This window comes from Phallusia mammillata, chromosome 4, assembly GCF_965637545.1.
Source record: "Phallusia mammillata chromosome 4, kaPhaMamm4.hap1.1, whole genome shotgun sequence".
In the NCBI taxonomy this organism is placed as follows: domain Eukaryota; kingdom Metazoa; phylum Chordata; class Ascidiacea; order Phlebobranchia; family Ascidiidae; genus Phallusia; species Phallusia mammillata.
The window spans coordinates 3,953,189-4,221,068 of NC_137255.1; the positions used below are offsets into that span (position 1 = coordinate 3,953,189).

The window sequence follows — 267,880 nt, forward strand, 5'->3', positions numbered from 1 at the left end:
TCTGAAAAGGGAAATGAGCTAATTAAAAATCACTCCCAAAAAACTGGAGCTAAGACACAACAAAAATTATTCAATACAGTTGTCTAAACGAAAGATATATGAAATACCTAAAGCAAAACCGAAGCGAGAGCTGCACCTAACCTGCAGCTGCCGTAAAATGACTTGGGACCTACCAAAATCTTGCACGTTTTGAGATATGTTGAGCATCACGCCATATCAACCTAATTCTTTCACTCACTTTATGGTTTATGATTCACAATAAGTGGGCAATGGGCCAGTTACAACAGTATAAAGTAGGCTACAAGGTGTAAAATGAACAGTTCACTGACAGAGCAACCTCTACAACACCACGACAATGCAGTTTGTAAACAATTTTAACTTTGTAAAAAAATTTGACTTTGTAAACAATTTTGACAATTTTTGACCTATTTCAAATATTTTGACAAAATTTTGACTTTTTTTGACAAGTCAAAAAATATTTGCCCTAGTTAGTACTAAGATGGCATGAGCATTTGTCGACACGTTTAAACGATAAAGAGTATCGCTATTTACGTCTATTTGAGCCATTATTTTAGTCACTACTAATATTTCATTACTTTGGGCCTTCTTTATTTAAAAATAAATCTGTGACGTAACTGCAGAGTTGAAAAGTGAATTTTTAAGCTAAAACTTCGGTTGCACAATTGAAATATTTACCTTCATAAAAGAAAACACAATATAGTCACAATTTTTGTTTCTGTGGGGCCCTTTTTTGAAGCCCAGGCCCTAGTTTGGTTGGTAAAAAAATGTAATGACACCATAGCAGTAAATTAGTTATTTTATTCCAAATTAATAAGTTGTCTGGTGATTACATGAAAAAATAAAAACTGCATCTTTACTGGTTCGGTTTAGGTTTAATGGCAAATATAACATAGGATTCAACTTCGCTTCAGGTTTGATTCACTGAAATTAGATTCAGTGGCATAAATATTTTGTAAAAATAAAGTTTTTAGGAGAACTATAGGTGTAACAGTTTTTTAAATCATTTTGCACTTCAATATCTACTTGTTGGTTAACTTTAAATTATTTTCATTTTTTGTCATAAATCTACTGATCAAGCATGAAATAAAAATATATTAACAGTTTTTAATATATAAACAGTCACCACAAATATTTTTTCGGTAAATGGACCTCATAAACTGAAAGTCAGCAAACAACCAAATAACAATTCAAGTGATAAGGAAATTTTCGTTGCAACATGCAAAACTTTTGTAACAGAAATCAAATATTTTTCATGCTTTTAAAAAAACATTATAAAACTTGCCTTTTTAGTGGCTAGCAGATTTTTTTAGCAGATATATATCATTGAAAAAAAATATATAATTAATTGCTACATTGGCTTTGTTCTTTTTTAAGCATTCGTCATTAGAATTAGCTCAAAGAAACGTACATTTATATCTACTAAAAACTGGGAAATCATGGTGGTGTGATACTAGTATTACACATAATACATGCACAAAACATTTTAAATTGCAACAACAGTGGCATAATCTACTGATTTTTCAGTTTCAAAAGCGACTGTCCAAATGTTTGAAATTGGATCATAAGTTTCAACTGATTTGAAATATTGTTGTTCATCAAACCTGCAATTTTTTACACTTTTGTGATCATTTATTAGAAAGGTATTTATAAATCACCTGTTGTTAAGGAAAGATTATAGGAATCAAGATTTACTGTGGCAAGTTACTAGGTGCTATTATTAACATTTTTGCAGAAAGTCTTTTGATGTATCTTTTCTGTTGTTTAAACTATTTTGTGCTTCTCCACAAACAAAATAGGGCAAAAACAAAACAATCTTATTTATTGCAAATTTCGCAATTATAACAAAATGTATGTTTACATATTCTGAAGTTTTATTCTCACCCTCCAACAACAAATATTTTGTTTCCAATCACACAAGCAGATGAAAGGTCTCTAGCATGTTTTAGTGGTGCAATACTTTGCCATTTGCCAATTCTTGGATCAAATCTCTCAACAGTTGACAGGTATTGGTCATTATTTCCTGACCCCCCTATTATAAAAGTAAACAAAAAATAGTATTAAGCAGCTGCGTTATTTCCAAAACAATCGAACAGATAAGCATTACCTATTGCATAGATATTTTTATTCAAAACAACACATGCCAAACCATGTCTTGCTTGATTGAGAGGTGCAATCTCATTCCATGCAACACTTTCCATATCATAACATTCACATGAAGATATGGGTTCACTATCATCATAACCACCGATGCAATAAAGTACATCTGAAGAAACTTATTGTTTAGACCAGGGGTGGGCAACCTTTGTTACTGTAGGGCCAAATATAATTGGATCGTGGGCCGCACATTTGTTTGTTTGTTTCATTTTTATCCTCGGTGGGCGGGCAACGCTTGAATGCGTTGTGCTCACAATGAGTCCGCCGTCGAGCTGCCTGCTTTATTGCAAGTTCGATGACATGTGTAGAACACAAAGTGATTTCGCTTTGTTTCTTACCTAATATGCTCAACTACAAGTATAATTTATATTTGATTCTACCACATTTTGCCAGATCGCAGAAAACTAGCAGCAGGTGCATTAATCAGCTCAAAAATATGTAATAATTGGACTCATTTGCCAGTACTTTTAAAATCTAAACGTCTCTGCGGGCCATACAACCTTTAATTAAGGGCCGCATGGGGCCCGCGGGCCGCAGGTTGCCCACCCCTGGTTTAGATCTTAGACATATACACAATGTAAAGAAAATTAATTAATGTTTTTAATTAAGAGTTTCACCACAACTTTTTGAGCAAAAATTCTTGTTGACGTACCATTGCAAACAGCAGTTCCATGCACATATCTTTCATGTAGCATATCGTTTATTCTCATCCACCTGTTGTTGTAAATGTCAAACTTTTCACAACTTGTTCCACATCTGTAACCTCCAGTAACAAAGATGTGACCTGCAGATGGAATGGCAACATTAAAACATTATAACAATCTTGTCTGTAGGTGATAGATATTTTTCATAAACCTCAGTGCATGTTTAATCAATTTTGCTGCTCAACTATGGTAAATTTACCTCTAAAGAGTAAATTTGATGTATCTTGGAGACAAGTATAAAACAACATTTACCACTACCAGTGTACTTAACATTAAACTTCTATGATCTGTTTAGTTTGTTAAGAAACCATGAAGGTAAGTCAAACAAGGACAAGAAAGAGATTATAAAGGTTAAGGCAGTGGTGTCCAACTCACAAACATTATTGTGACAAAAATGGTTTTAAAATAACACTCACATGCCAACGTCATATGCAAGTAAACTTTGTATAATACTCAAGAAAATAGACAAAAATTTGATTGCAAAGCAAATAATAATGTTTGCAAAATCACAAGTATCATTTTGAAATGCTTTTGAATAATAGTTCTTGGATGCCACTTTTGGCACTTGTGCCACGTGTGTGACATCCCTGGGTTAAGGAGTCTTGCCCTATGGAATATTGTTTAAGCAGGAAACCAAATAAAAGTTGGCATAAATAAGCATTTAACCAGTTTATTTTGTCACTTATAGCTTGTTTTAAAATATTGGTGTTGCACAGTATACACACATTTACAATATCGTTTTTTACAAACTGCCTACAAAAGCAACAAGCCATTAGAAACTTACCAGCTATAAAGCCGGATCCACAGTACCAGCGAGATTCCAACATATCTGGCATCACATTCCATTTTGTTTGTTCATTTAGGTCAAACATTTCACAACTCTTTCCAGCACCAGCATCCCACCCTCCAGCCACATAAATTTTGCTTCCGACTTTTACAGAGGTTGCTGCAGTTCTTTGAGTATTTAATTTCTGTTACAACAAGTAGCATTTTTTTGAAAGTCTGCCAGTGTTTATGTTTGTTTGTTTTTTCAACATTGTCAGTTAAACATTTGCCTTTCGAAAGATCTTTTATTTAGTAATTAACCATCATTATCAGTAAAGCAAAACTCACTGGTAAATGAGTATGTTGCTTTGTTACGACATCATAAACAACACAATCGGTAGGTGAGTCCTCTCCACCAACAATCAGAAACTTGTCTGTGTAAACAAAGACTTTAGCCTAAAAAATTAACTGCAAATTAATAGACATATTTACCACTGACTGCTGGTTGACCAACTTTCGCAAATGCATCAACAAGTAAACGCAAACATTCTTCATTTTTTCTTACCAAGTTCTGCACAAACATGTCAAAAATGTTAATCAAAACAAGCTCGAACCCAAAACTCATAAATACCATTTGCAAGTCAATGTTAAAAAGTAGCTCAATTGCACAAGAAACCCTGACAACACTCTTTACATATTCCATGCTAAAAGCTTACACAATAGACAGGAAAAAAATAAATAAAATGAGTTTTGTTTCAGAAAGCAACCTATAATTACTGGAAGATGATTTAATACTTTAAGTTATTTTTCACTTAAAACAGTTGTGAAATAGGTTTACTTTATTTGCATAAAGAAAATATTGCAACTTTATGCATCTATAAAACTTATTATATAATACTATTTGCTTTCACCTCTTTTGAGCTTTGGACGAGAAAGTCATGACTCATTAGTGAAAGATCAAGTTGTGAAAAAACATTAGCAAACAATTCTTCACGCTGCACAGGGTTATGCTTAACCCATTGTATAATTCCAATGAAAACAGCTTCCTCACAAGTCTAAAGACATTATTGTTAGAATACTACACCTCTTGGCATCATAAGCAGAAGGAAAATAATAGCAAGAGTTAAAAATTACATGTAATCAAAGGCACCATGGGCAGGAAACCACCCCCAAGGCTTTTCAAAGCATAGTAAATATGTTGGTTTGTTTGTACAATTTTCAAGTTGATTAGTTCTGATCAAAATCAACTTCTAAAAAAATACTTACAGTATGGCAATAAAGTTTGCCCTAAAATTGCTGTCTGCTTAGGCTAGTGGCTCGATTATGATGCCAAAAACATAAATTACCAGTAAATGATTGGTCATTTTTGTGAACAATTGCGATAAATCTTAGTGATTACAAACAGCGACTCATGATGAAATGATTTTTTTTAATGTTGCTAAATCATTGTTAAGTGTCACAACAATTTTTTTCAAATCAAATCTTTTTTAAGAATACAATCATGTAAAACATTAGATTAATGTTGAGGTACATTTATGTCAATTTGAGAAACAAAAGACCCTAAAAAAACAATCCAACATATTGATTTTTATCTGTAATTTTTTTTATCTATTTCTGAACAGTGATACATACTGTAGAAAGTGTTTCTTGCAATTGCATTTTTGAATTTAGCAATTCTTGTCATTGCAAACCGCAGCGACATCATTCTAAGTTAAGTTTTTAATACACCACCCTGTATTTTTGTACTTGACACTTATACATGCAATGTAAATAGGCCTAAGCAAAAAAGCACATTTTGGTAGCAAAGTAAACTATGCTGTGAAAGCAGTACATGCAGGTCGAAAATACAACAACTTACATTGTCTCTCAGTTTGATAACAGCAGACATATCATCAGCATCAAGCTGCAAAAAATCATTTTGTCGAACAACTATTTCAAAATTAGTTGCAATTTCTTCATTTGCTTTAACAAACACTTCATCCAGATTGTATCGCTGAGCGCAAACTCGAAATTTCAAGCAGTTGTTAGCAGATACCAGTTTAAGCATAGCTGTATTGCACATGGTTTTGAGAACTTAAAAACAAATAACATTAGTTTAAAAAAATATTGTTTTTATTTTAAGTAAAACCTTCTAGTTCTGCATATTCTGCATCATCCAAAATGTTTATCACATTGTCTGCAGTAATTATTATTCTACCAGTATACATAAACTCAATAAGATTTGCAAGTCGCTGATGTGGAATCTGTACCATCTTGACAATGCCTTCATATTTCTCTTTCATCTACAAAGCAACAGCAAAATGTATTAATTAGGTACATTTGTATTGTTTATGTACAGTATTTTTTTACTTCAACAGTAAACATCTTCTTGAAATACTTGGAAACAAGCATCATAATATTTTTGTGAACTGGAGTTTTTTTTCCTTCCGACTCCAGTATCAAATCACAGGTGGATTGCTCTGAATTTCTGTCTCTGTTTTTGGGTGTAAAATATTGCGTGACAAAATTGACATGTGTATGACAATTTTTCAGTGTATCAATTCTTCAATGATGTGAAAAAATAAGGTATACACATGGCTACATACTATTCTTTCTTATAACCAGATGTAGCAATGAAACCCACAAGGTTGTAACAATGTACACTGTCTGCAGCTTACCAATGCTTTAGAAAAAGTAAAACAACAAGATGTACTGCCCAATTAGGCAATACCAAGGCAGAAAATAACAGATCAAATCAGGCCACAAAAGAAACAAAATTTACATGCATAAGGTATTCCTAAATATGTTTTCTTGAGTGATAGTTTGTTTACTTTATTACACTATATAATGCAGGATGTGCTAAAAATAGCATACAGTTTCTAAACCAGACACTTGATATGTTATGTCAGCACTCAGCAGGTGACTGTTTGTTGCAAAAAAAACAAAGTTAAATTAAACTTACTCAGCAATAAGTTTTCCCAACATAGCATAATGGTTTGTAACATTACTGTTAGTTGTATCCATTGCGTAAAAAGCAAAAACAAATTGTTTCTGTAAAATGCACAAAGTAATAGTATAAGATGCTAATTTGTTTTGCCTACAAATCATTTCTTGACATCAAACAATTTAGCCACTGATACATTCATAAGGGTAAAACATAACAACAATCAAGATTCAGTTAACTTCTTAACTTGAAAAGAGAACCGAACTACAATTTACCATAACCGTTAAAACGGTAAAAAAAGTCCTACCATTAAAAAAGACTTGCACACTAAAAAACTTAAAAAAAATGTTATTTGTGTGTGCAAATTTAAAAAATATAAACTAATTTTACTTGACCAAAAAGGAAGAAGGTAAAAAAGAAACAAGCCAGGCAATAGAAACTGAGCACATGACTCTGGTGAAAACGAAACGGCGAGTATAAAATTGCTTGAAAATAAATAAAACTGTTACCTCGCACCAAAATGGGGAATTACCCATTCTCAAACTATTCATCAAAATTAAGTGAATAAACTACCGGTACGCCGATATCTCGAAAACAACATCTAACTTCATTTGGTTTGATCGATAATAACCGCTGTACTACAAATATTGACTAAAATTTAACAACACAAGGACAATATTAACTTAAGCGAGACGGCTGCGGGTTGTGACTCAAATTTGTGGTAGATGGTAGCACTGCTTTAAAGTATTGTAAAGCCGCCCTTACTTTGTCAATATTATGTAAACTTGGTCCATTTCGTTAAAAATAAAATCTACAGTTTATGTATATTTTGCGCGATTCAAAATCGAACCTGATCCAGTTACCAAGCCGCTCTTTTATCTCTCCTTTCTCACTCTTTTACTCCGGGAGCTACGAGGCGCTCTTTACCCTGTTTTGGTGTCAAAGTTCCATGCTCTGTCAAAATTGTCAAATGGCTGCTGACGTTAGGGTTTATACAGAAAATTAAACAATTAACCCTAGGTTTTAATTTTATCGACAATCTTAAGTCAAAATGCTGGTGCTGCAGGTCTACAGTGCCTTTGCACGAGCCCCCAGCGCACCAAATTTTGTATACATTGTAGACATGCAGCTACACATACTTTGGTTTCAACTAAGTCACAACATGTATAGGAAAGGGGCATATTTGTCGAACTGTCGACATGGTTGGCTGGTGGGCATGCTTTGGTCGGCATCAGAGCGTACAAGGATGGGCCTCAGAGAAAAGGGTTGATTTGTCACGGTAAAAAAGGGCGCGTCTAAAAAAATGTTAAGGTAAGTGGTAAATGCTGAACGTCGCTATGGCGTGAAGGCCAAATGGTATACGCAATACGTTATAAAGGTGTACAACCTTTATCACTGATGGCCAAATACAATTGACGGCGGGCCACGCTTTTGTATAGCACAAGTTGACTTTACTTTTAGACGCCTGTCCGTAAGGGCAAGAGGAGGTAGTTGCTCCCGCACTCCCCTGAAATAGCAATGTAAATTTAACAAATTTTGTCGAAAAACTGATTAGAAAAAGTATCATACCCTGACATCTGACTGAAGGAGATAAAGTCAGTGCATATACCTAAACTAACAAATTTAATGTACGTATCGGGTGTAATTTCCATAGCCGCTGCCGTATTTCTGCATTTATAACCGACAAAATAGTACTCGTGCCATTTAAGTGCCTGATGGGCGCGGGGCTAGGTGGGGATTTTTTGCCTGATGGACGCGGGCTAGGTGTTTTATGTTTTAGTGCACATTAACACCATAATTTATGCCTATATGTACATAATTATTTGGTATTGTAAGTATGTGTAAAAATTTGCCAATTTTCTTGTACGCTTATCTTATACGCTACAAATACGCTTTATATTAAGCAAACAGCTACCAAAAAAATTCGGCGTCGGTTAGTCAATCATGCTGAATTCTATGACTTTGTGATGTTTTCTTTATACTCTTGTGAACCTAATCAAATAAGTTACACACACACACACAGAGAAAATTGTAAGTAGTGATTTCGACTTGCATTTATCGCCTAACATAGTACAGTCTGCATCCTGGAGTGATACTACTGCCGTGTGTTTTATCTCGTTGCAGGGGATTCAATACGATCAGAGCGTCTATTGTCATGCGGGCAACCCATGCAAATGCGTACTAATTATTGTTCATACTGCTTTCGCTTCGTATGTATTTTGTATTTATTTTGTGGACTAAACTCATCTTGATCATTCTTCCCATTCCCAGTTTAATACTAGATGTATATTTGCAGTAAATTACTGCCAGCTTGAACTAATGAAAATATACAAGTCGCATAAAATAATGAGCCACATGTATTAGAAAAGAATGAAAATATACATAAACTTTTTTGTGATTATAGTGCAACAATTATTTTTAGCCCGAATAATATGACAAAGAAAATATTTGCGATTTTACAACGTTTTCCATCTTAAAAAATTGCCAAGTTTATCGCAAAAGTATTTTAAGATGTTTATGACGAAACTGAAGATTTTCAAAAGGGGATTTCCCGACGCCATTTGGCATCATTGTGGTTTGCGTAATAAGATAAAGTTGTTCCTGTTTCTTTGCTAATTGTTAGGTTTATTATGCGATGTACTGTGCGCACGTAGTACATTAAATGCTAATTTATTTGTAGAGATTTTTTTTTCGTTTTACACTTGAATCTTCTAACAAAGAATATATATTTGTGCTTGTGCCAAAACAGTCCACATTAAACTTTTATGTTTACAAATAACAAAAAAGTAGTTATGTAGTAAATTGTTTCTGGTTTAAATATGTTAGGTATTGCTTGATCTGTGTTTTGAATTGTGCAGAATGTTAAGGTTATTTTTTTTAACACAAAACCAAGTTTGAGACTAAAGGTTTTTATGATGCTTCGCAAAAAAGCAGTCCTAACAACCAACTGAATTTCTTGTTTTGATCCACAGTGAAAACAGTGTTCATTGCTGAATAATTATGGTGTTGTGTTGTGACTGGAGAAGTTAAAAGAAAATTGAAATACAGTTTTTGTAGTAACCAATTTGTTTGTGTTTTTTTGCTGATTTTCATTGAATTCTACCATGAGACCATCAGTTGAACACAAAAAATTACATCAAGAAAATATTTTGGATTATCTGAATCGGTATGTTACTTTGCATTGATATATTTTTTTTCTGATTCTTTTGAAACCTTACCATTGCAGAGACAGGAAAGGAGCAAAACGACACTGTGACAGAGTGCTTCAGTCTGAAGGGAAAAACTATTCAGTTCATGAAAGTATTCTAGGTGCTGCATCAGATTATGTTCGGGCTAAATTTGATGTTGAGGTACGAATAAATCTGCTTCAAAATTGTCAACTGGAATGTTTCTTAGCATTAAGTTGTACAAAGACAAATCCAACACAGCAATAATATTTACACTTTGTTAATGTAAATCTGCTGCTTCACTGTTAGAATAATCAAGCTGAAGAGAAAAAAAGTCACAATTATGGCACATCATGTGAGTTAAATCTTTTTACAGAAGAAAGAAAAGTATGTAAAAGTAGTGCCTGTTGACAAGATTCCACCTGACAGGTTGGAAAACATTTTGGATTATGCTTACTTGGGTGATATCGAGGTAACTGAAGATAATGTGATGGATGTGTTGGAAGATGCTGAATATACACAGATGAAAGGTATAATGCATTTGTAATTACTACACAATGATATACCTGGATTTGTTTAGATCTAATGGGATTTTGCAACACTTGTATCCTTCAAATTATATCGGTGGATAATTGCTTGAAACTTCGAGCTTATGCTCAACGATACAACCTTGATGATGTACTTTCAAAAACTAACCAAACAATCACTGAGAACTTTAGAACTGTTCTGAAACAAGAGGATTTTGTGCAACTTGATTTTGAAGGCATATCTACTATCATTAAGCAGAGGCTCAAAGTATGTGTGTAACTTATACACTTAATACGCTTAACATATTTTTTTTCTTTTTGTGATGTGATCTTAGAAGAAAAAAATGAAATGGGGGTAATAAGAGTGAATGTAACTTTTTATGTTTGTGATTCTGGTTTAACATGTAACACTGCCACCTAAATTCTAATTACCTGAATAAATGTAAGCAGCCCAATTGGTGCAAATGATGATCTGGCTATTCTTAGCTTTAGCTTTATAATTTTGGGTTTAAGAGATACATTCTGGTAAACTGTATGTTGTAGTTTTAGTGTTTAATTTTTGTGTGTATGTGACTAACAGGTTTTGGTTTAACTTGCAGACTTGTGAAGAAGCTGTTTTCACCGGGATTGTGCAGTGGGTTAATCATAACCCTCTTGAGCGTGAGGAATTGTTTGTGAATCTTTTCTCACAACTTGATCTGACTTTGTTGAGCTCTGATTTCCTTACTCAACTTTACGATGAGGTATTATTTTACTGAAGTACAACTGTTAGTTTAAAACAGGGTTACAGAGACAAAAGGAGCTAAAGTGGGGCTGCTTACAATGCAATGAGTTCCAAATTGTGATAGCAACCCCTAAATTGCGATGTCCATAGCTGTCAACTTTTTAATTGCACTGAGCCAAAAAGTTAGCCCCAAACATGGGTTTTAGGTCATGGCGAAAAAACATAATTAGCATATTTAACATAGTTTAGCATGATCTTCTGATTATGGGATATCACTCTCAATTCCGAGTGTTTGTACAATTAGGTGGACAGCAGGCATGTTAGGCTTGAAACAAATCGAAATATGTTTGTGGACAAAAATACAATTATTAGGCCACAACCACTGTTGAACACGTTTGTTGTCAGTCTTTTTTCAAGCTTGCTAAAGTAAATTGTTTGTTGATAAAAGTCTGCTGTCTTCTTGTTTATAAAAACAGGACACTTCTAATGGTTTTAAATTGTAAACATGAACTTGTTTAGAGCTTGGTTCAGAATAGTTTGGTTTGCAACAAAATGCTTGTAGCGGCTTTGCTAAAGCCTAGCAACCCTGCTTCTGATGGTAAGAAATGCTGCATGTCCTGTTAGTTGACAAATCATTAACAAATATCTGATGCTAACTTTCAGGTACAATGCATGAATTTGTTTGGACTGGTGGTAGAGGATCAGGGAATGCTGATTTGATTTATGATGTCAACACGAAACAATTCAGACAGATCCCAGTAAGTGTTAAACAGCTTTTAAGTGTAACAGTAATGTGATGAAGGCCAACCCTGAGTTTCCATCAATATTTTAATAATGTTGTCTTTGTAGGACAATGTGTACCCTTTTTCACATGCTTTAAAGGAAAAACCTTTTGATGACATGAATGATGTTGAGCAAAGTGAATTAGAACCTAAAGTTGCAAAGCAGGAAAAGGGTAAATGTTTAATTCCAGTAAAAGCATCTAAGCTTATCATTGCAACCAATACTTATCAAACATATGCATTTATTTACTTTGTAAGGGTCTTCACCTTCAATTTGCATCAGCCCAATGCATCTTTAAGAAACAGATGTTGTATTTTAACACAAAGCTGATTGGAAACCTATTAAAAAAAGTGTAATAACATTTGGTGGCTACAGCCTACTTAAGTTCCTTGTTTTAATCGTCTCATAACAGCTATGTTTACTGATGATTATCAAAACTGAAATGTGTTATTATGGGTCCCCTGCCCTGAAGGGGATGCATCTTGATTTCACTCAGTTTTTTTTTCTCGGGTGAAATTTATCCATGCACCACTTTTGCCATAAAATCTTTGGTGGATTTGGATGACACTTTCACACATGGTAGATATAGTCATATAGATGTGCCATCTGCTTCATTTGACTTGATAGCCCCAGTATTTACCCAACAACCCCCCTTAAATGGGTAAAATTTTAAACAATGTCGATTTTGGATGAAATTTTGACAGTTTGTTAATTGTCCCATTTTAAGGTGTCATTTGTTGTGGTTTACACCAGTGGTTCCCAACCTTTTTGCACCGCGGGACCGATAAAAATTTAAAAAAATTCCACGGAAGAGTCTGGAGTTCAAAGGTCGACTTATTGCATTAACAATTTTCACAGCACTAGTAAGTACGTTATGCAAATCAAGAGAAAGCTTTTTGGAAGCCAAATGCTCGCGATGCAATGAGTAAATAACATTTCTTTGTGCGCAACTTCTCTTATTTTTGCAACCACGCCAGAGCGATAACTGGTCATGCTCGCAGCTCCATCAGTACACACTCCAACGCAACTTCCCCAGTCTATTTCTTTCTCACTAAAGTATGCCTTAAGAAGTCTAAACATTTCTGAGTCGGTGGTATGTCCTGTGGTATGGTAAGGTTATGCAGCAAAGAAGTTCTTCCTTAATATCTGATTTTCCCTTATAGCGCACGAAACAAAGAAGAATAGCATAATTGCTCACGTCGGTTGACTCGTCGCGATTTCTATACCTCCTCTATAACCTGCTGTTCGATGTCCTTGGCCATATCTATCGATCCTCGCTGAATAGTGTTGTTGGAAAGAGGTATGCCTTCAAATTTTCGAGCAGCTTCATGACCCAAAATTACTTCAGCCGCAGACAAGATACATGGCTTTACTAGATCTTCCCCAATGGTGTATGGATTTTTTGTTTTAGCAATTTGTAGAGAAATTAGATAGGATGCATAAAGAAAGGATTTTTCAGTGAATGTTATCTTTTTCATTTGCTTTTTTTGATCGTTCATATCAGAGAGTAGTCGTTCAAAATATTCAAGTGGCTTACCTTCAAGATTGCTGTGCTTTATATAAAAGTGACGAGCAAGTTTAGAAGGTTTCATAGCATCATTTGAGAGAATTTTGGAGCACACCAAGCATAAGGGCTATGGCGTTTGTTCACCACACTGAGCTTCCGTAAACCCAAGCTCCAAGGATTTTTTATCGTATTGTCTGACAAATTCCCCTTTCGTTTCTTACTTCCTGCTGTGACACTCAACTTATCTGCACATACCCTTTTCGTAGTTTGTTCAACATTTGCAGTAGGCCTACTGTTACTGGTACTTTCTTCAGTTTCATTTTGAGAATTATCTACTTCAAAAGTCTTACTTCTATCCTTCTTGTTAAAATACACCATAATACATTGTTGTTTTGTTGGTTCCATATTAATCCTTCTGGAGCTTAACAGCACAAGCTATTGTTGCATCTCAAAAGTGAAGAATAATTTTGTTTTATAAAAAAATCGTTGAATGCCAGACGCAGTATGTGACAAAACAATCATAAACGTCACTAAAGCTTTATTGAACAATTATGTGGCTATCAACGGTGCAGAGCTACCCCAGTTTTACAGCCAAGCATAAAATGAGTTTCACATGTACCAACAACTTTGCAACATGCCTACTTATCATTCCATTTTAAAAAAGTGGCACGGACCGGCGATTGGGAACCACTGTTTTACACTGTAGCTCCAATATTTACCCCTCTAGACCCCTAAAATGGGTGATTTTTTTAAATGATGTCCGAACTGGATCAAATTTGGACAGTTGGTTCTTTTTTGCCGTTTATAGGTGTAGATTGTTGTGTTTTACCCTGCAGTGGCAATACTTACCCCACTAGCCCCGAAAATGGGTAAATTTTTTAAACAATGTCCGAATTATATATAAATTAGACAGTTTATAGGAAACATCATCCATTGACATGTTTTACCCTGAAGGCCCACCTTTACCCAATTTACCCCTTAAATGGGGGTAATTAAACATTGGCTGAGTTGGATAAAATTTTGACAGTTTGTACAATATGTCATTAGCTTACATATGTCATTGTTAGGTGTCAATTGTCACTTGTTCCCCTGCAATTCCATCAGTTACCTCATGAGCCCTCCTAAAAAGGGTGAACTTTTCAAAACAACATCTCATTTTCATAAATTTGGACAGTTTGTGTAGTTTACCATTTTAAGGTCTTGATTGTTAAGTTTTACCATGTAGCCCAACCATTTACCCCACTAACCCTGAAAATGGGTAAATTTTGCAAACAAAGGCCCAATTGACTGTGACTAGTATAGTTTTTACCTCATATAGCATATTTTTTCTGCAGACTTTTTTATCGCCCTGTTTAAACTCATAGCACCAAAATTTGTAATAGTTGTATCGTAAAATGCATTATTTGCAACTTTGCATTTGTGGGGGACCCATCAGTTTCTGCTTGCAAAAGCAACTAAGGTTATAAAAGACAGTGGGTGGTATGGCACGGAATATAAAACAAGTGTAGGATGTATATATATATTTTTATATATATTATGTTAAAAAATAAGTCATCGTGTATGTACAATGGCAATATGTGCTAAGCCACCCTTCTAGTTTTTTTCCAAAAATTGTATTCTTACATTTCTAGAACAAGCCAAAGTTAATGAGAGAAAGGTTTATGACAGAACATTCCTCATGAGGTTCCGATTCCATAAAACATCCATGGAAAAACCGAAAAATCTTTCCCTTATTAAGGACATTATTATCGACAGGGTAAATTGTATAAATGTTGACTTGTATTGTTCTTTTATCCAAAAGGGATATGATTAATTACTTTTTCTCTCAATTTTATTATTTCTCAAACAATGTGTAGTAGATAGATAAAAAAGACCACATTTGGTCTTGTTTTGTTGCAAAAAAGTGCAAGTTTTCAGTTTTGTTGCATGTTTAAATTCGTTTTTTGTAAAAAGGTGATTTTTGTTTCCAGCCTTTACCCAAGACAACTGTATCTAATGCAATGTCTTCTCTTGGTGATATAGTACAAGATGGATGTTGTCGAAGTGTTAATTTTACCCCAAAATATATGTCAGGTTATGGTGGCAATGGACATGCAAAGGTAATTTGTGTCTCTAAATTAACTATATTAATACGAGAAGGATTTTTTTCAAATCGCCAATTTACCTTGTGATTAATCCTACCTTGAAAATATAGACCATTGGCACATGAATGTAATATTTTATGATAAATGTGTTACTTTCAATGTATTTATTGTCAACACCCAATGCAAGAAATGCAAGAAGTGCTGCTTTCAAAGTAGTAGTGCACTTTAGTGTCTACAATATTCTATGAAAACAAATATGTTGCAAATTATAGTTTTTTTTTCTTAAATAAACAGCCTGTTCAACAAAGATTTAGGAAAAATGGTGGTAAACCAAAACCAAACAAGAAAATTCAAAACCTACCAGATCAAACTGAGGTAAATCTTTTTTTTATTTTGTTGTAAATTGTGAATGCAAAACTTATGGTATGTGTTAGTGGTTTCTGACCGGGTTATTATGGGTCCTCTCCTAAAAGTTGGGCTGAAACAGATTAAAAATAACAAAAAATAGGATGTTATTTTGCAGCTGTAGTAATTATGGGTCCCCTTCTATTAAGGGGACACATTTGTTTTTGTCCGTATTTTTTTCTTCTGTCTGACGCTGGTTTGTTATACGTGTTTGGTCAAGAAAGAGTTCTTCATTTTTTTCAAATTTAGACAGAATTTTGTACCTTAAAAACACATTTACCCATTTTCACCCATTAAACCCCAAAATATTCGTTTGTTAAACGCCAAATATTCGTTTGTTAAACGCCAAATATTCGTTTGTTAAACGTGTTTGGTCCAGAAAGTGTGCTTAGAAGTTATTCAAATTTCCACAGATGTTAGTTATTAATCCAAATTTGATCCTTCTGAAGTTTGACCCCGAACGACCCAGCGGTTCACAGGCCCCCAAAAGGAAAAAAAAATAAACGCCTGTTCTGTCTAAAGTACATAATCTGAGAGTTTCATGCTTTGTTGGTTGGTGCAATGTAAGGTATTCTAAAGAATTTTGTAACTTGTTATAGGATTCACCCATTTTCGCCCCTTAAACCCCCAAATAATAAGTATTAGTTTTGGGCCAGAAATACCAGCCCTAATGTGCTGAAATGTTAAACAATTGTTTGCAGTAGGTTATTCGTTTAGTATTTAAAATTTTGCCTTAATCGGCCAAATAGTTACTTTTACAGCCCATAATATGTGTACACTGTCAGTCAAATAGAAGTCTCAACACTCTAAGGGGTAATTCAGTGGTTTACGATTAAGGCGGGTGAATGCAAAGCGGGAGTGCTCAGCTTGACGTCCGGAACAGACGTTTTACGAGACAGTCGTTTCGGTGATTAGAAATCAGCTGTTTTTGCGCAGTTATGCTATGCTATATCGTTTTATTAAGTTATCACGCACATTTTCAGTTTTGGAAAATCGTGTTTAAAAAATGAGCTTGAACGACAATATCAAGGTCAAAAATAACCGGAACACGCACAAACGCGCGTGTGGGGACCCATTCGTTTTTGCTGGCAAAAACAATCATATGTGTAGATCAAATGTCCTTAAGTTGTACCTAAACTATAATGTATAATAGTTGTAATGACTTTGTCAATTGCTTTTAATGATTACCCTTTCCAACCGCATTTTTTTTGTAAAAACTCTTTGATGCAGTTTCATGAGGGGGAAATGGAAAGAACAGGTGGAAGTGGAAGCACAATAAAATGTGGTTCTGGTGGATACAGCAGTGGACGTGGTTTAAATTCTGGCAGCACAACATGATCTTTAACTTTACCCATTTTTGCAAAAGCTGGTGGATATTCAACACTGCAAGATCCCACATCACCATACAACCAGAGAGTAATCGCATGTTAAGTTTTCACATAATTGTTGCTTTTGTTTGTAATACTTCTTTACATAATGGCGAATTTGTCCTGTTCCTGAAATGTTCTGTTTTTTTTATTATATTTTATTCATTACCTTGAACTTTGATTGACTGTGATTCATGGATTTACTTCTTTTACTCGTACTGTTTTTATTTGTGTTGTTTTCCGAAGTAAAATATAGATTAGGCTTCTAAACTTTACATTCTGTTGTCGCCATTGTAACCAACGATTGTGAAAACCTTAGTAACAAGTTCTAGAATTTCTTAATCGTCTACCAAAAAAACTTGGTACCTAGAACCTGCGTCAAAAGAAGGCATTGGCATTCATAATAATCATAGATAAAGGAGATCTACGACCTGAGACTTCGAGATGCAGCATCGCCATAACTGAGAGCTAATAACCTAGGGGTACTATATCCACATGGGCAAAATTCCAGACGGTTTCAAAAAAAAATTTGCTTATTTTAGGGCAATTTCAAAATTTTGTCCTTAATTTAAAGGGCAATTTCTTAGAAACATGTATTTTCCTTATTTCTAAGAATTGTCCTTGTTTTTGATTTAAGTCCTTATTTTGTCTTCCCTACAAGCAAAAATAAACCTATAGACAGGGTTGCCATCGACATGGACCCCAAAATAATGACAACCGAAAAATTAAATTTTCACACGAAACGAAACAAATCTTTGCATTTATACGAGCCATGACATATCACATGCCATATTTTTTGCCATAAACAATCTGTTCGAGCAAGCTCTTGTTCGGAGTAAATACTTCGTGCATTTCACGACAGCTCAGGTCTAGGTTTACTTATGCTTGTAGCCGGGATTTGACTTGTAATTGTTGAAAATAAGACAAAATAAGTTAGGACATTTAAAATCGACTGTATTTTTAAAAGTGCATGCAGTTTTAGATGTTTTTAATTGGTACAAGCATTTAAAACCATTTGTAAGTGTAGCGACCGTAATTTATTCAAAATCTGTGCAGCCTGGATCTGCACCGACCGCCGCACTAGGGTGTTTCCTAATTTGTCTGGAACGCAATACTGTCTGCCTGACAGATACAAATCCTCCTCTGTTGCACAACAGCATTGGTTCTCTGTTAAACGAACAGAAACGTGTCACAAATCGGCAATAATACGCACATTTAATACGGACGATAAACTTACACATAGGAATATGTCACGTTAAGAAAGTCAATACTTCTTAAATCATACACAAAGAGTGTTACGACATTTAATTTATACAGTTTACACATTCAAGTTACGTACCAACTTGTTAGGAGTCCAGGACTGAATTATAGGCACTTTGACGAACTAAGACGTTTCAGCATTTTAATAACTTTTGCTTAATTAGCTGCACATGATACACTATAATGTTAGCACATAAATATCTACAAAAACTACATTAGATCCACCACAAACTGCAACAACTGAAAAGTCTGCTCACAGCGCAGAAAGAAACTGTAAAACGTGGCCAGCACAAGATTGCAGCACTAATGACATCATGTGTATTATTTCGTTTGGAGATTTCTAACCAATCATGACTGGCGCTTTGTTACGTCACAGTAACTGAAGTCAGATTACTGACGTGAACTGGAAACAGGGAAAAAGGTACATACAATCCAATTCTCGCTGTAATATTCCCGGCCCCGATGTGCGAATCCGTTCGTCACATCCAAAAACACAAAACTACAGCGAGCACATAATAAACACATACACTACGTACAATCGAAAACAACGCGACACTAGTTTTCGCCCGCCTTGCGCATCAGGCACAGTTTAGCAGCTGGCCTTTTTAAATTCCGATTTTTGGTTTTGACCAGTACGGTGCGTACCGTTGACTTTCTTAACGTGACATATTTCTTAGTGTAAGTTTATCGGCCATATTGAATGTGCGAATTATTGCCGATTGTGACACGTTTCTGTTCGCAACAGAGAACCAATGCTGTAGTGCAACCAAGAAGAAATTTGTACCATCAGGCAGGCAGCGTTGCGTTCAAAACAAATTAGAAAACCCCCTAGTGCGGCGGTCGGTGTAGATCCAGGCTGCACAGATTTTTAAATAAATTCAGGCCGCTACAGTAAGTTTTAGTTGGATTTACCCATTTTGACCTCTTTGTCTAAAAACTTATGTTTGTATGTTTGTTCGAAGGCTCTTAAGGTCAGATTTACAACTTGGAATGTGCTTAAAGTTAAAATGTTTGTAGATGTCGGATGGTTGTTTAACATTTTAGCCCAATCGGTCCAGTGATTGCACGCACAGTCCAAAATATGTACTAAAATCATCAATAGTTTTGTGATTGTGGCACAGCAATAGGCGTTTCCAACCATTAGTGACATCCCTTATCGTTCAAATATAAAAATATGTATTTTTCCAAATAATTATGTCCTTTTAAAACTGTTACCAAATTGCACAAACATGAGTGAGAACCCATTTGATTCTGCTTGCAAAAATATATGTTAAAAGAAGGAATACTGATTAAATTTTGAAATCAAATATGGCTATTTCTGTACTAATAATTGTAAATATATATATATGTGATGAAACCAATAGTAAGTTATAATTGGTAAAACAGATAGATAGCAAAACCAGCATACTATTTTCAGTGGGATAAAATGTGCCTTAGTTTGTAATTTGTTGTAAACTATTTCTCTTGTATTGAGTAGTTTTGCACTTTTATTTACTGTATTTTTTTTGTCCCACGCGCAAATGATTGCCAAACACATACAACAATTATTGTAGTCGCTTTTGACTTGACTGGTAGAGTCTTTAACAGTTTTATTTTGTAGTGTTTTGTAAATGTGAGTTAACAGTTTCACACGTTAGTCATACTATGTGCAGCTTCATAGTTTTTGTTGTGTCTTTAAAATGTCTTGGCCGCTTATCGCTTTGGTCCTTCGATCATATCTGGTTTATACGTATTATACGCTTATGAAAAAAGAAAGAAAGAACTGGACCATCATTTTTCAAGGCTAATTGTAATAGCCTCGCTACCTTCTCCAGCGCGTGGGCTGCGTGCGTCATAATCAAAACTGGAAAACCGTTATCTTGCCTGTAACAATTGGCAAAATGAGCCACAAGCAGCCTCGGGTATTTGTTGTTGGAATTCGTTTAAGGTGGACTGTGTTTTCTAGATAGATGGATGGACCAGACTAGACTAAATTTACTGTCATCTATGCCTTTTTCTCGACTGAGTCACATTTAATGATGTAGCCTACTTGCACTTCGTTATTTAGCCCTAATCTGTTGTAAAGATATATTTTTTGTTTGTAGAATACGTTCGTGTTCTTGTGCTAAAGGTGACAAAAATAATATTTGCAATTTTACAACGTTTTCCATTCTGAAAAAAATTACCAAGTTTATGGCAAAGGTATTTTAAGATGTCTATGACGAAACTGAAGATTTTCAAAAGGGGATTTCCCGACGCCATTTGGCATTATTGTGGTTTGTGTAATAGGATGAAGTTGTTTCCGTTTCTTTGCTAATTGTTCGGTTTATTATGCAATGTACTGTGCGCACATAGTACATTAAATGCTAATTTATTTGTAGAGATTTTCTTTTCGTTTTACACTTGAATCTTCTAACAAAGAATGTATATTTGTGCTTGTGCCAAAACAGTCCACATTAAACTTTCATGACTTTTAGGGTTTACAAATAAGATAAATACAGTTATGTAGTTAGCTCTTCCTGGTTTAAAGGTGTTAGGTATTTGCTTGATCCTTGTTTTGATTTGTTTAAAATATCAAGGTTATATTTTTTTTTTATCTGAACACAACACCAAGCAGAAGAATTAGTACCTTTCTGCTTTTTAGCTGTTTGAGAATAAAGATTTTTATGATGCTTCGCTTAAAAGCAGTCCTAACAACCAACTGAATTTCTTATTTTATCCATAGAGAAACAATATTTATTGCTGAATAATTATAGTGTTGTGTTGTGACTGGAATAGTTAATTAAAATACAGTTTTTGTAGTAACCAATTTGTTTGTGTTTTTTTTGCTGATTTTCATTGAATTCTACCATGAGACCATCAGTTGAACACAAAAAATTACATCAAGAAAATATTTTGGATTATCTGAATCAGTATGTTACTTTGCATTGATATATTTTTTTACTGATTATTTTGAAACCTTACCATTTCAGAGACAGGAAAGGAGCAAAACGACACTGTGACAGAGTGCTTCAGTCTGAAGGGAAAAACTATTCAGTTCATGAAAGTATTCTTGGTGCTGCATCAGATTATTTTCGGACAATGTTTGATGTTGAGGTACAAATAAATCTGCTTCAAAATTGTCAGGCATGTTTCTTAACAATAATTTGTACAAAGCTCAATCTAACTCAGCAATAATATTTATACTTTGTTGTTGCAACAAATAAATCCTTAAATTTATAATGTAAATCTTTTTACAGAAGAATGAAAATAATGTGTGTGTAGTGCCTGTTGACAAGATTCCACCTGACAGGTTGGAAAACATTTTGGATTATGCTTATTTGGGTGACATAGAGGTAACAGAAGATAATGTGATAGATGTTTTGGAAGATGCTGAACATACACAGATGAAAGGTGTGACTTTGTACTAACATAATTCACAAAACAAACAATATATCCTCTTTGGTTTAGATCTGAAAGCATTTTGCCAAACCTGTATGCCTCAAATTGTATCTGTGGATAATTGCTTGAAACTTCGAGCTTATGCTCAACGATACAACCTTGATGATGTAGTTGCAAAATCCAATCAGATAATTGCTGAGAATTTCACAACAGTTCTGAAACAAGAGGATTTTATGCAACTTAAAATTGATGACATATCTACTATTATCGAGCAAAGACCCAAAGTATGTATGTAACTTATATACTTCGTACAAGCCTATTCAGGCGAGTACCCAACCAATTTGCTCCACTTTGATTAGTTTGCAAGAAACAAGTCATACATATTATGACAATATAATAATAGGTAATAGTAGAAACGCTTTGTCATGGGTGTGTATATAATGGACCATAGGCGCAGAGCATTGCTGTCATATTTTATGCCCACCACCTTGCATTATCGTAAAACACGGTGCCTGTGGTGTCGACAATGTTTTTTATGTAAAGCATGCAAGAAATAAACAAACTGCATATATACATAAAGTTATTCAAGTTTTATTGTTTTGATTTTGCCAGCTTAAACAACCTTGACTGGATGATTGCATACCATAGTTTGGGAACCTTCACTATGAAACTTTTTAATCTAAACTACATTAAAAAAGCAAAAATAACTTTTATGACAAGCAGTAGTTTACACCTCACTACAACTTCCCCACATGGCTGCGCACCTTTTTTATCTATCGAGGCTTGTTTTACTCCTTTTTATCAATCTTTTAGCAGCCTGTCAGTGGGAAATCATATTATTTACTCTTTTTGCTCTTTTGTAACTTTTTTGTGATTTGGGTTTATTGTGTAATGCTGCCACTTAAATTCCAATAACCTTAATATATTTAATCAAAATAGTTGGTGAAGTGAAAGTTATGATTTGACAATTTATACTTCATGGTCCTTTCTAATTTTGGTTTTAATAATTAAATAATACATTTTGGCAAACTTAGTTAACTTTTTATTGTACAAATGGTATTTAGTCATAATTTTGTGTACATGCGAATATCAAGTTTTGGGTTAACTTGCAGACTTGTGAAGAAGCTGTTTTTACTGGGATTATGCAATGGGTAAATCGCAACCCTCTTGAACGTGAGGAATTGTTTGTGAATCTTTTCTCACAACTTGATTTGACTTTATTGAGCACCGATTTCCTCTCTCAAGTTTACAAGGAGGTAGTTTTTTTATTTGTTGCAAAAAAACAACAACAGGTATTAAAAGGGTTGTAGAGTCAAGTCCTTTGTCTTTAAGTGCAATGAGCCTTATCACATCAGTCTTCTATAAAAAGTTGTTACCATTCCTTGAAATATCAAAATCGAAAACTGTAAGAAGTTGAAAGCAGACTTCAGAACTCTTACTATTTCTGGTATAGTTGGACTTTCTGACTTGAAAAAGTGAACCTTAGTTTAAAAGTGAAAAATATGTTACTTTAGCCTGGTTAACCCTGTATAAAATAAGAAATATCTATATTTTGGGCAATGGGTCTGGTTAAATATGTTGGGTTCTGTAGTTTTTTATTACTATCCTGTAAACAATATGACACAACTAAGCACACTGCTTCTAAATATAGGCGGTTATGACCACTCTTAATCTAATGTGTAAAGGATGTCTGAAACTTGGTAATGCACCAGTAGTTTTTAACCTTTTTGCCTTAGCAGACTATTTTCGATACTGTCAAGCTAATTGTGGACCCCTTTGAAGGTTTAAATATTTTTGTCCTTTTTTCATTGACAAGCAACCATAACACGGTGCACCAAATGCCAACCATCTTCGGTTTAGGACCAAAATTTCAATCCCTTTGTCTGGGCTGGGTCATCAGTAATCAACAAGAAAGACCCATTGCATTGTGATGTGACTTTGTTTTCCACTGACTGTTTACGTCTGTTGCATCACAATGGGGTTAAAATGTCACAATGTATTTTGGTTTGTTGTTTATGAAAAATGTATTTAAACAAATTTCATGCTATTTTGAAAGCCCAAGAATTTTTGAAATCGTGCTTTATTTGTCGTGTACCCCCTGAAAACGATTTCCGGACCCCCGGTTGAAAACCACTGTGTTAGTCTATGTTTCTTGGAAAATAAAAAAGTAGCCCCAATTTAGAGCAAACACTGTTGATTAATACAGCTATTGTGATGTCAGTATTGTACCAAGCTTTTAGAATGGATTGTTTTTATCTGTTACATTCCACATATTCTTGTGTTTAAAACATGCCACTTAATCAACAACTCAGTTTCAAATGATAACCATGAAATCTTTTTAGAGCCTGGTTCAAAATAGTTTGGTTTGCAACAAAATGCTTGTCGCAGCTTTGCTAAAACCTAGCAACTCTGCTTCGAATGGTAAGAAATCCTGAATGTTATGTTAGTTGACAAATGAAAGACCACTGCTTTATGTTATTTTTTAAGATCAACAGCTCAAAAGTGTTTTGTCTGGTGGTTTTGGATCAGTGAATGCTGGTATGATTTATGATGTCAACACCAAACAATTTCGACAGCTACCAGTGAGTGTTACAGATTTTTTTAAAATTTTCTGTAGTATGTGTATACCCTTGTGCAGCAAAATGCTGTATGGGTTTGGACACAGTCAAAAGCCTACATACATATACATTTAGCCACATAAGTGTGTCATCTGTGTTGTTTGACTTGCTTTCTTTTCCAAAATGTTTTATCAGTTTTTTATGTCACCAGTCACACAAATTGAAAAGTTCATCTGCATTAGTGGTCTAAAATGCAACTGAACGCATGTTATAGTTATGGTGAACTATTTGCACATATAATGGTGCTCTGAAGGTGGTTGTTAAAGTTGTGTCAACAGCATGTTGGTTGCAAGTTTGAACAATTTTAAGAGAATGTAAGTTGAGTGATTGCAATTGGTGGGTTTTTTGTGTGTGGGTTATTGTAAAACCATTACTTGCTTGATGAAAAAATACATTTAAATGCAAAATGCCCAACATGTGATTCAAGATAAATGGGTCAGTTTAGAATTAATATTTCGAATGACTAGAAACTTGATTTTTATAAGTCACACAGTCGTTTGGTGTGTTTGTGTGTGTGACAATCTTTTAACAAACATATCCCAGATTCTTTTGATACACATGAACACGCTTAAGTAAAAAATGATCTCAATTATAGAACCAAATATAAAATTACCTTTAATATTTACCCCGTTGCACATAGGCTATAAGTGTAAGTACAATGGTACTGTGGTAAATCCTGGTCCCATTCATGTATGTATTGTTGTTTTTGCAGGACAGTGTCTACCATTGTTCACTTAATGTGAAGGAAAGTGAACTTGAACCCAAAGTAACAGAACAGGGAGAAGGTATTTGTTAGCTTTTGATTTGCCAGTCAATGGCCTTGACCAGGATTGGTCATTAATTTCCTCTGTAAGGGTCTTTTACCACTAATATGTATGTTAAGCTAATGCATGTAGTCAGAGAATGTGTGTTTTGACACAAACTTTGGAAATATGTGTAAACATACATTTACATTTATAACACATACATTTATAAAACAATAATTTAACAAGACACATACATACATTGGTTGCTAAGATGGCCAAGGGGCAAAGACAACTTCCTTGTGCTTGCAAGGTTACAAGTTCTTATCCCAACTTGATCTCTTGTGTTTTTCTGGGAAAAACTGTGAGTAGCTTTGCTCCAACCCAGTGGAACCTTGGTGGATTTAACTTAATTCCCAGAATGTTAAAAAAAATATTCAGTGGACTTGCAATAAACAAGCAGCTCAAGCATTGACTTGTTGTGAACACAACATTTAAATAAAAGGATAAAACAAAATGGCTCACTGGGCTCACTGTCCTCTCTTTGCAAGCAAGCATAATAAAATATGCACCAAACTATGGCAAATCTCTGTTTTTTTAGCTCAGTCCCATTGTAGCTTGGTTCACCAGGATTTTTTTCTCCAAAATATATCTTTTTATGTTTAGAACAAGCTGATGTCAAAAAGCGGGTTTATGATAGAAATTTCATAATGAAGTATCGATACCAAATTAAATCGATGGAAAAACCTAGAGGCCTGCCTTCTATTGAAGACATGATTAGGGAAAAGGTAAAGTGTGTGATATTTTTTAAATAGGTTTGGTTAATATTTGTTGAAGTCCAAAAGTGGCTAATATGACACTCCAAAAATATTTTTGTGTTGCTTTTGTGACAGTGGATAGTTTCTTGTTTCTAAATGGTGCCAAAGTAATGACAAAAAATCAGTAAAGAAGTGCTAACAAAATGTTATGTGCAATGAATCTTACTATGTACATTTGGTAATTTTTGTTGTTAGCCTTTTGCCAAATCAATATGTTTAGGCATCATGATGGTAAAAAGCTAATTTGTATCAACAAATATACTTTTTTGAAAACTTATTTTGTTTGCAATTGGACACAAAAAATGCAACCCAAGGACTTTATGTGTACTGGTTTATATACCAGGTGTTTAGGATATCATGAGTTACAGATAATGAAAAAGGTGCTGTAAAAAGTACAAAAGTGCACTGTTAAAACGTTATTGAACACAAAAACTGTTAAATGGACAATTGTGGGATCATCACTAAATGTGCTGCAACTGCATCATATTATGAAGTGATTGTTAACGGTCATTTCCACCTTTAATTGTTGTTATTCTTTGGTCTGAACATTGTCAGATTGCACAGGATTTTTTTGAACTGTATGATTTAGATTCTTGAGGAAAAAATGGGAACCAGAGGTGGTTGGAACCACAGTGGCACCTTTGAAGGTTGGACAAGAGTTGAACAAAAACCAACTCGTTATGATCCCAGTTACATGAAACTCTCCAAGGTTTGCAAAATTATGACAGTGTTGTGGAGCACTACTGTACTTATGACTCACCCCAGTAAAGTTATCAGTTTACAAGCTTAATATAACCTCTAAGAGAGGAAGAAAAGACTGACATTTTTGTTGCAAAAGTCTTGAAACAATTCATACAGCATACTGTAAGTAAGGGTGGTATTAAATATTGCATGATACCGCATGGTATACTGCTTAGAATACCACATGGTGTTTGAAATGTAAGTATACAAGCCCCAACAAGTGTAAATGAGACCAGATTCTAGTGTTATTTTAATTGCAAACCTTCACCCAACCTGAATAGCTGTAACTGTCAGCGCTTTTAAAGCCATAAATTGTAATTTGCCACCTTTAATAGTTGTAACTCTTGGGTCTGATCATTTTCATATTTCATGTTAGTTTTTTTGAAAAAACAACTGTCTGATTTAGATTCATGATGAAAAAATGGTAGCCAGAGGTGGTAGGAAACCGATGAAAGGTGGCAACGATGAGGGTTGGACAAAAAATCAACAAAAACCAACACATTATGATCCGAATAATATGAAGCTTTCCAAGGTTTGCAAAATTATGACGGTATTGTAAGCATTTCTGTAGTTATGACTCACCTTAGTAAAGTTATCAGATTACAAGCTGTTAAAAATCCTGTGTTGACCTGTTGAATTTTGTACAGACCCAGTTTGATGAGGCAACTGTTACACTTGGCCCCACCCGCGGTAAACTCGGCTGGAGATCCAATAATGCAACACAAAGTGGTACAGGTGTATACAGCAGTAGAAACAGTACAGATTCTAGCAGCACCCCACAATTTCAAAATCCAACCACAATGAACCGATTTTCTGCACTTGGTTATGGATCACCAGCACAGCAAGAGCCCACATCAACACCCAACCATCGGGTAGTACCTAGCAGGTAACTGCAAGTTTCCATATTGTAAAGTTAGTGGTTCCTAAAATGTTTAGCTTAATTGTAGAAATCTTAAGCACGGTGTTCCCACCCATGACATGTACCTTTTGTGCAGCCTGCAAACACTTTCTGCATACATATAATTTGAATCAATTGCAGTAGCCATATCCCTAATTAATGCGCTCATCATCAAATTACAGTTCAACATGGAACTATTATACAACAAGGGCGTTTGCACTTTTTGTGAAGAAATAAATCAAAATAAATCAAAAAGTTAAAAAAAGTTAATTTTTTTGTTTCAAACATCTGCAGTTGCAGGAACTTTGAAACAGTTGTAACTGAGTGCTAGTAGATGTGTTTTGTGGTAATTATGGGTCCCCTTCCCTGAAGGGGGCACATATTGTTTTTGTCCATTTTTTTTTCTTTTTTCCCGTCTCACGCGGATTTGTTCCATCGTTTTGGTCAAGAAAGAATGGTTCAAACTTTTTCAAATTTACACATTATAGATATTGGTCTAAAGATGGTCCATGTGAATTTTAACCCCATTCACCCACAGCCCCCCAAACGTGAAATTTTTAAAACGGCTATACTTGCTAAAGCAGATGATTTGGGAGTTTCATACTTTTTTGACGGGTACATTGCAGCGTATTTTGAAGTATTTTGTAACTTGAAGTTGTATATATCCTTTTCACCCCTTTACCCCCAAATATTTGTTTGTTTCTTCACATGTTAATGAGGTCAGAAATACAAGACTTAACCTGCTGAAATTTTAAACAGCTGTGGAAAGGGTGCTCCTTGTTGGCTGTTAAAAATTTCAGTGCAATCGGCTCAGTAATTACTCTTACAGCCCCAAATATGTTTTTACATGCTGTCTTTTGTCAAATTTGTGCTCGCTCAGTGCACAGCTGAAGCAATGGGAGTGATTGACGATAGTGGCTCTTTTTTGTGCCCGCTCAGTGCACAGCTGACACAATGGGAGTGATTGACGATAGTGGCGCATGGAAAAAATGCCTCTGCTTCACGCATGAAGTCGTCACTTGACCATTTTCTCACTGGTTGGAATTAAGATGTTACGATGTTAGTTATATTGCGCTGTGACTGTTAATGTAAGTCAACTTATTCATGTTTCGAAACGCAGAGCGACAATGCAGCACGATTTGTTACACCTGTGAAAGCATTAATAAAACTGTTTCAGAACAGGTTTTGGACATAAAAAGCCCAGCTAAGCAATCATATTGTTGGTATGTAGGAACTTAAAAAAATCACAATTCAACAAACAAAGGGCTATTAAGGAAAAAATGTGGAAACTTTGTTAAAAGTTTAAATAGTCGGACTCATCCATTTTACACCTTGTGAAATCTATGCGCAACTCCATGTCGAAAAAAAAACCAATTGGGCGCGAAAAGCGCAAACCTGCACACTGAAAAGCGAATATCTCGGCCTCATGCATAACTGGACGTCCTATCAGGCAGTCTTTTTGCACTGTGCAATTAAAATATGTTTGTAGATCATTTAAAAACGTTAGTTATGCAATTGTTGTATCACACAGTTTTGCGTCTTATGGCGGTTAACGTCAGGCCCCTCCTGCCGCGATCGGCGCTATATCTTTATCTAACAACATTCGCACGCTGCGAGACAATGATCCCTAACGGAAATGAAACCGTGAAAAATCGATGCTAACCATCAAATTTATATCCCTTACAATTATAATGAATGGTGTGTAAATATGGCACAGTTTCTGTAAAATGGAATATATAAGAAAACCACTATTCCAGTTTAACAATGATTGTTTAACAATGTCCTATTTTTACTGTTACCAAATTGCATATGCACATGTGTGGGGACCCATTAGATTATGCTTGCAGAAACAATTATGTAGGAAAAAGTGCCAGGAAAAAGATAGGGACCCAATGAAATGTAGGTGCCAAATATATATCCATTATAAATATAGTCAATGGTATATGTGATACATCGTTGATACAAGAGTTTTCCCTTTGCGTCACACGAAGTATTAACCAAACCCCACATTCTCTTAGTCTTGGACCACCCTGAGCAAAATTTATCATGGCATATTGTAATTACATGTCAACTGTGTTGCTACTATAAGACAGGCCCTTGGAAATGTAAATACTTGTTCTTCAAGCTTCAAAACAGAATCACCTGCCTCATTGCTTATTGGATAAAGACTATAATCAACCTTGGTTGTTCTTTAGATTTTGAGATATATGGTTTGCCGTAACAGCATCATCAGTATCTTATTCAAATAGGTTTGATTTGGAAATAAATAAGAGGTTTGATTTGGAAATATGCAGGCCGACTTGGAAATATGTTCTGTTTAAATGCTGATGATGCTCTTACTGCAAAATTTATATAACATATCTCAAAGTATTAGAGACAAATGACTTGAAGTTTTTCATAAACTTTAACGTTAGCAACATGAGCATAATTTATATTTTTTAACATTTGCCTTTTAATTTTGGCAGACATCCGAGTCGAGTAGAAACCCAAAGTTGGCCATATGGCTTGATGGCTGTTTCACCTACTGCCAGAGATACAAACCAAACATTTATTGACACAACAGCAAGGTTTGCTACTCAGGATCCGAAACTAAATCTTCCTGGTAAGAAATGTGGTGAATATTTGGATCAACTTTTTTAACTTTTACTTTTTAATTAAAGTCCTTATTTTGTAAAAACAAATCTGCAAAAAGGTTGCAAATAACAGTTTGAATAAGTAATGTGGAAATTAATTTATGTGTTTTAGCTTTGAAATCAACAAAAATTGTCACTGAAGAAGTCATGAAAACCAAGTGCAAAAGTGTGATTGAGGAATATCTTTGCATCATTGATCTCAAAGTTGGTGGGAGTTCACTATTTATTTATTTACACTAGGAAGTTGTCAAATAATTACCAATGAGATAAGCAAAGCCTTTGCTAAAGTACTTGTTATCAATCATCCACATCTTTATCATTGATACATGACTAAGTGTTTAATGTTTTGATTCAAACTTGACCAAGTCTGCTTTTTCATATTGTTTCAAATTATATGTGGTCATGCAAGATTGATCACATTGTTTTTCTTGCAATTAGAGGTATCAGCAACTATTTTATTACTCTAAAACATGAATGGTAAAATGCTTTTCACTTGAATTAGTTTTACATGTCATGTGTATGTAATATCCCAAGCATGTTTAATAAAGTTTTATCATTTTAACATTTTAAAATTATTGCCTTTTTTCACAGGAGGCGCAGGAGTGCTTGCTTGAGCTACCAGCACCAGCTACAATGTATAATATTTTTGTGCGAGTAGCTATGCAGTTGTCATTGGAAAAGACCAGTATTGCTCGAAAAAATGTTTCAAAGTTGATGGTCCATCTTTTGTTCAATAATACAGTTTCTGTAGATGAATATATTAAAGGGTACATTATTGTAGAGACATATTTGATTCTTTAAATACTGGCATTAAGGTTGTACATCTTATTCTAGAGTTCTTCCAGTCATCACAGAAGCCATGGACTTGGAACTTGACTTGCCAAAAGTCTGGGAATGCCTTGCAGAACAAATAGCTCCTGTTTTAGGTGCCCAAGCAGGTGGCACTTCACTTTTAGATCTTTATCAGTTAATGCAACCTCTAAGAGAGGAAGAAAAGACTCACATTTTTGTTGCAGAAGTCTTAAAACAACTCGTACAGCAAACTGTAAGTAAGGATGGTACTAAATGCTGCATGGTATACTGGTTAGAATACCACATGGTGTGTGAAATGTAAAGAATACAAGCCCCAATAAGTGCTAATGAGATCAAATTCTAGTGTTGTTTTAATTACAAACCTTCACCCAACCTGAATAGCTCTAACTCTTAGCACTTTCAAAACTCTATAAATTACAATAACAACAATGATTTTTCGCAAATGCACATTTATGTCGTTAAAACTGCCTACCTTGTGATAACATGCGTTAATTAGTACCACCACTGTAAGTAACTAAGATTGTACTGGGACTGTATTGAGTGTTTTGATTTTTAGTTTCACATTAGATACATATCTGACATATGCTGCTGAAATGGCCAATACAGTGATTTGGTGGTGACATAAAAGTAACTGTGTTTTCCCCATCATTGATAAATTGTCCAAAAGGTTAAGAGATGAAATGGATTGAGCACTGTTTTCATTGTCCTGAAAATCTAAAATAAATGTGCATTACTGTTTCGACATAAATTCAATTTTATGTTGAGACCCTCAACCTGTCATGTATTTTAGGTTGCAAACAAATGTTAATAATTATGATTTCACTCAGTTTTTTTCTTCTTTTTTCCGCCAAAGTTTGTCCATGCATGAAATCTTTGGTGGATTTGGATGAAACTTTTACAGATGGTAGACACAGTTTTGCAAATGTGCCATCTGCTTCATCTTGATAACCCCAGTATTTACCTCACTGGCCCCCAAAGTGTAAAACGTTTCTGTATGTTGCTGCGCACCACAAATGAAAGATTTCTGTGGTAACAGTATAATAACGGCAGTAGAACATATGGTACTTGTGTTTGTGCATTACTTGGTGGACGTTTTTACACATGCCATTCAAAGGTGTGTTAACAGTCTTATGACATCACAAGCCTTAAGGAACGTTGCTAATAACACCGCTAATGGTAAGGTTTTTAAACATTGACCAATTTGGATAAAACATTACTGTTAATTGGGTCATCATAGTTTCATATTTTATACTTTCGAGTGTAGAACCCCATCAGCTACCCCGCTAACCTCGTAAAATGGATGACTTTTTTAAACAGTGTCGGATTTTTAAAAAAATTGGACAGCTTGTAGAATTTGTCATTTATAGGTGTCCATTGTTGTGTTTAACCCATTACCCCTAAAATGGGTGAAATTTGTAAACTATGGGCTTCTATGAAAATTTTCTATTGATTGTAGTGTTTTAATTTATTTTGCCACTATTTATCCCTTCTTTCCTATAAACAGAACATTAAATAGTACAAACTTCAAATGATGTCTAAATTGAATCAAATTTGCATAGTTTGTCATTTTATTAGCATGATTTTTTATGCGTACTGAATTTTAAGTACAGAATACAATGTTTTACCTTACAACACCCAATTTACTTATGGTTATCTCAAGAAATGCATTGTTTTTTAACTTTCCATGTGTTGGGATCCATGAGTTTCTGCCTGCAGAAAAAAACTAAGGTTATAAAAGCTGGTAGATAATATGGGACCTATTTTACTTTAAGTGTAGGGAATATATTCATGTTTCATAAAAGGGTATAGTGTATGTGAAAAGGCAAAATGTGCTAAGCCACTCTTCTAGTTTTATTTATGCTTATCAAGAAAAACACACTTTGAGTTTATTTTTCAAATAACCTTATTTTCTAGAACGTATCGGAAGTCCTGAAAATGTGGAACAGTTGTAAGTTAAACTGGACGACGATTACATCATTAAGCAGTAGTTTGCTGTGTGGATTTCTTGAGAAAGAGGTATATTTGTTTTACTACATAACAATATCAATGTCTTGGTGTAAACGAGTTTGCATTTTTGCAGAGTTTACAGATGTTTTCCCCACAAGAACTTTTGAAATCAGACCCTAGATCCAAAATGCAGCTATACGAATCAAACATTACAAAACTTCTAAACAAAAACAAGAATCCTGATAAATATTTGGATGCAATTGAACTGATATACTCTTCTGAAGAAAGGATTCAGGCCACCTTTATTCGTGCATTAACTGTATCAATTTGTCGAAAAGTCATTAAACAGGGTAAATACTTGGGCACTGCCCACTGTATGTAAAAAAAGCCATTTTAATAATAAATAATGTAGGTGATACTCTGATGGAAATGGACAAAATGGTTATCAAGAGACATATACTTCTTTTGAAGAAGTGCATTGATACAGAAGATAAAGAGCTGGAAGCAGTTTTTGCCTTGCAAAGACTCTGGGTTGTGTTAGATCAGCCCCCAAGTATGTAATTTGCTGGTTAAATTAGCATGTATAAGTTATAATATTTAAACATCCCCAATAAATATTTAAATGTTGCTATGAAAATCACATATATTGTAAAAAGCTCTTCTACTTTCTGATGCAGACATTTTGAAATTATTATTTGACTCAATGTATGATGAAGAAATCATTTCCAAACAGACTTTTTTCAAATGGGAAAGGGATCAATCTGCTGCTGAATCGGAAGGCAAAGGAGTTGCACTGCTCTCTGTGAATCCATTCTTTACATGGCTCCGAAATGCAGATCCTGAAAGTGATGATTAGTATATCAGTTGTCTCATTAGTTCACATAATTGTGAATGTATTCTGTTCCTGCAGTAATTGTAGAGTTACGTTTTTTATATCTTACCTTGCATTTGAACTACAACTCGTGGATTTTATTCTTTCCTGTATTGCTTTTTCCTTGCGTAGTCTTTACGAAAAAAATACACATGTATATGGTTGTTGCATTTAGGATTCTGTCGTGGCCATTAGTACCAACAGCTGTGGTTCTGGTAACATCCTGTCGTGGGTTCGAATCCCACGGCAGGCAAGATTTTTCTAACCTGTGCCTTGTCATATGGAAATGTAAGACCGACTGATTCGGTATAACGCCTTTAATAGGCCTGGTGTACTGTGATTTATCGATAAGTATGCCTTTGTTCGCTGGTTTGCATCGACGCTTCAGGGTTGATCTTAGTGTGATATATTTTTACCCAGGATTCTTTTGGCCTTTTAGAACCAGGGTAAAAATCTAGTTTTAAGCAAAGCTATAAATATTTGCTAAAAACAGCCTACTTGCAACTTTAGTTATGTAAATTGCTGTAAAAGTGGCCTATAGAAGCTATAAAATATTCTCTGTCAACCTGACATATAAAAAAGCATTTTTGAAGTGTCAGTTTGTGCATCTGCAGCAAATTAAATTATATTTACTTGTCATTTCATGTTTATATGGTTTATATTTCATGTTTACGAAAAATGTTTAAAACTTTCACTTGTGAGAATAATTTTGTTCAAATTTGAACATATTCTTGCGATATCTATGTTTAATTGCATCAAGTACCGTTAAAGATGCCTGCACACTTACGATTTTTCGTTGGTTTGGTGTTCTTTTATTCGTGTGACTAAATTTCGTTGCGTTTCACCAATGGTGGATCACCCGCACGAACACGTAAGCCTGTAAGCAACGTTACAACGGAGGTTGTTGCAAGGGCGGTCCTTGACAGAAAAAAAAAGAAGTCTTGTCGGTTTGTGGGTTACACGTAACTGCACATCGAATAGTTTCAGCTCTCGCGCTACACTTTATAATGTGAATCCTAGAGAGGACAGACGAATTGTCACAAAAGGTATGGTTTCCGTATTTATGTAAAGATGAAAAGGTGCGGCGATGACATCTGTTAAGAGAACCTTTAATGCACCTGTTAATGAAAGTACAAGGGTATCCATTGGAGCGCAGCATGGATTTTACTGTTCTAAACTCAAGGTCCATGATTTTGTACGAATTTGAAATGTTATGTGCCATTTTTAAGGAGGCAGTCAACGAGGTTCCGTTTGTGGTGATGTGGTAAAAACTGTCCCATGTGCTCTACAGGCCACTGTAGGTAGGCTTGCGATATGGCACGTCTAGTTACTGGTTGGTGTTGTTTGTTTCCAGTTCCTGTGTGAAAGATAAGCGTTAAAAAACTACATCAAGCTTCTTGAAAAATTTTTGCAGCCATGTTTTCGACTAAAACACAACGAACAGTTTGACGGTATATCGGGCATTGCCACACCATTTATCTGTTTTTAGTGTTTGCCATTGAAACGCAAGATGGTGCTGAATGTAGTCATGGTCTTTGCCAAAAAAATACTAATTTAGCTCCTCGTCTAGATTAAACTGCAGTTAAAAGATGTGTACAGGCTACAATAACATTAGCGATTAGGTATTGTAACTGAAAATGATTAAAGTTGCAATCAAAGCATTTGCGATCAAACCTTCACGCCTAACTTCCCATCAGTGATTTGTCGCCTTCCTTTGCCTCGTTCTCTAACACTGGTGGCTAGTTTAAAGGCCCTCTCGACTGGTTCCACCAACGTCCTACTCCCAGTCGTTTTTATTGCTATGCAGCGATGCAGGGAAAATCAGTTCAATGCAGTAACACAAATGTAGAATAAATGCTCGGTCTAACTAATAAATGTCAGTAATTCAAATAAAGTTTAACAACGCTCAACACGTACCATCCAACTTCAAACAACCTGTTGCCAGAAAACAATGACCAAACAGTTCACTAATGAAAAATTCCATTTAATCAGCACAAAATTAATAAAACCTAATATTCATACGTTACAATTACAGCCGGTAAGAAGACACAGCCGTGTCCACTATCGATCTTTATCAAGCATTGAAAAAGGCTTAAAATGTGAACTTGGATAAGCAATAAAGCCTACACATCTGAAACTCGAAGGATAGGCTACGTCTTTCATCATGCAAAACAGCATCACAAAATTGGTGAAATAACAATAATATTAAAAAATGATGAAATACCAAACTAGCTTTAAGTGCTTATTGTCTTCGGAGTTAAACAGTATTCATAAAAAAGTTTTGCATAGACAGTTTTGAAAACAACGATGGAAAAGAAGTCAAATTGCAGTGATAAATTTCAAACAACTATCAACTGTAGTTTAGATGGCAACAACAGTAGCTTCACAGAGTGCGCTCTTAATTTTAAAAGCATATGTCCATGTATCAGAAGTGGGATCATAAACTTCCACTGACTTTAGGTCTCCGTTTTTACTTTTTCTAAAATATATTTAAAAATGACTTATAGCCAACCATATAAACATGAAATGACAAGTAAATATAATTTAATTTGCTGCAGATGCACAAACTGACACTTCAAAAATGCTTTTTTATATGTCAGGTTGACAGAGAATATTTTATAGCTTCTATAGGCCACTTTTACAGCAATTTACATAACTAAAGTTGCAAGTAGGCTGTTTTTAGCAAATATTTATAGCTTTGCTTAAAACTAGATTTTTACCCTGGTTCTAAAAGGCCAAAAGAATCCTGGGTAAAAATATATCACACTAAGATCAGCCCTGAAGCGTCGATGCAAACCAGCGAACAAAGGCTTACTTATCGATAAATCACAGTACACCAGGCCTATTAAAGGCGTTATACCGAATCAGTCGGTCTTACATTTCCATATGACAAGGCACAGGTTAGAAAAATCTTGCCTGCCGTGGGATTCGAACCCACGACAGGATGTTACCAGAACCACAGCTGTTGGTACTAATGGCCACGACAGAATCCTAAATGCAACAACCATATATGTGTATTTTTTTCGTAAAGACTACGCAAGGAAAAAGCAATACAGGAAAGAATAAAATCCACGAGTTGTAGTTCAAATGCAAGGTAAGATATAAAAAACGTAACTCTACAATTACTGCAGGAACAGAATACATTCACAATTATGTGAACTAATGAGACAACTGATATACTAATCATCACTTTCAGGATCTGCATTTCGGAGCCATGTAAAGAATGGATTCACAGAGAGCAGTGCAACTCCTTTGCCTTCCGATTCAGCAGCAGATTGATCCCTTTCCCATTTGAAAAAAGTCTGTTCGGAAATGATTTCTTCATCATACATTGAGTCAAATAATAATTTCAAAATGTCTGCATCAGAAAGTAGAAGAGCTTTTTACAATATATGTGATTTTCATAGCAACATTTAAATATTTAATAGGGATGTTTAAATATTATAACTTATACATACTAATTTAACCAGCAAATTACATACTTGGGGGCTGATCTAACACAACCCAGAGTCTTTGCAAGGCAAAAACTGCTTCCAGCTCTTTATCTTCTGTATCAATGATTTGCAGTAATATATAACAAAAACTGACTAGGCTTTAACTGTTCATATTCAAACATAGTAAAACAAAAAACAGGAGATGTACATAATGAAAGAAATGAACATTAATGGTCAGTATTTGTAACACAGTAATAAAATAAATATCAACAAAACAGTTTAAATTGCAACGACAGCTGCCCCGGACACTGGTTTCTCAATTTCAAAAGCAGTTGCCCAAACATTTAAGGTTGGATCATAAACTTCAACTGTTTTCCTGCAAATGGACTTTGTATTATTATGGTATAACAAAAAGTTTTATCCGAAAGGTTGGATGGACACAAAAGCACACAATAATTTTGTTTAAAAAGCACCATGATATTTTTTTGATGATTACACTATGTTACTTATGATTGCAGTTAAACAGACCTTCCTTCACTAAGGGCTGTACTGTTCTTGAATGGCATTTTAAAATGTTATCATATAGATAGGTTAATTGCAAAAGCTAAAGTTTTTCCTCACATCTACACCAAGAAACAAATTTACACAACAAAGTATATGACCACTTTATATCAATAATAAATTTAAATGCAAAATGCAAAAAAGATTAGGTGGACAAAGTTTTCCAAAATTATCCAAATAGTAAATGCTAAATATTCTCACCCTCCAATAACAAAAATTTTGTTTCCAATCACACAAGCAGATAATTGACCATGATCATGTTGAAGTGGTGCAATATTCTCCCATGTGCCTAGCCTTGGATTTAAACGCTCAACAGTTTTCAGGTTTTTAAATCCGCCTATTGCAGTACAAGCATTTTTTGCAGACAGTAAAGTCACAGATAATATTAAAGTAAACATAATTAAAAAGTAATAGCTAACATAAAATCAAAAACAAAAAATCAAACTAGCAAGTCTTACCAATTGCATAGATGTTACCATCCAATACAACACATGTCAAACCACCTCTTGGTTCACTGAGAGGTGCAATCTCATTCCATACATCACTCCTCACATCATAACGTTCACATGAAGATAATACAACAGTTTCATCATCATAACCACCCAAGCAATAAAGTGATTCTAAAGCAACATTACCACTAAATTTAGGTTTATGATATTGATAGAATGGTATGTTTGCACACAAAATGGCTTCCTATAGCCCCATCTGCTGAATTTCTAATGCTATGCTTCAAATATGATCACAATCAACTTTCATCTTGAATCAACTTACAATCAAAAGTTATATGTAAACAAAGTTTATACGTTATCAACAAAAGCCCACGAAAATATATATCACCAAATTGCTTGTATCCTTACCATTACAAACAACAGTTCCATGTTCCTCCCTTGCATGCAACATGTTTTTTATTTTTGTCCACATTTTGTTGTGGATGTCAAATTTCTCACAACTTGACAGTGTTGTAGCATTCTGATTCTGACCTCCGGTAAGATAGATGTGATCTGCAAATCAAAGAACAAAAAAAAACTTTTAGATAAATTTATGTGAGTAATTGATGTTTGGACAAATATCCTATAATTTTATAGCCACTTCGTGACTTTATTTTATTTAAGGCAGTCGGTGTATTCTATAGCAAATTGTTTGGCATTAATTCAACAACAGCCTACCAAGCTTACACACAATTTTGCTTCATAAACAAACCTGCTATGAAACCTGCACCACAATTTAAGCGATGTTTGGACATATCTGGAAGCACCTTCCATTCTGTTGGTTCATTTAAGTCCAAAATTTCACAACTTTGATGTTCATTACCACCTTCATCGTCACTGAGGTCATCTTCATCATCACTGAGGTCAACTTCATCATCACCATGACCACCTACATCATTACTGAGGCCACCCTCATCATCACTTTGACCACCTTCTTCATCTGTATCATCACTGTCATGATCTTCATTGTCGTTGCTGTCACTGTCGCCATAACCATCTTCATCAACTGCTGCAAAACCTCCAACCACATAAACTTTACTTCCAACTTTTACTGCAGCGGTTCCAGATCTTCCAATGTTTAGATTCTATTAGAAAAATGTGGAAATATTTTAAAAAGTTACTTATTACAAATGGTGGAATGGGCTGAGCTGAGCCTGGGCCCCTGTACTCGGTACCAAGCATAATAATTTTTAATGCTTGGCGCTCGGCCGAGCAGTTGCATAAACTCAGCTGAGCATTAGCCAAAAGAATGAATGCTAACCTGAAAGAAGTTTTTCAAAAGAAAATATGCTTTGAACCTCATTGACAACACAACATTTGTAACAGAGAAAATAGTGAAAATAAAACTCATGTTTTTGTTGCATTTTTTTATACGTGGCACTTAGCATTGGCTTGCTCACATGTTATGCAGGAAACTTGTTTTTAATAAGAGATGTATAGAACATTCGGTTTGGCAAAACTGCTAAGCCAATTGGGTGCATCTCTAGTTTAAATACGGCCCTTGTGGTCACATTAGGGACTTAAATGGGAGCCTTTTTGATGCAACAATACACCAATCATGCTTCACCAAGTACCCATATTAACGTGAGATGGTAGGTACTCGACCAAACAGAACACTTGTAGTTTTAGCCCATCCCCAATAAACAGGCTTGAGAAAATAGCACTAACACACAATATTGCCTGTGTTATCAATGCTTTGGTATATTTCTCTTGTTATCAGAGAATAAAAAGGCAAGAGCTTTTCCATAGCAAGATGCAGAAAGCAAAAGAAAAAACATCATTGGAATTGTGTGCAAATGTTTGTATTTTTATTATACTAGTGATGGAATAAAAGGTATGTTTAGCAATTAAGACTGTCCATTTAAAATGTATTTCACTTATTCTGCAGCAAAAACTGACATCAAATAAGATTGCAGAATGACTTTGACCTCTTGGCAGCCCTGCAAAAATACTGCACAGAACCGAGTTTGAGAACCGCTGGTTTAATATATCAGATGCAAATTGTCTGCAAGTGCAATTGGCACTACTCACCCATTTTTTCTAAAAAAAATATTTAATACTTACTGGCAAATGAGTTGGCTGCCTGGTGATGACATCATAAACAACACAATCATTAGGTGACTCATTTCCACCAACAATCAGAATTTTGCCTGTGAAAAAATACACAAGACCTAATTTATAACCTTATTAACACAAAAGAATACCAACAGCTTGTCACCGAACATGAACCACTGGCAATTATGAAAAGCTAAATTACACTCCCAATTATCTTAGTTTTTTTCATGAATGAACAAACTGTTCACATTTGTAAAGTTTGGACATAATTGACCAACTTAGGGTACATACTGTAAATTTGACTTGGGACTGATTGTAGAAAAAGCCATAGTTTGAATAAAATGATGCATGCATACATAAAGATACCATAAAAAGTAATGAAACACGTTTAACTAACCTTGCTCAATTAGTACCTAACAAAGCATTGTGCAACAAACATGACAATCATCTGTTATGTCACATGCAAGGTAATAAATTCCAGTTAGTGAACAAAGTGGTCCGCTAAAAAGGGGTATACATCAAGCCGGCTTTATGTGCCCCCAAAGCATTTTAAATCGAAAGTTGTGCATTTTGAAAATGCCAGAAATATTAAAGGATATCGAAATTGTGGCAACCTATTTTGCAATCTGATTTTTTTTATCAGAATGTGCAGTAAGTTAAATTGTTAAAATACTTTGTATACTACTTGACGGACATATTGTGATGTCTCATTGTATTGTTGCGTCACTATGAGCAATTTTTTTTAAAAACAGCAAAAGAAGCGTAGGTGATTTATTTCAGTTTTCTGTTTTTTTGTTGAATAGTTTTGTCAAACTTTTTGTGTAGTACATGCCATAAATATAACATATGTTCTAAAATTATATTGGATATTGTTTTACTAATAACTGTTAGCAAACTTTTTATCATGTGGCCTTCGTGTTAGTTCGAGATTTCTAGCTCTCAAAACAGACTTTATTTTGAGAACCCTGTTATAGACAGGGATTTACAAGTAACCCTTTTGTCAAAACCAATATGATTATATGTGCCACACAACATGACTGATAAGCATAAAAAACTTAGGCTATGTTTTTATAAAATGAATTAGTAACATGTTAACCTAAACAATGTCACTTTGACAATGACATATGAACACATTGCCATTGTATGAACACACAAACAAAGTCATGTCAGTCTCGACTAAGTTATCCATACTGTTATTTGGTATGCTTTAAAGTTATTTTAACATGTTTATACTTATGTTTTTTTACTGGTAGCCCTTTTGGTTATCTGAAGGTAGTCCTACGGTTTTAAAAGGTTGGTGACACCTACTTTGGGAGATGAAAATTTGGCAAACATTTCAACTAAAACAACTTTTGTGTATCTTTAGATAAGCAATTATTCAGAGAAGCAAGCATACAATTAGCAAAGTGGCTTACCAGTAAATGGTGATTGAGCAAGTTTCAGTGTTTCATCAACAAGCAAACTCAGGCACACAGAACTATTCCTCACCAAATTCTGAACAAACGCAAAAATGTTAAAATTTTTAGTGTAAACCTTACACTAGAAATGTGACTGAGTAAAGAGATCATCAAGGGTACATACATGAGGTTTTATTCCTTAATTTAAAAGTTTAGAGTTATTTGTTTTAAACCTGTAGTTGATACACCATAGGACTGTAGTTATACCCGAGACACCCTATTCTGTAATCAAATTGTTATCCAATATATCACCCTGGCCTCACACTATTGTACAATACCAATAATCACCAATAACTAAAAGGTTGGTTCAGCATGTGTTGTCACTGTACATACACTATAACCTCTGCTAAAATGTTAATGTATTCCACAAACTTATTTTATATTAGGTCCCATAGTATCCAGCTGCACCCATACATGCCAAGTAGTAATTAATGTAAATTCTGAGATAACTGTCATCAAGTTTGGAGCTACTTGTTGAAACATGGCAAAAATATTCTGCTCAAGTAATAATCACTCTATATGAGGTAGGCTGTACAGTTTAATAAAAGAAAAACACTGCTTTAGATCATGTAGTTTAGCACATGTACATGCTTTTAAAACTTCAAGTTTTTTGAGCTGTAACTTTACAACTAAGTCTTGGGTGAACCTCCTGCAGCCACGAAGAAGAAAAGGACGGCTTTTAATTTAAAAATGCTCTAAAAAGATTTTGTAGACTGAAATATTATTACCAAACAAATAGTTGTGTGCCATTAGATGGTGTATGTATATGAGATAAACATATTTCTTTACATCAGTAATTTTAAAACAAAAGCAAGCAGACCCTTGTGGCTGTTGGTAAAAGAAGGATGCCGCAGTCATAGTGAAAAGGTTGTGAACCCCTGCACTAAGTCAACTGACCACAGTAAAGATAAGTTTTACCTCTTTGGAAACATGGACAAGAAAGTCTTTTGACATTGAAGAAAACTCCATTTGTGAAAAAAGATTTACAAACAATTCCTCACGTTGAAGAGGGTTATGATTAACCCACTGCACAATCCCAGTGAAAAGTGCTTCTCCGCAAGTCTAAAATATAAGAAGCAACATAAAAATGTACCACAGTAAGAAAAATAAAAATGTGCCACAACTACGCACTTGAGACAACTAATTGCAAAAGTATATTCCTGTCAAACCCACTCTCTTTCCTTTTCCAGCCTTTTCTCTTTCCTTTCTTGCCAGTTTATATATACTACATCATATTTAACGATGTATCACATATACCATTTACTATATTTATAATGGATATATATTTGGCACCTACATTTCATTGGGTCCCTATCTTTTTCCTGGCACTTTATAACATAATTGTTTCTGCAAGCATAATCTAATGGGTCCCCACACATATGCATATGCGATTTGGTAACAGTAAAAATAGTGCACAATAAACTGGAAATAGTGGTTTTCCTATATTTCATTTTACATTTTACAGAAACTGTGCCATATTTACACACCATTCATTACAATTGTAGGGGATATATGCAAAACTGTGTGATACAACAGTTGCATAACTAACGTTTTTAAATGCTCTACACACATAACTTAATTGCACAGTGCAAAAATACTGCCTGATAGCACGTCCAGTTATTTGCAAGGCCGAGATATTCACTTTTCAGTTGCGCGTTGTTTTCACGAGGTGGAAAAGTGATGAGTCCAACTATTTAAACTTTTAACAAAGGTTCAACATTTTTTTTTCTTAATAGCCCTTTGTTTGTTGAATTATGATTTTTAATCCACACATAGCGTTCCCTGGCGCCGTTAAGTTTCTACATACCAACAACGCGATTGTTTAGCTGGGCTTTTTATGTCCGCGTTTCGAAACACAAATAAGTTGACCTACATTAATGTTTACAGTGCAATATAACTAACATTGTAAAATCTTAATTCCAACCAGTGAAAAAATAGTCAAGTAATGACTGCGTTCATGCGTGAAGCAGAGGCAATTTCCATGTGCCATTATCGTCAATCACTCCCATTGCATCAGCTGTGCACCGAGCGAGCACAAATTTGACGAAAGACAGCATGTAAAAACATATTTGGGGCTGTGAAAGTAATTACTGAGCCGATTGCATTAAAATTTTTAACAGCCTACAAGGAGCACCCTATCCACAGCTGTTTAAAATTTCAGCAAGTCTTGTATTTCTGACCTCATTGACATGTGAACAAACAAACAAATATTTCGGGGTAAAGGGGTGAAAATGGATACATACAACTTCAAGTTACAAAATACTTAAAATACGCTGCAATGTACCAATCAAAAAAGTATGAGACTCCAGAATCATCTGCTTTAGCAAGTATAGCCATTTTTAAAATGTCATGTTTTGGGGGGCTGTGGGTGAACTGAGGGATCAAATGGGGTCAAAATTCACATGGACCATCCTTAGACTGATATCTATGATGTGTGTACATTTAAAAAAGTTCTTTCTTGACCAAAACATGATAACAAATCTGCGTTAGACGGAAAAAAATAAAATAAAAACAATATGTGTCCCCTTCAGTGAAGGGAATCCATAATTACTGATAAATATGTTTTGGCAGTTGATTAAGTCATTTTTAGTCACAATACAGCAATTGTGCCCTCCACTGTTTATGCACTTCATAATGTTTTTAATGTTGAACAACATTCCAGCTTGCTGATTGTTTTAGTGCAATTGTGTCACTATTTTTTTTTCACCAAAGGCCAGGAGGAATCAGTAGTAGAATTATAGAGTGAAACACAACAATTGACACCTAAAATAGCATATTATATGAACTGTTAAAATTTAGTTACTTAGGCCAGGGGTCGGCAACCTTTTAGGCGGCGCGTGCCAATTTATGTGTTATATACTTCCAAATGACGTTTTTCTAAGTAATAGTGGTTCGTGCCAGCAGATATGTGCATGTAAGGCCGAATTTTATAACAATGGCTTGATAAAAACTCCAAACAAGCAGTGCAACAGGTGAAATTGTTACTTTAATATAAACACGCAAATCGGTTGGTGTGCCATGAAAAAACACCTCAGGTGCCAACCTTGGCACGTGTGCCAGGGGTTGCCGACCCCTGCCTTAGGCATTGTTCAAAAAGTCACCAATTTTAGGGGGACAGTGGGGTAAATGTATGGGCTATAAATGGCAAAATCAACAAACTGTCAAAATTCGATCTAATTTTAACAGGGTTCTAGAAGCAAAATAAAAAATTCCAAGCCACAATCACCTAATCAACAGGCCTGTAAAATTTTATGCCTTTGGGCCATTGTTTAAAATTTTGACCGCTATAGGTGTTTTAAGTGGCAACCGTTGATGCTTATGATGCCATGAAGCTATTTACACGCCCTAACTGCAATCTACAAAACCACCATGTAATACAAATGATCACTTGCAACATTTGTTCAGTTGCCTTCATAACACTATTACACCATAGAAACTTTTTGTTTAGAGTGCAACTTTTTAAAACTTTTTTGTTTGTAGTAAAAACTAGGGCTATCAAGTCTAAGAAGCAAATGCAAAAAAACATTAAAATACCTTGTCTTTTAGCTTGATAACAGCAGACATGTTATCAATATCAAGCTGCACAAAATCATCTTGTCGAACAACTTCAGCAAAGCTGCTTGTAATTTCTTGGTTTGTTTTAACAAACACTTCATCCAGATTGTATCGCTGAGCACAAGCTCGAAATTTTAAGCAGTTGTCAGCAGATACGAGATTGAGTAGAGCTGTTTTGCACATGTTTTTGAGAACTTTAAAAAATAAAAAAAGCCTTAGTGAAAAAAAGATTGTTTTTTTTAAGTAAAACCTTCTAGTTCTGTGTATTCTGCATCATCCAAGATGTTTATAACATTGTCTTCAGTAATGATTATTCTACCAGAATAAATGAACTCAATAAGATTAGCAAGTCGCTGATGTGGAATCTGGAGCATCTTAACAATGCCTTCATATTTCTCTTTCATCTGCAATACAACAGCAAAATGTATAAATGGAGTACATTTGCATTGTTTAAGTACAGTATTTTTTTTTTACCTCAACAGTAAACATCTTTTTAAAATACTTGGAAACAAGCATCATAACATTTTTGTGAACTGGAATTCTTTTTCCTTCTGACTCCAGCACCAAGTCGCAAGTAGATTCCTCAGAATTTCTATCTCTGTTTTAGGTGTAAAATATTGTGTGACAAAATTTACATGTGCATGACAATTTTTCATTGTGGCACAGTCTTCTTTGAAAAAAAAGGTATACACATGGCTACATACTATTTTTTTCTTATCAAGAGATGTAACAACGAGACCCACAAGGTTGTAATAATGTACACTGTCTGCAGCTTAGCAATGCTTTAGAAAAAGTAAAACAACAAGATGTACTGTCCAAATAGGAAATACCAAGGCAGGAAAACAACAGATCAAATTTGGAAACATAGAAACAAAGTATGCATGCATAAAAATTTTCAAAACAAGTTATCTAGCATGACTTTATAATCAGACATTTTCTCACGTTGTACAACCAGGTGACTTTTTTTTTCGGGATTAAAGATACATACAACACACTTACTCAGCAATAAGTTTTCCCAATAGAGCGTAATGCTTCGTGACATCATTGTTCGTTGTATCCATTGTGTTGAAAACAAAAGCAAATTGTCTCTACAAAATGCACAAAGTAATATTACAGGATGGTAAAATAGTAAGTCAAAACTAACCCTAAAACATTTCTTAACATTAAACACTAAAAAAATACATTCACGCGCATAAAACATAACAACTGTATGATGTAATCTGCAATACATTTATGATCTATCCACCATTTGTGTCTCCACACAGCTATTTCTGACCTGGAAAATATTTTGCAATTGTGTCATTAAACAATACTGTTTAAAACACAAAAAAGGAAGGGAGTTATGGCCCTAGCACAGTTGTTGTCGACCTGTGGGTTTCACATAGGTTGTTAGCTACTTTACTGCGGGTCACAGGGGCTTTTGATACAAAAAAACACAGTTGGGTTTCAGTAATGGGCATGAGATAAAAAAGGTTAAACACCAACAGATTCTCATAGGTAACTAAACTTTTTTTACTCTCAAGGAATGGTTTTTAATAACATAAAACTACAATTTACCACAATCAATAAAAGGGTAATAAATATTGCCATTCCCAGGTAACAAACACATTAAAAACTTTACTTACATAGAACAGCACCTATTTATTCTCAGGTTTTGTTAGGAAAAATAAATGCTCCCTACATCAAAAATCAAATTGTAAAAAGTAGCAGTGAACACTGCACAACATAAAAACCTACTATTCGTGTGTGCGCAAATTAAAAAAATATAAACCAATAAAACAAACACCTCAGACCAGAGACTACTAAGGCATCATCTAATATCTGCAAAAAAATGTGCAATTCAAACAAACAAGAAAAAATTCAATTTAATGACAAGTTTGCTACTGTCTGCGTGTTGTTTTAGACAAGTCTTAGGTAGTACATGCGGTTCTAATGAAGTTTCTGGAAGGAGGAGTAGGGCGTTGACTTCCGCATGATTTCTCTGCCTTCAACATCTTGCATTTAGCAATTTAGATATAAAATAGTAATATATTTGGCGGACCGGCAGGAAAGTTGACGGACCGGCGGTAGAGAACCACTGCTATAGACCATTATTTTGTGCCACATATATACCTTTTTTCTATTCTAAGATCTCTGACTCATAATTTTATGCGCCATCTTACAACCTCTTTTTCGATATTTTGCGCAACATTTTCCTTTTTGATTATTTGAAGATGCCTGTGCAAAAACTTTAGGTTTGAATAGGATGGTTTCCCGATGCGTTTTACCATTTTGTTTGTTGATCTTTAATTGGCAGGATTTATTTGCCTTTCAGTGTTAAGTGCACTTTTGAATAAGTCATGTATTGTTGGCACCAGTGACTTGTCATGATGGTGGGTCCCAAACTATCATATATCAAAACACATATTGTTTCAGTAAAATGCACAAAATAATGTTACAAGATGCTAATTTATTTTGCCTACAAATTATTTCTTGACATCAAAATATTTAGCCATTAGAACATTCATGGGTTAAAAACATAACAACAATCAAGATCTACTAACTTCTTAGGTTAAAAAACTACAATTTGCCATAATCGTTGAAACGATGAAAACTAAAACCGCACCAAAATGGGGAATTACCCATACTAAACTATTTTCATTTTCCGCTGCCCTTGTACATTTTCGCTTGTGTGGTCGTGATATATTATTTATTGCTCTGATGAAGCCCTACCGTTCTGGTGGGAAATACGTCAGAAAAAATGTTCCCGAAAAACAACTAGTGTTGCGTTTAGCAGTAGCCTAGACCAGTTGAATGACAAATTTGTTTAAAACTCAAACTGTTCCAAAAATTAGGTGAGAACACTACCGTAACGCCGATATCCCGAAAACAAACAATGTAACTTCATTTGGTTTGAACGACAGTAACCGCTGTAATACAAATGTTGACCAAAATTTGACAGTACAACAACAACATTGACTTGCTGCGGCTTAAGACTTAAATTTGTGGTAGATGGTAGTATTGCTTTAAGCTGATGCTTCGCGACGGTTCTGGATTAAAATTTAAAATGAATATCCTTGCGTTGAAAAAGCTATTTTGCTTTTGTTGCAGTTTTTTCTCGTCATATTCATGTGAGAGTGGATTTTCCGTGTTGACAAACATCAAAACTAATAAACGAGAACGACTACTTGTAGTAGATAAAGAAATGCGCGTGGCTTTATCGAATGTGCCTTCACATATGAAGGTACTTTGTGCCTAAAGCCAAGCCCAAATTTCACACTCACTTTTGAACAAATACATTCATTTACGCGCCTCCTGCCGGTTTACCGTGCCTTTTCACGAGCCGCCATTGCACCTTTTTTTGAAAACATCGTGTATACAGGCAGCCGTACATGTTTCGGTTTCTACTCTATGCCATACACAAAGGGCATATTTATGGGACAGTCGATGTGGTTGGCTCTTGGTCATGTTTTGGACTCAGAAAAGAAAAGGTTTCTTTGTTGGCTTCAATCAGACTATTGTCATTCTGCCAGAATAAAGGGAAAATAGAAAAACGAAACGAGAAACGTCACGAATGATCGCGTAACAAAAAACTCGGCCAAACGCAAGTGTTGACGAAATACGTTCAATCCAATTTTTAAAAACTATCGGGGATAATAATTTTTCTAAAATTCTCAAAAAAAATATCTTTCTCTGTCTTTTTAATAATTCGTTTGAAAAAAATTGAACCCGACTCGATAAGTACAGTAAAATGCAATTTACTAACATCACTTTTTGGCTAAACAAGTACAGTGATGAAATACGATAACTTTAATACATTTTTTAAAGCTTTTCGGGCCGATCATTTTCCTTAAAATCGCAATACTGCCTAAGCCGTGTCTAAATTAAATGTTATCACTGATGATGGCATGAGCTTTTGCCGACACGTTTGAACGATAATGAGTATCGCTATTTACGTCTATTTGAGCCATTATTTTAGTCACTACTATTATTTCGTTACTTTGCGGGCCTTTTTTATCAAAAAATAAATAAATCTGTGATTGGGGGATTTCCCTACGCGTGTCACAGCTCCGTTTGCTTTGCTGCTCATTTGGTACGAGTTGTTTGTTTTTCGTTGCTGCTGCTTGGTTAATATGTCATGTATTGTTTGCACTTGTCAATTTTTAGGCAATGGTTTAGAAAACAGTAGGGACCTGATGCAGAATAACAAATTTTTGAAGACTTCCTGACATCTGTAAATGGAAACAACAAGCACAAAAAATCTAGATCAGACAAGTAAGTTAGTAAATGTATGTAATTTACTCACTTAATCTAATTAAATGTGTGAAGAAATTGCTTGAATAATTACATAATTTAACAATATGTGCATTTTGTATTGTTATGTTCATCATTTAGGTTTGGTCACAATATAATCGATTAACCTGAACGTCAATCTCCACAAAAAATGTACATGGCCTTATGTTTTTAACTGCAATACTTTCAAAAGCTTCAAGACTATCTGTTGCTTGTGTTAGCTATGTGCTGAAAAGCAAACCCATGCATCTTATACATTCAAGAGGTCGGTAGAGTACTTGCTTTTATCTGTTATGAAAACAGCTTTTTTGGCAGTTATTCTGTGTAGGTGTAGTATTTTATTGCAGCACTGTAAGGAAAAAAGAATAACACTTTTGTTAGCAACTTTTTTGAAATTATCATAAGTAATCATTTCGCCATGAGATCATCAGTAAGAAATAGGACAGAATGCAAAAAATCAAATTAGATTATTTAAATTGGCATGCTTTTCATTTTGGTGTGACAACATTTATTGGTCTTTGTTTTCTAGATAGATGGATGCACCAGACAAGACCAAATTTGCTCTCATCTATGCCTTTTTCTAGACCGTGTCACATTTAATGATTTTACAAAACTACACTTTGTTATTTAGCCCTAATCTGTGTAAAGATATTATTTGTTTTCGTAGAATATGATTGTGTTCTTGAGATAAATGTGACCAAAATAATATTTGCAATTTTACAAGGTTTTTATTATGAAAATACTGCCAATAGTTTACAGTAAATGATAAAGCTATGTTAAGATGTGTATGATAAAATTAATGTTTTAGCAAAGGGTATTTCCGATGCTTTAGCATTGTTTGTGTAATTACATAAAGTTGCTTCTTTTTATTTGCTAATGGTTCGGTTTATTATGTCATGTACTTGCGCACAAGTTCGGTATAGTAACTTATTTATTGAACAATTTTTGTTCATATTACATTAGAATCTGTTAACTCTGTTAACATAATTGTGTGGTAAAACAGTCCAAGTTGAAATTTTGTTACTTTGATGTTTATAAAAAAAAAGTATGTAAGGATGTATTTGCTTGACCTTCGTTTTGATATGTGCAGAATATCGGTTATATTTTTTGTCTGAACACAACACCAAAGAGAATAATTATTACCTTTCTGCTTTTTAGAAGTTTTAGAAGTAATACTTTTAGCTTCGCTAAAACAGCAGTCCTAACAACCAACTGAATTTCTTGTTGTTATGCATACAGAAAACGATGTTCATTGCTGAATAATTATGGTGTTTTGTTGTTACTGGAGTAGTAAAAGAAAATTGAAATACAGTTTTTGTAGTAACCAATTTGTTTGTGTTTTTGCTGATCATCATTGTGTTTCATCATGAGACCATCCGTAGATCATAAAAAATTACATCAAGGAAATATTTTGGATTATCTGAACCGGTATGTTACTTTGCATTGAATCAATGCCATTAATAACATTTTTTTACTGATTTTTTTAAAACCTTACCTTTTTAGAGACAGGAAAGGAGCAAAACAACACTGTGACAGAGTGCTTCAATCTGAAGGGAAAAACTACTCAGTTCATGAAAGTATTCTTGGTGCTGCATCCAAATATTTTCGGACTAAATTTGATGTTGAGGTACAAATAAATTTGCTTAAAATCATTAACTAGCACAGGGGTGGTGACGGCCAAAAACGTAAATGTTAGTAAAGCCATCAACTACTTTAAAATCAATATTGTAATAAAACACAAACATATATACAGTGCAGCGGAGTGAAATAACCAACTGTGCTTTATTGCTTTGTGTGAAAACAATGGCACACAATGATGCAACAATTGCAACTTTTGATTCAAAAGAGGGTTATTTCAATCATTCTATTAAAACGTTGCATATGCCACTAATAGAGAATGATTGGTTCATGTGAAATCAATAATCTGACAGAGTATTTCTCCTACGTAGAACACACAACTTCTAGAAGTTACTTTGCCGGCTGCACAAAAATTCGCATGCGGCCTGAGTCAACTCTAAATTAAAGTTTTGTAACACACAACTAATAGTGCGATCTGTACGGTGGCGCAGCCTATTGGCGAGTAGATGCGGTATATAAATCTACTGTTCAAAATAATCAAGAAAAATAGCATTTATACCTAATTATCTGACCTTAATCTTTTTTCCTAAGAATGGAAAATATGTGGATGTGGTGCCTGTTGACAAGATTCCACCTGAAAGGTTGGAAAACATTTTAGAATATGCTTATTTGGGCGATATTGATGTAACTGAAGATAATGTGATTACAGTGTTGAAAGATGCTGAGTACACTAAGATGGAAGGTATAATGCATTTGAAATTACCGCTTTTCACACAACATTATACCCTGATTCATTTAGATCTAAAGGCATTTTGCAACACTTGTATCCTTCAAATCGTATCAGTGGATAATTGTTTGAAACTTCGAGCTTATGCTCAACAATACAACCTTAATGATGTACTTTCAAAAACTAACAAAAAAATTGTTGAAAACTTTACAACTGTTCTGAAACATGATGATTTTGTGCTACTTGATTTTGAAGGCATATCAGCTATCATTAAGCAGAGGCTCAAGGTATGTGTGTAACTTATACACTGAATACGCTTAACATATTTTTTTCATGTTATGATGTGGCCAAAAAACTAAAATTCAGTTATATTAGTTAATGTAACTTTCATGTGTGTGATTTAGGTTTACCATGTAAAACTGCACCTTAAATTCTAATCACCTGATTAAAAGTAAACAGCCCAATTGGGAAAGTACAAATGACGATATGGCAATTTACAGCTTTAGCTGTATAATTTTGGATTTTGAAAGATACTTACTGGCAATAGTGGTAAACTGTATATTGTAGTTTTAGTGTTAAATTTTTGTGTATATGTGACTAACAGGTTTTGGGCTAACTTGCAGACTTGTGAAGAAGCTGTTTTGACTGGGATAATGCAGTGGGTTAATCATAACCCTCTTGAGCGGGAGGAATTGTTTGTGAATCTTTTCTCACAACTTGATCTTACTTTATTAAGCTATAATTTTCTTACTCAACTTTACAAAGAGGTATTTTTTACAGAAGTACAATCGTAAAACAGGGTTACATAAGGGTGTTAAAAGGACCGCAAAGGCTGTTAAAAGGACTTTGAGTGGATTACAATACAATTTGTTAGATTTGATTGTAACACCTAAATTATAATGTCTATAGAGGTTAAGTTCTTAATTGCGAAGGGCTAAATGATTAACCTCGAACACTTCTGTAACTTTTTAACAACCCACAAAAAACTAACACAGCTGAGCACAGAGCTTTGGACAGTTTGTTAATTAATTTTGGACAAAATTATGATGATTAAGCACGAAACAATGTTGACCACGTTTGTTGTGAGTCTTGTATCAAGCTAAAGTAAATTGTTTTATTCATAAAAGTTTGTTGACACTTACAGCGGTTTTAAAATGTAAGCATTAACTTGTTTAGAGCTTGTTTCAGAATAGTTTGGTGTGCAACAAAATGCTTGTAGTGGCTTTGCTAAAGCTCAGCAACCCTGCTTCTGATGGTAAGAAATTCTGCATATCTAAGGTTATCATTGTAACTAATACTTCCCATCAAAAATTTGTGAGGGTATTCACCTTCGATTTACATCAGCCCAGTGCATCTTTGAGGAACAGATGTTTTATTTTAACACAAAGCCGATTGGAGACCTTTTTATAAAATAAATGTGATAACATTTGGTGGCTACAGTGCTTAAGTTCTTCGTTTTGATAGTCTCATATCAGCTATGTTTACTGAGGATCATCAACACTGCAATGTGTTATTATGGGTCCCCTTCCCTGAAGGGGTTGCATCTTGATTTTACTCAGTTGTTGTTTTCTCCGGTGAAGTTTGTCCATGCACTTTTGCTGTGAAATCTTGATTGATTTGGTTGAAACTATCACATATGGTAGATATAGTCATATAGATGTGCCATCTGCTTTGTTTGACTTGATAGCCCCAGTGTTTATCACACTAGCCCCTTAAAATGCAATGTCGAATTTGGATGAAATTTGGACGGTTTGTTCATTTACCCATTTTATGGTGTTGTTTGTTGTGCTTTACCCTGTAGTTCCAATATTTATCGTACTAGCCCCCTAAAATGGTTGTTTTTTTACATAATGTCAGAATAAGATGAAATTTGAACAGTTTGTTCATTTTGCCATTTATAGGTGTAGATTGTTGTGTTTCACCCTGCAGCCTCAAAGTTTTACCCAACTAGCCCCTAAAATGGACAAATTTTTTAAACATTGGCCGAATTATATAAAATTTAGACAGTTGGTAGAAATCATCATCCATTGACATGTATTACCCTAAAGGCCCACCTACACCCAATTGACCCCTTAATTTCTAAACATTGGCTAAGTTAAAAAATTGGCTAAGTTGGAAAACTTATGTGTAAATTGTCACATTTTGCCCTGCAATGCCATCAATTACCCCATTAGCTTTTCTAAAAAGGGTTAACTTTTTAAACAATGTCTAAATTTTATAAAATTTGGGCAGTTTGTGTAATATGCCATTTTAAGGTGTTAATTATTAGGTTTTGCCATTTACCCACTAACCCCGAAAACGGGTTAATTTGGCAAACAATGGCCCAATTGAATGAGACTAGTATAGTTTTTACATCATATACCATAATTTTTTCTGAAGACTTTTTTCGCCCTGTTTAAACTTATAGCAACAAAATTTTTCATAGTTATGTCGTAAAATGCATTATTTGCAAAAAGCATTTGTGGGTAACTCATGAGCTTGCAAAAGCAACTAAAGTTATAAAACACAGTGGCTGATGTGGCATTGATTATAAAACAAGTGTGGAATGTATACATATAAATATATATGTATGTGTGTGTGTTTCTGTGCAATGGCAATATGTGCTAAACCACTCTTCTAGTTTTTCCTTAAAATTCTATTCTTACATTTTTAGAACAAGCCAAAGTTAATGAGAGAATAGTTTATGACAGAACATTTCTCATGATGTTCCGATTCCATACAACATCCATGGAAAAACCAAAAAACCTTCCCCTGATTGAGGACATTATTATGGACAGGGTAAATTATGTAAATATTGACTGGTATTGTTCTTTTATCCAAAAGGGACATCATTGATGACGCTTTCTCTTAACTTTCTTGTTTCTCAAACAACATGTAGTAGATAGATAAAAAAACATTGAGGCATTACAAAATGTTGCTAAGACCACATTTGGTCTTATTCTTTTGTTGCATAAATGTGAAGTTTTTAGTTTTGTTGCATGATTAAAATCTTTTTTTGTAAAAAGGTAATTTTTGTTTTCAGCCTTTACCCAAGACAAGTGTATCTAATGCAATGGCTGTTCTTGGTGATATAGACGGAGATGGAGGTTGTCAAAGTTCTAATTTTACCCCGAAATATATGTCAAGTGATGGTGGCAGTGGAAGCACGCCGGTATTTTATGTCTTTTATTAACTATATTAGTATGAAAAATACTTTTTAATTGCTAATTTACCTTATGATTAATCCTACCTTGAAAACGTAGACCATTGGCACATGAATGTAATACAGACCAATCCGGTTAATTGCATCATCCATTTGCCAAGGTCATTTGATGGGATAAACCGTGAGATTATTCGATAATCCGGTTGCTATGTAAACAGTATACGCCGTTAACAAAAGTGCTCATTTTTACTTCCTAAGCTAAATCAAAGTTGTTGCGACGCTCAACTATGGCAAAGGAGCAGTATTTACTCTCTTTTGATTCAGAGAATTGGAAAAAAAGTACTCTCAAGTCAAAACTATATTTATTACTCTCAGCGCAATACATGACGTCATGCTTCATAGCTGTCGTGGCAATGGTGCAATCGCTCAAGTGTGTTGAAGAAACAGTAGAAACACAGACACACTCTTTAATTGTCGCACACGCTACATTTCGCTTGATTTGTGCTTTCTCTTGCAGTCAGGTTTATTTAAAAAGATGTGTTAGGTATCTCGCTTAATATACTCATAAAATGGCCTGTTGTTTCCGACCTATTTCGTTTTCTCGTTCAAACCAACGCGTTAAGCGGCAAAGGGTTAGGTGCATATTTGTAAGCAAGCCCTTGGGCACATTCTACAGTACTGTACAAGAGCGCTAAGGCGAGCTTCATCAGTTTCTATTATAACCCGTTATCCAATTGAGAAACAGAATAATGGATTTTAGCAAACCTTTTAAGACTCAGATTGTAGCGCTATTTTCTAGCTTACTCAGCAAAACTGCAGCTGCAACATTACCATGACTGTCACGTGATCAACGATGGGCGACGGTTTGGGAGTTCGCACTTAGTAAGCAATTAAAATCTGTGTCTTTGCCGGAACACCAATTTCGTAATTTAGACACATTGAACACTTTTTTTTAAACGCTTGTTTTATCACTTTTGGCGAAGCAAACAAAAAAGGATCAATGTGTACGGCTTGAGATAACCTCCGGAGGATTTTACTATCATATTATCATTTTTTATTCGAAAAACTCGGTCTGTTTGACTTTCACACAGAGGTCATCAAACCGGTTTATCGCATATTTCGTTAAAAATCGATGCGAATATCTGGTTTATGCGATAAACCGGTATGCGATTAACCGGACGATTTTCTTAACAAATGATGGGCGACGGTTTGGGATTTTTAATTGTGATGCAATTAAACGGATTCTGCGATTAACCGGATTCGTCTGGTGTTTTATTATAAATGTGTTGCTTTCAATGTATTTTTTCTCAACAGCCTGAATCCAAGAAGTGCTGCTTTTAAAGTAGTAGTGCACTTTAGTGTCTACCATAATTGTGGCGTTCACCATCAGTTTAACATTCTAAAAAATATGTTGCAAATTATAGACTTTTTCCCAAAATACACAGTCCGCTCAACAAGGATTAAGAAAAAATGGTGGTAAACGAAAACGAAAAATTCAAAACCTACCCGATCAAACTGAGGTAAATATTTTTTTTGTTAATTGTAAATGCAAAACTTGTGGTTTGTGTTAATGGTTTTTGACTGGTTTAAATGTTGAAAAAAAAAAAACCATTGCAACTAAAAGTTGCTTTGAAACAGCTTAAAAATAACAAGCTGAAATAATAATAAAAAATATTTAATCATAGGGACATAATCTAAAAATATAAAAGAGTGGTTTTCAACCTTTTAAGGAAAATCGTCTCCTATTGTAATTTTTGATAAAAAATGTTTCCTCTTGAGCAGAGGTGGGTAATTAGATTCACTCAGCTACACAAAAGCTTTACCGGTTAAAATCAAATATAATTGCTACTACAACATGCAGAGTCCATTTCACACAATTCTAATACATCTAAAGAAAGTTGTTTGCATTATAGACAAGATAATTATGGGTCCCCTTCCCTGAAGGGGAAGTGCTATGTTCAACCCTGTAGTCCCAATATCTACCCCGCCAGCCGCCTAAAATGAGTAAATTTTAAAACAGTGCCCAAATTGGCTGAAATTTGGATGGCTTTTAGAGTGCACCATTTATAGGTGTTGATTGTTGTGTTCAACCCTAAAGCCCCAAAATTTGTTTAATTTAATTTAGGTACACTATTTACGGTTTTGAATAATCTGAGCCTAAAAAATCGAGCCAATATATTCATGGATCACATACCGACGTTTCGACAAGTACTATTGTCATCATCAGGTCATAAGAATTAAAAGCGACAGAATTCCTGATCTTTGTTTAATTTCAGGTTATGTTGTATAAACAGAGATTCCAGGACCATTAATTTGTATCAGTGTGTTCTGGGTCAGAAAATTTTCTGCAGTGGTTCGGGTTTTATTTGAGGGTCTACTCGCATCTCCAAGAGTTTATCTGTTTATACAACAACATAACCCGAAATTAAACAAGGATCAGGAATCAACACCACTCTACTTGTTCAATATCTAGCAGTAGGGCTTCGCCTCGGGTACACCCGTTTGCAACCTTTTGGTCTGCAGTTTTGTATCCCTGTTTAATTGCTTTTACTGTTTACTTCGAGTCACCTTTTTTACCTTTGTACAAGACCTAGTTAACATTTCAAAATATGTTATAGTGTATATGCAATGGCAAAATGTGCTACGCCACCCTTGTAGTTTTGATTAAAAACAATAGGGTATTACTTAATAAAGAAAAATCCTCTTTCACATCAACCTACTCTAGATTTACCAAATTAGATAATACAAATACTTTGCAGTTAGAAAAGTGCCAATAGGCCTATAGGGGGTGTGAAAACAAAACAAGTTTGAGGGAAAGATGGATACCAGTGTATTTAAAACTTACGGTCTGTCACCATACCAAGTCTTAATAGTGTCCCCTGTAGCAAATAAAATGTCCAACCTTGCTCTCAAGATCACAAAAACAAAACAATTGCAGGCAAATATTATTAACTTAAATAGAAGCATAAGCCAATGCGCCCCATGTGTCTGGTGTTTATTGCCAGATAAATAAAACATGCTTGTGTATTACAGTTATGTAAGTCTTACAGTTCTTGTATATATGTATACATTCGGTAATTTAAACATCAAACTCCCCAATCCAAATCCAAAAAGTATCAAGGTCACCCTTTGGTTGACGAAATTGCCCCGATGAATTAACTCTGATGTATAAACAAACTTAGACATGTTTTTTTTGGTTACTGTAATAGTTCTAGTTGTACCTAAACTTTATTGTATATTCTTTGTAATGACCATATTAGTTGCATCTGGTGATTGCCCTACCCCACAACAATGTTTTAGTGAAAACTCTATGATGTAGTTTCATGGCTAAAAAATAGGAAAAAGAGGTAGAAGTGGAGATGAAGTTAACACAACTCAATATGACTAGAATAAGAAACTTTCTTAGGTTTGCAAACATAAAGACTACCTATAAAGACTACCTATAGTTATCTATGTACAAGCTGAACTTGTTTGGACTGTTGGTAGAGGATCAGTGAATGCTGGTTTGTATAATATAAATGCAAAACAATTATGTAGATACCAGTAAGCGTTGAACTGGTCATGAGTGTAATTGCGGCAGTAATGTGATTAAGACCAACATTGTAGTTTTCTTCTAATATATATCAATGTTGTCTTTGTAGGACAATGTGTACCATTTTTCACATGCTTCAAAGGAACAACTGTTTGATGATGTGAATGATGTTGAGCAAAGAGAAGCTGAACCTAAAGTTTTAAAGCAGGAAAAGGGTAATAGGTTTATTGCCCAAAAAAGCCCCTAAGCGTATCATTGTAACCAATACTTCTCATAAAAAATATACATTTATTTACTTTGTGAGGGTCATCACCTTCGATTTGCATCAGCCCAATGCATCCTTTAGGAAACACATGATGTATTTTAACACAAAGCTGATTGGAAACCTATTAAAAACGTAGTAACCTTTGGTTTCTATTTTTGCATTTTCAGAACAAGCTGATGTTCTTGAGAGAATAGTTTATGACAGAACATTTCTCATGATGTTCCGATTCCATAACATGTCCATGGAAAAACCGACAAATCTTCCCCTGATTGAGGACATTATTATGGACAGGGTAAATTGTGTAAATATAGACTTGTAGTGTTCTTTTATCTAAAAGGGAAATGATTACTTACCCATTTTCTTATTTTTGTACTTGTCAAACAATGTGTAGTAAATTTGTAAGCATGCAACTTCTTGCAGGTATCTAACGATTGTCACAATCTGATCCTTTAACATCCCCCCCCTCTAAAAAAGTGATGATAAACAAAACCTAAGACCACATTTAGCCTTTTTTTGTTGCAAAAAGGTGCAAGTTGTTAGTTTTGTTGCATTTTTAAATTCGTTTTTTTGTAACATGGAAATTTTTTTCCAGTTTGTACTCAAGTCAACTGTATCTAATGCAATTCCTTCTCTTGGTGGTATAGTCAGAGATGGAGGTTTTCAAAGTTCTCATTTTATCCCAAAATACATGTTAGATGGTGGCAGTGGACATACAAAGGTAATTTGTGTTTATATATTAACTATATCAATATGGGAAGGCAAAATTTTAAATTGCTAATTTACCTCATGATTATTCCTACCTTGAAAATATAAATCATTGGCACATGAATGTAATATTTGTATGTCCCCTTGACTTTATAACCCCAGTATTTACCCCACTAACCCCAAACGTTTGTGTAAAATGTTTTTTGCTGGACACCACAAACGAAAGGTTTCTGTGATGTAATAGTGTGATAAGCCAACCGCACTTATGTTACTTGTGTTTGTGGACGTTATTGTTGTTATAGGGTTATGCTGCTTAACACACATCTAGTGGTCAAAATTTAACCTTGGCAAATTTGGAAAAAAATTACGGGACACTAGTTTGGGTCATTGTGGTTTAGTTATTTATAGGAGCCCCATCAGTCACCCCAGGACACTTTATAGAATACACCGTTTTGAGGTGTTGAGTAACGCGTTTTTCCCTGTAGCCCCACCATTTGTCCCATTATTCCCAAAAATGGTTTAATTTGTAAAAAATGTCAAAATTGGTTGAAATTTGGACAATTTGTTAGAATATGCAATTTTTAGGTATCGATTGTTTTACCCTGTAGCCCCAACATTTACCCCATTAACCTCTAAAATTGGTGACTGTTTCAAACAATGTCTGCATTGGATGAGATTTGGATAGTTGTTACCTCATATAGCATGATTATTTTACCGGAATATCGATTGTTGAGTTTTAACTTGTCGCTCCCAAACTTTATGATAGTCATGGGTCCCCTTTCCTTAAGGCAGTGGTTCCCAACCTGGGGTTCGCGGACCCCCAAGAGGTCCGTGAGACGGTTTCAGGGGGTCCCTGGAGGCAAACATTTGTAGTAGCATTAACAACAGTACAATATTTTTAAGTTCCCAAACCGTTTTTACAATCCTGTATGTAAGTGCAAACTGTTAATCAAACCCTTGCATCAAGAAAACTTGTGATTGTTACCTCTATTGTGACATCACAACACATTTATCTCTTTTAGTGCATTGACTGCAACAGTACAGAACTTTATTGAGATTAACGGACTGTGAAGTTTGATTAAAATTCTGCCCCCCAAAACGAACGTATAATAACGCATAATGCGGGAAACGAAAAATAGATTAAATTACGTTGGGGGTCCGCGGACCGACAAGATTTATAAAGGGGGTCCGTGACTGCAAAAAGGTTGGGAACCACTGCCTTAAGGGGACACACATTTTTGTCCTTCATTTTTTTTCTTTTTTTGTCTAACACTGGTTTGTTTAATGCGTTTGTTCAAGAATTTATTCAAATTTACACAGATGTTAGTTCCAAATTTGATCCTCCTGAAGTTTATTCCTGAATGACCCAGTTCACCCACAGGGCCCCGAAACGTAAATTTTTTAAAATACTGTACTGACTAAAGCACATCATCTAGAAATTTCATGATTTGTTGGTTGGTGCAATGTAAGGTTTTCTAAAGAATTTTGTAACTGAAGTTCTAATTTTTTTTCACCTCTTAAACCCCGAAATAATCGGTTTTAGTTTTAGGCAAAAAATACAAAGCCTCATTTGCTGAAATTCTAAACAATTGTTTGCAGTAGGTTACTCGTTTAGTATTTAAAAGTTTGCCTTAGTAGGCCAAATGGTTACCTTTACAGCCCATAATATGTGTACACTGTCAGTCAGATAAAAGTCCCAAGGGAGTAACCCACTGGTTTATGATTAAGGCTGTTTAATGCAGAGCGGGAGTGCTCAGCTTGATGTCCAGACCGACGTTTTACGAGCTAATCGTTTCAGTGATTAGAAATCAGCTGTATTTGCGCAGCAATGGCATGTCGTTTTACTACGTTATCATATGCATGTCAAGCAAAACATTGTTGATCAACATAAAGATGACAAAATGAACTTAACTTCTCAAAAGCCTTTAATGGTCTTTAAATTCTCTTTGTCACCTTGGCCGCGGAATAACCACGGGTCACTAAACGTCAACTTGTAGGTATTACAAACACAGTTAAGAACGCTTGTTTCGTCATAATGTAGTTTCGCCATTTTTGACAAATCATTTCAAGAATCAATATTTTAGTCATGTATGAAATAGGCAAAACGTTATTGTTGAACACTAAGGGCTGCATGCTATTGAAAACGGTGTCAAAAGGTCATTAATTGATCGTTCGGGGTCTTCGCCGTGAGAAGTTACTACAGGTCAGTTACAGTATATATGCAATAGCAATTTCTACCAAGCCACCTTTCTAGTTAAAAATAGATGTTTCTTTTCATGTATTTTTGTCAACAGCCCTAATGCATGAAGTGCTGCTTTTAAAGTAGTAGTGCACTTTAGTGTCTCCAATAATTGTGTCAGTCACCACAAGTACAACATCCTATCATAAAAACAAATTTGTTGCAAAATTTTTAAACGGTATACGGCCTGTTTAACAACGATCTAGAACAGTGGTTCCCAAACTTTTTCATATTTTTTTCAAAACGGTCCCTTTGCCATTATTTCGAGGGCTCGCGGTCCTTAAGCCTAAATGTGTATTTCATAAAAACAAAACTTGATTGCAGGATTTTAGCCAGTTATGCAAAATTGCGCACAAAATCATTCAAAGACAGCATGTGACATCACAAACAGGACAAAAACATTACGATTGTGCGCGAACAATTACATTGAGAGTTGTCATTCAATAAAGGCCATTTTTTAGCATTAGAGACAGGCGATTATCAATTCTACTTTGATTTTAAACATTTTTTAGTGGCACAAACTGACGATAAATAAGATTATAGAATTACTTGAACCGCTTCGCCGTCCCCCCAGATTTGCCTCACGGACCCCTAAGAGACTGCGGACCCCAGTTTGGGAACCGCTGATCTAGAAGAACTAGTGGTAAAACAGACCCAGCAGGAAAATACCAAAGACAATTTTTCTGCACTGTTATACACTGTCTATGGTTACCAATTAACCAACTGTATAAAAACGAATGGTTTACTTATGCATTTTGTACAGAAGCAGTCCGATAGGTCATCTGTTACATTTGGCCACTCTAGTTAAACTGCGATGGAAATCAGGAAGTGGAAGCACCCAATAATCTTCAATTCCAACCTCAACAAACTGCTTTACTGCAATAGCTGGTTGATAATGATCAATACTGCAAAGTTATGCAACACCATATTGTTTTATATTGGTGTTTGTTTATGCATGTAATTGTGTTATGATTAGTGATGTGCCGAATATTCAGGTTGCCGAAATGTCAACCATGGCCAAGGCCACCTTAAAGTCACAGAACTGAGATAATGAAACACAACTATTTGTGCGTAGCAGCACTGTTTGCCTGGCAGAAAAACTTATATTTTCATGTCAAACGCGCAGCTTCAAAATTTGCGTGATGTGATAAATGATTCGGCCGATTTTATCGAATATTGGGCTTCGAACCGAAATTAAGCCGATTCGGTGCACCTCTAGTTGTAACTAGCACGTGTGTTCACTTTGCTCTTGCTTTGCCCGAGAGGTCATTACAAGGATTTACGCCAGTATTGCGAGTGTAACGGTTGCAACATTATTGTGCAATGTTTATGATATCTATAGCATGTTATTGCGCAATAACGTATCACACCACGAAAAGGAAGTGTTTACCCTCATTTCTGCAGAGACTAATGTTTATATTTCCGTTTCTATGGTAGTCATAAGTTATTTTCAGCCATTTTTCGGGTTCCAGAAAGATCTAACAGTAAACATAGTATTTATTCCCTTTTGACACATATTTCCGTCGGCATTTTCAGTGTTTCCGCAATCGTGAATCGTGTAGAACGCGTCGTTTCCACCCTGTGTAAAAAGCATTGATGTTCACTATATGGCGCTATCGCACTATAATTTACATGGCTACCTTAAAATAAATAATATAAGTAATATGAGAAAAAGAATTCGTACACCGGCCTATGTTTCGCACTGTTATATAAGCGTGGCCTTTGATGTTTTCGGGCGGGGATTTTTGGCTTCTATTTTTATCCCATGTGGATGTGTAGCTGATTTGGACGTTCGCCTTTAACGTTATTCAAGAATACAAAGAAAGAAGAGACATATGTGTGGCTGTTGATCAGTCAGCTGTTATTGAGATGCAAAGATCAGACTCTCCAAACAATTTCCAATGAACATCATAGTTTACATTGTAGCCGCCTTTAACAAGTCGTCATCGAGGCAGGTCGAGCTACACGAGTTAAGTGGTCCAGCAAATGAAATTGTTGCCCTTCTTTGCGTTACTCCTTCACATAATGGAAATTTGTCCTGATCCTGCAGAAAGTGTAAAGTTTTTGTTTCATATTTTATTTCATTACCTTGTATATACTGTGATTAGTGGATTTAATTATTTCTCTCGTGTCGTTTTTTTTTCATGGTGTTGTTTTAAAGAAAAATATACGTAAGAATTAAAAATTTATATTATGTCGTGCTATTGGTACCAACGAGCGCAAAAACCCGAGTAAGGCGACGGATAGACATAAAGCGGCCATGAAAACCAAGTTCCTGTCACTTTTATGAAGCTCATTTCATCCCAGGGACGTTCGCACATGTTTTTCAATTGATTTAGTCTTTTTTTGTGGCGTAATAAACTGCCTTTAAAAAAAAAAATCTTACGAATCTAAACTAATTTCAGTCTGTATTTTGTTGTGCAAATACTTTTGCAAGGAATCAATTTAACAGAGAGTTGTTAACTACAGGTTTTGTTTCGCTTAGGTATATTCTGTCTAGTTTCTTTGTAGTTTTAAAATTATGTGTAGGTTAAATGTAGGTAGGTTTATGTGTAGGTACCACGAGTGATTGAAATATTGCCAGGCGAACGTTACGACAAAAAAAGTTCGAGAACCTCTTTCTTAAACGATGCAAGTCACAATCGCATCATTTGTTTTCATTAACATTGTATTGTCAGGTGGGCCTACCTTTTTCTCCCGACAACTAATATTTTAGGTCAGTAATACCACAGAAGGCACGGACCCAAAAACATATTTGTTTAATGCCAGAAGCGCTGTCCGTATTTAGGGTGGATAATTTTTGTGGTGAAATTTTGTGAAAGGTTATAGATGCAAATGGCGTGTGCAGGCAGTGCGTTTCTAAAAATTTAGAGTTTAAACGTAAAGCAAAAGTTTGTGTTCTGCCCGAATATTACTATATTTATTGTATGTGTTGGCCTACTAACCCTTAGGGAAGACAAACTAAACCCAACGTGTATCTAACCCCTTTGATAAACAAACTAATCGCCGATAAATTCAACTTTTAAGACACCAAACATATCTAGAACAAATGAGCGCGCTTGAGCACTGTGGTATAGTGTCTGTTTCAACAAAAATATTTGAATTGTCAGATACATACGTTTTGCAGTAAACCTATGAAAACTTAAATATTTTAGTTTTTGCCTAAACGCCTAAAAACATTTGCTTTAGGAAACCAATTTAAATCCCAAAAAATGTTTAAAACTATCGCTTGTGAGAGTATTTCAAAAAACAAAATCTAAATCTATTTTTACGATATCGATGTTAAATTGCATTAAGTCACGGTTAAGTGGTTTTTGTGCGCGCACTTTGTTCCAGTTGAAGTGTATTTTCAATTCAAGGTTATTGTTTATTCTTAGTTAAGAATTTTCATTAAACTTGCGCATGGTGTTTGTTTAAATTTTAAAAGTACCTTGTTTTTTTTGCGGTATTGTAACGTATTAATTTTGAGTTTTAATAATTTGTGCTGATTTCATGGATTTTCCACTAGTGAAATTTTGGCCGTTGTTTACTAGCAACGAACCGTTTGAATTTGAATAGCCCCTTTTGATATCTTGTCCAACGCCCTAAATAATGTTTGTCCACTAACAGCCGATTGATTGAATGCAGTAACGGTCTTTTGTTCCCCCTACTAACTCGTTGTGTACGAAGTTGTTTGTGTTTACTCAGACTGCGTTGTCACCACAAAAGCGCAGTGGTTGGTTGGAGAGTTGCTAAGATGCTGACCGTTAAGTTGGACAATAGCTTGAGAGCCTGATATTGCATAACCGTTGAGCGTTGGTAAACAATATTTGAAATAACTGACGGTTTGTCTAGATCTATATATACGTAGTAAGTTAGGCCGAGCGTTATTCTACTTCCATTCTACTTCCATTCTACTTCCAGTCTAATTCTACTTGTACTACTATTCTGTTGTACTGCATTGAATTGATGTAAGTGGATTCGCTCTGAGTAGAATCGAATAAACTACAAAAACAATCAACTTCTGGAGCAATTAATATCCAATCTGAACACGCAAAGGCCGTAAGACCTCAATCTTACAGTATTCTGTCTTTCTATGAAATGTCAGATTTTTTAAAGTAAATATGATATTTTTTACCATGGATTTTTAGTCTGATACTTTTTTTCTGTGAATGTAATTTTTAGCGTTTTATTTAAGAAATTTAGTAGTGTTTATCTAGTTCAGAGTATTATCGGGTTTATGGGATAGACCTTGTCTATGTGGATCAGTAGTCAGAATATTGTTGTCTGTTATAGCCCGAAATTCGTTTTAGTCATGTTTAGGCTTAAAAAAGTTTTAGGCTGAAACTGCTGGCAAGCGTTGTTGTTGCCCCTTGATTTGAGGGATTGGAGTACCTGTCAAGACCAAGTACTTTGTTGTTCAAATGCTTTACCGCATGTAGTAAAAAAAAGTGCGTTTGGGTAGACAAAAACTTCAAAGATTTTGTCCTTGTTGTTTAATGTGTCAATTGTCGTGTTTTAGTAAAAGTTGTATCAAATCAAGGAAAGTGACGTTGATGTAGTGTCAGTTTTATGGTTAAAAAGTCACGATAAACCATTCTTAAAGAATAAGTATCCGAACCTTTAAAAATTTCAAGATGTTTTTAAGACTTGACTGAAACCCGTGATGACTTGACTTGTGACTTAAACCCCTTTTGGCTTGACTTGAGACTCAACAAATAGGACTTGTTACCCAACCCTGGTTCTTTCCTGCTACAAAAGTAGAATAAAGCCCTATTGTCACCTTAGATAAGCAGTATAGAAGTGTAAGTTTGCACTATAATTAACAAGTGTACTGTTTATTAGCAAACACAATAAGCTTGGCAAATTCTTGATGAGATGTATTTGACCAGCAACGTGATTCATTGATTGCAAGGAATAATAGCTAGAAATTGTTAAATTTTACGAAAAGTCATAGTACAACAAGTATGTTGAAGACATAATTAAAACCTTGTTCATGAACATAAAGGTTTCATAAACATAAATTGATATCTCTTCTCTAACAGCAGCATTAAATTATCAGCCCGTTCGTCAGGCACCCAGCATTTATGAAAAACTGGTTGTTTTGCCTTTTTTGCTAAGAATTAGCTTTTGTGACTGTTATGTCACTATGCCACATTATTGTCAGTGATTATTATAACATGGCTTGTAATATTTTTGTTGATATATTATCAGTGTAACACAATTTTTAGCTACTTTGAACAAATATGCATTTAAGATCCCTGGAATTACCTATCTATAATTACAAATGGGTCACTTTTCCTGAATACATGTTTGGATCATTCTATTCTGCCCACAAAAACAGTCATGTTAAATGCTGTGCCAACCCCTTTAATTTTAGGCAACAAATTTGTAACTGTGGAGAAACGTTAGATAGTATGTAGTGTATGTATATGCAAAAGCCACTTTTCTAGTTCTGAAGATAATTGATAACTACCTATTTAGCTTGTGTCATTTGCGTCAAATTTTTTGTAATAATATTTGTCAAAATTTGTATCTAAATTTGTTTTATAGCGTTTTTAGTTTAGTAGTTTCTCAAATTACACTTGGAATATTTAGTATATCTGCTCATTTGTTTATTTTTGTGTTTGATTGTTCATTTTAAAAATCTCAAAACACATACTGTTTTTTCTTGTTTTTCAGATATTTCAGGTAATACAAGGAATATGTTTACTTTAATGATTAAATTTTAAATAAGATGTAAATCAAGAAAAAAACTACCTGCCACATTTAATATTTGGATATATGGAAACCACACGAAATATGAACAATTATCAACTTACATATCGATTTCAAGTTGGATCTTGATTTTAACGGAGTATAATTTATGGCCCTTCTTTTAGTACAACATACCTAATCTAATTAAAATTTGGTTACTATTAACTAAACAAAAACTGATAATTTGTTGTGACAAAATAGCTGTGCTTGGTAGAATGGACTCTTATATATTTCCAATACTGTTTATTATTTTAACAGTCACATCATCTAAATTTAAATCAGATTGTAGTTATAAACTGAAAGCATATTTTTAGTAATTAGGTTTGTGTGACAATACTATGCTAGTTTTTGCTATTGTTGCAAAGTATTTTTCTGCTATTAAGTTATTGCATACAATTTAAGTTTTGACTAAAGATTTTATGTCTTGTTGTTTTAAAGTAATATGAACTCGTTACAAGTAACTAAGACTTTGTATACACCAGGCAAAACGTTATTAGTGAACACAAAGGTTTAAAGATTGACTACTCTACCCTGAAAGCCACGTAAATTGTCAGCATGTCTGCCCCAATACAGAAAAATATGATGGGGTCAAACTTATGCCATATGTGGTTATAAAGCATATATATTGGACTTTAAACTAAAAATTCTATTTTTAACCATAAAATCCTTTGTATGCATATGCTCAAAATTTATCGATCCATTTTGTTTGACAGAACTTGGTCAAATTTAAAGATCACTTGAAAAATGTCTTGAAGGCAAAGATTGAATCCACACACTGGTAAGTTATTGTAGTAATGGATTGTGTATATATTAGTGATTAGCCAACTGTATGCCAGGTTTCCAGGCACTTACGCTTTGGGTAAAAATGATATGAAAGTCAATTTGTGTTTTAACAACTCTCCCCCTAAAAAACTGTTTTAAATATGTTTTCAGTTTAACAGTTTTGCCACATATGTTTTAAAAACATCACAAAATGTGTCATGCAGCCTAGCAAGGACAATCATAGACCAAATAATAGAAAAGCTTTTGCTACCAGGCATATTATATCAACATATTGCAAGAGATTACATTGAAAGAGTGTAAAAGGATAGTCCATTAACAGTTATTATGGGTCCCATTACCTAAAAGCTAGACATCTTGATTTCACATTTTTTTATCCGGTGAAATTTGTCCATGCACTTTTGGCATGTAATCTTTGGTGAATTTGAATGAAACATTAACAGATGGTAGATATAGTTATGTAAATGTGCCATCTGCTTCATTTGACATAATAACCCCACTAAACCCATAATTATGGATCCCCTTCCCCACCATAATTATGGGTCCCCTACCCTTGTTCTTTGTTCTCCTTGGAAGTTTTTCTATGTACTTTTGGCTTGAAATGTTAGATGGATTTAAATAAAACTTTCACAAATGGTAGATATGGTCATGAAGCCATTTGATTTGTTTTACTCAATATCCCCAGTATTTACCATACTAGCCGGATGAAATTTGGACATTCTGTTTATTTTGCCTTTTATTGGTGTCAATTGTTGTGTATCAAACTGCAGCCCCATCAGCCTCAATAATGGGTAAATTTTTTTAACCAAAGTCAGAATTGGAAGAAATTTTGTGAGTGTGTAGAATATGCCATTTATAGTTAAGATTTACCATGTACCCCACTATCCCCTAAAATGGTTTAACATTTCTATCAATTACTGAATTAAATGCGACCTAGTTCTCAAACTGTGTGTCACGACGCCCTGGTGCATCGTTTCAACTTTCCAAGGGTGTCGCAGAATATTTTTTTGGTGGCTGAAGTTTTACAACTTAAGTGCAGTTTTATACCTTTGTCGAAAAACAGTTAGGAAAAAAGTGGTGTCTAAGTGCTATTTAATAGATTTAAATCAACTGTTTAATAACAAGTTTTCTCATTAACTTTTATATGCTGATGTGGCGCGAGTCCAGAAAACTTTTTTAGAGCCGTCGCAACAAAAAAATGTTTGGGAACCACTGTCATATAGCATAATTTTATCTGAATTTTTTTTATTGCCTTGTTTAAGCTTATAGTACCAAAAATTATCATAGGGTCCTTATTTTCTTCCCAAAGTTTGTCCGACTCTAGTTGCTTGATGGAAGTTTTTGTTAACAACCCTATTATGTCAGAAGCAATAACGGTTGTTGCTCAAAACATCTCGAGTGGTCAAAATTTTTAACATTGGTGGATTCAAATTTTGCAGTACTCTTGATTGAGTCATTGTGGTTTTTCATTTTTTTAATTTACCATTTCATAGGAGCTGATTGTTGTGTTTAACCTTGTGGCCCCAATTTTACCCAACTAGCCCCTTAAAATTGGTGAGTTTATTAAACAGTGTCAGAATTGGCTAAAATGTTGGGTAACATGTAGAAAGTTTATTAAACATACTATTTTAAGTCCTCAATTCCTCCTAAATTTGAAGTCGCTCGTAGAATTTGCTATTCATAGATGTCTATTTTTGTTTGTTTTGACCCATCATACCATGATTTACTCCTTTTTTTTCTTTAAAAAAAATGTTAACTAGGACATACTTCAAACAGTATTTGGTTGAATGTGGTTTGTATAGTTTCTACTCTACATAGTATAATTTTTTAAGCCTGGGGAAACACTGTGTTTTGCCTTTCAACACCCGGCTATCTCATGGTTATCTCTTGATATGCATTATTTTACTTTGCATGTGTGGGGACTGAGTTTCTGCCTGCAGAAACAATCAAGGTCATAAAAGACAGTGGCTAATATAGGACCCAATGTAAAAAAATGTATAATTGTTTAAAATAGGTTTTGATGTATGTGCAATGACAAATGTACTAAGCCACATTTTTTTTTCTGAAACTACTGGCGCAAATGGATGTGAAAAGCAATATGCTTTACTGCTCAATCTGCCACCATAAGTGATATGAAGGGCCACATGAGTAGGGATGTTCAAAGTAGTAGAATCCAGTTAGATTCGAATCAATTTTTGCCGTTTATATCGAGTAATTGGAACCGATATAAATGTGTGCTCTCGTCGTTGGCAAAAATGTAATGTAAATGTAAACACATGTGCTACGCTTTTACGTCGACGCCCGGTCATTGTACCCATTGCAAAGACGACAAGGGCAAATCAGTGAGTGCTATACAACGTTATAACGCCAAGTCGCGAGTTGCTGTAACAACGCCTTAACGACGGTTGTGCGTTGAAGGCATAATTAACGATTAGCGCACTTGTTACGCATCTGATCACGTGATTATGCTTATGTCATTAAATCACATATGGGCGACTTATTGCAACGTCTTATCAGCATCTAATTGTTTCCCACTTTTTTCGACACAACAAAAATTTACAGGGTCATGGCGTTAGGCAGCCATTGGAAGCACAGGATTGTCTGTTAATATCGCAAAAACATTGATGGAATCCCATAACATATGACGTTTGCATCATTTTTTAACCCCATACAAACATAAAAATGCTGTACACGCTGCAAAGTTTACATTTTGTGTTGCAAAATCGCTGGTAGTGGAATTGAAATTTAAAATCACCCAATGTCCCAGCTTTACATCACCCAATGTTTTAACTTTGCTTGGGTGCCTGTTTTTGGAGTTGTTTTAGGTTAAAAAACATTATATATTAGTACACTAGGGAGTCTATGTCAGTCCTCTACCACCAACAAATCAAATTACCACAGCATGCTTACAACATAGTTACTTCTGCTGAAGGCAATAATAATCACTAAATAAAATTGTGTAAGTTATTTTTTAACCTTATGCTAATTTTTCTGGATTAGTGCATTTTGGGTCATTTAGTTTCAATGCAGTTGTGCAAAGTTTTTTCCCAGTGTTTTTCTGTGGTTGGTTCTTTTTTACATTATAAATGAAAAATATGTTTTTTAATGTATTAAACTGGTCTACTTTGGTTGTTGTCAAGATTAATGATTGCTCAGTCAAAAATAATATAAGAATGGAATTCGATATTCTAGATTCGCATCAATTATTCTAGAATACCCAGTTATTCTGCTAACATCCCTACACATCAGTTACATCAATTCATATCCACCTGAGTAACAACAACAATTGATAGAAAAGTTGTGAATAAAGTGTTACATAAAAAGACTAATCATGTTGAGTAAAAGTCAATTTGCATCATAACCATAACCCCATCGATAATATCACCACACAAATCCTGATCCAAATTTAATTTGTAATGGTCACTAAACAACTATGTGCGTCCAATAGCTACAAAAACAAAGATCAGCTGTTGCTATGTGCACATAAATGTAAAAAAAGGATTATTGATAAATAAGAATGAAGCAAACATTTAGCATTTGCTACAAGTGAACTAGTGATATGTACAGAACATACAGTACAGTTCAATTTTAAACAGGGAAACCATGACACAGGCATTTGACACGAGTGTGATGAAGTAACTAGTGTAGGGAGTGGGGAACCTTTTTGTTTATAAAGGCCACCAAACGGTTTATCGACACTCATTTAGGCCACATAGGCTATTTCCCAGGACAGTGGTGTTCAAAATTTTTGACTTGCATAATGGTCGTTTTGCTATTCCCTTGTAGAGTTGTAGGGCTTACCATTTAAGCTAAATAAAATTCCTCACTACATTTCCATCTTAACTACAACATTCAGGATTTATTTAACCTAGCAATTGGCTTGTTATCGATGATCTAAAAGCACCTTGTGACATTATAGACAAGTTTAAGACATTGGATTTATGTGCAAACAATTGTTCTTTTGCAACAAGTTCTGTTGAAATCGCTTTGTGTACCATGTACCACTATGAGACCATTGGCTGTAGTTTGAAAACTGCTGCCCTAGAACTAATCAAATAGTAATGTGGAAAAAAACACAAAAAATATGTTTGTGTCTATTTTACAGCGCCTGGTTTAGTCTGTAACATTCACATCTAAAATGTATTTTGACAAAGGCCGCATGTTTCCCTCGCCTGAAATAGTGTCATGACTAAAATTATTTCTGCAAAATTGTCGGTTTTAGTTTTGGCAGGTACATCATAATATCTTCCCAATGTGTAGTTTTAGATCCACAGCACTGTGTGTATCGTAACAGCGTGTATAACTTTTATTTGATACAATTACTCATTCTTGTTAAAATTCAATTGTGTGTTTACACCAAATTCAATTCTGCTGACTTTTTTTGCAGAAACATATATGGAAGAAGGACATCCAGAACATGGTTTCATTCCAACAATGCTTGTCTTCCCTTTTTATTTTATTTTTATTTATTTTTTGTCACATTAGTATGTGTATAGTTGTCTTAAAGTAATAGCTATGTCAGCTTGAGAAAGTCTGCTCTTGCACCTGCTTGTGTACTGATGCATGAGATATGGTATGTCAACTATGGTTGCTGGTTTGCCCCATTGTTGCAATTCGGGTTTGATGTCAACTTGAGTATGACTTAGTTAAGGACCGAAAAAGGACGCTTTTCTTGGCTGATGCTAAGTTTATATTTCTTGTTGGCTGTTTGGATGACGTATGTATTGTTGTGATGCAGATTGCTTGTGTCAGTTGGTGTTGCAGGGACAGAGCTTGGCTGACCTCCTTGGAGGACTTATTAAGACGAGCAATGACCCTGTGGCATTTAGCTGATGATTGCATTGTTAGCCAAGTCTGTTGCTGGCTTGGTGCAGTCAAGGAAATGTTACCCAAAATATTGTGGCTTTGTCACATTTGGAACCCAACTTGTTCTAATCCTTGTCAGCTGTCTGTTGTAGAAATAACTCTGTGTATGTGTGTCAGTCTGGTGAGGCTCATGCAGATGTTGTCTGAGACCTTCGAGTCACTTTTTAAGATGACTGAAGCTGGGTTTCTAAAGGACTGGCTGACTGTTGTATGATTTGTCCATGTTTATGGTCTGGTATGCCGGATGTTGGCTTGGGATAACTTGGTTGATGGTAGCTGAACATGGCCGAAAGGTGTGGGCTGCTAGCCGTCCACGTTTACTACCTAAAGCTGGGTGTCTTCTTGCACGCAGAGGGCATTGATGTATAAGTCATGTGTCTTTGCTGTCCCTATTAGGCTAACTGTATATGAGACTTTCGCTTTGGTAGATAGGTTTTTTTTATAGATGTGGTGATTTTTTTTGTGGTGGTGGTGTATTTTTAAGGGTTTTGTTGATACTGTTTTTATGGTGGTGTATTTTTTGTGGTTTGTTGATACTGTTTTTGTGGTGGTTTAATTTTAAGGGTTTTGTTGATACTGTTTTTATGGTGGTGTATTTTTTAGGGTTTTGTTGATACTGTTTTTATGGTGGTGTACTTTTTGTGGTTTTGTTGATACTGTTTTTGTGGTGGTCTATTTTTTGTAATTTTGTTGATACTATTTTTGTAACGGTGTATTTTTAGTTTTAGTTTTTTTTATACTGTGCTGCCTATGCTGGTATATGTATGTGGTCGTTATGCAAGTCCTTATGTTTTTTTTAATCCTTATGTATGTTTTTAGTGATTTGCTGCTAGGTTACATGATCAGTATATGGAGTATATCTTGCGCTTCATTTTTGAGATTAGGTTTGATATCCTTAACACTAGTAGACATTGCATTGTTGGGTGAAGCTTATGTTCAGATGAACAATCTTTCTTTTTTGATGGATTCACATGCAGAAGTAAGTTTCTAATTTTTTATCTGTTTATTAAATTGCACAAAATTTGTCAAATTAATTGTTGGCTCCCTTCCGCATTTATTATTATTATTCAAATGAAACTTTAAGATAATGCTAGAGAGAATGTAAATGTGCAACCTTTTTAGACTGGATGTTGTTACCTGCTAGACTCAAAACAGTAAAATCAACTTTTCAGCAATGTTTAAATTGGGTGAAACTCGGGCACTTTGTAGAATGGATTCGTTGTGTTTTGTTCTATAGCCCGACTAGCCACCAATGTTGTAATATGTTGGGGACCTTGACCATACAAACTATTCATATAAACAACATAAACTTTTTTAAATAAGGCAACAGTACATGCCTGCACATCATATGGGTCATGAAACCTTTGATGATACCTATGGGATGTTTTTAAAGTGTTTGGTTGTTAAATTTAATTTTGATTTTCAAGACAACAATGAGATATTGTACTTTAATCCTTTAATGGGTTTCATTTAGAAAAGTTTCCTTTTTTACTATATTGATTCTCTCCTGCTATGCTAGTATCATTTTATGTTGTACAAGCCTGCTTTAGTGCATGTACAAAACCATTTTGTGTTTCCAATATGCAGCTGGTAACATAACAGTGTTTTCCCCTTATTTCTCTGATGCCATTTTCACACATTATCTTTTTTGCTTAAGGTAAATGTTGTCTTTTTGCCAGAAGTTTTCAAATATATTTGTGGATTTTTATCATTTACAAACAATAACTAATTATTTATTAATATAGTTAACTTGTTTTATTTTAACTCACATTGCTTTATATTACAGCAGGATGATATTTTTTTACAAATTTCCTTGACAATGATTTACCTTCTAAAAGTAAGTATGACCTCAGGTTTTAGATTGGTTTGAAAACAATTTGGTTTGAAGGCTACATCAAGTATTGCATTTAAATTCAACTTTATGTCTGTTTATTTTGTACATGTCTATTTACAAACAACAACATGAAGTTGACACAATGATTGTGCACTAACTTACATAGGCTACATAGTTGTTAATGCAGATTAAAACAAATATTTTAATTGCACTCTAAATTTTATCATGTGTAAAAGCTCACATTGGATGCTAAGTCAGAGATATTTTTTCCTGAAATACTAATTTACTTGGATTGTTCTTTTTTTATGAAACCAATGTATATTTATAAAAAAAATACCATTTAATAAACACAACATGTATGATTAAAAAAACCTTACTGGAAGATTCCTAATTAACTAAATAATTTATGTTTTGCAGATTTCGTTCATCTTTCCTTCTCCCTGCTTCATCTCCACATTTTATTGTGTTGTGTTTGTTGATTTTTCGCTTCACTGTGTCCTGTGTGATTTTAGGTAGAAATATTTCTTAGATCAGGCAGCCAGCAGTCGTCCAAGTTTCATGTTTTGACTTTACCCCACATTTTCAACCTCTATTCGTAGGTTGACTCGATTTTTTGCACCAAACTTACCCTTTCCAGTAATTTTTACTTCCATCAATTTGCCTCTGGATTCGGTCTTTTTTTTACTTATTTCCCACCTTTTTGGGGAGTCTTATACATTTTTTTCGCCCTCATATCCAAAGAGACCTAACATTTTTTGCAGTTATGACATACACGCAGTGGCGGCTCGTGCCTAAAATTTGTGGGGGTGCTGCCCATTGTGACGTAATTTTATTGTGACGCAATAATGTACACGAGTGTAAACAGCAGACGGCATCATTTGTGTATTTTGTTTACTTGCACAGCGACGGGCTAAACACAATAACGTTCAGTAATAATATGAAAAACATACCTGGCACAGCTTCGAAACGAAGCGGTTGTAAATACGGTAAAAAACAACAGGAATTTCAGTTGGACAACAAAAATTGTCATGTTTCATTTAAGTAAATTTAGTCACAGTCAGCGTTTTCAACATATTCTATGACACTTCACAGATTATTGTCACACCAAAAAAACTAGCCATACAGCTTTTTATTGGTATCATAACTAACAAATTTAACAACCACATTACATTGGTTTCAGAACTTGTTCATTTAAACATCTTTCTTGAATTTTTGTGTACAGACTCTTAATTGTATTTTAGTTTCTTAACTGCAATTATTGCTGCTTGCTGGCAAATAGCTTTTAATTCCTTTTTTAAGTTCAAACCGCCTTCAAGCTTTAAAATTTACAACACTCCCACTTAAATTTAAACCATACTATTAAATCTGGTGCTTCCTTTTTCCAACCAAAATGAATCATGAAGTTATAGTTTGGGCATGATAATTGATAGCTTCTTCCTTAATCCCAAATGATAACTAAGAAACTGTTTTTCTATTTAGTACTAGCACTGCAAGTCTTTTGGGTACATTGGTGTTCCTCAGCAAAACTGGCATCTTTGTCAGTGTTAAAAAGAACTGTTTTGCCTTTGAAGGAATCATGGAAACAGCAAAAAGGATTTTTCATCTTAGTAGTTTAACTTGTCAAAACATCATCTCTAGATTAATTATTTTCAAAGTAATCATGAACATCAGATCTACAGAAACATTTTGAGTAGCTAGCTGTTCTTTGACAACAATAGGATGTGCTTGGTATCACTACTATCTTGTCTGTAGAATAATCATTCTTAAGAAACACTTCCTGTGAAGCAATTTAGCAGCTACTGGTTAGACAAACAGTACATGTCCATTATATCAATACACATGATTGCACTTGGTTGCAAATACTGTCCATATGGTGTGTTAAGAAATCCACACTTTAAATTGTCTTCACTCTTTTTTTTTGTCTTCATTTCAAAATTCCTGTTGCTTGCAGTTGTTTGTTCTGCATTTGATATTGCCTAAATTTCAGTGATGCATTTAACTTCACAGTCACAAATTTAATTTTCTTTGGTAGCATTAGGAACTAAAACTGAGTATTTCTTGTTGTTGCTTATTCCTGCATGATATTTGAGTAGCAGATTTTTTGTCCCATACTTTCATAAATCTTTTTAATTCAGTTATTTATTATAAAGGTTAATTGTGACTTTAAAAGGTGTTAGATGACCTTTTTTTTCTTTTTGAAGGTGTTAAATACACTTATTTAATTCAATGATATTTGCAAAAACTGAAACCCACTTACAGTCATCTTAAAAAGTCACGACTAACAGTCAAACAACAAATTTAATGATAGCAAAATAATTCTTTAACTGCACTTACTGTCGAACTTAAAAACACAGTACACGGGTTTGGCTTTGGAGCTCACTGACGCGAAGCATACAACACAACTAGCGCTACGTCACGGGAGGGGCTGCGCGAGCCACAGCCCCCTCTCGCCTATTTCGCCCGGCATGTAGCTTTTCCAAGTGCGCATGCGCACAACTGAAAACGTCATGAAACGTCACGAAACTGGAGCTGCAGCTCCGCCATAGATAACTTATTATAATTATTATTTTTTCAATTTTTTTTTAAATAATACAAAATTTTTATTAATTTTATTTTAATAAAATGCCGATTAATGCCATAAAAGTTATTCTTAGTATACACTGATCAAACATAAAAACTGTATGTAAAGATTGTTTTGTATAACAACTTGGAATAGGAATGTCAAGTAAAAATACTGGGGGTGCTGCAGCTCCGCAGCCCCCTCGCACGAGCCGCCCCTGCATCCACTTTTATCTTATTCGGCTATAAAACTCGGGTTATTAATATTTCCGACCATTTCAAATACTAACCAGGAGATGACATCTTTTATGGGTCGGTCGTCACTCGTCGAGGCGGGGAGGGGCCTCTTCAATAAAAGCGCAAAAACAATTTCGTTCCATCAATCCAACACTTTAGCCCACTTATCCGTATTTCTGGCTCGTACACATGCGACCATTTTAACGCTTCACAGCTTTGCCTAAGCCCATATGTGCCACGGCTATTTTCTTTCACTTGTCTGTCCCCCATACATTTTGTGTCCTTAAAAAACATCTTTGGCCTGTCTCCAATGCTTTGTAGGAACCTCCTTACCCCCCTAAACGAACAATTGGATCAATTTTGACCATTTTGTACTCAATTTTCGCCCACCGGCCATACTTGTCATTATGCTCCCAACACTTTTGCGGGGTTTAAACATATTTTAACCACATCCAATGTTCCACAACCGAACCTGCACATTTAACCCTCGGCTACAAGGCCGACTTGCAAATACCTTACTCCTCTTGCTGATCACCATCGAATTGTTTAAACATCGATGTCTTCCTTCCATTTGTAAACGCTTGGTCGTGGTATGCTACGATATATCTTCAATTTTCGACGTGTCGATGTCGCCTTTACTGATTACGACAATAAATTTCATCCTTAAACTAGAAGATGTGATTTCAACTAATTTACTGTGAGCTCAGACTGATGTTCTTACAAGTAGCCAAAATATGTCCTGCAATTAAATGCAGAACCTATCATGAGAGTTTTACCCCACAACATGAGTTCAGATGAACCCACCACGAGTTTATTTAACAAATTACGAGACCATGCAGTTTCATTATTTAAATTTGGAGACCGTTCCGCAGGAAATTCACCCCAATCGGAGTTGACGTGACCTAATTTTCAAATAATTTGAGACTGTACAGTTTCGTTTTCAAAATTGGGAGCTCTTGCCGCAGGCATTTGACCCTAATTGTAGTTCACGTGACCTAATTTTCAAAAAATTCAAAACAAAACTGCACAGTCTCGAATTTTTTGAAAATTAGGTCGTGTGAACTCCAATTAGGGTAAAATACCTGCGGCAAGGGCTCCCAATTTTAAAAACGAAACTGTACAGTCTCTGATTTTTTGAAAATGAGGTCATGTGAACCCCAATTGGGGTCAAATGCCTGCGGCAAGGGCTTGCAATTTTAGTGAGAAAAAAATGCATGGTTTTAAAATTTTTGAAAATTAGGTCATGTGAACTCCAATTAGGGTCAAATGCCTGCGGCAATGGCTCCCAATTTCAAAAAACGTAACTGTACAATCTCTAATTTTTTGAAAATTAGGTCATGTGAACTCCAATTAGAGTCAAATGCCTGCAGCAATGGCTCCAAATTTTAAAAAAACGTAACTGTGCAGTCTCTAATTTTTTGAAAATTAGGTCATGTGAACTCTAATTAGGGTCAAATGCCTGCGGCATAGGCTTGCAATTTTCAAAACGAACCTTTACGGTTTTAAAATTTGTAAAGTGACGTCACGTTGGGGTGAATTTCCTGCGGCACGGTCTCCAAATTTAAACATTGAAACTACATGGTCTCGTAATTTGTTAAATAAACTCGTGGTGGATTCATCTGAACTCATGTTGTGGGGTAAAACTCACGTGATAGGTTCTGCATTTAATTGCAGGACATATTTTGGCTACTTGTAAGAACATCAGTCTGAGCTCACAGTAAATTAGTTGAAATCACACCTAGTTTAAGGACGAAATTTATTGTCGTAATCAGTAAAGGCGACATCGACACGTCGAAAATTGAAGACATATTGTAGCATATTACGACCAAGCGTTTAGACATGAAAGGGAGACATCCATGTTCAAACAATTCGATGGTGATCAGCAAGATGAGTAAGGTATTTGCAAGTCGGCGTTGTAGCCGAGGGTTAAACGTGCAGGTTCGGTTGTGGAACGCTGGATGTGGTTGAAGATGTTTATTAAACCTCGCCAAAGTGTTGGGAGTATAATGACAAGTATGGCCGGTGGGCGAAAATCGAGTACAAAATGGTCAAAGTTGATCCAATTGTTCGTTTAGGGGGGTAATGAGGCTCCCACAAAGCATTGGAGATAGTACAGAGACATTTATTTGGGACACAAAGTGTCTGGGAGGGAGACAAGTGAAAAAAAGTCTTGGCAAATGTGGACTTAGGCAAAGCTGTCAAGCGAAAAATGGTCGCATGTGAACGAGCCGGAAATATGGAGAAGTGGGCTAAAGTGTTGAATTGATGAAAAAAGAAGAACCCTTCCCGCCTCGACGAGTGACGACCGACCCATGAAATGGTCGGAAATATTAATAACCCGAGTTTTATAGCCGAATGAGATAAAAGTGGTTTAGTGGGGTACGTTGGGAAAGACATATGTGTATGCCATAACTGCAAAAAATGATCTTTTCGGACATAAGGGCGAAAAAAATGCATGACTCCCCAAAAAAAGGTGGGAAATAAGTAAAAAAAAATACCGAATTCAGAGGCAAATTAATGAAAGTAAAAATTACTGGAAAGGGTGAGTTTCAGTGCATAAAATCGGGTCAACCTACGAATAAAGGTTGAAAATGTGGGGTAAAGTCAAAACATGAAACTTGGACGACTGCTGGCTGCCTGATCTAAGAAATATTTCTACCTAAAACCACACAGGACACAGCGAAGCGAAAAATCAACAAACACAACACAAAAAATGTGGAGATGAAGCAGGGAGAAGCAAAGATGAACGAAATCTGCAAAACAAAAAATATTTAGTTAGTTAGGAATTTTCCAGTAAGGTTTTCTCTAACCATACATGTTGTGATTATTAAATGGTATCTCTTTTATAAATATACATTGTTTTTTTCAAAAACAAAACAATCCAAGTAAATTAGTATTTCAGGAAAAAATGTCTCTGACTTGGCATCTAATATGAGCTTTTACACATGATAACATTTAGAGTGCAATTAAAATATTTGTTTTAATCTGCCTTAACAACTACATATGTAAGTTAGTGCACAGTCATTGTGACAATTTCATGTTGTTGTTTGTAAATAGACAGGTACAAATTAAACAGACATAAAGTTGAATTCAAATTACTTGATGTAGCCTTTATCAACCAAACCAAATTGTTTTTACACCAATCTAAAACCGGAGGTCATACTTACTTTTAGTAGGTAAATCATTGTCAAGGAAATTTGTAAAAAAGATCATCATGCTGTAATATAAAGCAATGTGAATTAAAATAAAACAAGTAAACTGTTATAATAAATATTTAGTTATTATTTGTAAATGATAAAATCCACAAATATGTTTAAAAACTTCTGGCAAAAAAGACAACATGTACCTTAAGCAAAAAAGGTATTGTGTGCAAATGCCATCAGAGAAATAGAGGGAAACCAATGTTATGTTATCAGCTGCATATTGGAAACACAAAATGGTTTTGTACATGCACTAAAAAAGGCTTGAACAACTATGATATTAGCATAGTAGGAGAAAAAATTTGTAGTGGGTTCCATGCTAGTGTTATAGTGTTATTTGTATAATGTAAGTGTTGAATGAAGATTATCATTAATATAGTTAAAAAGGATTTTTTTCTAAAAGAAAGCCATGAAAGGTAGAATATCTCATTGTTGTCTTGAAAATCAAAATTAAAGTTAACAATCAAATATTTTAAAAACATTCCAGGTATCACCAAAGGTTTCATGACCCATATGTTGTGCAGGCATGTACTATTGCCTGTTTTATTGCCAAAGTTTATGTCGTTTATATGAATAGTTTGTATGGGTGCTTGCTTTGTAAATGTTTTTATAGGTCCCCAACATATTACAACATCAGTGGCTAGTCAGGCTATAGAACGAAACACAACAAATCCATTCTACAAAGTGCCTGAGTTTCATCCAATTGAAACATTGTTGAAAAGTTGATTTTACTCCTTTGAGGCTAGCAGGTAACAACATCCAGTCTAATTAAACCAGGGCCATGGCCCACTAAAAGTCATTTTCACTTTAACTTTATTCCCGAATTTAATCGACTATTTCACATACTATTTGTTTATAGTGAGGTTTATCACGCTCATTTACTCTATTAGACCTGTTGAAGGCCAAAATTAATACCACATTCCAACGCGAGATTGCTATCTACATTTTAAGGGGGTGTTCTGGATGTCCTTCTTCCATAGATGTTTCTGCAAACAAAATCAGCAGAATTGAATTTGCTGTAAATACACAATTGAATATTAACAGGAATGTGTAATTGTTTCGAGTAAAAGTTATACACACTGACGATACACACAGTGCTGTGGATCTAAAACTACAAATTGGGAAGATATTATGATGTACCTTCTAAAACTAATATTGACAAGTTTGCAGAAATAATTTTAGTCATGCCACTATTTCAGGGGAGGGGAACATGCGGCCTGAAGGCCGCATTCGGGCACTCAGTGCGGCCTGCAATGTCAAAATACATTTTAGATGTGAATGTTTCAGACTAAACCAGGCACTGTAACATAGACACAAACGTATTTTTTGACCTTTTCCACATTACTATTTGATTAGTTCTAGGGCAGCAGTTTTCAAACTACAGCCAAAAAGTCCCATAGTGGTACATGGTACACAAAGTGATTTCTGCAGGACTACTAAAAAAGTCTTACTTGTGTTGCAAAAGAACAATAGTTTGCACATAATCGAATGTTTTAAACTTGTCTATGATGTTACAAGGTGCTTTTAGATCACCGATAACAACCAAATTGTTAGGTTAAATAAATCCTGAATGTTGTGGTTAAAGAGCCCCGGCACCGGAAAATTATTTTTTAATATGTTGTTTGTCGTATTTTTATAAACACGATTTCAGGTTTAAAACCACAAAAATCGAAGTTACTAGTCAAATATTTACGTTTTAAATCTAAAAACACTGACACCTTGCGGATATTTTGTCACTTAGCTCAAACGTCATGTGACGTCACCTCGTACCAACTTGGTTTGGAGCTTGTTTGTAGTCGGTGGTTGTTAACGTTCTGCGACGCCAATTACGTTAGTCAGTTTAGGTATTTTGGTGTTTAAATGTTTTCATTTTTATACTCAAGTGTGCAAAAATGCCTGCAGTGTGTTCTTTGTATGGTTGCAGTGAAAAAAAGGAACCAACGAAATACAGTGTTCTTTGTTGCCTACATTTCACAGATGAATGTTTCACAAAAAAAATGCAGCAGACAGGGGTATGGCAAAAGTTCTGGTGTTAAAGCCAAATGCCATTCCATGTATTCATTAGAACAGTCTTCTTCAGCAAGAAATGGCATTGAGAGCAGCTGCAAGAAAAGTAGCATATGGTATGCTTTAGTTAATTGTTTTCTGACATAATCTCATTTAACATTATAGTCCTTAATATTACCATTATGTCATACTAATTTAGTTTATTGTCATGCCATTTACTTGGTAATTACAAAAAAGTGTGGTTATGAAATAAAAGGTGTGATAAAAAAAACCATTCTAATTAGCTATGAACCAAATTACATTGTGTGTCAAGGAAAACTTCTTTACCTCTTAAACGGAGTACCAGAAGTAAATTAACTGCAGATTTCCCTGGACACCCAGCTAAATTTGGTACATACACAATGATGGATGATGGATCTTTGCAACAATAAAATTGTTGATATTAACCTTGTTCATGTATTCAGTTGGTAATTTCAAAATATTTTCTAGAGCAATGAAGTGGCAAACAGCAATGATATGGAAAAAGAAGGATTCTTGGGATGCATTGAAAACATCACAAGCAAAGGATTGTTTATTAAAGCCTTTGTGACTGACATGCATCCACAAATCATTAAATACATTTGTGAAGAATCGTCAGAAACAAAACTATATGTTTGGCATGTAGCTACAAGTATGATAGAAATAAAAGATGAGCATACACCAGTATATTTGTGTTTATGGTTTTGAATTCAGAAATCCAAAAGAAACTGACAGCCATTTCTAACAAAGCCTATTGCAAAGAGTTGGGACCTTGGGTGAAAAGCATATGCAACCACATGTATTGTTGTGCAGCAACGTCACAAGGGATTTCACAACTTATAGTTGACAAGTGGCTGTCAGTCTGGCAACGTAACTCTGAAGTCTTCCCCAGCAACATTCAACAAATTTTCTGTAGGCAGTATATCTGTAACGCATAGAGGTTGCTGGTTGCATGTTATAGTAGTTAGTACAGTAAAACTTACTCGTGACGGGTGTCAATTACCCTCATCATGATTTCCCAATTGACGTTTAAATCGATAACATGCTGCTTCTAATACACGTTGAGACACATATAGATTCAAATCCAGGATATGCTTTTATACAAAGCAGATTCGACTCAGAATATTCGTTGAACTTGGCTAACTGCTGTTGCACTTACTAATTTCATGGCAGCAAACGCATGATTTTCTCTCCTCCATTATCACATAGTTAGTACATAAACACCTACAATATTTCTGTTAGGTGGAAAATACCTTTTGTCAACAACAAAACACCTACCTTTTTAAGCAAACAGTTGTTATTTATTGCTTAACTGTCAACTACGTATACTACGTTAATTTTATCAGTTAAACAATAAAAAAATGTACGCATCAAAGCTAAAACAAGCAATAAAAACAACAGCTGACCAACGCCATTGTTAGAAGTTGGTACGAGGTGACGTAACAATCGCTGCTACACATCAAACCAAGGTGTCGCTCGAGAGCTCATTGTTTGATTGAATATCTCGAAAACGAGAAATCATAGGACAAAAAAAATTAGTGATTCGGAATCCCTGATTTTTGGCAATTCTAAATATCTTAAATGTAGAAAAAGTCACATCGCCGCTGCCGGGGCCCTTTAAGGTGGAAACGTAGTGAGGAATTTTATTTAGCTTAAACCGTAAGCCCTACTACTCTTAGAGGGAATAGCAAAGCAACCATTATGTAAGTCAAAAATTTTAAACACTACGGTCCTTGGCTTGGGAAATAGTCTATGTGGCCTAAACGAGTGTCGATAAACCGTTTGGTGGCCTTTATAAATAAAAAGGTTCCCCACCCCTGCACTAGTTACTTCATCACACTCATGTCAAATGCCTGTGTCATGGTTTCCCAGTTTAAAATTGAACTGTACTGTATGTTCTGTACATATCACTAGTTCAGTTGTAGCAAATGCTAAATGTTTGCTTCATTCTTATTTACTAATAATACTTTTTTACATTTATGTGTGCATAGCAACAGCTGATCTTTGTATTTGTAGCTATAGGACGCACATAGTTGTATAGTGACCATTACAAATTAAATTTGGATCAGGATTTGTGTGGTGATACTATTGATGGGGTCTTGGTTATGATGCAAATTGACTTTTACTCAACATGATTAGTTTTTATGCAACGCTTGATACACAACTTTTTTATCAATTGTTGTTGTTACTCAAGTGGATATGAATTGATGTAACTGATGTGGCCCTTCATATAACTTATGGTGGCATAAACATTTGTCAAAGAGTTTGAGCAATAAAGCATATTGCTTTTCACATTAATTTGCACTGTTAGTTTCAGACAAAAAAAAATAGTAGAGTGGCTTAGCACATTGTGTCATTGCACATACATCAAAACCTATTTTAAACATTAATATTTTTTTTTAATATTGGGTCCTATATTAGACACTGACTTTTATAACTTAGTTGTTACTGCAGACAGAAACTCATGAGTCCCCACACAAACAAAGTTAAAATAATGCATTTCAAGAGAAAACCAGGAGATAGTCGGGTGTTGTAAGGCAAAACACAGTGATAACACAGGCTTAAATAATTATACCATGTAGAATACAAACTATACAAAACAGATTCAATCCAGATACTGTTTAAAGTATGTCCTATTTAACGTTTTTTTAAGAAAAAAAGGAGTAAATCGTGGCATGATGGGGTAAAACAAACAAAATAGACGTCTGTGAATAGCAAATTCTACAACCAACTTCAAATTTTGAAGGAATTAAGGACTTAAAATAGTATGTTCAATAAACTTTCTACATGCTACCTAACTTATAGCCAATTCTGACACTGTTTGAAAACTCACCCATTTTAGGGGGCTAGTGGGGTGAAATTGGTGCTACAAGGTTAAACACAACAATCAGCTGATATGAATGGTAATTTCTACAAGCTGTCCAAATTTCAGCCAATTCCGACACTGATCAAAAAAATTAACCCATTTTGGGAGGGCTGGTAGGGTAACTAATGGGGTTCGACAAAAAAAATAAAATAAAAACACAATGACTCAATTAAGAGTACTGTAAAATTTGAATCCGCCAATGTTTAAAATTTTGACCACTAGAGGTGTTTTGAGCAACAACTGTTATTGCTTCTGACCTCATAGGGCTGTTAACAAAAAATTCCACCAAGCAACCCACAAACACAAGTAACATCTCACTGGTTGCCCATGTCATACAATTGCACCACAGAAATGTTTCATTTGTGGTGCCCAGAAACATACAAATACGTTTTACACTTTGGGACTAGTGGGGTAAATAATGGGGTTATCAAGACAAACAAAGTGAGATGCACATCTACATAACTATATCTACCAACTGTGTAAATTTCATCCAAATCCATCAAACATTTGGTGGAAAATGAGTCGGGTCAACTTTGGGAAGAAAAAAAAAACAAAGAAAAAAACACAATTTGAGTAAAATCAATATGTGTCCCCTTCAGGGAAGGGGACCCATAAAATTTGGCTTTCCTATATACTTCCATTATATATATTGTGTACCCTATTTATTGATTTATTATACACACCATGAAAATTAGTCATGGTAAAAAGGTTTTCAAATTCTTTATTTTTAGATTCTTTTTTAGAAGGACAAATTAGTAGAAAGCATCAACCCAAACTTCAATAGGTTTTGTCCATATCCTGTTTACATTATATTGTCAAACGTTTGCAAAAGTAGTAACGAGAACAAAAAAAATACTCCCAATCTGAGAATTTAATCTCGAGGTTTGACCTCGATACAGCTTTGCAAGGCCAGTTTTGAAACAGTTAAAACTTTTCCTAAATAACCTAGACAGTATTACACACAAATTTGGAAAGCGTATTGCAGCAAAGGTATATGTAACAAATTGTTCTTCTGTGGCCTATCGCCGTTCAGACGCTGAACGACCCTTTAATGACCTTTTGACATAGTTTTCAATAGCATGCAGTCCTTAGTATTCAACAGTACTGTTTTTCCTGATTTATATATAACCCATGATGTGACAAAAAATATTCTAAACAGTGTCTGCGATACCTACAAGTTTGTCTGATGTCTAAAAAAAACTACAAGCATGTCTGATGTCTAATGTAAAGTGTCCGTTGATGTGTCAAGTAGCGGTTTCCTGCCAAGCATTAAATCATCACAATTGTGAACCAGTGAATTACTCCCTTGGGCTTTCTAGTGCATAATGGGCTGTAAAGGTAACCATTTGGCCGAACTCCCAGATCATGTACTTTTGTCAATAGAGCCATTTCAAAAATGATACGTTTTGGGGGCCTGTGGATGAACCGCTGGGTCATTCAGGGTCAAATTCAGGAGAATAAAATTTGGATCAATAACTATATTCTGTGTAAATTTGAATATATTTTGTAACGACCGCTAGGTGCGCAGCCTGGCCCTGCGCCGTTCGTCACACTAGATAACCCATTTTGTAAAACGCGCCCGTCCTACAGCCTGTCCTCCAAGACGACCCACTCTTGCATTTGCAACGAATGTTCTTTTTTGGAGATAAAAGGCAACGCTGACGAATAAACCAAGACGACAACGTCAATAGCAACGGCAACGGTTTTTCTGTAACCATAAATAACATACATAAGCCATACGTACACATTATGACGTCATAGCGACCATCACAAATTAATCAGTTTCAACAGTACACACAAGGTTTCAAATTAAATCTACATTAATCGGTCATATCTTACATTAAATTACTTCCAAATTAATTGTAATAAGTCCAGTTACGGTTTTAATACACTTTGACACAAGTTAAACACAAATCAAATAAGAACATAAAACATACCAACTGTTGGGTAACCAGGGCTTTACTAGCACGCGGCTAGAGGCTCCACAAGTGACAATACAGCATTTTTGCTATTGCTCTTAACATTTACAGTTTCACTATAAACAAATAGACACAAGAAATTAGGATAAATTCACTTAAATTGACTGCAAACCTAGCAACTAACGCAGCTTACAAAAACGTGGCGTTCAAAGCACATGCTCTGTCGCGGATGAATATTTCAATACGTCACGAATAAAGGAGAACTTAAATCAGCCAAGCGGAACAATTAATTCTCGCTGTAACATACCCCCCGACGATGTGCGAACCCATGAGAACATCTTTACAACACACAAACAGCGAGAAAAGAAACATAACGAACAAACACAACATTTTAAGCCTTCATAATCAAACACAACTTTGCGATCGGTCGTTTGAACGACCCAACGTGCGTTTTAACCAAAGGACTTCGCACAAACCCGGACTTATCCGGGTACGTTTCTACGATTCTTCCGGTGAGCCATTTTCCTCGTGGTGCCGAGTTGTCGACCAACAGGACCAGATCACCAGCGTCGAGGTTCTCTTCGGGAAATTGCCATTTCTGACGCGTCTGTAGCGTCAGCAGGTACTCATTTGTCCATCGGACCCAAAACTGGTCGGCCAAGTACTGGACCTGGCGCCAGTGTCGTCGAACGTAGTTGTCTTCCTTCACAAATACTCCGGGTGGCGAGATATCATGTCGCCCAATTAAAAGCAGGTGATTCGGTGTCAGAGGCTCTCTGTCGGCAGGATCAAGACTGATGGGAGTCAAGGGCCTCGAGTTTAGGATGAACTCGACCTCAAGAAGCAGCGTACTCAGCGTCTCGTCAGAAGGCACTTGCTGTCCCAACAATACATTCAAGATCTTGCGCACCGAACGAATTAGACGTTCCCAGACGCCACCCATGTGACTGGCAGCAGGTGGGTTAAATGACCAGTCGACGCCCCACTGGCGAAGACGTTCTTCGATGTGAGTTTGATTCCATTTTTCAAGAGACTCGCGCAGTATGCGCTCAGCGCCGACGAAGTTCGTTCCATTATCACTGAAAATGCGCCTGGGCTTTCCCCGTCTTCCAATAAACCTTCGGAAAGCGTCAATAAACGAGTCAGTAGAAAGCGAGTGCGCTACTTCCAAATGCACAGCACGCACGTTCATACACGTGAAGATGCAACCGTATCGTTTGACTTCACTTCTTCCTTGTTTTACGAGTATGGGTCCAAAGTAATCCACACCCACAGATGAAAACGGTGGCTCACCCGGAGTCGTGCGCTCAACAGGTAAGTCGGCCATCATTTGTTTCGAGACTGAAGCATTTCTTCTTCGACAAAACACACAGTTTCCAAGGATTCTTCTTACCGCCACACCACCTCGCACAATCCAATATCTCTGACGAACAATTGCCCAAGTGTGCGACATTCCGGAATGGCAAACATTAGCGTGTGTCTCGCGAATAATCAAAGTAGTAATGTGATGTGCGTTTGGGAGAATCATCGGGTGTTTAATTTCAAAGGGGATCGGTGCCCTTTCCAGGCGGCCACCCACTCGCAACACACCATCAATCAAAACAGGATTCAGTCTGTGAAGAGCCTTTGAGGGCAGTTTCTTCAAGACTTTCTTCTTTCCGCCGCGTTCTAAGTCTTCACACTTACACAAGGCGTCTATTTCTTCAGAAAACTGTCTTCCTTGAACATATTTGACAATCGCTAGCTCAGCCCTTTCAAGATCAGCGACAGTCAGTCTTTTGGATAGCTGTTTGTCCTTCCGAGAACGCAGATAGTTAACGAACGGCTGGAGCCAAGCAACTGTCTTCTTTAATTTCTTCCATGAAGAATAGCGACAAATTAAATCATCAAACAAACACTGATCCTCTGCAACATGCACAGCCAACATTTTCTTCGGTTTCATGTTTAAATATTCCTCGGGAACATCTTTGGTATTCACAGGATTCGTAGGCCAGTGACGTTCATCGCTGCCTAAAAACGAAGGTCCGGTGAACCAACGCTTGTTTTGGAGAAAAGCCTTTACAGTACACCCACGAGATGCGTCATCAGCTGGGTTTAGTGCAGTAGGAACATGCTTCCACTGCGACGCGTCGGATCCTTCCTCAATTTTTGCCAGTCGGTTGGCGAAAAAGGTACAAAAACGCTTATTTACGTTGTAAATGGATTGCAGAACTGCAGTTGAATAGGTCCAAAACACGGATCGTCCGATATCCAAGTCAAGTTCCTGCCTTAAAACTTGGTCCATCTTGACAGCAAGAGTAGCTGCGGTCAATTCCAATCTGGGAATAGACACCATCTTCAAAGGCGCAAGACGGGCCTTTCCAGTAACAAAAGAACAATGCACATTGCCTTGTTCATCCACTGTTCGCAAGTATGCGACTGTTCCGTATCCACAGGAAGACGCATCTGCGAAATGATGCAGCTCGTGCGTCTTGACTTCAAGTCCAGTTGTTTGGAAACACCTTTTAATCTTAATTACCGATAGACCTGGAAGCTCAGAAGTCCATGTGTTCCATCTCTTTTCTATATCCGGTGGAACTTCCTGATCCCAGCCATAATTTTCTTTGCAAAGCTCCTGCAAAAGCTTTCGCGCATGTAATACTACAGGCGCAACGAAACCTAAGGGATCGAACAAGGAGCTGACCACGGAAAGTATTCCTCTCCTTGTTGCAGGCTTCTTTTTGACCTTTACGTCAAATTCAAACACGTCACAGCGAAAATTCCACAACACTCCAAGCACACGTTCCATGTGCTTTACATCAACATTTAATACAATGGACTGTACAGATCTATCTTCGGTTGGGACTAACGACAACACACGCTCGCTGTTGCTCACCCATTTTCTGAGCCGAAATCCTCCGAGCTGCAACAATTCACGCAACTCGCCGGCCAATTTGATTGCATCGTCTTCGTTCCTTACGGACTTCAAACAATCGTCCACGTAGAAGTTTTGTTTCACTGTCGAAACCGCTTCAGAACTGAATCTCTCCTGGTTGTCTTCGGCAGTTTTCTGCAAACAGTACCCAGCACAGCAAGGAGATGAGGCTGCACCAAATATGTGTACCAGCATCTGGTAATCAACGGGTTCTTGCGATAAATCGCATTCAGGCCACCAAACGAATCTTAGTGCAGATGTATCGATCGGATCAACCTTTACCTGGTAAAACATCGCTTCTACATCGGCGACAAAAGCAACTGGTTCCTGGCGAAATCGGACAAGCGTCCCAAAAAGACTGTTGAGTAAATCTGGGCCTTGCAAAAGCTGGTCATTCAGCGAAATATTATGATATCTGGCGGCGCAGTCAAAGACGACCCTCACCTTTCCTGGTTTCTGCGGGTGTACAACCGGGTGATGCGGCAGGTACCAAACAGCGCCATCTTCCGGCTCCTTGTCGTCGCCCTTTAAACGTCTGGCATAACCCTCGTTCAAGTAGGTATCCAACGTTTGCTTGTACTTCTCATACAGCTGCGAATCAGTTTCCAATCGCCGTTTCAAGTATGACAAACGCTTCATTGCCATAGCACGGTTATTTGGCCAGTTTGGAGCACCTGGTCTCCATGGCAATCGCAGTTGGTAGTGTCCGTCATGACACTTCACTGAGCTTTCGATCTGTTTCAATGCGTATCTGTCTTCTTTCGACAGTGTCGTTCCGGGTGACAACGCGGTTCGGCCAAAGTCGCTTTCCCACATGCATTTTATCTGTTGGTGCAACGTTTCGTCCTGCGAGGTTACAAAATTCACCCGTATCTGTGAACTTCTTGAACCATTACTATGACAAGGACCTACAAGCGACCAACCGAGCATAGAACGCACGGCACTTGGCTCCTTTCTTCCGCCTCTTCGTTCATCATTTATCCAGAAAACCTCGGGAACGTTCGCTCCAATCAGCAACATGACTTCCCCATGGGACAAGACAGGAAACTCTAAATTACGCAAGTGAGGCCATCGCCAAAGCGACCCTTCCGGTATTCTGTTTGGGGAGACTGGCAAACTGTCCACGCTCAAAACGTCGTTTAATCGTACGGATTGCTTCCCGTCGAGCGACGCCACCGTTAAATCGACGGCCAAACCCTCTCTTCTCTGTGACCTATCACTGACAGTGGTCAAGGAGTACGTTGTCTTTCTCCCCCCGACGTCCAGCTGCTCGATCAGTCGTTTGTCACACAAGGTTGTAGTCGATCCTTGGTCCAAAAAGGCGTAAGTTTCCAGCTTTCTACCATTACTGGCCGTAACCTTTACCGGCACTATGTTAAGGTACACACTCTCTGCATGAGTGCTCATGCAAGTCCAGGTGACAGTTGCATTTGATGAAGTCGGTTTCTCTTCTGAGGCTTGCGTAGACGCTTCGCGTACGGGTGCAGTTGAAGAAGTCTTCCATTCTGTCCAGTGCAGAAGGTTGTGATGCTTTCCACGGCATCCGCCGATGGTGCAAGAGCTTGGTAAACTACATGTTCTTGCTATATGACCCTTTACGAAACAATTGTCACACAGCCGAACTTGACGCAGAAACTTCCTTCGCTCTACAAAGGTCTTCCGTTTGAACACGTCGCAATTGCCAAGGTCGTGCGATTTACTGCACAAGGGACATCCCTGCTTCTGAGGACTTCTCGGTTCAGCCTTACGCTCGTTTCCCGGAGCAACCGATGTCGCATGAGTCGATGCTCTTGTCCTCGTCGAAGGAGATTTGCTGCGCCTTTTCTGCGCATCTCTGTCTTTCCGAGGACCCAACACTCGACCAAACATCGTGGTTCCAATGTACGCTTCCTTCTTAACGAATTCAACAAGGTGACAGAAACGAGGCTCTTCCCCATTCCTTTCAATTTTAGCAGCATGTCTTCTCCATTGACTTTGCAGTGCAAACGGCAATCGCTTTATTATATTCAGCATATTTTCAAAATTGTTGATGTCTGCGAAGTATCCCAGATGAGTCAGGGTCACCAGACACTCTTCTAATGCCTGTGCTAGCTCTATCAATCCGTCAGTATCATCGGATTTCAGATAAGGCCAATGACTTAGCTTATCCACGTATGCACGTGCGATAATGATAGGACGTCCGTAACGCTCGAATAACAACTCTCGAGCCCTTCGGTAACCTTCCGGAGGGTCAAGGCCAACGCAAAAGGCAATCATTGCATGTGCTTCTTTTCGACAGTATTGGATGAGATAATTAAGCTTCACACTGTCGCTGTCTACACGTCGACCAATATTTTCGTCAAAGCTTATCATGAAACGCGTGTACATTAGCGGATCACCATCAAAATACAATAGCTGTGGCCTGGGAAGCTCCATCCCTGCCTTCAAGACTGCAGCAACACGACACAGGTCACTCACCTCCGGCTCATGATTCAGCACTTCCGTTTTTGGTTTAGGTTCGCAACGCGAGGAAGACGGAATGTCCGTTACCTGCGCTTCTGAACTGCTTCTATTAATAATGCCGGAGTCTGATGCTTGCTTTTCCTCTTTTACTGCTTCGGGTTTGGTCTCAGGTGAGAAGAGGACTGGTAAATCAACTTGCTTTTCTGGCTGAAATCCAGTAAAACATGACCCAGATGAAGACGTCCTTTCCCATATCTCTGCTTCAACTGTGGCGGATTTTATCTTGTGGTCAGCTTCGAGAATTTTTATCTGGTTTTCCGCTTCCATCGTTTTCTGCAAAAGATTGGTCTCTGCTTCCATCTTTTTCTGCAAAAGGCTGCTTTCTGCTTGCATCTTTTTCTGCAGAAACTCTTTTTCTAGAAGTGCGACCTCTTTTCTCACACGCGCCTCAGTACGCTTGCAACTTGACCTCGAGCTAGCATATGAACCAGTCTTACTTCTTGAACCAAAATCGCTGACCGACGGTTCCTTACTCGAATGTTCAGGCGGTTTGGAACGCCTTACTTCCTCTAACCATTCTTTTGTGCGCGCATCAAATTCTTGCTTGCCACTTCTCAAACTTGAGAGCGCAGCATTAATTGTCCTTCTTTCCTTTTTCTTTTTTACAAAATCCAGTCGTGTTGTATGTTTGCCAACACATTCGTCGTACAAAACATCAATGGATGAAATCTTCTCCTTTAACTGTTGCACATTCGAGGAATCAATCATAATTTCCTCTGCATCTTGATATGCCAAGTTCAGACGTTTTACCAGATTGACAAGAGTGTGTTGAGATTCAACCATCTTGATAACTTTGCTTATGCACAATTCAAAGTCCAAAGTTGAAAACTTCGTTTTCGATCAGTTGAAAAGCTTTTTTCAACAGTGTCCGTAGTTGAAAAACTTTATTTTTCAACAGTTTTTCCGTAAGTTGAAAAACTTTATTTTTCAACAGTTTTTCCGTAAGTTGAAAAACTTTAATGTAACGACCGCTAGGTGCGCAGCCTGGCCCTGCGCCGTTCGTCACACTAGATAACCCTTTTTGTAAAACGCGCCCGTCCTACAGCCTGTCCTCCAAGACGACCCACTCTTGCATTTGCAACGAATGTTCTTTTTTGGCGATAAAAGGCAACGCTGACGAATAAACCAAGACGACAACGTCAATAGCAACGGCAACGGTTTTTCTGTAACCATAAATAACATACATAAGCCATACGTACACATTATGACGTCATAGCGACCATCACAAATTAATCAGTTTCAACAGTACACACAAGGTTTCAAATTAAATCTACATTAATCGGTCATATCTTACATTAAATTACTTCCAAATTACTTAATAAGTCCAGTTACGGTTTTAATACACTTTGACACAAGTTAAACACAAATCAAATAAGTACATAAAACATACCAACTGTTGGGTAACCAGGGCTTTACTAGCACGCGGCTAGAGGTTCCACAAGTGACAATACAGCATTTTTGCTATTGCTCTTAACATTTACAGTTTCACTATAAACAAATAGACACAAGAAATTAGGATAAATTCACTTAAATTGACTGCAAACCTAGCAACTAACGCAGCTTACAAAAACGTGGCGTTCAAAGCACATGCTCTGTCGCGGATGAATATTTCAATACGTCACGAATAAAGGAGAACTTAAATCAGCCAAGCGGAACAATTAATTCTCGCTGTAACATATTTAAAGCACTTTTTTGTTAGGGGGCTAGTGAGGTCAATGTTGGGGTTACAGGGTTGAATGTAACCATCGCCAGTGATAAATGGCATACTATACAAGCTATCTAAATTTTATTTCACTCCAACCTAGTTTAAAAAACTCACCCATTTAAGAGGGCTAGTGGGGTAACTAAAGGGGTTTTAAACCCAAAATAGTAAAATATAAAACCACAATGACCCAAAAAGACCACTAGAGGCAATTGAGAACAACAACCGGTAGTGCTGATGACGTCATTAGGCTGTAGAGTAGACAACCCCAAACTGCCATGGTGTAAAATCGTCCAACAAGCAATGCATGAACGCAAGTAACATATTTGTTTGCTGTTATAACACTATTACACAACAGAAACCTTTTGTTTATGGTGCCCAACAACTGACACCTATAAATGGCATAGTCTACAACTTATCCAAATCTCAGCCAACTCTGACACTGATTAAAAAAACACTCAGTTTGGGGGGAGGGGGGGGGGGGTCTAGCAGGGTAAATACTGGGGTTAGTAGGTCAAACAAAGCAGTGGACAAATCCACATAACTATATCTACCAACTGTGAAAGATTCATCCACATCCACCAAATATTTCATGGCAAAATGAGAAAACAAAAACAAATTGAGTAAAATCAATATGTGTCCCTAAAGGGGACCTTTAAACGTTGGGCACCCATAACCTACAGTAACTGTAATTGGCCAATGGTCAAAGTGGCAATGACTGTTTATTGATCTTTGAATGCAGCTTTTAATACAGTTTGCATGGCCTGTTTAGATCACATCAAAACAATAATGTAAGTATGAGCACATCAAACAACACCAAAACTAAAAGTATGCAAGCTAACCAAATGCCAGAACCTTCACAGAATTGCAGCACAAGAACAGCTAATTTCAATCTAGTCTCAATTAAACAGTCACAATTGTAAACCAATGAATAAAGGTTTGGGGGAATGTTTCATATTGATTGTTTGACTTTGCAAACAGTTCCTAAAAATATTTTGTGGCACAGTTTTTGGGGAACAATTGGAGTGCAAGTATTCAAGTAATGACATAAAAACAAATTGATCATGCATTAAAATGAATTCACCACTATTGTTCGTATAAACACTATTTATTACTACAGACAACTTACTGGTATATGGATTCAACCTTTGCTGCCAGGACATTCACATTTTTGTTTTCCACATCACTCAAAAAGATTATTGGCTCCCATATCATTCAAAATGTCCTGGTAAAAAAGCAAGAATATAAGTAATCTATAAATCTCCAATAAAATGAGCTCACTGTGGACAAACTAATGATTATTTTAATTCACACAGAAGTTTAACCTGCATGTCAGCCGGTGGTTGTAACAAACTTATAAAACATTTAGTTTTTAGCCTTGTGCATTGGTTAACAGCCAAAAAACATTCTTGCAAATCAGGATGGTTTGCCAGGATTAAGCATTCCGATTTGCCCACCATGGTGTTACAAAAAACAAACAATTGGATCAGGATTGTTGTACTTAGGAAATGTAGGTTGGTAGGTAAATTATTTTGATTTGCGTATTTGCGTGTGGTGTACAATATACATACCAATGGTAATAAAAAATAAAGGTTACAAACAAGGTCCAGTTTGAAAATGATGTCTTTATTGATAGTACTACAAATATCTTCATGGTTTCTATACATCCAAATATTTATTTCCACTGTTATCATTTGTTGATATACAAACTTTCAAATTTTCATCAATATTTATGAACATATGTATGCCCTATGGTATTACCTGGATGATGATCTGAAAAACAGATGTGTTATTTACTTGCAATAAAACAAATTGCTTTTAAATGGTGTCAAACGCAACAAATTTTCTAAAATTATAGTTGGAACAAAATGTTGAACAAATTGGATGCTCAATAACTATGTTTGTAAAAGTTTTACCAACGAATCCAACTTTATTCTGACGATGGGCACACAAAATGACAGTGTTTTGTTCTAAAAAATCATCTCTGTTGCTATAAATGAGGTTAATAACAACCATATTTCAACTGGAGAAGTGTAAAACTCTGTTGACTTGTAGCATTCACAAAGAATTCAGAAAGTATTGCAATCCTGTTTAATCTGGATCGTTTGTATGAATAAACCCAAGGTTGCTCAGTAATGGAAACTACTTTAATATGAGGATGTGTTTTAAGCTTATGTCTGACAACAACATATAAATCTTCGTCTATAACAGTGTTGTGAACTTCACTCACAAGATATTGCGCCCTTGAATAAAAGTTATAGTGTCATTGTTAAGTAAGGAGTGGCCCGTAAACCACTTTACTATATAGTGCTAGCTTAGTCTATAGTGCTAGCTCAGTCTGCAAAATAAGGCAGTTCCCAATACGATATGCGTACATGCATGATTCCTAAGTCTGTGTGCAGGACCAATTTTGGCAAGTGACAAAGAGGTTTAGGACAGCACAATCAAATAGTTTGTTGCAAAGTTTATGAGTGCAGTAAAAACTTATGCATGTAGCTGACCTGCTCAGTTACACATAAATATAGAGTGCCATTTGTGAGAGTAAGACAGTAAAAAGAACAGTAGCCTACAAATTATACACATCTAACACTTATGTCGATCAAAAATTACCAACTTTTGCTTGTCCAAACAATAAATGCTATTTTGGACAAAGATAAAGTGTCATGAAAACAACCAATCTATTTCTTACTGAGTGTTTGAATCGAACATTATCAGACCCTTCAATGCACTTCCTAACATATTTTCAACAGATGCCTGTTTAACTGGGCACAAACAGTTCTGTCGTAACGACGTAAATAGAAGCCTCTTGTCTTTCCCGCCGCATCTTGTGAACAACAAAATTATTCAACCGTGACTTGACGAAATAAACTAATTGTTTATAGATATCTAAATATAGATTTAAAAATTATAAAAAAATTAAACTACAAATTAGATGTCACATACTATTCGAAACGAATAATTCATTCAACTGCAAAAATGTTTTGGTTATTCGAGCAAAGAGCGCTTAGGGTGCATGTAGTTTAATGCGGTACAAATAACTTCTCATCTTTTCTGAAATACTCAGACGAGACAGATGAACAAACTGCGTAGTGTCTCCCGATAGGTTTTTGCTTTTTTGTGCAGCAGTCACGAGGCCAAGCTATTTGATATATTTTCGGTTTCTGGCAGTCTTTCGGTGTGTTAATTGAGCCAGGTCCCTCGAGAGGAAGTACGACTGCTGATGAGATATATTTTTCGCCCCCCTTTTGAACACTGGGCATAGCTAAGCCGACCCATGTTGGATCTAAGCGGAAACCCGAAATGCTACACTGGATAATTACACCAACACTTTTAAGTTTCATAGAAACAGTAAAATCCCATTTCAGTTTTAATTTTCATGGGCCCTGTTGTGGCGCACCCGGCGCACCACACTTTCGTTGGGCCTGCATTGATCTCCAATACCAAAGCTCGATATATGACATCATATAAAAAGAATGCAGCCTAAATACGCCATAATATAGACTTATTTACGAAATATTTCAAGTTCAAAGTTTTAGTCACATTCAAGTTTTAAATGTTTATTTATTTGTTAGTGCTTACACAGCAAATCAATCGAAATACATGATCACATAGGACATAATACAATGTATAAAAGTTTGCATAACATAAGTATGAAGACCTTTAGAAGTATGAAAAATTAATCAAAAACTAATTCACATTCAATTATCCTTACTTAATGTCACACATTGTCATTTTGCTTTGTTCATTATGACAGAAGAAAATCAAACTATCTTGTAATCGTTTTAATAAAAATGTGTTTCATTGACATCTACTGTTGTTCTTCAGACAGATAGACAATATCAATTGGCAGAGTGTAATCACCATGGAGTGATAATGAAAGTAAGCGTAATGACAAACCTATTACACACTATCAGAAAGTGCAAGAAGGTAATAAAGACCAGATAAAAAATCTAAATACTCTATTGTCTAAAATTAGCACAATCAAAAATGCAAAAAAGTCTAACAAAGTTGTTTAGTCCTTGGTTAAACTCATGATACCAAAGTTACATACATGCATAATTACTTATGTATTACATTATTTTATGATTATCCTTTCATGCATGAATATACTTTTAATCGGGTTACAGGTTGATTTTGCATTTTGTTTGTTTGTTTTTTTCTGCATATTTGCTGTTTATTTATTGACTGTGATTTTACTGTGCATAATTATGATCCATTTTTGTTGATGTAAGAAAACAAAATCTTGACTGCAAAGACATTAAGATAAAAAAACCTGATAAGTGATATGCAGATGAATAAATTGACTTCACAGTACTTGTAGCATTAAATTGCAACAACAGTTGCTGTGAAACTTGGATTTTGAGTTTCAAATGCAATTGTCCAAACATCTAAAATTGGGTCATACACTTCAACTGAATTCCACTTGTTTATGCCATCCCAACTGTGAAAAATGGGTTTTGTTTCAAAAACCTTTAACGCATACAGATTTTGTACATGATATACACATGGCAGGAGTAAAACTTTAAAACTCAGATTAAGTATCCAACTAAACATACTTTTACACCAGTTTGAACTCGTGTTTCTTTATGTCTTAAAATGTATTAAATATGTTAAAAAAATCAATACCCGCCAACAACAAAGATTTTTTTCCCAATCACACAAGCAGATGGTGCAGAACGTGCAACATTAAGTGATGCAACCATTTTCCATCCATTTATCTTCGGGTCATATTTTTCAACTGTTTTTAAACGTTTTCTACCATCATAACCTCCTGTTCAAAACAAATTAAAACAATAGTTAATAAAACAAACATCTAACACAATTGTTTGTAACACAACTGTAAAGCAAGTCACTAGCCAAACTATTCACCCAGCGGTTATCAGTTGATAATCACCCAGCTGTTATCAGTTTGTGTTATTAATATTTGCTTTTAAGTTTTTGTCAATATCATGGTGTTATACATGCAATTTGATTCCAAAAAGTCAAATAGCAAAGCACAATGCCATAAAATATCAGTCTTACCAACCACAAACAAAGCAATAGAAGACTAAAATTTTGCTAGTGTTATGAAAGATATGAAAAATCCACTATTTTTATTTGTTGTAACTGGTAAAACTTGTGTCATGCTGGTTTGTTTCACTTGTTTAGTCATGAAAGAGAAAACTGTTGTTCAATTTACACAAGTTTGACGTCTATTTACCTACAGCAGTGATTTTCAACCGGTGTTCCGCGGAACACTAGTGTTCCGTGAAAGATCGTCAGGTGTTCCGCGAGAAATTTGCTAGTTTGAATATTGGATTCTAATGTTTTAAACTTCTATGGTTTGAATAGTGTTTTATGTCAAACACCGGTCGAAAATCACTGGTTTAATACAATAGGCGGAAAGAGGTTTTCTTTTATGAAAATAATTATCCGTCATCCCCGATTGGAATGTTCTGTAGTGATTGGCTTCATTTATTGTTGTGTAATATTAAGACTCGTTGTCTAATAATGAAATAGCTGAATCGCGGGTAAATTCCTAACCGTTGGTGCAATTTAGCTTTGGGTGATCTTTAAAAATAATATAACATTTAAACGCTGTTTCAGTCGACACGAGATTCAACAAATTTTTTTGACGTTCAGCATAATTGCTTGCGCGGAAAACGATGAATCACGGAACAGTCAGTGCTAGGCGAATATTGTATTTAGGTACAATACTAGTTTCAATGATACGCTTTCGTAAAACTTCCCCCGACTCTAATAGCGCTATATGAGCGTTTTCATCCGTTTTAGTGATTACGTGATGTGCGATTTAGCGTTTTAGTGTCACCCTGAGCCTATATAGTTGTTTCATTGCATCAAAATTTCGTTTGGTGTTCCGCAAACATATTTTAATGTATAAAGTGTTCCGTGGCTCAAAAAGGTTGAAAAACACTGACCTACAGGTCTCAAAATTTTAATTTTTTTTATCAATTTTGAAAACAACTACATTTTCTAAAGCACTTAAACCAAGAGGTTCACAATTTGTATGTTGGTGCATTGCAAATTGTTTTAGGGTATTTTGTAACTTTTATTTTGATTCATTTATTTTCCACCCTTATAACCCCAAATGTTCGTTTTTTATGTTTACAGGTGCATTAGCCCTTGATGTGCTGCTAGAGCTATCATTCAAATCAATTTTCGTTTGAAAGAATAACTGAATACTCTTTCCACCCGGGCCATTTTTGCAAAACTGGCCCTAGAATCCGGAATTTTTCCCTCAAAATCACGAATTTTGACCACTTCCCATTTTGTCAATATTAAAGTTTGAGCTGTTACCAGCATCGCAACTGAAAGGGTAATACCCTGTCTTGTATCTAGGCAAGTTTCAGTCTTGTATCTAGGCAAGTTGCAGCCTGGGTGCAGTGGAAATGTGTTTGTTTGCCGTATGCTGACAGTACCTTTTGTAAGTTTTGGCAAACCATGTTAAATTGACTGTTTTGAGGTATGGTTGTAAATGAAATACTCACGGCCTAACTGTTACATGTATGTTTTTGATTTTTGGTATGTAACACTCCTATGTAATATAGGACTAGGGAAAAATTTCATTTTGTGTCTATTGACAGTAGTTTTTTTTGCAGCAACCTATCAAAATAGTACTTTATATCATTTATGGTAAAAATTTCAAAAAATATTTTTGTGATTTTTGTTGTTGTAGTAAACTTTCTTGTCAGAAATTGTTCATACAGAAGCTCTTTTAGTCTTGTAGGATGCTTACTGCTTACATCTAACCACAATAATAAATCTAAACCAGTTTTACGCTTTGACTTTTTGACAAAAGTTGCGACTATACCATGCGCTTGTGTGTTTATTTGCCAGCTTAACATTTGAAATACTTACAAGCTTGTTTTTTATTCAAAGCAGCTGAAATTTTCACCAAATGAAGTGCTAGAAATATGTTTTCAGGGAAAATTTTAACTTGGAAGATAGCATGTGTATTTTTTCCACACAGGGTCATTAAACATATGCATTTTTTTAATTTTCAAAAAACAAATAAATGAAGAAAGACATACATGGCATACAGGACTACACTTGATCACAATAATCAACCATGGTGTGGAACTTTTCGAAGCAATTGTCCACACACAATGTTACTTTGCACCAGCATGAACTGCATTTTGGAATGCTGTGGCTGCTGACTTGTCTGTTCTGCGCAGATCATATCCTACATGCTCTCTGTACAATACTGGATTTCCCTGTGGGTGAAATCTTCTGTATAAAGTGGCACCCTGTCAGCCTATTTTCTAATGGTGGTGTCACAACTGGGGTGCCATACCTTGATGTACTATTTTCCTCACACAGCTTGATACTTCCAAGACATACTGCAGCAGGGTCATCACCTTTTCGGCATTGTTGTCCAGTAACTTTGCAATGATGGTTAAGAGATGGCGTTGTTGCCCAATAACTTTGCAATGATGGTTTTTTCACTATACCCATGTGCATCGTGATTTCTATGTATTTTCGACGCATTATCTATGACGTCATAATTGTGGTTTCTGGAATTGGAAACGTTCGAGTTTACTGCGCGAACGACTCCAACGATAGCTGCACATGCCGTAACGACTTTATTTAAAATACAACGGCGCGTTATTGTTCGTATTCCAACCGAAATATATAAAAATAGGGCAAAAATTGGCAAAACATTTCTTAAATTTAGGTTTTTGTTTTATGACAAAAATATATTAAAACTTCACCATAGACTTTTTTCAAACAAGAAATAGTTCTTCCATCCAAATACATCACACTGAAGGTATTTTCACGCAACCGCCGCTAATTATCACGACGTAATTACGATTTCATTTACCGTCTATATATAGACGATCGGATTCTACGGTAGTCGCATAATCGTCTATATATAGACGGTCGGGGTGGAAAGAGTTAAGTTGAATTTAATAAATACATTCCCTGCATTTTGCTGATTTGATTTGTTTTTGTCTGCTAATATACAAAGAACCAGATTAAACCAAATCCAAATTACCTGAGGTTTTCTGCATAAATTGCAAGTATATGAAAAGCCACCTTTTTGTTTTACGTGTGTTTGTAGAGAAGCTTTCCAAACATTTACCTATTGCGTAGATGATTCCATCCAATACAACACTTCCTAAACCACTTCTTGCTTGATTAAGAGGTGCAATCTCATTCCACGCATCACTCTGCACATCATATTGCTCACAAAAAATCAAAAATTTGCCATCTTTCCAGCCTCCAACACAGTAAAGCGACCCTGAACAACAATTCAGTACTGGAGGGTTGGCTTAGCACTTATTGCCATTTCACATATGCTGTGGCCTATTTCAAACATCTATACATTACCTACACCTATTTTAAATGTGTCCAATAATAGCCAACAATCTTATAACCAGCGTTTATTTCAACAAGCAGAAACTCATGGGTCCCCCCACATGCAAAGTTGTAAATAATGCATTTTAAACAAAGCATCCATGATAAATTTTGGTGCTGTGAGTTTATACTCTTGGAGACACTTAAACCACTGGTGAGAGAGACCAAGGTAACACTGGGACAATGGGTTGCAAAACCCCATTGATTTTTGCCGCATTTTATTATTGTTTTTTTCTTGCATTTTTGATGTTCTGAATTTTTAGCCTAATGATGAAACAAATGGCACAATTTTCAAAATAAATCACAGTACGCCAGGGCCATTGAAGGCGCTATACCGAATCAGCCGGTCACCAAGCATTCACCACCATATGGCAAGGCATAGGCTAGAAAAATCTAGCCTGCGGTGGGATTCGAACCCACGACAGGAGTCTTTCCGGGACTCGCGCTCTAATTTTCAAAATACTATTAGATGATGTATTGACTGTTTAAATGTGTAAAGTTCCAATTCTGTTCTTGCAAGTTATAGTGATTCCTACTGAACTTACCATTACAAACAACTGTTTTATGGTTTTCTCTTGCATGCAACATGTCTTGGATGTTGGACCACTTTTTGTTGTGGATGTCAAACTTTTCACAACTTGACAGTGATTTGCCAGTTTTACCTCCAGTGACATAGATGTGGTCTGCAAACAACAAGAAAATCATCTGGGTATGTCATTTTTCACACTAGTCATCCTTTATGTAAAATGTGTACATTTACTAAGAGTATGGTATATTTAGTTTTACACAATTTAGGTTTACCTGAAATATAAAATGAATTTTGCGAAATGTAGATAATGCACAACAGCAATAGTTTATTTTTCAAACAAAACTGAGATTTATGCATCTGCGGTTCAAAAGGATGAATTTACACTTCGACAAAACTTACTTTGAATAGATCCTGCTGCACTATTACAACGGGCTTTACTCATGTCTGGTATTGCAACCCATTCAGTTTGTTCATTCAGGTTCAACACTTCGCCACTTTTGTAAGGATTATGTCCCAGTGCAGTTTTAGAACCTCCTATAGCATAAACGTTTCTTCCAACTTTTACTAATAATGCCTTACATCGTTGTTCTTGGAGGTTCTGTTTAAACAAAACATTAACCCTATGGTAACACTATCTACAAAAAACAAACAAGTTGTGCCCTTACAAAATTGGCCAATGTGTACACAAATATAAACTAGAAGGGTGTCTTAGCACATTTTGCCATTGCACATAAAGTAAGACCTATTTTAAAACGTTAATACATTCTCTGTACTTCATTTATAATAGGCCTCGTATTAACCACCATCTTTTACAACCTTAGTTGTTTCTGCAGGCAGAAACACATGGGTGCCCACACATGTAGAGTTAAAACTAATGCATTTTAAGAGATAACCATGAGAAAGTTAGGTGTTATAAGGTAAAAAACAATGGTCAGTAATGGGCTTAAAGAATCATGCTATTAAAAGTACCAACTATACAAGTCTTATCTTATTAAATTTTGTTAAGTTTATTCTATTTTACATTTTATTTTTAGGAAAGAAGGGGTAAATCAAAGGGCTACAGCATAAAACATCGATTGGCACCTATAAAAAGCAAATTCTACAAGCTGTCAAATATTGTCTAAAGAAATTCGCCCATTTTAGGGGGCCAGTAAGCTAAATCATGGGGCTACAGCAGTGATTCTCAACCTTTTTTATTGCCGGTTCAAATAGTAGTTTTTCAAGTGTGTAAGAAGCTGCAAAAAAGAATTTAAAAAAGAATGAAGATAACAGCAAACAACAAGAATGCAGCAATATTCCAAAAGAATTCAGTGTGAAACGTGATGTTGTTTTTGACTTTCCGTAAGTTTACCGAAACAATGTATGCGCAAAGAAGATGCAACATGACGAAGTTCATTGAAATGATGGTCAGTCAAGCGATTATGATACTCGTTGTAAATTCTAACCATTTTGCTAAAAAGGGCTTCACATACATAGGCATTTTTCTGTGTATTAGTAATCAAGTTTGGGTACTTTTCCTCAGGAACTCAACTCCAGAAATCAAATAGGCTATGACAATGAAATAGCTCCACGCTGACTGCAAATCCAGCAGCTCCATTTAAAAAAAATTCAGGGGTGCTGGCAGCGTCAATGGCCAGAGGTGTTGCAAACATTCTCATTAGCAGCAAAAGTGAATTGCAACTAACGAGTCTTTCAAATTCAGTAATTAAGTTACTGATAAGCCCAGCATATGTTTTGAAAGATCTGCAGCTTTGGTGGTTTGTGAGTGTTGGAAAATGTTTGCATTTGTAAGCTGGTTCTTCCAAAGATTAAGCTTTTTAATAAAAGCAGACACTGTCCTATACAAAACATTGTTATTTCCTTGAAGGGTGGGTTTCAAAGATAAAAGGTGCGTGGTGACATTAACCATGAATGCCAAATGAGCAACCCATTCTTCATTTTTAATATCTTAGATACTTTTTTTCCTTTGGCAAACGCTTTAATCTCCACAAGAAACATGTAAAACCTTTTAAACATGCAGCATGACTTCGCACTGCAGTAAACATTATTAGGTCTCCACAGTCATCATCAATATTAGCAAGAAATGTCTCGAACTTCCGTGGTTACTTAAGAGAATTTGCTTGAATCCAATTTACTGTTGATATTACTATTCTGTTACATGGGACATTTTCAATGACTTTGCAACCAGACATTTTTGGTGCAAAATACAAGCTGCCATGTAATGCAAGGGAGATTTTCTTCTTCTCCCCATTTGTTAACAGACTTTGCAGTCCCTGATTAGTTCCAACTAATGAATACATTTTTGATGGGTCCAAAAGTATTTATTTAATAGTTGCGTTAACTTCTTTAAACACATCTACCCCCTTTGTTGAACCATGAATGAAACATAAAGTAAGAAATTCCTCACTAACTTTGAAATCTGGTATCACTCCGCTCATACACACAGCCAATTGCTCTGTGTCAGTAATAACCTTTGTGTGATGGAGTAGTAAACAAAATCTTTGGACTTTTAAAACAGCAGGTTGCTTAGATCATCAAAAATGCAAGCAACATCAAACTATTGTCATTGCTCAGTTGTATTTATTTAGCTTAAAGTTGAATGACAGACGAACATGCCTCTATAGCAAACATAACAATAACTTGCTTCACAATTCAACCAACTGATTAAGGTTCCATGTGACACGCAAGAAGGTGACTAATCAGGTAAGATAACACAGTTAATTCTTCAGATTCAGTGGCAAGTTTAAAATGGTCTTTTGCTTGCAATGCGCTGACTTTAAAAACTCTAATGTCTTTTTTCAGGATTCTCATTGGTAACAATCGAATTTGAAAGCATGGATTTTGTTGTACCTCGAAACATTATAGGATTTTACGCCACTTATCACTACTGGACACAAAAGACAATGTACTTTGCCATCTATTCCAACTTAAAAATATTTTTCTTTCAACTTACTTTGAAACATCTGATGTCTTGGAAAAGAGTTCAAGCATTCTTTGAAGTTTGCTGTGACATGATAATACTTTCAATAGAAACTTGTATGACATTTGAAAATGATAGACAGACTTATTAGCTACTTTTTGTTAATAACACTTTTTTTGCAAAAAGCATACTGACTCTGACTTATCTGACACAATACAACAAACAATTTCCGCTGTACGTAATTATTCTCGGTAATAGATTGATTGTGTTGCATAATGAAAGTGTGTAAATATGCTGCATTGTAAACTTTTGTAAATAGTAAATTTCATAACATCCATTTTGCTATTGTAACTTTCATGGATTTTCTGAGGTCTGGTGAGAGCTGCAAAGTAAGTAAATGGGAGCAGCATGCAGCCTTAAAGGCTGTGGTTGAAAATCACTGGGCTACAGGGTTGAACATAACAATTGACGACTTAAAACAACATATTCTATAAATTGTCCCAATTTTATTCAAAGACATTATTTAACAAATTCACCTATTTTAGGGGGCTGGTTGAGTAAATGTTGGGGCTACGAGGTAAAAACAACAATTAACATTTATCAATGGCAAATTCTACAAGCTATCCTAATTTCATTCACTTCGAATGCAAACTCCATTGTTTGAAAAGTTCACCCATTTTAGGGGACTAGCAGGCTACAGGGTAAAACACAACAATCAACACCTATAAACGGCAAACTGTACAAGCTGTCCAAACTTTATGCAATTCAGACTCGTTTAAAAAGTCACCCAGTTTTGAGGGTTTACTGGGTAAATTTTGGGGCTGTTGAGTCAAACAAAACCAATGACACATCTACATGAATATATCTACAATCTGTAAAAGTTTCATCCAAATTCAATAAACATTTTTAGAAGATAAGGAAGAAAAAACAAATGAAAAAACATAAACAAATCGAGTAAATGTGCCCCCTTCAGCATCTATAGCAATTTGGGCACAACAGTATTTTGAACAGCAATGAAGCTCTTGCATGTAGTTTTGTAACCGTTAACAATAAAACACAACAATCTTACTGGGAGCAACCTTGTTTGTTTTGTGATGACATCATAAACAACACAATCTTGTTCTGTATCTTTTCCACCAACTAAGATAAACTCATTTGACCTGATTTCACCTACACAAACAAATCAGCACAAATTAATTGATACATCAACCAACATTTTAACAAAAACAAATTTACCATCCAGTTTTTTGCTCATTTTAAGTGAAGCTTTGGCCAACAGGTTTAAACAAACCAAGTTGTTTTGTACCAAGTTCTGTACAGCAAAAAGTAACGAATTGGTTCATATTAAAGGTAACAAATATTGATAAAATTAAAATAAACTAGTTAAACGCTTCCTTTGAAGAATCATATTAAGATTCTTTTTACCCCAAATTGGTGGTTGCTGTTCATTGTAATATACACTTCCCAAACTTAAGTAAGTTTGTTATAAATCTCTGACAAGATAACTTTGTTATTAATAGCTCAAAATACATTTAACTGGATTATATTCTTAACAAATCATACCCAAAGGTTTAGGATTCGTAAAACTTTTCTGATTAACTGGTTCTTCTAATAAACCAGATTGCAAAAAAAAGTTTTGTCTGCATATAAAAAGAGCATGCAAAAAAGTAAAAGGATGGAATTCATGTTAAAGTCATCAAAATATTCGAAACTGCAAAGGTATGTTTCAAGTGCAGTTGATAGGTTTGAGCTAGCATACAACCCAGAAGGTTTACAAAACACTATTTCAGAGTGCTCCAATTAACTAGAAGGGTGGCTTAGCACATATTGCCATTGCACATACACTGTGACCTATTTCTTAACATATGTTTACATCCGACACTTATTTTCTATTGGGTCCCATATCATCCATTGTCTTTTATAACCTTAGTTGTTTCCGCAAGCAGAAACTCATGGATCCCCACACATGCAAAATTGTAAATAATGCATTTCAAGACATAACAATGAGAAAGTTTGGCATTGTATCGTCAAACCCAGTGATCTGTACTGTGCATAAATAAATATGCTATATGGAGTAAAGACTATTTAAATTCATTCCATTCATACATATTTTAAGGTTTTTCTATTTTATGACTATCTAAGAAAAAAGTGTTAAATAGTGAGAAAATAGGCGAACACACAACAATCAGCTCCTATTAATGGTGAATTGTACATGACTGTAGGAGTCTAGTGGAGTAAATGATAAGTACTACAGAATTTAACAGAACAACCAACACCTACAAATGGTACACTCTACAAACTGTCCAAATTTCATTCAATTCAGACTTTGTTTAAAAAATTTAACCATTATGGGGGGCTAGTGGGGTAAATGTTGGGGTAACAGGGTTGAACACAACATTCTACACCTATAAATGGCACACTCTACAAGCTATGTAAATTTTATTCAATTCTGACATTGTTTACAAAATGGACCCAATTTGGGGGGCTAGTGGGGTTAATGTTGGGGCGACAGGGTTGAACATAACAACAACTATAAATAGCACACTCTATAAGCTGTCCAAATTTCATCAAATTCAGACAATGTTTAAAAAATTTACCCTTTTTGGGGGCTAGAAGGGTAAATATTGGGGTTACAGGGTTAAACAAAACAATTAAATGGCAACACCTATAAATGGCAAATTCTGCAAGTATTTCAAATTTTACTAAATTCTGACACTGTTTAAAAGACTCACCCATTTTAGGGGGTCAGTGGGGTAACTGATGGGGTTTAAAACACAAAAGTATAAAATATGAAACCACGATGACCCAATTAACAGTCATGTAAAATTTCATCCAAATCGAACAATGTTTAAAATTCTGACCACTAGAGGTTTTGTCAGCACCATTCGTCAACGCTTCTAACGTCATATGGCTGTTAACACCCCTCTAACTGGCATGTGCGAAAACGTCCACCAAGTAATGCACAAACACAAGTACCATATGTACTGGTGCCTTTATTATACCATTACACCACAGAAATCTTTCGTTTGTGGTGCACAGCAACATACAACGACGTTTTACACTTTGGGGTCTAGCGGGGTCAATACTGGGGTTATCAAGTCAAACAAAGCAAATGGCACATCTGCATAACTATATCTACCATCTGTGAAAGTTTCATCCAAATTCACCAAAGATTTCATGCCAAAAGTGCATGGACAAACTTCACCGGAGAAAAAAAGAAAAGAAAAAAAAACTGAGTGAAATCAAGATGCGTCCCCTTCAAGGAAGGGGACCCATAATTATTACACAACAAAAATATGCAATTTTAAATAGGCAAGTTAGTTTACCTAAATAACATATTCATAAACATTGAATTCTTTCAATGGTCAACAAATTTACTTATTTGACAAGTTAAACTTACCTCTTCATAGATTTCATCCAAAAAGTTAACAGACATTAAAGAAAGGTCAAGTTTGGAGAAAAGATTCACAAACAAATCCGCATGTTGAAGAGGGTTGTTATTAACCCACTGCACAATCCCAGTAAAAACAGCCTCCTCCCAGATCTGTATATCACATACTAGTAAACTTGAAGTAAGTACTGACAAGGTTGGTAACAACTGGTATAGACAGGCAACAAGAAAAAAATAACGAGAGTAAACTAAACAAATGTCCCTCCTGTATGATATTTGTAGCAGTTTAAAACAAACATTAGTGTGAGATTAACTTAATAAAATAAAAGTTATTGAACAAAACTGTAGGGTTTTTACATTAACACATCCCTAAACAAATCTTTCCCTGTGAAAAAAGAGAAAAATCATAAAACACATAACGTACTTTGCTTCTGTTTTCCAGAACAAAAGAAACATCATCAACAGAAAGTTGTTTAAAATCTTCACTTTGTACAACATCTTCAAAGTTTTGGGCAATTAATTTGTTTGCTTTGTTGAGTAAATCTTCCAGGTTGTATCGCAGAGCATAGGCTTGGAGTTTTAAGCAGTTGTCAGCAGATACAACATTGAGGAGAAAGGCACTACATTTTGCTTTGAGAACTTAAACAAAAGTTATTTTGTTTAGTTTTATATTTTGGCCATTAGTTTAGGGTTGCCATATGTCAGGATTTTCCCTGACATGTCAGGGAATTTAGTGTTTAAATCTGCATCAGGGAGAAATGTTAAAATGTACTTAAACGTCAGGAATTATATATAAAAATATATATATACTATGAAATTAATGTACCAACGGAGAAAGTTTCTAGTAGTAGTTACAACCGCTCCTATACCATGAAACGTAAAGAGGTTAAGTGGTGGGGCGCAGTTTAACAAACAAGGTTACTGTTTTGATTTGCAGTGTGTGTGCGTGCGTAACAACACCTGTTTGTTATTAGTTGTCTAACAATATGCGTTATTCGTTAAATACACAAATTAAAATCCGCGTGATAAGAAAACACAGCATTAGATGATACGCTGGAACATGGGAAATTTCATTTGCTTTAACTGTGCACCTAATATACAAGGAACCAACTGACAACAACAAGTCAAATGTCGTGAAACATAAAAACGTTTTTACAGTGGCATTTTATTTCAAATGGTCTTTGTGGCTCCCATTGTTTGTTTGTTTTTTCTGTGTGAAATCGGTCCGAATGGTTTTTTGAGTGGTAAAGGTTGGCGACCCCTGATATATGTGCTTATTGTTTCAAGGATAGTAAGAGTAGTGAGCTTAGCCTAATAAACTTGAACTAACAGAAGCCTAAGCAGAAAGTTAATTGACAAGGATCAGAGTATCGTATCTAACGTTTTCTAGTGTCGCCGTCCGTGTGACTTTCCAATATTCTAAATTTATTCCGGAATAATAAGTGTGTAATAAAAAGTGTTCACAAAAAAGGTTAACGCAGCGGTTCTCAAACTGGAGTCCGCGGTCCTTTAGGGCAGGCCAGTCAAACTCGCGGCCCAGTCAACAGCAATTGTAATATTTTGTCCGATTTATCTAATTATACTAAATTTTTCTTACTTTTCAAAGTGAAACCTATTATTTAAACAGACATTTACCGAAATTGAATTTATAGATACAAATCCATATGTTATGAATAGAAACGATAGTAATTAAAACTCCTTTGCCAAAACTTTTGATTTTCAAACTGCCCTAAACAGATTTTGTGTTACTGAAAAGAGTATTACCAGACTAGCAGCCATATGCGTCTGACTTTTGTAGGCCTATTGTGTGCAAACAATGCAAAAAACAGGTATGAAATGTGTCACAATATAGATTATAACGTAATAAACAGTTAAAACTGATCTTCACATTGTGCAGCTCAATCTGTGCATCAAGTTGGAAATTAATCTGGGTTTTGGGGAGGTCAATGGTATATATTTATGATATAAACCTTTTTCTTTACCAATTTCAAAAACAAAAACCAGCAGATAATTGGAGGCTGTTGGTGAAATAAGGATTTGCAATGCGGCCGTCGTAGCGAAAAGGTTGTTTAAGTGTATAAAACTAGATTAAAAATCACATGCAGCCCTCGGCATAATTTCCAAACTGCAATGTGGCCCCCGAACCCCACGAGTTTGACACCCCTGCTTTAGGGCATTTTGCGGGAACCGCGAGAAGGTGGAAGTAATTCTATATTCTCATTTGGCGTCAGTTTGTGCAATTGAATAAGTTTAAATCAAAGTGAAAGTGAGAATCGGCCGTCTCCATTGCTAAACAATAGGCTTTATTGCATGAAAACTAACAAAAATGCAATTTTTCGAGCACAATTGTAATGCTTTTGGCTTGTCTGTGATGTCAGATTTGGATCATTGTTATGCACAATTTTGCATAACTAGCTAATATCCTGCAATCAACTTTCGATTTTCTAAAATACACATTCAAGCTTACGCACCGCGAGCCCTCGAAATAATGGCAAAGGGACCATTCAGAAATTTTTTTCAATGGCAAACCTACATTAGTTCAAGTCAAGTATTTTTTTTTAAAAAACCTTCAATTTCAGTGTATTCTGCATCATCCAAAACATCCAATATGTTTTCCTCTGTTATTTCAATTTCACCAGAATATATAAACTGAATGATATTTGCAAGTCGCTGATGTGGAATCTTTTGCATTTTAACAATGCCTTCATATTTCTCCTTCATCTGCAAAGCAAACCTTAAATGTTTTGGCATGAAGATTCGGTCATCATTGGTAAATATAAAGAAAGGAAACCGCAGTTCCTTAATTGACAATGAAAAAAATAATATGAAAGTGCTAAAAAAAACAAATTAATGCTGCCTATTTTCGCAGATAATATTAAATCTACAAGCTAACCAAGTTTTGTATCACTTTACAACTTAAGAGTTAATTACCTCAATGGTAAACATTCTTCTGAAATAGTTGGAAACAAGCATCAACACACTTTTATGAACTTTGAATTGCTTTCCTTCTGACTCCAGCACCAAATCACAAGTGGAATCTGCTGCATTTCGGTCACTACACAAAATTTAGAAGTTGAGTCATATTTGTTTACAATTGATGTTTTCTTGTCATGAATTTACTCCCAAAACTTACTCATTGAGTAGTTCTCCCAACCAAGCTTGATGTCGCATAACACAATCATCAGTAGGTGCCATTGTTACTGCCTAAAATTATAACCAATACAAAACATACGGCACAATATTATGTTTCATAAAAAACATACTATGAAACAGTGAAAAAAATTCACAAAGCATTTTAATCCTACCATAAAAAATCTTTTAAATAGTCTCCCTAGAATAACTACAATTTGCAGAAACGTAACAAACACTTTTACTTGTTGAAAGAAAACACAGAAAACAATCAGATCAGCTTTGAAATTAAAACGAGAGAAAGTCTGGTCAATAATAACACAAAAAAAAAACAGTCAGCTGCGGCTGTAACATCAGCAAGCATAAAGTAAGACCAGTTAACTGTGACCCATATATGGAAGTTTAACTTCCTTTTGAAACATTATTTATCATTGATATAATTAATCTAAGATTTTTTTATCAAACTGACTTGTTTTACACTTCTGCAGTTTCACTTTTTTGCTGAACTATCTTGAGGTAACTTTCTCCTAGTGCAGTTTTTGTTCTCTTCTGCATGGGAAATCCCCACACGCGAAAGCCAAGTTCTGCCATGGAAATCATTTTTGAAACTTGTGCGTTGTCTTGGTTTTCCAGTTCCACTCTCTTGCAATTTTGATATTCAGCATGTAAGTTTCAAAATTTGTACTTTTAGCTTCGCGACACGAAAACAGCTTACAACTACAGTTACGTAAAAGCCATACAATCTAGGTAAAAATGCGGTTGTTTGCGTAGTAACCTTTACTAAAGAAAAATGCTTGGCCCTAAAAAAAAACTAACCACAAAAATTTACATTTAAGCTTGTTTTACGTAACCTTGTTTTCACATGTGTTACTCTGTTAGCTTTAGGTCAGGTATTCTTATTCATGTTTTTTTACCAAAAATGCTATACAGAACGGCCACTGCTTTTCAGCAGTCCAAGAAAATTTATTTCCTTGCCTTACATTTTGTTTAGGACTTTTCCCTTAACTTTTTTGCCGTTTTCATTGTTTTTGAGTGCTTCCACGTTTTACAACTTGACCTGCACATTTTCGAAAAATGTGCGCACATTTTGACCTATACAATGTGGCACCTGCACATTTTCAAAAAAATGTGCCATATTTACACTTGCAAGTTTTCGTGCACATTGTGCAAAAACGCTTGCATCCCAGCCTCGGATCAGGTGGTGGGTTTTAAAATAAATGCTGTTTACGCATATTCACGAAATGTAGTTTCCGCATGGTCAAGAAAATTTCTCAAATAACTTTTTTAATCTATACAGTTAATTTGCAAAAATGCTCTTAATTTGATTTGCTACTCAATGCTAATAATTGGAATTTTATTAATCTTTGTCAATCATTGTAGACAAGAAGTACACAGTAAAGAGTGGAAGCACAAAAAAGGATGATAACTAATCTGATCAGTAAATGCAGTAGATTTTAATTTTTTTCCAAACATACAAAAGATGACAGTGCGAATAAATTGGCATTAATTTCAATTGTTTTGACAATCATTAATGCATATAAGTAAACTAGTAATCATTACACAAAAAATGAGAATGATCAACAATTTTGCATATTAACAGTGGGAGGAAAAGAGAGCGACCAAATAGATCAAATAAATTAACACACATAAACACAGTATATTTAATCTGTGGCATTCTCAACACCAAAGTTATAAAAATAAAAGCATACCTGAATCAACATAAATGATAATTGGATGCACAAATTTGCATCTGTTTTTAGATCACAGTATTGTTCCTTGCAAAAGGATATTAACAAGTCTATCAAAGAAACAGTACAAAATGTATCTTAGATAAATAAATCTTAAGTCAAAGTTCGAAGATAATTGAAATAAACACTATATTGTAAAACTGCTGTAACACCGCTACATTTAATGGCATATCATTGGTAAGTGCAAAAACACCTAAAATCTAAAGTCAGTAAAATGTTTTTTGTTTTGAAAAACAACAAAGACTTAAATACAGCATAAAGAATATTTAAACCTGGAATGTATTTTACAGATGGTAGACTTGCTTGGTGTCTAAATGCTTGAATTTTAATCAAGTTCATTTGGCTCGAAAATCATACTTTCAATCAAATCCACAAATCAACTTAATGTTTAAATTGCAACAGCAGTTGCAGCATAAACTGGCTTCTCAGTTTCAAATGCAATTGTCCAAACATCTGAAGTTGGGTCATAAACTTCAACAGATTTCAGGGTTGTTTTGCCATCCCACCTATGAAAATTAATAGGTTACGGTAGTCATTTGTAACATACCAATATACTTTCTGTTTGCAATATTTTCATGTTTTTATTTGGTACAAATCAATAGGGCTTCAAATTTTATGAAAAAAATAATTATTTAATAAAACTACAACATCAATTAACATGTTACATAGCAAACAAAAACTGACACTATCACATTTGTGATAGTATCAATTTCGATTTCTATTGATTTTAGTTTTTTAACTTTTAATCTGCATGAGCATTTCAAGTTGTTTTTACCATCCCAACTGTGAAATTTATAATACAAAACAATATGGCTTCAACTTTTTTAAAATTACAGGTTTATTTTTAAAAATGACACCATCAGTTAATATGTTACATAGTAAATAACTACTGACACTGCCACATTGGTGAATTATATCAAACTCAATTTCTGTTGATTTTAATTTTTTAACTTGATAATATACATAGGCAATTAAGTAACTTACCCCCCAATGACAAAAACTTTGTTTCCAACCACACAGGCTGATAAATAGATACGTGCAATATTATTTGATGCAACCATTTTCCATTTGTTTAATTTTGGATCATATTTTTCAACTGTGTTTAATCATTATGTTTGCCTCCTGTCAGATGCAAAATCCGAAAAATATGACAAACTAATCCTACTAGTTAAAAAATAACTATTAAAAGTGTGTTTCTAACATCCCTATAAGTCAATCACTTGCATATATATAATCATTTTTTTACAGATCCCATCTACTACAAGTTGGTTTGTCATATTTGCAATTATTTTTTGTCAAATTTAATTTTTTTATTGCATGCACATTTTTTTCATTGAAATGTTAAAACCTAGATTGAGATCCAGTGGAACAGAATGTTTAACTGTGCTGTTGTTTTTGTAACATATTCAACCTGAATATTTACCAGTGATGGGGAGACTCAAGTCACCTTTTTCAGAGACTATACCACACACAACAAATACCTGTTAACTTCAAACAAACTAGTGTCTTGGACATTGCTTTGGTATTGGTAACCTTGCTGGTTTCAGAAATATGCTAGCCCCATAGAGAAAAATAGGAATAACTTTTGGTCCACCCATCCAAATAGGGTTTAGATGGTACACAGCAATTGAAAAAGTAGCCAGGTGATATGCAACCAGTAAAATATTGAGAAGCACTGCTCTAGCGCATGCAATAAAAATAGAAATTTTGTGTTTTCAAAACTCCACTGGTGTGAAGTTCTTGTCCATGCTGGTTAATGAGTGTATATTAATGTGTCTTATTAAAATTTACTCTACTTAAAAAAGGGGCCCAGTTGATGGATTTTCTTCACTGCAATGAAATAGTGTAAGTTTTAAAGTAAAAAAGTCGAAATGAACCATTCTCAACGAATAACTATCCAAACATTTAAAAACTTCCATTCAAAAACTGTTTAGGACTTATAGGACTTGTTACCCAACCCTAAAATTTACCTATTGCATAAATTTGCCCTCCCAACATAACACTTGCCAACTTGCTTCTTGCTTGATTAAGAAGTGCAATCTCATTCCATACATCACTCCTCACATCATAACGTTCACATGAAGATAAACGTTTGTGACCATCCCATCCTCCAATGCAGTAAAGTATATCTGTGATAAGGTTAAACCAACCCAAATTTGTAATAGTATTGGTATGAATAAAACAGCAACAACAATTGCCAACTATAACAAAGCTCCAGCAGCCCTTTTGCATTACTAACATTTTGATCTTGTATTTAAATAAGTTGATTTATGTAGTTGTATAGTAACAAAACATCAAACAAACTTTCATTAAATAGAACAAATAAGTTATGTGACTACATTTACAAATGAATGCTTAAATTTTTCAAAAAAGTGTCAATTAATATTCAAAGATTCTGTTAAAGTGTCATTAAAGTTTACATGCAACACATTTTGGCAAAATCACTGGTTGAAACACACTCCAGTGTTCTTTGTTGTTCATAAATTACTGTTACAATTTATCCGTTTTATTAATTGCAACTGATCTTTAGAAACTGTCCATTAAAATTTCATGTACATAATGCATGAAACATTGAAACACACTTCTTTTGTGGCTACTATGTTAATTTTGGAAACTTTTATAAAGGTGGCAAAAATGTACATCCTGAATCACAAGACTATTGTTATGAAAATTGTATGTAAAGACTGAAGAAGGAAACACATAGAACGGAAATCTGGTTATAAAGTGCTTTAGTTGGTCTTACTGAGACCATTTTGATTCCTTTATTTCATCTGGTAACTATAAAAAAAACTGAATTTGTATAATATTTAGAGTGTCTGCAACAGATAAAACAATCCTTTAACATTTAACAATGTCATTTTTAACATAACGCCATGGCAAAATTTTAAGATACAGGATCATTTTTTTACCAATACATTGAAGATACAAACATGTAGCAACAGTATGAGCCCAAAAAGTTTAGTTTTTAACTTTTTTATAAAGCCAATTGGCTTAGCAAATGTTGGTAAGTTTATGTAAACATAGCATTATTTAGACCACAGCTAAACAACTGAACAAAAAATTGCAAATTGTTTAAAAAAATGGATTTCCTAATCAAACTACAAAGACAGATTTGATATTCAATGTCAAAATCGTCTGAAAACTTAATGTGGCATGAAACAAATACCATGGCCCCTGTTGTTTGGAGCATTTCTTATTAAAGATGAGCATAACTTAGTAAGTTAAAGAAGAAATGAAAAAAATTAACATGGTTGCGCTCAAGTTTATTTATCCATATAGTCATGTTAATAAGGTGACTGGATATTCAAATGCCAGTTAATTAAGTTATGCATAATAATATTTTTTTTGGTCTTAAAGTATGCTTTGTTCATTATACTATTTTTTTAAAATCAGTAAAAAAATAGGCACGACAAAATTTTCCAATTTTAGGCTAACAAAAACAGTTTCGCTTGGAGCCATTTCTAGCCTTTTTTAAACTTACCATTGCAAACAACAGTTCCATGTTCACATCTTGCATGCAACATATGGTTTATTTCTATCCACTTTTTGTTGCGGATGTCAAACTTTTCACAACTTTCCAGTATTTGACCATTGTAACCCCCAGTAACATAGATATAATCTTGAAACAAAAAAATACACACAAATAATGTTGAAAAATGTTCTTCTTATTGTGTCATTTTGGTCAACCGGTTTGTTAATTTCCAATGTGTACATTCACTATAAGTTAAGCATCTAGACAAAAGTTTGTAGAGGTGACCTGTCTAAGTGTTATCTGACACAAAGAATTCTACCTTCATAATCACCATGACCAATATTACACAGGAGCTATTTCAATGAATATCCTTACAAACATAACAGCTATATTATCCCCTGGGTATTTAAAAAAAGATAACTGTTACATATTGGAAGTAGTTAATATAAACAAAAATAACCTTTTCAGACAAATTGTACCTTGAATTATTCCTGAACCAGCACAGCTGCGAGCTTCCCTCATGTCTGGTATTGCAACCCATTCCTTGTTTTCATTCAGATCAAGCATTTCTCCGCTTTTATATGAATTTTGATCATTGTAACATTTAGCACCTCCAAGGGCATAAACTTTTCTCCCAACTTTTACTGATGTTGCTTCACATTGCTGTGTTTGGAGTTCCTGTTAAAACAAACAGTTAAAATCTTCTATCACGGACAGACCAAGAGATTTCTTCTTAACTAGGCTAGCATATTTTCTTAACCAGCAGGTTAGCTATTAAAAAATAATGTCTAAGACATGAGTTACGCCAAAAACAGGGCTAATTGATTGGGTCAGTATAGTTGCAATTCTTCGTGAAACTTGAGTTAGGTATTGCAGAAAGCTACTCATGTACAACCTGAAAAGCTTTGGCATACCACAGGGCTATAGGGTAAAACAAAAAAGTAAGTTGCATTTTCTACCGACAATTCGAATACTGTTTACAATATTCACCTATTTCTACAGGGTGAAATACAACAATCGACACTCAATGGGATGACTTGCAAACTGTCAAAATTTCATCCAATTTGGATATTGATTTAAAAATTTTTTGGAGAGCTAGTAGGACAAATGTTGGGGCTGCGGGGTTAAATACAACAATCGACAACTCAAAACAGCATATTCTATTAACAAACATTTTATGGCAAAAGCAGGTTGAACAAACTTGAGAAAAGAAATAAAATGAATCGAGTAAAATCAGATTTTGCCTTGTTCAGGAAAGGAGCCTATCATAACCTACATAGTACCAAGCATGAACGGGTGCTTAACGGAAAGGAAACAAATGCTATATTGTTACAATGTATTTTAGAGATAGATTTTAACTAAAGTACTTTGTCAATTATTTTTATTTGAAACACTTATAAATTGTGAATCTATCCAAATTTCATTAAATTTAAACATTGTTTAGCAAATTCACCCGTTTTAGGGGTATAGTGGGGTAAACGTTGGGGCTACAAGGTAAAACAGATCAATTGCAACCTACAAATGGCATATTCTACATCCTATTTCAATTTTAGCCAACTCTGACACTGTTTAAAAATTCACCAATTTTAGGGGGCTAGCGGGGTAAATACTGGGGTTATCAAGACAAACAAAGTGGGATGCACATCTACATAACTACATCTACCATCTGTGTAAATTTGTAAATTCATCTTGGCAAAACGAGTCAGACAAACTTTGAAAAAAAAAGAATTCAAGTAAAATCGATAACATAAAAATGATATGATTTGTTTATTACACACAAAGAAAAAACAAAACAATCTTACTGGGAGCTGCCTTGCTTGTTTGGTTATAACATCATAAGCAACACAATCTCTTTCTGTCTTTTCTCCACCAGCTAAAAGAATTTCTTTGCATTGTTTTTCACCTTTTAGTACAAAAAGACACACATTTAGTGGGACTTCAATAAGCATGTAACAAAATAAGGAATTACCTTCAAATTTTGTGTTTATTTTAAGAGAAGCTTCGGTCAACAAGTTTGAACAAATAAGGTTGTTTTTTACTAAGTTCTGTGCAAATATCAACAAAATATTCAGATGAACATAAATTTATAACTGGGATCAGCCCTGAAGCGTCTATGCAGACCAGCGATCACGGCACACTCATATATAAATCGCCAGACCTATTGAAGGTGTCATACCGAAACAGCGGGTCACTAAGCATTCACCACCATTTGGCAAGATGAAGGCCAGAAAACTCTGGCCTGTGGTGGGATTCGAACCATATTCAATGGGTCTGGCCTACCGTGATTTATCAACAAAATGTTTATAGTTTAAGTTTATTGCCTTCATGTAAAAGCCATGGCTGAAAAAGAGGTTGGCAACTTGAGAATGCTGCATGCTAAACTGGTGGTTATTTTAAAGTAAGAATGACTTGACATGTCAAAGTGTACTGTGTATTAGCTGTTTGTGTGATGTAGACAGCTATCAAAAAGTAGGCAGCTTGGTGCCTGTCAAGGTTGCCTAACACTCGACCAAAAAAATGAATTTTATTACAACAGTAAGTTTGACACTAATATTCTATAGCAGAGGATTTAAATTATCTCAACAGGCAAAGATTATGACAGGACAATGTTGCTCCTTTATGACTGATATCAATGTTGATATGGGTGCAACCCTTTTTTTTACTTTTGTTTTATGTTTTTTGGACATGTACTGGTGAATTCCAGTTTGCAACAATATAGAAAGTTATGTATTTTCTGTTGGGGCTGTAGGGTGAATCACAACAACATCTCCACTGCATGAATGCAAAACATGTTTTATCAATTAATTGTAACAATGTCATACCCAGACATGTTTGACAGATTTACTTTTTGAGACAAGCTGTACATTTACCTGCTCATACACTTTATTCAAAAAGTCAACAGACATCAAACAAAGATCAAGCTTGGAGAAAAGTTTCACAAACAAATCCTCACGTTGAAGAGGGTTGTGATAAACCCATTGCACAATTCCAGTAAAAGCTGCTTCCTCATGGTTCTGTACATAATCACACAGATTTAGTCATATAGTAATTATAATAAGTCTTATATTAAAAAATATTCAACTAAAGCCTTCGGTGTAAAATTGTACATAAAACGGGAATAGTTGTTCAAAACACTATCACTCAAATTTAAAAATATAACTTCACAGGCTACAACAGGACCTGGTTATCAAGAATGAGAAAAGAAAAACAAGCAAATAAAAAAGTCCTAAACAGTTTCAAGATGCATGATTTTTTGGCACATGACAAAAATAAATTCAAGTGGAAACTTGCCTTATGGTAAGAGATACATAATAAAATACATTACATACTTTGATTCGGTTGTCAAGGATAGAAGACACATCACCAAATTCAAGTTGCTTAAAATCTTCACTCTGTACCACAGCTTCAAAGTTTTCCACAATACAGTGGTTTGTTTTTGCAGTTAAATCATTAAGGTTGTATCGCTGAGCATAAGCTCGGAGTTTCAAGCAGTTGTCAGCAGATACAACATTGAGGAGAAATGCACTACAATTTGCTTTGAGAACTGCATATGAACATTTTTTCATTAAATTTACATTCTGAAATGACTGCAAAACATAAAAGAACTCATAAAACCTTTAATTTCAGTGTATTCTGCATCATCCAAAACATCAAACATGTTTTCTTTTGTTATTTCAATTTGACCAGAATAAATAAACTGAATGATATTGGCAAGTCGCTGATGTGGAATCTTTTGCATTTTAACAATGCCTTCATATTTCTCTTTCATCTACAAACAAAACTTTCTCACTAAAAAGGTAAACCAAGCATTTACCAAGGCTACAAAAAAATTGCCTAATGTTGCTGAATTGGGTAAGGCCAGGCAGTCGATTTAGTAAAACTTTTCTAGCAACTGTTGCCTTAAAATTAATGTTAAGTGAGCTGTGCTTTATTGTGTTTATGGAATGTTTAGGCATATAACTTTATGGCAAAAATAACATCAATAAAACAGATTAATGTTTTTTCATGAAATTTCAAACAGCCTTATTAACACAACATGGATAATACTGTTGTCTATTTTACTAAATGCAAATGCAGAAGGTTCAAAATTAGGGTAAATTGCTAAACTTTTTACATGTTAAAATTTAGGACATATAAAGAGTTCCTCTCAGGAAAAAAATCACAGAATTGCAAAAGTTAGTGAACACAAGAAAGTCAGTAACAACAATAAGTTGTAAATTCGGTGGGATAACTTCCTAAGGTTAGCTACTAACCAAGTTTTGTTGCACTTGAAAAACTTACAAAAGTTAACTACCTCGATAGTAAACATTCTTCTGTAAAAGTTAGAAACAAGCATCAGCACACTTTTATGAACTTTGAACTGCTTTCCCTCTGACTCCAGCACCAAATCACAAGTGGAATCTGCTGCATATCGGTCACTACACAAAATTTAGAAGTTGTTACATACAGAGTACAAGTTCTTGTTTTGTTTACATCAAAACTTACTTATTAAGTAGTTGACCCAACCAAGCTTGATGCTTCATAACACCATCATCAGTAGGTGCCATGGTTAGTGCATAAAGTTGGAACCAAAACACAACCTAAGGCACACATTAAGTGTTAATGTATAAAAATATGACAACACAACCACTTGAAATGCTACTATAAAACTTCTGTAAAGCGAAGTATTTTTTGCTTTTAAATACCACGTTTTGAACAACTGTTTCTAAAAACTCTAAAAAATATTTAGTAATAGCGGAAACAGCACGTACAAGCATTTAACATTCTGACGAAAGACAAGAACGTTTGCCCTTCAAATAAGTTTCAAATTACTTTCTTCTTGTGTTTCAAGCATTCTCAGCTTCAAGGGGAATCCCCATGCGCAAAAGTAAAGTTTCTCAATAAAAATCATTTTAAAAGCTTAAAAGTTGTTTTTGGAAATATAATATCTTCGTTTCTTGTAACAACAGAAACGAAGTGTCTCTGTTTTGTTAAGTTTAGACCGTAAAGAATGAGTTATTCACGTTAGAGTTTAGAAACAGAACGACAAGTTCATTGTCGCCATGGTAACCAAGTTTAAAAAAGTAATAAAAATTTGCCCAAAGAACCACTATTGATTTTGACTTCTAACATGACGAATGCACATTTGCAAACATATTTTTTTTAAAATTTGAGTGATATTCATTCTTTTATACAAAGCGAAAAATGACAAAAACATTGTATAAAAATCAAAAAATACAACACACATAAATCATGTATACTGTTTACTTGTCTGTGTAACATTTTTTACATGACATAATAGGCAGTAAAAAAGCATTTTAGATGTTTTATGCGTATGTATACAGTAACTAAACTACAAGTCATATTAAAAGATAAATAATGCAAACAACAGTGAACTTGCAAAACTGAATACAGGGTGGAATATTAAGAGTACAAATCATCACATGAGATTCATAGTTTTTTCATGGCAGGAAACATGTCATTGGTGTAGTACAACAAGATTTACAATCAGAAACATAGTATCAGAAAAGTGCAATGAAAAAATGAAGACACATGCAGCTGAAGAAGTAAAAAAAATTGAAATGTTTTTACACTTTTAGCAAAAACTTTTTTTTAGTAAACAATGAATAAAATGAATAATGCCACCAATTGCAATAAGAGAAAAAATATTTTTAGAATATCATCTTACAGTTGGAATATAAGTAAAAACCCTCAACTCATACATTGATTTTTAAAATGTATCTAAAAAATACACAAATACAGCTGTTTCTTCTTCTAGTTAAATAAAACTGGAACATGTTGTAGCAGCCACAACTGGTTACACAAACTAGGTATGTTAGGCCTGTTGTGATTGTTGGGCAACTTTATATTGATGAGCCTGTAGAACAGCAACTGCCTCTTCAACCTTATCCATTAGCAATTTGTGAGATTCTAGCATGTGAAGAAGCTCAGAGTTGTCAAATACAAGCAACATGCCAGTGATCTTCGAAGCCAAGTCTGGATGGATATCCTCAATGAGAGGATAAAGACGTTCACCTACAATTTTAGTAATTTATACCTTTTATATAAGTTTAATTTACCACCATTTTATTAAAGCACTTGGTTTACCCAACCAACATAACTTACCAAGCATTTGTTTCTGTTCATGTGGATGAGCTGAAGCCAACATGATGGCTGTAAGTGGTTCTTGTTCCTGAAAATGCACATCAAAAAGTGCATTAAACCTTTACACAATGACCAACTGACGTAAGTAAACAACTCAAACTAATACATTTTTTCGTTGCACAAAATAGAAACAAACTTCTCATACACTTATAGTGGTGGTCATTGTCTGCATGTTTAGGTCTGTTACATGGGCTTGAAGGTCTTGTCTTTTTTGGGCAAGGCCAACATACACTGGCTTGGAGCCAACAATACGACCATTCATTTGCTTCACAGCATATGCAGCTTCCTTAGGTGTACTGAAGGCAACGAAGCCAAAGCCGCGAGACACACCATATTTGTACATAATCTGCAAGTATAATGCAAGTATACTTTGTATGGTAATAGAGAAACAAAAGCATCACTTATTAACTTAAAACTACATTTGAACAATGCTATGTCAGTCAATAATTTATACCAGTGTGGTCCAATATTCATTTTGTTCCTTAATAATAAAATTCGTTAACTTACTCTGCGGCCCAAGGGCAAGGTCTGAAACTTTTGCAGGTAAAACTTTTTTCTGGCTCAAACATAAGATTGACTATACACCAGTTTCAATCAATATATAATTATATTTTATCTTTTAAAGTTACATATCAAGTTGCAGCTGTTGACAACGTTCAGTTTCTACTCTGGCACAAAAATGCCGACTGCTTTATTGACACAAAAGCCTGTCTTGTTATGCGTCACAATACGAGATTTTGTCTTCACACTTTAAAGCATTGAAAACAAAAATTATAGCTGTCATTAAAATGTTGGACTTTTGTGGCCCAGGCAGTTGGACCACACCGATTTATATGTAAAATAAAATGAAATAATATGTTAGACTTGACTGCCAGTTACACTGCTTTACCATATCTAATGTATCTTATATACTTGTAAAACAATTGGTAACCCAACCTTGGTGCTTATTATAGTTCCATATTGCCTAAAAGCTTCATGCAGGTCCTCTCCATTGATGTATTCATCCAAATTTTTTACATACATGCAATTTTGTCTTTGTTGCGTAGACTCAAGTTGCAAATTATTTTGGGGCTTTTGTTTGTTTTGATCTCGGTGAACACCCAGTACCTCATTTGGGTCTGTTGCAAAACAAGGATTTTATGAATTTATAAAATTAGTACGATGGCTTTCCTATATTTGCAATTTAGCATGTTCAGGTTATTAGTGTACTGTTTGAGTACACATTTGTTTTTAACACTGAATGAGGTATTTCTTTTAAAACATGGCTTGGATCAAATACCATCTGACTCTATAACCAAGATGCAAGATCTAGAAGTAAATAATTTCAAACAATGTGGCTACTTTAGCGGAATTTATCCCCAAAGTTTTTTCTGATGCAGTTACAATTGAAAATGTTTATTATACTTAATTGTTTAATTACATACATGCAACGCTATAGCATCTATTTATGAATAAAGCACAGCAATGTTATTGTGGTTACCAATGTTCCTGGATATATGAAGATAGCATAATTATGTTGTTTTACCTTGAGTATAATACCACTACAACTCTGTTGTGGTTTCAGAATTTGTAGAATTGTATCTGTTTGTGTTTAAACAAAAACTTTTAGGTTTAAAAACACTCCTTAAAACAAAAGCATACCTAAAATTAATCTTGAGCCACAAGCACAAAACGATTCTCTGTTGTATGACTGTTTGGTTAAAGAGGGTTTTCCTGATGATGTTGCTGGTTGTTGTTTTTTCTGTAACAGTGTCAGTCAAAATTACCTAAAAGACTATAAATTCAACAATTGATTTTTTTTTCTACAGGGATGCATACATATAAAATGTAACTTAGCCAAGTATGCCAATGTAACTAAAAGGTCAAGCACTTCAGCCATTTTTTTTCACTATAGACCAACTATTTAACAGTTATTAAGCAATATTTTTTTACACCGAATGTTGTTTTTTACTGAAAGATTTATGATTTAAATCTCATTTCTTCAGGATTTTTATATGAAGACAGTCTATTCACATATGAAAGAATAAAAAATACCCACACATAAGACAGATGCATAAATGTGTCCAACATGTTTTCATTTTCAGCAGTTTCGTTTTTAGTGCATTTTTATTAATAGAGCAGTTACAACAGGCGTATATCAAAAGTGGAAATGTGATTTACCACATTCTTAAAAAAATCTTGGAACCTGCATAGATGACTTTGCAGTGACATCATAATCAACACAACTTTGTTTTGAATGTTTTTGAGTAATCTTAATAAAATCTTCAGATTGGTTAATAACTACACGAACAAAAGTGTGGATTATTAGTATTTTAAAAACATTCAATGAAAACAAAAAAGAATTACCATTAAGTTCTTTGCTCATCTTTAGTGCAGCTTTAGTCAACAGGTTTAAGCAAACCAAATTGTTTTTCACCAGATTCTGTGCAGTAAAAAAAACACTCAGTGACAAGCAACTACTATCGTATATGAGCTGTTACTGCCAGGCATAATAACACACTTACAGAGATCTTCTGGCCATTGCATTTTTGTACATACGTTTTAACACTCTATGCAGGTCGCTTTCATCAGGGTAAATAACACTAAATGCACGCAGTACCAAGCAAAAAGTAAAAAAAGAACTAAACACAAATAAGTTCAAACCCAATGAAAACACTGAGCGATAATGATTTATTAGGCCTCTAATCTTTAAGCTGGTGCCTGTAGAACGCCACACGCAACTAGTATCATGTTAATATTAAACATTGTTTTTCAGGTTGAAGTAGGAAGTAATTTTAGTCACAATGGGTGATTTCTCTATATCTAATACACATGATCGTTTATTCAATCAAACATAGCTGTCTTCAGTACACAATTTTTTTTACACCAAAGCCTTGCAATCTTTTTCAAATGTTGTAATAAACCCCAAAAATTTACAGCAAGAGTATCAAAGAACTTTTATGTTACATGAAATTTGAAAATTTGTTGTCCTAATTTAGAAGTGAATCTAAATGTGTGCCAACAACAATAAAAGCAAATCTAAATGGATTTGTCCACAGGCCACCAATGTGATTACAAAATTATTCACTCTTATTAGACATACCGTTTTGTGTATATGATCCATAAAGTCAACTGACATTAATGAAAGGTCAAGTAGAGAAAAAAGGTCCGGAAATAATTTCTCACGTTGAAGAAGATTATGATTGACCCATTGCACAATCCCACTAAAAACAGCTTCCTCACAAGTCTATACGTAAACACAGAAAATTTGCTAAATTTTCAGTCCTGCATTTCAAAAGCCTTTCCACACACATATCGAAAATTAAGTGTAGTTAACCAATTGTGTAGTTTTTTTGTGAAATAAACACAAATCAACTTAATATACTTGTACAGTATTACTTTTATTGATTTACGAAATACATATACTATTAGATATAACTAATATACAATTGTTACAAAAATACATTGCTCTAATTTATTCAATGCTGAAAAGAGTTGAAGAAATTACAAAATATACCCAACTTCTTCGAAAATTTAAAATGGGAAAGCTAGAGGCACAATTATTTTTATTATTCTAAAATTATGCTATTTATTTAAAAATCTGTTTTAAATCTGAAGCTTCTATGAGAAGATGTATCCCATTACGGCAGATGGGTAAATTATTAAAAAAACTCAAAGTTAACCATTTCTGGGATACATTGGCTTACCTTGTTAGTCATATTGTCATATTGAAAACGGTATGTGTCAGGCACAAAACAGAATTCGTAGATACAAAACTAGTGGCAAAGCAAACAAAGAAATATAAAACATAAATCATACATACGTTGTTTCTGTTTTCAAGAATAGAAGATACATTGTCTAAATCAAGTTGCTTAAAATCTTCTTGTTGTATCACAGCTTCAAAGTTTTCCATAACTGTTTGGTTTATTTTGTCAACTAAATCATCCAGGTTGTATTGCTGAGCATAAGCTCGGAGTTTCAAGCAGTTGTCAGCAGATACAACATTAAAAAGAAATTGACTGCATTTTGCTTTGAGAACTTTAAACAAATATAATTAACTTGAAACAAAATACATTTTAGTTTTGTCCATTGGTTCAGGTCTTGCATTTTAGAAAACCTTCAATTTCAGTGTATTCTGCATCATCCAAAACATCCAACATATTTTCTTCTGTTATTTCAATTTCACCGGAATAAATGAATTGAATAAGATTTGCAAGTCGCTGATGTGGAATCTGTAGCATCTTAACAATGCCTCCATATTTTTCTTTCATCTGCAAGACAAATAGTTTGTTTCAATTTTGATAGGACATTTTGTAAGCTAGTACCTGTATATAGCATTGTATTTAATGAGATTCAGAGCAATTACCATTTTGCACGCCGAGTTGGCAAATACAAAGCAATGTAAGAGATTTGTTAATTGCAAAGTTAAGACAAAAGTTTTGTAACCGTTACTGCACCTCAATAGTAAACATTCTTCTGAAATAGTTAGAAACAAGCATAACAACACTTTTATGAACTATAAATTGCTTTCCTTCTGACTCGAGAACCAAATTGCAAGTGGAATCTGCTGCATTTCGGTCACTACATAAACATGATAATTGTTTATTAGTGGTAAAAAATAACATTAAAAATTTATCAACCAGTTCAAAAAACCCAAACATGTATTCTTTTTGTACCAAGGATTTTCAAATGGCACCTAAGCATGGCACTGGAGATTAGATTTATATTCTCAATTATATGAAACAAGTTCTTGGTGCAAAATCCAACAAGGAAATATGTAAAATTGTTCATATATTTGTCTAAACTCTTCAGGAAAAGAATCCCTAAAAATGATGCAAATTATGCACACCTTAAATTCTGTACAATGAACAGGACATTTGTAATACAGTTAGTTCTGTACAAATTTACATCAAAAACTTACTTATTAAGTAGTTGGCCAACCAAGCTTGATGTCTCATAACACTATAATCAGTAGGTGCCATGGTTAATGTATGAAGTTGAACTAAATGGAAAAGATAAAGGTTTCAGTAATACACATTACAATTCTAAATCAGAGTATTAACCAATTCAATGTACAGTTCAAAATCATATATTTTATCAATGCTGTAGACACCAAAATAATTACAATTTTAAAAATAATGTTTGTAATTAAAAATATCCTAATCATTCCAATCCATGCACAGGGCCAGGTGCAATTATGGTTTTAGGACGTCAAACAGACAAGAACAGTAGTTTTCCGCTTAGTTAAGATGCAGTACAGCTCATAAACATACACCTCACGTTTATGAGGAACTATTTTGCAGTTACTTTCTCATCTCATACGGAAACCCCCATGTAGCAAACAATAGGTTTGCCATAGAAACTATATTAAAACCTTCAAATCGTTTGTAAAAACCTAAAAATACACTGAAAGATAATTCGAAACAACAAAAATATTTTTTTCCAATTACCAAAACTTTGGCAAAGATTCGCCACTATTCCCGACATCAGCTGTAAACAGTGAGAATTTTACCTTGGACGTGGTGGATTTTCTTAACTGCCTAAAGCAGGGCTACTCAAACTTTTTTGTTCTGTGACCCCATTTTAAAGCGGAAATTTCTACGCGACCCCTTGATTGGTATGATGTAAAGAAAGACTTATATTTTATATATATATACCGTCTTATGTCGCCTGAAAAGCTTAAATTCATTTCTACTTTGATACTCAGATTGGCATTCTTAGTTTTTTTGACGCCATAATCTATATTGTGACGCTTGTGGTATCTGCTTTTTCGCATTGTTTGTAAATAAGTCTAGTGCATATTGCTACTAGGGTGGTAATACTCTTTTAAGTTCTACAAAATGTGTTTAGAGCAGTTTAAATACATGGGAATGATGTTTCAACAATAAATATACGCACGTATACCATTTATTGCGACTCACATAATAACCCATTATGTTTCGCGACCCCAAAATTATATTACGCGACCCCAATTGGAGTCGCGACCCACAGTTTGAGAAGCACTGGCCTAGAGTGCAATATACTGAATACTGAAGTATACTGTAATTATTGATTATTTTACCGACAGTTTCCAGGCTAATTTGATTGGTTTCAACAAAACTTAAATCAGAAACTTGTTATTCCCACACAAAACTGAGAGTCAGCTTTTTATTTGTATTACAAGTGGATAAACACACATTTTTGTGCTGTTTAAATTGATCCAAGTTATTGCACAATAATTAAAATAGGCATAAGGCACAAATCTACTACGTTTCGCAAAAACAGTCGAGTCAAAAAATATGCATCATGAAATAGGCTATTGTTGCCAGGCATAACGTATAACAAAGTATTGCTCATCCAGCAGTTTTATTATCAATAATCGACGTTTCGACGTCCTATACAAGACGTCTTCATCAGGAAATGAACTTGCAGGACAAAATTCTTATATAACGAAGTGCAAAACACACACAAAAATAGCGATAAGAAGATCTAAAACCATGGAAATAAATTAAGTTGGAAAGTAAAACAAAAAGATGTTACGATCTACAGACGAAAGAGTCAACACAAAATGTATGGCCCTATGTTAGCATTAAGATAATAAATACCACGTCGAGTAAGTCGAGTTAAGCTGCAAACAGGTATAATTAACATTTTACACTAAAAAAAATCACATTAACTGTAAACATTAATGATTCTGCATTTAGTTTGTTATCACGTTACCTAAATACAAAGTTGGTTAAAAGTATTCAGTGATTCATCAAAAGTCATAAACAAAACTTTTCTAAATATTCTTAAAATTGCAACAAGCATAGGGGTAAATCACTATATGCCAGGCCCATTGAAGGTGTGATATGAAATCAGCCAGTCACCAAGCATTGCCATATGGCAAGGCGTAGGCTAGAAAAATCTTGCCTGCAGTGGGATTCGAACCCACATACACATTTGTAAGCAGGAAAGTCTATTTTGTTATTTCTAGCATTATTGCAGTTACAAACTGGTAGTACCTGAAGAATAAAAGCTAGATGCACCTAAGAACATTTCTAACATTGTGTTGGGCCAAACTGATGCAAAAAATACTATAAAAGCAACTCGTATATGTCCCCACCATTGACTATCATTTTACAGTTGAAACTTGATTTCATGTAAATGCTTTCAGATTTTTTACTATTAATTTGTCCAAAATGTTGGGATATGAGTCGAGTCAAGAATATAACAACATGTTTAAATTGCAACAACAGTAGCAGAAAAAGCTGGTGTTAAAGTTTCAAAGGCGATTGTCCAAACATCTAAAGTTGGGTCATACACTTCAACTGATTTCCACTTGTTTTTGCCATCCCAACTACAATAAGACAAAACAAGTTCATTTCTACACACCGTACTATCTTGTACTCATAAATCTTACTTTACTTTACAAATTACCACTAAGAGTATGATCCTACAAAACTGTTTCTCGTCTATTACTTGTTCAGATATTTATGTGTCTCTTGTGTTAAAATTTACACTTGATCTATAAAATCAACTTTACCCTCCAACAACAAAAATCTTGTTTTCAATAACACAGGCAGATGAGCCGGAGCGCTCAACATTGAGAGATGCAACATATTGCCACTTATTCAGCTTTGGATCAAATTTTTCAACTGTTTTTAACCGCTTATCACCATTACGACCCCCTGTCAAATAACAAGACATAAGTGCAATGGTAATATTTGAAAGAGAGTTGTAAATCCATTTTTTGTCACTGCATGTTTCTGTAAAACCACTAAATGACTTACCTATTGCATATATTTTTCCCTTTAATACCACGCTTGCCAAATGGTTTCTGGCCTGATTAAGAGAAGCAATTTTATTCCATGAACCAGTGGTTGTATTGTGACATTCACATGAAGATATTTGTTCGTCATCATTCATGCCTCCGATGCAGTAAAGTGAATCTGCAAAAGAGCAGACCAAATGAATAAGATAAACGTTTACACAAAATATTTACATGACTATAATTTGTTTTTCCTAAAGTTATTAATATATTGTGATCATTTTTGTCCACTGTCTTTTCACTTTATCATGTTTTGCATTTATGAGTAATACATACAGGTAACACATACACACATGAAATTTGAGCATTCACCTGTTGGCTTTAACAAGATTTCAAAATTTTTGAAAATATTGTTCGAAATTCTGCTAGAAAGATCAAATAATATTACGTACACTAATAAGGTCACTCCTAACCACATTAAGTTGACCTGCAGTGACAGCAACTTCTCACTGTGCTGTAGCCAAACTGAAGATTACCGCTTCATGATGTTTGAAATCTAGTTTAGTGACATGCAGGTCATGCTTGTGCAGTTGATCAATTAAGAAGTTTATTGTTTGAAAACAAGTAACCTTATACCATGGGTGGGCAAACTTTTCAGTACTAGGGTGGCATTTAAAAGTTCTCAATTTTATGGGGTCAGCCGGTTCTTTCACAAAAGTCTTTTTTTCAGCCGGTACAGTTACAAAAGTCATATTTTTTGGCAAATAAACTGATTATTTTATAGATACAGCAGAACTTGCCACACTAAAAAAAAGCAGTTGTTTAATGACTTACTTATACTTATGATGCAACAATTTAATTTTCAGACAAACAATCACAAAAAGGCGAAAAATTGCTACAATTATAAAAATTAACACTATGTATAACAGTTACCAGTGAACTTGACCATAGCACATTATGAAAAACAAACAAACATATGAGTACTTGGATCTCAAAATTCGGTGTATATTCTCATAAAATTTTGTGATATGGTTCTCTTGAACGGTGTGAACGGGCTGAATCCCTCTACTGGCGGCATGGTATATGTTAGATTAAAATTTGTCCCCAGCTGAATTTAAAAGTTGTTATTTTATTTATGCCTCACTGAGTTTGATGCATGACTGATTTTGCCATGTGGTAGTGTGCCAAGGTGTCAGTTAAGTTCTTGACCTTGTGTTAGTGTTTAGTTGCAGTTGGTGTGTGCAGTGGTAGTTGACTTGATGTTTAGTCTGAATGTGTTTATATGTCAACTATTGTATGTTTATTCTGCAATTATGTTTATTAATGTTCTGTTTTAATTCTATTTGAATAAGCAATAAGAATCAGTTTTGAACATTGGTAGCAGAGGATGGTTACTGGCAAGGCTCAGTGATGGTTTGTGAGTTGCCTCCAAGATTTGGTGATGGCACCGCTTATTCCAGTTGGAGGAATAAAGTTGAAATGTGGCAGTTGGTCACACCTGTTCCAAGGAAGGAGCAGGCAATTCTGGTTGTGCTTGAATCGTTGGAGGGCAATGCTAAGGCAGATAGAGCTGTATCTGTGTTGAGAACAAATTTTTTGCATCATGAAAATGGGATGGAGAGATTGCTCACCCATATGGATGCCGCTTTCGAATGTGAAAAGGTAGATGAAGCATACACCGCTTACACAGGCTTTTCTAGTTTTTTAAGAAACGAACATAAATCTAGCAATTCAACCAGAAGTTGGATTTGTGATTCGACTATGCATTTGGCACATGCTTGTCCACATAATGATGAACCATGTTGTTTGAAGGATGATGTCATAGATGTTTCTGCTGATATTGACCAATGCGAGGAAATTGAGATGACACTAGCAACTGATCTATCTTACAGTAGCATGTCGGTGGTTGAGTGTTCACATTCTGTCAAATTGGATACTGCATGTACTAAAGCTGTATTTGTTGAAGTTTTGGGACAAGAGGGGACAGTTGTTACAACTCAACATGAAGGGCGCTTTGTTAAAGCTCATGTTTGTCAAGAGCAGTTGGCAATCAAGAAAGTCTTGGATCAGTCTGGTCAACATAGGCCGACTTCTTGCACTGAAAATGATTGTAAAGATTTACATAAGATTGAAGACCCTACATCACAAGCACATATTCCAGATGATTGTTGTGATGTCACGACCGAAGAAAAACAGATTGATTTTGATGCTGGAAATGATTTGACCTTTTTACCAGAAATAGTTGATAAAGTTTATCATTCTGATGTTTATACTCAAGCAGTAAAGAAAGAGGAACTTAAAAGTTGGAAACAAAGGAAGAAAAGGTTTTCATGTTTGAAAAGAACAATCACAGCATTTTAAGTATGTTGACGTCAAACCAGAAAGCAGGCTGGATGGAATTTCGTTAATTTATCTTTGCTTTCTCATGTTTTTCTGGGGCTTTTGTTCGCAGCTAATCTTTGTCAATCTATATCTACCATCTGTGCAAATTTTATCCAAATCCATCAAAAATTTGACGGAAAAACGAGTCGGACAAACTTTGGGTAAAAAAAGCATTATAGGGGGCTAGCAGGGTAAATAGTTGGGTTATCAACACAAACAAAGTGGGATGCACATCTACATAACTATATCTACCATCTGTGTAAGTTTCATCAAAATCCATTAAACATTTGATGGCAAAACGAGTTGGACAAACTTTGGGGTAAAAGGGGGCTAGCGGGGTAAATACTGGGTTATATTACAAGAAAAAAATAATGCAAAAACAATTATGACTCCATCTTATCTACATGTTATGTCAGGTTCATGGTAACATGGTGGAGAGTCAAGGGCACAATTGTTTAAGATTTCTACACGTATTTGGGAATTAAGAGTAATTCTGAGTATTTTTCTTCTTACCCATCATGCGAAATTTACTGCTTGAGGGTGATTAAGCAATTAAGTACTGGTGTCTTGGAATTCTTACCAAACTTACCTGCATAAACAGCAATCCCATGGCTGCCTCTCGCATGTAACATGTCTTGTATTCTTGACCACCTTTTATTGTGGATGTCAAACTTTTCACAACTTGACAAAGTTTTACCATTATAACCTCCAGTGACATAGATGTGATCTGTAGCAACATAATAAACAAAATGTGTTTAAGTATTCAGTTTGCCAAACTAGTGCATTGCAATCATTGGTTCTTATCCTTTTATTATTGTTACCCCTGAGAACAACAAAATTTCATTTACCCTCTTCCCAAAAAACTAAAATACAAAACACATTAGAATGATATCTAGGAACTAAAAAAAATGATAGTTAATTACACCAAAAATGTCAAAATACTCCTTTTGAGGGTTATTACTACAGGTTAAAAAAATCACTTAATGAGTTATACTCTTAAGAAAGAATGCTTCAAAGCACACTTGGAACTATTCTTACTGGTGTATTGTGGTATTATGATTGAAACTACTGTTTTAACAAAAATTGTAAGAACTTGATGGTTTCTAAGGATGTTAAAAAGGTGTGTAACTTATGTTTCATGATGTCCACTTCTACTTCCATAATCAGAGATTTTATTTTGTTAAAGTTCATGCTTCGCATCAGTCTTGACATTTTTATGTTAAAAGTCTTAACTTTAAAAACTTGTCAACCCCAAATTTGAATTCCATAAGCTATACTGGACTATTTATATCTGTGGTTGGACATACCATCATTCTTTTTCATAGTTGCAAATCTTTGTTCAGCTGAATGTGTAAATGCAATTAATGACACTTAGTCACTTACATGGAGAAAACCTACCTTTAACACAACCTGCTGCACAATTACAACGAGCTTCAAACATATCTGGTATTGCAACCCATCTTGTCTGTTCATTCAAGTGCAGCATTTCACCACTTTGGTAAGGATTTGTACCAGGTATATCTTTAGCCCCTCCAATAACATACACTTTACCTTTGACTTTGACAGAGGATGCGTCACATCGTTTTTGCTTTAGTTTCTGTTTAAACAAACATTTAGCCATTTTTTTGTCACTGTACCCACAAAAACCAACTGTAGCAACAAGACTACAAAATCCATAAAAAATTCTCATTACAAGTGAATCAAAGATATTAGTCTTGAGCAAAGGGTTTAATCAGTTTTTCGCATTGTACTATTATACAAAGTAAACAAATAATGAACAAACAAACTTTATATATCACAGGGAGGGTGTTTTTTCTTTATGCAGTATACGTACAGTGCTGTAAAACTAGTGTTTTGATATTTTACACCATGCACAACAAATGCAATAAATGTGTCTATTTAACCAGCATTCAATTGGATCCCTAAATTTTTTCTTAGAAAAGACAACAGCTATAACCTTTTCAAACAAAGCAACAAACAGTATAAATAAAAATAGGATAAATCAATATCGATAGGGATTCGTTATTAGGCTAAATTTGAAAACCTCTAAAGGTGCATTTAATACATGTTTGCAATTGCATGTCCAATTTAAAGATTAACCACATACACCAGTTTTTATGTTTACATCAGATTTATATTGTTGATTTAGTTTGTAAGTAGGTCCCCGATGTTACACGTCTTCCAACAACATTATTGTTTCTGCAAGCAGAAAGCAATGTATACTAAAACATATGTACCTGAAAATTGGTAATAGAATCAAGTGAGTGTTGTAATTTTATGTTTAGAAAAAAACTAGAATAGTGGTTTTCCTATACACATCATATTTAAAATGTATCACATATACCAATTACTATATTTATAATGGATTTATATTTAGCACCTACATTTCATTGGGTCCCTATCTTGTGGACCTAAAATATTGAACAACAAAAATAAAAAAGGAACAAACACTGGGGCCTAAGGCTAGGTGAACTGAAGTCAAAGCTTACAGTGACCCACTTTACATAGTTGGTTAAAGATCTATCACAAATATAAATTTCAAATGTTTAAAACACTCTTTTTTTGACAAAACAGGAGAAATAAACCCCCATTAAAAGCAAAGAAAAAAGATAAAATTATTGATGGATGCTTGGGTAAGTGGATTTTTTTACAGTAAACTAGAACAGCAACGTTACAAAATGGTTTTGGTTTCATTCGCACATATATTTAAATAGATGAAAAAATATATGTAAAACAATCTTACTGGAAATTGCCTTGCTTGTTTGGTAGTGACATCATAAACAACACAATCCCGTTCTGTATTTTGTCCACCAACAAGAAGAATTTCTTTGGATTGGTTTTCACCTTACAGAAATGTACACTTAACATGTATATCACCAATACAAAAGCAAATAACAAATACCAGCTTGTTTTTTATTCATTTTCAGTGCAGCTTGGGCAAACAGATCTAAGCAAACCATGTTGTTTCTCACTAACTCCTGTGGAGTAAAAAGCATTTGGTTAAAAACTACTGTTACAACAGTACTGAACACTGATAACTCAACAGGCCACATTTTTAAAGAAACAGTTCACTTGTGTTAAAATCAGTTGGTAAAGTGATATGTTATAATTTGTAGTTGTAAAATAGACTAGGTGTTACGAGTGCACAAATACCAACCCATAAAAATAGGACTAAAAATTCCCCTAGCCAATAATAAACCATTGTCGCAAACTTAATTTGTCTCTAAATTTTAAGCTTGGAGTAAAAAAAACAAAAACAAACAATGGCAAACACATTGTGTGACAAGAAAATATCACTTTGAGTATATTTCAAAAGTGCATTTGTATTGATATTTATAAATACAAATAAGTTTTGACTATCACCAGCAATTAGACTGAGTAAATTTACTGGAAGTTGTGCAATCACCTGTTCATAAACTTTATCCAAAAAGTCCACAGACATTAATGACAGATCAAGTTGTGAAAATAGTTTCACAAACAATTTATCACGCTGCGCAGGGTTATGCTTGACCCATTGAATAATTCCAGTAAAAACAGCTTCCTCATGAATCTGTATTTAAACACAAAACAACCCAGCTGTTAAATTTATTGTCAGTAGCCTTTTAACAAACAAAACAGATAAAGAACACACTATGAAAAGAAAGAAAAAAAATCTGTTTTAAAACTAATGCTTCTTTAGGTAAGAGATGTAGTTTCATCATGAATGATTTTTAGGCAGTTTTTAGCAATAAGTAAGTGTAAAAAAAAAATTCACGGTAATAGATACTTACTTTATTTCTGTTTTCTAAAATTACAGACACATCATCAGCATCAAGTTGCTTAAAATCTTCATGTTGTACAACATCGTCAAAACTTTCGGAAATTGACTGGTTTATTCTGTGAACTAAATCAGCAAGGTTGTATTGCTGAGCATAAGCTCGAAGTTTCAAGCAGTTGTCAGCAGATACAACATTAAGAAGAAACTGACTGCATTTTGCTTTGAGAACTTCAAACAAAATACATTTTAGTTTCGTCTATTAGTTAAGGTCAAGCATTTAATGAAACCTTCAATTTCAGTGTATTCTGCATCATCCAAAACATCCAACATGTTTTCCTCATTTATTTCTATTTCACCAGAATAAATGAACTCGATAAGCTTTTTGAGTCGCTGATGTGGAACCTTTTGCATTTTAACAATGGTTTCATATTTCTCTTTCATCTATTAAACAAATATTTTGCTACCATTTTTTATGGTTTTAAGTTTGTAAGATGAGGAACAGGTGTAGGACATCGTATTTCATGAGCCATAAACATTATACAGTGCCGTTCGCTACTAAAGAGCACATCGATAAATGCAAGGGTTTGGTTAACTACAAAAATTTATCTTTCAGGGTAACCAAATTTGCAACAGTAACACCACCTCAATGGTAAACATTCTTCTGAAATAGTTGGAAACAAGCATCAACACACTTTTATGAACTTTAAATTGCTTTCCCTCTGACTCCAGCACCAAATCACAAGTGGAATCTGCTGCATTTCGGTCACTACATAAACAAGATTTTTTATTTGTTGTGGAAAACAGCGGTCATGTAAAAAAATAACCACGATTCATAAACCAAACATTTCTTACTTTTGATCTGGCATTTACAAATAACACATAAACATGCTGCTGCTAATGGTTACCATGTGGTGTATTTATCCACCTGAAATATGTTTATTTTAATAATATCCTCTTCGTGTAAAATAAAACATGGGAATATTTTGAGCTAAATTCATCATGACAAGTACAGTATTTTACGGACCATAAAGTGCACCCGATTATAAGGCGCACTGTCAATAAATTGCTTCGATTAGTTTTTTGTTCATACATAAGGTGCATCGGGCTATAGAACGCAACGTATTTTAAGGAGTATGGGTTACCGTATAACACTCATTAAACAAAGCAATTAAGCACTACTTGGTCCATACATTAGGCGCACCGGCTTATAAGGCGCAGGATCAATTTATGAGGAAAAAAAAGGATTTAAGTTGCACCTTATGGTCCGTAAAATATGGTAACCTAAATATCCACATCAAGGTTTCCAACTATGAATAAGAAATTTGTTGTACAGTATTAAAATTTCACTTTACTTTGTCATGAAATCAAATAAAACAAAACATACTCATTTAGTAGTTGACCCAACCAAGCTTGATGTCTCATAACACCATCAACAATAGGTGCCATGGTTGCTGTAGAACCCAACACAAAACCTAAAACATTTCAAGTTTCTGAAAAGTACTACAACAAAAATATGATTGATCCATGCAACATTCAACAAAATTTGTAAATATTTGTTTCATACATATTTGGCTCCTGACACTGTTTTGCAATTTTTGGTACAAAAACAACTAGTATTTGTATATAATTGGGTAAGTAGACCAACGTGGTCATTTGTAAGACGTAATTTTAGGCTCGAATATTTTAGCAAAAATAGAGTCACATTTTACAACCGCTGGTTACTTTGTTCTATTTTAAATAAGGTTACACTTGTAGTAAAAAGATGCAAACAGTTGAAGATCATAAAGTTTCACCTCACCTATTTTGCGGAACTATTTCGCAGTCACTTTGACACTTTCTCTTGTCCAAGGGAAACTCCCGCAAAGCAAACAAAAGTTTTGCCACAGAAATCATTTTCAAAATCTGTGAATCGTTTGTAACAATCTAAATTCAATAAAAATGTAAACAAAAAATTTAATTTCTTTAATTTATTGGAAGAAAAGTCACAAGTACCAGTTTTTTTGCAAAGATACGCCACAATTTACAACACTACTGTAAACAGAGAGAGCGCAGACTGCAGATGCATGGCGCCGGGACACCGGCAAAAAAATTAGCAGAACGCAGGGGGGCAATTCTGTTGCAAAATATTGCGGGGAAATTTTTTTGTAGAATTTGATGTCGTTATAACAATTGTTAAAATCGTAATGACGTCACATTACGCCAACACAGTTTAAAAAATGGGTTGGCGTACTAAAAAACAAGGCCATTAAAATCAGTTTCGCGCACATTTGAGTACATTCTATCAAATTAATGTGGCAAGACCCCCCCCCCCCCAACCAAAATTTTAGGATGTGCGCCCGTGGCAAGAGGGTAAGTTTTGACACATACATGCTTACGTGAATGGATTACAATGCCAAGTAATCATGTACATATGGAGGAACAAATAACCAACAGAACAATTACATTGCCTTTAATCTGAAACACTCTAGGATTTACAAAAAACTCGTTATACGTGTAACACTTTGTCTGTTTGAAACCACATAAGCCAACGCAATAAGGCAAACATCGCTGAACATTCTTGTTTGACGTTTGCAGACTTTCTCTTCTTCACGCACGTTCCTTTTTATTTATCATGTTTTTCGACAAAATATGTTAATTTTGAAGTACATTGAATTTCCACGGAGGGCAAGTGTCTCCTCTTGCCCCTACGTGCCGGCGGCCATAGGCAGATGTGACTAATTTCTAGTGCTATTGACATAAAATAACAGTGTTATAATTTTATTTTTTTAACAGTTTTAGCTTGATATGATCATGTCAAACGAACCAAAAAAATGCCTTGTAAGTCTCACAAAAAACGCGCCTTAATATTTAAATACGCAACCTGGTGGACGAAACGGTTGTTCAGTGGTTTTCACACACTCACAAAGTTTCACACACACCAGATAACTGATTATATAGCACAACAGTACAAAACGAACATTGCATGGGCCATTTCTAGTGACAAAAAAAAAACATTTGTAAATTTAAAACATAGCCTTAGCTTCATGACAATTATAACTAATAACTAAATAAGCATCATGTTGTAAAAGTGTACACAAAAACACGAAAATAATTTAACTTTAAAAGCAACAATACAAAATTAAGACTAATAGCTGAAAGTGGTCACACGAATTACATGGACTAACATCAACAGAAATGGAAAAATCAAACAAAGCTGGCACAAAAACTTAATGTTTTCACACATATTATGATTTTGGACCAGGAATTGCAACCTTTATTACAGATGGGCAAAGTAAAAGTAACATGATTAGACTGCGGGCCACACTCTTATATAACACAAGCTGTCTTTGCTTTCAGAGTTGTAAGCCGACCCAAATTCGGGTTCTAACCCAAAGACAAGCCTGAAACCCAGCCTGGACCCGATTTGTTTTAGAGTAGCCTATTTCAGCTCTAAAGTTTGATTGACAAGCATATAATAAAAACACACATACATAATGGGCAATAGTAGATCATGGCTTAAACAGGACTTTTTAAGGCTGTTGGGCATCAGTTATCCAGGAACTAGCTAGTTAATTAGGTATTTTATTCAAATAAAAGACACAGGATGTGAATTCATGCATAACTTAAGCCAATGTTAAAATATATAGCCCTGACCTAGTTTTAAAAAAAACGACCCGACCTGGTTGCAGAAAATAGCCTCCAAAGCATTAAATCGCTTAAAAATAATTATAAAAAGATCTGCACTGCACCGCAATAGTTTGGCGGGCCACAATTCATTAAAAATCCATATGCCCTCACAGACCGCACTACATTTATTCAATGGATCACAGGTTGCACACCACTATTTTAGACCCTTTGGGAAACCTTTAAATTACAACAACAGATGCAGTATAAACTGGTTTCTGAGTGTCACATGCAAATGTCCAAACATTCAAAGTTGGGTCATACACTTCAACCGATCTCCACTTGTTACAGCCATCCCATCTGCAAAAATATACAATAACTTCAAGACAAACCAGCTGCTTTTGTTTCTGGTATTGACATGATTTTTTACCAAACATCCGAATTTGTTATTTGCAAACCAATATTTAACCTAACATCACCTTGCAAATTACTATATTATGAAATATTGTAAAAGGCGTCAATTTGTCTCTTTCATAACTTACAATTTATGTATAGTGTACATAATCATAATTATAAATTAAACAAAAATTGCTTTACCCGCCCATAGCATAGATTTTGTTTCCAATCACACAAGCAGATAAACTGGAACGTACAACATGAAGCGATGCAACCATTGTCCATTTATTAACCTTTGGATCAAATTGTTCAACTGTTTTTAACCGTTGACCACCACCAATTCCTCCTGTCAGGGGCAAACACAATTGTTTGGAAAATATTCAGACAGTTTGTATGATATTTTTGGAAATTGTTTATTTCAAAAATTCTGATCATTATTTCGGATGCTCATGTGTGCAAATACTAAAAAAAAGGTTCAAAACAATAAGTTTTTGATTAAAGACAATGAAATTAACGACAACATATTTGTTGTCTTTCTATGGTGAAACCCCTTTTTTAATAACATATTCTCAGAAAACAAAACAATACCTATTGCATATATTTTCTCATTCAATACAACACTTGCAAAATTGCTTCTAGCTTGGTTGAGAGGAGCAATCCAATTCCATACACCACTGGCAACATTATGAAACTCGCATGAATTAAATGCATTGTGGCCATCCCAGCCTCCGATGCAATAAAGTGAATCTGAAATAAGGTAAAGGTTTAGAATAAACCTTTACATGACAAAACCCGATTCTGTTTAGTTGTTGCTTGAATGTGAAGAGGTAACTTTAATCATTAGGCAAAAATCAGGAAAGTATGTGTTTAATTTATGAACGTTCAATGTAGAAACTTATGAACAGTTGTTATTACCATTGTAAACAACTGTTGAATGGCTATATCTTGCACACAACATGTGACTTATGGTTGACCATTTTTTGCTGTGGATGTCAAACTTTTCACAGCTTGACAGTGGTTTGCCATTGAAGCCTCCAGTGACATAAATGTGACCTTCAAATAACATAAAAATAAGCAAAAAAAATTGTTTAACCCTGTTTCTTAAATAGTGTTATTGTGTATAAAGCTAGGCCAAACACTATTGGCACTTTAAATGGTAAACAACTTGATTGTAATACTTGTTTATGTTTAACTTGGCGGATAATTTTTTTATAAACTTTGCAGTATGTTCAAAGAGAAGTGAAAAAGTTGCTAAATTAAACTTAAGAGTACATAGGGAAAGAAACATTGTTAGTTTTCTTGTGTATGCTCTTTGAAAAAGTATAAATTTGTTTGAAACTCCAGGTATGACCAAAGGCAATTTTTGGGCTGCGAAAAGACATGTTTACCAACCACTGATCTACATCTTGCTAGCATGGGTGTATTTGTGAAAGAAGTACAGCCACACTGATTATAGTTGAATGTGTTTTATACATGTCTTACTTGTTTGTTTAATATAGCAAAATGACTATTGCTTTTTGTAAATGGATTACTTACAAAAAAAAAACTGCATACATCACAAAATAAGAAAACAAAATCCAAAATTTTAATTTTGGCCATTCAATGCAACTACATTCAGGTAACTTTTGACTGAATGTTAACTTTTATTGAAACAATCACTTTAACCCACAGTAGCAATTTTTAAAAAGGCGACCCTCCCTTCAGAGTTTATGCTGCAACAACACTGTGATAAATATTGTGATATATTGATAAAAACTGACCTTTAATTGTTCCAGACCCACCATCGCAACGAGCTTCCATCATGTCTGGTATTGGAACCCATCCAATTTGGTCATCTAGGTCAAGTAATTCACCACTTCTATAAGGATTATTTCTGTTTATCTTTTAGCTCCGCCAATGACATAAAGCTTATGCCTGATTTTGACTGATAATGCTTTACATCGATGTTGTTGGAGTTTCTGCATAAAGAAACAGTTTGTCACTTTTATGTTTTTATATTTACTAAAATACTTTTTGTAACAAATAAAAAAAACTGGGTACACAAGACACGTAATTAAATAGTAGCTTTTTTAAAAACCAAATTGCCACCAATGTAGAATAAAACTTATTCATTTTATTAAACGGATGTTTTGACAAAAACAATCAGTGAAAATTCAATGTACAAGAAAGAAACAAGCGTGTTTATATAAAAGTCTGTTTATTAAAATAAATACGTTTTATTCTACATCGCTGGCAATTTTTATTTATTAAAATAAAAAAATACCATAAGAAAATGTGATTAAACAGGGTTCAAAAGCACTTTAACATCATTATCACACTCATTTGCTGCTACTACCTTATAAACTTTATGTATTTCTTTCTACAAGAAGAAGTACAAGCGTTATTGCATATTGATAGATACATAAAAGGGGCATCAACATTTTTTATTTGCAAATAAATACATACAGATACTCTGTCAAAATTCAAAATGCATGATTATCAATGTTTAATGTAGGAGATAGGATAAAAATGTTAAAAATATTACTGGGAATTGCCTCTCCTGTTTTGCGACATCATAGACAACACAATCTTGTCCTGTATCTTCACCACCAATTACAACAACTTTGGGTTTATTTCCACCTGTAAGAAACAAAAAAAAAATTAACTGCTACAAAAACAAATATTTACATAAAACAAACATTTACCATCAAGTTTTTTGTTTATCTTTAGAGATGCTTGAGTCAACAAGGATAAGCAAACCAGATTGTTTTTCACCAAGTTCTGTGTAATAACAAAAATGTGCTGTTGTTAACAGGATTTTCCTTTCTTTTGAAATAAAGTGGTTTACTCAAAATTAGATTCACAACAAGATTCCAAATGCACATGATTAACAATACAGCACACATGCCATACAAAAAACTGGTGGTACTCTCTTTACTTCTTCCACCTCATCCAATGCTGTATATGCTTTTGGACACTAAACTTGCATTTAAATCAACAACTTACCAATTAAAAATGTTGTACATACAATAATGTATACAACTTTAACCAACACAAAATGTAAACATGATCACTGAAAACTGAATAATTTTAAATGATAAGATGGGTTATTAAAGCTAGAAACTTAGAAATGCTTTGTAACTTTTGTCTTTTTTAGTACATGTTGCATGATTACCTCATTGTACATTTTTTCTAGAAAGTCAACAGACACCAAAGAAAGATCAAGTTTTGAGAAAAGCTTCACAAACAATTCCTTACGTTGAAGAGGGTTGTAATGAACCCATTGCATAATTCCAGTAAAAGCAGCTTCCTCACTGCGCTGTATTTAATCACATTAAAAAATACATATATTGGTTAACAATTGGTCTAAACAGTTATTAATAACTTATACATGTAGATAATAACTAAACTTGAATAGTTGCCCCCGTAAAACCTAAAAAACACAAAAAACTTTTTGTGACCATTTCTATGAAACATTTCACAACCGGCAGACAGTGCACACTATTTTGACCTATAAGGTTTCAACAGTGCAGCTGGTGACAAGAGATCAGCCGCATTGGCTAGTGTAGCCATCCAACGGCACTCCAGTTTGCTGGGAGTAACAGGGCATTGCAAAGAATAGGTGAGGCATGGGTTTTTAGTTTTTACCCTGTAAACAAACTGAAGTGCCATTGAATGTTGAGACCTTATGGGTCCAAACAGTGTGCACTGTATGCAGCTTATCATTTAATGGCTTGACACTTTTACAATTCACAATCGTTTTACATATTTGAGGGTAACAGGACAATCACTTTTAAGTCAAATAAAACAGATGGCACAATTACATGAATCTTCTAAGGACAAATATTTACCAAGAAAAAGAAAAAAATCAGTCAAAATATATCCCTTCTTAGGGAACAATCACACAATTAGCAAAATCCTAAAAAAACACATACTTTACCAAACATTGAACATCAAAATTATTGATTGGAAATACTTTCATACCAAAATACCTACTTTGTTTCTGTAGTCAAGAACAGAAAACATATCATCAAAACCAAGTTGAAGAAATTCTTCATGTAATACAACAGTTTCCAAATTTTCTACAATTATTTGATTTGTTTTAATAATTAAATCATCCAGGTTGTATCGCTGAGCATAAGCTCGAAGTTTCAAGCAGTTGTCAGCAGATACAACATTGTGAAGAAATGTACTACATTTTGCTTTGAGAACTGCACAACAAATAAGTTTGCATTAGTTTTCAGCTTGGAATTTTTTTTTAAATTTGCAATCCAACCTTCCATTTCAGTGTATTCTGCATCATCCAAAACATGCAACATGTTTTCTTCTGTTATTTCAATTTGACCAGAATAAATAAACTGAATGATATTTGCAAGTCGCTGATGTGAAATCTTTTGCATTTTAACGATGTCTTCATATTTCTCTTTCATCTGGAAAATATTGATTCTATTTGACAGAGTACAATTTAAATTAACCTTATTTGTGCTTGTGAATACGCAGGATTTAAATACAATTAGGAGGCTATTTTACTGCTGTTAGTGCACACTGGATGTATATTATATTTGAAGTTTTAGATTTAAAACTAAAATTGCCCTTTTTATGCAGTAATTGGTAATGATATAAATGTGTGCTCTAATAATTTGTAGCAAAGTAAACACATGCATAGCGTTTTAGGTTAAATGTCTGGCCCAAATGCTAATTGCAAAACAGGGCAACCAATTTGTCAATGTCAAATGCTACAAACAGCAGAAGTGCACACAGTTTAATAAGCATAGAAAAATTGCCCAATACCCCACATTTTGTTTTATATGCTGCTTGTTTTTTCAGGCATTTGTTTCAGAATAATGATCAATACATATATTTGTGATCAATACATATACAAGCAGGCTAACCAAATACTTTACTATGTCCACAACACAGTTACTCCTAGTAATGTAAAAACATTTTGTGGGATTATGCTAATATCTTTGTACATTTTATAGTATTTTGTTTTGTTTAGTTGTGCAATTTCAACAGTTGTTTCTTTTTTGCGATTGTATGTATACATATACATGTAATATTATTTTTACTGCAATAAACTGGTCTGGTTTAATCATTGTCAAAATGTCATATTGAGCATTCAAAGAAGACATAATAACTGTATTTACAACAATTATTTCAGAACACCTCTTATGGTTTTGATCATGTTTAAAATTAGTAACACAAAACATACCTCAATAGTAAACATTCTTCTGAAATAGTTGGAAACAAGCATCAACACACTTTTGTGAACTTTGAATCGCTTTCCCTCTGACTCCAGCACCAAATCACAAGTTGAATCTGCTGCATTACGGTCACTACACAAAAATTTGAAATTGCTTCAAGCCAAGTTGTTTGAATTTGATTTTGTTTTGTCATAAATTTACTCAAAAAACTTACTCATTAAGCAGTTGACCCAACCAAGCTTGGTGTTTTATAACACCATCATCAGTAGGCGGCATTGTTACTGCATTAAATTTACAACCAATACCTACCAACCTAAGCAACAATACATTTCTATGAAAACAATTATACTGCAAAAAAACATTGTATATAACTCTACCATGAACAGAAAGCATCCAAAATGCTTGAACAGAAAAACTGCACAGAAAAGGTTTTGGGATCAAATGTTCAGTTCATTAGTGTGGGATCATAGTAATCACTTTACATGGTGGTAATAAAATACAATGCAACACAATTGCAAACCACGGTCACAAACAATTTAATAATCACATTATCTCTTCAAATAAGACTGGTAAAAGGTCACAAGTTTTTGGCATTCCTACCAAAATCAATTTATGAGTCACAATTATTAGGCGTGTAAACTATGCACCACTGTGCATTACTTAAACTATATGGTCCACTGAAAATAAAAAAAAATAGAAACCTCTTTTCTGAAGCAGTCACCAAGCTGAAAGTGGTCATGTAACCTTCATACATTATCAATCATAAAACAATTAAAGACACTTTCATAAATCATGTCACTTTTGCTCCAAAGAAGATTGTTGGCTTATGGTTGGAAACAACGTTAGTGTTTGATACTGAGAGTAACACATCCCAACATAAAGCAGCATCTGTTAGCTGGAATCTGCTTCGTGATAATATAACTTTTGAACTACTTTCAGGATAAGTTTTTTTGCATTTAAATGCCCTTGTTCAAACTACTGCAACGTTACATGTGGCTCTTCTCATGCCTTCCTATCTTTATGGGAAATCCCCACGTGCGAAGGCAAAGTTTCGCCATAGAATTTTTTTTCTAAAACCTTTTCATTTTTTTGTGACAGGCATTATTGGCAAAATCGGAAACGCATTTTATTGATTTTCTTACTTTTCAGTAGCAATATGTCAGCCAACAAATCAAGAAAAGTTTTATTTATCCAGCAATATGCAAGTCGAGCAGCTCCCAGTAAAAAAATCTGCATTTCAGCTCGGTAGGTCACAGGCGTTTGCTAAAATATGCTAATAGGCGCTAAGCAATATTATTGAATTGCTGGAGTACAATAATTAATACTACCTCCAACCCAACTGTTTTAAATTCGTTTGTAAACAATAAGGTTCCAGAGTAACTTATGAAAAATTTCCGAAGGCCAAAACATTTGCCTAAAAATAAACTTCACACAGGCAAAAACAAATTTGTTGCAAAACAGCTCTTTCAATCTCGCAAACATAGGCCTACTTTTAGTTCCTAAAAGACAACTACAGGGTAATGTTTTTTTATTGTTTTTTTGTTTATTCAATTTTGCAAAAATAAAGTACAACGATTTGAACACATCATACTAAACGACCAAAGTTTAAAAGACTTGTCTTCTAACTGCTACAAACTGCCTGTGTGACCTGGTTATCTATTAACAGAAAGTAAACGAGGTATCACAAGGCGTTCAAAGTAAAACTGCCTAAGAGCAATGCACATACTGATAATAAGTTTTTTAGGCTGAACCACATGTATTTATGTAATGAAGGATGCTTGCAAAACATTTCTCACAAACTTGTTAAAAAACGTTTTATTTATTAAACTGTAACAAGCCTTTTTGAAATAGGTAAAAACAGATATATTACGTCTTTACAAACGATATTAAAGTAATATTTGCGCACATTGTGAAGGGAACACCGTGTAATGTTTGTTAGTTCCATTTTATCCTCAGTAGGCGGCCCGTCGCAATGAGTCCGCTCCCTGACTGTTTGTTCTGTTTTAAGTGCGTTTAATTATGTTTTGTTTGATTTTAGTTCTTTTAGTTCAAAACAACGGAATTTTAGTTCAAAACAACGGAAACCATTGGGTTGAAGCAATGTCGTTTAAGTTCTTTGCTCCAGGAAGCGCAAGCGACCAACACAAGGCGGTCACAAATCATGATATGTTGAACAAAAACCAAATGGTAATTAAAAAACTGCGAACGGCCCGCTGATTAACTCTAATTAAAAATGTGCGCCAGCTAAATTACATTATGCAAAGAGTGGGTTTGTACAAAAATCCAAAACGGGCAACATATCTGATTTGGCAAACCTCTTGTCTTTAAAATATATTCGTGCTCTACGTTTCAATTTAAACGGGCAAATCTGATTAATCCCATTGCCCACTTCCATGTTTCATCACTGTCATCACTGAATTTTATCCAAAAAAATACCGCATTTGATCTCTGTAACGCCTCGTCGCCCGTCTGCTTTGGCGCCCAACAACGGGAGTTGATGTTTTACGGAAAGTTGATGTTTTACAGGGATTTGTGTTTGCATGGCCAAAACTGTATCTTGATAATCTGTTTGCTTTTGAATCATTTGATCTAGTAAATAAAATTTAAAAGGTTAAAATAGTAAAAAGGCGGGCGAAGGTTTCTAAAAAAACGTTTCACCATTGCAATGTTTCACATCATATTTTTGGATCCCTAAATTTAAGGTGAAATTCAATTGTTTCTTCAAAAAAAGTTAAATATCGTTGTCAAAGAGACAATAGCAAACGGTTTTTAGCAAATTACTAAGCACCTAACATTAAACTGCAGATTAGCAAAAAGCTATGTACAGTAAAGGTAAGTATGCAAACACAAACTTTAATACATGATTAACAAACTCTTTACATAGGAACAGCTATTACTTGAAGTCAATTTTATATAGGTTAATTTTATGTACGTAATAGAATTTTACAATTCAGTTACAGCATTTGTTTAAAATTAATTTGTTAAAATGTCCTTTCCTAGTTTATAAAAACATACTTTAAACTGTTTGAGGTAGCAGTTGATGCTTTAAAATGAAAGGTGCTTGTTTGTTTTGGTTGAGTCTGTTGCTGACTGCCACTTACAACATTTTCTTCAAAATTATCAGTTGAAGGAAACATGGGTTCTATACAAAGAAGTAAAGTGGTAAAATAATTTCCAGTTCATTTGTTTTTGACAAAAATTAAATTTTACTTGGGTTTCGGGAAAAGTTGGAAAACTCAGTCTGCGTTTCCGTAACTTTCTTGCTTGCTGATCCAAATGCTAAACCTTTTTACAGCAATGAAAGATTTTTCATTGGGCTAGGCAAGTTTACAGAACCACAACAAACCTGTACTGTTTAATTGACCAGTATTACGTGGTTGGTAGCTTGCGGCAAAAAAAGATGGCTTCTGGTCTAAGTCATTACTTGAAGAGGGTTTTTGACTTGAAAATTTAACATCCGATATCTTTAATGTAAACAAAAATGCTGACAAAATATCTGTTGTACTGAATCATGATGATAATAAGCCTATGTCAAAGAACAGTCAACCATCATACAAGCTTACTTGTGGTTGGTTACATTTTAGGTGGTAAACATAGTGTTTTTTTAGCAAGTACATGTTGTCTGTGGTATAGGCTGTGGTTCTTTGAAACTAATATGTGGCATCCTAAAAATCACTTACAGAAAGTTGTTTTGCTGGTTTGGAGCTTCTGCCATTCACAAGGCAATCTTGTGCTGTATCTACATCACCAGCTAAAAATATTCTTTTGTTTAGTTTTTATTTTCAAGGATAAAAAAATAATTAATCGAAAGCTACAACTTACCATCATTTTTTTTTGTTTATATTAAGTGCAGCTCGAGCTAACAGGTTTACGCAAACCAGGTTGTTTTTCACCAAGTTCTGTGCAACATTGTACTTATTGTTGAAAAATAGTATACTTTTTTAATACTATCATAATATTAAATGTTTCTGATGTCTGCAGACAACATTTCTTTAATTGTTTTCTTTTAAAAGTAATATTTGTGTTACTATTTGTGATTACTAGAAGCAACTAAATGGGTTTATTCTACTATTTGCTCACAGTTAAACTTGAATGTAATGCTAATGAATGTAATTGCTATTTGACTTAAATTTAAAATGTTGTACAAAAATCGAAAAAAGGCACAAAATGAAAACAAATGCCCAACTGTCAATTAAAAAAAAATTGGTTTAAATATTATTTATATATCAATGTTGGGGAATTAATATTTCACTATAATCAGTGCCATATTTTGTCATCTCGCATACGAAAACAGGTGATACATATTTACCTGTTCATAGACTGTGTTCAGAAAGTCAACAGACATTAATGAAAGGTCAAGTTTTGAAAAAAGCTTCACAAACAGTTCCTCGCGTTGAAGAGGGTTGTGATGAATCCATTTCACAATTCCGGTAAAAGCAGCTTCTTCAAAGTACTGTATTTAATTACATACAATTAGTATTTCATTATTTTTGAAAACTAAACTTTTATAAAACCGAAGTATTTGATTTGAAACAAACAAAGAAAAACAGAAAACTAAAAAATGGCTCAAACTAGAAGGGTGGCTTAGCACATATTGCCCTTGCACATACACTATACCCTATTTTAAAAGATCAATATACTTCCTTTACATATTTTATACTGGGTCCCATATCATCAACTGTCCTTTATAACCTTGGTTGTTTCTGCGAGCAAAAACTCATGGGTCCCCACACATGCAAAGTTGTAGATAATGCATTTCAATAGATAACTACCAGTAAGTTTGGTATTGTTAAGTCAAACACAGTGATTGGTACTGTGCATATTTGAATATGCTATATGGAGTACAAACTATTCTCATTTTAGGGGGGCTAGTAGGGTAACTAATGGAGGTTCAACACACACAAACTTAAAAGTAGGAAACCACAATGACTCAATCAATAGTACTACAAAATTTTAGTCCAATCTGCCAATGTTTAAAATTTCTACCACTAGAGGTGTTTTTAGCAACAATCGTTAATGTTTCTGACCTCAAAGGGCTGTTAACAACCCCTGAACTGCCATGGCGCAAAAACGTCCACCAATCAACCCACAAAGTCACAAATGAGTAACATACAACTGGTTGACCTTGTAACACTATTGTGCCACAGAAATCTTTTGTTTGTGGTTCCCAGTAACATACAAATACGTTTCACACTTTGAAAAACTCACCCCTTTTAGGGGTCTAGGGGGTACATACTAGGGTTATCGACAAAGGCAAAGTGGGATGCACATCTACATAACTATATCTACCATTTGCATAAGTTTCAGCCACTTCCATCAAGCATTTGATGGCAAAACAAGTAGGACAAACTTCAGGAAAAAATACCCATTTTAGGGCTAGCGGGGTAAATACTGGGGTTATCAACAAAAACAAAGTGGGATGCACATCTACATAACTACATCTACCATCTGTGAAAATTTCAGCCAAATCCATCAAACATTTGATGGAAAAACAAGTAGGACAAACTTCGGGAAAAAATACCCATTTTAGGGGGCTAGGGGGTAAATACTGGGGTTATCAACAAAACAAAGTGGGATGCACATCTACATAACTACATCTACCATCTGTGAAAATTTCAGCCAAATCCATTAAACATTTGATGGAAAAACGAGTCAGACAAACTTTGTGGGAAAAATACCCATTTTAGGGGGCTAACGAGGTAAATACGAGGGTCATAAACAAAAACAAAGTAGCATGCACATCTACATAACTACATCTACCATCTGTGTAATTTTCAAAAAACGAGTCGGACAAACTTTGAGAAGAAAATAAAAGAAAGAAAAAAACAAAGAAAAAAACAAAAACAATTTGAGTAACATCAATATGTGTCCCCTTCAGGGAAGTCCCATAATAAAGAAACATGGCTTACAGTAAACATTGAAACAACAACATAGTTTACTTTGTTTCTTTCATCAAGAATAAAAAATACATCATCAAAGTCAAGTTGCTTAAAATCTTCATCTTGTACAACAACTTTTAAGTTTTCCACTATTGATTGATTAGTTTTGTTTGTTAATTCATCCAGGTTGTATCGCTGAGCATAAGCTCGAAGTTTCAAGCAGTTGTCAGCAGACACAACATTGAGGAGAAAGGCACTACATTTTGCTTTGAGAACTGCACAAGAACATCTTTGCATTAACTTTTATTTTTTACTTTAAACATATGCAAACCATCAAGTAACTAAAAAAACCTTCAATTTCAGTGTATTCTGCATCATCCAAAACGTCCAACATGTTTTTTTCTGTTATTTCAATTCGACCAGAATAAATGAACTGAATGATATTTGCAAGTCGCTGATGTGGAATCTTTTGCATTTTAACAATGCTTTCATATTTCTCTTTCATCTGCAAAGCAAACCTAAAAAGGTAAACTTTGTATTTCACTGAAGCTACAAATGATTGTTTAATGTTGCAGTGCTGGGTAAATTTAAGTGGGGTATTTGGTAAAACGTTTATATCCTTGAAATCGACATTTGAAAAGTGTGCTTTTATTGTGTTTATGGAATGTTTTGACATGCAAGTTCAGTCATCATTAGTAAATAAAAAGAAAGGAAGCCGCAGTTGCTTGATTCTAATATTTCCACAGGCTTATTGAACAATGACAAAGTGCTCAATAAACCAGAGTAATGTTGCCTATTTTTGCAGATGATATTAAATCTCCTAGCTAACCAAGTTGTGTATTACATTACAACTTACGAGTCAATTACCTCAATAGTAAACATTCTTCTGAAATAGTTCGAAACAAGCATCAACACACTTTTATGAACTTTGAATTGCTTTCCCTCTGACTCCAGCACCAAATCACAAGTGGAATCTGCAACATTTCGGTCACTAGACAAAATTTAGATATTGAATTTCTTTAAAATTAATCTTGTTGTGTCATGAATTTACTCAAAAAACTTACTCATTAAGTAGCTGACCCAACCAAGCTTGGTGTTTCATAACACCATCATCAGTAGGTGCCATTGTTACTGCATAAAATTACAACCAATACAACACACCTAAGGTACAATATCATGTTTAATAAAAACATACTGTAATAATGTAAAAAAAACTCATCTCAACACATTTTAACCCTACCATAAAAAAAGGAATTTTCGCAGTTCTCTCTATGATAACCTCATTTTGCAAAAAGTTTTAAACACTACTTTCTATATTACTTGTAGAAAAAAAAACAGAAAACATCAGCTACAAATCAGCTTTGTAAGTTACAACCATACAAACCCTGGTAAACAATAATATAGAACAGTCGGCTGCAAAAGATTGAAACGCAAAACAAGGTAACAATGAAGTTAGCGTGTATTTTATGTAAACACTGCACAGCATGTGGCTGTAACACCAGCAAGCATAAAGTAAGACAAGCTAACTGTGACTCATATATAAGAATTTAACTTACTTTGAAACACTATTAAGCATTGACATAATTGATAAAAGAAAGTTTTTGTTTTAAAGTGGCACGTCGTACACTACTGCAGTGTCTCTTTTTTGAGGAACTATTTTGAGTCTACTTTCTCCTAATGCACTTACTGTTCTTATCTACATGGGAAATCCCCACGTGCGAAAGCAAAGTTTCGCCATGGAAATCATTTTTAAAACTTGTGGGTTGGTTTGATTCTCCACCTTTTTGTGCAATTTTGCTTGTCTATTTTTATTTTCAGAATTTGTATTTTTAGCTTTTCCCTTCGTGAAACGAAAAACGGCTTACAACTACAGTTACGTAAAAGCCATCCAAACCAGACTAGATCAAGTATGCGGTTGTGCAGGTATCTGTAACTTTTACTAAAGGAAAATGCTTTGCCCCTCAAAAAATGCGTTAACCGTATTTCAGCGACGATTTATTTAAGCTTGCAAGCACGTCTGCGCTTCATCTAACCTTTTCTTACATGATTTATATTCTAGTAGCTTTAAGCCACGTCTTCTCAAACAGGGGGAATGCGTACCTCCTAATGGTACAGAGTGCTTTATCTCTATTAGATGTTGCTGTTTCAAATAAACGTCAAAAATTAGATTCATAATGTGACATATTAGCATCTACATTACAGTGTTGATCTTTGCTAAGAGACAGTACCTGTCTACAGCGGTGGAATTCAGCCTGTTCGCACCGATTCTATAGAACTGTCTCACCAAATTTTAGAGATCAGCCCCTGGGTTAGCATAACTTGTTACTGTCAATGGACTTTTTGTAACAGAACCAGCTAAAAATATGACTTTTGTAATAGAACCGACTGAAAAAAAATTGAATCCCACCACTGAAAAAAAGAGCAAAACGGTAAAATGTATATCTTAGATGCATAAATCTTATAGCTGCAAAACTTTATGCCACCTATCCAAGTTTAAAGATAATTGAAGCACATGTCATGTTGTAAAAACTTCATTTAAAGGCTTACTATCAAGTGCAAAACTACACATAATATACTAAAATCAGTGGAAAAAAAAGATGTAAATGCTAAATACAGCAAAAAAAATATTTAAAAATTTAAGTGTATTGCAAACATTTCACAGTTAGTAAACTTGTTGGGTGCAGAAACTCATTTGGATAAATTCCTAATTAAAATTATATTTCCAAGTCAAATCTACAAATCAACTTAGATTGCAACAACTGCAGCAGCATAAACTGGTTTCTCAGTTTCAAATGCTATTGTCCAAACATCTAAAGCTGGGTCATACACTTCGACTGATTTCGGCAGGCTTTTACCATCATTTCTGCAAAAAACTAATCAAGTTATAAGCTTGTAACATATTAATATACTTGTTGGTTTACCATGCTGACATGTTAGATTTATTACATTGGGACCTTACATTTTGGAAATAACTAGATTACTGACATTTTTTTGCTGAAGGGTGCCATATTACAAAATAAGTGAAAAGTTTTTTTTTTACCGCAATGGGATAAATCGTGGAGCTACAGGGTATAACTTACAAAACCTCCAAAATAATGCATTCTACAACACCTCCAAAATAACAGATTATACAAATAGTAAAAATTTCAACCAATCCCATCCTGACTACAAATTTTAACCTTTTTAGGGGTTAATGCTGGGGCTGCAAAAAAACACATCAATCGACATCACAAAATGGTCTTCTGAAATTTTTTATCCAATTCAAACTTTTTAAAAAGTTTACCCAATTGGGCAAGTGGGAGAAGGGTTCTTACCCCAATTTAATACCCAACCGATAACCTGTTCAGAATGACTGAAACAACGAACATGTAAAATTTGTCTCAATCAGTCAATGTTTAAAATATTGTCCACAAAAGGTGGTTTGAGCACTGTCATTTGTTATAAGACAGTTAACACCTCTCCCCTTTCTATCATGTCCAAAAATTGTAATCATTTTATGCAAGTACATGACAGCACAAAAGTAAGATAAATTTGGTGGACTTTATTTCACTATTACACATACAAAAACGTTTTATACTATGGGGGCAAATACTAGGGTTATTGAGTCAAATGAAAGAGATGGCACATCTACTTGACCATATCTACCCACTATGAGAGTTTCATACCAATCCATAAAAGATTTGATGACAAAAATGCATGGACAAACTTCATCCGAGAAAAAAGAAAAAAACTGGTTGAAATCAAAATGGGAAGGGGACCCATAATAACATATTACATAGTACATGAAAACTGACACTATCCCATTTGGGACCTATGTCCCGTTTGATTTTATTTTTGTCACCCAATAATCTGCATGTACATTAAAGTAACTTACCCTCCAATAACAAATATTTTGTTTTCAACCACACAGGTACATGGCCAGGAACGTGCAACATTAAGTGGTGCAACCATTTTCCATTTGTTTAATTTTGGTTCATATTTTTCAACTGTGTCTAAGGGCTGATTACCACTGTAGCCTCCTGTCAAACACAAAAACATATGAATAAAATAATGCTAATAGTTTTTATTATCCATGTATGTTTGTGACATTACAGTAAGTCAAACATATGTACAATAATACTTTTACACATCCCTTTTGCAACTAGTTGAATCTGACGGTATTTGTTGTCAAATTTACTCCATGTATAAATAAAAAAAATCTGTTTTGAAACAGTAATAAACTTCCAAAACTTATTAAAGGTCCTCTGTCCTGAAGGGGACACTTATTGTTGTTATTCTCTGTTTAATGCTGGTTTGTTCCATCCACTTAGTCAAGAAATAGTGCTTTAAACTTGTTCAAGTTCAAACACATTTTAGATAGTTGTCCAAATTTTTCTTTTCTGAAGTTTGACCCCGAATGACCCGGTTCACCCACAGGCTCCCAAAACATAGAATGTTTAAAGTGGCTGTACTGACCAAAGTACACAATTTTGGAGTTTCATGCTTTGTTGGTTGGTGCATTGTAAAGTATTATGAAGAATGTTGTAACTTTTAATTGGATTCACCCATTTTCACCCCGTGTAGCTCAAATTTTTGGTTTTCAGCTTTTCACTCTTTTAGGTCAGAAATACAAGCCCTAATGTGCTGAAAATTGAAACAATTGTTTGTAGTGGGTTACCACTGGTTTACAATTCAGGCGGTTTAATGTAGATTGGGTGGTCTCTGCTCGATGCACAGAAGAATGTTTTATGATGCAGTCTTTTCAGGGTTAAAAAAACAGCAATGCTATGCTGTTTTATTATTTATGATATGCTGTAAAGTTTTACACCTCATACATGATCTAAACTCAACAAACCAACTTTGGTTTCGTATATATCGGGCAAAACATTGTTGATCAACATAAAGGCTAAAAAATGAATGATGACACATCTACATAACCATATCTCCCATATGTAAAAGTTTAATCTCTATCCATCTAATATGTGAAGCATAAGTACATAGACAAACTTCAAGATAGGAAAAAAGAAACAGATCCCATAACAATGTGTTATTCTGTGATACTACTATTTTTTTGTCGAACACATGCACTTTTTTTCAATTAAAAAAAAAAAATTCGGAAAAACATATAATTCTACTTGAACAATGGTATTGGACAGCATGTAAAAATGTAATTGTTTGTATGGTTGTGTATTTAACCTAAATATGTATTTACCTATTGCATAGATGTTTCCATCCAATACAACACATGTCAAACCATATCTTGCTTTATTGAGAGGTGCAATCTCATTCCATACATCACTCCTCAGATCATAACGTTCACAAGAAGAGTCATTATAACCTCCAATGCAATAAAGTGAATCTAAGAGAAGGTAGACCAATATAATGTGCGTCATTTTAAAAAACATGCACACCACAGAAAGCTATTTTGTGTGTGTATTAACCTAAAAGTGTGTCATGTTTAGGAAACAAAGAATAAACTTGTTCATAACAGATAAAGCATTTGTTTTACATTTAATATTGCCATTTAAAAACTGTGTCAAAATTGTATGACATAGAATACATTTTTCCCAATGCATCGGAGATTGAAACAGGCAGCACACATAGAAAGGTCATTATTAGTTTAATCTTCACATTAGGCATAGAGCAATTAGACTTGTTCCGTGTAAACATTGCACTTAATGACTAAACAAACTGTACAAAAAACTGAACTGTTTACCAATGGAAAAATGGTTTAGTAAATTAATCACAACACAAAGCTGTCCTACTTAATATCCAAATCATTTAATGTTTCCTCAAATCTAACATGTTTCAATGAGCCATAAAACATGTCCTATTAAGCCTATTGTTTGGAGTATTTCTTATTAAATAGGATCATAGCGTGTTAGGTTTGTGAACAATTTTGCTTCGAGTCTAAACATCCTACTTAAAATTACCATTGTATACAACAGTTCCATGGTTACTTCTCACATGCAACATGTCACTTATGCTTATCCACTTTTTGTTATGGATGTCAAACTTTTCACAACTTGACAGCGTTGTACCATTGTTACCCCCAGTGACATAGATAAAATCTGCAAATAAGAAAATGCACATATATAATGTTGAAAATATGTTCAATTGTTTTGTGTCATTTTTTAATGCTGGCCAGGGCCAGTCAATTATGTGCAATGGGGTATTTACTGTCAAAAAGTTATACTGTAGACTTTTGGTGCTGTTAAAAATAGAACTGTGAAAGAAGCTTATCCTTTTATTTCTGCATTGTTTTTATTCTATTTTTTTATTTATAACCAGGGCTGCCATACTGTCCTTATTTCTAAGATGTGACATTATTTTGAAGATCAATGTCTTAGTAAAATGTATTGTATTCATTTATTAAAGATATCCTTGTTTTTGACCTCATTCCTTATTTTTTCTTATTTTCAACAATTACACTAAACAAATTTAATGAAATGGCAGTCAAATCCCTGCTACATGAAAAAGTAAACCTTAGACCTGAACTGAGATTTAGTATTTTTTATCATCAACGAGTTGCTGAAACCTAGGAACAACAACAGCAACAACAAACACAACAACTTGTTTTCACCTGCAACAACCTAACTAATAGTACAGGAAATGCTGTTTCAAACATTATAATTTTTAATGTGTGACTTATGTTATCCAATATGTATTGTGAATAAAGTTCAAAGTCACAATAGCAACCTTTCTACAGTTTACCAGTATGCAAAAAAAGCAGTATACATAAACAAAACTAACATCTATAAAACAAAAAACTACCTTGAAGAAATGCTGATCCACCATACATACGAGCTTCCTTCATGTCTGGTATTGCAATCCATCCTGTTTGTTCACCCAGGGTCAGCATTTCTCCACTTGTATGCAGATTTTTACCTAGGTAAGTATCAGAACCTCCAATAGCATAAACTTCACTTCCAACTTTTACTGATAATGCTCCACATCGTGGTGTTTGAAGTTTCTGTTTAAAAAAATCAAAATTTTCTAATACAAAGAATAATATATTCACAAAAATAACCTGAAGACTGTAGTTGCAAAAAAACCAACATTTTTTTCAGAATGGTGACTAAACACACTTAAAAACATTGTTTTTGAACAAACAAAATAACCCAAATAGTAGAAAGCATGAAATTGTGCTTAATGAAACACAAACAAGTTCTACATCATTACAATATTATGTAGTTATATTCAATTTTTCAAATCATTGCAATATAATTTAGTGTTTTTCAATTCGTAAATTTTAAATCAACAAACAAAGAATACAGAAGCTTGTTTAAACGATGTTTATTGTCATCACAAAATAAAGCACACATGCTGTGCTAGACCACATGATAAAATGATGTCCACTATACAGTTCAATACACAGATTTATATGTGGTTTGTTGACAAATCTTACTGGGAGCTGCCTTGCTTGTTTAGTGGTGACATGATAAACAACACAATCTCGTTCTGTACCTTTTCCACCAATTAAAAGAAACTCTTTGGATTGTTTATCACCTTTAAAAAAGAAATTGTACAAATTTATTGCACTTCAACAAGCAACAAATGAATACCTTGAAGTTTTTTGTTCATTTTAAGGGAAGCCTGGGTCAACAAGTTTAAACAAACCACACTGTTTTTCACCAAGTTCTGTGGAGTAAAAACGATCTTATTGCTAACTCACTAATTTGTTTAAACTTTTTTTTAAAGTCACACATCCATATTTTTTGTGCAAAAAAATTGGATAAATCATTAAATATCAACATAATGAATGCTCTACCTTCATGCAGTTACAAGCAATATCCCTTTATTAGAAAAATAAACCAATGTTACAAAGTGTTCTAAACATTTTGTTTTTCAACCAATTTTAGTACTATAAACAATGTCTGTTTACTGTGGATTGGTGACCCCTGATGCAGATGCTTTAGCTAGAAAAAAACTAGATTTATCACAACAAGAAGTTTGACACCAAGTTTCTATAGCACAACAGTTACATTAAGTAAACATTCCGATATTATGATAGGACAATATTTTCCATTAGGGACTGATACCAAGGTAAAAACGACAAATACATTTTCACTTTTGTTCTATGTTGGGGATGGTTTGAGTTCTAGTTTACAATGGCTCTAAACATGCAGACACAGAAAAGTTACATGATCTGAGACATCAGCTTAATTCTCGAAATGCAAATGCTAAAAAATGATACTAATATTTCCATAATCAAAATAAATAGTGCCATACCCAGAGATGTCAGATAGATTACTTTCATACACAAACTACTCATTTACCTGCTCATAAACTTTTGTCAGAAAGTCAACAGACATTAAAGAAAGATGAAGTTTGGAGAAAAGTTTTACAAACAAATCCTCGCGTTGAAGAGGGTTGCGATGAACCCATTGCACAATTCCAGTAAAAACAGCTTCCTCATAGTTCTTCACATAATCACACAAAATTGGTCTTAAAATATTAGTTTGTACCCTTCTTAAAGTAGTACAACAAAAATATTTATTTCTTACGGTGTCATTTAAGTTCAAAATTTTTACTTCACAGGAAAACAACAGACCCTGACCAGAAAGAAAAACTTATCAACATCAATTAAAAAATAAATATGCAAATTAAAAAGTCTGAAATAGTTTTAAGATGCATGCCTTACATTGGCATTTGGCTAAAAAAAATTAATTCAAACTTTCCAACTGACAGGGAATAATAATAAAATACATTACATACTTTGAGTCGATTGTCAAGAATAGAAGACACATCACCAAATTCAAGATGACTAAAATCTTCACTTTGTACAACAGCTTCAAAGTTTTTCACAATAAACTGTTTGGTCTTTGTAACCAAATTATCCAGGTTGTATCGCTGAGCATAAGCTCGGAGTTTCAAGCAATTGTCAGCAGATACAACATTAAGGAGAAAGGCACCACATTTTGCTTTAAGAACTTCACAACAACAGTATTTTATTAGTTTTGATTCTGAATTTAAAGCAATGCAAAAAGTCAAGAAACACAATAAAACCTTCAATTTCAGTATATTCTGCGTCATCCAAAACATCCAACATGTTTTCCTCTGTAATTCCAATTTGACCAGTATAAATGAACAGAATGATATTTGCAAGTCGCTGATGTGGAATCTTCTGCATTTTAACAATGCCTTCATATTTTTCTCTCATCTGTAAAACATACATGTTTCCCCACAAATTAAAGCAAAATTTTTCCCATTTTAAAAAAAAAGCATTATTTGAAATAATTTAAGAGGTTATTTCACATTTGAAGCAGGTATAAAATGGTTCTTTTGGTACATTGCTTTTAGCGCACACAGTATTTGCTTCATAATTCCAACTCATATCCAATTCTTCAAAATTTGCACACTTCAAAGAAAAGCAACCAAACTGCAAAGGGGGGAATGAGCCTTTATCAAAAATGCCTTTTTCCAAAATAAATGCTAAGCCTTTTTCAAAAATGCAGGTTGTCGTTTTGTGTTATGAATTCCTTTACCCATAGCTGAGATTTGATTTAGTTTAAAACTTGTAACAGCAAACTACCTCGATAGTAAACATTCTTCTAAAGAAGTTGGAAACAAGCATCAACACACTTTTATGAACTTTGAATTGCTTTCCCTCTGACTCCAGCACCAGATCACAAGTTGAATCTGATGCATTTCGGTCACTGCATTGATAATTACAAGTTGTAAAATGTACAGTTTAGTTCATTAGAATCAAGACTACATTAGCAGGATTATAATTTTTTGGAAGTAAAAAAGCATTAAAGGCAAAAATAACCAGGATTTATAAACGATTTCATTAACCCCACCTTTATTATTATGTTTTTGGCAGGCACAAAAAATAGTTCTCAAGCATATCCATGCTTATGTTGATTCAGTGGTATAGTAAAATATCTGACATGTGTGTCTTTTACTTATGTCCTACATTTTTATGAAACAGATAGTCAAACAAAATATATATACCATATATATGTGCCCAAAAACAGACACATAAATTTACGAAACTATACATAAGACATGGCGATACAGTAGATTTTAGTTTACTTTGTTATGATTTAACATAAAAAAAACTTACTTATTCAGTAGTTGACCCAACCAAGCTTGATGTTTCTTAATGCCATCATTTATGGGTGCCATGGTTAGTACAAAAACCTACAGAACCGCTTTCTGACAGAAAACTTATTTTCTAGGTTTCCTAAACTGTTTAAAACCTTGGGAAAACAACAACTACGATTTGCACATAATTTGGCCAAGTACACAGACGAAGTCATATACAAGAATTCATTTTCGGCTCGCTGGGCACACGATGGCCGTTACAAAAATAATAGTGCTGAAGGTAGAGCATGGCAAAGCAAAAATTAGAGTCACAGTTTATTACATGAGCTTACTTTTTGCTTTTTTAAATAAGGTTACAGTTTTAGGTTGTCAAAAACACCAGTTGGGGTATTTTATTCAGTTAAAAAAGGCAAAACAGTTGAGTTCAAAAACAAACATTCACCTCACATTTTTGGGGAACTGTTTTGTTTTGCACATATTTACTCTTCTCCGGGGGAAATCCCCGCAGAGCAAACAAAAGTTTTCAAAAGAAATCATTTATCATTTTTTAAATCTGTAAATCATTTGTGAGAACATAAATCCACTGAAAGTTATTAAGTGCAAAAAAAAATAAGGCATAAAGAGTACAATGACGCACATTGCCATTTGTCAAATTGAAACACAGCCTGAGTTTCATGATATATATGTACCATATTGTACAGGATGAAAAACCTATCGACAAAAGTTTTAACACAAAGTTTACAGCCTAAAATCAATGTGTTTTGTCGCGGGAGTTTGTTAGAACATGCTACCGGGTGCCAAGCATTATTGGTAAATTGCTCGAGAACAGTAATTAATCCTGCCTACAACTCAAGTGTTTAAATTTGTTAGTGAACGATGAGATTCCTGCGCAACAAACTGCCCATGAGTGCCCTGGTTATCCATTAACAGAAAGTAAACGAAGTATAGCGCCTTCAAAGTAAAACTACTTGCAAACAATTAGGTTGATGCACATGTATTTGTGTAATATATGATAGCAAAATATTTCTGACAAACTTTTGTTAAAAAACGTTTTATTTATTAACATATATAACAATCCTTTTTACAGTAAAATAGGTAGAAACAGATATAGTGTGTCTTGTCAAACGATATTAAAGTAATATTTGCGCATATTGTGCAGGGAACATCGTGTAATATTCGTTAGTTCCATTTTATCCTCGGTCCGCCCTCGAACTGTTTGTTCTATTGCAAGTCCGTTTAGTGATGTTTGGGTTTGATTTTTTTGCCTTAAGCAGTTGGTGACCTCAATTTAGTTCAACCATAGGTAACCACTGTGTTAAGAACAATGCCGCTCAAGTTTCTTGCTCAAGAAAACACAAGCTAGGCGGTCACAAAACATGGTATTTTTAAACAAAACGCGAATGGTAACTTAAAAACTGCGAATGGCCCGCCGGTTAAATCTAATTAAATAATATGGTTTAGCTAAATAACATCATGTAAAGAGTGGGTTTGTAATAATAATACAGAAATGGCACCACATCTGGTTTGTCAAACCTCTCGTCTGGTGTATTTCAAATTATATCGGTGCTCTACGTTTAAATCCACACAGACAAATCTGATTAATCCCATATCAAAGTTTCCTTTTACTAGGGATTCTTAACCAGGGGTACATATACCCCTTGGGGGTACGACAATCAGTGTGAAATTATACATTATTTAGGTATATTTGTGAAGAATGCGTAACAAGTTACTTTGTTATGTGTAGTTGATTTCAGTTGAATGATTGTTGGTGTCCGTTTTTTTCCTAACAAATCATTGACATTGGTATTCAGGAAGATGATTGGTTGTGTGGAATACCCTATTTGCTATTAATAGCACCTAAATTTTAACGTACGGCTGGCCTTTAATGTGATATGTTAAGAAGCTTGGTCCAGCGGGCTGCGGCTTTAAATAAAATACGAATCCAAATGGAGTTTATGCATATTGAATCAAAAATTTTTCTTGAAACGCCTCGTTGCTCGTTTGATTTGAAGCCCAGCTACTGGAGGTGACTCTATGTCGGGATTTGTGTTTGCATGGCCAATGCTAAATCTTGTTGGTGCGTTTGCTTTTGAGTCGCTTGATCTAGTAAATAAAATTTAAAAGGGTAAAACAGTATTAATATGGGCGGCGGTTTCTAAAAAGGGTTTCACAATTACAATCAAAATGTCACATCATATTTTTGGATCCCTAAATTTAAGGTGAAGTTGAATTGCTTCTTCAAGAAAGTTAAACATCGTTGCCAGAGAAAATATCAAGCGGATTTTAGAAAAGTATTAAGCACCCAACATTAAATTGCAGATTGGCAAAAAGATTGCAGTAATGTACAGTAAAGGTAAGTATGCAAACACAAACTTACATACATGATTAACAAACTCTTAACATACGGACAGCTATTACTGCAAGATCATTTCAAATAGGTTAATTTTATGTATGTAGTAGAACTTATACAAACAGTTTACAACAATAAGAATTTATTAAAATATTCCTATCTAATTTATACAGACATACGTTAAACTGTTTGAGGTTGTAGTTGATCCTTTAAAATGAAGGGTGCTTGTTTGTTCTGGTTGAGTCTGTTGCTGACTAACAACTTTTTCTTCATGCTTATCATTTAACTGGAAAATAGGTTCTATGCAAAAAGAATGAAGTGATAAAACAATTTTCTGTTTATTGTGTAACAAAAATGTAATTTTACTTGGGTTTTTGGAAAAGTTGGAACATTTGGTCTGCGTTTCCGTAACTTTCTTGCTTGCTGATCCAAATGCTAAACCTTTTTATAGCAAAAACAGCGTGTTCATTGGGCTAGGCAAGTTTACAGAACAGTAACAAACCTGGACTGCTTGATTTTCCAGTATAAGGTGATTGGCAGTTTGGTGTAAAACCAGATGGCTTCTGATCTATGTCATTACTTGGTTGAGATTTTAGGTTAGTGTCAGATAATGAAAAACATGAGGGCTTTTGACTTGAAAATTTAACATCCGATGTCTTTGATGCAAACAAAAATGCAGGCGGAAAATCTGTTGTAAATCTTAATGCTCCACTAGTGCCACATTTTGAATCATTTAAATTAACTTTTGCAACAGCATCTGTATTTTTGACAAGTGTCTTAAGAGTTGACTGCATGGCAACACCCGAAGGGGAAGTTGGTTTGGAACTCTGCAAAACACAACGTTATTGTTGTGGTTGATGCGTTGGTTTAAAGCAGTGGTTCTCAATCTTATACGGATCGCGTACCACCTGACAACTGTATCCATCGAGGGTACCAGCTACAGTCCTAAACCCTGTTTCAATAGATAGACCAAGAAATAGGCCCATTTTCTCGACCTGGCTCTGGCTGGCATATTTAGAAATTTCAAAATAATGTCCAAAACACAAGTTTTGTTCAAACAAGGGGTGATCAGTTGGGTTGCGATTTTAGATCGAACGTAAATATATCACAGACAGCTACTTGCGTACCACCTGAAAAGTTTCATCGTACCAAAAAAAAATAAAAAAAAACTTACAGGGATCTGCTTTGCAGGTTTAGAGCTTACATCACAAACAAGCCAACCTTGTCTTGTATCTTCATCACCAGCTAAAAATATTCATTTGTTTAGTTTTTATCTTCAAGGATAAAAATTGTAAACAATCGAAAACTACAACGTACCATCAACTTTTTTGTTTACTTTAAGTGCAGCTCGGGCTAACAGGTTTACGCAAGTCAGGTTGTTTTTCACCAAGTTCTGTGCAGTAAACATTGTACTTATTGTTAAAAAAATAGTATACTTTTTTATTACTATCATAATATTAAATGTTTCTAAAGTCTACAGCCAAATTGATTTTTTTTTTTTAAAGAAATGTTTGGGTTACTATTTGTGAATACAAGAAGCAATTAAATGGGCTTGTGCTACTATTTCTTCACATTTCATTGAAGTTAGTATAATAAACTTAAATATTTGACTCAAATTTGAAATGTTGTACCTACAATGTTGTAAAACAAAGACAAACCTTTAGAAAGGCATAAAATGGAAACATGTGTGTCACCCAAATTCCAATATTAAAAAGGCCATTGGTAAGTTCTATTTATTTATTTAATAATATTGGGTGATTTCACTATTATCAGTACACATTTTGCGAAGTTGCACAAGTTATATATATTTACCTCTTCATAGACTGAGTTCAGAAAGTCAACAGACATTAAGGAAAGGTCAAGTTTTGGGAAAAGCTTCACAAACAATTCCTCACGTTGAAGAGGGTTGTGATTAACCCATTTCACAATTCCAGTAAAAGCAGCTTCTTCAAAGTTCTGTATTTAATTACATACAATTAGTATTTCATTACTTATGAAAACTAAACTTTCATAAAACAAAGGTATTTGATTTCAAACAAAGACAACAAAAGAAAAAAACAGAAAGCCAAAAAATGGCTCAAATTAAGAAACATGGCTTACAGTAAACACTAAAACAACAACAACAACATAGTTTACTTTGTTTCTTTTGTCAAGAATAAAAGAGACATCATCGAAGTCAAGTTGTGTAAAATCTTCATCTTGTACAACATCATTTAAGTTTTCCACTATTGATTGGTTAGTTTTGTTTGTTAATTCATCCAGGTTGTATCGCTGAGCATAAGCTCGAAGTTTCAAGCAATTGTCAGCAGACACAACATTGAGGAGAAAGGCACTGCATTTTGCTTTGAGAACTTCAAAATAACATTTGTATTTATTATTAATTCTGATCAGTTAAAGCAACTCAGTTTGAGCAACTCAGAAAACCTTCAATTTCTGTGTATTCTGCATCATCCAAAATTTCAATTACATTTTCTTCAGTAATTGTAATTTTGCCAGAATAAATAAACTCAATAAGATTTGCAAGTCGCTGACATGAAATTTGTTTGATTTTTACAATGCCTTCATATTTCTCCCTCATCTGCGAAACAAACATTTTTCAAATAAAATTTTAAAATCTGTTAATTTCTATGTTTACTTATCCTAGCCAATAAACCATTTTAAAACATGCGACAGTCATTTACCTCAACGGTGAACATTCTTCTGAAATAGTTCGAAACAAGCATCAACACACTTTTATGAACTTTGAATTGCTTTTCATCTGACTCCAGCACCAAATCACAAGTGGATTCAGATGAATTTCGATCACTGCATGAAAAATGTAAATTTTTTTATTAGAAGTAAAATATACTTTCTCAAACAGAATTAAAACCATTTCATTTATTTACCAAAATTTAGTGATTCTGCACTAAACATATCAGACACCCAAACGCGCAACTTTAAATGACCTTGTTGTTTATCTAAGTGCTTAAGAAAGAAGCAAAAGCTTGTCTCAGATAACTCACTTTCATACAAACAAAAGGTGTCAAAAATACCAAGATTGTAAAAGAATATTTTTTTTGAAAATAATTTTAACATTCTCCACACACCATAATTTTTTTAATATTCTTGACACAGAATTGTTTGGTATTAGCTTGACTTTTCTAGATTTTTATTAAAAACTTACTCATTCAGCAGTTGTCCCAACCAAGCTTGGTGTCTGATGACACTATCCTCAACAGCTACCATGGTTACTAAATACAGTTGAAGCTAGGGAAATAAACATAGAACAACAATTTTACAGAGGGTGTCCTACTATCTACTAGCAATAAATATTGCACAACCCAGCAGTAGCACCAATTATATACCTAATACATTAAAACAAATTTAACAGTAATCCCAGAGCAGAGGTGGAGAGTTAGCAGCACTACATTTTTTGTCAGTGACCACGAAAACAATAATAAGTCAACATAAATTAACACCTAATTATGGTAAATGTGTGTGATTATGGTGAATGGCACAAATATGTGCTACCATTTATATACAATGGTAGTACATCTCATTTCAAACATGACCAACACATTGTCAATATCATTTGTGAATCAATGCCTTTTAGCCTGTGAACCAAAGAGTATACTTTAGCAGGAAATAAACAAAGTTGGTAAAAAATCGCTGCCACTGGTTATACAAACAAAGTTGTTAGAAAAGATATTGAGCATTATTAAAGCTGGCAAAAAGTAACTTTAAGTAGACAAATCAAAACAGGTGGCATCTTACTCAATTCCTATTATCACAGTGGCCCACAGGTCAAATCAGTTTTTCACCTCTGCCCTACAGAAATTTTCATTTATCTTTTGAAGCAACAATGGTCAGCTTTGTATTTTTGTGTTGCATTTAATACACTACTGCACTATTATATTAAAAAAACGCTGATGTAATTACTTATACCTAAACTGTCTAGGCTTTCCTATTTTGAACAACTTTAAAGGTGTTGCAATGAACATGGTGTGATTTCAACAAAGACTCTGTCTCTGACTGATTTCCGTTTTCTTTCAAACGTGATTAAGTTTCAATGACACGCTCAATGTTTTGCCAACAAATAGCAGGATTTCCTACGACAAAACATACGCAAACCCAGTGCTGGATTAACGTATAAGCAATATAAGCACGTGCTTAGGGCATCAGGCAAACGAGGGGCACCACAGAAATGGTTTTTAGGTAAATCATTAAATCTAACAAAAAAATACAACTAAATTATTACGTTAATTATCTAACAAAAATACCGACTCAAAATGTAATGACAAAAGAGATTGATTGCGTGCTATATGACGTAACAACGTTTGTTCTGTTTGTTAAAACCTACAACAGTCAAAACAGTAGGGTAATGCTTAGTTAATAGCATGCTGTTTGAAAACATGTTTGCGTATGTGGCAAATGTAAATTAAACACGACGCTAATTTAGTTTTCTAGGATGTTTTACAATTGGGCAACAGTGTTGAGACGTGGAAAGGCAGCAAAATTAGGCGTTTTTGTTTAAGTTTTGGAATATTTCTGACATTCTGAAACAAATCTGAAAGTTTAATATCAGATTCCAACTTAGTATTTAATTTGCAACTAGGTAAATGTAGTTTTTACAACCTAATTACTCTGAAAATATATGAAGCTATACCTAAATCAATGATGAAAAGAGTGCAGTTAAGTGGAGCAAAAAAACGAAAACTATTAAAAAAGAAAGAAGAGAATGCTTTGGAATTAGCTCTCAAAACTGCAAAGCTGACTGATTTCTTCACACAAGTTCCACAACATGATAATGTGCCTATTCCAGTTCAAAGTCAGTCTACGTCATCTGACTTGGTCACAAATACGCTAAATTCCACTTTGATCACTTCAGAATCAAAGTATGATGACTTCAGAATTACCGGGGTATCACAGGCAAGTTCATCCACCACGCGTCTCGTAAGTGATCTCACTATACCTGTGCATTCTTGTGATACGGATACCTCTACTGCAAGTGTTGATTTGAGTTACTCAATCACAGGGCATTCTGTGGCTCAAATAATTACTGAAAATGATTTAGTAGATCATGAGGATGAGAGTTTAACTAATCTCTCTACAAAAAAAGAAAAAAATCAAAATTTAGCAAATGATCCAGGATTGTGGCTTGATTTCTCTGCTGATGATGTGGCTTATTGGATCACGTGTGGACCCAGTAACTGCCAACACCACAATGGGCCATTTGACAAGTCTTATCGGCGTTTTAGTAGTGGCAAACCAGTACGGTACTGTTCACAGAAACTGTTTATTGGGACAAAAGCCAATGGTGAAAAATACAAGAGAGAGTGGTTACTGTATTCACTATCAACAGGATCAATTTATTGTTTTGTTTGTAAACTTTTTGCTCCAAAAAATATATCGCGTTTTGTTACGAGAGAAGGGTTTAGTGACTGGCGAAATACTATTGTAATTGACAATCATGAGAAAGGCTCTACTCATCGAGACTCTCTGTTAACATATTTAACTCGCAGACAAGGTTCTGGGTTGGATTCACAATTGGAGAAACAAATTCAAGAAGAGTGTGACTACTGGGAACATGTACTGAGGCGTGTCATAGCTGTTATTTGTACGTTAGCTGAACGCGGCTTGGCTTTTCGGGGAACAGACGAAAAGTTTGGATCATTGCATAATACATAAGGAATTTTTTAGGATTGCTTGAACTCATAAGCCAGTTTGATCCATTTTTAGCAGGCCACATTTCTAAATATGGAAATTCTGGAAAAGGAAATACTTCTTACTTGTCAAAAACCACCTGCGAGGAAATTATTGAACTGATGGCACAAAAGGTTCATGCGTTCATTGTTGACGAAGTCAAGTGTTCTGGTTATTTTAGTCTGTCCGTTGATTCAACACCAGATCTATCACATGTCGATCAGCTAAGCATTGTTCTTAGGTACTTAAAAGATGGACAGCCTATTGAACGCTTTTTAACATTTTTGGAAATGGAAAGCCACACCGGCGAGAAAATGGCAAACCAAGTGCTGCAGTACTTATGTGAAACGTGTAGGCTAAATTTTTCAAAATGTAGGGGCCAGTCTTATGACAATGCTGCTAACATGTCTGGACGTTATAAGGGGATGCAGCAAAAGATTTTGGAAACCAACAAGTTTGCTATATATGTGCCCTGCGCAGCTCATTCGTTAAATCTGGTTGGTCAAAGTGCTGTTGGCTGCTGTCAAGAGGCTGTTAATTTCTTCTCTATCGTACAGTTACTTTATACCCTTTTTTCGGCCTCAACCAGCCGGTGGAAAATTCTTAAAGGTCGTATCGGAAATGAAAGTGTCTTAAAATCCCTCTCTGATACAAGATGGGAGGCACATGCTATGGCAACAGCAGCAATTTTAAAATCTTTTCCAGTAATTTTAGAAGCATTAGAACTGTAGTGTTCAATTAGTTGTCTCGGTACAAGCTATAAAACCGAGTCACTATAAATGTTCGCTGATGAGTCTCAAGGTTACAACCGCGTCACTACAAATTAAAGAAGGTATACCACCGTCCTTAACCTCCCAAGCTCCTGGGCTTGTCAGGACCGGAGTCCTGGAAACTCCACACACGTGTCTTGCACTTCGGTTCGTTTGTTTATTGTAGGATAATGCGACAGAGAGAGAGACAAGAGGAAAGAGATCGAAATGAACGAGTGCGGTTTTATATATACCCGGAAAAAGGCGTTAAATCGTACACATGTGCTCTTGCGATTGGCTCTTGCACAATTCCCACACAAAGCAGCGTCCAATCACAGCACGAGACAAAACCATACGGTTAAAGCTCATAAACACCAGATCACAAAGTCGCCTCTGCATCCTAATTAACTGCGACAGGAAATATTACAAAGTCCGAACACGATTTGTCAATACAGTGGGATTTGGATGCTATACATTTCAACTTCCTCGCAGCCTTTGAGCTAGCGGGTCAAAACCGAGCTATTTTGGTAAACAAATATTGCAAAGTTTGCACAAATTATGTCGCAACCGCTACAAAATACCCCCCGCCATTTTTTTGAGCAATGAGCAATATATGGTCATTGCGGGATTGGGCATGAAAGTGGTACACAAGAAAATACATATCATACACAACACAAAACAATACGCAATGGATAATTTGTTGATTTCTGTTAATGTCTGGATCAACTACTGAAAAAAAAAAGTACATAAGTTACAGCACAAATGCAAGAATTTCTTCATTGAGCATTTAAAACAGCATGAGCATATACGTTCAAAAACAAACAACATTCGCTTTTACACCACACCATTTATCGAATTTGATTATCGCATTTCGAGCGTAACGTTTTTTTGTTTCTAGATTGTCTCCAGTCTTCAGACATCTGAATTGCTGAAATTCGGTGTCTGTCAGTATGGTGAATGTGAATGTCCTTTGTTCTTGATCGCAATAGCAGTTGAAAGTCACGTCGCTTCTGAAACAACAAAACAACAAGCAGTATATGGAAATAGCAATGACACATTAAGTTCTACGAGTTTCTTATATATGTTTTATTTATTTATTGTTTTTTTTTTTTTGTTTTTTTTTTTTTTGTTTTTTTTTTTTTTAACATGAACAATTTCTGCATGGGATAGCAATGGCAAAAAAAATAAACAGTACAAACAAATACAATTATCTGTTAATTAAAATTTCTGCAAGTAGGAATATTCATGAATAGTATTACATATCACAAAGTTAATCATAGCTTTGAGCAGCACATTCATTGCCAAATCATTTGCTATGTACATTTTTGCATTTATTAATTTCGGCAGGCAATGAATGATGACAATTGAAATTATAGCCTTGGCTGTGTTGAGAAACAACAACAAAAAAAAAACGCAACAAACATTGATACATTCAATGCGTATGATCAATATCAGCTTGTAGTTCTAATGTAAAATATGATATTTCGCCTTTTTTACGCTTGAGGGTTATTTTCTGCTGTTGCCGTTCTGGGCAATATAGGGCTGTCGTTATCTGGGTCATCTTGATGACGATTAGGCGTTGGTAAATTGTTTCTCGCTGCAAAACGAGTGTGAATGGTTTCCCATTGACGTCTTATTGTTGGGAAAATGACGGGCGCAATGCGTGTAGTTAAGTTTTTAAAAGTTATTACCGTTAAAATTACACCCCAGCCGAGTGTAACTATGATTATAACTGATACAAGTCCGTTTAAAAACGGGTTTGTAATTGAGCTTAACATTATTAGGACACTATTTTTCAGTATCGCTGACGAAAATTGAGCAGGGTCGCTGTCAGCCGATGCAATTTCTGTTTTCGTTTCTTGAGCATCCATGAAGGAATTGATGCGAGTATTGAGCAGTTGTGCACTGCTTAAAGTTGCGAGAATGGCATATAAGTTTCTGTCATTTGTGTGGTCGTAACCCACAATCTCTGAGGCCTCTATATAATCATGTGTCATAAAAGATTCATTAATAGGTAATAAGTTAGGTGACAGATGATGTACTTTCGGAGACGAGTGAACAAAAGTGTAATTTATAAACAAGTAATACATGTGTTGAATTCTAAAGAGGAAGACACGATTCGGTCTGTACGTTTCAAGAAATGTCACGTCACGAAATAGATTGTTCTCTTCGTATAATTGATAAACACGCCCATCTGATACTTCAGAGGAGTAATTAGTTCCTACTTTTTTGAAAAGTGGACGCGTGGCGTAAAGTTTGCCATATCGAAGAGATCTAATTAACCGGACCTTGTGCTGAGAGCAACCTAGCTCAGTAATAGTATCAGCACGTAAAATACCGGCACGTCTGTGACCTGTCAGAATACTTAATGTTTGTGAAGGGTTAATAGCGCTATTTCCCGCTAGTATTACAGCGAGGAGGTTTTGTATTCTGCATTGAAGAAAATTTATTTCATCTGTCTGATGTTGAAATGCACTCTCTGCATTATCTTGTAATTCAGTTAAGTAAGCTAAAAGTCGTTCAGGGACATCACGCGCGACTAAAGTTTTGGCTATGGGACGTCTAGTAGCAATCTCGCAATCATGTGTTTCTACAATAAGGTCTCCTAAACCACAAATACTATTTTCTTTTATGCATTGTGTGCTGATAGCACAATTTTCCCAATGATGGGTTGAGATAGCAAGATGGGGGATTTGCAAACGAAAAGGTTTTCCGTCAGTGTTGTAATGTATGATCATTGACGTGTTTGTAACATACTTTATTTCAGGACAGTCTATTCGTTTTGGTGGATTCCAAACGAACAAACGATTGTGAACCAAGCAAGAGCCTTGGTGTACAGAACAATGATCTAATGATTGAAACGGGCTAATTAATTTTTGCTGTACATGATCATAAAGAATATTTGCACGGGTCAAGACAGCGTTTTGTACAGATGTATGTGTTGTGGTCGGCCAGCGGTAATCGGGTTTAGGTTTATTATTGGACTTAAATACTTGTTGGCCAGCAGGATGCAATATTCCTGCATTGAGTGCTTGCAAAGTCATGTTCCAGAAAATGCATGCTTGTTGATTAGGAGGCGGTAAAAAATCTACAATGCTTTTAGTTTGTTTAACACCCAGAAAGTAAAACGTGGAAGTTGTTCGGGTTATGGTTTGTTGACAGGTAATTGCTGGGATTTTGAAAAGGTGATCTGAAGGTTTAAATACTTTAGCAATGCAATGTTTTAGTTTTTGTTCTTGGTGGCGTTGGCATGGTTTTGGTGGGGCAATGTCATATTCTCCAATTGTCTGCTGGAGAGAGCAAATGCGCATATCAAATGTCATGGAATTGGTAGTTGGCTGTACACAGAACATAAAAATAACAAGTATCAACAAAAAACGGTATCTATTTACATTAGTTTCCGTTAAGGACGTAATCTTGTAGGTACCGGGGCGTCCTGCGCGTACGTTGCGGGCGGTGACTATGGACGAAGGGTCGTTGTGGGCGCCAGGGTTGAGGGCTGGAATTTCCATGACAGGAAGTCGGGTCTGTTATAGAAATTGGCATTTCATTATGGCTTTGCTTTCTAATCTCGTGTCGTGTTGGTTCTGGTGTGACCTGTGCAAGATGCACTGGTTCTGTCACTAGAGGATCTGAGATTAAACGTGCGGGTTTCAAACGGTCGATGGCCACAATATATGGTTTGCCATATCTATTTATTTCAAACCATTTAGGTTTGCGAGTTATGACTTTGAAAGGGCCATCATAAGTAGGTTGCAAAGGTTTTCTTACTGCATCGTGTCTTACGAAGACATGCGTGCTGTCTTTGAGATGTGGATCGACGTATGTCTTTTGATTGTTAGGCAACCGCGTTTGCTGATACCTAAATCGCCGAAGGAAGTTGCGTTGCGCTTCTATGAACTCAGAAGGCGTATCTGTGGTGGGAAAGGCCTGGAAAAATTCGCCTGGAAGACGTAGTTTTGTGCCATAAACCATTTCAGCGCACGTCGTGCCAAGGTCTTCCTTGTAATTGCAACGTAAACCTAGCATGACCATGGGTAAATAGAAAAACCATTGGTCATCATGTAAAAGGGTTTTGAGGCTCTTTTTAATTGTTTGATTCACTCTTTCACAGAATCCATTACCGGAAGCGTGATAAGCAGTAGTGGTTATGTGTCTAATTCCTAAGAATTGCATTGCTTCCTTCCACGCTTTGCCACAAAACGTTGAGGCTCTATCTGTACTTAAGACTTCCGGTACGCCGAAGTTACTTATCCAGTTATGCATGAGCGCATTTAAAAGGGTTGTGGTTCTGATGTTGCTTAGTGGGATCGCTACAGGAAATCGCGTGAACCTGTCTATTATTACAAATATGTAGGAACAACCTGCGGATGCTGGGAGCGGTCCAATGACGTCAGCATTTATGTTTTTAAATTTATCTGACACAACAGGATATCTAACAAATGGAGTTACAGTGTGTCTTACAACTTTTGTACGTTGACAAATTATGCACGTCTTACACCAAGTTGTGACGTCACGACGAAGGGACGGCCATACGTATTTGGAAGAAATTAGTCTTAGCGTTGCTTTTACACCGCAGTGGGTAAGGTTGTGGGCATTGTCAAAAATCAATTTCCTGAATCCTGTGGGTACTAAAGGCCTGTTTGTTCCAGGGATTGAAGTATCACACAGTAAGGTCAAGTCAGGTACACCTGGTATCGGTTTATTGACCAGGTTAAGAGAATGATCTGATTTGCAAAAATCCTGCAGGGTTTGGTCACGCTTTTGGGCAATAGCTATTTGTTGCCAGTCAATTTCTGCAGCATGTCTAAAAATGGAATTTATGTTGGGGCGTGACATTGTGTCAGCTACGACATTTGAAGCACCAGGTAAGAAACGTAAGGCACTGGTATATTCAGAAATGAACGCTAGGGCTCTGGATTGTCTTGCGTTTTCGCGCGGTTTGTCGGCATTAAATGCATCAACAATTGCTTTGTGATCTGTATATACGGTGAACTTTCGACCTTCAAGAAAATAACGGAAATGCTTTATTGAAAACACCATGGCTGTGAGCTCTCTATCGAACGCCGAATATTTCGTTTGCGTTTTGTTGAACAATTTTGAGAAAAATCCCAATGGCTGAGTTTCGCCTCCTACTGTTTGTTGGAGTACACCTCCAGCAGAATTGTCGCTCGCATCTGTAATTAAACTTAGTTCTCCTTTTGGGTGAGGGTAAGCAAGGGCGGTGTAATTAGCAAGGGCTTGTTTGACGCTTTCAAACGCTTCCTGTAATGTGCCATTCCAAGTTATCTTTTTATTACGGGGATCTTTTCCATTAAGCAATTCATAGAGCGGTTTTAGCTTACGTGACAACAATGGCACACTAGGGGCAAAAAATTGGCACATGCCGATGAACCGTCTTAATTGTCTGGTTGTAGCCGGTTGAGGGAAGTTTTTAATCGCCGCAATTTTTTCTGGGTTTGGCTGTACGCCCTCTGGCGTCACCAAGTGGCCTAAGAATTTGACTTGTTTGCGGCCAAAGCGGCACTTGTCGATGTTCAAATGCAACCCGTATTCACTGAGCTTTTGAAAGACCTTGTTTAAATGCTCCATATGCTCAGTTTCGTTGCGACTATACACAATTATGTCATCAAGATAGGCATAGCAGCATTGCAATGAACCTAGGGCAAGGTCGATAAGGCGTTGAAACACCTGTGCGGAAGTGGACAATCCAAAAGGGGACCGCGTATAACAAAAGGTGCCAAGGGGTGTTCGAATGGCAGTTTTCTTTTGGTCCTCTGGACGAATTGGGACATGGTGAAACGCAGAGGTAAGGTCAAGAATCGAAAAAATGGTAGAGCCGTGTAATAATTCATAGGCCGTTCGTAGTGACGGAAGTGCATAATTATCTTTCTTTAATTGTTTGTTGATTTCTCGAAAATCGCCGCAGAGCCTTAGGTCATTTGAATTTGGCTTCTTAACTATTTGCAGTGGACTTGCGTATTCAGAATTGCATCTTTTAATCAAACCGGAGTTCAACATTTCTTGAATTTGTGTCTTCATTTGTTTGTAAAGCTCGGGATGTACTCTACGCGCCCTACAGGTTGGGGGACGACCTGTTGTCGTTAAATGTTGTTCCACCGGATGTCGAACAGGAACTCGATAGTCAGGAGTCTTAGTCAATTCGGGGTAATTAGCCAAAAGTTGTAGGTACTTTTGTTCATTTAAAATGGGCATGCGTGATCCGCAATCAGGTTTTATGATTAGGTCAACTTTTACGCCTGTTTTGCTGCATTCCAGCGTTTTGGAATGTGGTTGAAGGTTAAGTTGTTTTTCTTGTAAGAAGTTAAATCCCAAAACCAGAAATTCTATGTTGCAAATGTAAAACATAGTCTTCATAGGCCCAAAACCGATATTAATTTCAATTTCTTTTGTGCCGTAGCAGTTTACAGGTGAGCCATTGGCAGTTGCAAAAAGCTGCTTTGAGTCATTATTCTTTTCATTTGAAATTGGCGGGCGCTCGAGGCCTAAATTGCCGCGGGCCATCGGCAAAACCTCTCGGGAAATTGCCGTTTTGTGAATTATTGTAAAAATTGCGCGATTGGTGATTGTAATTTTTGAAGTAGTTATTTCGCTTCATTTGGGGTTGAAATTGCGCAGCCTGAGGTTGGGCATACATTTGTGACTGGCTCTGTTTGTGTTGAGATACAGAAGTTAAAACTTCATCCATTTTAGCAGTTAGCATTGCAATTTGTTCATTGTTCGAATCCCTGGGTGAGTTTACTTTATCAGGGTCAAAATATTTGTCTGAAAATTTTCCCAAATCTTTTAGGGTTTCAAAATTTTGAGCCTTAATGATATTTTGGACATCTGTTGGCATTAGCGATGTGAAATGTTCTTCCAACAAATCACGCGTAACTGCGTCATTTTGGGGATTGTATTTGCATGCGGCAATTAAACGTTGCATTAGAGCAGAAGGTCTCTCGTCAGGTGACATGAACGAAATTGATTTTAAATGCTTTAACCAATTTAATTTCGACCCCCCATGTACTGAATCAATTATTTCTCGTTTGAGCGTACTGTAGGGTTCTGTTAATGAAGCGGTTGCTTCAGTTAAAGCATTTCTGTAATTGGCTGATTGCGTTGGGGTTAGGTTAGAAACAAACAATTGAAATTTAGTTGCTTCATCTCTGATTTGGTTGGATTCATAAAATTTGTCCAAAAACGCAAAATATTCTTTTATGTCATGTTGGTTAGGCCAAATCGGCGGAATTTTCATCAACGAGATGCGTAATTTGTCATTATCACTGCGATTTTCAACTGCATTATCGCTTTGCGTCGTTTGGTTTGAGGGCCCACTAGTACTTGGCGTAGTCATGGTTGCAACTGACGGAGTCTGTATTGCAACGGTACGTTGATTAGGCTTTTCTTTATCTTTAGATTTCGTTTTACTGCGCGTACCTTGACTTACAGCGGATTTAATCTTATCTGGTAAACTGGGAGGATTCCCACAAGTTGCTTGGCGAATTGTTTTAGACAGTTTGACCGTTATTGATCATACACATTCAGCAAGATACATGCAAGCAGTAATTAAACAACAGCCAAGAATATAACTTCAAATTCTGCTCACCTTTCGTGGGGCAGCTGAAATTAGATCTCCTTAATCCTAGCAGTCTCCTCAGTTTCTGCAATCTCCTCGGTTACTGCAATGTCCTCGGGTTCCACACTTTCCTCGGGTTCAAAGATTATTGTCTGAATGGTGAAAATGTGTACACCTCCTCCTCTCTCAGCTGGGATTTCACTTGCGTGATCCTCACTCGGGGCACCAAATTTTTGTAGTGTTCAATTAGTTGTCTCGGTACAAGCTATAAAACCGAGTCACTATAAATGTTCGCTGATGAGTCTCAAGGTTACAACCGCGTCACTACAAATTAAAGAAGGTATACCACCGTCCTTAACCTCCCAAGCTCCTGGGCTTGTCAGGACCGGAGTCCTGGAAACTCCACACACGTGTCTTGCACTTCGGTTCGTTTGTTTATTGTAGGATAATGCGACAGAGAGAGAGACAAGAGGAAAGAGATCGAAATGAACGAGTGCGGTTTTATATATACCCGGAAAAAGGCGTTAAATCGTACACATGTGCTCTTGCGATTGGCTCTTGCACAATTCCCACACAAAGCAGCGTCCAATCACAGCACGAGACAAAACCATACGGTTAAAGCTCATAAACACCAGATCACAAAGTCGCCTCTGCATCCTAATTAACTGCGACAGGAAATATTACAAAGTCCGAACACGATTTGTCAATACAGTGGGATTTGGATGCTATACATTTCAACTTCCTCGCAGCCTTTGAGCTAGCGGGTCAAAACCGAGCTATTTTGGTAAACAAATATTGCAAAGTTTGCACAAATTATGTCGCAACCGCTACAGAACACATAGCCGACGATCAGTTACAAAAGGGAGACGCAAGAAGAGAAGCAAATAATATTGCAGATAAGATGCAAGAGCTAGAATTCGTTTTTATGTTGAATTTTTGGAATGAGATTTTGCAGAATTTTCACAGAGTAAGCAAAGTTCTACAAAATGAGGATGCGAACTTAAAAACATGTGCAGATCTGTATGTATCATTAGCTGACCAATTGTGCACTTCACGCGATGAATTTGAAAAATACGAAAAATATGCAAAGAAAATGTTACCAGATGTTGATTACAAGGTAGCTACAACTCGCAAGCGTATCAGAAAGACCATGCCCAATGACGGAGATACACCACAAGTGCATATGGATGCCAGAGATAAATTTCGCAACACTACATTTTATATAATTATTGACAAACTTGTAAGTGAGATGAGAAGAAGAGGAGAGATATACAAACAAATAGCAGAGAGATTTTCTTTTCTAACCGAAGTCCCATGTGATGGCACTTCATCTAAGAACACTGAAAGGTATTCTCAGTGCTGTCAAAAGCTGGTTGATGATTACCCTAAGGACTTTAACGGTAATTTCTCAGCTGAACTGCAACAGTTTCATCTATATGTGCGCCATAAGTTTAGTGCAACAGAAAATGTTAAAACAAGATTCAGTCATGCTGAACTTTATCAAATAATTGTATTAAATAATATTGAGTGTGGCTTTCCAAATGTAGACATTGCCTTTCGTATATTTTTAACATTAATGGTCACAAATTGCTCAGCTGAGCGTTCATTTTCACGGTTGAAGTATATTAAAAATCCCTTCAGAACAGCTATGCAACAAGGCAGGTTGGATGCTCTATCTCTATTATGTATAGAAGCAGATGTCTTACGTATGGTTAGTTATGAGGATTTAATCAAAGAGTTTGCAACGATGAAAAGCAGGAAAAAATTGTTTAACTGTGTTTAAAATCTGAGCACACAGAAATAAATACTATTACCTTTGCTGTATATTTTGTTAATGTCGAAATCTCGATGAATAAATTTGTTTCATGCTTTTTTCGTTTATAGTTCGAATTAAAAATGATGTAAGGGGCACCAAATTTTTTTAGTGCTTATGGCATCTAAAGGTGTTAATCCGGCCCTGCGCAAACCTTAAAAGGGTTCAAGCTTGTATTGACGGAAGTAATATTACTTATTGTCAGCTGATGGGAAATCCCCAAGCGCGAAAGATTGGTTTTACCACAGAAATTATTTTAAAAAACAGCAATCTGTTTGTCTTAAAACAAACTAAATGGATTTTCGTATAACGATTTAACGAAGGAGAAACACTCAATATGTTAAGCACAACCATAGAGCACTAATACTAGAGGCGACACTCCTAAATATCGGCAGATCGGTCACGCTTGGATGACCCGGGTAAGATCGCCGATTTCCAGCAATGCACACTGCAGTTTTAAAGCGAAAAGTTGTTAGTAGTGATCTTGAAAGGGCACTTATGTCCTTGATTTGTCGTAAAACTAACTTGTCAGGGTGATTTATGTCGTTTATGTGTATTATAACACTACGAGCTGGAAAAAAATGATCATGAAGGCTAAAGCTGGTGACAAGACATTGCCGGCATACAGGGTAGCCACTAAAATTGTAACATACTGAAGCGTGAGTTCCGCTTCTTTCAATATAGATGTACATAAAAATCACTTGGTAGTGACCTAATTATTGTATTTTCCAAGACAAAGTTTTGCAATTGGTAAATTCTGGTCCGAAATTTGTCCCAATTATGTCAAGGCTGATGTTTTCACAGAAACCGTTTCTACTTCTGTAACCCTTGAAGAGGTATGTTGTGGTTTTTTCTTTTGTTTTATATGCCAACTGAACCATGTGTAGCTGTAAGTAAGTTTCTCAGCAAATATGATCCAAACACCTACCACAATTATAAAGACGCTGGATATAGAAATTAGTAGCAAGACGGTTCCATCTTTTTTTTATTTCACTGAATTTTAGTACTTTTCTAAAATTGCCATACAAAAGTTTCCCTAATGAATTTTTTTATATGAGCTTCTTGTGATTTAAACTGTGATGGCATAACTGGAGACAGGTGGCGGTGTAACATCCACACTGTATTTACTTCCAAGACTCAAAAAGGAGACACATTTTCTCTATGACATGCTAAAACTGTATGGTCTTTTAGAATCCTATTAAACCCAAGCAAACTACAAACGCAAGCCTAGTATAACATTACTGTACTAATATCTTCAAACAACTGACATTTGTTTGCAGGTACTAATGTTATGACATTTACAGTTAAGCTTCAAAGCTAATGGAATGAACAAAAATATGGAGTTCCAACCAAAGTTATTTACATAATAAACATAGTTTTTTTTGTAGAGTGCACCAGAACAAACCTATTATATTTCAAGTTGATTGATGACACTTGAACAAAATGTATGTAGTAAAGGTTTTCAAAGAAGGGAATTCAAACTGAACAAGAAGATAGAAAACAAATCATTTCGCTTTTGATATGCAGTACTTGTTATTTTGCTTGTATTCATTGCCACCAAAAATATACACTATTTGAGCACAAGTTTTTCTTCTTCTTTTTAAGACAGTTTTATAAAGGTGTCCATGGGCGGATCTAGACGGGGGTGTTTGGTGTTTGGACACCCCCCTCAGAAAATTGGTGCAATTTGCACTACTCCCATTTTGAAAAAGTTGGGCGTAGATATAGGCCAAACTTTACGTTTACCGTTGCGTAATTACATGGAGTCGTTGTCTCAAAGCTATGCGCCTTCATCGTTTGGTATTGGCTTATTTATTAGTCTATTGTGACGTAACAAGGGTTAAAATAAAGAGTTTTTTGCGCTGACAATACAAAAGTGATTATCCGCCAAGGACGCTAAAGTCAAAAGTGCTGACTGCACTAAATTTAATGTATTCAACTGTTTTCGCATTTAAACAATGTTTAATCTGCCTTAACTGGTTTAAACCTTTGATGTTATATTGTTTATGACCTACTAAACACGCAGTTGTTGTCACAAATATTCGATGTAAATCGAACCATGTTGTTAAGGTACACGTTTTTGGCAACTTGCCAATGCTTGGCATTTTTTATGCCTTGCATAGTAACCAACTTAATTGCATTCGTTAACGGTGCGCAACCTAAAACTAAAAGGTTAACCATCGTTTCAAAAAGACGTTCTCTCCTTTAAGCAGTGGTTCTCAAACTATTTTGTTGCGCCGCCTCTGGAAAAGTTGAAACGACGCACCAGGGCGTCTCGACGCACAGTTTGAGAACTACTTCTTTAAAGGTTATTTTTAAAGCACGTCTTGTATTTTGATTACCCTACCGTCGCGTTTATCTTGCAACCACAGTTTTGTTGAGTAAGCTAGATAGTAAAGCCGTAAATGGAAATTTTAACGATTTCAAACAACAGATGCCGTTCGATTTGCGACATGCCAAAGTTGCGCGTTAGGTTGAGGTCTTGTACTTTCGGGTTCCTTTTCAATTCAGGACAAAGCACACTGCCGCTTAATGCGTCGTTATAAACAACGCAACATCACAAGCTTTGTGCGTCTATGATAGTAAAACAGTTTTTCCCAACCCCGAATTTCTGTTATGCATTGAGCACTGCGTATTTACAAAATGATACCTTGCGACGGGCTACTCTAAACTACGCAATCTACTAAAAAAACTAACTAAGATGTTGACGGTTAAGAGAGTTCCTTCTCGAGAAATTCTCGAAAAAATCGAGTCTCGATTCTCGAGAAATAAATAAAAATTTCTCGAGAAATGTTACGTCACGTATCTTAAACAAAAAGTAAATGCGACAGCTCTGGGTGTTTCTTTCGTTTCAACTCGTCTCTAGAGCGGACTGGACAATATAACTTACTTATTTTGCTTGCGAAACAGCGATTTTTAGCGTACGTTGACCCTAAAAGCCCTAACCGTCAACATTTTTAAAAGTTGCATACGTTTTATAAGTAGATTGCGTATAGATTGCGTAGCTTGCTTAGATTGCGTATTTTAGAGGAGCCCCCTTGCGACCGCAGCTTTTTTGGTGCGTGAGTGACGTCAAACTTATGACGTTTTTTTAGAAAGGGGAATACCCAAATCATATTGTGTAACGTCAGTATTGTACTTGGGAATTTCCCAAATAATTGTTGGACACCCCCCTTAAATTTTTTCTAGATCCGCCCCTGAAGGTGTCCAATAAGTTTCAGACAAAAATATCTTCATGTTGACTTTTCCAGTGACCTTTTTTATTGAATTGAAAAATTTATGAAACTTGATTGTCCAAACTCCATGGTGCAAGTAGAAATGTATCCTGAATAGCATTTTGGCAAAGAAGTATGACAAAATTTCCAGGTGGACAACCTGGCACAAACCATTTTCTCGTTTTCTTGACACAAAACGAATGGGTCCCCCATGCACATATGTGTTGCGAATTGGTCACAGTAAAAATGGTGGACAAATTGTTGCATTCCAAAGACTTCACCTGCATTTTGGCAAACAGGTTCATATTTTTTGTACATCAATTCTGGTTTGGGATTAAGTAAAAATTTATCTGTAGTTGATTAGATATATAGTCTGCTGACATCAGTACACAGTACAAACGTCTGGCACATCTATCATTACATTTTTTGCCATTTTTGCAGCCATAGATAAATTTTGTCCACGTCTTGAGGTGATACATCAGTTGTGGTAGCAATAGGATAACCTGGACATACTGCACTGGTAGCCCTGGTCTCTTGGTCTATTTCGATGACAATCAGGTCAATTTCCTTCTCTAGGCATGTTACTTCTTCTGTACTTATCTTAAGGTGTGTTTTGTATCCAATAAAATAAGTAGCGGGGTGTTCGCTTTTTATTTATTAGAACAAACTTTGAGAAAAGCTTAAAACGTCCTATGCAATTGCCAGCAAAAACAACTTAGAATGGTCACGTGGCAACGCTTCATCCAAGCGTGACCAATCTGCAGAGGTTGATCGAACAAAAAGGTGCCGTAATTCTTTACTTGTTTATTTTTTTGCAAAACTAGAACTTTATGCCAAAGAATAAAGGTATTTATTACCTTATTGTTTTAAAAAATATATATTTTTGGCTAAACAAGAAAAGTTTTGACTGATTTCACGCTTGAGTGAGCAACCAGTTACCTCTCTAGTATTAAGTGCTCTATGGCACAACCCAGTTTTCTTGACAATAAAAGGTTTTATGGCACCGTTAACGCAAACCGCACTGCCGGTATGAAGAACTTCGTTCCACCAAACGTCTCAAACAACTGCCAACGCAAAGCATAGCCAACCTCGCCAGGTGTGCAGCGCCCTTAAAATAAGGTGCAGCGCCTTTATAAATAAAAATTTATGAATCGCAAATAAAAGATTGGCCTAAACAGACGCTGCAAATTTGTTTGTCGTACTTTTTGAGTAATTTTAAATTTTTGACAAGTTAGCGCAGATCACTCCGAAAACTAAATATATTGAAAACTTTGCCTTCCCTAAACTAACAACTTAAACAGTAATATTTTTGAGCCATTTCACATCACATAGTAATTTAATTCACATTAACTGTTTCTAAAGACAACTACCTTGGTATAGGCCTATATGGAGCTGATTATAGGAACAAATACTAAGTGTTTTTTTTATTTATTTTGTATTTAAAACACGATCAAAAACTGTGAGAGCACAAAATTCAGTCAAAAATGCGGCACATTACAAAAAAGGGGGAAAAATAAAAACAAAAAAGGATCAAAAGAAAATGCTTTAATAACTAACATCACAAACATTCATAAATTTATGAAGTTTTAAGCGAACACGAAACGGTCGAAGGTGTGTGATAAAGTTTCAAGTTTCGGTTGATGTCAGTTTTTAATGCATTGTTCAATTCGTCCAAACGTCCAGTCTTAAACGGATCCAGTACAAGCACGTGCACATAAAACGGCGTCACGTGATCAACTTCGTCGTAATACGGGATTCGAGACATCTGGTGGAAACCGTTTGCTGCGTGAAAATTTGCAGCTCGGTCGCTGTGGTTAATAGCGCCCACTAACGGAACAGCGGAATTGCATTTGTTATCAATTGGAGCGCTACGGGGTCGCTCTTTTTTCTGAGCCAATGCGATACCGGTTGGCAAACGCCTGTGGTTCAGTAGAGAAAAGCCGTGCAAAATTTTAGTCCCGAAACGGCTCATAAAGCGTTCGTCGTTTTGCATTGGATTTTCTGTCGAAGTGTCTTCACTTTTGCTGGTGACTCGTTGAGCTTTACGTTGTGTCTCCCGCCAATGCTTTGCCATAATTTTAATGGCGCCTTTGTATACCATGCTGCCAAAACCCTTGGACGAATGTTCGGGTGCAATGGCGCAGAACAAACCGTTCCACATGGGTATGCGCGTACATGACAGTTTTTGAGTGACGTGTTTGTTTTCCCAAGCCTCATACCTGTAGAAAATATTTTTTTGTATGAAAATATTTCTTTAAAAGCAAAAGATTGGCAAATTAACCAAAATTTTCAGTCGTTAAAAATGTTTTTTTATAATACTGTCAATATGTTTGTGTCTTTTTCATTTGTTCATTACAAGACTTGTGTCTAGGGTTTATGAAACCTGTAACCTGTAATTGACCTGTAATTACCTTTTTACACGTTCCAAGCCTTCTGGTGAAATCCTGCCTAGACCATGTTTATCGTAAGCTCTCCAGTAAGGCTCGTCACTCCCGATCGCCCATCCACATCCGTCGCTAGATGGCGGTACAAACACAACACCGCCTATTAACGTGGACCCATCACATGTATCTTCATTGCCCTTCCGAATCGCCAACAAAATTCCCTGCCCACTTCCGACTGTGACGTCATAATTAGCGTCGAGGTAGGCGCGTAGAAAGGCGTCCCTCTTTAATGGGTCGGGCACCATGTATTTGTATAGCGGGTAGTGGCGGAAAGAATTGACGAAACATTCGCGAATTGCAGGCCACTCGTCACGTGACTTTGTCAGCTCGATTCTGGCGTTGCTATGAAGAATAAAGAACAAGTTTAAACATTAAACTTTGGGTTATGTGTATCTGTCAACATTCTGTTTAGCAGTTGTAGCTCCGCAGGGCGTTTTTTTATGCCACAAAGTTGTTTTAGACGAAATATTTAGCAAAATAGTTTTCGACTTAGTCTACCTACAAATAAACACACATCTGTCAAGCGTTAACGTTAATAAGCTAAATAACAGAACTTTGTCTGAGAATGTAAAGTTTTTTTTTTTTAACTTATTACTTACTAAAGAAAATGAAAAATCTTGTTATTATCCAATTCTACATGCTTCTCGCAAAGATATTCGATTTACAATAAACTATTTCCAAGAAAGTTGGTTTTCTGTTTATCAATTTTTATATTTTCGAAATATGTTGGCGAACTGAAAGACTTAGTGTCGGGATAGACGCAGCCTGTGGGCCGCCTTTTCGAAACGTGAAAGCTAATATTGCTACAAAACATAACAACACAATACCCGTTACCGTAACTTACTTGGCCATGGTGGTAAAGATATTCGCCGTGTTGTGGCTTTCAACAGGTAAAAAGATAATAAAAACAAATCAATTTCAGCTCAAAAGACGCTTAACGGATAGAATTGATAACACTCTGAAAAAAAAATGAATTAAAATATCTTTGAAGAATAAACACCTACACATAGTAGCATACTCTTCAAAAATTACACAATTTTATTATACCCCAGCTAGATTCTCGAACTGTCTTCACAGAAAAAACATCTATTTCTTGTTAATTCAAATCTGAAGCGATTGCACAATGACCTAATAGCTTCGTTTTTTGACTGAGTACTTCGTAACTATTAATTTACCCTTGCAAGACGTTAAAAATTGCAATTACCTTGAATTACATACACAGTGTGTACAAGGGCTACTTTACGTTAAATAAACTTTACACACAATAGGCTTTATTTTTTTTTTACTATTCTTTAATTTTTTAAGCACCGCTGCCAGGAAAATCCATAACATAACAATCGTCGAACAGACGCCCTGTAGCAGCCTATATACCGGTTACAAACAGGCTGGCTACTTTTTCTGTCTTCTGCACAATGTGCGTTAATACAATGATCTTTACACTTGACACTTTTCTTATCTGCAACTGAGCGTCTGGCGCGTTCTCGTCAGTGAAACTATTGTTTTAAAGCCGGATACACTACATGCCAATGGAAGAAATGAGACAACATGCGAAAAAGGAAAACTTCGCCTTGCAATCGCAGCGGTATGATGCTGAGATATCGGCGCCCAGAGCGAAGAACTAGCCAGACGGCAGAACGCTTGACAAGCTTTTGAGCGTTAATTCGCAGAATAGGCTTCTCGTAAACAACCTGCCATATGTATTTATGACCCATGTTAAAAGGGCTTCCGAAAATGTCTTGGATCAAAATATGTTTTCAGTACGTTGTTTTGAAAACAACAATAACAAAACTAAAAAAATCGATAACAAAGAATGGGTATAGGCTGCACACCAATTTCATACACATTAAAACAGCATCTAAGTTATACACTCTGAAACGAAATATGCCTACAAGTATAGGTGACTCGTTTGGCACAAATTTTAGTTTAGTTGTTATTTTTATTCAAAATAGTTGTAAAAAAAGAACTGGGTACAAGCATTTCAAAATATAACACATTAGGCAACATTTTTTGGTTCAAACCATTGCCTATTTTTCTTTCACACAACACTATCGAAACGAAATACTTCTTTTGATCAAAACGCTTAATACAATCAATCTAACTCGAACCTACCGTACATCTTTTGTTCGTTGTTGTCCTGTGGAACGCCTTCGCGTGATTTACCAAGTTTATGAGTGTGGAATCAAACTGATAACGCAATCAGTGACATACAGAACAGGATTCTATGCTAACGACTAAACTCTCAACAAGTCTTTGCTAATCGTTCACACCCTTTGCATAACCAGCGCACGTTATTTGGTTTTCCTAGACCTTTCCGTTAAGGTGTGTTTTACAAGAACATAGGCCTAAGCTTATATGTTGGGGAAAACAAACAAATTAGTAAAAAACTTGACTTCTAAATTACACTGCGTTCTGATTCTACGTACAAAATACAGTGACTATTGTTACACAGTTTAGCTTACAACAGATAATTTATCTGCTTTCTGATTATGTAACTTAACTTCTATTTGCTAATAAAGTCGCATTTTACGGCTGGTGATACAACAGTTTATGACAGCTCGTATGCAGACAGCGTTGAATAATAACATAACAATTTTATAATATATAAGCTATTGCTGCCAGGCATAATATCAAGTTTATATAGCTCTTCTGGCAATTGTAGTTTTATTCCGACGTTTCGACGTCCTATACAGGTCGTCTTCATCGGGGTAAATAACGCTGATGCGCTTAGTACAGTGCACGATAAACAAAGGAAAAACGAAATAAACGCAAGCACGTTAAAACGCAACGAAGACACTGCGCGATAGCGAATGATTGGGCTTCTAATCTTTAATAACATAATAATATATCCAACATTAACCCTACTGCAATTACCTTATTTCATAAATGACAAAGTATGCCGTAATTGCCTTAGAAGCTGTGCAATTACCTGCCTATACGCATTTTGTGCTGGTGGTGATACTAGAACAGCTAGTTTCTGAGAACAACACAACTTACAAATTAAAAGTTACACCTACCTCCCTTTTGCAGTGAAAACATATGTTTTGTAAACGCAACACTACAGCTTAATGTAAATGCCAACGCAACAACATAAATCTGTCAGTTTAAATCTAATTTCCACTGTAATTTCGTGTATCTTTTAAAACAGACATAAAAAGTTGATTTTCTAGCAAGGCAAAAAGCACACACCTGGGACCGAAACCAAATCAATTCATTGTTATCATCTCAAAAGCAAATACCTTCGAACCGTGTTTAAACCTTTTCAGGAATGAACGAATTTTCACACTGTTACCGGCTCTGCATACAACATAATTGCGGCTTTCCACCGAAAACAAAAGAGGCGTAAAACGGCCCGTCGTTGCGCTTTTGGGATTAAATTGTTCTTCGATTGTTCTTTGCAACGTCTTGCCACCTGCCCTGAGGTAATAAACGTAAATTACAACCGGACGCGAGGACACGATGCAACTGCGCAAAGTCCAGAAGCAGTTTCCGTAATCCAATTGCCAGGTATGGTTGGATTTAAGGCGTTTGCTTGTCTAAAAGATGGATAGTATTTACGACACAAATTCTTAACTTAGCACGTTGCGTTTAAACATTCCATTTTTTGGAGAAATAAACGCAAAGTTCCAAAAAATATTGTACAAAGTACGAAGCATCTGAAAACTCTTATTTAGTAGAAATGTCAAGCTGAAATTAATTTACACAACATTATATACATTAACCAAACCATTTTTGAATTTGATTTCGTATTGGTAAAGTTCAAATCGCTGTTTATACTGATTATAAGCACCACAAAAGAGTCTAATAGGTTGCTTGTTACAGCGTTTAGGAAGGCACGCCTAAGCGTGAACATAAACCTACATGCAGAAGTATGACTTGCTTTTGATTTAAATTTTTATGGCTGATCTAACCGTTTGAGCGGTGAACCGAACCCAACCGAAGTTTTTATTTTGATTAAATTTTTATTTTTATTTTGATTGGCGTTGAAACTGAACCGGAAGCAGACCGATAAAGATGCAGCCTGTATTATTTATAACAGCCACGGGGCGTTTTATAATGTGTCGAATTATAATGTGTCGCGCAGAGCACAACCACAGTCTTTTCGAGCTTCATAAAGGCCGTGCACATAATTAGTAAAAAAAATTAAACAAAATGGGATTTAAACCGGTTTAACAACCGCAAACCGGTTCTGACCGGATATATTGCCCGAACCAGATCTAAATTAGCAACCGAAAATAGTTTGTTTTTATAACTTGAACCGTTTAAATAATAAACAAGAACCAATCCTGAACCGAATTAACAGTGCGCCAGTCCGAATGGTCATACGCCGTCAATGGGTCTGACGGACTATTATCTCTATATAAGTGTGCCATGACCGCCGGTCAGCATCGACGCTTCAGGGCAGATCCCACCTATTCATCTATGTCAATCTTGAACCCATATGACAAACGGTTTCCAAATTAGCCGGATACTATACTTCACTTGATCCCGGATTTCATGTCAACTGGAAAAGGCATGATATCCATGTCCTAAAACTTACACAAAAATATACATACAATTAAGATTCTTGAATATTTGAATGGAGCACAAAATCGGCTTAAAAACAAAATTTGTTTCAAAATTAGAAAAAAAAACACTTTATGGTACAACGTAATTCGAAAAGTGAATCTATATTTGTAATGTAAATCTTATATAAGACAATTTTTTTATAAGACAAAACTGGTGTTGCAATATGGTGTGATTTCAACACAGACTATAGACTCATTTCTGTTTTCTTTGTAACGTGTTTAAGTTTTAATGACACGCTCAATGTTTAGCCAACAAATACTATGATGTCCAACGACAAAACATACCCACACCTTAAAAGGGGTCCGCGGTTGGCTAAAGACTATCGGAAAGGGTTCGCTACAGCACAGTGTTGGAGAGTCACTCTCCTATAAGGCCTGTATTGGCGGAAGTAATATTATTTATTGTCAGCTAAAGGGAAATCCCCAAGCGCGAAAGATTGGTTTTACCACAGAAATCATTTCAAAAAACAACGAATTGTTTGTTTTAAAACAAACTAAATGAATACTCTTATCAGCGGTTAAACGAAGCAGAAACACTCAATATGTTGAGCACATTAATCCAGTTTTCTTGGCAATAAAGGATAGTGAGCCTCAACTGTTAACAGCGCCAGGTGTGCAACGATGTTTTTAGATAAAAAACTGACGATGCCTTTTTAATAGGCGAAATAAAATTTTAAAAATCAAAAACAAAAGATTACACAGACGCTTTAAATTCATTAGTCGTACTTTTGGGGTAATTTTCAATTTTTAACAAGTGAAGAGAGATCACTCCAAGAAACTAAGATTATTGAAAACTTTACCTCCTCAAAGGAAACTAAACTAACGACCTAAAAAGTATTATTTTTTAGTTCTTTTTGCATCAGATAGCAATTTGTATCTCATTTACTGTTTCCAATCACAACTACCATGGTTTAGACCTGTGCCATGTGTCTATAAAACCATAAAGGACCAAATACAAAGATGTTTTTATATTTCGTATTTAAAACACGATCAAAAACTGTGAGAGCACAAAATTCAGTCAAAAATGCGGCACATTACAAAAAAGGGGGAAAAACAAAAACAAAAACAAAAAAGGATCAAAAGAAAATGCTTTAATAACTAACATCACAAACATTCAAAAAATCATGAAGTTTCAAGCGAACACGAAACGGTCGAAGGTGTGTGGTAAAGTTTCAAGTTTCGGTTGATGTCAGTTTTTAATGCATTGTTCAATTCGTCCAAACGTCCAGTCTTAAACGGATCCAGTACAAGCACGTGCACATAAAACGGCGTCACGTGATCAACTTCGTCGTAATACGGGATTCGAGACATCTGGTGGAAACCGTTTGCTGCGTGAAAATTTGCTGCTCGGTCGCTGTGGCTAATAGCGCCCACTAGCGGAACAGCTGAATTGCATTTGTTATCAATTGGAGCGCTACGGGGTCGCTCTTTTTTCTGAGCCAATGCGATACCGGTTGGCAAACGCCTGTGGTTCAGTAGAGAAAAGCCGTGCAAAATTTTAGTCCCGAAACGGCTCATGAAGCCTTCGTCGTTTTGCATTGGATTTTCTGTCGAAGTGTCTTCACTTTTGCTGATAACTCGTTGAGTTTTGCGTTGTGTCTCCCGCCAGTGTTTGGCCATAATTTTAATGGCGCCTTTGTACACCATGCTACCAAAGCCCTTGGACGAATGTTCGGGTGCAATTGCGCAGAACAGGCCGTTCCACATGGGTAAGCGAGTACTTGACAGTTTTTGAGTGACGTGTTTATTTTCCCAAGCCTCATACCTGTAAGAAATAATTGTGTCAGTTTTTTAGTGCGGAAATATTTTTTTTAAACCGCAGAAGATTAGCGAAATCCCTTCCAAAATTTTCAGCCGTTTTTTAATGATTTTTTTACCTATTTTACAAGGTATTTTATTAAACCTGTATTTACCTTTTAACACGTTCCAAGCCTTCTGGTGAAATCCTGCCTAGTCCATGTTTGTCGTAAGCTCTCCAGTAAGGCTCGTCACTCCCGATAGCCCAGCCAACCCCGTCGCTAGATGGCGGTACAAACACAACTCCACCTATCAACGTGGACCCACCACATAAATCTTCGTGGTCCTTTCGAATAGCCAGAAGAATCCCCTTCCCACTTCCGACTGTGACGTCATAATTAGCGTCGAGATAGGCGCGAAGAAAGGCGTCCCTCTTTAGTGGGTCGGGTACCATGTATTTGTAAAGCGGGTAGTGGCGGAAAGAATTAACGAAGCAATCGCGAATTTCAGGCCACTCGTCACGTGACTTTGTCAGTTCGATTCTGGCGGTGCTATAAAAAATAAAGAGCAAGTTTAACCATTGAAATTTCAGTTATGTGTATCTGTCAGCATTCTGTATAGCAGTTGTAGCTCTGCAGGGCGTTTTTTATGCCACAAAGTTGTTTTAGACCAAATATTTAGCAAAATAGTTTTTGACTTAGTCTACCTACAAATAAACACACATCTGTCAAGCGTTAACGTTAATTAGCTAAATAACAGAAGGTTTGTCTGAGAATGTAAAGTTGTTGTTTTTTAACTTATTACTTACTAAAGAAAATGAAAAATGTTGTTATTATCCAATTCTACATGCTTCTCGCAAAGATATTCGATTTACAATTAAGTATTTCCAAGAAAGTTGGTTTTATGTTTATTCATTTTTGTATTTTCGAAATATGTTGGCGAACTGCAAGACTTAGTGGCGGGATAGACGCAGCCTGTGGGCCGCCTTTTCGAAACGTGAAAGCTAATATGACAACAAAAACATAACAACACAATACCCTTTACCGTAACTTACTTGGCCATGGTGGTAAAGATATTCGCTGTGTTGTGGATTTCAACAGGTACAAAGATAATAAAAACAAATCAATTTCAGCTCAAAAGACGCCTAACGTATAGAATTGATAACACTCTGTGAAAATAAATTGGATTCAAAGATCAACCACCTATACATAGTAGCATGCTCTTCAAAATTACACAAATCCTGTAACTTAGATGTTTGTTGTTTTTACCCTAGCTAGATTTTATAGGTATTTTGCACAGAAAAATACATCTATTTTTTATCAATTTAAATGTAAAACGATTGCACGGTAACATATAGTTTCCTGTTTTTGACCAACCACTTTGATAATAATGATGTACCTTCGTAAGACGTTAAAAAGTGCAATTAATTCTATACACAGTGTACATGGGCTACTTTACGCTAACTCAACTATAAACGTAACAGGCTTTAAATTTTTGAGCAACGCTGGCAGGAAAATCCATAACAACACAATTGCCGAACGCACGCCCTGTAGCAGCCTATATACCGGTTACGAACGGACTGGCAGCTTTTTCTGTCTTCTCCACATTGTGCATTAAAACAATGGTCTTCTAACAGAGTTTGAACAGACTTTAGACTTGACACTTCTAATCTGCAACAAATCGTCTGGCGCATGGTTGTCAACGAAACTATTGTTTTAAACGGGATGTACCCACACGGCATTGAAAGAAAAGAGACAGTAGGCGAAAAAAGGGAAACATGGCCTTGCAATCGCAGCGGTAGGTATGGTGCTGAAATACCGGCGTCTGGAGCAAAGAACTAGACAGACCACAGGACGCTTGACGTGCTGTTTAGCGTTAATTCTCAGAATGGGCTATTCGTAAACAACTTCCATTTTTGGGCCCATGAATATAGAAGATTAAAGCTCAAATCGACAGATATGCATAATTTTAACGTTACCGTTACGTTTTCTTTCGCACAACACTATACCTATGTGCAATAAAATATTTATTTTAATTAAATTTAAACTCTTAACACACATTCTATCTCGAACCTACCTTACACATTTTTTTCTTTGTGGCCTGCGTAACGCCCATGTGTGATTTACCTAGATTAAAATTTTGGAGTCAAGCTGATAACGTAATCAGTAACATACAGAACAGGATTCTATGCTAACGACTCAACTCTTAACAAGTCTTTGCTAATTGTTCACACCCTTTGCATAATCAGCGCATGTTATTTGTTTTCCCAGACTTTTTCCTTTAGGTGTGATTTACATGAACGTATTGGTTGGAAAAAACAAATAAATAAAAGAAAAAAACTTGACTGTTAAATTACACTGCATCCTGATGCTACATACATGATACAGTGACTATGGTTACATAGTGTAGATATGATTACATAACAGATAACTTATCTGCTTTCTGATTATGTAACTTAACTTCTATTTGCTAATAAAGTCGCATTTTACAGCTGTTGATACAACTGTTTATGACAGCTCTTATATAGACACAGTTAAATAACAACATAACACTATAACCAACATTAACCCAACTACAATTACCTCATTCCATAAATGACAAAGTATGCCGTAATTGCCTTGGAAGCTATGCAATTATCTGCCTACGCATTTTGTGCAGGTGGTGATACTAGAACAGCTAGTTTCTGAGAACAACACAACTTACAAAATGAAAGCTTAGGCCTACACTTACCTCCCTTAAAAAACATGTGATTTGTAAACGCAACATTACCACTTACTGTAAACGCCAACGCAACTACATAAATCTGTCGGATTGAATCTAATTTCCACTGTAATTTCTTGTATCGTTTTAAACAGACACGAAAACTTGGTTTTCTAGTAAGGTAAAAAGCACACACCTGGACTAAAATCAATCCAATTCATTGTTATCATCTCAAAAGCAAATACCTTTGAAGAGTGTTTAAACTCTTTCAGGAATGAACGGTTTTCACACTGTTAACAACTCCTCATACAAAATAATTGCAGCCTTCCCACCGAAAACAAAAGAGGCGTAAAACGGCCCGTCGTTGCGCTTTTGGGATTAAATTGTCCTTTGATTGTTCTTTGCAACGTCTTGCCACCTGCCCTGAGGTAATAAACGTAAATTACAACCGGACGCCGGGACACGATGCAAGTGCGCAAAGTCCAGCAGCAGTTTCCGTAATCCAATTGCCACGTAATGGTTGGAAGGCGTTTGCCTGTCTGAAAGATGGATTGTCTTTTACAACATAAATCCGCATAGAAAATACTGAACAAGCGTTTCGTCCACCAAGTTGCATATTTAACAAATTTGTCGTTCAACTGGTGTAATGCTAAACAAAATACTAGTTGTTATTATCAAGAACCTACCATTACACCAGTTGAACGACAAATTTGTTAAATAAATCCGTATAACGTAGCAAGTAGAATTAAAACATTCCAAGTTTCTGAGAACTAACTTCAAAGTATTCGCAAAGTTTCCAAGAAATATTGTCCAAACTAAGAAGTTTCAAAAAACTCTAAATTGACAGAAATGTCAGGCTCCAATTAATTTACACAACAGCATTTGCATAAAGTACCTATCCAATTTTAGACTAGATTTTATATTGGAAAAGTTCAAATCGTCTTTTACATTGATTAAGCACCACAAAGGAGTCTAACAGGTTGCTTATTACAGCGTTTATGAGGGCACGCCTTAGCGTGAACATGAACCTATATACACAGAAGCATGAATTAGCAAACTTTTGACGGAAGGAATATATAAAAATATACGTTTCTGAATGTAGTAAATTGTCTTTACCCGCTAATTATACAAGCACTTTAAAAAGGCGGGAATTATAAATTAGATAAACGGCAAGATTTCACAGTAGATTACCACCTACGAGGCTAGAATAATATATAAAACAAAACACAACGAGTAAATCTTGTTTTTCTAACTTTCTAAACGCCATAAAACAGTCTTACTCATGATCCACATTGATTTGCGTTGATTTAGAACAAAAAAAACGCCCCCCTTTAATTTGTATTAAATCCCTGTCGCAATTGATAAAAGCGTAAGTCACTCAACGTCAAAGCAATCGATAGTAACTTGATTTGTGCATTGGATCTTTGAAATCTCAATACATAATTACATGACCCGAGGGACAGCTAAAAAATAAGGATTTTTAAAGAACTGATTTTATTTTAAACCAGCAATTCTAGCAAATGCAAAACGTTTCATTATATGATTTTTACCTTTTAACATTACGATGATAGCATAAAAAACCATTAGGTTTTGACATATACTATTGCAAAACAAAAATCCAACTAATGTGTGGAAAAAATTATAAGTACTGTCAAAACAAAAATTGGTCAAAAAAATTAAATTTTATACCAGCCCAAACCAAGTTACAAAGTAATTTAACAAGAAAACGCTAATTCACAACTTGAACCGTTTTTGCTGATGCAAAGAAAAGCATGACATACTAATTTGCCAACCCAAACACCGCTCCTATGTGTCGAAGCCATTACAAAACAAACGCTCACTTTGAACTGCAATGAAGCTTACATTTATTTTGCTGACATTTCCTCCCAACACTTCACAACTCGGGGTCAAAGTTCGGCTCGCATTAATGACCTCTGACCTGTTGGGAAAATGCGTGACGGGGTACGTCAGTTTAGCCTTGGATTTGAATGAAGCTTGACGCTATGAGGGCTCAAATTTAACGTTGGATCAAATTTCAAAGCTTTGCTCAGCGACCTTGGGTTACGTGTCATATACATCAAGACGGAATCAGGCAGTTTTGGTCGTAACAAGGCATTTCCGTAGAGAAAGCGCAGCAAATTTGACACCTCGCGTTCCCAACATATGGCTTATTGGTGCTTTGTCTTTAAGCGTTGGACCTCTAATGTACTGCCGGGGTAAAAAATATGCAAGTTGTCTGTCTGTCAGTTTCTTCCTTAATTAACTACATTTCAATTCTGTGTAAAGCTTCTCAAGCATATTTGAAGTTTTTTATTGCAGTATGTCTTCAAATAGGCAGCGTTCTAAGTTGGGCCTGTATTTTCGAGCCGGGTTCGGGCTTAAGTTTCAATAAAATGGACTTGATTCCTGTTTGCCTTTACACTCAGCATCATTTTTTATTTCACCACCATTCGGGCCCAATTCGGGCTCCTTTTTTTTCAAAGAAATCATTTTTAGCCTGCATGCTTTCGAAATTGTACTGTCAGGTACGGACTAAATAACACTATCATTAACAATCACATAAAAAGCCTTCAGAAAGGTATTGTTCTCCACGGGAAAAAAATAACTCATAAAAAAGAACGGTGTACTTCTATTAAGCATTAGTACTATTAGCATTATAGGTAAATAGTCATACTATAAGTTGTTAGAGTGCGACGCACTTATAGGACATACAGCAATGGTGACAAATAACGTTTGTTTTTAGTCTCTGTTTTACGGTGGTTTCTTTTAACTCAACCCATCATTCCAACGTACTATTCGCCCCCATTAAAAAAATGATCACGCCTTCAATCTGTGATTAGTAACATATTTTAGTACGCTTGTTTATTTTGTCAAATTTTTAAGGTACAGTATCACGCCACTTTCTCAAAAAAATGTTTGAAAAAAGGATTTACGGTTTGGTAACCGCTGTGATATTGTTTATTTTTTCTAAATTTACTTTGATATGGCACAAAAAAATCTCTCAAAAACGGATAAAACCGGTTTAAACTGGTTGGCTATTCACGTCAAGTCGTCCATGACCCTAAAACTCAGTGTAGTCTAAAGCTCTTTTGACTATTTAAACTCTGGCGCCTGAGATGTCAAAATGTTTGATCGCAACTATCTCTTGAGAAAGAAAAATCAACAAATACATCAAAGTTGGCGCCAGTACACAAAAAAGGCGCGTCGATTTCTAAGTGACATCCAGCACACAAAAATAAAAGGTAAAAAATGCCCATTTCTGGTTCTATAAATACACAAACAACTTTTCAGACACACCCCTAATTGACACACACCCTGCCCCTTATCGAAACCCAACGATAACTAATGCTGTGTTTTGCATTCTACGGGTTTTACAGGCTTTATTGAGAAGCTTTTTGTTTGGTGGAAATGTTTACCTGGGGACCAGAGTTCAAGAAACAAATAGAGTGGTATTGTTCGCTTGAGAGGGCTTAAAAAGGTGGCACTGACTGTTCGGAACTTTAGGACTTATTGTTAGCAGCAAGCGAGACCATCGCACGCAACAACGTTTTTCCAATTGTTATTTGAATACAATGCGACGCGTACTGTATTTGTTATGAATTAGCCGGGAAAAGCCCTTGATTCTTGGATAAGACAAGTCCAATCATGAATGGTAATGTGATTTTTAACACAGTGATTGACATTTTCATATAGACCGACGCTATACAAACCTGAAACAACAAACAATGGACAAAACAATAACAAAACTTTACCGGACGTACCGAAAATCGGGTGGCTAATTTATTCAACTATTATGAAATTAATTTGCAGGCTTAGATAATGTTCAAGCGAAAATTTGTCTTTAGAGTGCTTTAAACGAAATATGTGATACAATTCTAGGAACGGATTCGGAAAGAAGTCTATTATAAAACTTATGTAGCCAAACCAATTATTTCCAATGTTTATGAACAGTAAAATAGTCGTATTAGAAGTCAAGTTTTGGGGGCCATATTCAGGTTTAAGTTTGGCCAAGGGGGTTTAATTCAGGTCTACCTTTACACTCGATCACATTTATGTCTCAACCTTCTTAAAACTTGTTTTGGGGCCTTTTTTAGGTTTGGACCTGCCCAAAGAACCGCTAAAGTTTCAATGCACGCTATTTCCATTAGAATTTTGACTCTCTAATGCAGTGGTTCCCAACCGAGGTACCCGTACCGCGATGGAGTGACGTGACGGTATTCCTGGTGGTACACGAACACACGTACCGTCGACAACAAAATATTAAACCGAAAGTTAGCACGCGTGTGTCCACGAAAATACTGCTATCAAGTGGGCAAGTCCTAATGGTAAAGACAAATACATTACCATACAAGATCAAAGAACTGATGACGGCCTGACAGCTGAAACGGGGCGGGGTAGTTTTGACAAAACCCGGTAATCGCTACTGGGGCTGGGATTGTCACGGAGCTAGTAACTGAAGATTCAAAACACCTTGACACACCCCTTTCTATTGTTGGGGCGTTAAACCGGAACTGGGTCTATTTGTGCTGATGGATGAAAACTGTCCCACCATTAGTTGTGGTTCCATCAGCTAGGGAGCCAATCGTGTCCATATACCCTTCTATGAACAAACACCAACAACTCTTAACATAACAAGTGACAAGGGTGAAAAAGCTAAATCAGATTTTAACACTCTAGTCTGGCAAATATTTCGCCACGGTTTTCAATATTAATTACGGAACCAGTCGTGCCTTTCGATAACCGCCCAACGTTTATATACATAACAAGTAGAAAGCGAAATCAAGGTTTAGCACTCACGTTTGGCAAATATATCGCCACGGTGGTCGATATCAATTACGAAGCCAGTCGTGTCCTTTGATAACAGACCAACATTTATGTACATATCAAGTGACAGAGGTAAAAAAAAACTAAGTCAAGGTTTAGCACTCTTGTATGGTTACTTGCAAAAAGTATTACCTAAATTTAGAAATACAATTAATGAAATGAGACGTAAAAGAAAAATGCAACACATGTATTTGATGTACACTACAACAAGCGCATTAAAAGCAGCTGAATTTTCGGTCACCTATAGGACAAAACAAGCTCGTTTATCCCTTGTTGAAAATGTACACTCCTCTCAAAAACTCTAACCAAACAATCCTAAAATCGCAGAGTGATGAAAAGATATGAGACAGGAAAACCTACCAGATCCCACAATAGATATAGATTGATAGGCTTCGGGGCAGGCGCACATTGCTTAGTGCGTCAATAGCCTTCAAGCTGTTATGGTGTAAACAGTTTAAACCCATTTAAACGTTCTCTACCGCGTTGGACCCAAAACGCGTGTCTCCTGTCACGTGTTTCTGGTTGCAAATAATTAACTTGCCAGGAAAGTGATGCTCGATATAGAACTTTAAACTATTGTTTTTAAGGGTTCGCGGTTTGTATCTACGAAAGTTCACGTACGGAAACGTTGGTGCTTAATAAGCCAGAAAATCTTATTAAGTTAGGGAGACTTTCAAGTCCATGGTTACAACCTATAACGTTATGTTTCCTAACCCTTTTAAGCTTGCGGCACATCACTAAAAAACTAACGTTTGATTTGCAGAACACTAATAAGTTAATATTCTGTCTCTGGTACACTTAAAAGGCTAAAAAAGTACCAAAAATTTTAGAATATTAATTTGCATCTACCCCAGCTGTATCTATTTAACACGTGACCGTTTAATCTTTTGTCGCTGTTATCCGCACGATTTTACCCCCGTCAATCTTCAGACTCCTAATGTTTGTTTCTAAAACTTTCGAAAAATTCACGTTGTTGAATGTTGGAAATAACCGTGAAAGATGATTTTACTTTTAACTAAAGATGGTGCTGTTTTTGTTTTGAACCCGACAGAAAAACTAGGCCAATAATAATGTTATTCGGATAAACACAGCACATGTAGGCTATGCTTTTGCACAAAACACATTTCTGGTAGAGGTTGTGGTGATGGTTTTATTAAGCTCTGTCAAAATGTCATTATACTTACAGCTGTCTATGTAGTTGTTGTTTATAAGTGGATGGTAAACCTCGCACAATCGTAGCATGTGGCTTAAAGCGCAAAGCATATTCGTGCGTTGCATTAATTAGAAATTTATGCCATAACTTTAAGCTGTCTTTTTTTGACAGCCTGGTGGTTTTCTTTTTTTGCGTTTGTGATAAACAACATGACAATCGTGTGTGGCCACCAAAATACCGCTAAGTTTTTGATACACTGTATGTCCATTACATCATTTTTTGGTGGTAATAGGCTAATCGGTTTGGCAAGTTTAATTTCTGAGAACTGACAACTTTAATATACTGTCAACGCATTGATTTCTTCGAGAGCAAAACTGCTTAGATTTCTTGTCAACGTAGCCGAAAAGGTCAAGCCTTGGGTATGACCACCAACTTTGCTAGTAGGCTACAATTTGTTTAATGATATCTATGTATGGAAGTGCTACGAAAATTAAAATTGACAAAAAAATGCGCATCTGACAGCTGCAAACGTAATCTTTTTTGATCTACGCATGGCTTAGAATTTGAGTGATGATGCAAAACAACGTTAAGCCAGCTTGTTACAAGCTTTTTGGCAGCTGTTAAGGAAATCTAAACATTGTGCACGCCAAAGCTAAATGTCAAAGCCCAAAATGTTCAAAACATTGGCAGATTTTCAAAGCGATTAAAATGAGAAAAACAAGCGAACTTCCTTTGCACAACATTTACACACTACCTTACAAAATTATGCAAAACCAGACTACTCAAACAAAAAAGCTAGCTAGTCTAGTAATTTATGTAGCCAAAAACTTCCTATATTGTACGATGTACAGTGTATTTTTGGTGCGGCTGCTGCGTCTTATAATATTGTGTCCTTTTTATGTACAAATTTTTGAATTGGGTTAATTTCGACCGTGAGGTTTTGCAGCCGTTTCCCGATTCTGTGGCACTAGTGTAATGTTCTGTGCTAGCTATGTACCATTTTAATGCCCGGTTTCAAAACTAAAACAATTAAATACTTCCAACTTTCCAAACAACGGCTTTGAAAGCATATTTCAGGCCTTTTTTTCTCAACCGTAGTTTGCGAACGAAAATTAGGTACTAATTTGTACACAAAAAAGGCTATTTGGGTAAAAGGGTGACATGATTGTGAAAAAAAATCGACGGCAAAAGCCTACGACACCCGGTATTCCCAGGCGGTCACCCATCCAAGTACTGACCGGGCCCGACGTTGCTTAACTTCCCAGATCGGACGAGATGGGGTGTTCTCAACGTGGTATGGTCGTAGGCAATTGCCTGCGCCAAACGTCTGTTTATAAATTAATTTTAACTCATATTATTTTGCATGACAAGTTAATCTATTTGGTCATAACGTTCTATTCCAATTTTCGAGGAGCAAATATACAGATCAAAAAACAAACAGTTGGAACACAACTTTATTCTTTGTTAATTTCCCACCTTTTTGACACTATTATTTTGCATAAGTGCAAACTCTTTTGACTTTAAACGCATACAACATTAATGTCATTGCTTAATTAATTCATGGTCTTTACACATGAAGGCTAAGTTATGTAAAAACTATAATTAAACAGTCTGTTAATTTTATTTTGACATTCAACGTTCCATTTCAGGTCAGGTTAACGGTGGTTCTTTAAAACCTTTTCGAAGTTTTAGGCAATTTACTGCACATTTAACGTATCTTTTGCCCCAACATGCGGATGCATCTTTACTGCTACATTGCATTTCGGCCATGTAGTTAAAACCTGATAACTGCAATAAGCCCTTCTCACTCTTTTGTGGACTTGCGAATAAAATGTAAACACGTTACTGTATGGAAATAAACAGTCAAACGGCCATGACAATTTAATGCAATTTTACGAGTCACGTGAATACATTTCGGTTAACAGGACCAAATATAGCCTACTTTGAAAAGGACATGACAGGGGTGCAGCCTAAACCAGTTTGAAGAGTTAACTTGTGCCGTGTTCAGGCCTAGATTGATGAAAAACATGTCAGATAGGAGCCTGAGTTCCAACTATTCAAAATTTGTGTCGGTCCAGGGCTGTAGGTAGCCTACCGCTGCAGGCAGCAAACCAATACACACCTTGTGCACATATAGCCTACATATGTAACGAAATTGATATTTCGACGAAATGTGGAATAGTTGGAAGGTCTAAACCAAATTATAATTTGGCCCGTTATTGTGAACCTGTCAACACGATTTCGAGGCCTCGCCCCACAGGGGATTGAAATTTTAAGAAGGTCGATTAATGGTGATTCAAACTTTCGGTCTTTTGTTGTTTGAATGGTTCTTTGGTAACTTTTCAAAGTAATGTGTTGGGATTTAAGCTTCTAAAACTAAAATATTTGAATTATTGAATTGTATGTCACTTTTGACTAATTATCTGGAACATGGGCCCAAAAAAGTTTGTTGTTTGCAGAAGCGAAAACACCAAATTGGGTTGTCGCAAAATGAAGCGAGTGGCAAAAGCCTACGACACCCGGTATTCCCAGGCGGTCACCCATCCAAGTACTGACCGGGCCCGACGTTGCTTAACTTCCCAGATCGGACGAGATGGGGTGTTCTCAACGTGGTATGGTCGTAGGCAATCGCTAGTTCCAAACCTATGTTTATAAAGGACGAAAAGTTAATGTGTTCGACATTAAATTTGGATATATTTTTTGTTGTATATGATACAAATATTGCATGATAACTTTTGTTCACAGCATAATTTAAGGCTTTTAGTACCAAAATTACGTTGTTTTGTAAAAGCATAACGAAATGAAAATTAGTAGGCTACCTTAAAAAAATGAAACTCTGTTATACATTTAGTTTTAATCGCCTGTGTTGTGTATGAAACAAATCTGATTTGTAAACAGTTATGTTCTGTGTGTTTAATGGGATGTAACTTCTGTAGGATATTTTTTTTTAATATGTTTTTTTGTGACTTTTTCCAGCCGAAATACCTATTTCTTTCACACGCAACACTATAGGTTGCAACTATAAACACTGTCTGCAGCTTACTTTTCATGGGTAGGTAATGACCTCATGCTTCTATATTTATTGAAATACTTTTTTCATGACGGTAAACCCAGCACAGCCAAAGCAAAAAAGCAGAATTCTTAACCGGTCTGGGTGGGAAAATTGGTTTCAAAACAGCACAATCGACCAAACTGACCAAAATATAACCTCTCTGGCATTAAACTCTCCGCTTTCGGTCTTTGATGTATTGGGGGTGGTCTATAAATAACCCCAAAAGTAGCGGTTTTCCTGTGGTTATGGGATCAGCAATTACCGGATTTAGATAAAGATCAGTTGGACTGCAAACACTTTTTGTCACGAACACCGATGGACCGACAATGTTTTTCTGGATAACTTTTGAGGAATTTTAGCCGAGAATAATCAAGAGGTAGATATAACTTATCTTAAAAAGTTATTTGACCTAGTCTATTAGTCTATTTTTATTAAACCATGCCATCGAGCCAATTAATTATAAGCTGCAGACAGTGCACACTGTTTCAACCTACAAGGTCTCATGTTTTAAATAGTTTGTTTTTTGCAATCATAAAGAAATTAATAAATTTAGTTGGTATAAATAAAAATATATTATAGTATTTTAATCAGCATTAAAATTACACAAGTCATTTGAAAGTTAAACACTCCCTTAAACATTTTTCTGTCCATGTGGAGTGCACAATTATCGTTCGAGAAACCCGCTAGCGGACGCGCAATGCCGCCATATAAGCACCTTGGCCTAATCCTTGTATCTACGGCAGAAGTAATCAGGTTGCAAAGCTTTTCAAGTGATAAAAGACACAATGATAATCTTTTTGACACTTGGCTACCCGCCATATGTCGCTAGTTCCAACTGTAATTAGGTCAGGCATTAAAAATTCACGGTAATCACTGCTGTCAAAAAGCTTCGCACATACAGAAACGCACTCGTAAATACAAATGATTTACACCTATATGCTGGGAATATGACCTGTCCTTAGATCAAAAATGTCCATTCAGACTGATTTACGAAGTATCTAGCAAATACACACAATGTATAGTGTGTGGCCGCAGGCACCGTTGGTTCATAATGTGCGCGTTAAACCGTCTATAAGAACACGCAATAACAGTAAGTTAACAAAAGGGCCAATTTTAACTGATCTTTGTATAGTTTGCCACATACGAGGAATGAAAATGTTCTGAATTGTTAAGAAAGGAATTCGTCGAAAAAGGTTGGGAACCACTGGTCTAAGCCATCATGGCTGCTAAGTTTTAAAGCAAGAGGATCAATTAATTAAAAAACAATAAAATACTCATTTCAGAGCCACAATGCCTCAAAATGCTTTATGAAGCACCCAAATAAATATCTGAATTAAACTGTTTTTTTCTTCTTAAAACCGGCGGGTTGGCAACCCATGGTATTAGCCGTAGTGGTCTTATTTCAAGTAAATCTATTTTTGAGTTCTGGTCGCATTTTAACCGGTAAAATATGTGTTGAAACAAACCTGCCCATAGGTACTGGAAAAACTGTTAGTGGGAGTTTGTAAAAAAGCTGTTACGTAGAAGAGAGAATGTGTAATTTAGTCCGGTAATTCCTATTATTACGAAAATGTCCTTAGGTCCAACATGACACTAACAAAAGAATATATGACGCGTTACAGCACTAGAAAGCGTAATTTCCAAATTTAAAGTTTCATAAAGCGGTGTCATAAATTTCGAAACAAAAGAGGCATAATTAGCCAACAAACGTCACGATTTTACCTTGGATTTTATCCATAAGAATACTAAAATAGACAAACTATGTGGTTGCAGAAAGATATGATTTTGGAAGAGTTCGCAAACAAGTGTTATTTACGCTTAAGATTGCACAATATCCCCTACTTAACAATTCGACAGTTTATTTGCATTCAATCTTGCTCAAATCTGATCAAAAACCGATCTGTCTGTCATTGCTACAAACGTAGGGGTGCGTCATGATCACGCATCACTTGCTATGAACTATTTTCCGGTATCTTATTGACTACGAACTTAGTATGGGAAAATTGTAAACATTGGGGACAAAAAAAGTCAGCGTCACCGGGATTTACAAAAACAACGAGTTCAATAGAGGTTAGCTTTGATCTCTAAAGTTGTTTTGTCGATGCTAAAATGTTTGCACAATATTAGGCCTACGACAAAATCAAACCTTAAACCTGAAACGCTACAAAAAGAAACTAGTACCATTTAGGCCCACAGCGTTGTAAAGAATCGATCTCATCATGACCCGTGACCAACAACGACATTCCTTCCCGCTAAAAAGGTTTATTGTGAAAAAGCGTCGCCCTTCGAAAATACCACAACGAACCGAGGTAAGCTTATACTTGAGGCAAACTTTTTTCTGTTGCGTAAACCCCCTCCAAAGCGAGGAAGAAACGCAACGGAACAAAGTGCCTTCCGTGGGATAAAAGCGACTGACACAAGCCGTGCGAACGACAGACCCAAGAATATCAATAAATGAAAGTGGTGGGACGCAGGTGGAAAGAAAGTGGGCAGTTTATATACAACTTGGCTCCTCTGAGATCAGAAAACATAGCAAGAAAACTAGTATTCTTTGTTGTTCCGAACCTATTATGTAACAGTTGATATTGTTACCGTGAGAACCGTTAGCAAATGTATATATGATGCATTTTAGTTCCCTTCAGTTTTGTTTTGATTAAATCCATTTCAATATGTGTCGTACATTGGTTCGGTTTCAAAATACATAAGCAGTGAGTTATCTTCCATACAAAAATATATGTTCCTAATTTTGCCCGTATCCTTTAGAAATATTTTTCTTAAATGCCGAATGTCAAAGCAATACGCGAGCAGCGATTTTTCAAGTCTTATAAAATTTAATCATACCATATTTCTACTACAATCCTGATAAAATTGAGTCTTTTATCATGTTAGATGGTTTGGCCAGGTTAACCTGTTTTGTATATCCATGTTAACGTACTTCTTTGTCATGTAAAATATATAACTTATTTCATAGGAAAGCTGTAATTGGCATATATTTTTCACGGCGCAGCCAATACTGAAATGTCGCACTTTTTATGAAATCTAAATCACTTGTTTATCACTAACAAGTTTAACTATATCGTCTAAATGTCAAATTTTTAACAGGTACTTGTAAGTGTTTATTGTAACAATCGTTTATTGCTTCAATCAACTGATGCGACCCAGGGTATTATGGAAAATTTGTAAGTTTGTTATCTTTTTCTTTTTATCATTAAATGGTATTGCTGTTGAGCGCTTTTTGTACTCTGTAATGAATTTAGCTTTTTTGGAGGAAACTATTTTTTTAAAGTGATTTGGCGCATAAGACAAAACATTTGCTTATTTAATTAGGATCCGTTTATGATCAATAAATTCATAGGCATATCGTGTCAATCAAATTTAGGTCGGGGGCGCAATTCCTTGTTGCCAGCCGAATCGCAGGTTCTTATTTACTAACCGCTGTAAAAATGGGGCGAGAAGCTTTCGCATACATTGACTAACCTGAAATAAAACTGTCCTGTGTCTGTTTAGATCAAAAATGTCCATTCAGACTAATTTACGAAGTATCTAGCAAATACACACAATGTATAGTGTGTGGCCGCAGGCACCGTTGGTTCATAATGTGCGCGTTAAACCGTCTATAACAGGGGTGTGCAACCTTTGTTACTGTGGGGCCAAATACAATTGCCAAAATTAGATCGCGGGCCGCACCTGTGTATAACACAAGGTGATTTTTCTTAGTTGCATACCAAATATGTTTAACTACAAGTAAAATTCGCATTTGATTCTAGCCACAAATTGCCAGATCGCAGCAAAATAGCATCTGACGCATTAATCTGCTCAAAAATATGTAATAGTTGGACTCATTTGCCAGTACATTTGAAATCCAAACGTCTCTGCGGGCCACACAACCTTTAATAAAGGGCCGCATTTGGCCGGCGGGCCGCAGGTTGCACACCCCTGGTCTATAAGAACACGCAATAACAGCAGCGTTTTTAATATGTACATTGGCCTTTTTCAATATTTGTTGGTAAAATTGGCTTGTCAAAATTACTTGAAGTTGTGAAAAGCAATTTTTAAAATTTTGAGTAGCAAACGGCTTTCGAATTCATGTTTAATAAATGCGGCGATGCAGAGTAGTTATAAGCTGTTGGTAGTAAGCATAATATCAATTTTTTAGAGCTCTTTTGGCAATTGTAGTTTTACCGACGTTTTGACGTCCTATACAGGTCGCCTTCGTCAGGGTTAAAAAATGCGACTAGTACAGTGCACGATAAACAAAGAAAAATGAATTACACGCAAGCACGTCACATCACAACGCAAACGTAATTTTTTGCGCTTTTGCTCCTTGAAGCCATCCTTTGTATTAAATACCATTTCCGAAGTAAACTTACAATTTTACGAATATCAACCGGAAAAGTTTGTTGTCCTCAAAAAATTACCCCTTTTAGCGCAGTGAGTCAGCAGTCACGGTTTTGGCAAAGCTAACAAAACATAGTCAGTGGAGAGGGGTGGGTCTTGAGTAAAAGTTCAACCCTCCATTCCAGGAAAAACGTTAGAGCTCGAAAACAACGTTCGATTGACATATGCGGAAAAAGCGCTTGCAAATTTTTCTGGTGTTTGTCACGAATTTTTTGGTTACGTTTTGCCATTATTGGCATTGGTAAAATGGCGTTATCTAATAACTACTTTAGATAAAATAAATACATAAAACGTGGCCTTGTAAAGTATCCTAACCAAGAAGAAAAATGCTATTAAGTGGCACAAATCAAATGATTCGAACCTATGGCAACCGGTGAACCCAGTTTTTCGCCGGAACTGTGCCACCGCGGACACATAAGTTATTATTTTTAAGTTATTATTCGTTATAGTTAATCATTTTTCGTATTCCGCCCTTTTGACCATATACTTCATTATGTTGTAATTTTTTAGTTTATTGCTATGAAAATAAACGGTATTTTAGATTTCACAACATAATTATCGCGCCCTAATGCTCAGAGGTTTGGCCCTTTCAAAAAAAAAATATTCTTAACAGACCTGTATAATATCGCTAGCATTACCAGCTACATGACCAGTTATTATTGGCCCCCTTTCTTCAAAGAGACACATATTCATTTTGTCCGTCTTTTTATGTGTAACGCTGATTTGTTCCAACCATTTGGCCACGAAAAAGTGCAATATTTTTATATTCACACATGATAGTTAGTATTCCGAAGGTAATCATCCCAAAGTTTGACCCCTCATTGACCAAGCGGTTCACCCACAGATCCCCCTAATCCGAACAATTTGAAACGGCTATACTTGCGAATATACTTGACGCAGTAATTTCATAAATATGGTCGGTGTGCATGTAAGTTTTTCAAATCATTTTGTACCTTTACCTAAATTTACCAATTTTTCATTCATTAGACGAAATCATTTTCGTTTTATGCAGAAAACCGATTATCGAGATAACAACGTCCAGAGAGGATTGGGAGATTGTTCGCGATTGCTTCGTCAATTCTTTTCGCCATTACCCGCTTTACAAATACATGGTACCCGATCCATTAAAGAGGGACGCCTTTCTTCACGCCTACCTTGACGCTAATTATGACGTCACAGTCGGAAGTGGGGAGGGGATTTTGATGAAACTGACAGTTGACGACGGAGAAAGAAAAATTATAGGGGGATTGATATGTGTACCGCCATCTAGCGACGGATGTGGATGGGCGATCGGGAGTGACGAGCCTTACTGGAGAGCTTACGACAAACATGGACTAGGCAGGATTTCACCAGAAGGCTTGGAGCGTGTTAAAAGGTAAGGTTGTCACAGAAGCAAAACTTCGCAATGTCACATAAGCAAACTTCGTTAGATATCGCGAGTAGCGTACTTTAGTATGGCACAATTCTTTGCTGAGGTATACCTTTGGACCATGGGTCGCCTAATTGGGGCTTTTTCAAGCCGTTTTTTTGCGGCTTCAAATACTAAACAAAATACCTTTCTAAGCATAAACAAAACATGATTTTATGATATGATCAAAAACCAAACGCAGTGCTACGTTTAAAGTTTACCGACAGCTGCGCTAGAATATAAGATTTGTAAAATTATTTAAAGCAGTTAAAATGTTTGTGCGTCGGTAAGCGATGTGGGTGTTGCAACTGGCAGTTTTAGCTTACAGCAAATATTAACTGAATGTAAGCAATTCGCAACGGCAATTATGCTACAGACTATTGATGGTATCTTGAGAAAAGTTAAGAAATAACGTAACAACAAAATGTTACAAATCAACCAAACATTAACTTGAAAAAACGACTTGGTCGAAATTCGTAAATCTACAAAATGAAACGTGCTTCACTATATATATTCAACTACATCTACTAATGTTTTTTCGCCTGCTTTAACAGATACGAGGCTTGGGAGAACAAGATGATCGGTACAAAGCTTTCCTCTATCCGTGTGCCAATGTGGAACGGCTTGTTCGTAGCAGTTACTCGTGAATACGCGTCCAAGGGTATAGGAAGTACAGTGTATCAAAAAACAATTCGAATCATGGCCGAGTATTGGGCAACGCGACAGGCCAAAAAGGCCAGTGAAAACTCAACAAAAAGCTTCAAAACGCCGGTAAATTTGATTGAAAGAGCAAGAAAGCAACAAAGGTATGACACCCGACGAAATTCGGCCCCTGAGCCTGGTTTGCACGACTGTATGTTTGGAAGAATTTTCAGAAGTTTGTCAACGCGACAAGTACAGCAAACTGGCTTACAGAAAACTCGTGTTGCACCTTTAAAGGCAAAGGAACCGCGTAACTTGGCGCTGTCCCACAATGCCCCACTTGTCGTTGCGATAACACACAGCAATCGCGCGTCAAATTTCCATTCCACAAACGGCTTTCAGCCAGTGGTGAAGTTGCCATTTTGCGACGACCAAGATAGCCCCTTGTTTTACGCACACGTTCTTACCCTTGATCCGTTTCGGACAGGCCGAGACGCGAATGTAAAACAGGCCTTATATGTCGAAGCTGAAAAACCGACCGACATAAATGGTCTTTTGTGGCCTGCTGATGAAATACCAACCCCTGTTATAGTGTAAAATTCATGAATCTGAACCGGTATGGGGAATCAATGAAATCCACAAACCTTGCTATGGGGATCAAAACAATAATTGTTATTCGAGGCTTAATAGCTAAAACGGCCCAAGAGGCATGAAAATATGGCTATTTAGCTGACATTACTGGGAATTGTTTGGAAAATAATATTCTACTTTGGTTTGGAAATATCAGTGACTGATAGAAAATAAAATTTGTCGTTATGTTTGGATTTTTTTACGCTGTACAAACCCTAGTTTCACACTTTTCTTCGCAATTTTCGATAATATTTTTACTGTAGATTTGTTTGTTTTTCTCGTTTGCACTGCTTTACTGTATTATTGTGTCATGTTTTATAATGCAGTATATTATTGCTTGTAATTTATTATTCGTTTTATTTTGATTTTTAGCGCAGTAAACGTTAGATTTGTTTACGTTATTGCATGTCCTGTTGCAAAGAGCAAGTTTTTAGGTTTAAACACATCAAATTAGCTATTACTATTGTGACCCGAGAGACTTAAAGCTTGGCCATATGATGGCACTTTTTGATCTTTGTTTTTAATGATGCGTTAAAGCAGTGGTTCCCAGCCGGTAAGGAATTTTAGAACATCAGGAATTTACTTCAATTTGAACACGTTGATTAGCACACAGTCAGTACATCTCTGGCAATGCAACCTGTAAATTTGATAAAATATCTAATTTTAAATGATCTTTGTATAGTTTAGCTGCTAAACTAAACTTTAGCATCTACTGTGTATGTTATTAAGGAGGAATAAAAATGTTTTGAATTGTTAAGAGAGGAATTCGTCGACAAAGGTTGGAAACCACCGCATTAGACGACCAAATTCAAACCCATCTCAACATATTAGGTCCACTCCTAATCCTAACTGCTTTTAGCAATACACACTTAGTTAAATGTTGTGTTTTCACAGCCTAACCGGTAGACTTTATTGAGCAAGTTGTTTTGTTGGGTAACCTGAACCCGTTGCCGTTTTTAGCGTAACGGCCTCTATTCAACTTTCGCCAGCCGCAACGTCTGCCCCGTGGGTTCGCCTTTACGGCTATTGGCGCAGTAACAAAGGAAATTTGTTTTTTCGACAAAAATGAACATAAATCTTACTTTTATTACGTTATGAAATTGCTTTATGGTCAACAAAAACTATTTATTCCGGCTGAACTCGAGTTTTAAAGTCTTTTAAATCGTGATCATGTGTCAGCTTTTAGCCCAATACGATTTCTTTTGTTTATGTACCTAAGCCAGTATACGCAAAAAAATGCATTTGTTTTATTTGGTCGTCGTAGAAACAATTTGATTGTTTCTTGTTTCAAGACGGCACGGTTGTTATAGGATACCAATCAATTTTGCCAATAGCCGAAGTGATAAATTTGGTTGTGTTTCTACAAACAGAAGCTACGAATATAGATGGCTAAAAACTACAACCCAATATATCAGAATTAATATGTGTACCATTAGTCATCAAGTTAATTTCAAACGCCATAGACGTTTAGAAACCGTGACGGAAAAGCCGTTTGATGGATGGTAAATTCTTTGGGCACGGGTTTATTCGGGTAATTATCTCCGAATCGCACGACAGCTTACAACAACAAACTTCACAAATTCCGGCTATTGAAAGTGGGATGTGACAAAGCTCACGCGAAGGGCCGAGCTCCGTAAACAACCTCCGCTCCTCACATTAAGGCTTGATACCTTTTCAAAGCAGCCGCTAACCCGATCCCCGCGCGACGAGGGAACCCGATCCCCGCGCGACACGATTAATTGTAAAGGGGGTTGTTGTCATTTTTTCGCTTACTGGGTGGGCGGGCTCTTGACACACCACGGTTCGCTAAGAGCCCGGTTGTCGTGCATGATTGGTCGCAGAGGGCTTGGGTATAATGACTTGCAAGAATTTGGACTGAATTGGTAACAAATATAGAAGCAGACACTAACATTACATTTCGAAGCCTGCCCGGTTGGAATTATTGTCATTGTCCGGTTTTAAGTCATTGTGTTAGATAACCACAATTATTTTGGTTGCCACTTTAGCCTTTTTACAAAAATTGAATTTGATTGATCAGTTTAACAGTAACTTTTCCCAGTTCTATGTCACTCGTGCAAATTAGTGGTTTGTAAAAGAACAATTTTTGGCAAAGAACCAAAATTCATTACAATTCAATCCAGACGAGTCCTTGGTGTGGTTATATTGATTTTATTTGCTGCATTATGTTGATAAAAACTTGTAACGTCCCGTTTTCAAGGAAAAACCAATCATTTTTGAAATCGTCATTTTCTCATTATCATCCACCACGTCTTCTGGCCTTGGAATTCGACCTCTTACGTAGCTAAATTTGTATTAGTACAGCTGTGTATTGTCAGCAGCAGCGAGTGAATAATAATCGGATTCTACGAAAGCCCATTATAAGCCAGCAGTTTAAACCAATGTATCAAATATTCATCATTAATTTGGTTTTCGGGCGATAACTGACCGCATTTGCCACCGAAGACGACGTAACGCGCTCCGTTCACACAAACAAAAGGATCAGAGGCTTTACAGATTGCCGCTTAAAAAATATCTCAACACCAATTGTAAACCGAGCCATTTGTGTTGGCTGTATACGAATTCGGAAAAAAAAGTTCATTTTTCAAAGGAGGTATCAAGAATGGTGCATGGGTATATTCCATGCTAAAAAATACCAAAAAGCTTTCGTCGAATAAAAAATTTGAATGAAGCGTCGTCCGTCGTACCGTGAAGTAAATCCCTGCGCTTATAATGACATGCCGTAAGTTTAAACCGATTTTTACCAAATAAGACCAGAAATTAAATGTGCGTTGTACACAACACACCAATACACACCCGGTGTGCATGTAGCACGCTTGTGCAACTAACCTAACATTAACAGACAAATATAGCATTTGGAATACACATAACATAACGAGTATAAAGTAGCCGCTTGGAAGCCTAAGTTTTTAATTCGTACAAATACCTGAAAATGTGGCAGATTCTAACCTTATTTTCAGCACGAAGCGAGGTAATAAACAGTCAAAAGCATGACAAAACATGTTTAAACTAACAACGTGTATTTGTGACGACCTTCGGGTGGTTTTCAAGCATTTGTTACTTGACCGAGTCAATCACAAAGACAGTGAGGTTGTGAGAAGATAGGAAATTGTCACGCGATATTTTTTCTGGCTTATAGTTAAGTTTGAACAAGAAACAAAACTTACTGGAGTTGACCATGAAGTAACTCTGCACTTGACTACATCATGTGAAATGTGTATCTGTAAATTAAAGTAAACAATTGTTACGTTAGCCATAGGTTATAGGTTTGTACTGTATCATAAACATAGAATTTTAGAAAGGCACAATCAAAGTTTTGGGTATATACTATATAGTAGGGGTGGCCAAACTGCGGCTCTTTGAGCCTTTGATTGCGTCTCCTTTATGTTGCACATATGTTCCCCGTATTGCCCAGTTGTTTAACCTGATTATAAAACAATGCATTCTATCACGTATTAACAACAGACTGACTGTTTGTAATAACCAAGGTACGTTCCGAAAAACGAAACAAATATTATTGTACAAAAGCGTGTTCGCTTGTGCATTGTAGTCAAAAATATTTAGACTCACAGTATCACCACACAACAATAATCATTATTTTATAGAGCGTACACTTCATTGTGAGTGAATAAATTCGTTTTTGATTTTTTGTGTTGCGACTCTTTTAAAACTAAGTTTCATGATATGCGGCTCGAGCATGAAGCCGGTCTGGCCACCCCTGATATAGCATCAATGTGTCAAAGTAGGTTTAATAATAATAGAATAAACCATTTATCAATACGAAATGCTTACCACCAAACCAAGTCGTACAGAAATCAGTTACATTTTTGTGGAAAAAGATTTTTACGTTGAATGCGGCATAACATAAAAGCCCTCGCTCGGAATACCTCTTTTACCAAAGAGCAAGTCTCGGAAAAGGTTCAAAATTTTCAATTGAGGAAACAATCTTAAAACTAATCGCTTTTGCAAAGGTATATTTCTCATTATTATCCACCACACCGTCTGGCCTTGGAATTCAACCTTACGTAGCTAAAGTTGTATTAGTACAGCTGTGTATTGTCAACTGCAGCGAGCGAATAATCGGATTCCACGAAAGCCCATTATAAGCCAGCAGTTTAAACCAATGTATCAAATATTCATCGTAAATTTGGTTTTCGGGCGATAACTGACCGCATTTGCCACCGAAGACGACGTAACGCGCTGCGTTCGCACAAACAAAAGGATTTTTACCTCAAAAGCTTAACAGATTGCTGGTAAAAAATTTGTAAACTGAGCCATTTGTGTTGGCTGTATACCACTTCGGAAAAAAGTTCATTTTTCGGAGGAGGTATCAAGAATGGTGTATGGAAATATTCCATGTTAAAAAATACCCAAAAGCTTTCGTCAAATAAAAATATTTGCATGAAGCGTCGTCCGTCGTACCTTGAAGTAAGTCCCTGCGCTTATATTACATGCAATACAGCATGGTACTCTCTCCTACGGAGGAAGCATGCCGTAAGTTTAGACCGATATTTACCAATAAGGGCAGAAATTGTAGCTTGCCACATTCCAACTAAAATATCTATAGAATGTGCGGTTGTACACAACACACCAATACACACCCTGTGTGCATGCAGCAGGTTTGTATAACTAACCTAACATTAACAGACAAATAAAGCATTTGAAATACACAAAACATAACGAGTGAAAAGTGGCCGCTTGGAAGCCTAAGTTTTTAATTCGTACAAATACCTGAAAATGTGGCAGAATTTAGCCTTCAGCACGAAGCGAGGTAATAAACAGTTAAGGTCACAAGTCAAAAGCATGACAAAACATGCTTAAACTAACAACGTGTATTTGTGACGACCTTGGGGTGGTTTTCAAGCATTTGTTACTTGCCCGGGTGAATCACAAAGAGACTGGGATTGTGTGAAGATAGGAAATTGTCACGCGATATTTTTCCGGCTTATAGTTTAAGTTTGAACAAGACACAAAACTTACTGGAATTGGCCATGAAGTAACTCTGCACTTGACTACATCATGTGAAATGAGTAACTGTGAATCAAAGTATAAAAATGTTACGTTAGCCATAGGTTTGTAGTGTTCTGCAGTCTCGTATACGTATTAGAAAGGCACAATCAAAGTTTTGGGTATATACTATATAGAAGGGGTGGCCAAACTGCGGCTCTTTGAGCCTTTGATTGCGTCTCCTTTATGTTGCACATTTATTCCCCATATTGCCCAGTTGTTTAACCTGATTATAAAACAATGCATTCTATCACGTATTAACAATAGACTGACTGTTTGTAATAACCAAGGTACGTTCCGAAAAACGAAACAAATATTATTGTACAAAAGCGTGTTCGCTTGTGCATTGTAGTCAAAAATATTTAGACTCACAGTATCACCACACAACAATAATCATTATTTTATAGAGCGTACACTTCATTGTGAGTGAATAAATTCGTTTTTGATTTTTTGTGTTGCGACTCTTTTAAAACTAAGTTTTGTGATATGCGGCTCGAGCATGAAGCCGGTCTGGCCACCCCTGATATAGCATCAATGTGTCAAAGTAGGTTTAATAATAATAGAATAAACCATTTATCAATACGAAATGCTTACCACCAAACCAAGTCGTACAGAAATCAGTTACATTTTTGTGGAAAATGATTTTTACGTTGAATGCGGCATAACATAAAAGCCCTCGCTCGGAATACCTCTTTTACCAAAGAGCAAGTCTCGGAAAAGGTTTAAAATGGTCAACTGAGGAAACAATCAGGCGTATACAACAACAATTGGCGCCCAAAATACAAACGCCAACTAGCGAAAAAAGTTTCTTGACAAATTTTCCACAAGATGCTGCTAAAGAAACTAAGCGATATCAAAAGCGACTCTTAAATGTGGGTTAAAGGTCGTGTATAGTTAGCCGCCGTGAAGGGTGCATTCTTACCAAAGTAGGCACTTTACAACTATACCATGCTTAGTGAAAAGGGCATACGTTTTTGTGCGTTAAGATTCTTGCTTCACACATAAGTAGTTCATTGTGTAATAAACTGTTGTACCGGTAAGACGCTCGGTAAAGTTTTTAGTGCACATTTCTTGCGTTGTAACATCTATAACTGTTTTCACTGCTGGTCAAGATATGGTCTTTCTACAATTTGAAATCTTTCCATGTTTGAAATCTGGTGATGCGACTGTTAAATTGTATAGTTAGTCTCGTCTTACGAGCAATGCTTGTATATTTCGTCACAAGTAACAAAAGAAGGTAACTCTTTGCGCACAATTAACACGTGTAATCTCGTCTTTGACGTAACACTGGCTTTAGATCAATCCTGGGCGAATCTGGCCAGCGGGCCGTAGGTTGTAATCGCTGGTGTATTATAGCAACCACCAATATGGAGAAAAGACAATCATAACAGGAGGGACTAAAAGTTGAAAAGAAATAAAGAATTCGGGGAAATTAAGTTTGAAAGAAAAAAATATGACGGGTGGGCCTACGTTGGAAAGAAAAGGCTTTTTAAACTACATTATTCGGCAAATACTGTTTCTATTTGAATTAGATTCGTGTGTGGCAAAAATGTGGGCAAAGACTCAGAATTGCCAAGATTTTCACAAAAGGAATGCTAGATGGGTAAACCTTTTAAATGTCGATGTATAAAGAGATTCTTGCGAGATTCAATGTCAGGACAAATTACTTAACAGCCATATTGTTCAACGTTAAATCCTTCAAACTTTATCTTACATTTTTCTTGACAAGCTATTCCCACAAAACTGTTGCAACAAAACAGTCTATGTAAAAACGTGACATTGTAAAAACAACATGGACAAGCACGGTTGACAATATACCCCGTTTCAGGCACAGTTAACAACCTACACTGATGATGACAACATTGATAGTTTAAACGTCTGCATGGTGTATTTTATGTACACAAGTTCTGGAAGTTATGTTTTTAATTAAACAATGGACCAATATATCAGATAAACGTGTTTTGATTTGTCAAGGCATGTCAAAACTAATGCTTTACACATTTATATCCAAGGCATTTCAAGCTAGTTAGTTTTTGGGAATATTTTCAAGTTAGCTTTTGGGAATCAAAGTAAACTTCTGAGCGGATTATTACCACCAGGGCTATTGCTGCAAAGCCTATTTCCGCTAATCAATGTTATAGCTGTAGCAAACAAACAATCGTTGCAGGGTGAATCATGCTTAAAACGTTTGTTAGGCGATGCCGCAAACTGACCTTCTTTACAACCATTCGACGACGTGCGATGTCGATCTTCGGCCCACACACTGTGCAAACGACTCTAGGTGAATCACGACCCAGTAGTGGTCTTGAATTCGAGGAATTGTCCCGCTAGTATCAACTTGTTTTGACCTGACGAAAACCAGCCTAGTGAACTCAGATTGAAAGTAAGCATACAAGCGACGAGTCGATTGTGACGTAACAAAGAACTAGCGCGACCCTCCTACCAAGAAGGTATAGGGGTGATTGCGGTTTATTACGTAACAGTGGACACGTTTTTTTTTGGTGTAAGGCGTCCCAGGAGGCGTTTGGGGTTAAAATTAAACAGTGCATTCCGCAAGTAAAGAATTTGTAGAAAGTTTTTAACCTGTATCACAATTAAAATCATAATTTACAATACCGTTATTTTTTGAACAATCAATTTTTACATTTGTGAAACGACATTTTAAAACTAATTTTCGTTGCAAAACACTTTTAAGGTAACAATGCATTTAATGTCTATAAAGTGTAAATATATTTTTCACAGAGTTGCAAAAATAGACATGTTTCAAATAAAAGTGCTTATTAAGCGTAATAATATGACAAGGAAGACAAAAAAATAACCGAAACACTGCTACAATTCAACATTTAGAACAACATGTGCGCTTGTTTCGCTTTTTAGTCATAGACATGCAGAGCAACAACTAAAGAGAATTTTGGTTTGAACTGACTGGTTCTAAGGATAATTATTTATAGAAAAGAAATACGTGCGTTGGTGTTTGGAGGTCTTGGACCACACTAAGCCTTCGTTTATAGCTTGTGGCCTGACTAGTTAACTTTTTTATTAATAGCAACAAACGATCAAATATAGTCTGACTAAATTATAAACCAAAAATGGATTTCTAAACATTAAAAATGGTTTAAAGATATTGATCGTAAAATAGATTGGAACAGTTTCAACTTGTCATGTGTGTAAATCCATTTTCGCTCTGGCCTTTTATAAACAATACAACTAAAAAGGAAAGCGTTATTTTTGAAGCTTTTGTTATAAATATAAGTGTTTCATTTTGGAATATGGCAAATAGTTGTACCGCCTGTTTTTGGTATCGAAGCTTTCCACAGAATTGTAATCCTTTTGAAAACAATCGCGCGAAAAAGGAAATTGGTATTTTTGTAGCTTTTGATATAAATACAAAATATTCTGTTTGGAATACATATATGCTGAATTGTCAAAAGTTTTTCACATGAAATGGCATCTAAATGTGGCTCCATTTAAAGAGATTCTCTTGTTACAAAAGTCCTAAGGAACAAATGTTTAGCGTAAAACCTCGAAATTAAGTTACATCACTACCCGAATTATGGAAAAGTAATCTATTCCATACAACAAAATATTAACAAATAGATTAAACATTCCTCACGAAACATGCACTATCACACAGTTTTCAGATGCATGCATTCAATGCAACATCTGCAAAAAAATTACCAGTCACGACATTTTTGCAAGATTTTTTTTAATTCCATACTAATCACGTATAAAAGCCTAATTGTTTGCTGAACAACTTTTAAAGGTTTTTTAAAAAAAATGAAACTTTGTTCAACCGTTTTCCGCGTAAATCCATCTTAGGGGAAAAAATATTTCCAAAAATCTTTTTCGCAGGGGTACATGAAAAGAGGAATTTAAAAAAACTAAGTGCACGAAGCGGAACCAGTTCGTTAGTTACATCATAATGTAGTGTTGTGACGCAAACGCGGGAAAGGTTTGCAACCTGCGTGAATCAAAAATTAGGCGGAACAAAATTTCGATTGAACCATATCCAAAATCTATGGATTTTTTTATCAAAATTTGTGAAAACATAGCTGCTGGAATTTACGCAGTTTTCATTTTAGTTGTGCCAAAAATCTGTTCAAAAAACACGTAGGCCAGAAATTTTTCCGCAATCTCATGGAAATTTTCTGTCTAAATTTTAAAGAATTTGCTGTTCGTTCACGAAGTTTTGAAGATAATCGTCTTTATAATTTAAGTGCATACATAAATGCACGAAATTTAGTAACTTTTAGGAATTTTAAAGTTTGAAATTTGTTTTCGATGTTTAGAAAAAAGTTTTTTTTGCAACCTTTTCAATTTAAAAGTAAACCAAAATAAAGTATTAATCAACGAATGAAATGTTGAGCTTTTTTGCCAAAAAAATATATCGACACTTAATTTAAACGGTGTTTATTTCAATTGTGGACCAAATCTGTGTTTTTGTTCCTCAAGTATTTGAAGACACAATTAGCGTTAAATGGTAGTTATTAAGTGTTGCCGTTTGCCCAGAAAAACATATATTGTCTGCTTTTTTAGTCTTATATCCACGCATGTTGCCAAAACGCTGACCAGGATGGCTCGATTTAGCAAAAAACAATCAAAAAATACATTTGTTTATTAAAAGCAAAGCAAGGGATACAAATATAAAGGTTGAAACCGAGCCAAAGTACGCAAGAATCATTTATCAAAGGCGCAAAATATCCTGCATTGAGCAACGGGCCAACGGTTCGTAAAACTTTAACTAAGTACAGCAGGTCAACTAGCACGACGAGATATATCAGGCAAATGGGTTAAAATTAACCGTAAGATCATACTGGGTCGCGATGCCAAGCGTGTCAATCACGACAAAAATAGCCAACTGTAGCATGATACACCACGGTTTCAAACCATTCATAGCAAGTACTGAGGTTTTTTAAACTCGTTGCCACGTCAGAAGGTAACACATCTCCTAGTCGCAAAATATTGGCACGCAACGGCATTTACTCATTTTTACTGTTAAATGTTATGTAAATGCATTTAGGTTGCATTTATTTTTAGAAACTCACGTTTTAAAATCGACCTTTTGAACCTTAAATATCTTGTCAAAAAACGTTCTAATCAATCTAATGCAATGATATGTTCATTTTAACGACTTTTGCCCATCTTAGTACGCATTTTCAAAATATTGTCAATTCCACTGTAAAGTAGCACAGCTAAATAAGAGTTACTTTTTTGTAACCGAAAGTCACTGGTCAAAATGCATTTTTATCGGAAATTTAATGTGAGATTTCCTATATGCTTATGTCATTCCACTGAAACATCCATGTAGCTTAAAAGAAAACTTGATTTTGGAAACAATACTCACACCGACTCAGAAAAACAAACCAAACCACGCGATGGAAAGTGACGTCACTCCGAAACATTGCTTCAACTTGGATTAAGATGTATAAAAAAGAAAAATGGTACTTTTTCAATCAAAATCTGTGACTTTTTTGTAAATGCAGGGGTATTTTAAATTTATGGCGCCATCAACCATCTGGCATCTAATTTCGCTGCTAAAAGGCTTTTTGGAAGCCAAACAAAAATTAAAATTATTTATGCCAGGTTTGCAAAATTTGAATAGGGCCAGTCTGTGGCCCAACTGCTGTCAAAACATAAACCAAAAAGGGCCTACAGCTTGAAAATATGTATTTAAAGAAGTTTAACAAGCGGTGATTTTTGAATCAGATTTGAAATACATTGAATTCGAAGAACAATCCAATTAACCTTAATCCGCTTTAAGTCACGTCACTTTCACTCTTATTGAAGAAATCGCGCGGTAGAATTTGTTTACATTCAACGATATAAAACTGCCTCGATATATAAATTCTCATACGTTTAAACTATGCGTGGGTGCCCACTTCAGTAGAGAAGTAGACAGACCTTAAAATCCTCTTTCTTTCTTTTTTGGCTATATGGATTTGCACCTGAATGCAATTACTCATAATAAGCCGCTTAGGATTCTCAGGACAACACATGGGGCGTAGGCGGGATTCGAACCCACAAACGTATGAGGGCATAGTGAGTAACATTCCGCCTTACTTAATACACACGGAAAACTAATCCCCTAAAATGTTCAATATTAACGTATTTGACATGCTTGAAAAGTGTTGACATAAACAATAGCATAGCACTTTAGCCGATATTTTGCGCAAAAATGGTGTAAAAATGCGACAGAATTGAACATATCGCCAAAATCAACAAACTTTATTAAGTAGACTGGGTTTCGTAGAACGCATTATTAGCATACAAAAACAAATTAATTTCCACAGGTTTTCGGAAGTGGGTGTGGCATCCGCCAAATTACCGCCCATTTTCTGGAAAACATGAAACAAATTCCAAACTAACAACATGTTCTTCGCAGTAAATGTTGCTAATGTTTATGCAAACATTGATTCCTAGCAAAACATCCGCACGCATGCAAGCGGAACCGGTAAGTGATGACGTCAAAATTGCGTGTCATTACACCAAAAGGGTGTTTGACCCCGAGGTGAGGCGTCGGTTCGGTGAAAAAAGTTGACGTTTTTGAAACACGTTTACGAAGAACAAAATTAGATGCTGGATTGGAAACGTGTTTTCTCATCCAAGGTTTTTCGATTTCAGTGAATTTATCCGGTAATAGTTTTTATTTTAAAATCAACAACTGAGGTAAGATGCATAATGTTTTGTTTATTGCACGAAGTGAGAATGATGCAATAGTTTGAAAAAATGCAAATCCCATTTTTAATTTTAGTCGCAAAGTCTTGCACCAAAGGCAACGGTTTGTGATAAAACGCTACGTTAACAAATACCCCATGTACAATCCATATTAGAATATGTTTTTGAACACGCAATGAATGTATGCTAGAAAAAATAAGCAAAATACAAGCTGGTATCTCAGTTTCATAAGCAAAATACAAGCTGGTATCTCAGTGGAAAACACCATCAACAAAATTCCATACGTATGTCGGATAATATTTTCTAGTTCAGAATATTTAAAACTGTGAATTATTTGCCCTAAGAAACTTGCTTTGTACCCGAAATCACACATCAGAAATGCAAACGTCCAAGTTAATTCGTTTTTTAAGCTTCAGAAAAATCGATGTATCATGAATTTGAATTCACAGGACTTTTACATTTCTACGAATTCACTCATTTTAAGTGGTTATTGAAGTCCCAGATTTAGGTCAGTTTTGACATTTTTGAATTCCAAAAAAAAATTCTAAATACTTAAACTTCCAGAAGTAAACTTTGGAACGTCATATGTAAACGTTGTATTCTATTTTGAACTTTTGGGAGTGGGCGTTTAATTGAAGTGTCATACTTCCCAACGCAATATTGCCATTTCTGTATCCTAATGACTATTAAACTTCTTGAACTTTTGCCAAAGCGGTTGCTGCCTTCAAGCAACAATAATTGCTGCCAACTGTAATTACGCGTTTGGTAACAGACTTTTTTGGATTTTTTGGCGTCGTCAAAGGCAGACAAAGACGGTTTCCGTATAAAGCATTGAATCAAGCATTTGGAAAACATACACAAACATGGCCTTAGAAAAAGATAGAGTAACGCAATGTCATTAGTGCGTAACTGCAATTATATGACCAAGTTTTTGCGTTTATGGGTATCGTAAAATATAGTAAAGCACATAGCATTTGTAAATGTCAACTTATAAGTGACAAACTTGCGGTTATATAAAATAAAAATAACATCAATATGATCCGATTTTCAATTTAGGGATTTTTAGTCGACAAAACGCAACAGATATATACATGTAGAAACTCAATACGCCGAGGCTGCTATTTGTCACCACAATTTTAACATTCGAACACCAACATTCAGGCCTGTAAAGTTGGTGATATGAAACTGTATACAGAGCTGACGTTAAAACGTGCGTCTTTAAAATGTGGAGGCGTATTGAACGTTCTTCATGTGGTGTTGATGCCGTTTGATGTGACATGAAAGCTATGTGATCACGTTTTTATTAGGGAACTCTACCCATAAATTCATGTAAGTACATGGTGCACATTTTCGACGTAACAGCTATTTTTCAAAGAGAAATTAAGTGTACATATACTCACAATGTGACTTCAACCTAAATCAGAAATCAAGTCATAGTCTTAAGCCTGAACAGATTTAATGTCAGCTTTTTATATTAAATGCACACTATACCCCAGCTTTTGTAAGGGCAAATGCAATTTTTTTGCAATTGAAAACAGTGAATCACGTGGTTGCGTCGCCAAGAAAGGAACGTAATAATGAACGTTTACAGTCGAGTGACAACTTCACTTATAAAAATCAGATCGTGTTTTTAAATAGAAAATTTAAGTTGTTTCCCACTGAACTACGTGACACAACAGAGTTCAACAAACTGAGTCAAAACATCCTTTGGTTTCGTGTAGGGGGAACAGAAGCGAACATAAATAGATGGAAAGCCGAAATTGTCTGGTCATTTCGAACGCAATTATAGCGTAAAGTGTCGTAAATCTTTCTGTCCCTTGAGCCTCTATTAGGTGTTTTGCACGATAGCCAGTATTTCACCTATAATATCATGTGAACCAATTCAGGCCTACGTAACATTTTACTTTCTGGTTTAAGTGTGTTGTCTTTTTTACGTCTTGCAATCCCCCAGTCAAAGTCATAAAAGTCGGTTAATTTTTGCCCAAATTCCGATTGCCTACGATCACAGTATGAATAGTAGCTTCTTGCATATTTGTAAAACAGTACATTGAAAAGCAACTGAAAAAGGATTAGATCTTTATAGGTGACGTCAAAACGTTATGACGCCTACTGAAAGTTCTGACGTCATTAGTTCAAAACTTTCCGAAACTTCCTATCCTTAACAGGCGGGGCAAAAGCATGTTGGTTTATAAGGCCCATTCGGGGCAACTGCTTTTGTAAGTTTGACTTTTAACATGACTGTGCAGTTTCGTTGGTACTTTTTAATTGCTTGAAGTTAGAAACTATGATGATAGCGTCCAAATTTATATCATTTAAATTATTGTGGTGACTTTCAAATTGAAGTTCTCAATACAACTTGATTAAATGCGCGACATAGATGACATTATAGCACGATAATTGTCATAATTTGGTTTAAATTTTAATTGTAAGCACTGAAAAACTAGAAACTAAAAGTTAATACAATCAAGACAATTTGATAAAGCAGGGGTGTGCAACCTTTGTCACTGTGGGGCCAAATATAATTACCGTAGTTGTATCGCGGGTAGTTGTACCGTAGTTGTATCGCGGTACCTTTATATAACACAATGTGATTTTACTTTGCTGCATACCAAATATGTCTATATTTAATCAACGCACACCCATGTCTTAAGGCACAAAAATAGGACTGATTTTGAAACTGTACGCTACTATTTCAAAACGTAACCAACTGCGTGATTTGATACAGCACAAACAAAACGGACAACCCAGGGTCTAGGTTCCATATGTTTGCCTGATGTCGAACCAAAGGGCCATCGAAGAAATCAACATGGTTGTTTTTCATAACAATTGGTAAAGTATTGTTTTGTCACGATTCTCCCTCTACCCCAGTGACGCTAAAACGCCCTTTAGTATGCACTCTTCAAACTTGTACGTTTATTATTCGGGGAAGGCATTTTCTCCTATTTTGCACACGATATAGCTAACCTTGAACAACGATAAAATTAGTTGAACTTTAACTTTTGGTTGCTCACTCACGCTTTTAGGCAAGGAAAGACAAGACAACAAACATAATTAACACAGACATCGATATCAGAGGTATATTAAATCATGCAGACTTTGCTTAATAAGGATATTACGATGTAACTGATGTTGCAATGTCCTAAAAAGTGATTCCGTTAATATCTTTAAATTTGCTTTTACTGAACAAGATACGGTCTTAGGGCAATGTGCAAATTTAATACAAGGAACACGTGTGTTGAGAAGACGTAAGCAAGCGTCGTTGAAGCAATACATATGGTATAGTACGACGGAAATCAGTCGCGGCCTTAACGCAACACGCTTTGCCTTTTTTCTTTCTCTCTCTACATGTTAAAGTGTGTTTTGCTATTTAAATAGCGTGCCGGGCCTCTGCAATTCACTTCACGTGGCGACAAGATGCAAGATAGAAAGCAATAGGTTTTGCTGAATTGTGAATGCTGTTGAATATAATCTTATTTTTCATGTATGTAACGCTGTGTGTTATCTTTTCAGCTTGTACTGAAATAGGAGTTATAACATTGCTTGTGAAAGCTCGTTAAAGCTACAACGAAGAGTACAATATGGACAAAACAAGGTAATTTGCTTCAATAGAGTTTTGTTATTGCAATATAAAGGTCAATGTACTACTAATTTGCAAAAACTTTTGCACTGTTGTTCAACAAATTTCTATCTGCGATTACATTAATGCATACTGCAGTCCTTTGACAATTGTTAAATATTTTCTAGTTCACCGAAAATTCAAATGACAACTTCTCGTGAAGATTGGAAAGCTGTTCGCGATTGCTTCGTCAATTCTTTCCGTCACTACCCGCTTTACAAATACATGGTACTGGACCCACTAAAGAGGGACGCCTTCCTTCGCGCCTACCTCGACGCCAATTATGACGTCACAGTCGGTAGTGGGGAGGGGATTTTGTTGGGAGTCAAAGTTGTGGAAGGTTGTATGGAAAAAATGGTGGGTGGCGTGTTGTTTGTACCGCCATCTAGCGACGGATGTGGATGGGCGATCGGAAGTGACGAGCCTTACTGGAGAGCTTACGACAAACATGGACTAGGCAGGATTTCACCAGAAGGCCTGGAGCGTGTAAAAAGGTGATTACTAATTTAATTTCCCTCCTAGGCATAAGTTAAGTAACCATGAGCGTCCACAAATTAAAAGAACACATTCATAATGACAGGAATTCCAAAAAACCTTTAAAAACTGATTTCGTTATGTTAGTAACTTTGGCATGAAAAAGTTGTAAGATACAATAGCAAACAAATCTGTTTCTTTTAATTGTAGATATGAAGCATGGGAAAACGACCACATCTGCACAAAGCTGGGTCAAAGTCGTATTCCTATGTGGAATGGCTTATTCTGTTCAATCGACCCTCAATACGCATCCAAAGGTGTAGGAACAGCAGTGTACAAAGAAGCAATTCGTATTATGTCTCAAGACTGGGCCAAACGACGCGCAACAGCCATAGCCCGACCTCAAGTCAACAAGGACAAAAAACTGATCAAACAAAGTTCGCTTGGCCAAATGGATAAACCCAACTTGGACAACGACGCAACTTTGGTACGAAAATTCATCCGAAGCCTGTCTCTTAAAAATCTGCACTACAATGCACTTCTCCATCACCGAGTTACGCCTAACTGCTATAACTACAAGTCAAACCAAAATAGCCTTGCCAAACCTGAGGATGACAACTCCAGTGCTCCTCTTGTGGTAGCAATCAGCCACAGCGACCGCGCTGCAGGTTTTCATGCGTCAAACGGTTTCAATCCTATTCTGCGAATTCCCTACTGTGACGTACAAGGCAATGTGGTTTTCTACACCCACGTATTAGCGCTTGATCCGTTCTGCACTGGCAAGGTTAATCAGTGTAAAGACAGTTTTTGCGGGAAAACAAAGTGTGTTTCACCGCCTGAAATTGCTTTTTCAACGGATACAAAACCACTCGAGCTGTGCTAACTTATAGCTATGTTTATTTTTCGTTGTTTAATATGTTGGATTTTTTATTGCTTCTCCGTTATGGCGTCGTTTCACCGAATATACAACGCAGACAAAATTATTTGATGGTGTAATGAATATTAGAAGATTTTGATACGATTTTAAAGTGGTTGATTTTACTCAACATATGCTAGAGCGAGTTATACACCACAACATCAAAAATCAGGCTGACGTCAATACCACTTTGAAAGAAAATTAAAAGGGTAACGAAACAACTGTGCCATTAACAGTGTACAGAAAGGCGCCAGCAAACATCAGAACCCAATCTATTAGCGATTTGTTACCAAGTCTCCCAAAACATTGAGTTATGCACTTGATATTAGGGTGCCATTGCCTATTACAGAGTATCAACCCAATGTGGAAGCACCATAGTGATACAAAACAACCAGAATGCTGTACACTTGTGTGCAGCCGCTTCACCAAGTGATGCCTGGTGACTTATACCGTTCCTAGTCGCAAAACAGTTTGGTTTCCTCTTGTGCACATCAAACAAAGGTAAATGAAAAATCAATATAAAGGTTTATAAACATGCGAAGTTTATGATAGATTTCATTCACATCACGCAATTTAAATTAAACATTACTTCCTAGATGTTTCGGACACTTTTGAAATCATAATCGTATTCGTATACACTGATTATATGGCATCAAATTCGTTTTGCTAGCCTGGACTCCAGCACCACAATGGGCATGGCAGCAAACAATACAGTTGAGCTGTTTGCTTTGTGTATTCAACGTGACACAGGCAAACATACGCTATACCCATGTGGGAAGTTTTAACACGAAACCATAAAGCATAGCTAGTGGCTTTCATCATATATGTGATTCTTGTTTGATAAGACCACGGGCTGTACATGCAAAAGCATCAAGCCAGTAAACGATGTACACACTGTTTAGACCTCTAAGGTCTCATCAGTGCAGCTGGTGACGAGAGATAAGCCATGTTGGCTGGTGTAGCCATCCAACGGTATTCCAGTTTGTTGGGAGTAACAGGCTACAAAGCCATGCTTATTCTGTTCGATGACGCAACTGGGCATAAACCACAGAGGAAACTGGCTCACAGTGGCCAAGCAACTGGGTAGGAACCAAAAGGATGTCGGCTCAGTGTCACAGTATCAATGTAAAAGTATCAAGTCATTAAATGATGAACTGTATTTAGTCATTACCAAAAATTTTCAAAACTATTGAGGCGTTAATTGTTTTTGTCAGTCAAACCCCCCACAGAGGCGGGTTAATAAACGTTTCTTGGAATTGAGGACAAAGATAGTAGTCAAGAACTAAGGTCGGCAAATCCTTGGCTTTGTCGATTTAGTGGAGAAAATAGACAATAACTACGGTAAATGCTGTTACTAGAAAGGCAAACCAATCGTGCGGAAAATTCGGTACTTCTCATGAGACAATAATTTTGAAAAGGTTTTCAAATCTGTTTTGATTTTTCAGACGCTCACGCAATAACTCCAAAAGTAATGCTAATATTATTGGACCAACGAGCTTGGACGGGATGCATCCATGAGTTTTGTTGGTATTTTACCTAGCAAGACAAATTAATGCCATAGAATGCAAATCAATAGAAAGTAATTTATAAGTTGCAGACAGATATGTCATTCCTATCACATCTCTTTATGTCTTTGGGTATATTCCCACCATACTTTGCCCCATCAAGATCATCGCCGATATAGCAAACATGACAATGTGTGGTAAGTCAACATACACTTATGGTACAAAGGTCCAGCAATACATTATTTTGTTTGTCTTTTCTCTAGAGGAGGGTGGTGTGAGTTCAAGCGGTGTAGCTGCGACGCGTTTGGTCATGATCCACCCTCCGCTGTTTTTGGCTCCATAACGTTTTAACGTTGCGCATCTTTTTCCGATTTGGTGATTGTTTTAGTGCAATTGTGTTGCTATGTTTTCTTTCACCGGGCGAAATAAACTCAACACATCTCAACATTAAAAAGTTTGGAAATTATCGACAATAACTAAGTTTAAAAGTTTTCAATGAAATTGATAAGTTGATTTTATTATTGTGCTAAAAAATCTCATCTCCACTCCAATAGCCTTGACGGCCAGTGTTTTTACAAAATTTGCCTAATATAAGGACTAATGCTGTATGTACCACCTATTGGTATTTGGCAAATAGGACACCATGGCGCCTATTTCAGTCAATTTTCAACCGCAATTCTAAACATTGTGAAATCGTGAGTCATCGGATTATCTCAACGTTTACCGGCACGCAGCATTCACAAAGCAAACTATAATTTTGGCGCGAATTTCCACCCGAATTCGGCTCGACAAACCCCCACGCAAAGCTTTGATATTACTCATATAACTGTTTAAGTCAGGAACTTTCAAGGGCAAATGATTTCGTACATCTAGTTATACAAAACAACTTAAAGTAGGCCTAATCCATCCCACCAATGCAAAGGAATACAATAGTGATTGGTAGCAAGTGAAGTTAATCACGCAGGATGTCCATGTGAATTGCAATTGTGTTTGAGAATCAAAATTTAAATGAGGTTTATAGGTTTAAGACAAATTAGCTACCAAGTATAAAACTTATAATTTCTTACGCAAAAACAGCTTATATCGCAATTCAAGCAGATTCAGCAGTAAGCCTATTCAGCTGGCCAATAGTTTTTTCTTCTGTTATTTGCAGGCTTCGAACGCAGGACGCTCCCGATGATAACGAATACCGATCAAAGTTTTTTATTACTGTATATATCAGGCGCGCTGGACCATTCGGCCAAACTTCTGCCTGGCTGTTATATGACGTGAAAAACAAAAACCAGCCACCAGGTGGTACAACGCATAATCTATTGGGCAAACACAGAAATTGCTCAGCGGTGTTGGCATAGTACTAGCGCTAAATAAACACCTCAAGTATTTTTGTACCCCGCATAGTTGCATAACGTTGGTAAACATTGAAATTGATAGGTCTGTTTTCGCACATTTCATGGCCAAATATTTCAGCACATTGACAAACCAAATGAGTCACCGAATTTAGCGAGGCTGCAACACACAAAAGGGTATGGACATAGCAGCACGAAACCACGCACGGAATGAGATTCTCAAACAGGGGCCAATAAACGCCCACACACATCCGACACCAGTCAAGGACAAACGCTTGGTAAACTTCCTAAAACGCGGTATTGCAAGGTCGTATTTGGACTGACAAAGTGTGGCGTTTAGATCCAGGTTTACACTATAATAAATGCATGAAGCAGGCCAAAAAATTAATGATGATAAAAATAACGGCCCAAATAGACGTAAAAAGCAATATACTTTATTGTTCCAACGTTTTGGAAAATGCTGCCACCATCAGTGGTATGCTATTTTTACGTCCATTTAGGCCGTCATTTTTATCATCAAATGTGTGAACAGGTCTGAGCATATAGTGTGCCAATGCAAAAAAAGTTGTCTAAATGGTAACGCATGTACAAAAATGTTTTGATAATTTACTGAAACTTGTTTTTTATCTTACTAACACAGTTTTATGTGACATGTTGTTATTCTGCAATGGGACATATCTAACGATATGTATAAGCTGCTTTAGTTGGTATCAGTGACACACACATGAGGGTAATTGCCAAAACAATAACGCAACAGTTATCAGTTATCACCTTGTTCCTTAGGCAGCGAAAACAACGAATTTTCCCTTGTTATAGCCAACTGACCAGGCAAAATCAAGTAAAATTGTTTCATACAACAACGGTTGTTGGGACATTGATAGCAAGTTCTACACTGGCAATGGCGTACAATAGAACTGGTTTTATAACAAAATCTACAAAGTCAGCAACAAGGTAACAAACTTTAGCCATTGAACTTTCCCTAACGTCTTAGTTTAGTTAGTTATCTATTTTGCCTCCATTAAGTTACAAAAATGAAGCAAAAACAACAAAACTAGAACTTACTTTGCAGCATTTTCTTATAGATCCATTTTGCAGCTTTTAAACCAGTTAACAAACTTTGCTGTGCAACAAACGCTATCAGGTCTTTGGCTGGTCAGTTGGAAAAACGCCAAGAAGTCGTTAATTAAAGCCTATGGCATCAAACTAAGAACAAACATGGCGCCATTCATACAACACAAAGGCAAAATGCTTTTGACCAACCAGCAAGCAGTGTTACAACATGTGACACTTATTCGTCATAGTTAACAACAATCAATCTCTTTCACGCAACAATTGAATTGTTCCCAAATATTCACATCACGGGTCGCGGTCAATAGCCATAAAGACTCAATTTACACTCTCTTGAAATAAAATTATTTACAGCGAAAATTTTCCCTCTTTTGGTTGATAAATGGAAAGGGAACAGGAAAGAGAAAGTAACATTGATTTAATTCCCAGTACCTTGCCTTTAATTTTCAGAATTTTAGGGAGTTGGTTGCTGCCTGCTGGAAAAACATTTTAAAACGATTGATTATATTTGGCACACCTTTAAAACTGGTTCCTTGAATTTAGTCTGGGAAGAGGTAAAACCACATTCAAATTAGTCGTATTGATTTTTTGTACAAAGCTAGCTAAATTAACACTGTTTGTATTATAAGTTTAGTTTCTGTTCAAGGCTAAGGAATTGTTTGCTTTCTCCGGCTAATGCCTTTTTCTTATAAAGCGGCGCGAAGGACTATAAAATTTCAGTTCGAGATTGCACAGCGCAGTGTCTAGTCATGCTTAGGCGATTGTGCTATTTGTCTTTGGTACAGCATGGTATAGTTGATTTTTCAGTGATGCATTTATATTCAGGTACTTAAGGCAAAAATCTGTATTCCTGAACACGAAAACAATATTTCAGATGAAATGTCTGTTGCTTGGTAAGTTTTGTTTGTGATAGTAATTAAATCAACTGTTCCATTTGAGAATAACACAAGTTGCTGTAGAAACGTCATGTTCTATACAAATAAGTTATTTTAACTAGTTTGTTTCTCGTAAGAATCTTTAAAACCATGAATTGTGTACCTAAAGTTTTAGTGCGTGTTGAGCAATTTCGTGTTTCTTAAGACGCATTGTTGTGGGCAATACATATAAACTACCTATGTAAGTTGTTGCCTAAAGTCTGAATATTTTTGCAAATCAGAACACAGCAAATTTGTTTTACAGTGAGGCAAAAATTCAGATGACAACTTCACGTGAAGATTGGAATGCTGTTCGCGATTGCTTCGTCAATTCCTTCCGCCACTACCCGCTGTACAAATACATGGTACCCGACCCATTAAAGAGGGACGCCTTCCTTCGCGCCTACCTCGACGCTAATTATGACGTCACAGTCGGAAGTGGGGAGGGCATATTGTTGGGGGTCAAGGTCGTAGAGGGCGGTGAGGAAAAAATGGTGGGTGGCGTGTTGTTTGTACCGCCATCTAGCGACGGATGTGGATGGGCGATAGGGAGTGACGAGCCTTACTGGAGAGCTTACGACAAACATGGACTAGGCAGGATTTCACCAGAAGGCTTGGAACGTGTTAAAAGGTGAATATTTCAATATACAGCGCTAGGTAAACAGTTTAGCTCGCAGAGTTAGCGCAAAACTTTCTTCAGTTATGAAAACAAATACTTTGTGTTCCACAATTTTTCGAACAATTATTGTAAATTTTATGTTTTACGCTTTAGATATGAGGCATGGGAACACAAGAATATCACTTCAAAGTTGAGGAGCACTAAAATGCCGATGTGGAACGGCTTTTTTTGTTCAATCGACCCTCAATATGCCTCCAAAGGAGTTGGATCCGCAGTGTACAAAGAAGCAATTCGTATTATGTCCCAAGATTGGACAAAACGACAAAAACGAAATGAATCAAAAAGTCTAAACAAGCAAGCTCAACAATCTAAATCCAATTCAGTGCAAAAAATTGTGGAACAAATTCTCTTGAAGCATCTACAATGCAGCGCTATGCTACATCATCATGTCAAACCGCAATGTGTACCTAAACCTCAAGACAAAACTGTCAATGGTGACTCAGGGGCGCCCCTTGTGGTAGCAATAAGCCACAGTGACCGCGCCGCTCGTTTTCACGCGTCAAACGGCTTCCACCCTGTCCTACGAATTCCCTATTGTGACGCAGAGAGCAATGTGGTTTTTTACACACACGTGTTAGCGCTTGACCCGTTTTGCACTGGCAAGGTTGACGAGTGCAAGAACAGTATACGCGGGAAAGTGACGTCCGTTTCACGGCCGGTGTCTGCGACCCATCCACGATCACCGATGATACGGCACCAACCATTGTGTCGAAAGCCGGCTCAGTTTCAGCAAGTCAAACTTCCTGCAATTACTGAGCGATTAGCGGTTATGCCCCTATAGCCAGGGTTGCCATACCGTCCTTATTTCTAAGATTTGTCCTTATTTTGAAGGGCTGTGTCTTAGAAAAGTTCATTATCCTTATTTCTAAGAAATGTCCTTATTTTTGACTGCAGTCCTTATTTTGTCTTATTTTCAACAATTACAATGTAGTCAAATCCCTGCTAAAAGTAGAAGTGAACCTAGACCCGGCCTGTTGTGAGATGCACTTAGTACTTTCTACAAACAACGAGTTGCTGAAACTGATTGTTTCTGGCCAAAATATTGCAAATATTATGTCATGGCTCGTATAAATGCAAAGATTTGTTCAAAAACGTTTGTTTCGTTTCGCATAAAAATTTAATTTTTCGGTTGTCCTTATTTTTGGTTTCAAGTCGATGGCAACCCTGCCTATAGCAGTGGTTCTCAAACTTTCTTGACCGCGACCAAAATCTGAGTATTATGAACATCTCACGACCCAAGCCTCAAACATAAAAAAATGTAACAATTTCGAGGCCACGTCGTGGCCGCACTGGAGTCTGCCCATGTCAAAATGGCTGCAGGTTTAACGAGTTCGATTCGACAATACTACATAACACAACACACATTGTGGCTTTGCAGCACCATGATCATTGGTAGAAGTGAATCCCAAATCTAAAAAAGGTTCCTTGTAGTCTTGTACGAATACTTACTAATCCTTGAACGGTAACTGTTACATCTCCACGTTCAGTTTCGCATGATTAACTTTTATTCCCCGTGCTATGACGTAACAATCGCCATGTGCGTAACAGTACAATTGGAAGGCTATTGGCAGTATTTTGCAATGATTAGTTCGTTTTACTGTACAACGTGGTCAATGAGTGGACTTTACTACTACTACATTAAGTAAATTCGTTCGTTTTTACTTAATGCAGTAATAGTTCGTTTGGGTAGAATGGAATAGTGATGCACCGAACCCGCCTAAAAAGGTTCGGGCCGAAACCGAATATTCGGCCATGAGGCCGAATCAGGCCGAACTAAATTCCCCGATTTTTGGATGGTTTCAACTGAACCTTGTGTTGTTGATGCGAGTGAAGTCAATTTTGACAAACTAAAATCACTTTCACACTGCATGGGTAAACTTTGCTAAACATCTAATATTTTGCAGACAACGTGGCTGGTATTTCATAGATACAACAAATAGTTAATTAATGATGTTTCGTATGAATTTTCAAAAAAGTTCGGGCCGAAACCGAAACATTGGAAAACAGCGGATTTGGCCGAAATGTTTCGGCCAACCGAAACTTCGGTGCATCACTAGAATTGAACCACCATAGCGCGACCCATTTTTTGAACCTGCGCGACCCACGTTTGGGTCGCGACCCATACTTTGAGAACCACTGCCCTATAGTGTGCGAAAAAGTGGTCTATTTAGTTTCCTATTTATGTACACATCCAAGGCCTGTTTCACGTGCTGTTTCTGTGCATTAAATTCGCATTGTAAAGATTTCTTGCCATTTTTTAGCTTCATACCAGGTTTTGACTTTTTTGACCAGCAAAATAATAGAAAGAATGAAAACTGCAGAAAAAGAAATACACGAAACCTCGGTTAATCCGTATCTTCGCCTAATCCGGACAATTTTTGGTTCAAACGGGTCCGGATGAACCGACGTTTACTGTAATTCATTACACAGTTCGCCTAGAAGCAACAACTTTACCTAAAGGATAATAAAGTGCCGTATGATGGCTACATTAGCTCACACTGCCGACCTCTCGTCACCAGCTGCACTGGCGAGACCTCATATAGGTCGAAACATTATGCACTGTTTGCAGCTGATCATGTATTGGCTCGTTGCTTTTCATGTCATTTTTCACTTTGTCCTGAACAATTCCAATCCTTACCTATTACTGTTTTCCATTGACATTTAAAACTTTAAACCAGCGGCATTAATTGCGAAACAAAAACCCAGACTTTAAAGTTACGTAACCACATAAACAGTGCAACGACAATTATTTTCCCTAAGTAAAGACCATGGACTGAAAGCTATTATTTTGTCCGAGCGACCGCATAATTAGCACCGCAAACAATCTATTTTTAGCGCCAAAAGATACGGCCTGATATTTATATCGGTTTAAAATCAGCAAACAGTATTTAAGGGTATCTCAGACTCAGTTATAAAACAATTTAACGTGTAATTAGAACGGTTGCATTATTTTTCAGTTGTTAGTCTCATTAGGTCGTTGACCTTTTGAGGACTTGCCTAAAATCCCAAAGTCAGTAGGTCAGAAACAAAAATGTTTGTTTTTAAGACAAAATACGCAAAACATTTTTTGTTTTGAAAGTAACAAGCACTGGCATAACATAAACCAACGAATCAATGTCCCATTATGTTTGACTTTTCTTAGTGTAAATAATAGGTGTCAAGAAAAATTGCACACAATGCCTAACAAGGCTTTAGCATGCAGATATTATCAAAGTGCAAAATGTAAGAGAAACTGTTTAAATTCCATGCTTGTTGGCAGGTTTTATAATAGCAAATCCGTTTCTTGCAAAACAAACTGTTAGGTACATTCAGTGCCCTTTCAACATACATATATTACTTATTCTAATGTTTTAGACAAATTAATAAAACAGAAATATTAGCAGAATGAGAGAATGATTTGCAAGACGACTGAATAAAACTGGTTTTGAAATTGGTTTCGAAGGAACAAGCGTTTGAAATTAAATCAGGGCTGTGCAATAACTCAAAAACTATTTCGTTTTACCTAAAAGCCTAACACTAGAGCAGTGGTTCTCAAACTTTTTTATTGTCGGGGCCAAATGGTATTTTTTTAAGTGTGTAGGGAGCCGCAAAAAAACAAAACCTTGAGAAAATCACTAAAGATTATGAAGCTAAAATAGCAATCTTTGGTGGTTTTCTGAGGTCTGGTGCGAGCAAAATAAGCTGTTGGGGGCCGCATGCAGCCCTGAAACCCGAGTTTGAGAACCACTGCACTAGAGGAAACAGACCACACAAGGTATTTCAAGTGATATTTGTCTTATTTATTGCAACATGAATGACATAACCCTATTAGCTTGAATGAAACAATACGAGAAAGACTTATAGATTAACTTGTGTTTGCTAGTATGTAGAAATTTGATAATAAGGCAACATTTAAATACTGGAACATAGATTGAACGCAAAAATTGACTAACAGTAGTTATAAGAGACACAGTGGTGATATCATTAACACATGTATGTTTGTGCATTACATAACACGCCAAACAGTGGATTGAAACTCCTATGCTACAGTGATAGTGGATGAAAAATAAGGTAAATTGTTCACAGCATGAAGTAATTGAAGCACAATAATAGGTAAACACACATTTTATGGTAATGAAAAATTTGTGACTGTAAAATTTTGGCAACAATAAAATCAGTGTGTCACGGATTTTACAAATTGGTTTGAAAATGTGTTTCCAGCAAAAAAAATGCGCTAATAAACACAGGGTGTTGGCTTCTATGACAAAAAAAGGATTGAATTACAGTCGTACACTGGGTTGGGTTTAAATTGTCATACCTTTGTTTAAGCACAATTGATACAGTATTAAAGTTCAAGCCATTATAATTTAACTTAAGGGCAATTTTAGTGCAATAATAACCATTATATTGACCAACAACATTATTTTTGACTTTAGCACTTATTCAACTACAAATTGCAAACACAGTTCAAAGGTGTGGCACACTTCGTTTAGATGGTACAAACGTCATGACTAGTCAGCATTCGATTTAATTTGCATTGTACCTTTTGACAAAATGTTTTATTTTAGTCCAGAAGTGCCATTTACATGTATGCTTTGAGTGCAAATTAACTGCCATTACTGCAAAACCTTTTAGACCACAAAGTAATTACAAAAAGGGGTAAAGGGCAAAATTGGATGTAGTGAAAATGTCTGGTCCATAATTAGAGTAATTTTAAACAACTAAATTACACAACTTTAGAAACAGTATAATTGTTTAATTTCCTAACTTCAATTTGTTTAGTGACTGTTTATCCTGATGTGACATCAAGTCTGCTAGATGTCCAAATGGTTTAGACCGAATTCAAGTAAAGTCTTTTTTGTGTTTTCTTGGATATTAATGCTCTCCTTTTCCCACTTGACTTTTGCTACTTCAATTCTGTCAAGAAGTGAGTCAAGTGCCTCAGTAAGGACTCTCTCATAGGCACCCTTCACAAAAACAGTAATAAATCATCTTGATATTAAAAACACATTGCCTTATTGTCAGTGATGCGATGAGTACCCGGTACTCAGTATCGGTGGTATCGAACAATTTTAGTGGTATCGATACTCGTACTCAGTATCGAAATATTTTGTCACAGTTTTCGATACCAACGTGCGAGTCCAGAAGGCTGATTTACACCATAAGAATAAGGGCAACTTTATGCCAATATTTGCTTCGGACAGCACAAAATTGGAAAAAAGTTCCACCAGTTTAAGTATATCTTTTTCGCTATCACGTGGAGATTACATTTTTCGGCATGTGTGTATGCCCCCCGATCATGGCAGATAATTTAGCCAGTGATATACAACACTATACTTAAGTACTCCGTAATCGTACCAGGTACTCAGTATCGAAGATATATACATGTGGTACTTGTACTTGGTACTCGCTTCAAAACCTGGTATCGTCCCATCACTACTTATTGTCACAGTATTTGGTTTCCAAGCAGCTGCTTGGCCCTTGTGAGCCAGATTTCTCTGTGGGGTGAGGCATGGGTTTTTACCCTGTTACTCCCAACAAACTGGAGTGCCGTTGGATGGCTACACTAGCCAAAAACAGATCTATCATCACCAGCTGCAATGATGAGACCTTATAGGTCCAACTGTGTAAACTGCCTTCAGCTTATCATTTTTTGGCTCATTGCTTATTGTTTACTGTTAAGAAAAAAATCATATAAATACCAAACAAAAACAGCTCAATAACCAGCCTATGGGCTTAAGAGTGCCTTTCAGTAGTGGGGACAGTTTTAATTTCAATGGTATATTTAAGTATGACAAAAATTCTTACTCCAAATCCAACTGATCTGTGTTTATTTCTATTTTTTCCAAATCCTTTGAAATCTTGTTTAAACCACGGTGTTGTTGTGTAAAGGTATTTAAGATAAATCAAATTTTTGGGAAGATACATATCACCAGGTTTTTTTTAAGGTTTGGTTTGGGTGACCGCTAAGTAGTTTTCAGAGACCGCAAGTGTTTCATTTAAATACCAAAAACTGTAGTTGTAGTTGCAAGTCCAAATTTTGGGAAACCGCTGGAGAAATTTGTTTGTTTCGGTCCCCCAAAACACCTTAAAAAAACACTGCGATATCACCATGTTGGCAACAGTACAGTTTGAGACAAGAGGATTAAGTTAAGTAAGGGTAGATTGAGAAACCACTGCATTAGACACTGTATATTTCACCTCCATTCCATCAATTCTTGTCTCAAGGTCACGAATTCGTTCATTTTTTTCCTTCTCCATTTTCTCCTTTTCTTCCACAGTTTTCTTTAAATCCTGACGCACATGTGTCAACTGTTGTTGTAAATGGCTGACCTAGAAAACATTTTCAGCTAACATCTGTAGTTTATATTTGTTCACTTAATTATTAAAAATTGAAAACAGGTAAATCCTGGCAAAATGTTTAAATGGTATTTTAAATACATTTTACCAATCACTCTACAAAACTTTAAAATGCTCATTTTATGGTCCTGTGCAGTCTTTTTAAATCTTGGTGCAAGGTACTGAGGGATATAAAGGGGTTTACCTAAAAATCTGGTTATGTATGAGTAAGTTGCAGCATGTATATGATAAAATACATGCCACCACATCAAAACAGTTTCTTTCTTTTGAGAAATATATATTCACATGCATGCTTTTCTATTTGTAAAACAAGACATTACCAGACACCTTGAACTGAAAATTCTACTACAAAACAGCAAAAGAAACCCAACTGTCTTGTAATACTTGCAACATTACTATTGATTCTTTTTCACAAATAAATTTCAACAAAAAAGCAAAATATTACCTCTGCTTCAAGTTGGTGTAATCGTATTCCCATTTCAGTCTGCATTGTTTTGTATTGTCGGGTTAAATCAGCACTGACATCTTTTTGAACCAGTTTTTGTTCAGACATTTGTGATTCTGCTTCACGTAATTTCTGTGTTGCGTCTGCAGCAGCTGCTTGTGATCTCCTTGCAATTTCATTGCGATGAGCTACACAAAATTCCCACGTTAAACAGAGGTTGCACATTTTGATTTGACACAAAAATTATTTAATACAGTAAACCTTGGTTAATCCGAACCCGTTTGGACCAAAAAAAATTTCCAGATTAAGCGAAGATCCAGATTTATGGATGCCGGTTAGTTAAAGCTTTACTACATTACAATTTAACATACCATTTTTACGTCAATGTTTCTTTCAATAAGATGAAAATTGTGAATCACTTTTAAAATAAACTCGGTTTAATCGCATATTCTGGTTAATTGCATAAAATAGCATGGCATATTAAAATACCTAAATGATCTTTAAGAATTTCAATTTCCCTCACGGTCTTCTTAAACTTGTCCTCTTCTTTCGCTTCATCTTTCTTTCCTTTTTTTCCTTTCTTTTTTCCCTTTCCCTTCTTTTTCTTTGGAGGCATTTTGGTTTTGGTAGTGCGTTGATATTAAAGTACAAATGGTGATATATGTCAATATAAATGGTAGCTTTGGTAATAAATCGAATACCTATGCATATTTACATTTCTTGCCTAGTATTTACAGTAGATCTGCCAAACAAAGTTCAAAGGTTACTTCCAAGTTAAAGTTGCTATAGATCAACACCACAATACAATAAGACATAAGAGCGTAAACAATGTCCTTATATCATCACTTTTGAATAGTTTGTAAAAATGTTCAAAAGCCCAACATTGAAACCACCTGATGGGCTAAATTTGATCAGGGGTTTTAAACAAGCAGTCTGCAAGCCTTCAAGGACTTTTTGTGTGACCCACAATCTACTTGAAAATTACAAATTATGTGCTTTACATTAAGTTAAATAATGCGTCAATCAGTGGGTTATAATAATACATTGATTCCACAATAGTAATAGCTAGAACTTTCTTCCACATTGTTTTGACATAGTGCATACTGCATAGGATGAAATAATACACAAAAATGCAACAAACAAACCAAACAAATAAACAATTAAACTTCATCCAAACTGAAATACATTAAATGACGATAAATTTTTCAAATAGCTTTTTTATGTGTTAACAATTTTTAACAGGACTGTACATCAAACCTAATCATATGTTATCAAGTTTTTAAAAATAAACAAAACACATTTTTGGAAGCCCACCAAAACTGCAATTTAATTTGTTTATTTTCGGACATATATTAATACATATTTTTTGCCATAGATTTTATATTACGTTTACTAAATTTACCAATTCGTTTACCCTACCTCCTAATTCACAACCATAAAAAACAAAATCGCACCGAAACCAGCCACTTGAAGCGTCGAAAATCCGCCATATTTGTTGTACTTACTTGCTTAAACTTAGCGGCGCAGCAAGCAAACCGAATCTCAACGGTTTTGAAACATTCTAAGGTAAGTTTGTGATGTAAATCTTGCTTTGAAAGCCTAAAAACTTTACCAAATGAGTTTTTGTTTACAAAACATGACACATATGACAACCGCTAGCGTTTCTTAACAACGGCCGTTCTGCGCAGGCGCCTGGCACATGCTCAGTTGCTTATTTTCGTACTGCGCCTGATCAAAGGAAAATTCCCACGCAGCGGGAGTTACAAATTTACAAGTTGGAAAACAAATTTTAACACGACAAAAACTTTGCACATGTTCTAAAATTATACTCTTTGTTAGGCTAAATTCACCAAAGTTCAAGTCACATGACCGCACAAAGACGCCATGTTGTTTAGACACCATCACAAAAGAAACGCTTTTACTTTTCAAATTTACCACTTTTTTATTACTAGTACATTAGCTTTGTTAAATTTAATTTAAAACAAAACAAAAAACACAAAGGTTCAAACGTTATGAGATTCAGCATTTAGTATGCTTGTTTTATTTTTGCAATTTTTTACCCACATGTCCAATGACTTAATAATCCACGTATAAAACATACTGTTTTTTTTTATGTTTGGCAATGAAAAGTTAAAACATTGTAAGATTTGTAAACTAGTGTGTAAGTTTTGTCACAACTTTAACTCTTTTAACTTAAATAGTGCATGGATTTTAGTAATTTCCTACATTCTTATGTAAAATGTTCCACCATTGCTAAGCAATTTTTAAATATTTTATACATGTAATATGCGGGAACCATGCATGTCCGCAATGCATTTCTTTAGTTTTTAAATATGCAGAACTCACTATATCATGGAATCCCGTCTTGACCAATTGGACATTATTAATGTTGGACCACTAACATCAAGTTTAGGCATAAGTGATGATGAAGGGGATGGGGATGATGATTTTGGTTCAGATCTTCTTAATTCCACAATTCAGGTTTAAACAAGTCGCCCTTATTCTTGTTTTTATCTGATGCTAACACCGCTAGTCTTGAGCCGTTAATGTCACTGCCAAATGTATATTTTTATCCATCACAGTACGCCAGCCCATTGAAGGCGCCATACTGAATCAGCCGGCCACCGAGCATTCAAATGGTGCCTGCAATGGGCCTGGCGTACTGTGATTTATATATAAGTGTGCATAGATGCTTATGGGCTGATCCCAGTTATGAATTTATGTTCATCTTAAGAAGTACATTTTTATCCCTTACGTTCATGGTCAAAACACCATCAAATAGGACTCAATACATTTTATAACTATGCATGTTATCTTAGTCCACTGTTTGGCAACCATTGGACCACACAGCTCTATCTGGAAGGCTGTGAAGCATTTCAAAACGTCCCTGTAAGGGTAAAGGGGCTTCCAAGCCCCAAAACAAGGGGGTTTCCAAGCTTCTGCTTTCTCTTAGCAATCATCGCTAAAAAATTAACCTTATGATATTTAAACTGTTTTTTGCTCGTTTTAAAGGGTTGTATGTTATCTAAATTAAAACTTGACTTGCAACCTATTTTTTATTAAACATTATGGGTAATCTTACTTCAACAAAAGCAGCCTTTAATGTAGCCAAATGTTAATAAATATTAGTAGCCTAAACCCTAATAACACAACAAAACATAATTTATGCTGTTTCTTTGAAGAATGAATGTTTTCCACCCCTGGTTTATACCACAATACCCAGATATATATTTTATTTATGTTAACCAACCACTTTTATAAATGTACAGAACAGCATAAGCAACTCATTGGTTGAAACTGGAACTATGCCAGGATTGGCAGCAGCTGCTGCCATGGTGACAACCAAAAAGAAACACCAGCCTTACAAATTCGAACTTAACCCAGCTCTAAGAAAACGTCAACACACAAGACTAATAAGGTGGTGAACATGTAAAAGATAATTTCCAAGTCACATTTGAATATTTGTCAATTATAAACTTTGTAGAAAACTGAAGCAAACAATTCATGAACTTTGCACGAGATGTGGTCAACAAGCAATTGTATTATGTGTATCGCCCGGAAAAGAGAACCCAAGTTTTCGAGTATTTGGTTCATCTCCATTGGACCAAGTGGTAAGCATTCGATTAGTATTAGATTGCACAAAAGATTTACAGTTGTAAACAAATGAACGTTTCAATTGCTTTTGCTTTACTTATAGAACAGAAAATCCATTTTATACAACTGTTTTGTTAACAAAGATATTTCAGCATACAACATGTAGGAATTGTCTTTTTAGGTGAAAAATTGTCAAGGTGCGATCTTCAGAGATCTTGAAACAGAACTTCAAGCAAAAATACCACCTAACCAAGAACAGAATACTGACCACCAATTTGAGCTACCACCACTAATGGTGGATGGAATTCCAACAACACTTGAAAAAATGAATCAGGTCTGTTGGTGTTTTGCTTTGGTTCCCTATACTGTATTAAATGTTTGCTATGTGGTGATTTCTGCAGCAAGTCTGTGGCATCAGAAAGATTACAACCAACATGCTTACATATGTGTCTGTGAATGATATATGTTTGAACTGTGTATAGAAGACTTTTGTTGTTTTTATCATTTTTTTTCATTAACATGAGTTTGTTTCATGTATTTGGTCAGGAAAGATTGCTTCAAGCCAGTTTCATTTACACAAGTAATAGACTTTTTGGTGTTAATCCTTCAAACGTTTGACCCGAGTTTACAGTGTTTCACCTACAGGCCTCCCAAATGCATTTGAAAAACAGCTATACTTGCTAAAACACACAACTTTTTGAGTTTTTTGCATTATTTGTTGGTGCATTGCAAAGTGTTTTACAGCATTTTGTAATATTTTGTTGCATTTACCTTTTTACACCCAAATTCTCATTTATATGTTCACTGACAATCCCTAATGTGCTGAAATTTTAATTTTCTTAAAAGCCACAAACACACTTTTCAGGCCCAACTGCGAATGTTTATTCCTGAAATGCTGAAGTTCTCAACAGGAAGAGGGAAACCTGGTTGGGGAAAAAGCTCCACACGACCAGTTTGGTGGCCAATGGACGTTCCATGGTCAAATGTCAGAAGAGATGACAGGACAGAAGAAGTTAAACTAAAGGTTGGGAAAATTTACCATCAAATAAGGCAGGATTAGCAAAGGGGCCAAAGTTAAGCAGGGTGCTGATAGCAATGTAATAACTATTTACAGGAATAAAATATAAATCATAAGCATAAGATCATATGTACTGTATATGAAACTAGCACTGACATGCAGTTTATTGGTCATTTATTAAAAACAGTGTCACAAAAACTCTTAATCATAAATTTATAAAATGAATATTATAGGAAAATGTGACCACGACTTAAACAAAATCTGCATGTTAGTAAATGTGATAGTTGGCAAAAATATTCGATCTGTATTTTTTTTTCTAGGTATCTTGGACACAAGCCCTGCGTCAAATCGTGAAGAATTGTTACAGATATCATTCAAGGGATGACCTACTAACAGGAATGGCTTGTGAGAGCTTATCTATGGTCAAACCCAGGTACCACAGCAATGTATAAGTGTTTTTGTATTTGCCCAGTAACTTGATGCAATATTTTGCACAGCATGAGAGTCACCTGGGTAGTCCCTCTCAAAAATTTTAAATTGTTCATTTTTGGTTACATAACTTGGCATTTAAACCAAGCTGCAGACAGTACGCACTGTTTCGACCTATAAGGTCTCGAAAAATCGGACTTTAATAAAACACGGTTCAATAACAAAACACCACTAAAAATGGGCCAATGAATAAATCTGTGTACCATCATTTACCGATGCCATAAGCGCGTGCCTACATTACCAAGTGGTTAATCCAGCCAAATATATATATATAACGTGTTTTATACAGACTTTGATCCAGCCATGTGGCTGTTTTACATCATTATGTTTTTTATTCAGAGACAAGTTTTCCCGCGTATTTAACACGCCCCTTTCTATGACCCCGCCCACTTTGGTACAGACAGTTCACAACGCCGATGGTTCCGTGTCTCTGGTTCAGGTATAAAAATACTTTATAACTCGACAGTAACTTAGCCCATTAACTTTATTTTTTGTGTTTTGAAGCTTGATTCAGGACAAACCATTGCCACAATAACGCAGGATCAATCAGGAGCGGCCGTTGCGACTTTAGCCAATCAGCATCAAGTGGATGCGCCAATGGAAATGACAATTGACGAGGTATGGGGTTACTTCCGGTTAACCTAGGGGTTGTCAAAGTGGGCATTTTGGGGCGTTACAATCATAAATAGGCGATTGATTAAAAACGCGATAGTACATAGTTACACAAAGTAGTGAATTAAACTCTTTGAACAAATAGTGTAAGCCAGTGGCCTTCAACCTTTTTTAAAGGCGACCCCAATTTAAGAGAAAATGAAATTAGCATTTACATGCGACCCCATTTTTGTCCGATAGTGAAAAAATGTTTCAAGTAATGCCGAAACAGAAATTATTTTCATAAATATGTCCGCCCAATTTTCAATTAGACTTTAAATATTAGCATTCAGCGCGCAGTATTACGCTCAAATGATAGGACCCACAAGTTTTATTTAATTTGGCCAACCTAATTTGCGTTAAAGCTCGTCAGTGGGCAGAAATAAGTAAATTTATGTATTTTTTCCTGAACCCGCTGTATTATTTTAGACACAATATGTCATCCATGGGGCTCTATCGCGTAACAATGGGTTGGACAACTTGTGTTTATATGGATTATCGCATCACAATGTTTAGATTGTGACACGAGGTACCAAGCTGTACTGCAAAACATTAGCAAAGGTTGCGAACTAGAACAAAAACGTATCAATTTTTGGTAATAAATTTAAACGCCAATCAATTAAATTTATAGCGACCCCAGAAAAAGTTTAGGCGACCCCACTTGGGGTCGCGACCCACAGGTTGAAGACCACTGGTGTAAGCGATTTGGTCAAACGTTGTTATGTTCTTGGCTACTTCTGTATAAAAACCTTCAAATTTCTTCAAATAACTAACGTCATTACATCATAGTGATCATGTAACAACAATTTTTCACGAGATTTGTTTCTGGATGGACTTGTATAATCCACTTGACTACTTAGGGGCGATACAGGGGCAAGTGTCAGAACTACTGGTTTAAACAAATCCCAAAGTAACGTTTTAATGGATTTCAGATGGAGTCAGCAGGCTGGCCACTGGCCGGACAAGAAACGATCGGCGACGCGTTTTCAGTAGTAACTAGTGAGGGAACATCCCACCCAGTCGAACAGGTAAAATTTATCAAATCACGTGACGTTTGTATCACGTGAGATGCCCAAACTCACGCATGTGACGTCATAATTCAGTTCAGTTTAACATAACAGGAGGTATTTTTTTAAGGCAGTAGAATTAACGATTGCTCACTCGCAGACCATTGCCACCGGATCTTTAACCGCCGCTGATGACGTCACACTTACAAACGAAGACGATTCGTCAGGTGCGAAGCAGTTGGAGCAGTGGTTCTAAACTTTTTCATTATCATTAACCCCTAAGAACACGCAGTTAAATTTCATTTACCCCATCTTTTCAAAAAGTTTTAATTACCTACAATGACGTCACGAACAGATGACGTGACAAAACTAAAAAGAATTTTAAAATACCTTTTTAGGGGCAATTGCCAACAGGTTAAGTACCACTGCCCTAGAGATTACATTTGATAAAACTAAATTGATGCCAAACCATTTTCTATCTTTCTTACGACTATGCTTACCTGGCAATTTCAGCACACTCAAATAATAAAAGAAATACACAGACTGGTTTAAGTGTGTTGAAATTGTCAGCTAACTAATGTCAATATATGTAACTGGAATCGTCTGTTGAGTATCCGTGCTTCAGGACGATTTCTTTATTAGTACATTTTTAATTTCTTGCCATAAGATATAACTCTCATACTATTTGCAGTGAATTTATGACTTTTTGTTGTGCTTGCTAAGTAATCGTTTTTGATATTTAGCTATGGTGGAGATACCAGTTTCGGTTTATGAGAAGATAGCCAACTCTATCAGCAGCACAGGAGCGCCCACTACCGTCTCAATTTCACCTGATGGACGGATTCTACTTCAGCCTTCGATTATAGCACACAAGCCGAACAAAAGTCAGCAACAAACGTTGGGTGGAGTCAATCAGGGCAACGCCCCTTCTAACACGTGACGGAATCTGATTGGCTGTCATGATTTGAACACAAAGACTTTGCTTGTTTTAGTGTTAGAGACTGTGTTGCTGTGATAGAAATAAGGCTGTTGGAGCAACCGGTTTATTGACGTTTTTGTAAGAGCTTTGCTTGTTTGCAAAAATGCGAAACTACACTTTAGCATTGTTGTAAGAAACCTCTGTATCGACCATTTTTAGTTTTTGCCAGAAGATCGATGACATTGGATATGGATTGGATTATAACAGAAGTTCTTACCATAAGCGTTAGCGTAGCACAGGGGTGTCCAAACTTTTTTAACGCGAGCCAATTTTTACCAGGTGAAGACGCCCACGGGCCAATGCTTTTTTGCAAAGTTTTTAACGGGACAATTATAACACAAAACTTTGGGATTTTGTTTCGTCGGCACGATTTATGCTTTCCTTTTACTGGTAAATAAAGTTCTATGGAAAAGCTTTTGTGTGAAGTCGCAAGTCGCCACAACTCAAAAGTTTAATTCAAATTATGGCCGGCTATACACAACAAAATTTGAAAAAACAGCTGCGGGCCACTTGAAATGCCGTTGCGGACCGCATTGGGCCCGCGGGCCGCACTTTGGACACCCCTGTCGTAGAATCTTCTTGTTCTTAGTTTCTGCTCTCCCAATAAAGTTCAGTGATATTCGTTCACTCTAAGTAAGACTATGTTTCCATGCTACCTTTCAGTTTCTTTGTGTTGTAATTTAGGCCGAATCATAGTTGTATGTCGGGCCTGGGTGTTTCGGGTCCGGTTTTGGTTCGCACCGGGTTCTTGCTCGAGTTGTAATAAAAACGGGCTTGATCCGGGCCTGACTTTACACTGGGTATCTTTTTTTTTTAATTACACAAGGCATCATTCATCATTTTAGAATTTTACTAACTTTCAAGCCTGGTTAGGGTTGTTTATTGAATCTGTGCATTAAGACGCCTTGAAGGAGTTTTTCGTTTATGTACATTCTATTCTAAACTAGCCAGTCAAGAGTCAAATAATTTATAAGTTACTTCTTAAGTTTAATGGTGAAAATAACGGCCCAAATAGACGTAAAAAGCGACATGCTTTATTGTTCAAACGTTTCGGCAAATGCTCATGCCATCATCAGTGATATGAAGGCCACATCAATTGCACCCATTTATATACACTTGAGCGACATGAAGGAATGATAAAAAGGTGCGAAACAAGCGTCGCATAAACAACATTATACTTCTTAATTTTGCATAAAAAAATGCTACTTTCTTTAAGCATGTGGGGAGCGATAGTCTATTTACCTCCATATCTTTATCCGATCTGGATCACATTACACAACCAACAAACGGTCTTTTCAAATCAGGTATTTAATGATGCATTATATAGCAACGGAAAAGAATAACTGCAATGCATTGTTGGGGTTACACAGTCCCTTAAAACCTAGTCAAAATATGCGAAATTTATTGCTTTGGAACAATGGGATGTGGTAAGTTAAATTACAATGGATCAACGCGTAACTTTCTGCCAAACTAAACTTGCCATGAATGTAGCAATTTAGGATAACTATTATAGACACACTTCAAAAGTGGATTAAAGCTCGCCAGGCAGGCGTGTAAACATTTTAGAAATTGTTAAGAAAAACACAACCAAACCAATCGCCATTCAAGTGCAAATAATATGGTTAACGAACAGAACGCATTGTTTTTTGACCAATTTATTTCCAGAAATAGAAAACACACTAGTCAATATGACAATATGAAACACACTATAATTTTATGTTGGAATTTATTATGTGATGTCTTTCATTAGATTATTTAATTATTTCGAACCTGTGTACCTACAAATGTTGTCATAATTTAACTAACATACGATGGATTCTACTCTGATTATTCGCAGTAAACAATCCTTTAAAAAATTCCAGGATAAATTTCAAATATCAATCTTTTGTACACTAACGCAAAAACAAAAGTGCAAATTCGCCAGCTTGATGTGATTTTTGTGCTTAAAGCAAATATTGATAGTGCGTCGTTACTTTGACACCAGCAGATAAATAATAAATTCCAAAGCGAAAGAGCAACACTTAAATGCAACGTTAAAAACGGAGTATTTTTAGGTTGCAACTTATTCTCCCCAATACTGAGCATCACAACTAACAAAATAGGTTGGAAGCACTTCTACATTTTAAAAACACGTAATGGTTAAACAAGTTCAAACATAAACGCAACCTTTCGGTTGATCTTTTCTACTCTTTGTTTCTATAACGAGCCATGATCATAAAAGCTATACAACTCCTGTTTGGCTTGATTACACCAGTAAGCTATTGTACTGTCAAGCTGACCTCCTTATTAAGACTTAAACGGCACACAAAGAAACTACAACTGTATAGACTGCAAAATACATTAAATCATTAGTTAATGAAACGTTTTTAACAAAGCAATTGACACCAAGGAATGTTGTGACACTGCACAAAAACTGGGAAACGTTGCACAGTTCACCACAGTGCTGTTTTTAATGATTGATTGCTATGTAGGCTCTTGGTGCGTTTGGGGCAAATTAGATTCAATGGAAAAGCGTTGAAAATTAAGGCATGCATGAGATGCTTGCCAAAGGGCATTTAAGGCCGGAAGAAATATTCACAAAAATGCTACTGTTTTAACAGAACTGACATTGAAAGGCGTTTATTTGTTTGTAAGGCTAACAATGAATGTCGGGTACGGAAAAAATAAACACAATATAACATTAAATAGTCAATTAATTTTTGCCACTGAATGCTGTATGTTTTCTGTTTTGTGAAGAACACTGCCAGTATGTGCCATTGCAACATTAAAGCTTTTCGAAACCAAGTATAGGTATATGACAAAAATAGTGTATGTGTAAATTGGGTAAACTATAAAAATACGACGTAAGTCACTTAGTATTTAGGGACGCCAATTTAATACATATTTATGTGCAGGCAAAAAGGGTCGTCAAATCATAATCAGTCATATACAATGGCAGGTTTAATGCAAACATTTATTTTTGTGCTGACATTTCAAGTGAATCATCAGAATTGAAAGGATATACCTACCTAACGAATCATCAAGTACTGCAAATGACCCCATTATAATACCATCACATAATAGGCGCAATGCTTCATCAATACTGATGACCGCTTGTACCAAAACAGTAAACAGTCTAATCATACTGACTGTCTGTTTGTTGTGATGATGCTAAGTAATTATTACCTTTGGCGCTACCTCACTTCCGCTTTACGAATGGCTCCTGCGTCACAGGCTGTTGCGCAATATTACTGCTTAATAACCAATCACCAGAGCAAAAATCGCAAGCAAGGCTAAAACGGTCCGTCAACCCAAAAGAACAGGCCTGAAACCCGGTCCGAATTCACAAATTTTTAGATTTGAAATTGTAGTCTTACCCAAGGGAAATCTTACGACACAAATGCATGAGGGCTGAGTGTTATGCCAGGACTCAAAATCATGATCTTTTGATCAAACTTAACCCAAACCCGACCCTAAACAAAGGATACGGCCTTTACAGGTTGTCGGTAGGTTTTTTGGAGGTTGGTGGTTACTTTTTCCACGTATATGTTGCAACATTATATTGTTTCCGATTTGTTTAGACATTTTACATGATTGTGTCATAATTTGTTCCTAATCAAGGATTTTTAATTTAATGCGCGGCGCATGTAAATCTCACAAAACTTGTACTGAACGAACTAGTCACGTACCATGGTTTATTTCTTACATACTTTTCAGTTTCATAACTGATCATGGCAATACGAAAAACAACAATCACAAAAAATGAGGAAGGTCGTACGAAACTAATATTGTGTGTTTGTCAATGACAATACAGTTCTCCATGTTTTTACTGTGCGTCAAACACAGCTTAAACAGGACAATGCAGATAAATGAAAACCGAAACGATGATTACGACGAAGACGTACCGCTGATCGGATTTCGCTTATAGTTGAGTCCTTGGCCGGGATTCGTCCGGTTACGTCACACAACCACCAAATTCAGAGAACAAGTCTAAAAAATAAAGTTAACATGGCTTTTGACCCCGCGTAAACGACAGGCGTCGCTACGGAAAGCATTATACAACACTTAAAACAGTTGGCAGATAAACAACGTCCGTGTGTTTACGCTTTTTACAGGCAAAGATGTACAACCTAGAAAAACATTATATACGAATTTGAAACCCGTTTTTATTCAAACGTAAGCCCAAACCCGTCCCAAAAAGCCCGGCCCAACCATATTAAAACTGTTTTGAGAGAATATAGTCATTTTTTTACATATTTACGTTTGGCCTGTGTGCGTTAATGATTTTGGTAGGGTGTATTTAAAGATGTAGATGCAACGTTGCTGCGTACCTTTTTTTCAATTTTTTTATGTGACTCAAGTGGTTATGAACGGGTGTAACTGATGTGGCCACTTATATCACTGATGATGGCATGAGCATTTGCCGAAACGTTTGGATAATAAAGTATGTCGCTTTTTACGTCTATTTGGACCGTTATATTCGTCGTTAAACAAATGGAACTTTTATTATTATTTATAAACTAAAAAATGTACGTTTTACCACAAGAGGTGACGTTTAAACAGTGATTTCAAATGACACATCATACATATGACCATGAATGTTATAACTTGCATTGCCAGCAGTTACCTGACTGTTTCAAAGTGACAGGCCTCTCTCATTTTCACTTATCAATCACAGTCAAGTGATGCAAGATTCACAGGGGTCACAAGCATGCCGAATCCCGTATGGTTGTGCGTACGACTTGCCGGCGCAGCTGTTCCAAGTCAGAACGGTTGCCGGCATCTCCAGTCATCAATATTTCATTGCGACTTGCCCGATGTCGCTCGTGCTTTGGGCGACGCACTTCGGTAATAATCGATGCGCGTATTCTCCACAGTCTGCTTCGAGCCCAACCGGTCCCGCGCTACTTCGATTCCACTTGGGCCCTGGCGATTTGGATTTACCTCATCAATACATTGGTTTGTTTGTTTATTCAGTTTAGTCTAGCTTCTAAATCACACCAAACGCCAGTTAACTAAGACACCATTAAAATTAAAAATACACATTCAATATCTAGACCCAAAATGTCAGAATTAACGTTTTACCGTTTTATTATGACTTCGCTTTAATTTTAGGCGATTTACAGGTCAATATAGGCTCAGAAACAATTCAAAACGTACTTGCATTACCAGCAAACTTCGTTTCATTGCTCATCATGGTCATTTATTAAAACCCGAATGCGTAACCTTTCACCTATATACATATCAGCATGCTGTCTCTAAGTTTAGATCTGGTTTGGCAAAGCCGCCAAAGGCTCGTTAGTTTATTTGAAGTGTTGAAAGGGCGCAACAGCCGTGGTTGGCAAAGGTAGAGCCACTGGATCTTTTCAATTTCAATCCAACGTGAGTTCTATTATTTGCCAAGAACCGCGTCGCACTGTGTCCAAACCTCTAAGATACGAACTGTTTTGTCCCTTAGTTGATCGCTTGCTACGTTTTGCTTGGCACCTGTCAGAAATTGATGTCCTTTTTCAAGTCAATTTTTGTACCAGTGCCAAACAACACGCAACAAAAATATAGGAAGCAGTCTCCTACAAAGTCTAACTTACATTTTCTACCACCATTCCACTATGCACTGAACTAAAGCAAGAATGAACCTCTCTTGGTTCTTGCTTTATACATTGCTCCGTTGTATAGTAACTATAGTTACTGCAAGCATATGACTTCGATGCCATCCAATATGCTTTGTGACAATTCCACTGCCCAGGGAGCCATTTAAAGGCCTGTCGCGGCCCCTTTTTTACAACTCGCGCGGCCTTGCATAATGCATGTTGATCGGGGACACGGTACCTAAGGGCCCCGCGGAGCATTAGAGGCCGCCGACTGTCCGACAGGACCTTATTATCTCAATACTTGCCATCTTGTTACAAGGAATCATCGAAAGCCGATAATCTCTTTTCGAGCGGGGGCGCGTGATTGTAAAGTATGCGTCGTGTGACACTAGCGAAGCCACTGTACAATACACAAGTTGCATTTGAACTGCAGTGAATTCAACTAAGTGCCATAAGACGCGGTTACTTCATATACGCCCGGCTCATCAAACAGACTGACGGCTCAGCAAATGTGTCCAGCTTATTAAAACCTCTAGCTCGGGTGTCTAAATGACAAGCGCATGCACAAGGCTTCGTTATTATTACTACTACCGCTGTTCGGCGTCTGATGAATGCGCTGGGCGATTAATGAGGCACCAACTTCCGTATTGATTCTGGAAACTTCTACAACATAAGACCATCACCTGTAGACATCCGCTATCTGCTGGCTCCCAACATAAAATTGTGTCCATCAAGTAGGGAAATTTTGCTGTAGCATTGTTTATTTTTTAATATTAACCCATTTTTTACACCCAGAGGTTATTAACTTGTAAAACTATCCCGAAACCTTGCTTAGATTAATCCTAATAGTATTTACTATCTATGCTTAGCAATAATTTCATCATAACGTCATGATGAACCTGTTTACCGTTTCATTATAAACCCATTTATTCAGAATCAGAGCTTACTAACTCATAAAATTTCCCAACAATTTACACAATATTTTGCTTAGATTACTTATTCTAAACGGTATTTGATATCTATCCTGTTAGTTAATTCTATCATATGCATGATGAACCTGTTTCACCTTTTAGCTGCAAAAATACATGGTTTGACTTAAGAACCTTATCCTGAACTAGAGGTTATTGCCGTTATAGCCCGGTTAAACGGTATGTTTCAACTTTTTCTACATGCATTTGGTCGGTGGTTACATGAATCGGAACGATAAAAACGCAAAACAAATGACAATGAAACGCAAAACAAATGACAATGAAACGCAAAACAAAAACAGAGCCACCGTTTGCGTCACATTGTTTTGCCACTGCCTACCCGGATATTACAAAATGCGCAGGCCTAATATGTAAAAAGAAATAAAAAAAATAGGCGTTAATCAAGTGATATAAGGTTCATTTCCGCCTAAACTCGGTTGGTTAATCGATTTTGAACGAAAATTGCTTGCATAGTTGCCGTTTACGGGTTGAAATCACCGGGAAAAAATATTTTATGATTGTGGTTTGTCAATTGTTTCTGTATGACATATTACTGCGCTAAAAAATTAATAGCATTTTTGCCAGTATAATGCAAATGTGATTAAACGTAGTTAGAGATTTAATACGATACGGAGAATTATTTTTTACTGTTTAATTTTTTTAATTGGGGCGCACTGATGCTGTTATAAACTGAGTTTAGTGGGGTTTGACCATTTGCATTTTGTTCTGGTAAAATAGTCCGTTTATTGTACGAAATTGGTTTGCGTCGCAGCTTGATTTGATATAACGCCTCTCGTGGTCATGCGAACAAAGATTTGTATACATGAGTTTGGCGTTATCGCTCGTCTGCATGAATGCTTCGGTCTAATCCTAGAAATGAATTCATTTTCATGTTTATCGATGTTAAAACCCAGGACTCCCTAACAAAAAAAATACATATTTTCAGAAACATATATACAAAATCACCCTTGTTTATTACAACACAGTACGACAGGCCCATTGAAGGCGTCATACCGAATAAATCGGCCACCAAGCATTTATGGACGCTTTAGGGCTGAACCCAGTCTTGAATTTATGTTCATCTTAATTTATTACAACAAAACTATTTCTTTATTTCTTTAATACTAAACGTATTTTGTTAAAACGGAAGTTGTTGCAATATACGCTATTTATCTTTTATCAACTTCTACGACCCATAAGTTTGCAGCAGGTCTAGTTGTTTCTCGTATAGTTATTGACCAATTAAAATGCTTTTAGATTGTCCTACTTTTGCACACAGAGCAGTGTCCATTACAACGCGAAGTAATTACCAAAGCACTTTGCACGAAAACATGCATTATCACTTGTTTTTCCAAGCGATGATAGCTAACCACGTGATGCCACGCGCCCCCCTAATCCCTGAAACCGCCAATAAGCATTTCCGCTCACGTAGTCTTTATGTCGACGCAGTACGAACGACGGGCGTCTAAGTTTCCTCTTTTAACAGATAATGGTAGTTTTAAACCGCTGAAAATTCCACTTTCTGTGTGTGGGAAAATCACCAACAAAAACAGGGTCTTAATTACTATGACAGGTTCTTAATTCACTGACGGTCACTGATTCACTGATTTTTTGTCAGCCGGTTCTATCACAAAAGACATATTTTGCAGTCGGTTCTGTCCAAAAAACTGACAGTAACCAGTGATGCCAACCGGTTCGCTAATCTCATAGAAGTTCGTGAGATGGTTCTATAGAACCGGTGCGAACCGACTGAATCCCACCACTGGTCATACAAGTGTATTCACAGAGCCAAAAAGTTCAACCGCTGGACGCTTCTGCTTTGCAATATTTATAAAAAAAGTTGATAGGGTCAGCATCTAAAAATGACCAATTGTGGCTCTAGCTTCACCCTTTTTGATTTAACGCTTGTTGCACACGTTTACGTTACTTGTCTTTATTATCATACTTAGGCGCTGAAACAAACTAATCAAATTTAATTTAAAAAAGCTTGATGCATCTACTTGGCCTTTCATGTCGAATTCCGTATCTTTGCCACAAAAAAGTGTCAATTTGACCAGTTTTAGAAGTTAAATGTCAAGACAAAAGAGTTTATCAATGCCCAGCCACCACTACACTACATATACTTATTTTAATTCATGCACGCCTAAATTTGTATCATTTTACCGTACGGCTGCAGGTTGTGTATGTTTGCAATAACGATTATAAGTGGTTTTATAAGTTACCGCACTGTAATGGATGGAAATGTCGTTTTACCATTAATAAGTTTTCCATTAAAAAACCAGACTATATAATTAGCATTAATGGATGTGATTTGAGTAACAAAACATACGTAAAATAGCATTGACGTCGTAATGATAGGTCTTCTAAAATGGAGTAATGGATTGGCGAAAAAATGCTAACTTGTGGAGTTTGGTTGTTATCAAATGTATTTGGATTAACGAATGGATAGATAACTGTTCTACATTGATTTATCTGGAGGTAAAAGTATGCCATAGCAAGTTTATTAAAAGTGTTTTGCTGCAATGGAAAAGACTCCAAAATATTGTTAAGATTAATTTGGTATAAAAACAAAGTTATTAAAACTAAAAACAGTAAAAAAATCTACAAACCAGCGTTTTTTTATTATAATTTATCTATATCCAGAAAAGTCGCTCGTTTTCAAAACTTTTCATTTTTTTAGCGTTACATATATAAACATAAAAAACATACACTCTCGGAAAGCGGCTTTTTTCTATTTGCTCCCATGACGTCACATTGCTCCCGACGTCATCGGATGCAGAACTGACGGAAACCGGCAGCCTATTAGCGTGGGGGTAATTCTAAATTAAATTATAATTTGTAAAACTATTAATTATTATTAACTAACAGATAAAATAGCTAAACGGAAACGCTGCTCGAAAATTTCCGTGTTTTAATGAGAACAAAAATTTACACCTAACTAAGTGAGCTGTGCATCCCCGGAAAGCGCCCTTAAGTCGTTTATTCTTATTTTTTGCGGGACACCGAACGCCAAAGTCATTTTGCAGTCCCAGGGGTTAAATTACACCTAAATTTGAAAAGATTTTTTACTGTGCAAATAACGGAAGCTCCACTCGAAGCTTCCAAACTGTTGGATAAAAATCACATTGTTCGCCACAACAGGTCATAAACTGCAGTATCATAACTGTCGCTAGGTGATGCACTTGCTATTGTCATTTACTCAAATGTGCGACTTTGCAACCTTTGTTACTGTGGGACCAAATACAATTACCCTGATTAGATAGCGGGCCGCACCTGTGTATAACACAAGGTGATTTTACTTTGTTGCTTACCAAATATGCTTAACTACAAGTAAAATTCGCATTTAATTCTAGCCACATAATGCCTGGTCGCAGAAAAATAGCATCGTGCGCATTAATCTTCACAAAAATATATAATAGTTGGACTCGTTTGCCATCAGTACATTTGAAATCCAAGCGTCTCTGCGGTCCGCACAACCTTAAATCAAGGGCCGCATTTGGCCCGCTTGTCTTATACAAACCAACAAAATCGACTCCCTTGTTCTAATCACGTGTCCATGTTGCAAGCTTTAATTTATTCTAATCTCACACAATTACTTTCACCTAGCAGACCTAATAGAAAGTCTAATACAAAATGTACCATGTAGCTAAAGCTAATACCAACAAAGCGTTTATGACTAAGCGGAAATACAGAGGAATTATAGATACTGACGTCACAGCGCTGCTTGCACGCCATTGGTCCGCGCAAAGTCAGCTGACCGCCCGCTTCCTGTGAACGCCCTCCCACTGGTTAGGAGCCAGAAGATTTTTCAGCGACTTTTGACGCTTTTAAGAGCATTTTGAAATGTTTTATGTCTAATTTACGCGGTTCATTTTGTATTAGAGTATTAAAAAACTTTTGGTAATTTGAAACAATATGTATCTGTTCATAAGTTTAATGATGAAAACAACGGCCATATAGGCGTAAAAAGCGACATGCTTTATTGTTCAAACGTTTCGGCAAATGCTCATGCCATGATCAGTTTTGGTAATTCTTTAAAACTGATGATCGATTTAAGCGTTCAGATTCGAATCTACGTTGTTTAAGGGTCCTATCGCAAATGCGAATTGCAAATATAAGCGTTAATTTTCGTAAATTTTATGTTTCGTTGGTTTAAAAAGCCTTGAATTCGGCTGCACTTCTAAAAAAAGACGTTTTTTACAACAACGAATAAGGATTATTCATAAATAAATTCACTAACTTCACTTAACCATGTATCTTCATAATGTACGATCGCTAAATAACAGGGCACTTTTAAAACAATTTCAACAAAATGTATGGCCGCCAGTGGGCGCTATAAAGCCAACAACTTGCAAACACAAAAGCGCACAGAAATGTCAACTGCACCTTGTAATAATTAAAACTCAAAACCATACTGTTACTTTTAGCTAACTGTGCTTGGCTGCTACAAAACTATACTTTCTGGAGTCGCGAAAAAAAGATAATGAAAGCGCTAATACTAAACAGTAGGAAATAAGCGACATTTCTTTGAAAACACAAAATTTGCGAGTCTAGCAGGAAATTATAACACTACAAATTGTCTAATTTAATTTAAAGCCGCCTGCCGCATGGTAAATTTTTGTTATAAGTATTCATTATAACTATTAAAACTGTTAAGCTGAGGTTTTCAATTATAGGTGCTGAAATTAACCATGAAAATGAAAATTAAACAAGTTTTGGGAATCAATTTTAACATTTTGGGAATGCAACTAAGTGTAATAAATAAATTTAGGGTTAAATTTTACCTTTATAATCCACCAAGGAGCCCAAAAAGAAAAAATTCAGTAACTCCTCACTAAGTCAAATATTACGGTTTTCCTCTTTAGCCTTGCTTAGAATACCTAGAACATACTTTTCAACTTTTCAACATATAGTCATTTTGCATTCTGGGCTGTATTAAGCGCAACCATGCGATGTTATGCGCACTTTAAATTAACGGGAAATGAATAAAACAAGTTTCCTGTCAGTAATATTGGCCCACGAACAAACTGCGACAACTATAACATGCCTGAATATAAGTCCATAGAATATCGAAGCAAAAACTTGCAACTTAATATTTCACCTATAAGGATTTTTTACCCTTAGATTTACAACTAAACTGATAACTGTGACATAGTACACATAATATGCTGGGCTTAAAATGAACATCATCCTATCAAACAACACTTTAGCAGTTCATAACTTGTCTAAGTAAGAACTTGTTACAGGCCTTAAAGAACCGGTATAAACCGGTTTAATCCCAAATATGTTTAAGCCATCTGCAGTTCTGAAAGAGGGAACAACTTCTTATGAAGTGGCCCATTGCCTTAAAGGGTATTTTTAACGAGTTTTTTCTTTCATTTACATGCAACTCGCTTAAAAAGGGGGCATATAATTTATCTCTAGCTATATCCAGGGTTGCCATGGCGTCTTTATTTTTAAGGGCAGTGTTTTAGAAAAATGTATTGTCCTCATTTCTAAGGAATTTCCTTGTTTTGAATTAGAGTCCTTATTTTGTCGTATATTCAACAATTACGAGAAACACACGGTGTGAAATGACAGTCAAATCCCTGCTACAGGGAAAGTAAACTTAAATCTGAGATGTCGTGAGATGCACGAAGTATTTCTACGAACAAGTAGTTGCTGGAACATACTATTTTCCGCAAAATAATGTTGAATGTGTTTATGGCTCATATTAATGCAAAGATTTGTTCAAAAACGTTCTTGTTTTCGTTTTGAAAAAATATTTAATTTTTTCGGTTGTCCTTATTTTGGGGTCCATGTCGATGGCGACCCTGGCTTTAGCTGTTTATAGGGGCTACACGGAAAAAGTTGGAGCACCACTGGTTTAAACCTACTGTTTTTTTAACCACGGTGTAACAACAGTTCGAATTTATGGCGGAAGATTTTAACAGAACATCCAGCACGCCTACATTGATATCACACAAATCAAGTCTAGGAAGGAACTCCTAGACGTATTCTTGACTGCGTGACGTGGGAGGTAGGCCGTTTGTGACGTCACGACGTCCTGTGGCCCACGTGGTTGTCTATTTTCGGTGCAACTTATAAATGACCCAAATCAGGTTGCGTTTTAGACATATATATAGGGAGTTTTCGGCAAAACTGTGTCGTTAGGCCCAGTGTTGTAAGCAGGCCTGAAATGAAGGCCCGAAACCCAAAAGTATCCTGATTTATGCCCGAAAACAGGTGAAAATGCGGAAAAAATGAGGCCAAGTGCAAATCAGGTCCGAATCAAGATCGGGTTCGGTTTTGGGACAATTCGTTTAATTTTGACTAAAACGTGCTTGATTCGGGCTTGACTTTACACTTGGTATCATTTATACTGCAGTTTTACCAAGTTTCGGGGCTAACTCGAGCTTTAGTTTTTACAAAATTCGAGTTCGGACATCAATTTGGGCCCAATTCGGGGTAATTTTTTTCGTTTATGCCGCATTTAAAAACTTATGGGTGTGTTTAAGAAGTACACGCTTTACGCGAAAAAGGGCCCATAGTACACAAAGATTTACGGAAGTACGGCAGTAAATACGCACCAATCAATACACACCCTGCGCGAATGTACGTTCAGGCAAAAAAAGTAAAATTATACAACGCAGCAAATGAGAGTATTTAATCTTCTAAAACAAAGCACAAAATTTAAACATTCAAAATGTTTTGAAGCTAGGCAAAAATTTTCAAAAAACTTTGGGCCCAAACCCGGTCTAGCTTACAGTTATAATAGAACGAAATAAAAACTTTACTTTTTCAAACTGTGCCCTGGAAAGGTTAAAATTCTTATCATACTATCCTAACAAGGGCGGCTAACAAATTCGCAATAACTAACCTTACTAATTTACGGACTATAATGAAGTCTACGCAGTAGCCACAGTTGCATATCTATATACATGTAACATACCCACAGCAGAGAGAGAAAGATAGAGACGCTTATACATCCGGAAACTGGCAGTATTCACACATAACAACATGCCTCTTTCTAATGCTAACAAAACGCGAGTGGTGACGGAAACGCTATACGCGTCGGTTGTTGCAACGAGCTCTGTAACAATACAATAAGAGCTCCAGTTCAATGGAAACGCGCCGGTGAACATTTGCAAGTGACTAGGGATCCCGTATTGACGCAGAAACCATAAACAAAGAGTCGATTTAATATCAACAAACTGAACGCTACATGATTTATAAACGATTGCTTTGTATGTGTTAAAATGTGAATAGATAGCATTGCCGCTAATTGCCTTAATTTTACCTTTACCTATTTTTAAGTGAGACATTACATGTTAGAACTTCTCAGCATTTTTGGTCTACTATGGCGGGGTGTACAGCATAACTTGTGGTCGTACTCAAGCATATTACAGTACAGTATGTGTGCTAAGAACTGTACATTATACAAACTCTTTTGTTGTATATTCAACTTATAAAAATGACTTTTTTAAGCTTAAATTTGCACGCCTTTTATATGTAGGACCGCTTAGACGTACAAATCGAGCTGCTAGACAGGACCGCTTAGACCAGTGGTTCTTAACCTTTTTCCTTGCTGCACCCCTTTCAAATCACCAACCAATTTTCGCACCCCCTTTCAAATTACTAACCAATTTTCGCTCCCCCTTCTGTAATTGCTTAAATAGAATAGACCTAATCAACCTTAATGATTCAGCATCCCCGCACCCCCTAGGAACAGTTCTCGCACCCCTTGGGGGTGCGTGCACCCCAGGTTAAGAACCCCTGGCTTAGACCATGGGTGGGCAACCTTTGTTACTGTGGGGCCAATTACAAATGTCAAAGTTGGATCGAGGGCCGCACCTGTGTATAACACAAAGTAATTTTGCTTTGTTGCTTACCAAATATGCTAAACTACAAGTATAATTCGTATTTGATTCCAGCCACATTTTGCCAGGTCGCAGAAAACTAGCATCAGGCGCATTAATGAGCTCAAAAATATGTAATAATTGGACTCGTTTGCCAGTACTTTTGAAATCCAAGCGTTTCTACGGGCCACACAACCTTTAAAGAAGGGCCGCATAAGGCCCATAACTTCGTTGTCTGTCAGAACGCCATAAGTCAATACAGATGAACCTGAAATTTTTCAACAACGTTATCCCGGATAGCAATGCATGCACGGGAAGTACAACTTGTTCCAGGCAAAAAACTTCGCTTCCCATTGAAATAGGCGACAACAACCGCTTGTACATGAACACAAACTATATGCTGGCTGTGACCTAAAAACCATATTGTGTAGACTGTAAACTAAGGACCAGAAAATAACTTAACAAGTTTACATTCTGCAGAAGTGGTGCCAAAAATAAAATAGGCCACTAAAATCTTATAAATATGGTCCATTGAATGCGTTTAATGACTAAACATCGTGAATCCATAGACTAAAAATGTACACTTGTGCTTTTTGTAAGTTAGCCACAAGAAAAATGCTTTTTGCAAAGGAAACAAAACATGAAAAAAACAGACATATGTACAACAGCAAAAGTGCAAAACATTTTTTTAGCCTCTACACACAACTTGTTTTTGTAAAATAACACAACCAAAAACCTCAACAAAGACAAAAAATTGAAACTGGTATACTTTAGAAACTACAAATAGCTAAAGTCATCGACATAATTATGCTTACACTCACCCATGTCATTCTCAAGCAAGACTAAAGCAAAATTGTCTTTCATACCAGTTCCAGGCTTAAGCCAAAAGCAACCGAACCGGCATCAAACGTAACTGCCTCAACCGAAATGTCCTGCTGGAACTAATTGCTATGGACGTAGCAATTCCAACGGCCGGTTGACGAGCACTGACGAATCGAAGATGAATAGAAAATAATATTATGGAATCAAACGCACTCGTAAAAGAACCTGTCATCGCGACGCGGCAGACGTGAAAGTTGAATAAAAAGACCTGGTTTGGCAGTAAATATGGCGGTTGTAAATAGCCATGTGCGTGTCCGTACATTGCCCAATTAACGGCTGCAAGGCTACGTTACTATGGTGATTTGTTTTGTTTTAAATTGCTTATGATTGTAACGGTTTGGTGGGAATTTTGAAATATCTCTCTAGCAGTCATTTTAGTGGTATAGCATAAAACGATGACCAATTAACGGTTTATTTGCTTTATCACACTTGCGAAAACATAACTTGTCCTTTTGTAGCGTAAAACAGTTTTAAAAATTCCCATTAGCTGGGAAAATCCTATCCTTACCAGCGCATTTTCACTAGCCGTATTAAAACGTGTTTTGATCATTGACAAAAAAGAACGGCATCGATTTGCCACTACATTACAAATATAGACAAATACAACAGTTCCATAGACAATAAAATGCAACTCTCCCTCTTTAAAACTGCCATCAATTTATTCATTATGACACTACACTTGTAAACGCTACAGTACACTATATACTTAAGTAAAAAAACGTTCATACCCTTTTAAAAGCACAAAATTAGGAGAATAGGTATTTCATTCCAAGCATATACACTATTTCCACGTCTAACTACCTGTACAATTCAAGTAATACGTACCGTTTTGAACTTTGCAGCACCACAAGCTCATTCAAAAGCTTCCTGTAACTCCAGGTGACTTGTAGGTAACAAGGCATTGTCTACAGTGCGAGCGCATTTAGCTCAAAAGGAAGTGTGAGGCATAACTGTCGTGCCGCTGTCCTACTAGTCTGTTCTCTGCTGTGCTAAAGAACTGCCAGTAGTTGCTGTGCTGTTCCTACGCTTACTTAAACGATTGTGATGTCAGCAAAATAGGTGGATGTCGCCTGTGCACTGTACTGTTGTTGCAATACCCAAATAAATACACCTACATACAAATAGGTGTTAGCTTTAGCAAGGGCAAAGTGACTGCTTAGAGGTTAAGCATACAAGTTAATATTCTAAATAACCTCTAATTTGGGGAACAGCGCCCAAGATTCGATCATAAATAATTCTAATTGGTTGCATTTCTTTGCTAAACACGGCTGAAAATCCTTTAACATGAAGCTTATTTAACCTTCTATGCAAGCTATCAATCTGAATTGTGTTTGTATACGTTTAAAATTGTATGTTTTATAACTGTTTACATTTGGAATTGCACGGTCTATCTTTTAAAACGGAATACATAGCTCTACCACCACTTTTTGCCTGAAGTAAGCATACTTCAAATAAGGTCAATCTTGAAAAATTAGCCGTTACATACACTAAATACTTCCATTGTTGCACAGGTTGCACAGCTGCCAGCTAGCATCTACTTATTTCAAAGAATTTGCATCTTAACTTAGATTATATCCAGCCGGCAGTCCTATTGTCTTTAGACACCATTAGAATAGCAGCACGCTTTAGTTACATTACAGCGCCATGTGAAAGAAGTGAAGCTGTTCCGCTGATCTAAGCAACTTCCGCACGTAAAACTTGTTTTACCGGTTGAAGTTGACGGATACGTTCAGCTGTTATGACTGGAATTGTACAAAACGGACTGGAACAAAATACCAAAAACAAAACTGCGACTTTGTATCCAGTGAATTTATTCTGTTGCAGACTTTAAAACAATTGCTGATATTATCACAAAAACAATGAGAAACAAGCTAACTGGAACTTGCTTTTGATAAAGCTTTTTTCAAAAGACTGTGTCTGGTACTCAGGCTGCTGTTATGAAAATCTTATGCAAAGTAGGCAATTGTAAAAAAACTGTGAACAACAACTCGTTTAGCACTGAAGAACTGAAAACCATTTAATTTTGTAATATTGTTCTTGTTATGAGCAAGTTGTAATGCAAGTCAAAGACTGTAAAGCGTCTTAATAGGCACAGTAACCAATAATGGTTAAAATTGGGGTGACTTTATATAAACTGACTTAAAGCATCATACATCGGTCAATGCATATTTTTCTTGAGTGATACTGCACAATTGTGTACAAGGAAAAGTATATGCATCTGTTAAGACAAAACTAAACTTGAATACCCAACAATCAAACGTTGTTTTTTTTTTATAAAAAGGCTTACTTGGCTTTCAGCGGTTGAAATAATCAACATATTTCGGCACAGGACTAAATTATAAGTTGAAACCATTGCATTGCCCTTTTCGTCACAAAGATAAATGATGACAAAACTGGCCAGAAGTAAGATCTACGCACACGACTTGTCAAACAACACTGTTTACCATTTGTTCACAAAAATGTCCCTGCCTGAAAGGGTTTTAAAAGAAATTAAAACAAATTTACTGTTAACAATTGCTGTATAGTTGTCCACAATACATAATCGCATTCTAATGTGTTGTATTAAAGTTAAACGATCTATCTTTATTTTCGTAGCTTTTGAATTGTTACCATCTGCCTTAGGTTATAAAAGGCTGCAGTTGTTGCATCATAGCGGACAACTAACAGTCCATTATTCCGTCATACAGGTTGTGATGTAACAACCGGTTGTGAGTGTCAAGCGCGGACGAACAAACTCATCCATCCGCTGTGGTCGAATTTATGAATGGAAAAATTTTACGAAGCAAAAATTGTGAGTAGTCTGTCCTCGAAAATTTAGGAACACAATTTTGCCCATCATTGGTCAAGAAAACGTCCTTATCGGGACAACAAACGGAAAAAAGGGTACTTTTACTTACACACCGCCCCTGTCATACACTAATTAAACAACTTCGTTTTGAAGAGATTATAAGCACTGGCAATAGATTTTAGATCAGTATTGACTCTTCTACGGTCTCCACCTACCTTTATCTGGGCATAGGCATTTGTGGACTATTTTCTTAATGCGCAGTAACGAATTAATACGGAGTTGTTTAACACACAATATTTTTGTATGTTATGCGGTCGAGGACTCATAAACCCTTTCACAGACTTTTTCACTGGACTGGGGGTTAAGAAGCGTTCTCATAAAGGAATTTTTGTACAACATAACGTTTTTAACGCTATACATGGACTTGAAGAGTAATTTAATCAAAAACAAAGTGCCAGAAAACGTGTGCATAAAGAATGCCCTGATGATGGCAACACTGATTGTTGAAACGTTTGCATGATGATGTATTCTTTATACGAAAG

General features: G+C 35.7%; 22 protein-coding genes, 7 long non-coding RNA genes, 2 other non-coding genes and 2 pseudogenes across 56 annotated transcripts; 13 read left to right on the top strand and 20 right to left on the bottom strand.

The window, feature by feature from the left end:
• Positions 1-802: 802 nt before the first annotated feature.
• Positions 803-6,876, bottom strand: LOC145223315 (kelch-like protein 23). Of its 2 annotated transcripts, XM_080089730.1 has the most exons (12): positions 6,586-6,875; positions 5,994-6,117; positions 5,773-5,926; positions 5,503-5,717; positions 4,556-4,699; positions 4,137-4,215; positions 3,993-4,078; positions 3,664-3,850; positions 2,828-2,959; positions 2,126-2,284; positions 1,903-2,050; positions 803-1,622 (listed from the first exon to the last, which is right to left on the bottom strand). In XM_080089730.1, exons 1-12 carry the CDS (start codon positions 6,729-6,731, stop codon positions 1,505-1,507), a joined length of 1,692 nt encoding a protein of 563 aa, XP_079945856.1. In that variant the 5' UTR covers positions 6,732-6,875; the 3' UTR covers positions 803-1,504. The 2 variants fall into 2 exon arrangements, with proteins under 2 accessions (XP_079945856.1, XP_079945857.1); XM_080089731.1 differs by lacking the exon at positions 2,126-2,284 and having other exon boundaries at positions 6,586-6,876.
• A 2,669-nt stretch (positions 6,877-9,545) lies between these two features.
• Positions 9,546-17,396, top strand: LOC145223323 (kelch-like protein 12). The gene is made up of 12 exons (XM_080089743.1): positions 9,546-9,733; positions 9,794-9,917; positions 10,111-10,264; positions 10,315-10,529; positions 10,861-11,004; positions 11,505-11,583; positions 11,649-11,743; positions 11,835-11,940; positions 14,907-15,031; positions 15,246-15,374; positions 15,654-15,734; positions 16,995-17,396. The coding sequence occupies exons 1-12, from the start codon at positions 9,672-9,674 to the stop codon at positions 17,100-17,102; spliced, it is 1,422 nt and encodes a 473-aa protein (XP_079945869.1). The 5' UTR covers positions 9,546-9,671; the 3' UTR covers positions 17,103-17,396.
• A 3,706-nt stretch (positions 17,397-21,102) lies between these two features.
• On the top strand, positions 21,103-34,003 carry LOC145223312 (uncharacterized). Its single transcript, XM_080089718.1, has 20 exons — positions 21,103-21,282; positions 21,343-21,466; positions 21,610-21,763; positions 21,821-22,035; positions 22,864-23,007; positions 24,094-24,172; positions 24,239-24,333; positions 25,082-25,154; positions 25,779-25,900; positions 26,520-26,639; positions 27,078-27,203; positions 27,319-27,557; positions 30,035-30,171; positions 30,315-30,406; positions 30,794-30,969; positions 31,037-31,247; positions 32,930-33,031; positions 33,096-33,312; positions 33,375-33,515; positions 33,696-34,003. Exons 1-20 carry the CDS (start codon positions 21,221-21,223, stop codon positions 33,731-33,733), a joined length of 2,667 nt encoding a protein of 888 aa, XP_079945844.1. The 5' UTR covers positions 21,103-21,220; the 3' UTR covers positions 33,734-34,003.
• Positions 34,004-36,829: 2,826 nt separating this feature from the next.
• LOC145223314 (kelch-like protein 12) lies at positions 36,830-48,905 on the bottom strand. Of its 9 annotated transcripts, none has more exons than XM_080089728.1 (14): positions 48,647-48,905; positions 46,383-46,471; positions 45,858-45,981; positions 45,634-45,787; positions 45,363-45,577; positions 42,747-42,890; positions 41,787-41,865; positions 40,381-40,466; positions 39,029-39,401; positions 38,686-38,829; positions 38,287-38,448; positions 38,030-38,165; positions 37,316-37,643; positions 36,830-37,191 (listed from the first exon to the last, which is right to left on the bottom strand). In XM_080089728.1, exons 2-13 carry the CDS (start codon positions 46,442-46,444, stop codon positions 37,547-37,549), a joined length of 1,776 nt encoding a protein of 591 aa, XP_079945854.1. In that variant the 5' UTR covers positions 46,445-46,471; positions 48,647-48,905; the 3' UTR covers positions 36,830-37,191; positions 37,316-37,546. The 9 variants fall into 9 exon arrangements, with proteins under 9 accessions (XP_079945854.1, XP_079945849.1, XP_079945846.1 ...); XM_080089723.1 differs by having other exon boundaries at positions 36,830-37,135; positions 47,651-48,905; XM_080089720.1 differs by having other exon boundaries at positions 47,651-48,905.
• A 586-nt stretch (positions 48,906-49,491) lies between these two features.
• LOC145223318 (kelch-like protein 2) lies at positions 49,492-63,675 on the top strand. 3 transcript variants are annotated; one of them, XM_080089735.1, is made up of 15 exons: positions 49,492-49,637; positions 49,758-49,920; positions 50,185-51,083; positions 51,159-51,282; positions 51,825-51,975; positions 52,033-52,247; positions 52,584-52,727; positions 53,137-53,215; positions 54,614-54,738; positions 54,983-55,111; positions 56,527-56,622; positions 58,744-58,849; positions 59,067-59,191; positions 59,492-59,617; positions 62,607-63,675. In XM_080089735.1, the coding sequence occupies exons 3-15, from the start codon at positions 51,022-51,024 to the stop codon at positions 62,649-62,651; spliced, it is 1,527 nt and encodes a 508-aa protein (XP_079945861.1). In that variant the 5' UTR covers positions 49,492-49,637; positions 49,758-49,920; positions 50,185-51,021; the 3' UTR covers positions 62,652-63,675. The 3 variants fall into 3 exon arrangements, with proteins under 3 accessions (XP_079945861.1, XP_079945860.1, XP_079945862.1); XM_080089734.1 differs by lacking the exon at positions 49,758-49,920; XM_080089736.1 differs by lacking the exon at positions 49,758-49,920 and having other exon boundaries at positions 53,149-53,215.
• A 3,859-nt stretch (positions 63,676-67,534) lies between these two features.
• Positions 67,535-73,211, top strand: LOC145223346 (uncharacterized). Its single transcript, XR_013859462.1, has 3 exons — positions 67,535-67,679; positions 68,293-68,357; positions 72,747-73,211. It is a non-coding gene; the product is annotated as an uncharacterized LOC145223346 (long non-coding RNA).
• An 826-nt stretch (positions 73,212-74,037) lies between these two features.
• Positions 74,038-75,828, top strand: LOC145223339 (uncharacterized). The gene is made up of 3 exons (XR_013859447.1): positions 74,038-74,204; positions 75,012-75,062; positions 75,477-75,828. It is a non-coding gene; the product is annotated as an uncharacterized LOC145223339 (long non-coding RNA).
• Positions 75,829-79,597: 3,769 nt separating this feature from the next.
• LOC145223310 (uncharacterized) lies at positions 79,598-96,758 on the bottom strand. 7 transcript variants are annotated; one of them, XR_013859443.1, is made up of 5 exons: positions 96,745-96,758; positions 96,113-96,208; positions 81,971-82,041; positions 81,023-81,072; positions 79,598-80,608 (listed from the first exon to the last, which is right to left on the bottom strand). XR_013859443.1 is itself a non-coding variant. In XM_080089715.1 (4 exons), exon 4 carries the CDS (start codon positions 94,062-94,064, stop codon positions 88,257-88,259), a length of 5,808 nt encoding a protein of 1,935 aa, XP_079945841.1. In that variant the 5' UTR covers positions 94,065-94,444; positions 94,672-94,769; positions 96,113-96,208; positions 96,745-96,758; the 3' UTR covers positions 87,663-88,256. The 7 variants fall into 7 exon arrangements, 3 of the variants coding, with proteins under 3 accessions (XP_079945841.1, XP_079945843.1, XP_079945842.1); XR_013859441.1 differs by having other exon boundaries at positions 81,948-82,041; XR_013859442.1 differs by having other exon boundaries at positions 81,938-82,041.
• On the top strand, positions 82,634-83,764 carry LOC145223344 (uncharacterized). The gene is made up of 2 exons (XR_013859460.1): positions 82,634-83,178; positions 83,552-83,764. It is a non-coding gene; the product is annotated as an uncharacterized LOC145223344 (long non-coding RNA).
• Positions 96,759-102,092: 5,334 nt separating the features above from the next.
• On the bottom strand, positions 102,093-113,401 carry LOC145222516 (kelch-like protein 12). Its single transcript, XM_080088650.1, has 12 exons — positions 113,315-113,401; positions 113,113-113,236; positions 112,749-112,902; positions 110,606-110,820; positions 110,191-110,334; positions 108,027-108,102; positions 107,860-107,960; positions 104,270-104,468; positions 103,887-104,024; positions 103,067-103,225; positions 102,278-102,428; positions 102,093-102,213 (listed from the first exon to the last, which is right to left on the bottom strand). Exons 1-12 carry the CDS (start codon positions 113,374-113,376, stop codon positions 102,093-102,095), a joined length of 1,644 nt encoding a protein of 547 aa, XP_079944776.1. The 5' UTR covers positions 113,377-113,401.
• A 1,377-nt stretch (positions 113,402-114,778) lies between these two features.
• LOC145223342 (kelch-like protein 28) lies at positions 114,779-123,174 on the bottom strand (annotated as a pseudogene). Its single transcript, XR_013859455.1, has 12 exons — positions 123,016-123,174; positions 122,825-122,948; positions 122,146-122,299; positions 121,860-122,074; positions 121,401-121,544; positions 120,500-120,575; positions 120,333-120,433; positions 119,010-119,208; positions 118,540-118,677; positions 116,986-117,187; positions 116,043-116,177; positions 114,779-115,564 (listed from the first exon to the last, which is right to left on the bottom strand). The product of XR_013859455.1 is annotated as a kelch-like protein 28 (transcript).
• A 1,044-nt stretch (positions 123,175-124,218) lies between these two features.
• Positions 124,219-126,046, bottom strand: LOC145223335 (polyadenylate-binding protein 1-like). The gene is made up of 4 exons (XM_080089760.1): positions 125,611-126,046; positions 124,820-125,020; positions 124,636-124,702; positions 124,219-124,545 (listed from the first exon to the last, which is right to left on the bottom strand). Exons 1-4 carry the CDS (start codon positions 125,695-125,697, stop codon positions 124,346-124,348), a joined length of 555 nt encoding a protein of 184 aa, XP_079945886.1. The 5' UTR covers positions 125,698-126,046; the 3' UTR covers positions 124,219-124,345.
• LOC145223332 (kelch-like protein 23) lies at positions 125,733-129,227 on the bottom strand. 2 transcript variants are annotated; one of them, XM_080089757.1, is made up of 7 exons: positions 129,111-129,227; positions 128,771-128,924; positions 128,477-128,691; positions 127,757-127,900; positions 127,021-127,096; positions 126,316-126,415; positions 125,733-125,792 (listed from the first exon to the last, which is right to left on the bottom strand). In XM_080089757.1, the coding sequence occupies exons 1-7, from the start codon at positions 129,150-129,152 to the stop codon at positions 125,783-125,785; spliced, it is 741 nt and encodes a 246-aa protein (XP_079945883.1). In that variant the 5' UTR covers positions 129,153-129,227; the 3' UTR covers positions 125,733-125,782. The 2 variants fall into 2 exon arrangements, with proteins under 2 accessions (XP_079945883.1, XP_079945882.1); XM_080089756.1 differs by lacking the exons at positions 125,733-125,792; positions 126,316-126,415 and adding an exon at positions 126,626-126,954.
• Positions 129,228-131,112: 1,885 nt separating this feature from the next.
• On the bottom strand, positions 131,113-140,016 carry LOC145223316 (kelch-like protein 2). Its single transcript, XM_080089732.1, has 12 exons — positions 139,906-140,016; positions 139,164-139,287; positions 138,809-138,962; positions 138,535-138,749; positions 138,171-138,314; positions 137,667-137,742; positions 137,508-137,608; positions 136,163-136,361; positions 135,354-135,491; positions 132,405-132,563; positions 132,158-132,302; positions 131,113-131,971 (listed from the first exon to the last, which is right to left on the bottom strand). The coding sequence occupies exons 1-12, from the start codon at positions 139,965-139,967 to the stop codon at positions 131,854-131,856; spliced, it is 1,635 nt and encodes a 544-aa protein (XP_079945858.1). The 5' UTR covers positions 139,968-140,016; the 3' UTR covers positions 131,113-131,853.
• Positions 133,468-135,483, top strand: LOC145223331 (uncharacterized). Its single transcript, XM_080089754.1, has one exon. The coding sequence runs from the start codon at positions 133,793-133,795 to the stop codon at positions 134,741-134,743; it is 951 nt and encodes a 316-aa protein (XP_079945880.1). The 5' UTR covers positions 133,468-133,792; the 3' UTR covers positions 134,744-135,483.
• Positions 140,017-141,166: 1,150 nt separating the features above from the next.
• On the bottom strand, positions 141,167-147,979 carry LOC145222517 (kelch-like protein 3; annotated as a pseudogene). The gene is made up of 12 exons (XR_013859357.1): positions 147,918-147,979; positions 147,712-147,835; positions 146,776-146,929; positions 146,496-146,710; positions 145,675-145,818; positions 145,199-145,280; positions 145,045-145,121; positions 144,281-144,478; positions 143,436-143,573; positions 143,109-143,267; positions 142,722-142,866; positions 141,167-142,484 (listed from the first exon to the last, which is right to left on the bottom strand). The product of XR_013859357.1 is annotated as a kelch-like protein 3 (transcript).
• Positions 147,980-149,312: 1,333 nt separating this feature from the next.
• On the bottom strand, positions 149,313-151,001 carry LOC145223349 (uncharacterized). The gene is made up of 3 exons (XR_013859465.1): positions 150,914-151,001; positions 150,719-150,845; positions 149,313-150,292 (listed from the first exon to the last, which is right to left on the bottom strand). It is a non-coding gene; the product is annotated as an uncharacterized LOC145223349 (long non-coding RNA).
• A 92-nt stretch (positions 151,002-151,093) lies between these two features.
• On the bottom strand, positions 151,094-151,449 carry LOC145223350 (uncharacterized). Its single transcript, XR_013859466.1, has 2 exons — positions 151,384-151,449; positions 151,094-151,167 (listed from the first exon to the last, which is right to left on the bottom strand). It is a non-coding gene; the product is annotated as an uncharacterized LOC145223350 (long non-coding RNA).
• A 78-nt stretch (positions 151,450-151,527) lies between these two features.
• LOC145222518 (kelch-like protein 23) lies at positions 151,528-154,734 on the bottom strand. The gene is made up of 6 exons (XM_080088651.1): positions 154,647-154,734; positions 154,450-154,573; positions 153,934-154,087; positions 153,643-153,857; positions 152,013-152,156; positions 151,528-151,602 (listed from the first exon to the last, which is right to left on the bottom strand). The coding sequence occupies exons 1-6, from the start codon at positions 154,706-154,708 to the stop codon at positions 151,528-151,530; spliced, it is 774 nt and encodes a 257-aa protein (XP_079944777.1). The 5' UTR covers positions 154,709-154,734.
• A 1,593-nt stretch (positions 154,735-156,327) lies between these two features.
• On the bottom strand, positions 156,328-163,692 carry LOC145223321 (kelch-like protein 12). Its single transcript, XM_080089739.1, has 12 exons — positions 163,631-163,692; positions 163,097-163,220; positions 162,571-162,724; positions 162,280-162,494; positions 161,841-161,984; positions 161,127-161,202; positions 160,970-161,070; positions 160,336-160,534; positions 159,495-159,632; positions 158,774-158,920; positions 157,457-157,601; positions 156,328-156,445 (listed from the first exon to the last, which is right to left on the bottom strand). The coding sequence occupies exons 1-12, from the start codon at positions 163,690-163,692 to the stop codon at positions 156,328-156,330; spliced, it is 1,623 nt and encodes a 540-aa protein (XP_079945865.1).
• Positions 163,693-164,646: 954 nt separating this feature from the next.
• Positions 164,647-170,069, bottom strand: LOC145223320 (uncharacterized). Of its 2 annotated transcripts, XM_080089738.1 has the most exons (12): positions 169,886-170,069; positions 169,125-169,207; positions 168,643-168,766; positions 168,386-168,539; positions 168,098-168,312; positions 167,774-167,917; positions 167,279-167,354; positions 167,136-167,206; positions 166,464-166,788; positions 166,328-166,402; positions 166,141-166,261; positions 164,647-165,714 (listed from the first exon to the last, which is right to left on the bottom strand). In XM_080089738.1, exons 2-12 carry the CDS (start codon positions 169,184-169,186, stop codon positions 165,579-165,581), a joined length of 1,503 nt encoding a protein of 500 aa, XP_079945864.1. In that variant the 5' UTR covers positions 169,187-169,207; positions 169,886-170,069; the 3' UTR covers positions 164,647-165,578. The 2 variants fall into 2 exon arrangements, with proteins under 2 accessions (XP_079945864.1, XP_079945863.1); XM_080089737.1 differs by lacking the exon at positions 169,886-170,069 and having other exon boundaries at positions 169,125-169,315.
• A 10,803-nt stretch (positions 170,070-180,872) lies between these two features.
• Positions 180,873-181,754, top strand: LOC145222519 (uncharacterized). Its single transcript, XM_080088652.1, has one exon. The coding sequence runs from the start codon at positions 180,873-180,875 to the stop codon at positions 181,752-181,754; it is 882 nt and encodes a 293-aa protein (XP_079944778.1).
• Positions 181,755-182,337: 583 nt separating this feature from the next.
• On the top strand, positions 182,338-183,368 carry LOC145223348 (uncharacterized). The gene is made up of 2 exons (XR_013859464.1): positions 182,338-182,620; positions 183,173-183,368. It is a non-coding gene; the product is annotated as an uncharacterized LOC145223348 (long non-coding RNA).
• A 3,042-nt stretch (positions 183,369-186,410) lies between these two features.
• On the bottom strand, positions 186,411-188,401 carry LOC145223330 (uncharacterized). Its single transcript, XM_080089753.1, has 3 exons — positions 188,288-188,401; positions 187,411-187,785; positions 186,411-187,218 (listed from the first exon to the last, which is right to left on the bottom strand). Exons 1-3 carry the CDS (start codon positions 188,293-188,295, stop codon positions 186,576-186,578), a joined length of 1,026 nt encoding a protein of 341 aa, XP_079945879.1. The 5' UTR covers positions 188,296-188,401; the 3' UTR covers positions 186,411-186,575.
• A 4,560-nt stretch (positions 188,402-192,961) lies between these two features.
• LOC145223329 (uncharacterized) lies at positions 192,962-233,335 on the bottom strand. 3 transcript variants are annotated; one of them, XM_080089750.1, is made up of 6 exons: positions 233,172-233,243; positions 217,551-217,604; positions 215,738-215,791; positions 194,800-194,913; positions 193,922-194,296; positions 192,962-193,773 (listed from the first exon to the last, which is right to left on the bottom strand). In XM_080089750.1, exons 4-6 carry the CDS (start codon positions 194,805-194,807, stop codon positions 193,131-193,133), a joined length of 1,026 nt encoding a protein of 341 aa, XP_079945876.1. In that variant the 5' UTR covers positions 194,808-194,913; positions 215,738-215,791; positions 217,551-217,604; positions 233,172-233,243; the 3' UTR covers positions 192,962-193,130. The 3 variants fall into 3 exon arrangements, with proteins under 3 accessions (XP_079945876.1, XP_079945878.1, XP_079945877.1); XM_080089752.1 differs by lacking the exon at positions 217,551-217,604 and having other exon boundaries at positions 233,172-233,335; XM_080089751.1 differs by lacking the exons at positions 215,738-215,791; positions 217,551-217,604; positions 233,172-233,243 and adding an exon at positions 196,328-196,452.
• On the bottom strand, positions 203,612-203,730 carry LOC145225508 (5S ribosomal RNA). The gene has a single exon (XR_013859909.1). It is a non-coding gene; the product is annotated as a 5S ribosomal RNA (ribosomal RNA).
• Positions 204,930-205,048, bottom strand: LOC145225512 (5S ribosomal RNA). The gene has a single exon (XR_013859912.1). It is a non-coding gene; the product is annotated as a 5S ribosomal RNA (ribosomal RNA).
• On the top strand, positions 208,570-213,003 carry LOC145223327 (uncharacterized). Its single transcript, XM_080089748.1, has 3 exons — positions 208,570-208,653; positions 210,885-211,247; positions 211,835-213,003. The coding sequence occupies exons 1-3, from the start codon at positions 208,643-208,645 to the stop codon at positions 212,517-212,519; spliced, it is 1,059 nt and encodes a 352-aa protein (XP_079945874.1). The 5' UTR covers positions 208,570-208,642; the 3' UTR covers positions 212,520-213,003.
• Positions 227,998-229,279, top strand: LOC145223336 (uncharacterized). Its single transcript, XM_080089761.1, has 2 exons — positions 227,998-228,362; positions 228,553-229,279. The coding sequence occupies exons 1-2, from the start codon at positions 228,013-228,015 to the stop codon at positions 229,223-229,225; spliced, it is 1,023 nt and encodes a 340-aa protein (XP_079945887.1). The 5' UTR covers positions 227,998-228,012; the 3' UTR covers positions 229,226-229,279.
• Positions 233,336-234,363: 1,028 nt separating the features above from the next.
• On the top strand, positions 234,364-235,749 carry LOC145222520 (uncharacterized). Its single transcript, XM_080088653.1, has 2 exons — positions 234,364-234,722; positions 234,864-235,749. Exons 1-2 carry the CDS (start codon positions 234,373-234,375, stop codon positions 235,549-235,551), a joined length of 1,038 nt encoding a protein of 345 aa, XP_079944779.1. The 5' UTR covers positions 234,364-234,372; the 3' UTR covers positions 235,552-235,749.
• Positions 235,750-237,839: 2,090 nt separating this feature from the next.
• LOC145223334 (dynein regulatory complex protein 12-like) lies at positions 237,840-242,686 on the bottom strand. Its single transcript, XM_080089759.1, has 4 exons — positions 242,044-242,686; positions 241,555-241,742; positions 240,951-241,082; positions 237,840-239,716 (listed from the first exon to the last, which is right to left on the bottom strand). Exons 1-4 carry the CDS (start codon positions 242,168-242,170, stop codon positions 239,564-239,566), a joined length of 600 nt encoding a protein of 199 aa, XP_079945885.1. The 5' UTR covers positions 242,171-242,686; the 3' UTR covers positions 237,840-239,563.
• Positions 242,687-243,013: 327 nt separating this feature from the next.
• LOC145223322 (nuclear respiratory factor 1-like) lies at positions 243,014-249,929 on the top strand. Of its 3 annotated transcripts, none has more exons than XM_080089740.1 (12): positions 243,014-243,120; positions 243,894-244,035; positions 244,824-244,972; positions 245,039-245,165; positions 245,330-245,482; positions 246,014-246,172; positions 246,487-246,599; positions 246,995-247,094; positions 247,160-247,273; positions 248,239-248,334; positions 248,444-248,540; positions 249,057-249,929. In XM_080089740.1, the coding sequence occupies exons 2-12, from the start codon at positions 243,907-243,909 to the stop codon at positions 249,251-249,253; spliced, it is 1,434 nt and encodes a 477-aa protein (XP_079945866.1). In that variant the 5' UTR covers positions 243,014-243,120; positions 243,894-243,906; the 3' UTR covers positions 249,254-249,929. The 3 variants fall into 3 exon arrangements, with proteins under 3 accessions (XP_079945866.1, XP_079945868.1, XP_079945867.1); XM_080089742.1 differs by having other exon boundaries at positions 243,028-243,120; positions 248,474-248,540; XM_080089741.1 differs by lacking the exon at positions 243,014-243,120 and adding an exon at positions 243,675-243,694.
• A 3,023-nt stretch (positions 249,930-252,952) lies between these two features.
• On the bottom strand, positions 252,953-254,732 carry LOC145223347 (uncharacterized). Its single transcript, XR_013859463.1, has 2 exons — positions 254,357-254,732; positions 252,953-254,197 (listed from the first exon to the last, which is right to left on the bottom strand). It is a non-coding gene; the product is annotated as an uncharacterized LOC145223347 (long non-coding RNA).
• Positions 254,733-267,880: the final 13,148 nt, after the last annotated feature.

Bases quoted from the DNA above. Each gene is read 5' to 3' on its own strand.
- LOC145223330 (XM_080089753.1), bottom strand. The intron at 187,219-187,410 runs GTAATTACAGGT...TATTTTCTACAG, and splicing joins GGCTTGGAACGTGTAAAAAG to GTATGAGGCTTGGGAAAACA.
- LOC145223336 (XM_080089761.1), top strand. From the start codon at position 228,013: ATGACAACTTCTCGTGAAGATTGGAAAGCTGTTCGCGATTGCTTCGTC. The intron at 228,363-228,552 runs GTGATTACTAAT...TTTTAATTGTAG, and splicing joins GGCCTGGAGCGTGTAAAAAG to ATATGAAGCATGGGAAAACG.
- LOC145223314 (XM_080089723.1), bottom strand. The intron at 40,467-41,786 runs GTAAGCCACTTT...ATTTTTTCACAG, and splicing joins TGCTCAATCACCATTTACTG to GCAAAATTCTGATTGTTGGT. The intron at 38,830-39,028 runs GTTTGTTTATGA...TTTGATTTGCAG, and splicing joins TGGTGCAGGTTTCATAGCAG to ATCACATCTATCTTACCGGA.
- LOC145223335 (XM_080089760.1), bottom strand. From the start codon at position 125,697: ATGTATGTAAAAAATTTGGATGAATACATCAATGGAGAGGACCTGCAT. The intron at 125,021-125,610 runs GTTGGGTTACCA...TTATACTTGCAG, and splicing joins GAACTATAATAAGCACCAAG to ATTATGTACAAATATGGTGT. The intron at 124,546-124,635 runs GTAAGTTATGTT...CTAAAATTGTAG, and splicing joins TGAACAGAAACAAATGCTTG to GTGAACGTCTTTATCCTCTC.
- LOC145223312 (XM_080089718.1), top strand. From the start codon at position 21,221: ATGAGACCATCAGTTGAACACAAAAAATTACATCAAGAAAATATTTTG. The intron at 21,283-21,342 runs GTATGTTACTTT...TTACCATTTCAG, and splicing joins ATTTTGGATTATCTGAATCA to AGACAGGAAAGGAGCAAAAC. The intron at 30,970-31,036 runs GTACATTATTGT...ATCTTATTCTAG, and splicing joins GTAGATGAATATATTAAAGG to AGTTCTTCCAGTCATCACAG.
- LOC145222520 (XM_080088653.1), top strand. From the start codon at position 234,373: ATGACAACTTCACGTGAAGATTGGAATGCTGTTCGCGATTGCTTCGTC. The intron at 234,723-234,863 runs GTGAATATTTCA...TTTACGCTTTAG, and splicing joins GGCTTGGAACGTGTTAAAAG to ATATGAGGCATGGGAACACA.
- LOC145223331 (XM_080089754.1), top strand. From the start codon at position 133,793: ATGGTTTGTGAGTTGCCTCCAAGATTTGGTGATGGCACCGCTTATTCC.
- LOC145223315 (XM_080089730.1), bottom strand. From the start codon at position 6,731: ATGATTTGTAGGCAAAACAAATTAGCATCTTATACTATTACTTTGTGC. The intron at 4,700-5,502 runs GTAAGTTGTTGT...TAATGTCTTTAG, and splicing joins TTATCAAACTGAGAGACAAT to ACTTGTGAGGAAGCTGTTTT. The intron at 3,851-3,992 runs GTGAGTTTTGCT...TTGTTGTAACAG, and splicing joins AGCAACATACTCATTTACCA to AAATTAAATACTCAAAGAAC.
- LOC145223320 (XM_080089738.1), bottom strand. From the start codon at position 169,186: ATGGTAGCTGTTGAGGATAGTGTCATCAGACACCAAGCTTGGTTGGGA. The intron at 168,313-168,385 runs GTTTTCTGAGTT...GTTATTTTGAAG, and splicing joins AGAATACACAGAAATTGAAG to TTCTCAAAGCAAAATGCAGT. The intron at 166,403-166,463 runs GTTTGTTACTGT...TGCTATAAAAAG, and splicing joins TGGAAAATCAAGCAGTCCAG to GTTTAGCATTTGGATCAGCA.
- LOC145223329 (XM_080089752.1), bottom strand. The intron at 193,774-193,921 runs GTAAATACAGGT...TATTTCTTACAG, and splicing joins GGCTTGGAACGTGTTAAAAG to GTATGAGGCTTGGGAAAATA.
- LOC145223322 (XM_080089740.1), top strand. From the start codon at position 243,907: ATGGAATCCCGTCTTGACCAATTGGACATTATTAATGTTGGACCACTA. The intron at 245,483-246,013 runs GTCTGTTGGTGT...CACACTTTTCAG, and splicing joins CACTTGAAAAAATGAATCAG to GCCCAACTGCGAATGTTTAT. The intron at 247,095-247,159 runs GTATAAAAATAC...TGTGTTTTGAAG, and splicing joins GTTCCGTGTCTCTGGTTCAG to CTTGATTCAGGACAAACCAT.
- LOC145223321 (XM_080089739.1), bottom strand. From the start codon at position 163,692: ATGGCACCCATAAATGATGGCATTAAGAAACATCAAGCTTGGTTGGGT. The intron at 163,221-163,630 runs GTAAGTTTTTTT...TTATCAATGCAG, and splicing joins TTGGGTCAACTACTGAATAA to TGACCGAAATGCATCAGATT. The intron at 159,633-160,335 runs GTAGTTTTTTGT...TCTTATTTGCAG, and splicing joins TGGATCAGCATTTCTTCAAG to ATTTTATCTATGTCACTGGG.
- LOC145223310 (XM_080089716.1), bottom strand. From the start codon at position 94,064: ATGGTTGAATCTCAACACACTCTTGTCAATCTGGTAAAACGTCTGAAC.
- LOC145223327 (XM_080089748.1), top strand. The intron at 211,248-211,834 runs GTAAGGTTGTCA...CTGCTTTAACAG, and splicing joins GGCTTGGAGCGTGTTAAAAG to ATACGAGGCTTGGGAGAACA.
- LOC145223334 (XM_080089759.1), bottom strand. From the start codon at position 242,170: ATGCCTCCAAAGAAAAAGAAGGGAAAGGGAAAAAAGAAAGGAAAAAAA. The intron at 241,743-242,043 runs GTATTTTAATAT...AATTTTGTGTAG, and splicing joins AATTCTTAAAGATCATTTAG to CTCATCGCAATGAAATTGCA. The intron at 241,083-241,554 runs GTAATATTTTGC...AATGTTTTCTAG, and splicing joins TACACCAACTTGAAGCAGAG to GTCAGCCATTTACAACAACA.
- LOC145222516 (XM_080088650.1), bottom strand. From the start codon at position 113,376: ATGGCACCTACTGATGATTGTGTTATGCGACATCAAGCTTGGTTGGGA. The intron at 112,903-113,112 runs GTAATTAACTCT...TTTGCTTTGCAG, and splicing joins GAAGAATGTTTACCATTGAG to ATGAAGGAGAAATATGAAGG. The intron at 102,429-103,066 runs GTAAATGTTTGG...ACATGGGTATAG, and splicing joins TGGAATCATCTACGCAATAG to TGAAAAAACCATCATTGCAA.
- LOC145223323 (XM_080089743.1), top strand. From the start codon at position 9,672: ATGAGACCATCAGTTGAACACAAAAAATTACATCAAGAAAATATTTTG. The intron at 9,734-9,793 runs GTATGTTACTTT...TTACCATTGCAG, and splicing joins ATTTTGGATTATCTGAATCG to AGACAGGAAAGGAGCAAAAC. The intron at 15,032-15,245 runs GTAAATTGTATA...TTTTGTTTCCAG, and splicing joins AGGACATTATTATCGACAGG to CCTTTACCCAAGACAACTGT.
- LOC145223318 (XM_080089735.1), top strand. From the start codon at position 51,022: ATGAGACCATCCGTAGATCATAAAAAATTACATCAAGGAAATATTTTG. The intron at 53,216-54,613 runs GTAAGAAATTCT...TTACATTTTTAG, and splicing joins CAGCAACCCTGCTTCTGATG to AACAAGCCAAAGTTAATGAG. The intron at 55,112-56,526 runs GTATTTTATGTC...TGCAAATTATAG, and splicing joins GTGGCAGTGGAAGCACGCCG to ACTTTTTCCCAAAATACACA.
- LOC145223332 (XM_080089756.1), bottom strand. From the start codon at position 129,152: ATGCTTGTTTCTAACTATTTCAGAAGAATGTTTACTATTGAG. The intron at 127,097-127,756 runs GTATGTCTAATA...TTTACTGCACAG, and splicing joins TGGATCATATACACAAAACG to AATCTGGTGAAAAACAATTT. The intron at 126,955-127,020 runs GTAATTCTTTTT...TTGTTCGTGTAG, and splicing joins GATGAGCAAAGAACTTAATG to TTATTAACCAATCTGAAGAT.
- LOC145222518 (XM_080088651.1), bottom strand. From the start codon at position 154,708: ATGGCACCTACTGATGATGGTGTTATGAAACACCAAGCTTGGTTGGGT. The intron at 154,088-154,449 runs GTAATTGACTCG...TTTGCTTTGCAG, and splicing joins GAAGAATGTTTACTATTGAG to ATGAAAGAGAAATATGAAAG. The intron at 153,858-153,933 runs GTTTTTTTAGTT...GTTCTTGTGCAG, and splicing joins AGAATACACTGAAATTGAAG to TTCTCAAAGCAAAATGTAGT.
- LOC145223316 (XM_080089732.1), bottom strand. From the start codon at position 139,967: ATGGCACCTATTGTTGATGGTGTTATGAGACATCAAGCTTGGTTGGGT. The intron at 138,315-138,534 runs GTAAGTATCTAT...GTTTAAATACAG, and splicing joins TTTTAGAAAACAGAAATAAA to ATTCATGAGGAAGCTGTTTT. The intron at 135,492-136,162 runs GTAGGTTTTCTC...ATGTTGCTACAG, and splicing joins TGCAGCAGGTTGTGTTAAAG to ATCACATCTATGTCACTGGA.
- LOC145222519 (XM_080088652.1), top strand. From the start codon at position 180,873: ATGCAAGAGCTAGAATTCGTTTTTATGTTGAATTTTTGGAATGAGATT.